We start from the raw sequence: 241,255 nt of genomic DNA on the forward strand, positions 1-241,255 counted from the left end.
CCCCGGTAGTCGATGCAAGGGACGTAATCCACCGTCTTTCTTGGCCACAAAGAAAAACCCTGCTCCCGCCGGGAGGTGGATGGACGCATGAGGCCTGCTTCCAGAGCGTCCTTGATGTAGGTATCCATAGCAGCTCGTTCGGGTGGAGATAGGGAAAAGATCCGACCCCTGGGGGGCAAGTGCCCGGAAACAGGTCGATGGGGCAATCGTAAGGTCTATGGGGTGGTAGCATGGTGGCCCTCTGTTTGCTAAACACCAGTTTGAGGTCATGGTAACACTCGGGAACTCGGGTCAGGTCAATGGATTCTAAAGACTGGGAGTAGAACTCGGGGAATTCTGGAAAATACAAGTAGCTTGGGCACGTAGGACCCCACTGCTTGATAGTGCCCAGACCAGTCGATGTGAGGGTTATGGCTGTGAAGCCAGGGGTATCCAAGGACGAGAGGGAACTCGGAACAGGAGATCAAATGAAAGTTCATCAATTCCTGGTGTTGTGAAACTGAAAGTCGCAAGGAGGAAAACATGAGTGACAAGTCCAGATCCCAAAGGGCTTCCATCCAATGTAGTAACCCTCATGGGGTCACTTAGAGGTTCAGAGGGAACGCCATTCTCCTTCGCCCAGACACCATCCATGAAGTTACCTGCAGAGTCTACCAAGGCTTGAAGGTGAAGCTTGTGGTTGTCCCAGGAGAGGGTGACTGGAATGAGCAGACGGGAGTTGGACGGATGGAGTGAGGTTATGTTTCCGTTACAGTTCCCCCGGTCCTGTACGGGACAGGAGCGTTTCCCTGAGCCCGGGACCCGGAACGGAAATGGCCCGGTTTGCCGCAATATAGACAGCGCGCTCCCTCATCCGGCGGTCTCTCTCAGCCTGGGAGATGCGTCAATCTGCATGGGTTCCGGTGGAGCCAGCGATGATAAAGGTGGGGACTCGGAGCTGGGACTGATAGGGGCTAGAGGTCTACGGTTGAGTTCTCTCTCTCTCAGACGCTGGTCAATGCGTGAGGCCAACTTGATCAGGGACTCGAGATTGTCCGGTGGTTCCGAGTGGCCAGTTCATCTTGGATAGTGTCGGAAAGGCCTTTCAGAAAGCACACCGTGAGCGCCTCGTTGTTCCAGCCACTCGCTGCTGCCACCGTGCGGAACTGGATGGCATAGTCCGTCACGCTGCGCCAACCTTGATGGAGAGTCAGGAGCTGTTTGGCTGAGTCAGAACCACTGCTTGGGCCTTGAAACACTCGTTTGAATTCCTCAGCAAAGGCAGAGTAGCTGGCACAGCAGGAACTATAGCATCCCACACAGCAGTAGCCCAGGCCAGGGCTTTTTCCCGACAGCAGGGTGATGATATATGCGATCTTAGACCGTCGGTGGAAAAACGACGAGGGTTGCAGCTCAAAGGAGAGAGAACATTGAGTGAGAAACCCTTTACAAGCACTTGGATCACCTGAGAACCGTTGGGGAGGTGGAAGACGAGGTTCAGCCAGGGGGTTAACTGCCACGGGTACGTGAACCTGAGGTACTGGGACGGAACTGCTGCCGGGGTAAGTCGATCAGATATTTGCTTAATGGAAGTCAGCATCTCCGACAGAAGATGAGAATGTCTAGCCATTAAGGCCTCTTGCTGAACCAGGGCGGCTTCGTGGCGTTGGACAGTCTCCTGGTGGTGGGACAGCGTGGCAAAAGGTCCTGGGAACTGGCTGCCTCTGGGTTCATTTTTGAATCTGTGTTTCTGTCAGGACCCGGTTTTGAACCTGGGTCTCCGGAGTGATAAACAGTCACTTAACCAACTGAGCCACGAATAGTCAGCAGAACCCAGAAGATGAGGCAGACACAGCAGTACTTAAGACGGTGTATTTAATAAAGAAAAAATCCTTAAATACAAAAAATGGCAAATCCAAAAGGTGGTAGGAAAAGCACAAAAAGGCCTCAAAAGAAACTCACAAAAATAAACAAAAAACAGAATACCACAAGAGCGTCACCCGGAATCGACAAGAGTACACAGAACACTAGGCAGGGTGCTAACATACAAACACAGAGCACAGAACTGAGGGAAACTAAGGGTTTAAATACAATTAGAGGAAACGAGGCACAGGTGCAAATAATTAATGGGGATCAAGGGAAAAACATAAGGACAAAAAGCACAATGGGGGCATCTACTGACCAAAACCCGGAACAACCCTGGCCAAATCCTGACACTTCGTACATCAGCTGATATCTCAAAGTGCTGTACAGAAACCCAGCCTAAAAACCCCAAACAGCAAGCAATGCAGGTGTAGAAGCACTAAAATGCAATTACCAAAATATTACCAAAATATTATGTAAAAAAACATGAAAATAAAATTGCAGTTTTATTACACAGGCACGAGAACACTTTTAACCAGTTAAATGTCATGACAAAATGTAAATTTCCGCTTTAATAGACATACTCAAAACTAACTGCTATTCATGTGTAATTACATGATTCTGACATGCCAAAACTTGGCATATTTGGAAAGAAGACATCTGGGAGATTGAGGAAATTATCAGAAGATAGATAGAAGTTACATAGTTCAGAATATGCAAGATCAAGCACACACAAAGATAACCGTTATTTACAAGCTATACGTGAATTATTGATGACTAAAGCTGGAAACACATCAGATGGCTTCCATAACATGTGAACAATATCAGAAAAAAATGGATATTGATCGACCGAATAACTAGAAATGGGCAGATGTTTAAGTAAGTGGTGTCGGGTGTGGTCACGGGACGTTTCCAAGTCTCTGAGCCAGGAAGCAATAGTTTCCATTACGCAGGTTCTAGACCTTGCTTTGTCCCACCCAGGTCAACTGCATATCCCTGGAAAGCTTATCTCATTGGCTACAAGACTGTCAAGGTGTCATAGTAGCCAATCCCCTGTGTAATGGTTGCCTACAGCACGTAAGCAGGCTACATCATATTTTTGATGCGCAAAGATATAGTCACTCGGTGGACTTTCCCACCAACCTAAGGATTAATTTCATACCCCTCATGTAGCTACAGCTCAAACACAGACCAAAAGGAAGCTTACCATGTTAAACATTTGCTGCTGACCTCCTCGGTGGCGCAGTGGTCTAAGGCGCTGCATTGCAATGTGCCACTAGAGATCCTTGGTTCAAGTCCAGGCTCTGTTGCAGCTGGCTGTGACAGGGAGACCCATGGTGAGTAGATGAATTGGCCCAGCGTTGTCTGGTTGTCGGGTTAGGGGAGGGTTTGGCCAGCAGGGATGTTCCTGTCCCATTGTGCACTAGTGCCTCCAGTGGCGGGCTGGGTGCACTGCATGCTGACACGGTCGCCAGGTGTATGGTGTTTCTGCAGTGGGTCTCAGCTGGGTTGTGTTTTGGAGGATGCACGGTTCTTGACCTCCTCTCCCAAGTCTGTAAGGGAGTAGCAGCGATGTCACAGGACTGTAACTAGCAATTGGATACCACAAAAAAGGGGTAAAATTGAACAAATATATATGTTTGGTGAAAACGTTGTATAAAATAAACATTTTGACTCTCGGGGCTGGTGATCAATAACGGTTTGTCACAGACAGAGACAAATAAGATATCCTCATGATGTGTGGAGTCCCGGCTTTTGGTGTGAATCAACGTATTCCGTGTTTATTTTGTTCATGCTTCACAACGCTAACCGTAACGTAGGTAGCAGCCATCTTGAAATTAGGTCATCGGCTCGACCTGCCCTTATACACTCGCATGCCCATACATGGTAGTAAGTCACACAAAAGATTTGAAGACACAGATCAATAGCCAAGATACTCAGCTTTCTGCAGATACACTGCTTTTGCAGATATGGGCCACCGTTCTCATAAAGGACTGACTTGGGGACTTTACATTTAAGAGGTTAAGTGTTAGTACATTCTTTAACATGCAGTTCCAGATAAACTCAGGGGAAAAAAGAAACGTCCTCTCACTGTCAATTGCGTTTATTTTCAGCAAACTGAACGTGTTTGTATGAACATAAAATTAATGAACTGAGACATAAACTGAACAAGTTCCTCAGACATGTGACCAACAGAAATGGAATAATGTGTCCCTGAACAATGGGGGGGGAGGGGGGGGGGGTCAAATTCAAAAGTAACAGTCACTATCTGGTGCATTAAGTACTGCAGTGCACCTCCTCCTCATGGACTGCACCAGATTTCCCAGTTCTTGCTGTGAGATGTTACCCCACTCTTCCACCAAGACACCTGCAAGTTCCCGGACATTTCTGGGGGGGATGGCCCCATCCCTCACCCTCTGATCCAACAGGCCCCAGACGTGCTCAATGGGATTGAGATCCGGGCTAGTCGCTGGCCAATGCAGAACACTAACATTCCTGTCTTGCAGGAAATCACACACAGAAAGGGCAGTATGGCTGGTGGCATTGTCATACTGGAGGGTCAGGTCAGGATGAGCCTGCAGGAAGGGGACCACATGAGAGGGTCTTCCCTGTAACGCACAGCGTTGAGATTGCCTGCAATGAATACAAGCTCAGTCCGATGATGCTGTGACACACCGCCCTAGACCATGGGGTGGCTGACAAGGTACAAATCTGTCGTTCTGCCCCTGAATTGGCAGTTAAGCCACTGTTCCTCGGCCGTCATTGAAAATAAGAATTTGTTCTTAACTGACTTGCCTAGTTAAATAAAGGTAAATAAATGACGGACCCTCCACCTCTAAATGAATCCTGCTCCAGAGTACAGGCCTCGGTGTAACGCTCATTCCTTTGACGATAAACGCGAATCTGACCATCACCCCTGGTGAGACAAAACTGCGACTCGTCAGTGAAGAGCACTTTTTTGCCAGTCCTGTCTGGTCCAGCGACGATGGGGTTTGTGCCCATAAGCTACGTTGTTGCCGGTGATGTCTGGTGAGGACCTGCCTTACCACAGGCCTACAAGCCCTCAGTCCAGCCTCTCTCAGCCTATTGTGGACAGTCTGAGCACTGATGGAGGGATTGCGCATTCCTGGTGTAACTCGGGCAGTTGTTGTTGCCATCATGTACCTGTCCCGCAGGTGTGATATTCGGATGTACCGATCCTGTGCAGGTGTTGTTACATGTGGTCTGCCACTGCGAGGATAATTAGCTGTCTGTCCTGTCTCCCTGTAGCGCTGTCTTAGGCATCTCACAGTACGGACATTGCAATTTATTGCCCTGTCCACATCTGCAGTCCTCATGCCTCCTTACTTAGGCATGCCCTAAGGCATATTCACGCAGATGAGCAGGGAACCTGGGCTTCTTTCTTTTAGTGTTTTTCAGAGTCAGTAGAAAGGTCTCTTTAGTGTCCTAAGTTTTCATAACTGTGACCTTTATTGCCTACCGTCTATAAGTTGTTAGTGTCTTAACGACCGTTCCACAGGTGCATGTTCATTAATTGTTTATGGTTCATTGAACAAGCATGGGAAACAGTGTTTAAACCCTTTACAATGAAGATCTGTGAAGTTATATGGATTTTTACGAATTATCTTTGAAGACATGGTCCTGAAAAGGGACTTTTTTATTTTTGCTGATTTTACAACCCTGGCGTTGTTGAAGGCAGCCAATCCAATAACAGTCACTTCCTGAGATCTGTATTCCAATAGTTTTAAAAAGTGGTACTTTTTTTGTGTGATCTGTTTTCAAATAGTTTGTCACCTCCAAAGTAGCTATTTGTTCCCCCTCGAAAATAGTTACTTTCCACAAAGCATAGTTCAAATTATAGTTATCCCAGTTCTGGTAGCGATCACCCACAGGTCATGTTAGGGTTACTAGGCAGGCTGGTGTTACTAAGGGCTTGATCCTATATGTGAAATGAAGAGAGGGTGTGGTTTCTTTCTTTAGCCTATCACTAACCCAGTCTCAACAAGGTGAAATGAAGAGAGGGTGTGGTTTCTTTCTTTAGCCTATCACTAACCCAGTCTCAACAAGGTGAAATTAAGAGAGGGTGTGGTTTCTTTCTTTAGCCTATCACTAACCCACCCTCAACAAGGTGAAATGAAGAGAGGGCGTGGTTTCTTTCTTTAGCCTATCACTAACCCACCCTCAACAAGGTGTAACATGGAGAGGAGAGCGCCTTTCTCCAGCCCTCGCCCTACGATCCCTGTTTCCTTAGAAAAAAATCCTCATCATGATTAAAAATAATACCACCAACAATTTGCTGAAACACTTGTGGTTATGTTCTGTTTTTCACATGTATTGTATGCCATTATAATGACAACATTTTAAAAGATAATCTATTAAATTCCTTGGAGGTGTGCAACAATTATGGTTAATGTTCACATTGTGTATTTAATGTAAAGCACACAGTAGGAAATTCAGCTAGATTGATAGCTGAGCTATCACAGCTCCAGACACAATGAGACATAATAATGGAACAAGCAGTACACAAGATGTCCACTAGATGGCGATATGCTCCCATTCATAGAGCAGTGACCATTACTCCTCTGGTTTTACGCTACTTATCATCCATACTACCATAGACGACAGGAACACAATAGCAGTATGCAGAATAACAGATATGTTAGCTAGATTAGTAGATATCATACAAAAATGTTGTAGACTCTGGGGGTTAGGGGATGCATGAGTCAAAGGCCAGGGTTCTGGTTATTCATGAGTCAAAGGTTGGGGTTCTTGGTATGCATGAGTCAAAGGTCAGGGTTCTTGGTATGCATGAGTCAAAGGTCAGGGTTGTGGGGATGCATCAGTTTTCGGCTCCCGGGGTGGAGTGGTCTTAGGCACTGCAGCTGAGTGCTAGAAGTGTTAGGGGAGGGTTTGGCCGGGTTAGGGGAGGGTTTGATTGGGTTAGGGGAGGGTTTGGCCGGGTTAGGGGAAGGTTTGGCCGGGGTAGGGGAAGGTTTGGCCGGGGTAGGGGAAGGTTTGGCCGGGGTAGGCCGTCATTGTAAATAAGAATTTGTTCTTAACTGACTTTCCTAATTAAAATAAAGGTTAAATTACTTATTATTTTTTTTACTCGGTCTGAGGATGAGAATGGATCCCCACAACCCTGTTCTGTTATAGAGAAGAGACATATAGTTGTTGTTACAGCAGTGTTTGCTTCATTGGCCATAATGTAGTGTTGATGAAGTTGATTTGTCTCAGCCATTCATCTGCCAGTGCGTTGGTGGGCTCATCATATCCTGTTTCCTCCTCGTTGTTTATCAACCAGTTGGTTTCTGCCTTTGATGGTCATTTAAATCCCTAATCTTGTCACGGGGAATTTGTCTCGCTGCCACTCAACTTGAAACAACATTTCGGTCACAGTAATATAGTATGTTGTGCCTCCCTCCCTTCCCGATCATTCTATTTGTACATATGTAGGATCTTATTTTGTGCCAGTTTGCTACAGCAAGAAAATAATCCTGCGGCAACAGACAATGTTACTTTTAATTACAAACTTCAGAAGTCCTTTCATACCTCAAATGCACTACAAGTTTTACATTTCCTGCGTTGCATAAAAGTTCTCCTAATAGAGGGTGATCAAATTAAGATCCTACACCTGTACGCGGTGACGAAAACTTGTTATTAACGGGAAGTGGCAAAGGATTAAATGCATAGGCCTTCATAAGTCTGTTCCCATTTCCTATTTGTTCATCGCTCATTGTGTGTTGTGTTAATTACTGTGATCACTCAACATTGAGTCCCGCTCTGGATTTCAGCTGCCTTCCGCGCAAATGAAGGATGCAAAGAAACTACATTTTCAACGAAACCGGTTGTCTGCCTCTATCTAGATGGTACCAAGTGGATAAATCTATGCAATATACTCATCATGCGTGCATGTAGCTACTATATAATGATACGAGGCAGCAATGTTCGTTTTAATGCATGTTATATTGAGCCTTTGTGGATGTTATAACATGTATATGTGACCTATGCTAGAAAGGCTTGGCAAGCTTCGGCACTCACAACTCAATTACACGTTAACAAAAGGCTTATTTTCAAGCATCTCCAGATGCAAGTGGACCTCCAATGCCACTATAATCTAATTCACTCACTCTTTGCTTCCTGCATTTCCCTCTCCAAATACATCGAAAAGGAATTAGCCATTGCGTAGCTGTCATCCTAAGTACACAAGGAAGGGGCATTATAGAGACTTCAGTTTGCTTATGTGTGATAAAGTCAATGTGCACACATGTCCGTGTCTAGGCTGCCGACGGGAGGCAACAGTTTGAAATGATGTTGTTTATGCACACTTTATGGACAACACAACCTGTCCACGGACCAACTTTAGGCTACCTGCTGTTAGGAAGTCTGCTGACTATGTGAAATATAATGTCTCCTCATTTCTTGTGCAAAGATTCAATCTGATGGAGAGGAGAAATGCCTTATGGCACGTTTGCTACCATACAGTTTAACACTCGGTTTGAATACATTTCATAATACTACCATCTAAACACATTGGGTTGAAGTGTACCATTGTGCAACACCGTCAGCCTTGATAAAAAAACCAGAGAAACACTACTGCCTCTGCAGCTAACTGGCACATTCAGAGACTCAAGTCATGTCGGTAGAATTGAAAGGTTGGCATGGCAACCTTTTTTGGGGGGACTGAAAACGGAGAGGCAGAGCTTTTACGCTTTGAACAATGACGTTCTCCTTTAGTGTGTAAAGATCTCTGCAGTGCTGACTTGGCCCTTTGACATTGTAGTCTTAAGGCGTCAGCATGCATCAGTTCGGCTGGCGCCTAGAAACTCGGCTAGCCGAACAGAACGAGTGTTCTCTATACTCCCTTAAAAGACCTTGGCTTAAAAAAATGAGAAAAAAGGGGCACTAGTACTGTTTGTCCATTTTGAGACGCCATAGCCAGTATACACTTCCTCAAAATGGTCAGAATCAATCAAAGATAGCGCTAGAAATCTGTCATTAATTTTGATGTTTTTTTTGCCCGAATGGACCTTAGTCATGCAATTTTACATCTATTTATGATGTTCGGTGCAGTGTTGTTCTACCAGCTACAGACAGTTGACTTGATACCAGAAGGTTTCTCTCTCTAGTCCTACAACACTTTGGCCTCTGGGAGATCTACTGCTTTAGCTTCATTTAGCCCTGGGCCCCAGGCAGGGCTCAGGCCACTCTGAAGGCACAAGCTTTTGTTCATTTGTTGTGAGCACTGTCATCGCCAGAGGTTGACAACACATTTAGAGTCATTGTTTTATGGTGAGAAAGCCAAGTGGAGAAGCTCTGGTTTAGAAGGCAAGCACCTTTAAGCATTGGATATGGCACAAGAGAGAAAACATTTGTGTGGAGTCAACAACAACAGATCTCTCAGTTCCTTCTCCTCCAATCAGATTTCCCTTATCAGCTGTAACAATGCTCCCTATAAAGTTTTCCACTCAGGGACTTATTCAACTGGAAGTGTGATGGAGAAAGCAAGGAAAAATAAAGTGATTGTTCTGTTATTATTGGATGGTATATCACACCTGCACATGTTCCTGATAGGCACCTTTTCATATGAGATTATGGTGTCAAGAATCAGCCAGCTCCCTCTGGAAATAGTGAATATGGGATTGCAGCTACAAACCTTTACAGACGCAAAGGTGGGTGGAAGAGATAAGAGTGGGACAAAATTATTCCAGTGTTATTATAGCCCCATAGTGTATTCACAAACTTATTTTCCTCACAAAGTGCCTTCATTTCAAGTCATTTTACTACCTATGTGAAGATTTATAACTCAATAGGCGCTCGGTCCATGTAAAAGCCAGTCCATTCATATTCAGAGGTTGGCAGTGAGGTGACCGGAGATAACGTTCTCTTTGGAGGGTGATGGAGATCCATTTCGCTCTCTGAAGCTGAACATCTTAAGTTCTTTAGAAGATCTCTGTTGCTTGAAACTGGGAGATTACTGACAGTTAGTAAAATTATATATCGTGATCAATAGTGAAGAAGGGGGTAAATTGAGCCATTAAAACATTTTTTTTTTTTACATTCAGCATCACTAGTCTGTAATGCTCTCCTCATGTAGACCGGATAACCCACACAGCCTACCCTCGCAGCCTACCTGTAATGCCCAGGGCCTACCTGTAATGCCCAGGGCCTACCTGTAATGCCCGGGCCTACCTGTAATGCCCGGGGTGAAGTGGAGGAAGAAGTCAGGCACAGGAAGGAAACAGAGAGTTCAGGGTAGCGATACTTTTAATACACCACACTGGTGAAAACGAGGCCACCCAAAACAAATGCCCCAAAACACAGGGGAACTAAATAGTTCAGCAAAAACACACACACACACACACACACGTACAATCATATACTAAAAATAATCCCACACAACCAGCAGACTGGTGAATTTTTTATTTTTTTTAACTAGGCAAGTCAGTTAAGAATAAACTCTTATTTTCAATGACGGCCTGGGAACAGTGGGTTAACTGCCTATTCAGCGGCAGAACGACAGTTTTTTTACCTTGTCAGCTCGGGGGTTTGAACTCTCAACCTTGCGGTTGCTAGTCCAACGCTCTAACCACTAGGATACACTGCCACCCCAATAAAGCTCAACCAATTAACCTAACTAATTAACTTAACTAATTAACCTAACTAAACACAGGTGCAACTAATAAACAGACAAGGGGGAAAAAATGATCAGTGGCAGCTAGTAGGCCGGTGACGACGACCGCGGAGCGCCACCCGAACAGGTAGGGGAGCCACCTTCGGTAGGAGTCGTGACAACGTCGAGGGAAATATAGTATTCTTTCTAACAAAGATCTCTAAATATATTTCAGAATGTGTATCCCTGAAGATAATCAGAATTCATGTAAGCATAAGAGTTTTTGAAAACATAGCTTGATCCCAACAAAATGGTCTCTTGGTAGCTTCCTTGGGGTAAGTGGGTGTTATTGTCCTGTGGGTGTGAAAGATTCAGCAGACTGCTGGCATTACACATCTGGTTAAAAGACTACTATAGCTCTGCTGGAGTCACTTTTATTAATAACTTTGACACCTTCTGGAAACAGAAGATACTCTACAGGAATGACGGAGTCCATCCAAATCATCTTGGCTCCTGGACATCTTGGCTCCATGCATTTCAAGGCTGCGTTGAAACAATGACTGGTAAATGATCCAAGACCAGCTCAGTTAATCCCTACCATTGTGACAATGAGTCGTCATAATGCTGCATCAAATGTACATGATCTTAGGGGCATTGGCAAACACAGTGTAAGTAATTTAATTTATGTACCCCTAATTGCAACGAATACATCTGTTTATCCTACAGCTGTTGTATGCTGTAATCATGAGCCTATTAACCAGAGTTACACTGTTAGCACTGAGGCGGTGTGCAATAGTAGGAAGACCACTTGATGCAGCTCACCCTGTACTATCAGCTCCAATGTAAATAACATGAGTAAGTCTACCTCTGATAAGCTTCCCAGTAAAGCATTAAAAACAATTAAGCAACCCAGAAAAGTGCTAAGAATAGACCTTATTAACATATGTAGCCTAAGAAAAGGTCCATGAAGTCAACACCTTGCTTGTAAAAGATGACATTCATATTCTGACTATCTCTGAAACGCACTTAGATAATACCTTTGATGATACAGTGGTATTAATACATGGTTATAACATCTACAGAAAATACATAAATGCCAACGGAGGCGGTGTTGCGGTCTATATTCAGAACCACATCCCTGTAAAGCTTAGAGACAATCTAATTTTAAATACTGTTGAAGTAATATGGCTACAGGTTCATCTGCCTCACCTAAAGCCCATTCTTGTGGGAAGCTGCTATAGACCACCAAGTGCTAACAGTCAATATCTGGACAACATGTTAAATGTTAAATGTGCAACCAGAGGGGAAAAAAATTCTAGATCACCTGTACTCCACACACAGAGATGCGTACAGAGCTCTCCCTCGCTCTCCAATTGATAAATCCGACCACAACTCTATCCTCCTGATTCCTGCTTACAAGCAAAAATTAAAGCAGGAAGCACCAGTGACTCGGTCTATAAAAAAAATAGTCAGATGAAGCAGATGCTAAACTACAGGACTGTTTTGCACAGCCTGGAACATGTTCCGGGATTCTTCCAATGGCATTGAGGAGTACACCACATCAGTCACTGGCTTTATCAATAAATGCATTGAGGACGTCGTCCCCACAGTGACTGTATGTACATACCCCAACCAAAAGCCATGGATTACAGGCAACATTCGCACTGAGCTAAAGGGTAGAGCTGCCGCTTTCAAGGTGCGGGACTCTAACCCGGAAGCTTACAAGAAATCCAGCTATGCCCTGCGATGAACCATCAAACAGGCAAAGCGTCAATACAGGGCGAAGATTGAATCGTACGACAGCAGCTCCAATGCTCGTCGGATGTGGCAGGGCTTGTAAAATATTACAGACTACAAGGGGAAGCACAGCCGCGAGCTGCCCAGTGACACGAGCCTACCAGATGAGCTAAATCACTTCTATGCTCGCTTCGAGGCAAGCAACACTGAGGCATGCATGACAGCATCAGCTGTTCTGGATGACTGTGTGATCACGCTCTCCGTAGCCGACGTGAGTAAGACCTTTAAACAGGTCAACATTCACAAGGCTGCGGGGCCATACGGATTACCAGGACGTGTGCTCCAGGCAGGTGCTGACCAACTGGCAGGTGTCGTCACTGACATTTTCATCATGTCCCTGATTGAGTCTGTAATACCAACATACTTCAAGCAGACCACCATAGCCCCTGTGCCCAAGAACACAAAGGTAACCTGCCTCAATGACTGAAAGGCTGGTAATGGCTCACATCAACAACATTATCCCATAAACCCTAGACCCACTCCAATTTGCATACCGCCACAACAGATCCACAGATGATGCAATCTCTATTGCACTCCACACTGCCCTTTCCCACCTGGACAAAAGGAACACCTACATGAGAATGCTATTCATTTTCTACAGCTCAGCGTTCAACACCATAGTACCCTCAAAGCTCATCACTAAGCTAAGGAACCTGGGACTAAACACCTCCCTCTGTAACTGGATCCTGGATTTCCTGACGGGCTGCCCCCAGGTAGTGAGGGTAGGTAACAACACATATGCCACGCTGATCCTCAACACAGGGACCCCTCAGGGGTGCGTGCTCAGTCCCCTCCTGTACTCCCTGTTCACTCACAACTGCATGGCAAGGCATGACCCCAACACCATCATTAAGTTTGCTGAAGACACAACAGTGGTAGGCCTGATCACCGACAACGACGAGACAGCCTACAGGGAGGAGGTCAGAGACCTGGTGATGCCAGAATAACAACCTATCCCTCAACGTAACCAAGACGAAGGAGATGATTGTGGACTACAGGAAAATGAGCACCGAGCACGTCCCCATTTCCATCGACGGGGCTGTAGTGGAGCAAGTTGAGAGCTTCAAATTCCTTGCTGTCCACATCATCAACAAACTAGAATGGTTCAAACACACCAAGACAGTTGTGAAGAGGGCACGACAAAGCCTATTCCCCTCAGGAAACTAAAAAGATTTGGCATGGGTCCTGAGATCCTCAAAAGGTTCTACAGCTGCAACATCGAGACCGGTTGCATCACTTCCTGGTACGGCAATTTCTCGGCCTCCGACCGCAAGGCACTTCAGGAGGTAGTGCAGACGGCCCAGGTTGTTTCAGATCTAGTGTCTAGGGAGGAGGGGTTAGGGTTTCTTCTGGACCTATCAGGTTGTTTCAGATCTAGTGTCTAGGGAGGAGGGGTTAGGGTTTCTTCTGGACCTATCAGGCTGTTTCAGATCTAGTGCTTAGGGAGGAGAGGTACATCACTGGGACAAAGCTGCCTGCCATCCAAGACCTCTACACCAGGCGGTGTCAGAGGAAGGCCCCGAAAATTGTCAAAGACCCCAGCCACCCCAGTCATAGACTGTTCTCTCTACTACCGCAAGGCAAGCGGTACCAGAGTGCCAAGTCTAGGACAAAAAGGCTTCTCAACAGTTTTTACCCCCAAGCCATAAGACTCCTGAACAGGTAACCAAATGGTTACCCAGACTATTTCCATTGTGTGCCTCCCCCCAACCCCTCTTTTACGCTGCTGCTACTCTCTGTTTATCTTATATGCATAGTCACTTTAACTATACATTCATGTACATACTACCTCAATTGGCCTGACCAACCAGTGCTCCCGCACATTGGCTAACCGGACTTTCAGCATTGTGTCCCACCACCCGCCAACCCCCCTTTTTACGCTTCTGCTACTCTCTGTTCATCATATATGCACAGTCACTTTAACGATACCTACATGTACATACTACCTCAATCAGCCTGACTAACAGGTGTCTGTATATAGCCTTTTTACTATTGTTTTATTTCTTTACTTTACACACACACACTTTGTCTTTACACACACACACACACACACACACACACACACACACACACACACACACACACACACACACACACACACACACACACACACACACACACACACACACACACACACACACACACACACACACACTTTTTTTCTCTCCACACCATTGGTTAGAGCCTGTAAGTAAGCATTTCACTGTTGCTATTTGCTACACCTGTTGTATTCGACGCACGTGACAAATAAACTTTGATTTGATTTCATATGTGTGAAATGCTTGATAATGTATGTGATATGCCCTTTGGTTTCTGTTGTCTGTTGACATTTGTTACAATATCCTTGGGTGCGTGTGCGTACCTGTACTGTGTGTTTTGGGCATTCGTGCCCTTGTGGGTTGCACAGATGATTACGGGTCTCGTCCCGTGTGGTATCATTGTGCAGATGATTACGGGTCTCGACCCGTGTGGTAGCATTGCACAGATGATTACGGGTCTCGACCCGTGTGGTATCATTGTGCAGATGATTACGGGTCTCGTCCCGTGTGGTATCATTGTGCAGATGATTACGGGTCTCGTTCCGTGTGGTATCATTGTGCAGATGATTACGGGTCTGGTATCGTCCCGTGTGGTATCATTGTGCAGATGATTACGGGTCTCGACCCATGTGGTATCATTGTGCAGATGATTACGGGTCTCGTCCGTGTGGTATCATTGTGCAGATGATTACGGGTCTCGTCCCGTGTGGTATCATTGTGCAGATGATTACGGGTCTCGTCCCGTGTGGTATCATTGTGCAGATGATTACGGGTCTCGTCCCGTGTGGTATCATTGTGCGAGTGTGTATTTATTCGAGGTACTCCTCGCTCTTTTGTTTGGGTTTCAACCCTGTGTTTTTGTATAGTGTTTGTTTGGTCTTCGCCACAGGTATAATAAAAATAAAAATAAACTATTTCGCGTTCTTGCGACTGTTTCCCGAATCATTGTTACCAACAAAGCAGAATAATCGACCATTAAGAGAGACAGCGGGAATGGCCTGTCCGACGCCACCGCAACCCCAGCAGCCACAACTGGCCCGTCCGACATCACTGCTACTGGTATTCCCGCCACCGCCGCAACCCCAGCAGCCACAACTGGTCCGTCCGACATCACTGCTACTGGTATTCCCGCCACTGCAACCCCAGCAGCCACAACTGGCCCTTCCGACATCACTGCTACTGGTATTCCCGCCACCACCGCAACCCCAGCAGCCACAACTGGCCCGTCCGACATCACTGCTACTGGTATTCCCGCCACCGCAACCCCAGCAGCCACAACTGGTCCGTCCGACATCACTGCTACTAGTATTCCCGCCACCGCCGCAACCCCAGCAGCCACAACTGGCCCGTCCGACATCACTGCTACTGGTATTCCCGCCACTGCAACCCCAGCAGCCACAACTGGCCCGTCCGACATCACTGCTACTGGTATTCCCGCCACCACCGCAACCCCAGCAGCCACAACTGACCCGTCCGAGAAGCGTATTTTCTGGGTGATTTAAATATCGACTGGCTTTCATCAAGTTGCCCACTCAGGAAAAAACTTCAAACTGTAACCAGTGCCTGCAACCTGGTTCAGGTTGTCAATCAACCTACCAGGGTAGTTACAAACAGCAGAGGAATTGAAATCATCAACATGTATTGATCACACTTTTACTAACGCTGCAGATATTTGCTTTGAAGCAGTATCCAAATCCATAGGAAGTAGTGATCACAATATAATAGCCATGTCTAGGAAAACCAAAGTTCCAGAGGCTGGGCCGGATATAGTGTTTAGGAGGTCATACAATACGTTTTATAGTGATTCATATGTTGATGATGTAAAGAATATTTGCAGATCTGTGGTGTGTAATGAGGAGCAACCAGATGCTGCACTTGACACATTTATGAAACTACTTATTCCAGTTACTAATAAGCATGCATCCATTAAGAAAATGACTGTACATTTTTTTTAAATCCCCTTGGATTGATGAGGAATTTAAAAATTGTACAGTTGAGAGGGATGAGGCAAAATGTATGGCAATTAAGTCTGGCAGCCCAACTGATTGGCAAACTTACTGCAAATTTAAAAAATCATGTGACTAAACTAAATAAAAATAAAAAAAGAAACTACACCATGAAACAAAGATAAATGACATAAAGAATGATAGTAAAACGCTTTGGGGCACCTTAAATTACATTTTGGGGGGAAAAAGAAACTCGGCTCCTTCATTCATTGAATCAGATGGCTCATTCATCACAAAGCCCACTGATATTGCAAACTACTTTAATTACTTTTTCATTTTCAAGATAAGCAAACTTAGGGATGGCATGCCAGCAACAAACGCTGACACTACACATCCAAGTATATCGGACCAAATTATGAAAGACAAGAACTGTACTTTTGAATTCCGTAAAGTCAGTGTGGAAGAGGTGAAACAATGATTGCTGTCTATTAACAATGACAAGCCACCAGGGTCTGACATTTACATTTAAGTCATTTAGCAGACGCTCTTATCCAGAGCGACTTACAAGTTAATTTTTTACCTTTATTTAACCAGGCAAGTCAGTTAAGAACACATTCTTATTTTCAATGACGGCCTGGGAACAGTGGGTTAACTGCCTGTTCAGGGGCAGAACGACAGATTTGTACCTTGTCGGCTCGGGGGTTTGAACTCACAACCTTCCGGTTACTAGTCCAACGCTCTAACCACTAGGCTACCCTGCCGCCCCGTCTAGATAGAATATTACTGAGGAGAGTAGCAGATGATATTGCCACTCCTATTTGCCACATCTTCAATTTAAGCCTACAAGAGAGCATGTGCCCTCAGACCTGGAGGGAGGCTAAAGTCATTCCGCTAACCAAGAATAGTAAAGCCCCCTTTACTGGCTCAAATAGCTAACCAATCAGCCAGTTACCAACCCTTAGTAAACTTCTGGAAAAAATTGTGTTTGACCAGATACAATGCTATTTTACAGTAAACAAATTGACAACAGAATGTCAGCAGGCTTATAGGGAAAGACACTCAACAAGCACAGCGCTTACACAAGTGACTGATGATTGGCCGAGAGAAATTTATGATAAAATGATTGTGGGTGCTGTCTTGTTAAACTTCAGTGCAGCTTTTGACATTATTGATCATAGTCTGCTGCTGGAAAAATGTATGTGTTATGGCTTTACACCCCCTGCTTTAATGTGGATAAAGGGTTACTTGTCTAACAGAACACAGAGGGTGTTCTTTAATGGACACCTATCAAATATAATCCAGTTAGAATCAGGAATTCCCTAGGGTAGCTGTTTAGGCCCATTGCTTTTTTCAATTCTTACTAATGACATGCCACTGACTTTGAGTAAAGCCAGAGTTTCTATGTATGTGGATGACTCAACACTATACATGCCAGCTACTATAGCGACTGAAATGACTGCAAAAATCAACAAAGAGCTGCAGTTAGTTTCAGAGTGGGTGGCAAGGAATAAGTTAGCCTTAAATATTTATAAAACTAAAAGCATTGTATTTGGAACAAAACTCTCACTAAACCCTAAACCTCAACTAAATCTTGTAATAATAAATGTGGAAATTGAGCAAGTTGAGGTTTATTTTCAAATTTATTTAACTAGGCAAGTCAGTTAAGAACAAATTCCTATTTTCAATGACGGCCTAGGAACAGTGGGTTAACTGCCTTGTTCAGGGGCAGAACGACAGATTTGTACCTTGTCAGCTCGGGGATTCGAACTTTCGGTTACTAGCCCAACGCTCTAACCACTAGGCTACCCTGCCGCCGAGTAACTAGATTCTAAACTTTCATTGTCAAAACTTATTGATGCAGTAGTAGCTAAGATGGGGAGAAGTCTGTCTATAATAAAGCTCTGCTCTGCCTTCTTAACAACACTATCAACAAGGCAGGTCCTACAGGCTCTAGTTTTGTTGTACCTGGACTACTGTTCAGTTGTGTGGTCAGGTGCCACAAAAAAAGGAATTAGGAAAATTGCAATTGGCTCACGGCTGGCCCTTGGATGTACACAGAGAGCTAATATTAATAATACGACTGGCTGAAAGTGGAGGAGAGATTAACTTCATCACGGTTTATTCAACAGGTATTGACATGTTGAATAAACCGAGCTGTCTGTCTAAACTACTGGCACACAGCTCGAACACCCATGCATACCCCACAAGACATGCCACAAGAGGTCTCTTCACAGTCCCCAACAGACTATGGGAGGCACACAGTAGTACATAGAGCCATGACTACATGGAACTCTATTGCACAGTACTACATAGAGCCATGACTACATGGAACTCTATTCCACAGTACTACATAGAGCCATGACTACATGGAACTCTATTCCACAGTACTACATAGAGCCATGACTACATGAAACTCTATTCCACAGTACTACATAGAGCCATGACTACATGGAACTCTATTCCACAGTACTACATAGAGCCATGACTACATGGAACTCTATTCCACAGTACTACATAGAGCCATGACTACATGGAACTCTATTCCACAGTACTACATAGAGCCATGACTACATGGAACTCTATTCCACAGTACTACATAGAGCCATGACTACATGGAATTCTATTCCACAGTACTACATGGAGCCATGACTATATGGAACTCTATTCCACAGTACTACATAGAGCCATGACTACATGGAACTCTATTCCACAGTACTACATAGAGCCATGACTACATGGAACTCTATTCCACAGTACTACATAGAGCCATGACTACATGGAACTCTATTCCACAGTACTACATAGAGCCATGACTACATGGAACTCTATTCCACAGTACTACATAGAGCCATGACTACATGGAACTCTATTCCACAGTACTACATAGAGCCATGACTACATGGAACTCTATTCCACAGTACTACATAGAGCCATGACTACATGGAACTCTATTCCACAGTACTACATAGAGCCATGACTACATGGAACTCTATTCCACAGTACTACATAGAGCCATGACTACATGGAACTCTATTCCACAGTACTACATAGGAGCCATGACTACATGGAACTCTATTCCACAGTACTACATAGAGCCATGACTACATGGAACTCTATTCCACAGTACTACATAGAGCCATGACTACATGGAACTCTATTCCACAGTACTACATAGAGCCATGACTACATGGAACTCTATTCCACAGTACTACATAGAGCCATGACTACATGGAACTCTATTCCACAGTACTACATAGAGCCATGACTACATGGAACTCTATTCCACAGTACTACATAGAGCCATGACTACATGGAACTCTATTCCACAGTACTACATAGAGCCATGACTACATGGAACTCTTTTCCACAGTACTACATAGAGCCATGACTACATGGAACTCTATTCCACAGTACTACATAGAGCCATGACTACATGGAACTCTATTCCACAGTACTACATAGAGCCATGACTACATGGAACTCTATTCCACATCAAGTAACTGACACAAGCAGTAAAATTAGATTTAAAAAACAGAAAGAAAACACCTTCTGGGACAGAGGGGACTGTGAAGCAACACAAACATTGGCACAGACACGCATACACACACACACACACACACACACACACACACACACACACACACACACACACACACACACACACACACACACACACACACACACACACACACACACACACACAGACGATGACAGACGCACTATACATACACATGGATTTAGTACTGTAGATACAGCGAGGAAAAAAAGTATTTGACCCTCTGCTGATTTTGTACATTTGCCCACTTACAAAGAAATTATAATAATTTTAATGGTAGGTTTTTTTTAACAGTGAGAGACAGAATAACAACAAAACAATCCAGAAAAACTCATGTCAAAAATGTTATAAATGTATTTGCATTTTAAATAAGGAAATAAGTATTTGGCCCCTCTGCAAAACATGACTTAGTATTTGGTGGCAAACCCTTGTAGGCAATCACAGAGGTCAGACGTTTCTTGTAGTTGGCTACCAGGTTTGCACACATCTCATCAGGGATTTTGTCCCACTCCTCTTTGCAGATCTTCTCCAAGTCATTAAGGTTTCGAGGCTGACGTTTGGCAACTCGAACCTTCAGTTCCCTCCACAGATTTTCTATGGGATTAAGGTCTGGAGACTGGCCAGGCCACTGCAGGATCTTAATGTGCTTTTACTTGAGCCACTCCTTTGTTGCCTTGGCCATGTGTTTTGGGTCATTGTCATGCTGGAATACCCATCCACAACCCATTTTCAATGCCCTGGCTGAGGGAAGGAGGTTCTCACCCAAGATTTGACGGTACATGGCCCCGTCCATCGTCCCTTTGATGCGGTGAAGTTGTCCGGACCCCTTAGCAGAAAAACACCCCCAAAGCATAATGTTTCCACCTCCATGTTTGACGGTGGGGATGGTGTTCTTGGGGTCATAGGCAGCATTCCTCCTCCTCCAAACACGGCAGGTTGAGTTGATGCCAAAGAGCTCCATTTTGGTCTCATCTGACCACAACACTTTCACCCAGTTGTCCTCTGAATCATTCAGATGTTCATTGGCAAACTTCAGACGGGCATGTATATGTGCTTTCTTGAGCAGGGGGACCTTGCGGGTGCTGCAGGATTTCAGTCCTTCACGGCGCAGTGTGTTACCAATTGTTTTCTTGTTTTCTTGGTGACTATGGTCCCAGCTGCCTTAAGATCATTGACAAGATCCTCCCGTGTAGCTCTGGGCTGATTCCTCACCGTACTCATGATCATTGCAACTCCACGAGGTGAGATCTTGCATGGATCCCCAGGCCGAGGGAGATTATTTTGTGTTTCTTTGCGAATAATCGCACCAACTGTTGTCACTTTCTCACCAAGCTGCTTGGCGATGGTCTTGTAGCCCATTCCAGCCTTGTGTAGGTCTACAATCTTGTCCCTGACATCCTTGGAGAGCTCTTTGGTCTTGGCCATGGTGGAGAGTTTGGAATCTGATGGAGAGTTTGTGTCACGTTCTGACCTTAGTTCCTTTGTTTGGTCTTTGTTTTAGTATGGTCAGGGTGTGAGTTGGGAATTCTATGTTTGTTTTTCTAAGTTGTATTTTGCGTTTGGCATGGTATGGTTCTCAATCAGAGGCAGGTGTCGTTAGTTGTCTCTGATTGAGAATCACACTTCGGTAGCCTTTTCCCACCAGTGTTTCGTGGGTGATTATTTTCTGTTCTGTGTTTTTGTATTTCACCGTTCGGAACTGTTTCGTTTTGTTCTTCTCGTTTTTGTTTTGTGTTCATATAATAAATACAATATGGACACTTACTACGCTGTGCATTGGTCCTCCGATCCTTCTTACTACTCCTCCTCAGAAGAGGAGGACGACGACCGTTACAGTTTGGAATCTGATAAAAGATACCTGGGGGCCAGAAATCTTTCTGATTGAGAGGGGGTCAAATACTTATTTCCCTCATTAAAATGCAAATCAATTTATGACATTTTTGCTATGTGTTTTTCTGGATTCTTTTGCTGTTATTCTGTCTCTCACTGTTCAAATAAACCTACCATTAAAATTATAGACTGATCATTTCTTTGTCAGTGGGCAAAAGTACAAAATCAACAGGGGATCAAATATTTTTTTCCCTCATTGTATGTGGTAGTGGTGGAGTAGGGGCCTGAGGGCATACAGTGTGTTGTGAAATTTGTGAATGTATTGTAATATTTTGTATAAATTGTATAACTGCCTTAATTTTGTTGGACTCCAGGAAGAGTAGACGCTGCTTTGGCAACAGCTAATGGGGATCCATAATAAATACAAACACAAATACGGTGGGAGATGGTGCTTCTAGGTCAACGTTTAATTAATGGAATGGGGGTGTGCTATATTGTATATCTTAAATGTATTTTTACATTCAGCGTGGATCTCTCTGTTCAATATCACTTACCCTTCCATTTGTTGACCAGTTGTCTGGGAAAGGGAGGTTGTTTCGTAGGCAGTTCTCTACATTAAAGGCTACTAAGCCCATGAAACTGGTCTTTGAGATTCTTGATATGTTAATCAAGCTGAGACTCCATGTCATCAGATAAGACCTGGTGTGTCTCTGGTGTGTCTCTGCTACTCTATCATAGCCTCTCTTTTTCAAGCTGAGACTCCATGTCATCATGGTCCTGTGTGGCTCAGTCGGTAGAGCATGGCGCTTGCAACGCCAAGCGTCGTGGGTTCTATTCCCACTGGGGCCACCCATATGCAAAAAGTAGTGGCCCCAGCCGACTTGTAAGTCGCTTTGGACAAAAGCGTCTGCTAAATGGGATATATAAGACCTGGTGTGTCTCTGCTACTCTATCATAGCCTCTCTTTTTCAAGCTGAGACTCCATGTCATCAGATAAGACCTGGTGTGTCTCTGCTACTCTATCATAGCCTCTCTTTATCAAGCTGAGACTCCATGTCATCAGATAGGACCTGGTGTGTCTCTGCTACTCTATCATAGCCTCTCTTTATCAAGCTGAGACTCCATGTCATCAGATAAGACCTGGTGTGTCTCTGCTACTCTATCATAGCCTCTCTTTATCAAGCTGAGACTCCATGTCATCAGATAGGACCTGGTGTGTCTCTGCTACTCTATCATAGCCTCTCTTTCACACAGATACATGTTAATAGTCTTTTTTGTTAATGTACCTCTTCAGTGTCATTCAGTCTATTTGTTCTTCCCTTGCTGCTGTTTAAATGGACTTCATCCCTTCTCTCATTTCCTTGGCTGCTCTCCAGAGCCTGTTTTATGTTTGTATACACAGGGCATGATGATGTCTGCTCTATAACAATGAAAATACACTATATTGAGGCATGACACATTGCAAAAATACTATGCATAGTATGTGTAAAACTGACCAACTGTAATCATCATTTGTACGTGGCAATTGGCTCAACTTACCCCATGGCCATTGGCAAACCTTTTGACTATGTTAGTCCACACAGCTACAAGGATGTACTTTCATGTAAAACTTGTAGTGTATTTGAGGTTTAAAAACTCCACTTTGAAATTGCAGATTTTTCCCCTACGAAAGAAATGTCAATGTATTATAATCCACAAAATAATTGAAATGTCCTGTTGCTGCAGGATTATTTTTAAACTGGCTCAAATTAAGATCCTACATCTGTACAAGTAGAATGATGAGGGAGGGACAACATACTATATTACTGTGACGATATTGTAGCTTATAGAGACTCCAACTGATGTATAAAACAATCTTAAAATGATCTACTTTGGTTTAAGTAAAAGCATCCTGAATCCAATAACACAATAAATGAATTTTACGAGGTGAAAATCTGTTTTATGGACTTAACTTACATATCACTTTTCCCATGTGATTTCTTCCTTTGTCTTCCATTAAATGATGACCTTTTCCTAAATATTTGGTCACATGATTAAGTTTGTGTATGGTTTCCTAGAAACAAGGGGTGGCTCAATTAACCCGTTGGTTCAACTTTCCCCACTGTCCCTTTATGGTTTTGGAAACATTTGGAACATGACCTTCAACTTTCACATCAGCGATAAATACTTTTTCAAATGCAAAAGATACACTAACTGTATGCAGTTTTAGCACAGTTGCACACGGCTATGTTTTGAATATCATATCTTCCTCCCCAGTTGTGTTCCAATGGAAACATGTGAACAAGGTGGGAGGAATTGTGGTACTGTATTTCACTTTTTTACCTTTATTTTACTAGGCAAGTCAGTTAAGAACAAATTCTTATTTTCAATGACAGCCTAGGAACAGTGGGTTAACTGCCTGTTCAGGGGCGGAATGACAGATTTGTATATTGTCAGCTCGGGGATTTGAACTAGCAAACCTTCCGGTTACTAGCCCCACACTCTAACCACTAGGCTACCCAGCTACCCTGCTGCCCCAATAACTCTGAAGGCATGAGTTATTCCAAACCCAGTGGGGTGGATCTATGCTAAATCAGCATACAGTAGCGTTATCTTTTGTATTTGAAAAGGTATTTATCGCCGATGTGAAAGTTGAGTTCCTATTGTTTTCAAAAACTGTTACCACAAGTGATGATTATTCACGTTTCTAAATGTCAAAACAGAGTGTCGAGATTGTAGTTCACATTGAGCCAGGTGTGGTCCATACTTTCAAATCAAAATCAAATCAAATGTCATTGGTCACATACTCATGGTGAGCAGATGTTATTGCGAGGGTAGCAAAATGCTTAAACTTCTAGATCCGACAGCGCAGCAGCACCCAACAGGTAATATCTAATAAATTCTACAACAAAACCTAATACACACAATCTAGTAATGGAATGGGAAAAGAATATATAAGTATAAAATATATGGATGAGCAGTGACAGAGCGGCTAAGATGCAATAGATAGTAAAGAATAGATAGTGAAGGACACAGTATACAGTATAAACATATGAGATGAGTAAAGCGAGATATGTAAACACACGTGAAGTGGCATTATTAAAGTGACTAGTGTTCCATTTATTAATGTGGCCAATGATATCAAGTCTGTAGGTAGGCAGCCGCCTCTCTGTGCTAGTGGTTGCTGTTTAACAATGTGATGGCCTTGAGAATTAAGCTGTTTTTCAAACTCTCTGTCCCAGCTTTGATGCACCTGTACTGACCTCACCTTCTGGATGGACGCGTTGCGGTTGTGGGCTGTGCATTTGCTGTGCCAGGCGGTGATACAGCCCGGCAGTATGCTCTCAATTGTGCACCTGTAAAAGTTAGTGAGGGTTTTCGTTGACAAGCCACATTTTTTTCAGCCTCCTGAGCTTGAAGAGGCGCTGTTGTGTCTTCTTCACCACACTGTTTGTGTGTGTGGACCATTTCAATTTGTCAGTGATATGTACACTGAGGAACTTTCCACCTTCTCCACTGCTGTCCGTTTTATATGGACAGGGGGTGCTCCCTTTGCTGTTTCCTGAAGTCCACAATCATCTCTTTTCTTTTGCTAACATTGAGTGAGAGTTTATTATCCTGACACCACAATCCGAGGGCCCTCACCTCCTCCCTGTCTCATCGTTGTTGGTAATCAAGCCTACCGCTGTAGTGTCGTCTGCAAACTTGATGATTTAGTTGGAGGTGTGCATGGCCACGCAGTCGTGGGTGAAAAGGGAGTACAGGAGGGTGCTGAGAACGCCCCCTTGTGGGGCCCCAGTGTTGAGGATCAGCCAGAGTGGAGATGTTATTTCCTACCTTCGCCACCTGGGGGCGTCCCATCAGTTGCACAGGGTGGGATCGAGACCCAGGGCCTCAATCTTAATGATGGGTTTGGAGAGTATAATGGTGTTGAATGCTGAGCTGTAGCCATTGAACAGCATTCTTAATGATGGGCTGTAGCCATTGAATAGCATTCTTAATGATATAATGGTGTTGAATGCTGAGCTGTAGCCATTGAACAGCATTCTTAATGATGGGCTTGGAGAGTATAATGGTGTTGAATGCTGAGCTGTAGCCATTGAACAGCTTTCTTAATGATGGGCTTGGAGAGTATAATGGTGTTGAATGCTGAGCTGTAGCCATTGAACAGCATTCTTACAGATGTATTCTTCCTGTCCAGATGGGATGGGACAGTGTGCAGTGTGATAGTGATTGCATCATCTGTGGACCTATTGGGGCAGTAAGCAAATTGAAGTGAGTCTAGGGTGACTGGTAGGGGGGGGGGGTTATATGATCCTTGACTAGTCTCTCAAAGCACTTCATGATGACAGGTGTGAGTGCTACGGGGCGATAGTCGTTTAGCTCAGTTACCTTAGCTTTCTTGGTAACAGGAACAATGGTGGCCATCTTGAAGCATGTGGGAACAGCAGACTGGGATAAGGGTTGATTGAATATGTCCGTAAACACACCAGCCAGCTGGTCTGCGCTCTGAGGACACGGCTGGGGATGCCGTCTGGGCCTACAGCCTTGCGAGGGTTAACACGTTTAAATGTTTTCGTCATATCGGCCACGGAGAAAGAGAGCCCGCAGTCTTTGGTAGCAAGCCGTGTCACTGGCATTGTATTGTCCTCAAAGCGAGCAAAGAAGTTGTTTAATTTGTCTGGAAGCAAGACGTTGATGTCCACGACTAGAACCCAAGAGTGATGGCTGTATGAACATTGGGTTCTGGAGAGTTACACTGTGGCTGTATGAACATTGGGTTCTGGAGAGCTACACTGTGGCTGTATGAACATTGGGTTCTGGAGAGTTACACTGTGGCTGTATGAACATTGGGTTCTGGAGAGTTACACTGTGGCTGTATGAACATTGGGTTCTGGAGAGTTACACTGTGGCTGTATGAACATTGGGTTCTGGAGAGCTACACTGTGGCTGTATGAACATTGGGTTCTGGAGAGCTACACTGTGGCTGTATGAACATTGGGTTCTGGAGAGTTACACTGTGGCTGTATGAACATTGGGTTCTGGAGAGCTACACTGTCGCTGTATGAACATTGGGTTCTGGAGTACACTAGAGCCAACCCCATCTAATAGAAATACAGTGCACAAACATCCTGTAACAAAATATGTCACAAATAAATCTCATAACAGTATTGGATCACAATGCTAAATAAAGTATCTGCTTTAGTCAGCCAACCATGTCTTTGTCCTTCAGTGAAAGTAAGTGTTCCATTCAGTTCCATAATGCCAAAATTCAATTGATCCAGATGGGAGAAATTAAACGAAGGATTGATTTTACCTGTTCAGTGTAATAATCCAAAGGAATTAGTCCACAGAGCAGAACCCCAAAATATATAAGTTGGCTATAGAAATAGAAATAGCCTTCCAAAATGGTGATACTCAGAAGTCAGAAGAATTCCACAAAAGGAAACTTCTCTTGATGCTCAATCAAATTCAGAGAAGAATTCTCACTTGTACGACAGGAGAAAATCTAGGCCTTCAAACTAACAAGTTGCATGGTCACAAAAATGTCTTATCTACTCATGCGGTCAAAATGGCCATTACCTAACACAGCTACTGCACTTCCTATATCACAGGGCTGTTGCGGTCCTGGATGGTCAAATCACTTCTGATTTTCATCCTCTCCTTCTAATCAGGGAATGATTCAGACATGAGTACACCAGGAGAGTGCAATTAACTACCAGATAGAAGCAAGTAACGGAAGTGTTTCTGTCCGAGGCCCCCCGAGTGGCGTAGCAGTCTAAGGCACTGCCGGCCCTGACCCATAGGGCCGCACAAAAGTAATTGGTAAAGGGAGGGTTTGGCCGGGGGCTTTCCTTGGCTCATCGCGCTCTAGCGACTCCTTGTGGCGGGCCGGGTGCCTGCAAGCTGACTTCATTCACTAGAGGTATATCTCTCTAGTCACCCCCAAAACCAATTCTTTCTTTGGCCGCCTCTTCTTCCAGTTCTCTGCTGCCAATGACTGGAACGAACTACAAAAAGCACTGAAACTGGAAACACTTCTCTCCCTCACTAGCTTTAAGCACCAACTGTCAGAGCAGCTCACAGATTACTGCACCTGTACATAGCCCACCTATATTTTAGCCCAAACAACTACCTCTTTCCCTACTGTATTTAATTTATTTATTTTGCTCCTTTGCACCCCATTATTTTTATTTCTACTTTGCACATTCTTCCATTGCAAATCTACCATTCCAGTGTTTTACTTGCTATATTGTATTTACTTTACCACCATGGCCTTTTTTTGCCTTTACCTCCCTTATCTCACCTCATTTGCTCACATCGTATATAGACCTGTTTATACTGTATTATTGACTGTATGTTTGTTTTACTCCATGTGTAACTCTGTGTCGTTGTATGTGTCGAACTGCTTTGCTTTATCTTGGCCAGGTCGCAATTGTAAATGAGAACTTGTTCTCAACTTGCCTACCTGGTTAAATAAAGGTGAAATAAATAAATAAATTCATCAGTGAACAGTGTTTCTTCCGACACGTTGGTACGGCTGGCTTCCGCGGTTAAGCAGGCAGGTGTTAAATAAGCGGTGCGGCTTGGCAGGTCTTGTTTCGGGGAGGATGCATGACTTGACCTTCGCCTTTCCCGAGCCCATTGGGAAGTTGCAGTGATGAGACAAGATCATTACTACCAATTGGATATTACGAAATTGGGGAGAAAAATGTGGTAAAGTATTTATTTTTTTATAGAAAAAATAATAATAAGTGTTTCTGCGCGCCAGGACCAGAATTGAACGGCCCTGCTATATCACCTCAAACCTGGGATGAGTTCATTTCGCTTCAACGTTTTCCACGTTACGTGACGGTTTGTACTGAACGATACGTTCCCCAAAAAGTTCTTCCGCGTTTTCGAAAAGACTTTGAGGTACCTTTGCTCCATTTGGTGAGTGTGGCGGAGTGTGGCTTGAAACTATGAGAGACGTATTTAAAGGGCAGTGGTGTACAAATCAGACCCATTACATCTCCCTCAATGGCCACACCTCAACTGCAGTTATACAGGGTGTCTCCCAGGGCTCTGTGCTGGGTTCCTTACTCTTCATTATTTACATCCTCCCCCTTGGTCAGATCCTCTGTCACTTCAACCTTGACTTCCATTGCTATGCCGATGACACACAGATCTACCTCGGCACCAAAACCCTCCTCAACCCACCTCTGACCCACATTGAATCTTGCCCCTCTACAATAAAAACTTGGATGCAATACAACTTCCTCAAGCTCAACAGTGAAAAAACAGAACTCCTCCTCATAGGCACCAACCCCACCCTCACCATTGACGACACCACTGTCTCTCTCTCCCACCATGCACAGAACTCGCTACTCTACAGGACTGTTTTGCTAGCATTGACTTTGAATATGTTCCGGGATTCATCCAATGGCTTTGAGGAGTATACCACCTCAGTCACCGGCTTCATCAATAAGCGTATCTAACGTACATATCCCAACCAGAAGCCATGGATTACAGGCAACATCCGCACTGAGCTAAAGGCTGTTGCTTTCAAGGAGTGGGACACTAATCCGGACGCTTATAAGAAATCCTGCTATGCACTCAGATGAACCATCAAACAGACAAAGACTCAATACAGGATTAAATCCTACTACACCAACTCTGAAGCTCGTCGGATGTGGCAGGGCTTGCAATATATTACGGACTACAAAGGGAAACCATGCCGCAAGCTGCCCAGTGAAGTGAGCCTACCAGACGAGCTAAATGCTTTTTATGCTTGCTTTGAGGCAAGCAACACGGACCGAGTATGTAATATCAACATGTTTCAAGCAGACCACCATAGTCCCTGTGCCCAAGAAAATGAAGGTAACCTGCCTAAATGACTACCGCCATGTAGCACTCACTTCGGTAGCCATTAAGTGCTTTGAAAGGATGGCCATGGCTCACATCAACACCATCCTCCAGGAAACTCTAGACCCACCCCAATTTGCATAGTGCCCCAACAGATTCACCGATGATGCAATGTCAATCACACTGCCCTTTCCCACCTGGACAAAAGGAACACCTACTGTATGTGAGAATGCTGTTCATTGACTACAGCTCACCATTCAACGCCATAGTGCCCACAAAGCTCATCACTAACCTAAGGACCATGGGACTAAACACCTCCCTCTGCAACTGGACCCTGGATTTCCTGACGGGCCATCCCCAGGTGGTAAGGGTAGGCAACAACACAACTGCCATGCTGATCCACAACACTGGGGCCCCTCAGTGGTGCGTGCTTATTCCCTTCCTGTACTCCCTGTTGACCCACGACTGCATGGCCAGGCACGACTCAAACACCATCATTAAGTTTGCTGATGACACAACAGTGGTAGGCCTGATCACCGACAACGATGAGACAGCACATAGAGAGTAGGTCAGAGACCTGGCAGTGTGGTGCCAGGACAATAACCTCTCCCTCAGGAGAAGATTTGGCATGGCTCCCCAGATCCTCAAAAAGTTCTACAGCTGCACCATCTAGAGCATCTTGGCTGATTGCATCACCGCCTGGTATGGCAACTGCTTGGCATCCAGCCATAAGGCGCTACAGAGGGTAATGTGTATGGCTCAGTACATCACTCGGATCAAGCTTCCTGCCATCCAGGACCTATATACTAGGCGTTGTCAGAGGAAGGCAGACTAAATAGACTGTTCTCTTTGATACCCCCCTACCCTTTTGTTTTTACACTGCTGCTACTTGCTGTTTATTATCTATGCATATTCACTTCACCCCTACCTACAAGAACAAATTACCCTCGACTAACCTGTACCCCCGCACATTGACTAGGTACCGGTACACCCTGTATATAGCCTCCACATTGACTCTGTACCGGTACCCCCTGTATATAGCCTCCACATTGACTCTTTACCAGTACACCCTGTATATAGCCTCCACATTGACTCGGTACCGGTACCCCCTGTATATAGCCTGCACATTGACTAGGTACCGGTACCTCCTGTATATAGCCTCCACATTGACTAGGTACTGGTACCTCCTGTATATAGCCTCCACATTGACTCTGTACCAGTACCCCTTGTATATAGCCTGCACATTGACTAGGTACTGGTACCCCCTGTATATAGCCTCCACATTGACTCTGTAACGGTACCCCCTGTATATAACCTCCACATTGACTCTGTACTGGTACCCCCTGTATATAACCTCCACATTGACTCTGTACTGGTACCTCCTGTATATAGCCTCCACATTGACTCGGTACCGGTACCCCCTGTATATAGCCTCGTTACTGTTATTTTATTGTGTTACTTTTATTTCATATTTTACTTCAGTTTATTTAGTAAATATTTCCTTAACTCTATTTCTTGAAGTGCGTTGTTGGTTAAGGACTTGTAAGTAAGGATTTGACGGTAAGGTTGCATTTGGCGCATGTGACAAATACAATTTGATTTGATTTGGTCCTGGACTCCACACTCTCTATTAACCTCCACATAAGACAGACTGTCAAATCCTCATTCTTCCACCTCCGCAACATTGACAAAGTAAAGCCCCACCTTGACTCAGCCTACCCTTAAGCCACCTCCCTTCCGGTGACAAGCAAGGGCTGTGACTGTAGCAAACCAGGCCGAAGACCCCTCAGAGACACCAAAACTCCTTAGCCGGCCTACAAGAATGGAATGGTCTACCGTATTGAAACCTTGGCCGAGTCAATAAAGATAGCAGCACAACATTGCTTGGAGTCAAGGGCAGTGGTGACATCATCGTTTACAAGCATGATAGCTGTACTTTTAGTTCATGGTTGACGACAGCTTGTTGGCCAAAACATGTGAATGCATCCAACTGGTATTTATGACTTTACATTTGGTAATTACCACTTTCCCACTTGGTTATGAATGGAGCATAAGAATTGACTATGGGCGTGGCCATGGAGTGACCGGGGCGGAGCCCAATGACTATATACACTCAAGGAACCATGGAACCTTGTAGGTTACAGTGTGTATTAAGGCCACCTGTGTTACAAATCTGCTGCTACTATATACCATAATGGGGCGGCAGCTAGCCTTAGTGGTTAAAGCATTGGGCCAGTAACTGAAAGGTTGCTGGATCGAATCCCAGAACTGACAAAGTAAAAATCTGTCTTTCTGCACTTTGAACAAGGCAGTTATAACCCACTGTTCCTAGGCCGTCATTGTAAATAAGAATTTGTACTTAACTGACTAATTAAATATAAAAATCAAATTTAAATGTAGGAATCATGACATGTGTTCTGAGGTGTTCTGACGCGAGGTCAATGAAAAAGATTTCATGTTAGACCTAGTGCATTAGATGACACCAGTCTATCTGTAATGCACATTGGTTGATCCTGTATCCATGGATACAGGCGCTTACTTCACACAGGCAGGTAGATTTGAATCTGGGTGAATCTACAATACTGATGATGAAGTGCCTTATCAGCATTCATCTGCTGAAACATCCAGGAGGGTCAATATATCTCCTATGGTTTCATTTGAAACCCTTCCATTTTTTGTCTATTTCTCCCTCAGATGTGATGAGGCTATTTTAGAAACCTTTTCATAATGTAGTGCAGACAGTGTAGCCGATACGTACGTTATCAGTGTGCAGAGACACTGCAGGCTCATTGAATTACATTTAGTAGCATTTATTTTCTCTCCACAGAGTGGAGGAGATCGACAATACCCTATCTAGTAAGCCTAAGAAACACTGACATGCAGGAAACTAAACTATTTACAGTTAAGAGGTTACATTTGATTATTATTCTTAAAAATAAAATAAAAAGCAACCTTTATTTAACTAGGCAAGTCAGTTATTTAAGAACAAATTCTTGCCTACAATGACGGCCTACCGGGGAACAGTGGGCAGAACAACAGATTCTTTACCTTGTCAGTTCAAGGATTCAATCCAGCAACCTTTTGGTTCCTGGCACAACGCTCTAACCACTAGGCTACCTACCGCACCTACACTCTAACCACTAGGCTCCCTGCCCCCCACTCTAACCACTCTAACCACGCTCCCTGCCGCACCTACACTCTAACCACTAGGCCACCTGGCTCCCTAAACCTAGGCACCTACACTCTAACCACTAGGCTCCCTGCCGCACCTACACTCTAACCACTAGGCCACTAGGCTCCCTGCCGCACCTACACTCTAACCACTAGGCTACCTGCCGCACCTACACTCTAACCACTAGGCCACTAGGCTCCCTGCCGCACCTACACTCTAACCACTAGGCTACCTGCCGCCCCTACACTCTAACCACTAGGCTACCTGCCGCCCCTACACTCTAACCACTAGGCTACCTGCCGCCCCAGAGAGACTACTTTTTAGATACTATAAATGGTGATGATTTCACTAATGAACCAAGGAACGAAGCAACATCCTCACTCAATAGAGAACTCGTGATAATAATACAATCTAAATCAGCAGACAATCTAATTAAAATATTTAAGTGCCAAGAGCAGATTGAACCAGTGACTTAGCCCTGTGACACTACAAGACTTTTAATGAGGTAACTATGTAATGTAATGAGCCGATAATTCATAATTAGGGGCTTCTCAACTAATTGCCAGCTCCTTTTTAGTGTCTCTCCTCCTGATGCTAGTGCAGGGATTAATGATGTGTTACGCTCTATGATGCCCACAGTTCACAAAACAAAGAACAAAGGTCAGCCATATTTGTTTTGAGGCATATAGCAATTTGTTTATTTATTTTGTTTCAAGAGTAAAAACTCTCACACAGAAAACAGAACAGAAAGAAACAAACACCGAGAGAGAAATTCTAAAACAGCCTGCCTGTCACAGATTTATCCGGAACTTTCATCACGCACACCTGTCCCCTATTCCCACGGATTAGTATGTTTACTGTATATATGTGCCCTTTGATTTCCGTGGTCTTGTCTATTATTGTTACAATTGTCCATTGGTGCGTGTGAGTACCTGTGCTGTGTGTTTTGGGCTTTCATGCCCTTGTGGATTGTGATTACGGGTCTCGTCCCGTGTGGTATCATTGTGCAGATGATTACGGGTCTCGTCCCGTGTGGTATCATTGTGCAGATGATTACTGGTCTCGTCCCGTGTGGAATCATTGTGCAGATGATTACGGGTCTCGTCCCGTGTGTTAATCATTGTGCAGATGATTACGGGTCTCGACCCATGTGGTATCATTGTGCAGATGATTACGGGTCTCGACCCGTGTGGTATCATTGTGCAGATAATTACCGTGTGGTATCATTGGTCCGTGGTCCGTGTGGTATCGTCCCGTGTGGTATCATTGTGCAGATGATTACGGGTCTCGGTCCGTGTGGTATCATTGTGCAGATGATTACGGGTCTCGTCCCGTGTGGTATCATTGTGCAGATGATTACGGGTCTCGACCCGTGTGGTATCATTGTGCAGATGATTACGGGTCTCGACCCGTGTGGTATCATTGTGCAGATGATTACGGGTCTCGACCCCTGTGGTATCATTGTGCAGATGATTACGGGTCTCGACCCGTGTGGTATCATTGTGCAGATGATTACGGGTCTCGTCCCGTGTGGTATCATTGTGCAGATGATTACGGGTCTCGTCCCGTGTGGTATCATTGTGCAGATGATTACGGGTCTCGTCCCGTGTGGTATCATTGTGCAGATGATTACGGGTCTCGTCCCGTGTGGTATCATTGTGCAGATGATTACGGGTCTCGTCCCGTGTGGTATCATTGTGCAGATGATTACGGGTCTCATTGTGCAGATGATTACGGGTCGTCCGTGTGGTATCATTGTGCAGATGATTACGGTCTCGTCCCGTGTGGTATCATTGTGCAGATGATTACGGGTCGTCCCGTGTGGTATCATTGTGCAGATGATTACGGGTCTCGTCCCGTGTGGTATCATTGTGCAGATGATTACGGGTCTCGTCCGTGTGGTATCATTGTGCAGATGATTACGGGTCTCGTCCCGTGTGGTATCATTGTGCAGATGATTACGGGTCTCGTCCCGTGTGGTATCATTGTGCAGATGATTCTCGGGTCATTGTTACGGGTCCCGTGTGGTATCATTGTGCAGATGATTACGGGTCTCGTCCGTGTGGTATCATTGTGCAGATGATTACGGGTCTCGTCCCGTGTGGTATCATTGTGCAGATGATTACGGGTCTCGTCCGTGTGGTATCATTGTGCAGATGATTACGGGTCTCGTCCCGTGTGGTATCATTGTGCAGATGATTACGGGTCGGGTCGTCCCGTGTGGTATCATTGTGCAGATGATTACGGGTCTCGTCCGTGTGGTATCATTGTGCAGATGATTACGGGTCTCGTCCCGTGTGGTATCATTGTGCAGATGATTACGGGTCTGTCCGTGTGGTATCATTGTGCAGATGATTACGGGTCTCGTCCCGTGTGGTATCATTGTGCAGATGATTACGGGTCTCGTCCCGTGTGGTATCATTGTGCAGATGATTACGGGTCTGGTGCCGTGTGGTATCATTGTGCAGATGATTACGGGTCTCGTCCCGTGTGGTATCATTATCATTGGGCAGATGATTACGGGTCTCGTCCCGTGTGGTATCATTGTGCAGATGATTACGGGTCTCGTCCGTGTGGTATCATTGTGCAGATGATTACGGGTCTCGTCCCGTGTGGTATCATTGTGCAGATGATTACGGGTCTCGTCCGTGTGGTATCATTGTGCAGATGATTACGGGTCTCGTCCCGTGTGGTATCATTGTGCAGATGATTACGGGTCTCGTCCCGTGTGGTATCATTGTGCAGATGATTACGGGTCTCGTCCCGTGTGGTATCATTGTGCAGATGATTACGGGTCTCGTCCCGTGTGGTATCATTGTGCAGATGATTACGGGTCTCGTCCCGTGTGGTATCATTGTGCAGATGATTACGGGTCTCGTCCCGTGTGGTATCATTGTGCAGATGATTACGGGTCTCGTCCCGTGTGGTATCATTGTGCAGATGATTACGGGTCTCGTCCCGTGTGGTATCATTGTGCAGATGATTACGGGTCTCGTCCTGTGTGGTATCATTGTGCAGATGATTACGGGTCTCGTCCGTGTGGTATCATTGTGCAGATGATTACGGGTCTGTCCATTGTGCAGTGTGGTATCATTGTGCAGATGATTACGGGTCATTGTGCAGATGACCCGTGTGGTATCATTGTGCAGATGATTACGGGTCTCGTCCGTGTGGTATCATTGTGCAGATGATTACGGGTCTCGTCCCGTGTGGTATCATTGTGCAGATGATTACGGGTCTCGTCTCGTGTGGTATCATTCTGCAGATGATTACGGGTCTCGTCCCGTGTGGTATCATTGTGCAGATGATTACGGGTCTCGTCCCGTGTGGTATCATTGTGCAGATGATTACGGGTCTCGTCCGTGTGGTATCATTGTGCAGATGATTACGGGTCTCGTCCGTGTGGTATCATTGTGCAGATGATTACGGGTCTCGATCATTGTGCAGATGTTAGGTATCATTGTGCAGATGATTACGGGTCTCGTGTGTGGTATCATTGTGCAGATGATTACGGGTCTCGTCCCGTGTGGTATCATTGTGCAGATGATTACGGGTCTGGTCCGTGTGGTATCATTGTGCAGATGATTACGGGTCTCGTCCCGTGTGGTATCATTGTGCAGATGATTATGGGTCTCGTCCCGTGTGGTATCATTGTGCAGATGATTACGGGTCTCGTCCCGTGTGGTATCATTGTGCAGATGATTACGGGTCTGTCCCGTGTGGTATCATTGTGCAGATGATTACGGGTCTCGTCCCGTGTGGTATCATTGTGCAGATGATTACGGGTCTGGTCCGTGTGGTATCATTTGAAGGGTTTCCTCCGTGCAGATGATTACGGGTCTGGTCCCGTGTGGTATCATTGTGCAGATGATTACGGGTCTCGTCCCGTGTGGTATCATTGTGCAGATGATTACGGGTCTGGTCCCGTGTGGTATCATTGTGCAGATGATTCTCGACCCGTGGGTATCATTGTGCAGATGATTACCCGTGTGGTATCATTGTGCAGATGATTACGGGTCTCGTCCCGTGTGGTATCATTGTGCAGATGATTACGGGTCTCGTCCCGTGTGGTATCATTGTGCAGATGATTACGGGTCTCGTCCCGTGTGGTATCATTGTGCAGATGATTACGGGTCTCGTCCCGTGTGGTATCATTGTGCAGATGATTACGGGTCTCGTCCGTGTGGTATCATTGTGCAGATGATTACGGGTCTCGTCCCGTGTGGTATCATTGTGCAGATGATTACGGGTCTCGTCCCGTGTGGTATCACTGTGCAGATGATTACGGGTCTCGTCCCGTGTGGTATCATTGTGCAGATGATTACGGGTCTCGACCCGTGTGGTATCATTGTGCAGATGAGTGCGGGTCTCGTCCCATGTGGTATCATTGTGCGAGTGTGTATTTATTTGAGGTACTCCTCACTCTTCTGTTTGTGTTTCAACCCTGTGTTTTTTGTAGTACACGTGTCTGTTTGGGCTTCGTCCCCGTGCCTTTACACGGCACGCCGTAATTTGACCTGAATAAAAAAACCTATTCGGCATTCCTGCGCCGGTCTCCTGAATCATTCATACCAGCGTGACACTGACAAAGGGGCTCTTCGGCTATCCCCATAGCAGAATCCCTTTTGGGTCCAGGGAGAACCCTTTTGGGTCCAATGAAGAACCCTCTGTGGAAAGGGTTCCCAAAAGGGGAGCCCAAAGGGGCTGGAACCAAAACAGGTTCCTCAAAGGGTTTTACATTTACATTTACATTTAAGTCATTTAGCAGACGCTCTTATCCAGAGCGACTTACAAATTGGTGAATTCACCTTCTGACATCCAGTGGAACAGCCACTTTACAATAGTGCATCTAAATCATTTAAGGGGGGGTGAGAAGGATTACTTATCCTATCCTAGGTATTCCTTGAAGAGGTGGGGTTTCAGGTGTCTCCGGAAGGTGGTGATTGACTCCGCTGTCCTGGCGTCGTGAGGGAGTTTGTTCTCCTATGGGGACAACTGAAGAACCCGTCTAGATTCTAAGTAGCCCTAAGATTGCATTGTGACTCTGAACCCTTTTCTCTCATTTTAAAACCATACGAATCCCTCAGGATATTTTCTGTGTTTGGTATTTATTGTGTACAATGGGGTAAGTTTTTTTTTTTTTACGTTCAGCATCCCTTACGTGTTGGGAAATCTAGTATTCTTTCTAACAATGATATTTAAATACATTTCAGGATGTTGTGTATCCCTGGAAATAATCCGAATGTATGTAAACATAACATTTTTGAAAACATAGCTTGTCTAAAGAAAAAGTAGTCTCTTGGAAGCCCCCTTAGAGGGATGCAAACTCAATATTAGGAAGGTGTCCTTAATGTTTTGTACACTCAGTGTAGATTTCTCTGTTAAATATTACTTACCCTTCCATTTCTTCACCAGTTTTCTGGGACAGGGTTGATGTTTTGATGTGCCAATTCCTAGGTAAGATCTTTGGATTACAGGCTACTAATCCCATGAAACTGGTCTGCAAAATATGTTTATCAAGCTGAGACTCCATGTCATCAGATAAGACCTGGTGTGCCTCTGCTACTCTATCATAGCCCCTCTTTATCAAGCTGAGACTCCATGTCATCAGATAAGACCTGGTGTGTCTCTGCTACTCTATCATAGCCCCTCTTTATCAAGCTGAGACTCCATGTCATCAGATAAGACCAGGTGTGTCTCTGCTACTCTATCATAGCCTCTCTTTATCAAGCTGAGACTCCATGTCATCAGATAAGACCTGGTGTGTCTCTGCTACTCTATCATAGCCTCTCTTTATCAAGCTGAGACTCCATGTCATCAGATAAGACCTGGTGTGTCTCTTCTACTCTATCATAGCCTCTCTTTATCAAGCTGAGACTTCATGTCATCAGATAAGACCTGGTGTGTCTCTGCTACTCTATCATAGCCTCTCTTTATCAAGCTGAGACTCCATGTCATCAGATAAGACCTGGTGTGTCTCTGCTACTCTATCGTATCCTCCCTTTCACACAGATACATGTTAATAGTCTTTTTTGTTAATGTACATCTTCAGTGTCATTCAGTCTGTTTGTTCTTCCCTTGTTGCTGTTCAAATGGACTTCATCCCTTTTCTCAATTCCTTGGCTGCTCTCAAGAACCTCAAGACCCCTGCATCTTTTATGTTTGTATACGCGGGGCGATGTCTGCTCGGTAACAATAAAAATGCACTATATTGATTTCATATGTATGACACATTGCAAAAAATACTACGCATACTATGCATGAAACTGAAGAAATGTAACCATAATTTGTATGGGGTATGTTGACTCAACTTACCCCATAGTCATTGGCTCAACTTACCCCAAGGCTAGAGTTAGGACATCATATTGCCGCTTATAAAGGCCCCAACTGATGTATAAAACAATCTTAAAATAATCTACTTTGGGTTAGATAAAAGCATCATGAAACCTCTAACACAATCAATTCATTTAAGTTGTTGAAAATCAGCTTTTTGGACATGACTTACTGCTGTTCCCATGTAGTTTCTTCCTTCACAGAGACTCCATAAAATTAGGACCTCTTGCTAAATATTTGGTCACATGATTATTTTTGTTAATGGTTTCCTAGAAACGAGGGTTGGTTCAACTAACCCCTTTGTCCATTAACCCCACTCTGGTTCAACAGCAAGACTCACAGCATGTGAAAAGAAGACCATGAGGATACTGTATCTATTGCAGTGAAAGGTGGTTGTGGGGCAGGGATGAATACCTAGGCAAACACTCTACGCATCACGCCAATAGGGTTAACCCACCCGGTGGGAATTGTAAAGTGGCTCATACAGGCGGAAATCAAAGGAGGGAAATGAGGAGAAAAGAGTCACGACAAAGTTTTACTCTACGAAGTAATGGATCCACTTGATAATTCCCAATACAAGAGACTCCATCAAGGCATGATTTGTGAACATTCTAAAAGGCAATCTTCAAACAATTACCCTTCTTCAGTTCACGGATTTAATGACACTGTAGAAATAAACACAAGGGGAGCCTCTCTTTCTCTCCATCTCTCCAGGACAATTCTCACTCCTTAGTCTCACCATCCTTTTCTCTCCAGACCAAGCAGAGCGCTGAATAAGAAAAAAAGAGAACCAGGGCACGTGGTTACAAAAGTTTGGAATTTATTGAGAGCACTGTTACTCAACAAAGTTCTCTCCTCACCTATTGAAATCCAAATTGTGCATTAAGTCTTTTTCCCGAAAGATATCGCTTGAGACAGAGGTGAACACACAAAGACATAAGGTAGATTTTCTCTTGCACCTCGAGAAGTAAATTAAACAAAGTAGTGCCAGATCAAAATATTATTTAAAAGGACAATATAAATGTAATCTCACTATAAATGCACAAAATATATTGGACTGAGAAAAGCTTTGAACAAAACTGTCTGCACCTGGTCAACAGAATGGAACATCATTTCAACGCCAGGGTATCTTACATTACATTTCTCACCATACAAATGTGAATATTATTATTATTATTTTTAAACAAATTGATTAAAGTACAGTACAAAAAAAGAAGAAGTTTTAGTTGTGTGACACTTTTAATGTGCTATGCCAAAGAGAATATCAAATAGGGAGAAAATGAATTGAAGACGAACGACCCTCTGAGTCGTACAGTAACATATTGGGTGATGGGATAGTGACATACAATGGATGGCTGCTCAACGGACCATGAGATGCTGTCCCTCACAGTACAATAACACGTTACAGTACAAATACCACCACACAGTGTATATTTTAAGAGTGTTCTTGTGCATGTACTGTCTTTGTACTGTAGATCCAAAAAGTTGTGAAATTGTACAGTTGTCTTAAATCATATGCCTTTTTTGTTTGTTTTCAAAAACACCATCCACATGTCCACATGAAGATAGGGAGCTGAGGTTAGGTGATGTAGGTTAGGTCATTGGTAGGTTAACAAGCCTAAACCTAAAACATCAATGTAGGTTAACAAGCCTGAATCATCAGTGGATTAGTAGAGTAAAATGAAAATGGCACACCCTAATTTGTGGGCTAATTGTGTCATCCTCTCATACCATCTCATTTCCAACGCTAAAGCCACTCGATTAGTCATCTCATTCATGTCCTATATTTTAATGTATTTCTCGATCCCAGCCCCCTTCCCCTGCAGGAGGCCTTTTGGTCTTTTGGTAGGCCATCATTGTAAATAAGAATTTGTTCTTAACTTGACTAGTTAAATAAAGGTTAACTAACTAAAAAAAAAAAAAAAAAAAAAATCAAAGATTTTATACCACTAGATGTTCTACTGCCATTGGAACATGTTCCTACCTTTATCAATGGCTCATACGTCATCTCTGAAATATTAATGGAAACATGCGGAATGAAACAGCAGGTAGAAATGATATTGTCTGTTCTATCTGTACTCTGTTAAATCCTTTAAATCCTCAGTTGGTAGAGCATGGCGCTTGCAACGCCAGGGTTGTGGGTTCGATTCCCACTGCGGACCAATATGAAAAAAAGTACAAAAATGCACTCACTACTGTAAGGATAAGAGTATCTGCTAAATGATTCACTACTATAGTGGCTCTGGATAAGAGTGTCTGCTAAATGACTCACTACTGTAGTGGCTCTGGATAAGAGAGTCTGTTAAATGACTCACTACTGTAGTGGCTCTGGATCAGAGAGTCTGTTAAATGACTCACTACTGTAGTGGCTCTGGATAAGAGAGTCTGCTAAATGACTCCCTACTGTAGTGGCTCTGGATAAGAGAGTCTGCTAAATGACTCACTACTGTAGTGGCTCTGGATAAGAGAGTCTGTTAAATGACTCACTACTGTAGTGGCTCTGGATAAGAGAGTCTGTTAAATGAAATGACTCTGGATACGAGATCTGTAAATGTGTAGTGGCTCTGGATACGAGAGTCTGCTAAATGACTCCCTACTGTAGTGGCTCTGGATAAGAGAGTCTGCTAAATGACTCACTACTGTAGTGGCTCTGGATAAGAGAGTATGCTAAATGACTCCCTACTGTAGTGGCTCTGGATAAGAGAGTCTGTTAAATGACTCACTACTGTAGTGGCTCTGGTTAAGAGAGTCTGCTAAATGCCTCCCTACTGTAGTGGCTCTGGATAAGAGTGTCTGCTAAATGACTCACTACTGCAGTGGCTCTGGATAAGAGAGTCTGCTAAATGCCTCCCTACTGTAGTGGCACTGGATAAGAGAGTCTGTTAAATGACTCACTATTGTAGTGTCTCTGGATACGAGAGTCTGCTAAATGACACCCTACTGTAGTGGCTCTGGATCAGAGAGTCTGTTAAATGACTCACTATTGTAGTGTCTCTGGATACGAGAGTCTGCTAAATGCCTCCCTACTGTAGTGGTTCTGGATAAGAGAGTCTGTTAAATGACTCACTACTATAGTGGCTCTGGATAAGAGTGTATGATAAATGACTCACTCCTCTAAATGGTAATGACCTAGAAACTGGTGGTTTAACATATTTACATGACAAGGGAACACAATAGGGAAAATGGTTTTGAAATTTGAAATATGTCATAATTGTATAGTTTTGTAGTAATTTCAAAATGTAAATGAATTCTCCATGTCAGGTGTTGGGCAGGAAATATCATATATATATATATATATATATATAACTAGAGAGGAAATCGGAATGAAATTTCAATGCAGTGACGTTGACAAAGTGGCTCATGTGAGAAACAATACAGAAATCATCCATTCCTATGTGATGTGTGAAAACATTCAGCAGTAGTTTTATTCAACATACTGTATGCACCTATAGATGGGTTGAAAGTCAAATGTTTGGAAATTGAAATTTTTGTGTCACAAGGAACAAAATCACTGTTCAGTATAAGGCAAAATGATTGACACCCTTGATACAGCTAAGTATTAATGACTGTATAATATAAATAATTGAAATGCTGAGCTATATTGTTTACTAAAAATATTGAGCTATATTGTTTACTCAACATATTGAGCTATATTGTTTACTCCACATATCGGGGCGGCAGGGTAGCCTAGTGGTTAGAGCGTTGTACTCGTAACCGAACAGTTGCAAGTTCAAACCCCCGAGCTGACAAGGTACAAATCTGTCGTTCTGCTCCTGAACAGGCAGTTAACCCACTGTTCCTAGGCCGTCATTGAAAAAAATAATTTGTTCTTAACTGACTTGCCTAGTAAAATAAAGGTAAAATTAAAAAAGGTCATACCTCTAGAACATGCTAACCTCATGGCTTTGGGGAATGATATTTGACCCTCTAACTTTCTCACTCATCATTATTCACGATTCAATCAGGATTGTCTGTAACCATGGTAACATCCACATTCATGTAAAAGTGTTTAGAAATATATTCTATTCTTATTTATAATAAAAAATGACACCAAAATGACACAATACATTATTTACCATTCATTTATATTGGGCCAAAAATAATTTAAAAACACAACCCAAAACAAACTGCAAATGCATCCAACAAGTTTGTAGAGTCACAAGCTTGATGTAGTCATTGCGTGCTGGGAATATGGGACTAAACTTTTCACTACTTTATTTCTAAGAATCTTTAGGGGTGTCAATCAGTTTGACCTTTTTCCTTTTTTCTGAGAAAAAAAGTAGTTAATTTATCAAACAGAATCTCTTTCTCCAAGCTATTGTATTAATATAATTTCCTCATTCTTTTTGTTGCATACAATATAGCTTAGTATTTTGAATTCTCTATTTTATACATTATTGCTCATCTTTATCAAGGGGTTCAATTATTTCAGACTCCACTGGAGCTGTTCATGACTGTTAATGATAGTAGTAGACAGGAAAAACTGACAGTGCAAAAAGTGTCACTATTAATTGGGTTGGGGAAGAACTTCTCTTTTTCTTTTATTTTTGATACACAAAAGTATGTCAAGTCCAAGACAGCCATCTTTATTGCAGCAGGAAAGATCCAAATAAACCGTCTCTTTACAAAAGTGATTTTGTTTGTTGTTTCTATCTTCAGAGTGAGCAGTCAGTGAATCCTATTGGCAGTAGTCAAGCCACAGTGCAACACCCCCCCTCCTCTTTTCCATTCCTCTTTTTGGTGGGGTCTGTGCAGAGGAAGGACTGCCCCATCACATGCCCGCGGCCTGGCTCATGCAGGGGAGAGTCTGTGATGCTTTGGGGAAGTCATGGGCGACCACTCGTCCATTCTCGCCCCCGCTTCCTGTCCTGGTCATCCGGCTCAGGGTGGAACTCAGCATGGCTGCATCGATGATTTGCTGCATGGGATAACACAGGGAGTTACACAACAACAATACATGATAGTTACCCATTAACTTTACTGAACTCTACTGAGTTAATCCACTGAACACTATTGAGTTAATCTACTGAACTCTACTGAGTTAATCTACTGAAATCTACTGAGTTAATCCACTGAACACTATCGAGTTAATCTACTGAACTCTACTGAGTTAATCTACTGAACTCTACTGAGTTAATCTACTGAACACTATCGAGTTAATCCACTGAACTCTACTGAGTTAATCTACTGAACACTATCGAGTTAATCCACTGAACTCTGCTGAGTTAATCCACTGAACACTATTGAGTTAATCTACTGAACACTATTGAGTTAATCTACTGAACACTATTGAGTTAATTAACTCTACTGAGTTAATCACTGAACACTATGAGTTAATCTATTTAATCACTATCGAGTTAATCCACTGAACTCTACTGAGTTAATCCACTGAACTCTACTGAGTTAATCCACTGAACTCTGCTGAGTTAATACACTGAATACTATCGAGTTAATCTACTGAACTCTACTGAGTTAATCTACTGAACACTATCGAGTTAATCCACTGAACTCTACTGAGTTAATCCACTGAACTCTGCTGAGTTAATCCACTGAATACTATCAAGTTAATCTACTGAACTCTACTGAGTTAATCTACTGAACACTATCGAGTTAATCTACTGAATACTATCGAGTTAATCTACTGAACACTATCTAGTTAATCCACTGAACTCTACTGAGTTAATCCACTGAACTCTACCACTGAATACTATCAAGTTAATCTACTGAACTCTACTGATAATCTCTACACTTTAATCTGAATACTATCGAAGTTAATCTACTGAACTCTCCTGAGTTAATAAACAAAAATGTGCTTGAAACAGCCATTAAGTCATTATTGGTTCAGTTACTTGGTATAAAACAGGAATTTGCAAACAGACAATCCTGACTTCTGTGCTATGAGTCACGCAATGTATCTTCTTCCTTGGTAAACTCTTGTGAATGATGACACTCGTTCTCTCTGCTCATTTCTCTCTGGTTATCTCACAGTGGAGAGCCAATAAGTGTACCATGCAAAATATGAGACCGAACCCCCGTAACAATAACGCAAGCAGAACCGTGCAGCGCTAGCTCCCAGCCTACTCTCTTTTGCATTAGTTTAACATAATGAAACACCCGTAGGCTTGAAACTGGAGCTAATGATCTGGATGTTGGCTTGTACATCCTCAGTGTATAAATGATTTAAATCAAGTACACTTCAATAGATCCCGAGGATTATGCTCTTCGGCTGATGCAGACTAATTGGTCTACTCACAGCAGCAATATGTGGCTGAGATACTTTAAACACAGGACTTACGTGCTTCCGCTGTCAACATGACATGTAAACATTTTCAGCAAAATGGCTGTTTATGATGGACCTAAACGTGTACTGTACAGCTGGGATGTATGCTAAACACATTAAGATATCATCATGACATTAAATCACTTCTGTTGCACATATGCAAAGAAAGTCCTGATATTTGGACATTCATTTTTTGAAAATGTATCATAAATAAATAGATACGTTGAAAAGAAAGTATTAAGCATTAAGTTCATGGGGTTAATGAGAAGTTGCAAATGAAAGTCAAATCGTAACTAATTATCTGATAAGATGAAAAGATACACACAACTTTGATCTAAATAGGAACTTACTGTATAGTGACGCATGATCACATGCATCTGGCAGCTATCATGCCATTGTTTTCAATCAAACCTACGTCATCAAAGATGGAGATGACAAACAAAAACCAGGTGTCTCTACACCTCAGACGATACAGTACCCAACAGAATAATAAATACTGTATAACTAAGAAGTAGTGTGACATATTCTTCTCACACACATAACTCATCTGGTAGCTGTAGGGTCAATAGCTGAATAAATGGACCCTTCATTGAAACAGCTCTGTGCCTGACAAAGTGCTTTAGTCTTCTGTCCGATGGTTCAGGGGGATGACCAGTATCTCTGTAGTTCAGGAGGGTGTACAGTATCTCTGTAGTTCAGGGGATTTAACAGTATCTCTGTAGTTCAGGAGGGTGTACAGTATCTCTGTAGTTCAGGGGATTTAACAGTATCTCTGTAGTTCAGGGGATTTAACAGTATCTCTGTAGTTCAGGAGGGTGTACAGTATCTCTGTAGTTCAGGGGATTTAACAGTATCTCTGTAGTTCAGGGGATTTAACAGTATCTCTGTAGTTCAGGGGATTTAACAGTATCTCTGTAGTTCAGGGGATTTAACAGTAGCTCTGAATTTCAGGGGTTTTGTCACGAGCATCGTCGGAATGAGACCAAGGTGCAGTGTGGTAGGCGTACATTTATTTTATTTGTAATGTCGCCAACAAAAACAAGAAATAACAAAAACGACCGTGAAGCTTACAAAGGATATAGTGCCCCTAACAAAGACAACTACCCACACTGAAAGGAGGGAAAAAGGGCTACCTAAGTATGATTCCCAATCAAACCAAAACCAAACCAAAATAGAGACATAAAAATCTCTCTAAGGGTCAGGGCATGACAGTACCCCCCCCCCCACACCTATAGGGGAGGGTCTGGGTGGGCATCTATCTGCGGTGGCGGCTCTGGTGCCACTGCTCCACCTCTGGCTCACCCCACTTTGGTAGCGCGGACTGGGGACCCTCGTTGCTGGCCCCGGACTGGGGACCCTCGCTGCGGGGCACGGACTGAGCACCCTCGTTGCGGGCCCCGGACTGGGCACCCTCGCTGCGGGCCCCGGACTGGGCACCCTCGTTGCGGGCCACGGACTGGGAACCCTCGCTGGAGGCTCCGGACTGGAGTCCACCGCTGGAGGCTCCGGACTGGAGGCTGTCGCTGGAGGCTCCGGACTGGAGGCCGTCGTTGGAGGCTTCGTGCAATGGATCATCACTGGAGGCTTCGTGCCATGGATCATCACTGGAGGCTTCTTGCCATGGATCATCACTGGAGGCTTCGTGCCATGTATCACCACTGGAGGCTTCGTGCCATGGATCATCACTGGAGGCTTCGTGCCATGGATCATCACTGGAGGCTTCGTGCCATGGATCATCACTGGAGGCTTCGTGCCATGGATCATCACTGGAGGCTTCGTGCCATGGATCATCACTGGAGGCTTCTTGCCATGGATCATCACTGGAGGCTTCGTGCAATGGATCATCACTGTAGGCTTCTTGCCATGGATCATCACTGCAGGCTTCGTGCCAAGGATCATCACTGGAGGCCTCGTGCCATGGATCATCACTGGAGGCTTCATGCCATGGATCATCACTGGAGGCTTCGTGCCATGGATCATCACTGGAGGCTTCTTGCCATGGATCATCACTGGAGGCTTCGTGCCATGGATCATCACTGGAGGCCTCGTGCTATGGATCATCACTGGAGGCTTCGTGCCATGGATCATCACTGGAGGCCACGTGCCATGGATCATCACTGGAGGCTTCGTGCCATGGATCATCACTGGAGGCTTCGTGCCATGGATCATCACTGGAGGCTTCGTGCCATGGATCATGACTGGAGGCTTAGTTCTGGGCGCAGGCACATGACTCACCAGGCTGGAGAGACATACAGGAGGCTTTGTCCTTGGCAGAGGCACCGGATACATTGGGCCATGGAGGCGCACTGGAGGTCTTGAGCTTAGAGCCTGCACAACCCGTCCTGGCTGGGTGGTTATCGTCGCCCTGCAAATGTGGGGCGCTGGCACAGGACGCACTGGGCTGTGCAGACGTACCGGAGACACAGTGTGCAGAGCTGGCACAGGATATCCTGGGGCGAAGAGACGCACTGGAGACCAGGCGCGCCGAGCCGGCACCATCCGTCCTGGCTGGATGCTCACCCTAGCCCAGCCGATGCGGGGAGCTGGGATGTAGCGCACCGGGCTGTGAATGCGCACTGGAGACACCGTGCTCCACCGCATAATGCCTGACCAGTACGACGCTCGCCATGGTAAGCACGGGGAGTTGGTTCAGGTCTCCAACCTGACTCAGTCAAACTCTCCATGTGCCCCTGCCCAAATGTTGCTAGACGTGTTCCCTCATAACGCTGGGCCCCTTTACCAGATGCCTTTGCCTTCTTCTCTGCATCTACCTGCTCCTACGGCAGGTGATCCTTTCTGTCATTGATCTCCTCCCACGTCCAGGATCCCTTGCCATTCAAAATGTCCTCCCACGTCCATTCCTCCTTACCACGCTGCTTGGTCCTTTGGTGGTGGGAAGTTCTGTCACGCCCGTCGAATGAACTAGACCAAAGCGCAGCGTGGTGAGCGTACATGTTCCTTTTATTGAGAAATGATGCAGACAAAAACAATAAACAATACAAAACAACCGTGAAGCTTACGGGCTACGTGCCACAAACAAAGTGAACTTCCCACAAAGACAGGTGGGGAAAAAGGGCTACCTAAGAATGATTCCCAATCAGAGACAACTATAGACAGCTGTCCCTGATTGAGAACCCTACCCGGCCAAAACATAGAAATACCAAAACAGAAAATAGAACATAGAATGTCCACCCAAATCACACCCTGACCAGACCAAAATGGAGACCACCATAATTTGCAAATCAATTCATTAAAAATCCTACAATGTGATTTTCTGGATTTTTTTTTTTCATTTTGTCAGTCATAGTTGAAGTGTACCTATGATGAAAATTACAGGCTTCTCTCATCTTTTTAAGTGGGAGAACTTGCACAATTGGTGGCTGACTAAATACTTTTGCCCCACTGTATATTATAGAGCCTTCGTCATTGCTTCAAAGTTAAAATAATATAAAAATAATAATTAAGAGGGTGCTTATATTTGTTTTAGTTCACACATGTACAGATGTAGGATCTTAATTTGAGCCAGTTTGCTACAGATTATAATGAATTGACTTTTCTTGTAAGGGTTGATACATTTTACGTTAGGACAAATCAAATCTGATTTTTTAATGTGTAACTTACAAACTTTAGAAGCCTTTTCAAATCTTGATTACACTAGTTTGCATTTCCTGCCGTGCAGGAAAATTCTCATCAACAAAAGAGAGAACAAATTAAGAACCTACATCTGTACAAGTGTGTATTAATAAGGACATATTTTTTTCCCACAACTCCCCCTGAGACACATTTGGAGAGTCGGGGTTGGGGTCGCCGCCTGCCGTCCTCCACTTAACTAACCTTCATCCTCCTCGACTCGATCCTGGACTTGTAACAGAACTCGACCAAGGCCACGAGCATGGCCAGCCCCAGCCCTCCAATCAGGATGTAGAACACCCCAGCCACATTGCTGAGGCTCAGAGCGCTGGTCTTGTCCTACAGACACAAAGACACAGGGTGAGATGCACTGGACCATGTCCAAGACACACACCACACTAGGATAAAGATAGTGTAATTAACCATTCAACTACTGGTCTCACTACTGTCCTAGTAAACTTACACGACACATACTGGTAAGTGTACCTTCATGATAAATCAACAGGTCATTGTATATCTCCTAGGGAGGTCCTGACATATCTTTTGTAATTTAACTGACTACTATCAACAACATACTTGATACAGTACATATCTAAGACAGAAACATGCAGAGTCATGCACATGTAATAGGCTTGGGGTGAACATATCTTTAGAAAGTAGCTGACTAATGTGCATTTACAGCTAACACGTGTCTATTATACCAGACATAATGTCCAGGCATTCAAAATCAAATATGCATTAAAACACTTACATTAATTCCATTCTATATCGTCTCGCTGTTTTTGTTTTGTCCCTTGAGATGAGAATCTCTTTTTCAAGGGAGAGCGTTTCACACATCAGAATGATATGTAGTTGATGTTGTGTATTCTAAAACATTCCCAAGACTGCATTTTTATAGAGTTGAACCATGCAAGAGGGAAAGGTCAACTTTTAATTTAGGTTTACGTCATAGGGTAGGGGTATCTTTATAAAATATAATTAGATTTTTAAGCAAATGCACCAGATAAGGGAAGGGCAATTGATTCGACAAGCCGTGGTTGCCGTGACATCACAAGAGGGGTTGCGCACATCTGTGACATGCGTAGTCTGGGTTTGGTGGCAGATTGGCCGTGTCTTGGGTCTCAACCAATAGCATGCACACTGTCTAAAGACAGAGACAAGGAAAACAGCACTAAAGGAGAGGAGATCCCAGTTCTGGAGGAGGTCTTGTATAAAGGGCCTTTCTCTCCACGCTGTCATTTACCCGTGTCTCTTCATTTGACTTTGAAAGTTAAAATCACAAATAAATCTAAATTCTATTCATTCAGAAAACTGTGAATACTTTGCCTGTCGATGTCTAGAATATCCCCGACACAGGGAACAGAAGGGTATTATCACTGACAGTAACTGCGTTATTCCTACACTATACAGTTTCAATTGTTATCCTTGTAATTGGTTCATCATCATTAGCTACACACATTTTGGAGAATAGAATACAACCCTAGGTCTACTTTTTTTGGTTTAGAAGAAACAACAAGCATTTACCAAGATCTAATTACGGGCCACTGACTCATCCATAGCATGTGAGGACACAGCAATTATCACTAATCACTAAAGGTGTCTGAGTTCCAGGGCTGACATGAATCACATTTATAAGGACACCAGTTTGTGTAAATGGCAGATTGGAGAGAAAGAGTGCTGAGTGCTAGGGAGGAGGGGGGGGGACGGGGACGAGGGACCGTACAGAACTGCTAATACTCAATCTTGGTGTTAAGTATAGGACCAACACATGGACTGACCTTTCTTCCGGAGTCCTTGCTTCCACACTCTCCCTTATCGTACCACCATTTGTTCTTTAGTTTGTCTAAGATGGCTTGCTCATTGAGTTTCAACACCGCTAGGTTTACGGGGATTCTTCAACCAGGAAATGACATAAATAACATCACCCATGTTATCTTATGTTATTCAGTACATAGTAAACAGACACCCATTATTATGTCTAGATATGTTCTACGTACCTGTCTAGACAGATAAAAAAAAACAAGAAAAAAAAAACAACACAAATCACAACTTGAAACTGTCACTGCCAAAGTGATATGCATTAATACTCCATCTAGCTTTGTGTCCTTTTTCCCTACTGCAAGATGTGTATTACTATATCACTTTGGGTAACCGGCAAAATGTAAACACTCGGATATGCAAACCTGTCAATTATTGTTGCTTGAACAAGACAGTACTTGAGAAAACATACACGAAACTCTGCAAATTTTTTTATTTTATTTTTTTTGTGGGGGGGGGGGGGGTTGCTAATGCAACTAATTTGAAAGTAAACGGCACGTTTTTTAAATAATTCCTCATACAATATAGTTGTAATCTTACACAAACTAACGTCAACAAAGGACGAAGGGGGATTTGTGGTTATGCAGCCGATGTGTTTTTTTTTTTTAAGGTTGGTTGCCGGTTACCCCCATCGTCATGGTTACCCGCTAGGTTTCTCATACTGGGGCTGACCTTGGAATCACCTCCCCCGCTGCCGCACTCTCCCTTGTCGTACCACCATTTGTTTTTCAATTTGTCCAACAGGCCCTGCTCGTTCAGTTTTAACACTGCCAAGTTTACTGGGTTTCTTGAAATGATAATAGAATAATATTGGTCAGCATTTATGGAGATGTGATACGGTGTGGCAGAGGGAGTTCACAAATAAAGTCTAAATAGCAAAAAGGAGGTACTGTTATCAGAATAATGAAAAAATAATACAAAAATAAGGCTACTAATAATGTGCCTGCCACTGTGAAATAAAAATAAAAACATTTGTTTCTAGTTCTGTATATAAAAATAATACTTCATGGCTAAACCATGATAGATTTTACCAAGCAAGACCAAGGATTCTAGGTAGGAGAACTATATAAATATCAGAACATGTCTTGGATTGGTTGCATTGGGCATGTATTTCAGTTAAAAACTAAAACAAATAGCTCCCTGGATAAGGACAAGGCATGAACAGCCAACTTGTCGATTCACTTTGCAATACTCAGTTTTCGTCAGATATCATCATTCATTGGGATATTTTTGTGGTCAGGTAAGGACTATCCAAGGCAAAACTGATATTGGGCATTGTGCTCCATTCTCTTCACCCTTTGCTGTTGCTGGTCCATTATGGACAACCCTCTCATAACTAACATGGTGGAAGGTGCTGCTGTACAGTAGTCTAATGGAAACATTATGTCAGCATGAACCTCAGCAAGCTGGAGTCTTTCTCAGTAAAACCCCGGAATTCTTTCTCTATTCAGAGAGAAAGAAAGAGTTCCGTCTGCCTAATGTATGAGTTAAATAAATCCACATCCTCTATTAGGATTTTAGTAGCATTTGTCTTTGAGAGCGGCAGTTTTCTTGTGATGCGACTGACAAAATAAAGTGATGTGACGATGATGTGGGGAAAACACGTCAGGAATAAAAACAGGAAGGAAGGAGATTATTATTATCATTTTTCAACAGGTATAGAAGGCAAGACAGGGGTGGGATGTAATGGTATGCCACATCAGATACACAGCAATGAAGGACTCTTTTAAGTCCATTTCTGTTTCATAAACATTATGGAGAACTGATCACAGTTTACAACTTTATGATAGCAGAAAAGGCTGTTGTCCGAAAATCACCTAGCAACATATTTAGAACTGATGGTTAAGATTTTTTTTCCAAATCATCAAAACCTTAAGCTCATATAGAATAGCATGTATCTGATATGGCAAAGTTGTTACAGCTCATACAGCAGTCATTTCAACATCATTTTCTACTTTCAACATACACAAACTATCATTAAAGTGCAAATATAGGCTAGTACACTGTGGCATGGGGATCACTGTTTGGTTTAAAGACGTTTTAGATGGTTATTTTTCAAGAGCTCATTTTATACAACTTTAGAGAATGTACCGTAGAATATGAAAATATCAATCGTATACACATACATCCATCCATAAAAACACCAATTCACAGAATTAGCTCAATATCTTTGGAATGTGTGTAATTTGAACCCACAGCCACAGTGTGAAACTACAATTAGTCTCAGAGTATGTACGAGTCCGTCAAAGCCCAGTCTGAACCAGCCATCACACTTGATATTGAGTGTAACTTAGAGAAAGCCTTTGTGAAACACCACTCTTTCTGTCACCTTATTAAAGATATTGGTAGACTAATAAACTAGGTAAACAACATGAGTGATCGATCAAAAAGGCTGCTAGGTGTGATTGATAAAGCCTATGTGCTTTGTCAATGGGGCCTGCAGCCCATTAATATGAGGACAATAACATCTGATTGAACACAGGTGCATTAAAAGTGATTTTTGCAACAACAAAAAATGTTTTTACTGGGTGCCTTTACCCTGAAATAACTTGTAAAATATTGGTTCATAATTGGTATTTGGTACTAAAATAAAATGGTAATTAAATCACAGGAGATGTACAGAAAAGGTAATAACTAACACCTAGGATTCTAATTCAAGTGCTATTTCTTGGGAAAATGCCGTTTTGAGATTTACTACCAAAGTGCACATCTCTAGAAGTTCTGAGATAAAACAATATATCCAGGTATTAACATCAGGGTGCATTTTAAAGTTAATTTAATTAAATAACTTTCATTTATTATCTATCAAGACTGAATTTACATTTTCGTAACAGTTATTACCCCCAATTTTCTTAGTTATTCTAAGGAGCAAGACATTACAAAATGGTATTATAACCAGTGTCTGTCTGAAGAAAGTTAAGGCCTGAACAGTCATGATTCCAATATGATGTTTGATGATATTTTATGGACTGAGTTGAGACAGTGGGGGGGACACATGTTCTAGATGCCTGGTGAGAGTGGTTACAAATCAGGAGTAGAGAATAGTTGAATGAGACTTTATCTCTTTATCTCGTAATGAGACTTTGTCTCGTAATGAGACTTTATCTCTTTATCTCTTAATGAGACTTTATCGCTTTATCTCGTAATGAGACTTTATCTCTTTATCTCTCAATGAGACTTTATCTCTTTATCTCGTAATGAGACTTTATCGCTTTATCTCGTAATGAGACTTTATCTCTTTATCTCGTCATGAGACTTTGTCTTGTAATGAGACTTTATCTCTTTATCTCTCAATGAGACTATCTCTTTATCTTGTAATGAGACTTTATCTCTCAATGAGACGTTATCTATTTATCTCTTAATGAGACTTTATCTCTTTATCTTGTAATGAGACTTTATCTCTTTATCTCGTAATGAGACGTTATCTCTTTATCTCGTAATGAGACTTTATCTCTTTATCTTGTAATGAGACTTTATCTCTTTATCTCGTAATGAGACTTTATCTCTTTATCTCATAATGAGACGTTATCTCTTTATCTCGTAATGAGACGTTATCTCTTTATCTCGTAATGAGACGTTATCTCTTTATCTCTTAACTAGCGTTATCACTGAAACAGACTAAAATGTGCATCATTTGCCCAAAGATTGTAAATTGATATATAACATCATGCTACATTTATTAAAGAAATAGTCTCTTCACTAATTATCATTTACTTTACAAAAGTGGGATAATTTGCAACTGTAACCTCAATCACCTCAAGGGTGCATTTGGCTTTCACATGTAAAACATAACAGGTGTGGTCGATCGTCACGGGGACGTGACCAGCCTACACACTGTAATACCTTAGTGCCGATCCCTTGGGCGTGGCCACTCCGTAACCCTTGGAGTCCAGGTTCCCTCCCACCTTCATGGTGTCACAGGGTTTTCTCTGCTCGATGTACTCGTTCATGGTGGACTCCAGCAGGTAGGCATACCTCCCTTTGGACTTCCTGACCCGCACCACGCCCTCGTCTGTGGTCTTCACGAACACTGACGGGTCGGCAGACTTCATGTAGGACCACATCTTCTCAAATACGGCTATTTTCGATCTCTAAGGTGCAAAAACAATCATGGGTAAAATACTGTATGTAGATGCTCTATGAGAAATGTAACCGCCTCGTCAAAAACTACTTGGAGCCACTTCATGACAGTTGATGCTTTTTCATGACAGTTGATGCTTTTTCATGACAGTTGATGACATCTAGAGCGTCATCTTTACCCTGAAGAACTCTTTGGTGGAGCCTCCGTCTAGAGTACCATAGGCGATCTCCGTCTGCTTGGCCAGGTCCTCGGCACTCTCTATGGGCGACACCATCCTCTCCACGGTGAGGAAGGCAGCCAGGTTGGCCGTGTAGGACGAGATGATGATGAGGGTGAAGAACCACCACACTCCCCCTACAATACGACCAGAGAGGGACCTAGAGAGAAGAGAGAGAGGGGTCTCTAACAATCCAAACATTGCCATCTCACATCTCAGGTAGAAGCAAAGGAAAGTGGACGTGTTGAATGAGGGAAGTGATGAATCAATGGTTCAAGAGTAACACTAATCGTTTCTTGGCACACAATGATACATTGCTTTCTGTTGACACTATACAGATAATCACTCAATCACTTGGATAATCACTCCGTTTCTCACAATGCCACAGGTATAGAGACATGTGTATTAATTGCTTTTCCTTGTTTGATTGATTGCGAGTGTTGTACAACAACAAAAAATGAAACAAAATAAGCTATATCTGTTCACACAAACATACACTATACTATGTGAAAAAATAAGCCACACAAAAATCATTGCGATCAAATCATTTAGATAATTGTAACTTCAAAAGACCTGACCCCATTCCTGGCCTAAATGCTCTGCTACAAATGTATTCTGAACTACAGCAGAGACAGTTGCTGAAACACGTCTGCTCCGAAGATCACAGCGGCGCTACAAAACAGAGATCACATTTCTGAAAACAGAAACACACATGGTTGGATTGTCCTTTGTAGGCTGCATCCCACCCAATTAGTATGCATTGTATGAAACAATCCTCTCAATTTCAGTCTGAGCGTAAACAAACATGAAAGTTGTGTGGGCTGACGGGGAAAGACAGATTGATCTGTAGAAAATGGCGTTCAGCGTTGTAGGATCTCTGAGTGCCAGTGCAGATTTCTCAAAGACGACACTCCTCTTTTGGAAGCAGCAAAGCACTAACTAAAGCAGAGGAATTGTGTGAAAAAAAGAATTGCTTTAAAAATAGCAAATTGTTGTTCTGTGTTGTTTTATGCAAAACAGAGGATAAGCTGGCTCCAGTATTTGGATTTGCCCAGCAAATTCAGGGAGAAGAACGTCCTCACCCACAGACCTGTTTCCAAATTCAGAAACCGTTCCTCTATGGAAGATTCGCTGAACAAAACCTCCTTTTATTGCCCTGAATCCCTTGTACACAATGCAGCTCACACACTAAAAGAGAATTTAAAAGCAGCGAGAACAGAGTGAGCCTAAGACTAGGTGTTGGAGGGTAGCATGTGAGAATGCTACTGGAAACTACTGCAAAAGGAAAGTAGAAAAACAATAAGCCCTTCAAACTTCAATGCGTTGACAGCTTGCAGGCACAGAGATCTTTTGAAGCCTCCGCACTCGCCAGCCAACAAGCTGATCTCCAGAGAAACAGCCTGCCAATAGTTTAAGCCACCAAGAACTGGACAGGGGATTCTCTAGGTCCAGCCCACCACAACGAGATGGGATAAAAACACCCGATGGTCGTACAGTTACACCTCCAGCATGTTGGCAGCAGGGAATGATTCTAAAATGGCTATTCATCTCTTTCAATGCAAACTAACTGGTAAACAGGGTTGATACTAATGTGAATAATAATTATAACACTACTTATAATGACAAATAAGAGGTAATGAGGTAACGATACATTTTAAAATAACAAATCATTTCCCAAGTGTGTGCTAGAGCAAACACATAAAAACACACACACACGCACGCGCACACACACGCACACAATACTCCATCATGGTGAACTGTCCTCTCCAAATATTTGAGCTCATCAGAGGGAGGTTATGTCCGTAGGTCTGTCAGCCATGTCTGGGGCGGGTAACGAGTCTCCAGAGACGATGCTGAAGTCCAAAACTTGCATTCTGTCAGTCTGTATTGTTTGAACAGAACACTGCAACGGCAGCAACACAGTTCAGATGTGACGCTGATCTCTATTTTTGACAGAACCGTTGTTAAACACTGTTAAGCATGTCATAACACTGAGGGTTTCTGGGTCACCTCTGTACAGGGAAAGGGCTGTGAGGCCCACAAGGTTGGGTTTGTGTGATTGTCTGTTTGTGTGTGTACTGTATGTACTGTTAAAGGAGTAGAATGTGTGAGAGTGTGTAAATGTTTTAGCTATGGGATGGCTGGGCGATGTGTTTGGGGAGTGTGTGTGTGTTTAACAATAGAATTGAAGTGACAGGCTATGCCTGGGGCAGGAAGAGGAGCGTTCGGGGCGTCTGGTCACACTAAGAGAGAGGTCTGACCCATACACCACCACGTCTCACTGCAGACACACAGGCAAAGGGGACTGTTCCAGGTTATACACTGACCCTTCCCCACTGTGTGCACACATACGTACTGTACATATGAACACACTTATACCTTTCTCTCCTTAAATTGATACAATATATAAACAAAAGTATATGGACACACCTTCAAATGAGTGGATTCGGCTGTTTCAGCCACATCCATTGCTGACAGGTGCATAAAATTGAGCACACAGCCATTCAACTTCCATAAACAAACATTGGCAGTAGAATTACTTTCAAAGTGGCACTGTCATAGGATGCCACCTTTCCGACAAGTAATTCCATCAAATATATGCCCTGCTAGAGGTGCCCCGGTCAACTGTAAGTGCTATTATTGTGAAGTGGAAACGTCCAGGAGCAACAAAGGCTCAGCCGCGAAGTGGTAGGACACACAAGATCACAGAACAGGACCGCCGAGCTTTAAATCACGTAGCGAGTAAAAACAAACCTGTCTGTCCTCAGTTGCAACACTCACTAACAAGTTCCAAACTGCCTCTGGAAGCAATTTCAGCACAATAACTATTCGTCGGGAGCTTTATGAAATGGGTTTCCATGGCCGAGCTGCCGCACACAAGCCCAAGATCACCGTGTGCAATGCCAAGCGTCGACTGGAGTGGTGTAAAGCTCGTCACCCTTGGATTCTGGAGCAGTGGAAACGCATTCACCATCTGCAGGTCCGATGGATGAATCGGAGTTTGGCGGATTGCCAGGAAAACGATACCTTCTCGAATGCATTGTGACAACTGTAAAGTTTGGTGGAGGAGGAATAATGGTCTGGGGCTGTTTTTCATGGTTCGGGCTAGTTCCCTTAGTTCCAATGAAATCTTAACGCTACAGCATACAATGACATTCTAGACGATTCTGTGATTCCTGTTACAGCAGCAAAGGGGGGACCAACTCCATATTAATGCCTGTGATTTTGGAAAGAGATGTTCGACAAGCAGGGGTCCACATACCTATTGGTCGTGTAGTGTATCTCCCTGGCAAATTGTTTCAAACTAATTTGAACCCTTTCATAACTCAGCTATCTTCATAAACCTCTGTATGACATACGTAAGTATGGGATCTTGTGTCCAGTAAATTACTTTAATGAGCTGTGAAAAGTTACAATAACATTAGAGATGCAGCACGCATTCCTCCAGTGGTGAAAGTGGAGCGTATGAGGCTGAGAGTGAGATCCCCCCTCAGGGCAAAAACGCAGTAGCAAACACACATCCAAGCAGACAGGAGCGTCTATCTTCGCTGAGCAGAGTCTAGCAGTACCAGGGAGGCATCAGTCTGCTGTACAGCAGGAGTGGTATGGAGGGAGGTATGGAGGGAGGTATGGTGGGAGGGAAGGAGGGGAAGGAGGTATGGAAGGAGGTATGGAGGGAGGTATGGAGGGAGGTATGGAGGGAGGTATGGAGGGAGGTATGGAGGGAGGCATGGTGGGAGGGAAGGAGGGAGGTATGGAAGGAGGCATGGTGGGAGGGAAGGAGGGGAGGTATGGAAGGAGGCATGGAGGGAGGAGGTATGGAGGGAGGTATGGAAGGAGGCATGGTGGGAGGGAAGGAGGGAGGTATGGAAGGAGGCATGGAGGAGGCATGGAGGGAGGTATGGAGGGAGGTATGGAGGGAGGTATGGAGGGAGGTATGGAGGGAGGTATGGAGGGAGGCATGGAGGGAGGTATGGAGGGAGGTATGGAGGGAGGCATGGTGGGAGGGAAGGAGGGAGGTATGGAGGAGGGAGGTATGGAGGGAGGCATGGTGGGAGGAAGGAGGGAGGTATGGAAGGAGGCATGGGGGAGGTATGGAGGGAGGTATGGAAGGAGGGAGGTGGTGGGATGGAGGGAGGTATGGAGGGAGGTATGGAAGGAGGCATGGAGGAGGGAGGCATGGAGGGAGGTATGGAGGAGGCAGGAGGGAGGTATGGAGGGAGGTATGGAGGGAGGTATGGAGGGAGGCATGGTGGGAGGGAAGGAGGGAGGTATGGAAGGAGGCATGGAGGGAGGTATGGAGGGAGAGGTATGGTGGGAGGGAAGGAGGGAGGTATGGAAGGAGGCATGGAGGGAGGTATGGAGGGAGGTATGGAGGGAGGTATGGAGGGAGGCATGGTGGGAGGGAAGGAGGGAGGTATGGAAGGAGGCATGGGAGGGGAGGTATGGAGGGAGGCATGGTGGGAGGGAAGGAGGGAGGTATGGAGGGAGGTATGGATGGAGGAGGGAGGTATGGAGGGAGGTATGGAGGTATGGAGGGAGGTAGGGGAGGTATGGAAGGAGGCATGGTGGGAGAAGGAGGGAGGTATGGAAGGAGGCATGGAGGGAGGTATGGAGGGAGGTATGGAGGGAGGTATGGAGGGAGGGTGGGAGGGAAGGAGGGAGGTATGGAAGGAGGCATGGAGGGAGGTATTGAGGGAGGTATGGAGGGAGGCATGGTGGGAGGGAAGGAGGGAGGTATGGAAGGAGGCATGGTGGGAGGGGTATGGAGGGAGGTATGGAAGGAGGCATGGAGGGAGGTATGGAGGGTGGGAGGGAAGGAGGGAGGTGAGGATGGAAGAAGGGAGGTATGGAGGGAGGTATGGAGGGAGGTATGGAGAAGGCATGGTATGGAGGGAGGCAGGAGGAGGTATGGAGGGAGGTATGGAAGAGGCATGGAGGGAGGTATGGAGGGAGGTGGATTGGAGGGAGGTATGGAAGAAGGCATGGAGGGAGGTATGGAGGTATGGAGGGAGGTATGGAAGAGGCATGGAGGGAGGCATGGTGGGAGGGAAGGAGGGAGGTATTAGAGGGAGGTATGGAAGAAGGCATGGAGTGAGGTATGGAGGGAGGTATGGAAGAAGGCATGGAGGGAGGTATGGAGGGAGGTATGGAGGGAGGTATGGAAGAAGGCATGGAGGGAGGTATGGAAGGGAATGGAGTGAGGTATGGAGGGAGGTATGGAAGAAGGCATGGAGGGAGGTATGGAGGGAGGTATGGAGGGAGGTATGGAAGAAGGCATGGAGGGAGGTATGGAGGGAGGTATGGAGGGAGGCATGGAGGGAGGTATGGAGGAAGGGCATGGAGGGAGGTATGGAGGGGCATGGAGGGAGGTATGGAGGGAGGTATGGAAGAAGGCATGGAGGGAGGTATGGAGGGAGGCATGGAGGGAGGCGGTATTGACACTTTCTCACTGCCTTGATCACGCCAGTAAATCCCTATTCCGTATTTCACATGGTAAAACACAGTCTGTTGTCAATACCTTAAACCATTTCACATAGTAAAACACAGTCTGTTGTCAATACCTTAAACCATTTCACATGGTAAAACACAGTCTGTTGTCAATACCTTAAACCATTTCACATGGTAAAACACAGTCTGTTGTCAATACCTTAAACCATTTCACATGGTAAAACACAGTCTGTTGTCAATACCTTAAACCATTTCACATGGTAAAACACAGTCTGTTGTCAATACCTTAAACCATTTCACATGGTAAAACACAGTCTGTTGTCAATACCTTAAACCATTTCACATGGTAAAACACAGTCTGTTGTCAATACCTTAAACCATTTCACATGGTAAAACACAGTCTGTTGTCAATACCTTAAACCATTTCACATGGTAAAACACAGTCTGTTGTCCATACCTTAAACCATTTCACATGGTAAAACACAGTCTGTTGTCAATACCTTAAACCATTTCACATGGTAAAACACAGTCTGTTGTCAATACCTTAAACCATTTCACATGGTAAAACACAGTCTGTTGTCAATACCTTAAACCATTTCACATGGTAACACACAGTCTGTTGTCAATACCATTTCACACAGTGGTAAAAAACACACATGTCTGTTGTCAATACCTTAAACCATTTCACATGGTAAAACACAGTCTGTTGTCAATACCTACCATTTTCAATGGTAAAACCATTGTTGTCAATACATTTCACATGGTAAAACACCATTTGCAGATCTCACTTTTCAGCAAAACTCTAAACACATTCTCATTCTCAAAACACATTCTGCACTCTAATGCACATGTCATCCATACTGGTAAACACAAGTGGCAACAATCAAATACAAATAGAGAACACATGTCATTGATTGAACACAACCACTCAAAATTGATTTAACCTGTTTAAAATGATGCGACACATCCAATATAAGCCAGTTCAGAGAGCAAACAGGTTGTTGAAGGTGGGAAGGAGAAAGTCTGAGAATGGATACTGTAGTACAGTGCATTGTAGGCTGTATACTGTAGTACAGTGCATTGTAGGTTGTATACTGTAGTACAGTGCATTGTAGGCTGTATACTGTACAATGGATGAATTATATGGCCCTGAACATTGTGCTTTCCATTTATTAACAGTACTGACTGCTCAATAGATTTTGACTGGTTGCAGGTTCATATCAACAAAGAACAAGAATTTCAGTATCACAGAGACAAAGGACAAGTTTGTGAGATGCAGGGTACAGTACTGTAAAAATAGGGGTACAAGGAGGAGGAAGAACAGAAAACAAAATTGCAAAGAGCAAAGCAGAGTAGTAATTTCTGATCAATTTTGAGCTACTATGATAGAACATGTTTTCGCTCATCAAAAGACAATGAAGGAAAAATATGAATATTTCTTTAGATTTAAAAATGTACTTCTCCCTGAGAATTGTATGTTTTGAACAATGTGTTTTCTATTTCCGGTGTATTGTTTACTGACTGCTTGAGAGTGTATATCATTTTGATCACTTTGTTTATGATTTGAGAGCAGTGTTTGATTTTGAAAACAGGTAAAACTGTTTTGAGGCGAATGTTTCATTTTGCAAGAGGAGTCAGAGGTTATGTAAATAGTGCTTGAAGATGAGGTTTTGTGTTTAATGTTTTCAGGAAATGGAGCAAGGTTTCAGAAATTGTGTTTTAGCAATTGAGAAAAACTGTAAGAGAGTCACTATGTGTTTGAGACATGAATGTAACTCATCTGTGCTCTGGCCTCATGGGTAAAGAGGTCCTTATCCCACTGAGTTTCTCCATTACTGTATAACCCCATGAGGTAGCAGGGAAGTGAATCACCACTATTTGTCAGGTTTCCCCTCCTTTATTTGTCAGGTCTCCCCTCCTCTGACAGCCTGGGAGACGAAGTCAAATCACCAGTCCGCCAAGAGGCTTAGACCATGAAACCCAAATGATTCACACAGGAGAGAGAGAGAGAGAGAGAGAGAGAGAGAGAGAGAGAGAGAGAGAGAGAGAGAGAGAGAGAGACTGCTCCCAAGTCAACTGAGGAGAGGGGAAACTGATGTTTTAAAGCAGAAAACTGAAGAGAAGACCAGCGAAGGGAAGATAGAAGATCAATGTCTTCGTAATGATTTCATTTAGAGGAATCAACCATCTGCAGTTCACGACTGTGCCTCGTTGGTCAGTATAGGGGGACTGGGGGAGGGAAATAAGCTTTTACAGTACAAACTAAGACAAAGTAAGACTTGGATTGTCCTTGGAATGGCCAGCGTTAAAGGTTTCTTCTCCTGAAGCTTAGAAATTCTGTCTGGGTTAAATTGGATGCATCTATGACCGAGAAAACAACATCTGTCACAGGCAGCTTTCTGCAAATGTAATCTAATTTGGGCCCATTAGGCAGCTTTCTGCAAATGTAATGTAATTTGAACTCATTAGTTCCCTCAAAGCAGAAGGATACACATGTCCACCTAAATGTCAGGCAGTGACTGAGGAGCCAGCAATTAGAGCAAGCCAAGCGCCCAGGGGCCTTACTTTATAATGAGGAGGGGGAGGAGGAGGAGGAGGAGGAGGAGGAGGCGGAGGAGGAGGAGGAGGAGGAGGAGGAGGAGGAGGGAGGAGGAGGAGACGGAGGAGGAGGCGGAGGAGGAAGAGGAGGGAGGAGGAGGAGGAGGAGGAGGAGGAGGAGGAGGAGGAGGCGGAGGCAGTGACTGAGGAGCCAGCAATTAGAGCAAGCCAAGCGCCCAAGGGCCTTACTTTATAATGAGGAGGAGGGGGAGGAGGAGGAGGAGGAGGCGGAGGAGGGAGGAGGAGGAGGAGGCGGAGGCGGAGGAGGGAGGAGGAGGCGGAGGAGGAGGAGGGGGCGGAGGAGGAGGAGGAGGAGGGAGGCGGAGGCAGTGACTGAGGAGCCAGCAATTAGAGCAAGCCAAGCGCCCAGGGGCCTTACTTTATAATGAGGAGGAGGGGGAGGAGGAGGAGGAGGAGGAGGAGGAGGCGGAGGAGGCGGAGGAGGAGGAGGGAGGAGGAGGAGGAGGCGGAGGAGGAGGTCGGAGGAGGCGGAGGCAGTGGGAATGGAGGAATGTCACCAGAATGACCTGAACTAATGATTTGGTAATGAATCCCCACATGACTTTATGAAGGAATAAATTGATAATATAATAATATACAATAATAATAATAATAATAATATAGAAAATACACCGTACAGTATGGTTCGCTGGCAACAAAGGGTCAGGCATGGGTCAGGCTAGGCAGGCAGGCAGGGAGGGGCGCAGGACATAGGTTATGGTTAGCTGGAAACAAAGGATCAGGTGTGGGTCAGGCTAGGCAGGCAGGCAGGGAGGGGCGCAGGACATAGGTTATGGTTAGCTGGAAACAAAGGGGCAGGCTTGGGTCAGGCTAGGCAGGCAGGGAGGGGCGCAGGACATAGGTTATGGTTAGCTGGAAACAAAGGGGCAGGCTTGGGTCAGGCTAGGCAGGCAGGCAGGGAGGGGCGCAGGACATAGGTTATGGTTAGCTGGAAACAAAGGGGCAGGCTTGGGTCAGGCTAGGCAGGCAGGCAGGGAGGGGCGCAGGACATAGGTTATGGTTAGCTGGAAACAAAGGGGCAGGCTTGGGTCAGGCTAGGCAGGCAGGCAGGGAGGGGCAGGACATAGGTTATGGTTAGCTGGAAACAAAGGGGCAGGCTTGGGTCAGGCTAGGCAGGCAGGCAGGGAGGGGCGCAGGACATAGGTTATGGTTAGCTGGAAACAAAGGATCAGGCTGTGGGTCAGGCTAGGCAGGCAGGCAGGGAGGGGCGCAGGACATAGGTTATGGTTAGCTGGAAACAAAGGGGCAGGTGTGGGTCAGGCTAGGCAGGCAGGCAGGGAGGCAGGGAGGGGCGCAGGACATAGGTTATGGTTAGCTGGAAACAAAGGGGCAGGCTTGGGTCAGGCTAGGCAGGCAGGCAGGGAGGGGCGCAGGACATAGGTTATGGTTAGCTGGAAACAAAGGGGCAGGCTTGGGTCAGGCTAGGCAGGCAGGCAGGGAGGGGCGCAGGACATAGGTTATGGTTAGCTGGAAACAAAGGGGCAGGCTTGGGTCAGGCTAGGCAGGCAGGGGGAGGGGCGCAGGACATAGGTTATGGTTAGCTGGAAACAAAGGGGCAGGCTTGGGTCAGGCTAGGCAGGCAGGCAGGGAGGGGCGCAGGACATAGGTTATGGTTAGCTGGAAACAAAGGGGCAGGCTTGGGTCAGGCTAGGCAGGCAGGGAGGGGCGCAGGACATAGGTTATGGTTAGCTGGAAACAAAGGATCAGGCGTGGGTCAGGCTAGGCAGGCAGGCAGGGAGGGGCGCAGGACATAGGTTATGGTTAGCTGGAAACAAAGGGGCAGGCTTGGGTCAGGCTAGGCAGGCAGGCAGGGAGGGGCGCAGGACATAGGTTATGGTTAGCTGGAAACAAAGGGGCAGGCTTGGGTCAGGCTAGGCAGGCAGGCAGGGAGGGGCGCAGGACATAGGTTATGGTTAGCTGGAAACAAAGGGACAGGGCATTGTGATAAAGATTATGGTACTCCTGCCATGTGGCAAGGGAGCAATGAATAAGGCCACACATAGATCTGCAGTACATACAGCCAAAGCAGTTGCAATCCAATATATCTGAAAATATATTTTCTTTCAACGAGATCCAGGAGGCACAATGTAAAGTTATCCATCCGAAAGGGTTCTTTTCACGTTAACTCACTGGAAGGAAGGAATCCTGTAAGAACCATAACTGAATCTGAATCCATCTAATTTCTCCAATTCTTCTTTTGAATATGACATGTCTATTCACCAAGAATCAACGTAAAAAATAAACCCTCTTTCGTGTGCCAAAAATACCCTTATCTTAGGGAGTATCTTTGTCTCTCTTCTTTGAGAAGCTTCTGCTGATGTCCACGTCTGCCCTGATAAGAGCACAACTACACGCACCTCCAACAGCAGCCTGGACTGGACCCTGGGGCTGGGCTTGGACCTAGGGAACCCCTGACCAGGGTCTGGCCTGCACCCCATGACTGCTGTCTTGGGTTGTGATAAGAACACAGGCTCCTGGAGGCCCAGTCCAGTCATACTGTCAGTCAGTCTGTCAGTCTGCTCATGTTCTGTTCTGATTTTTTCTGTCCTGATCTGTTTTGATCTTTTCTGCTGTTCTGATCTGTTATTTTCTGATATGTTCTGATGTCTTCTGATCTGTTCTGATCTTTTCTGCTGTTCTGATCTGTTCTATTCTGTTCTGTTCTGTTCTTTTCTGCTTTTCTGATCTGTTATTTTCTGATATGGTCTGATGTCTTCTGATCTGATCTGTTCTGTTCGGCAGGATGCCTCTGTATCCTGATGCTGATGCTGTATCCTGATGTTGATGACTCATCTTCCATGTCTTCACTGTGGGGAGACTTTTATAGTGTGAAAGGATGTTGTTAGTGGAAACACTACAGGTAACAGTGGGGGGTCGAAAAAAGGTTTGCCTACCTTGGCGAGATGTCACAGCCCTGCTGCATGAAGGCGCCCAGCGAGAACCACAAGCTGTTGAATATCCCAAACTCATTGGTGTGCCCCTCACTCTGGCTCTGGCCCTGTCCTTGGCCCTGGTTTTGGCCCGGTTGGGACTGGGACTGGCCCTGTCCTTGGCCCTGGTTTTGGCCCGGTTGGGACTGGGACTGTCCTGCCTCTCTCCTGGGACTGAATGACTGCTGTCTCTGCTGCTGCTCCTGGCCCTCCTCTCCCTCTGAGTCGTCCCCCTGCCACTCGTACGGGCTGAAGCGGCTGACCAGGAAGAGAACCACGCTCACACCGATGTAGGCAAACACGATGCACATCCAGATCTCGTAGGCCAGTGGGTCGAGGAAGGAGAAGACTCCAGGTTTTGACTTGGTGGGCTTCTTGATCATGATGGAGATGCCCAGGGACATGAAGGGCTTGGAGAAGTCGATCACCTCCTCCCTCACCAGGGTGATGGTCAACGGGGCTACTGCTACATCTGCTTTCTAGGAGTCAAGGAGAGAATTACGTGTTCATCTATTTAGCTCTCCCTCAATGTATTATTCACCAACATTATCCCTACTCAGAAATCCATGTCTGTATTTGTCCTTCAAACATTGTCCCTACACTCAGAAATCCATGTCTGTATTTGTCCTTCAAACATTGTCCATGTCTGTATTTGTGCTTCACACTCAGAAATCCATGAAATCCATGCCTGTATTTGTGCTTCAAACATTATCCCTGTCTGTACAAACTGAGAAATCCATGTCTGTATTTGTGCTTCAAACATGATCCCTACACTGAGAAATCCATGTCTGTATTTGTGCTTCAAACATTATCCCTACTCAGAAATCCATGTCTGTATTTGTCCTTCAAACATTGTCCCTACACTCAGAAATCCATGTCTGTATTTGTCCTTCAAACATTATCCCTACACTCAGAAATCCATATCTGTATTTGTCCTTCAAACATTGTCCCTACACTCAGAAATCCATGTCTGTATTTGTCCTTCAAACATTATCCCTACACTCAGAAATCAAACATTATCCCTACACTGAGAAATCCATGTCTGTATTTGTGCTTCAAACATTATCCCTACACTCAGAAATCCATGTCTGTATTTGTCCTTCAAACATTATCCCTACACTCAGAAATCCATGTCTGTATTTGTCCTTCAAACATTATCCCTACACTCAGAAATCCATGTCTGTATTTGTCCTTCAAACATTATCCCTACACTCAGAAATCCATGTCTGTATTTGTGCTTCAAACATTATCCCTACACTGAGAAATCCATGTCTGTATTTGTGCTTCAAACATGATCCCTACACTGAGAAATCCATGTCTGTATTTGTCCATCAAACATGATCCCTACACTCAGAAATCCATGTCTGTATTTGTGCTTCAAACATTATCCCTACACTCAGAAATCCATGTCTGTATTTGTCTTCAAACATTATCCCTTCAGAAATCCATCTCTGTATTTGTGCTTCAAACATTATCCCTACACTCAGAAATCCATGTCTGTATTTGTCCTTCAAACATTATCCCTACACTCAGAAATCCATGTCTGTATTTGTGCTTCACACATTATCCCTACACTCAGAAATCCATGTCTGTATTTGTGCTTCAAACATTATCCCTACACTCAGAAATCCATATCTGTATTTGTCCTTCAAACTTTGTCCCAAACACACTCAGAAATCCATGTCTGTATTTGTGCTTCAAACATTATCCCTACACTCAGAAATCTGTGCTTCAAACATGATCCCTACACTGAGAAATCCATGTCTGTATTTGTGCTTCAAACATTATCCCTACACTCAGAAATCCATGTCTGTATTTGTGCTTCACACATTATCCCTACACTCAGAAATCCATGTCTGTATTTGTGCTTCAAACATTATCCCTACACTCAGAAATCCATGTCTGTATTTGTGCTTCAAACATTATCCCTACACTCAGAAATCTGTGCTTCAAACATTATCCCTACACTGAGAAATCCATGTCTGTATTTGTGCTTCAAACATTATCCCTACACTCAGAAATCCATGTCTGTATTTGTGCTTCAAACATTATCCCTACACTGAGAAATCCATGTCTGTATGAGGTCCTTCAAACATTATCCCTACACTCAGAAATCCATGTCTGTATTTGTCCTTCAAACATTATCCCTACACTCAGAAATCCATGTCTGTATTTGTCCTTCAAACATGATCCCTACACTCAGAAATCCATGTCTGTATTTGTCCTTCAAACATTATCCCTACACTCAGAAATCCATGTCTGTATTTGTGCTTCAAACATGATCCCTACACTGAGAAATCCATGTCTGTATTTGTCCATCAAACATGATCCCTACACTCAGAAATCCATATCTGTATTTGTCCTTCAAACATTGTCCCTACACTGAGAAATCCATGTCTGTATTCGTCCTTCCAGCCATAAAAACTTCAAGTGGATATGACAAAAGCATTTCCTTAAAGGGGCAATCAGCAATTGCAACAATAACAAAGCATTTTCCCAGCTCCTGCTTTGGCAAAAAGCTGAGGGATGTGGCTAAAGAAACCAGGGCTCCTGAGTGGCGTAGCAGTCTAAGGCACTGCATCTCAGTGCTCGAAGGCTGTATCACAACCAGCTGTGATTGGGAGTCCCACAGGAGTCCCATAGGTTGGCCCAGCGTCGTCCAGGTTTGGCTGGTGTAGGCAGTCACTGTAAATAAGAAATTGTTCTTAACTGACTTGCCTAGTTAAATAAAGAAAAAAAATAAATGTAACCATTTTCAATTCATAGACAGAGCTATCGATTCAAGGACTTACCATCCAGGACACCAAATGATAGTTTTAACCATAACTTGACGCTGTATGGTGTTTGTTTACATTTACTTTGTTTAAAATAATGGAGTAAAACGAGCTTATATTTTGGGTTCTGATGGGGTACAAAAGTTGAACTAATCTCAGAGGCACCAATAAGCAATTTTATTCAAGAATTAATGGGTCCGTAAGATAAAAAAAATAAAAATTGGATGTAACAACTGCAGATTGCCCCTTTAAGGTGATGTGAAGGAATGTAAATCACAAGGATTAGCATACGGCTCAGTAATAGTAAACTCTGTTCCCATAAGACAAGTTTCTACAATCACTCTCCAGCTAACATAAACACTGAGCTTTTTCAAGCTGAATAATAATGAATCCCTTTCAAGAAATATTAGGCTTACAACACTGAGAGAAAAAAATAAAAACCCCTCCAAGCGAGACTTGATTTGGTTGAGTCCACCCAGCACCTCTGTCATTGTAAGGACAGAACAAATATTATACTCTACCCTAGACCAAACTAGGAGCGTATCTTTCATCTCAACTTCCTGAGGGCAGAGAAATAGTGTTTTGACATGATTCACATGAACAATGGAAGATATGAGAAGTGACAGTTCTGTTAGGGACCTTTCAATAACAGCCTTCCTGGAATACAAATCCAGATACTGTACTGTTCTCAATCTGTTGCCTGTTGCCCAATTCTTTGGTTACCCGACAACAGCTTTTGACTACTTGTCACACTATCACTTCAACATTGGCAGCCTATCAAGGCCCATCTGAATTGTGTTTTGACATTGAGGAAGCTGCTGGATATGTCAAGTGAGAGGTATAGACCTTTGTCCGAATATATCTCAGAACTTGTAAGGACACGCTGCGTCCTTTCTGAAGTAAAGCTGTGAAGTACTTCTCCAACACAATGTTATTGTTATCACAAAGAATGTATGTAAAAAAACAAAAACAACATAATATTGGAATGAAATAAGCATGCCCTGCAGCATGTCCTTTGGCTACAGTTGCAAATGTACCAATGTATGTACAAATGTATGTACAAATGTATGTACAAATGTATGTACAAATGTACAAATGTATGTACAAATGTATGTACAAATGTATGTACAAATGTATGTACAAATGTATGTACAAATGTATGTACAAATGTACAAATGTATGTACAAATGTATGTGCAAATGTATGTACAAATGTACAAATGTATGTACAAATGTATGTACAAATGTATGTACAAATGTACAAATGTATGTACAAATGTATGTACAAATGTACAAATGTATGTACAAATGTATGTACAAATGTATAAATGTATGTACAAATGTATGTACAAATGTATGTACATATGTACAAATGTATGTACAAATGTATGTACAAATGTACAAATGTATGTACAAATGTATGTACAAATGTATGTACAAATGTACAAATGTATCTACAAATGTATAAATGTACAATGCATTTATGTATATGCTCCAGACTTGTAAAATAACACAACGGAAACATTATTTATACAAAAGGCCACATTGAATTTGTTTTCACGTATTTAGTATGTGACAAACAGCCACTAACAAAATCATTGCACAGGTCTTTTGCGTGCATTTGTTATGTTTGGATTAAGGCTTAAAGTCATGTCTGTATGAATATTGACTGGGGGAAAAGGCGAGAGTTGAGATAAAAGATTGAGATAAAGGTTGAGATAAAAGATGGTGTGTACTTGGAAAACTACATGTTAGTCTAAAAGAAATGTGAAATAATGTCAAGATGCTTTTTATAGTGAAGATGAAGTCTATAAATTGCCTGGCTGGGCTGATGAGACAGTGGATAGCACAGTCTGATGGAACAGAGTAAATAGACATTTTAACGTCATAGATTTAGCTGGTGGTAACTTGTGGAACAGACACCGGCTGGAATGCGGTTCTAACCAATCAGCATTCAGGATTAGACCCACCCGTTGTATAAACGACAGATACTGTACCACATCTGCAACATTTTGGTTACTGCTACTACAGTATATAAACCGAAAGTGGTTGCATTCAAAATGTGTCCTTGCTATTGGACGAATTCCATGGACAGCTGTGTTGACTGAGACTGTACAATTAGCACATTTCTCCTCTCTCAGAGCCTAGTGAGTTGCCCAGTGTGTTCATGAGATGGTTACTAACCCCATAAACGAGCTCGCCCACCATCCCGTTCCACATCTTGGACTCAGCGTCTCTGGCTCCGTACTTTCCATCCCCTACGATCTCCAGTTTATAGGTGTAGCCCACATGCTTGGCGATCTCGGCGGCCAGCTCCACACAATAGCCCTCATACTTATCGTTCCCCACCAGCTGCTCGTGATTTTTCTTCAGCATCACATATGGAGATTCCTAGGAAACATGAAGGACAACATTGATGTTTGTTTTTCATGGTTTCCTCCACTCAGCAGGCATTCACCATACATTTTTCACACATTTTTAAAAGGCATTTATAAAGCTTTCCTTGTCCAGCTTGCTTTGGGACAATGTACTCTCGGGGTTCCCAGGGACTTTCCTTGATTTGAGGGGTAAAAAAAAGTACATACCATAGGTTATTATTTCTACTTTTTTATAAGTCGCAATTGTTTATACTAATCTAAAACGACGCATAAATCTGTGATGCTTTGGGCTAGAAACAAGTGGTAAAATACCAGAGGGGAAAAAGTCCCTCGGATGCATATGAGAATAACTTTGTTTTGTCTTTATGATATTCGGAAGCTGAGCTACGCATTTTTTTTAAAGTCGAGGAGTCAAAGAAATCTGACTTTGCTTTGAAAGTATTCTGATACTCCGTTTCAATTGATCTAATCACTTTCTGTAAAAGAGAGTAATATAATTAAATTGAGGGTTCATATAAATGACCATAATAAAACATATTTGGTAGTGGAATAACATTTGGGAAGGCATTTGTGACATTTTTCAAATGTTATAAAGGGGGCCCTGGATAAAAAACTTGGTACGTGGTACGATATAATACATGAGCTTGTTTACAACCATGGGGCTTCACATCAATTTCTGTCAATTGCTTTGTGTATACGAAGGGGCCTTCAAATGACATTATTCATAGCGAGGAAGTGGCTACCCCCGGGGATTTGGACACAATCTCACACCTTCTCCTCAGTGTCGGGTGACTCAGATCTGATGGGCAAGCAGCACTCCTGCTATTTCTGACTGGCCAGGCCAGGATGACTGTAAAGGGGCTGTGTGGAGCTCTGGGTCTACCCTCCAGGTAAAGCAGAACAGAGCTGCTGTGAAAGCAGCCCTCATGGCCAGGCCACAGGTGAACACAACATAGAGTACAATCGGGAAATAGTGGGGCTGAGATAGTTTCACACATCAGTATTTCAGAGTTCAGATTTAGCCAGAAGCATTTTGAGACACACAAGGGCTCTCTCTCCCTCTCCCTCCCCATCCTTTACTCCCCCTCTCTCTCTCTCTCTCTCTCTCTCTCTCTCTCTCTCTCTCTCTCTCCCCATCCCCATCCCTTACTCTCTCCCTCTCCCACTCTCTTGAGCCCCCCCCCCTCTCTCTCTCTCTCCCCATCCCTTACTCTCTCCCTCCCCATCCCTTACTCTCCCTCTCTCTCTCCCTCTCTCTCACTCTCCCCATCCATTACTCTCTCCGCAACCCTTACTCTCTCCCTCCCCGTCCCTTACTCTCCCTCTCTCTCTCCCTCCCCATCCCTTACTCTCTCCCTCTTCCTCTCTCCCTCTCTCTCTCTCTCTCTCTCTTTCGCTCTCTCCCCTTCCCTCCCTCATGGAGATGACTTGACCCACTGGTAATGATAGCCCATTTTAGGGATTGCTTAGATGGATGAATGTGCTGTACGAAATATAAACCTTGCCGTTTGGATATGAAAAGTTAAAATAAATTCACTGTCCAATTTTTTCTGGGATAGTTGCCACTCATTTCTATCCCTGTGTGAATCCAACCTAAAAATCCCTATTTTCCAGTAAAGCCATATCAAACACAGCCTCAAACAATTGTCCTTTTTTCGTCAGTGAAACCCATTATCAACATCCAAACATTGAGCCTATCAGTTAAGCTAGAATAAGAAGTATTACTTAAATTATTACAGTGAATTATTGTGATGTTTGTTTATGTATCAATTAATCCCTTAAGGCAACTGCCGATTTGACACAAAAATAAAATGTAATTCATTCATTCTAGTGAGACTCACAAGGATACTGGTCACTATGTAGGTCCTGTTTTGCAGTCCGAAGAACTCTTCAACCACTGGTGTGTATACCGCTGTGTTCACATAGTTCTCATTCTCATTCCAGTAGCCCACCTGCAGTCAGAAAGAGTACAGTCTATCAACACACACAGAGGAGGAAATCATACACTTCTATTTATAGTGTAAGAAATATTAATATCACTGGCTTATGAAGCACAATTAGTCTACACACACCTAGCGTGGGCATAAGAACACTGTCCGTATCAGATTTAGCATATCGTTTATGAGGGCCCTGAATATTTATGAACAGCTTTGCCTGATGTTCTTTTTGCTATCTCATCAATTGATGTGATGAATTTAGGCGAGCGGACACCTGGGGCGATTGATTTGTGAGTTGTGCTTTGTGCCCGCTCCCATACCCTATAATTACCCTATAAGTGTGTCTTTTTTATAACTAGTCTGTATACAGGTAGACCAGAAAAGCCACATCCCTGATTGGCAGATGAGTGGCAACCCTGATTACACCCACCTGCTACCCATCTGCTGTTCCCTACAAATGCTGTTTTGAATTACAGAAAGTTGTACCTAAACACTAACGAAGGCTCTAAAGACAAAACTATCCCTGACGGAGTGGAAAAAAAATTGAATGATGAAGTAAGCTTTATGCAATATATTTTTTGAGTATAAGAACATCCATTAACTCATATAGCTAATCCCCTAGCTAGTCCTTACGCTATACTCAGTGATAACCAACACCTCCTACCGTACGCCAGGGCCAGCTTATCTTACTCTCAGGTTGTAAGACTGTGTCGGTGATAACATTAAAGAGAGTCATCTTTATGTACAAATACCTTGCATGCCAAATGATATGAGGAATTTGCTCCAAATACAGTATGCAAGATCACTGAGTACTATAGCCAATGAGCTGCTGGTTCACTGAGTGCTATAGCCAATGAGCCGCTGGTTGCATTCATGTAAACTCAGCAAAAAAAGAGTGTAACGCTCATTCCTTCGGTCCTGTCTGTTCCAGTAATGGTGGGTTTGTACCCATAGGCGACGTTGTTGCTAGTGATGTCTGGTGAGGACCTGCCTTACAACAGGCCTACAAGCCCTCAGTCCAGCTTCTCTCAGCCCATTGTGGACAGTCTGAGCACTGATGGAGGGATTGTGTGTTCCTGGTGTAACTCGGGCAGTTGTTGTTGTCATCCTGTACCTGTCCCCCAGGTGTGATATTCGGATGTACCAATCCTGTGCAGGTGTTGTTACACGTGGTCTGCCACTGCGAGGACGATCTTTTGGGGTTTTTCAGAGTAAGTAGAAAGGCCTCTTTAGTGTCCTAAGTTTTCATAACTGTGACCTTAATTACCTACCGTCTGTAAGCTGTTAGTGTCTTAACGACCATTCCACAGGTGCATGTTCATTAATTGTTTATGGTTCATTGAACAAGCATGGGAAACAGTGTTTAAACCCTTTACAATGAAGATCTGTGAAGTTATTTGGATTTTTACTAATTATCTTTGAAAGACAGAGTCCTGAAAAAGGGACGATTATTTTTTTGCTGAGCTCATTTACTCTGATATGCTGTGCATTTTCCCAAACGAAATATATATTGATATATTTGAAACTCAAAGAGCTAGGGAAATTCATTTTCTGATTGACAAACAAATTCTTCGGATATGAATAAATAATATGAAAATCCTACAACTGCGCTATGAAAACAAATATGTCAAATACTGGTATGATGTGAACATTGGACATTCATTTTTTGCAAAGCCAATTTTGCTCCAGTGGTTCAATTTTGCTCCATTTTTTAAAATTTAACTAGGCAAGTCAGTTAAGAACAAATTCTTATTTTCAATGACTGCCTACCAGGGAACAGTGGGTTAACCGCCTGAACAACAGATTTGTACCTTGTCAGCTTGAACTTGAAACCTTCCGGTTACTAGTCCACTGCTCTAACCACTAGGCTACCCTGCCACCCCAGATTTAATTTTGGCTACAGTGGTTCAATTTGGCTCTAGGGGTTCTTGTTGCTGGGCACAATGCTTGTGAATGATTAGTCAAGTTTTGTTTAACAAAGTGTCTTAAAAAAGGATTTGTAGTTAAGATGAAAACAATGTGTCCAGACAATTACAGTTGAGATGATGAGTCCATTGAGGGTGATGTTCTCTGATGAATTACTCCTACTGGTAAGGTCAAGTGTCATGCAGTATCCTACCTAACTATCTAACACAACATATATCTCCTCCCTGAGGAGGATAAAAAGAGGTTGATTGATAATTCTAGAGGTTATGGACAAGTCCCTGTTCACCTTCAGCGGTCCACTCGGGCTCAGCTCCATGACGCTGACCGTGTAGTTGGTCCGATGGCCTTTCTCGTTAAACTGGACATGTCCAGTCAAGCCCTCAATTCGAACCTGTAGGACAAACCAGATATGGACCAGGATTGGTATGAAGAACTGTTAACTCTCTGAGACCTGTATCTGTGCAACGAATAGCGCTCAACTCGTTTTAAGTTGCTACAGCAAAGAAATCAACACCTAATACAAGGGTAGGCAACGAGATTCAGCTGTGGGACGATTTTTGTCTGAGCAGATGGTTGGGGGAAAAGAGATTTATTTGATGACGTTATAACGTCTCCTTTTTATATCGGTGGGAATACTTGGGAACAGATTTACTAAATTAAACTCAATTTGAGTGATTTCCTGGTGATTTATCAGTCCTTTTTTACCAAAAGCTAAAATCCTATAATTATGATTCTTTTTTTTACTAAAAACTTTGGTGAGCCCCAAAAAGGATCATTTGATGGGACAGTTTTGGCCTGCGGGCCGCCTGTTGCCTACCACCGATATAATCTATTTTTTACACAATACTGTATTATTATATTATATTATAGCTAGGAGCAAAAACTGCAAAAATGTAATTTTCTTATCTCAAAAACACAAGATTGTTACGGCAAATGAGTGAGGAGGTGTGGAGTCAGGCGCAGAGAGCAAAAGATGTGGGAAAAAACACGCTTTAATGTCCCAGAAAAATAACATGAACAAAAGTAGGAAAACAAATGATCAGAAATATTAACGGACAGCGTGAAACCCAAAATACAAACAAAATACACTCAAACATAGAACAGACGAACAAGCCCGCACGAAACAGAAGCGGGCTGAACAAACTATATACAACTCTACCCTAACAACTAAACAAGAAACAGGTGATACCAATCAGACAAAACCAAAGGAACACAGAACAACGGATTGGTGATAGCTAGTAGACCGGCGACGACGACCGCCGAGCGCCACCCGAACAAGAAGGGGAGTCACCTTCAGTAATATTCGTGACAAAGATTGCTATTTCAGGATTCCAATATTACCAGCTGGTTGTTTTGACATTCCATGATATCTAACATAATATTTGAAATCCTACAATTCTACAGGTCACAAAATAACTATTTAAGGATTACTGAACATATAGCTCACAAGTTTGCATTTAACTGAGGGTTTAACACAATAGTACTTAATTAAGCTAGTATTGTTTTCTATTGTACAGTATTTCTCATAGTCGTACATGATTAATTGCCTGTGCAGCTGGCGTTGAGTTTGAAGCCTAGTCCTTCTATTCTCTGTGGCTGTGGAGTGAGTGGTGATATCTGCCTACCTGCTGTAGGGCTCTCTGGATGTCGATACCTTGGCCCCAGGGAGCTGGTGGGTTGGCCAGACACTCGCCAGCGTTGCCTCGCCGGGAGATGTCAATACGTTGCTTCCGGAGGTTCTGAAAGGCGGTTGCCATGACACTCACTCCGTCGTATGTGAGGGCTCCTGTGTACTAAGAGGACAAATCCAAGGAGGCAACATTATTGGACTCTTGAGAACATGAATGGAAAGATCTCTGAGACAGTTTGATCATACCTTCAGTCTTCTCTTGGGTAGCTTAAGGTCTTTGCTGTCAAAGTCCACCCACTCCTCTATGACCTTGCTGACATTTTCGTCTGAGTAGTTCATTAGTTGGAACCCGGTGATGTTGGCACCACTCTTCTGGAACTCAGTGAAGTTCATGTCCAAAAAGCCCTGAGAAAGAAGGAATCAAATTCTTACCATAGAACAGAAGCAAACTTAAGCTAAGCAAACAAAACAGAACCAAACATGGCTTAGCCGTAAGGATGGAGCAGATCCTTGGATGACAGTGTTTTTTCAGAGTGCCGGTATTGAAAGCTTCGATTTCTTAGAGCTGCTATTCAGCTGTTCAACCCCACTTGAGAAGTCACCCACGGGGCAAAAACTTGTTGAATCAACGTTGTTTCCCACGTCATTTCAACACCTAAAAGTCAATGTGCTGACGTTGAATCAACATGGAAAACTGATTGGATTTAAATGAAGTCATCAACGTCTGGGAATTTTGAATATTTCCAGCCACATTTTTACCGATATCCACGACATTGTGACTGTTTTTGTTGATTTCACATTGAATTCACGTTAGTTGACAACTCAACCAAATGTAAATCAAAACTAGATGTTGTACTGATGTGCCCAGTGGGCAGATCCAGGCAGTCACTACAAATCTATGAAGCAGGAAATGAAAAAACCACTATTCTACAGTTTGACAAGCAGATGTCTTTTCAACTGCATCTGCCCTCTTTTACTATTTTGATTTACAAATATGACTACTTGTAGTCATTCAAAGATAGAATCAAGTCAAACACGGGACAGCACTGCCACAGTCTCTGAGCATTCAAGGAAGTGTGTACAGTCCATTAAAACACACATCAGACATGACGACTTCAAAATGGAACTGCGGGACCACTTCACCTTAAATGTACACTAATGAATATGTAACTAAATAGCAATACATGATATTTATAACATAGTTGTTACATGTAATTACTATGTAAATACTATGTAATTATACTGTAATAAGGGTTTAGCGGTATATGTTATTACACAAGTGGAACAAGGACATGTAATTACAAATCTGCTTGTCGGAGGTTATTCCGGATCTTCAAATTGAATTGTTCCTAGTGCTATCTTTGATTGACTTAGGGATACGGTGGACAACCAAGTGGGAGCGGCTCCCCTCACCTTGATTGCATTTAATTACCTGTGTCTCCAGTGTAAGAACGTCTAACTACATTAAACAGCCGGAGTCACGCTGTAGCTCGCCTCGGAAACAGGCTTCAGCAAACGCTCTTTGAATGATTTATTTGAATGATAAAAAGTCACAGATCACATATTCCATTGTTACCCCCCCCCCTCCCCCCGAGGCTATAAATAATAAGAAGAGTGTTGGAAGTTTAGGGAGTCTTCACAGGCTGATAACTAAGATCACGTTTCGTTACATAGACCATACTTAATCAATAAACAGAGGGAGTATGAGTGTGTTTGTTTGTTTGTTTGTGTGTGCGAGCATGCGTGTGTGTGTGTGTGTGTGTGTGTGTGTGTGTATGTGTGTGTCTGTCTGTGTGTGTGTGTGTGTGTGTCTGTCTGTGTGTGTATGTGTGTGTCTGTCTGAGTGTGTATGTGTGTGTCTGTCTGTGTGTGTATGTGTGTGTCTATCTGTGTGTGTATGTGTGTGTCTGTCTGTGTGTGTGTGTCTGTGTGTGTGTGTGTGTGTGTGTGTGTGTGTATGTGTGTGTCTGTCTGTGTGTGTATGTGTGTGTCTGTCTGTGTGTGTATGTGTGTGTCTGTCTGTGTGTGTATGTGTGTGTCTGTCTGTGTGTGTGTGTGTGTATGTGTGTGTATTATAATCATTATTATCTATGTTTCCTACGGCTCAATCCACTTAGGAATTTAACAATCCTACCGGTGTAGTCACCGTCCCGTCCCCCCTATGTTTTCACAGTCCACTTTACGTGTTCTACCACAACAAATGTTTCTAGACCTCTTGAGTTGAGCCCTCTGGAGTGGATGTTTAGACCTGACATGCAACCCTTAAGCCAAACATACAGCATCCTCTCCTGGTGAAGTACTGTGTATAACACAAGACGACATACCACGAGAGCAAGCGGCTAGCTTGTTGCTTCATGGGCGACAGCTGACCTCAGATCTCAAATCAAATCATATTTTATTGGTCACATACATGTTGATTAGCAGATGTTATTGCGGGTGTAGTGAAATGCTTGTGCTTTTCGCTCTGACAGTGCAGTAATATCTGACAAGTAATAGGCAACAAAGTACACAGCATATACCCAATACACACAAATCAAAGTAGGAATGAATTACGATTATATACATATAGACGAGTGATGTCAGAGCGGAACGGACTTAGATACCGTAGAATAGTATAGAATACAGTATATACATATGAGATGAGTAATGATAGATATGTAAACATTATGACTAAGATACAGTAGAATAGTATAGAATACAGTATACACATATGAGATGAGTAATGATAGATATGTAAACATTATGACTAAGATACAGTAGAATAGTATAGAATACAGTATACACATATGAGATGAGTAATGATAGATATGTAAACATTATGACTAAGATACAGTAGAATAGTATAGAATACAGTATATGAGATGAGTAATGATAGATATGTTAACATTATTAAAGTGACTAAGATACAGTAGACCATTATAGAATACAGTATATACATATGAGATGAGTAATGATAGATATGTAAACATTATGACCAAGATACCGTAGAATAGTATAGAATACAGTGTATACATATGAGATGAGTAATGATAGATATGTAAACATTATGACAAACATACAGTAGAATAGTATAGAATACATTATATACATATGAGATGAGTAATGCATAGACTAAGATACAGTAGAATGGTATAGAATACAGTATATACATATGAGATGAGTAATGATAGATATGTTAACATTATTAAAGTGACTAAGATAACGTAGAATATTATAGAATACAGTATATACATATGAGATGAGTAATGATAGATATTTAAACATTATGACTAAGATACAGTAGAATAGTATAGAATACATTATATACATATGAGATGAGTAATGCTAGATATGTAAGCATTATGAAGTGAGTGAGATACAGTAGAATAGTATAGAATACATTATATACATATGAGATGAGCAATGCTAGATATGTAAACATTATTAAGTGAATGAGATACAGTAGAATAGTATAGAATACAGTATATACATATGAGATGAGTAATGATAGATATGTAAACATTATTAAAGTGACTTGTGTTCCATTCCTTAAAGTGGCCAGTGATTCCTAGTCTATGTCTATAGGCAGCAGCCTCTAATGTGCTAGTGATGGCTGTTTAACAGTCTGATGGCATTGAGATAGAAGCTGTTTTTTAGTCTCTCAGTCCCAGCTTTGATGCACCTGTACTGACCTCGCCTTCTGGATGATTGCGGGGTGAACAGGTAGTGGCTCGGGTGGTTGATCTCTATATGAAGCTATGCTAACATGAGAGGCAAACATAGAAAGATGGCCACTGTTTTATGGGCTCTTAACCAACTATGCTATTTTGTTCGTTTTTTTTCACATTGCTTGTAACTTATTTTGTACATAATGTTGCTGCTACCGTCTCTTATGACCGAAAAGAGCTTCTGGACATCAGAACAGCGATTACTCACTTTGAACTGGACAAATCATTTTTCTTACCCCCTGTATATAGCCTCGTTATTGTTATTTTACTGCTGCTCTCTAATTATTTGCTACATATATTTATATATATATATATTTTTTTTTTAGGTATTTTTCTTAAAACTGCATCGTTGGTTAAGGACTTGTACGTAAGCATTTAACTGTAATGTTTACATCTGTCGTATTCGACGCATGTGACAAATACAATTGGATTTGATTTAAAATAGAGGCTAGCTTGTTGCTTCATGGGTGACAGTTGACCTCTGATCTCTATATGAAGCTATGCTAACGTGACAGGCAAACCTAGACATGGAATGACTTACGAGGCAACTATGCTTCACTACAATTGGATATGTGTGGAATGCATTCTAACAGAGTTCCTACCTACTATTGCTGGTATTTAGGAACTCATTGGGTCTGGTGGCCAATGAATATTAACATGAAGCAATGAATCGAGCCCATTAATAATAATGGAAAACAAACTTCTGTTTAGTTACGCAAAGAACAAAAGCACACACACATTCATATACCAAATATATATATATGTATATATAAAACCAACCATATATATATATATATATATATATATATATATATATATGTGTGTGTGTGTGTGTGTGTGTGTGTGAGTGTGTGTGTGTGTGTGTGTGTGTGTGTGTGATGTGATGTGTATGTGTGTGTAGTGTAAGCACACACACACACACATGTGTACACACACACACACACACACAGCACACACACACACACACACACACACACACACACACACACACACACACACACACACACACACACACACACACACACACACACACACACACACACACACACACACACACACACACACACACACACACACACACAAAGGAGCTCAGAGCCCTACAATTGCCTTAAAGGAGTAGAAATGATAATATACTTGCTCAGCGGGTAATCAGCAATCTGTCTACATTGTGTTCTGCACAGACAAGCAGAAGCTCTACTGGTCTGTCAGATACAGAGAAGATGAACAGGCACCAATACATGGAACAACGCCACCACATGTTTGTAATCGTTCAGTGGGGATGAAGTCGCTCTGGATAAGAGCGTCTGCTAAATGACTTAAATGTAAATGTAATGAAGGTACAGTGTTATTTGACTTCTCAATGGGGGCGTCAGTAGCGTCGTGATCACAACAACAACAACAACAACAACAAAAATCCTATCAATTTCACAGTAGAGTTCTCTTGACTGGGAGCTCCAGCAATATCTACAAAGAAGACATTTCAGATGGATTGAAAATCAAAATTACAATGAAATTACATTGGAGGCTCTGCATGTTGCATCACAGCTTCCACTGTTTCAGAGAGGGCTAGACTTACCAGGTTTGCCAATATGTAGTGGTAATTTTTCAGGTTCTTCTTCTGAGCAGCGATCTGGAATTCATAACAAAATGGGTAAATGATGTCCATTTGGCAACACGTCACTGAAAGCATTTTGAAAGCTATTGCATTCCAGATGTGGATTGAGGTGTCCCATTAATCCTGAGTGGCGCAGCTGTCTAAGGGCACTGCATCTCAGTGCAAGAGGCGTCACTACAGTCCCTGGTTTGACTCCAGGCTGTATCACATCTGGCTGTGATTGGGAATCCCATAGGGTGGTGCACAATTGGCCCAGTGTCATCCGGGTTAGGTTTGGAAAAAAAATATATATATCTTTATTTAACTAGGCAAGTCAGTTAAGAACAAATTCTTATTTACAATGACGGCCTACTGGGGAACAGTGGGTTAACCGCCTTGTTCAGGAGGCAGAATGACAGAGTTTAACCTTGTCAGCTCAGGGATTTGATTGAGCAACCTTTCGGTTACAAGTCCAAAGCTCTAACCTCTAGGCTACCTGCCACCCCTAGGGTTTGGCCGGGGTAGGCCGTCATTGTAAATAAGAATTTGTTCTTAACTGACATGCCTAGTTGAATAATTGTTAAATATAAAAAAAATGTATCGCAGTCCTCCCAAATAGGAGCTAATTGTTCCTGTCTTTGAGGAAATGAATTACTCATCTCCTGTCTCTGCCTGCATGTCTGAGTAAAATATCAGTGCTCAGCAGAAAGGGGGCAGCTGGAACAACTCACCGTGGAGGGCTGGGAAGGATTTGGCATCTGTCACTGTGGGAAGCCCAATTAGAGCGTTAATGACTACATGTTCACAATCTGTATCAAAATCACTAGTACACCTGTGATGGATAGGCCTGGGATCGCCTCTAGGAGACAGAATGAAGCCGTCGTCAGGGATAATTGAGCCTGACCATATTTCTAAATGCTTATCTGTAAAACTACATGTTTTTGAATATGCTAATTTCACTAGCTCTCTGCTATTCAGAAACCATGACATTTTTACATTTTTAGTCATTTAGCAGAAGCTCTTATCTAAAGCGACGTACGAGAGCAATTAGGGTTAAGTGCCTTGCTCAAGGGCAAATCAACAGATTTTTCACCGATTCGGCTTAAGGATTTGAACCAGTGACCTCTCGGTTACTGGCCCAACGGGACTGAAGAGATTTTACATATTCAAAATAGCTCAAAGGAACTGTTATCCATCCCAAACAAGATAGACTACATTTATAAAAAGGTCTGCTATGAATGTTTCTTAAGCTAGGTTTTTGAATAGTTTTAGTCCAGCTCTACTCACTGTGGTGATTCCATTTATAGTACAATATATAAATGGTACCAGGGAACAATATCGTCCCTGGAGAACTGGGTGATGATATGATCTTGCAGCAGCAGCATGGAATCCAAGTCATACACATCTATCTTTGTCTTCATTACAAACTTCCCTCCACTGTCCCCCTGAGACTGGCCCAGTATAGAACAAGAGACACTATAACAGTACCACGCAGTGTTCAAACTGAACCTTTGTCAATAGTTTGAGTTGTAAGACTCAGTAAGAGGAGGAAGGGTTATTTTGTTACACTAGCTGCATGGTCTTCTTGTTGGTGTGAACCCATCCAATCCAATTACTGAACTAATCTGTCTAGTTTACAGACCATCTCTTCATGCATTAAGCTCTCAATAGTCACCTCCCCCTTGTTTCATTACTGGACTGTCTATCAATCTGATGTTATTTACCAGGTTGAGGATCAAGTTGAGTCTCTCCAGCTCACAGTCCAGGATGATGTTGTACTCCTTCTTCTTCTCTAGGTCCTGAACCACCTTCAGGAAGGCCGTCTGATCCATACCACTGTCCAGGTTCACTGATGTCACCTGCCATGTCCTCTCTGCTGCTGTATCCAGAATCTTCTGTAGCACTGTCAGGCCTACAAGACAAACACCGAAGGTACACGCTAATTAGTCTGGGCATATTTGATGGTAAACCACACTTAGGTCCTTTACTTAGGTGAAGTAAACCACACTTAGGCACTTTACTTAGGTGAAGTAAACCACACTTAGGTACTTTACTTAGGTGAAGTAAACCACACTTAGGTCCTTTACTTAGGTGAAGTAAACCACACTTAGGTACTTTACTTAGGTGAAGTAAACCACACTTAGGCACTTTACTTAGGTGAAGTAAACCACACTTAGGTGACGGGGTGCAGGTAGCCTAGCACTTATTTGTATTATTTATTTAACCTATATTTAACTAGGCAAGTCAGCTAAGAACAAATTCTTATTTATATTACCCCGGCCAAACCCTAATCTGGACGACGCCGGGCCAATTGTGAGCCGCCCTATGGGACTCCCAATCATGGCCGGTTGTGATACAGCCTGGAATCGAACCAGGGTCTGTAGTGATGCCTCTAGCATTGAGATGCAGTGCCGTAGACCGCTGCGCCACTCGGGAAAGGCGAACTCGCAGTAGGAGGGTTGCCAGTTTGAATCCTGGGTCTGACAGGGAACAAAATCTTTCAGGAAGTGAGCGAACAATCAGAGGGTTGCTGGTATCTAATCCTAGATGCCATTGCCTGCTGTTGTTCCCCTTTAGCAAGTCACTTAACCTCCCACAACAATTGCTCCACGGGCGCCCAGTGTAAGTCCCCTGATCCAACCCTTTCAGCCTCTATATGTATGTAACAGTCCCCTGATCCAACCTTTTCAGCCTCTATATGTATATAACAGTCCCCTGATCCAACCTTTTCAGCCTCTATATGTATATAACAGTCCCCTGATCCAATGCTTTCAGCCTCTATGTGTATATAACTGTCCCCTGATCCAACCCTTTCAGCCTCTATATGTATATATCAGTCCCCTGATCCAACCTTTTCAGCCTCTATATGTATATAACAGTCCCCTGATCCAATGCTTTCAGCCTCTATGTGTATATAACTGTCCCCTGATCCAACCTTTTCAGCCTCTATGTGTAGGTAACAGTCCCCTGATCCAAACTTTTCAGCCTCTATATGTATCCAAACTAGCCTGTATATGTATATAACTGTCCCCTGATCCAACCTTTTCAGCCACTATATGTAGGTAACAGTCCCCTGATCCAAACTTTTCAGCTTCTATGTGTATATAACAGTCGCCCGATCCAACCTTTTCTTTGTCAGCCTCTATATGTATGTAACAGTCCCCTGATCCAACCCTTTCAGCCTCTGTATGTATGTAACAGTCCCCTGATCCAACCTTTTCAGCCTCTATATGTATATAACAGTCCCCTGATCCAACCCTTTCAGCCTCTATATGTATATAACAGTCCCCTGCCTCTATGTGTATCCATCCAACCTTTTCAGCCTCTATATGTATGTAACAGTCCCCTGATCCAACCTTTTCAGCCTCTATATGTATATAACAGTCCCCTGATCCAACCTTTTCAGCCTCTATATGTATATATCAGTCCCCTGATCCAACCTTTTCAGCCTCTATATGTATATAACTGTCCCTGATCCAACCTTTTCAGCCACTATATGTAGGTAACAGTCCCCTGATCCAAACTATTTTATCAGCACCTTCTATGTGTATATAACAGTCGCCCGATCCAACCTTTTCAGCCTCTATGTATATTTAACAGTCCCCTGCTCCAGTCTCTATATGTATGTAACAGTCCCTTGATCCAACCTCTCCAGCCTGTATATGTACTGTACGAGTGTCTTTCAGAGGTTGGGATAAAGCAGTAGTCAGTAATTCAGTTGGACCTGGAGTAACAATTGACGAGTAAAATTATCTTAATATGAACTTTTCTTTTGATCCTTTGTCGTCACTAAAATGTAATTTACAAATCTTTTCTTTACACATTATTTCTTTACACCTCTTTTCTTTACACATTATTTCTTTACACCTATTTTCTTTACACCACTTTTCTTTACACATTCTTTCTTTACACGTATTTTCTTTACACATTATTTCTTTACACCTCTTTTCTTTACATATTATTTCTTTACACCTCTTTTCTTGACACATTATTTCTTTACATCTCTTCTTTACACCTCTTTTCTTTACACCTCTTTTCTTTACACCTCTTTTCTTGACACATTATTTCTTTACACCTCTTTTCTTTACACCTCTTTTCTTTACACCTCTTTTTTTTCTTTACACATTATTTCTTTACATCTCTTTCTTTACACCTCTTTTCTTTACACCTCTTTTCTTGACACATTATTTCTTTACATCTCTTCTTTACACCTCTTTTCTTTACACCTCTTTTCTTTACACCTCTTTTCTTTACACCTCTTTTCTTTACACATTATTTCTTTACACCTCTTTTCTTTACACCACTTTTCTTTACACCTCTTTTCTTTACACATTATTTCTTTACATCTCTTCTTTACACCTCTTTTCTTTACACCACTTTTCTTTACACCTCTTTTCTTTACACATTATTTCTTTACATCTCTTCTTTACACCTATTTTCTTTACACCTCTTTTCTTCACACATCTTTTCTTGACACATTATTTCTTTACATCTCTTCTTTACATCTCTTTTCTTTACATCTCTTTTCTTGGCTTCACCTGCTGTATGGGGCAAGCTCCAATGCCGTTGTGACTTACAGAAGCACTTGAGTTGACTGAACGTATCCAGTGAAGCCTCAGTTGATTTCTTCTACTCTCATCTTCTATTGAACACACGTGTACTATTGTCTTTAAAAGTAGATTAGTAAATAAACTGGTATTACAAAGGTGTAATTCTTTTGTGATCAGGGGTGGTTTGTTTAGCACAGCACTGCTGCATATAGAGAACAGAGGATTTCAAGAGCTACACAGAAGACTGTGTACGAGGCAGAGTTGCTCCGGTTGTTTTCACGGCAGTCACCTGAAATCACTGTCAACGCACCTAAAACTGTGACAGCCAGGCTGAGGTGCTGCTGCCTGAATGCCTGTGTATTCTCCTCAGCCAAAGTAAATGTGCTGCTTCATATCTGCTTTCCCAAGGGCCCTGAGTTTGAAAACGACCAAATGTAGCATTTGGTTCCCCCCCTTTCAATACTGGAAATGGAAATGCTGAGTATTTTTGCACTGGGTTAATCTGGAGTCTGGGGTGATGACAGTGAGAAAGATCTATGAAGTGGAGAGAACTTCTCCCTCCCCCTCCCTCCTTCCTTAGGTCTCTCTTTTAGGAACATGACTTAGAACTTAGACAGATGACGTGTGAATGCAGCTGAACCACCTGAATTAATGCCATTCCTTCCCCTTATCTATAACCCTGGCTCATCAGTATTCCCCCATATTCAGTGCCTTCAGAAAGTATTTATACCCCTTGATTTATTCCACATTATGTAGTGTTACAGCCTGAATTTCAAAAATGGATTAAAAAGATGTTTGTCTCACTCATGTACACACAATACCCCATAATGACAAAGTGAAAACATGTTTTTAGAAATGTTTGCTAATTCATTTTGAAAATGAAATATAGAAACATCTAAGTTATTCCCACCCGAGTCAATACTTTGTAGAAGCACCTTTGGCGGTGATTACAGCTTTATGCCATCTTGGGTATGTCTGTATCAGCTTTACGTAGTCTTGGGTATGTCTGTATCAGCTTTACGTCGTCTTGGGTATGTCTGTATCAGCTTTACGTCATCTTGGGTATGTCTGTATCAGCTTTACGTCATCGTGGGTATGTCTGTATCAGCTTTACGTAGTCTTGGGTATGTCTGTATCAGCTTTACGTCATCTTGGGTATGTCTGTATCAGCTTTACGTCATCTTGGGTATGTCTGTATCAGCTTTACGTAGTCTTGGGTATCTTCAGGTCATCTTGGGTATGTCTGTATCAGCTTTACGTCATCTTGGGTATGTCTGTATCAGCTTTATGTCATCTTGGGTATGTCTGTATCAGCTTTACGTCATCTTGGGTTTGTCTGTATCAGCTTTACGTCATCTTGGGTATGTTTGTTTCAGCTTTACAGTATGTCTCTTGGGTATCTCTGTTTCAGCTTTACGTCATCTTGGGTATCTCTGTATCAGCTTGTATCAGCTTTACATCTTGGGTATCTCTGTATCAGCTTGGGTATGTCTTTTCAGTTTACATCTTGGGTATGTCTGTATCAGCTTTACGTCATCTTGGGTATGTCTGTTTCAGCTTTACGTCATCTTGGGTATGTCTGTATCAGCTTTACTTGTATCATCTTTGGGTATGTCTGTATCAGCTTTACGTCATCTTGGGTATGTCTGTCTTGGGTATGTCTGTAGCTTTACATCATCTTGGGTATGTCTGTATCAGCTTTACGTCATCTTGGGTATCAGCTTTACGTTGTCTTGGGTATGTCTGTATCAGCTTTACGTTGTCTTGGGTATGTCTGTATCAGCTTTACGTCTTGGGTATCTCTGTTTCATCTTGGGTATGTCTGTTTCAGCTTTACGTCATCTTGGGTATCAGCTTTACGTCATCTTGGGTATGTCTGGGTATGTCTGTACTAGCTTTTTCGTTGTCATCTTGGGTATGTCTGTATCAGCTTTACGTCATCTTGGGTATGTCTGTTTCAGCTTTACGTCATCTTGGCTTTACAGTATGTCTTGTACAGCTTTACGTCATCTTGGTCATCTTGTATGTCTGTTTCAGCTTTACGTCATCTTGGGTATGTCTGTATCAGCTTTATCAGTCTGTATCAGCTTTACGTCATCTTATGTCGTCAGCTTTACGTTGTCTTGGTCTGTATGTCTGTATCAGCTTTACGTCATCTTGGGTATGTCTGTATCAGCTTTACGTCATCTTGGGTATGTCTGTATCAGCTTTACGTCATCTTGGGTATGTATCAGCTTTACGTCATCTTGGGTATGTCTGTATCAGCTTTACGTCATCTTGGGTATCTTTAGTTTACAGCTGGTATGTCTGTATCAGCTTTACGTCATCTTGGGTATGTCTGTATCAGCTTTATGTCATCTTGGGTATCAGCTTTACGTTGTCTTGGGTATGTCTGTTTCAGCTTTACGTCATCTTGGTTATGTCTGTATCAGCTTTACGTCATCTTGGGTATCTCTGTTTCAGCTTTAAAATCTTGGGTATGTCTGTATGTCTGTATGTCTGTATCAGCTTTACGTCATCTTGGGTATGTCTGTTTCAGCTTTACTCATCTTGTATGTCTGTATCAGCTTTACGTCATCTTGGGTATGTCATTTACGTCTTGGGTATGTCTGTATCAGCTTTACGTCATCTTGGGTATGTCTGTTTCAGCTTTACGTCATCTTGGGTATGTTTACTCTTGTATGTCAGCTTTACGTCATCTTGGGTATGTCTGTTTCAGCTTTACAGTCATCTTGGGTATGTCTGTTTCAGCTTTACGTCATCTTGGGTATGTCTGTATCAGCTTTACGTCATCTTGGGTATGTCTGTATCAGCTATCTTGGGTATGTCTGTATCAGCTTTACGTCATCTTGGGTATGTCTGTATCAGCTTTACGTCATCTTGGGTATGTCTGTATCAGCTTTACGTCATCTTGGGTATGTCTGTATCAGCTTTACGTCATCTTGGGTATCTTGGGGGTATGTCTGTATCAGCTTTACGTCATCTTGGGTATGTCTGTATCAGCTTTACGTCATCTTGGGTATGTCTGTTTCAGCTTTACGTCATCTTGGGTATGTCTGTATCAGCTTTACGTCATCTTGGGTATGTCTGTATCAGCTTTACGTCATCTTGGGTATGTCTGTATCAGCTTTACGTCATCTTGGGTATGTCTGTATCAGCTTTACGTCATCTTGGGTATGTCTGTATCAGCTTTACGTCATCTTGGGTATGTCTGTATCAGCTTTACGTCATCTTGGGTATGTCTGTATCAGCTTTACGTCATCTTGGGTATGTCTGTATCAGCTTTACGTCAGCTTTATCGCTTTATCTTGGGTATGTCTGTTTCAGCTTTACGTCATCTTGGGTATGTCTGTATCAGCTCTTGGGTATGTCTGTATCAGCTTTACGTCATCTTGGGTATGTCTGTATCAGCTTTACGTCATCTTGGGTATGTCTGTATCAGCTTTACGTCATCTTGGGTATCAGCTTTACGTTGTCTTGGGTATGTCTGTATCAGCTTTACGTCATCTTGGGTATGTCTGTATCAGCTTTACGTCATCTTGGGTATGTCTGTACCAGCTTTACGTCATCTTGTCATCTTGGGTATGTCTGTTTCAGCTTTACGTCATCTTGGGTATGTCTGTATCAGCTTTACGGGGTATGTCTGTATCAGCTTTACGTCATCTTGGGTATGTCTGTATCAGCTTTACGTCATCTTGGTTATGTCTGTATCAGCTTTACGTCATCTTGGGTATGTCTGTTTCAGCTTTACGTCATCTTGGGTATGTCTGTATCAGCTTTACGTCATCTTGGTTATGTCTGTATCAGCTTTACGTCATCTTGGGTAAGTCTGTTTCAGCTTTACGTTGTCTTGGGTATGTCTGTATCAGCTTTACGTCATCTTGGGTAAGTCTGTTTCAGCTTTACGTCATCTTGGGTATGTCTGTATCAGCTTTACGTCATCTTGGGTATGTCTGTTTCAGCTTTACATCATCTTGGGTATGTCTGTTTCAGCTTTACGTCATCTTGGGTATGTCTGTTTCAGCTTTACGTCATCTTGGGTATGTCTGTATCAGCTTTACGTCATCTTGGGTATGTCTGTATCAGCTTTACGTCATCTTGGGTATGTCTGTTTCAGCTTTACGTCATCTTGGGTATGTCTGTATCAGCTTTACGTCATCTTGGGTATGTCTGTTTCAGCTTTACGTCATCTTGGGTATGTCTGTTTCAGCTTTACGTCATCTTGGGTATGTCTGTTTCAGCTTTACGTCATCTTGGGTATGTCTGTTTCAGCTTTACGTCATCTTGGGTATGTCTGTTTCAGCTTTACGTCATCTTGGGTATGTCTGTATCAGCTTTACGTCATCTTGGGTATGTCTGTATCAGCTTTACGTCATCTTGGGTATGTCTGTATCAGCTTTACGTCATCTTGGGTATGTCTGTATCAGCTTTACGTCATCTTGGGTAAGTCTGTTTCAGCTTTACGTTGTCTTGGGTATGTCTGTTTCAGCTTTACGTCATCTTGGTTATGTCTGTTTCAGCTTTGCACATCTAGATTTGGGGATTTTCTTCCGTTCTTCCATGCTGATTTTTTCAAGCTCTGTTAAATTAGATGGGGAGCGACGATGAACAACAATCTTGAAGTCTTCCACAGATCTTCAATGAGACTAAAGTCTGGACTTTGGCTGGGCCACTCAATGACATTCACATTTTTGTTCTGAAGCATTTCAGCGTTGCTTTGGCTGTATGCTTTGGGTTATTGTCCTGTTCAACGTTTGCACTCTGAAGCAGGTTCTCATCAAGGGTTTGCTTGTATTTGGCTCCATTTATTGTTCCTTATATCCTTACCAGTCTTTCAGTCCCTGCCTCTGAAAAGCATCCCCATAGCATGATGATGCCACCCCCATGCTTCAGGGTAGGGATGGTGGTACAGGTGATGAGCTGTGCTTGGTTTTCTCCAGACATAGCGCTTTGCATTCAGGCTAAAGAGTAAACATTTTGTTTCATTCAGACCACAGGATCTTTTGCCTTACGGTCTCAAGAGTCTTTCACAAGCATTTTTGCAAACTCTATGTGTCATGTGCCTCTTTCTCAGCAGTGGCTCCCGTCTGGCCTCTCCCATAAAGACCAGAGTGGTGAAGAGCTGTAGAGACATCTGGTAGGTTCTCCCATCTCAGCCCAGGAACTCTGTAGTTCTGTCACAGTGGTCATTGGGTTCTTGGTCACCTCTCTGACCAAGGTCATTCTTGCCTGGTTGCTCAGTTTGTGTTCTAGGAAACTTTCAATAGTTGTATACCCTTCCCCAGATAAATGCCTCATCACAGTTATATCTCAGAGATAGTCTTCATGGTATAGATTCTGGTCTAACATACACCGTCAACTGTGGTACCTTGTAGACAGGTGTGGGTTTTTTTCTGTCATGTCCAAACAATTGAATTGGCCCACAGGTGAACTCCAATCAAGTTGTAGTGACATCCCAAGGAAAATGGATACACGTGAGCTCAATTTGTTTCAGAGCAGAGCAGTTTCAGAGCAAAGAGTTGTGGATACTAATATCAGTTAGATATTTCTGTATTTAATTTTCAAAAAATGAGCAAAAAAAATATCTAAAAACATATTTAGAACTGTCATTATGGGGTCATTATTATGGTGTCATCATTATGGGGTCATCATTATGGGGTCATCATTATGGGGTCATTATTGTGGGGTCATTATTATGGGGTCATCATTATGGGGTCATCATTATGGGGTCATTATTATGGTGTCATCATTATGGGGTCATCATTATGGGGTCATCATTATGGGGTCATTATTATGGGGTCATTATTATGGGGTCATTATTATGGGGTCATTATTATGGGGTCATTATTATGGGGTCATTATTATGGGGTCATTATTATGGGGTCATCATTATGGGGTCATCATTATGGGGTCATTATTATTGGGTCATTATTATGGGGTCATTATTATGGGGTCATTATTATGGTGTCATTATTGTGGGGTCATCATTATGGGGTCATTATTGTGGGGTCATTATTGTGGGGTCATTATTATGGTGTCATCATTATGGGGTCATTATTATGGGGTCATTATTATGGGGTCATTATTATGGGGTCATTATTGTGGGGTCATTATTATGGGGTCATTATTATGGGGTCATTATTATGGGGTCATTATTGTGTGAAATTCTTATGACAAAATGTGGAACAAGTCAAGGGGTATGAATACTTTCTGAACACAGTAATGTCCAGTGTTTTGGGCAACGTGTTACAAAAGTAACGCGTGTTGTAATCAGATGACTAACTTTTTCCTGAATTGGGTAATATTCCTACAGTTACTTTGTCAAACAACGCGTGCGTTACTTTCAGAATAATATCTCTACCGGGGCGCGTGTTTCCATGAATCCGATCTCAACTTGTTTCCTCATTTAGTTCTGGAGCGAGCGGAGAAAGGCTGTTTGGAGAAATGTCGTGACAGCTGCAGTCCATTGAAATATATAGAGGGAGCACCTCTGATCTTTGCCATTGATCACTTCTGCGATAGCAATGCCCATAGAGGGCTTCCTCGTCTTGTGGCAAGCATGCCCTCTATACAACTCTATGGCTCGAGAGAAACATTTTGAATGAAAAGATAAGAAATCTCTCAGATGTTTGGCTTACAGTATACTACCCAGCGAGCACAGTGGATCTGGGACGATTCCGGCTGAGAGTCGGGGCACTCGGCTGAGAGTCAGACGAGGACCGAAGTCATGTGGCCCGAGTCTGGGTCGCCTTCGGCCGTATTACTTATGGCTAGGATGCGGGGATCGAGCTCGGCCCGATTCCGGTGTGAGTTATCTGGCCCAAATGTATTACTTGGGGTTCGGGCCGATTGGGGCTACTCTCTGGCAGATGATTATATAATTAACATTCATTATTTATTTATTTTTCCATATTTTCTCATTGTTTCTGTGATCAAAAAATAAAATTAACATTTTAATACAATTATTTAAGAGTCCTGTTTAAGAAGCATTTTGATACTTTGTGCAATGCAATTGATAAGCATTAAAAACTTTGTGGATGGATCCTCCCGAGTGGCGCAGCGGTCTAAGACACTGCATCGCAGCGCAAACTGCGTTGCTACAGATGCTGGTTTGAGACCAATGGGGCGAAGCACAATTGGCCCAGCGGCGTCCGAGTTAGGGGAGGGATTGCCTGGCCGGGACGTCCTTGTCCCATCACGCTGTAGCGACTCCTGTGGCGGTCCAGGTGCATGCATGCTCACACGGTCACCAGGTGTACAGTGTTTCCTCCGTGTTTCCTCCGATAATTACTAAATAGGGTAATTTTGTTTTCATTTATTTAAATTTGCATCGGGACACTTCTGGAGGGATTCTGGTAGATGCAGGCAAGGTCGTCTGAAATCCGGTAGACAGGAAACAGCCCAATGTACTTGGGCCCATTCTGGGCAGTCATTCATTTTGAATCCGGGGCCGCGTCCAACACCCGATTCCAAGCCGATTCAATCAGTTCCGAGACCCCCGGAAGAGGGCCGCTTCTGGGCCATTTCCTCATCGCCAGCTGGGTGTATATGGCTAATTAAGCAGCCCTACATGGCAGAGCACTTGTAGACTAGCACATGAAAGCAGCGCCACAGATGAAAGGGGAAACTAGTGATAAAACCTGAGTTAGTAAGTAGACTATCTCTGGTAGAGCGTGCGCGGCTCGCGTCTCTTCCTCATACAGTCAAACAAACTGTGAGATTTATATTTTTTTCATGAAAGTAATATAACGAGTATTATAAACTGGATGGTTCGAGCCCTGAATGCTGATTGGCTGAAAGCTGTGGTATATCAGACCGTATACCACGGGTATGACAAAAAATATATACTATTTACTGTTCTAATTACGTCTGTAACCAGTTTATAATAGCAATAAGGCACCATGGGGGTTTGTGGTATATGGCCAATATACCACAGCTAAGGGCTGTATCCAGGCATTGCGTTGTGCCTAAGCACAGCCCTTAGCTGTGGTATATTGGCCATATACCACACCTACTTGTTTCCTTATTGCTTAAATATAAGGTGGTACTTTCCTCAAAAAGTAATATTGTAAAGGCACATTTGTTAACCAATATCTAATATATTACTTTCCCAAGTACTTAATCCCAACACTGGTAATGTATTAAAGCATCTTTAGTTTTTGTTTAGTTTATTAATTTGACCATTTAAAAAAAAAACAAGCACGCATAAAACTTAAAAAAGCCATACATGCACATGAGTTAAATCATGAAGGATAGCACACAATACAGTCTGGGACTTATTTCCCTTGTTAAATCATGGAGGATAACACACAATACAGTCTGGGACTTATGTCCATTGTTACATCATGGAGGATAACACACAATACAGTCTGGGAATTATTTCCCTTGTTAAATCATGGAGGATAACACACAATACAGTCTGGGAATTATTTCCCTTGTTAAATCATGGAGGATAACACACAATACAGTCTGGGAATTATTTCCATTGTTAAATCATGGAGGATAACACACAATACAGTCTGGGACTTATTTCCATTGTTAAATCATGGAGGATAACACACAATACAGTCTGGGACTTATTTCCCTTGTTAAATCATGGAGGATAACACACAATACAGTCTGGGACTTATTTCCCTTGTTAAATCATGGAGGATAACACACAGTACAGTCTGACTTATTTCCATTGTTAAATCATGGAGGATAACACACAATACAGTCTGGGAATTATTTCCATTGTTAAATCATGGAGGATAACACACAATACAGTCTGGGACTTATTTCCATTGTTAAATCATGGAGGATAACACACAATACAGTCTGGGAATTATTTCCATTGTTAAATCATGGAGGATAACACACAATACAGTCTGGGAATTATTTCCATTGTTAAATCATGGAGGATAACACACAATACAGTCTGGGACTTATTTCCATTGTTAAATCATGGAGGATAACACACAATACAGTCTGGGAATTATTTCCATTGTTAAATCATGGAGGATAACACACAATACAGTCTGGGACTTATTTCCATTGTTAAATCATAGAGGATAACACACAATACAGTCTGGGACTTATTTCCATTGTTAAATCATGGAGGATAACACACAATACAGTCTGGGACTTATTTCCATTGTTAAATCATGGAGGATAACACACAATACAGTCTGGGACTTATTTCCATTGTTAAATCATGGAGGATAACACACAATACAGTCTGGGAATTATTTCCATTGTTAAATCATGGAGGATAACACACAATACAGTCTGGGACTTATTTCCATTGTTAAATCATGGAGGATAACACACAATACAGTCTGGGACTTATTTCCCTTGTTAAATCATGGAGGATAACACACAATACAGTCTGGGACATATTTCCATTGTTAAATCATGGAGGATAACACACAATACAGTCTGGGACTTATTTCCATTGTTAAATCATGGAGGATAACACACAATACAGTCTGGGACTTATTTCCATTGTTAAATCATGGAGGATAACACACAATACAGTCTGGGAATTATTTCCATTGTTAAATCATGGAGGATAACACACAATACAGTCTGGGACTTATTTCCATTGTTAAATCATGGAGGATAACACACAATACAGTCTGGGAATTATTTCCATTGTTAAATCATGGAGGATAACACACAATACAGTCTGGGACTTATTTCCATTGTTAAATCATGGAGGATAACACACAATACAGTCTGGGACTTATGTCCATTGTTAAATCATGGAGGATAACACACAATACAGTCTGGGACTTATTTCCATTGTTAAATCATGGAGGATAACACACAATACAGTCTGGGACTTATTTCCATTGTTAAATCATGGAGGATAACACACAATACAGTCTGGGACTTATTTCCATTGTTAAATCATGGAGGATAACACACAATACAGTCTGGGACTTATTTCCATTGTTAAATCATGGAGGATAACACACAATACAGTCTGGGAATTATTTCCATTGTTAAATCATGGAGGATAACACACAATACAGTCTGGGAATTATTTCCATTGTTAAATCATGGAGGATAACACACAATACAGTCTTATTTCCATTGTTAAATCATGGACTTATTTCCATTGTTAAATCATGGAGGATAACACACAATACAGTCTGGGACTTATGTCCATTGTTAAATCATGGAGGATAACACACAATACAGTCTGGGACTTATTTCCATTGTTAAATCATGGAGGATAACACACAATACAGTCTGGGACTTATGTCCATTGTTAAATCATGGAGGATAACACACAATACAGTCTGGGAATTATTTCCATTGTTAAATCATGGAGGATAACACACAATACAGTCTGGGAATTATTTCCATTGTTAAATCATGGAGGATAACACACAATACAGTCTGGGACTTATTTCCATTGTTAAATCATGAGAGGATAACACACAATACAGTCTGGGACTTATTTCCATTGTTAAATCATGGAGGATAACACACAATACAGTCTGGGACTTATTTCCATTGTTAAATCATGGAGGATAACACACAATACAGTCTGGGACTTATTTCCATTGTTAAATCATGGAGGATAACACACAATACAGTCTGGGACTTATTTCCATTGTTAAATCATGGAGGATAACACACAATACAGTCTGGGAATTATTTCCATTGTTAAATCATGGAGGATAACACACAATACAGTCTGGGACTTATTTCCATTGTTAAATCATAGAGGATAACACACAATACAGTCTGGGACTTATTTCCATTGTTAAATCATGGAGGATAACACACAATACAGTCTGGGACTTATTTCCATTGTTAAATCATGGAGGATAACACACTATACAGTCTGGGACTTATTTCCATTGTTAAATCATGGAGGATAACACACAATACAGTCTGGGAATTATTTCCATTGTTAAATCATGGAGGATAACACACAATACAGTCTGGGACTTATGTCCATTGTTAAATCATGGAGGATAACACACAATACAGTCTGGGAATTATTTCCATTGTTAAATCATGGAGGATAACACACAATACAGTCTGGGACTTATTTCCATTGTTAAATCATGGAGGATAACACACAATACAGTCTGGGACTTATTTCCATTGTTAAATCATAGAGGATAACACACAATACAGTCTGGGAATTATTTCCATTGTTAAATCATGGAGGATAACACACAATACAGTCTGGGACTTATTTCCATTGTTAAATCATGGAGGATAACACACAATACAGTCTGGGAATTATTTCCATTGTTAAATCATGGAGGATAACACACAATACAGTCTGGGACTTATTTCCCTTGTTAAATCATGGAGGATAACACACAATACAGTCTGGGAATTATTTCCATTGTTAAATCATGGAGGATAACACACAATACAGTCTGGGACTTATTTCCATTGTTAAATCATGGAGGATAACACAATACAGTCTGGGAATTATTTCCATTGTTAAATCATGGAGGATAACACACAATACAGTCTGGGACTTATTTCCATTGTTAAATCATGGAGGATAACACACAATACAGTCTGGGACTTATTTCCATTGTTAAATCATAGAGGATAACACACAATACAGATGACTTATTTCCATTGTTAAATCATGGAGGATAACACACAATACAGTCTGGGACTTATTTCCATTGTTAAATCATGGAGGATAACACACAATACAGTCTGGGACTTATTTCCATTGTTAAATCATGGAGGATAACGAACAATACAGTCTGGGACTTATTTCCATTGTTAAATCATGGAGGATAACACACAATACAGTCTGGGACTTATTTCCATTGTTAAATCATGGAGGATAACACACAATACAGTCTGACTTATTTACATTGTTAAATCATGGAGGATAACACACAATACAGTCTGGGACTTATTTCCATTGTTAAATCATGGAGGATAACACAATACAGTCTGGGACTTATTTCCATTGTTAAATCATGGAGGATAACACACAATACAGTCTGGGACTTATTTCCATTGTTAAATCATGGAGGATAACACACAATACAGTCTGACTTATTTCCATTGTTAAATCATGGAGGATAACACAAATACAGTCTGGGAATTATTTCCATTGTTAAATCATGAAGGATAACACACAATACAGTCTGGGACTTATGTCCATTGTTAAATCATGGAGGATAACACACAATACAGTCTGGGACTTATTTCCATTGTTAAATCATGGAGGATAACACACAATACAGTCTGACTTATTTCCATTGTTAAATCATGGAGGATAACACACAATACAGTCTGGGAATTATTTCCATTGTTAAATCATTAACACACAATACAGATGACTTATTTCCATTGTTAAATCATGGAGGATAACACACAATACAGTCTGGGAATTATTTCCATTGTTAAATCATGGAGGATAACACACAATACAGTCTGACTTATTTCCATTGTTAAATCATGGAGGATAACACACAATACAGTCTGGGACTTTATTTCCATTGTGGTCCTCTTGGGACAAGATGTCTAGTGCCGATCCGACACGGTTGAACACAGTATGACAGAGAGATAATAAAACATAAAAACAGAGAAGAAGAACATCTCTCTCATCATTCCAGTTACATCTTAGGGATCATTCATATGGGCCCAGAAGACATCAAACAGTTTTCTACTTTATTTTTAAAGCTGCCCAGAGACGACGTTGTGTTTATGGGCAGAGGCGCATTGCAGCACGATAGAAACACAGAAGGCTAGGTGTAATTCATGACACAGAGTAGCAACATGTTCATCCTTACTGTGAATGTACAGTACAGTAATATGGCTGCATTGATAAATGACAGTGATTCCTCTGAGCAGTCTCTAACAATGATCCTAACTAAAGGCCTTAGAAGTGAGATGTCTCGAACATTTGTCAGATGTTTAAAAAAACATGTTTTAAAAAAACACACATGTATCCTCCACACAAGCGTGCATGCAGGGCTCAGTTAAACATGAAACATACTGGGGAAAGATCTTAATTCATGATCAAATTGTAAATTGGATAGTTTTGACGTGATAAAAGTGTTCAGCTAAGTGTGTACTGTCTATGATCTAAATATATTGCCTCCACGAACTCCTACTGTAGATGCACTGTGCACTGTGATGCACTTTGATGCACTGTGCAAGACGGACATTTCTTCACAACAGACAAAGCCGCTTCAGACAGCAACACTCTACAGGGGCGATAGTGTACATGCCGGTACTGTGGGTGTACTGTACTCTTAGGACATGTCTATAGAACAAGATGTCTGTAGAACAAGATGTCTGTAGAACAAGATGTCTGTAGAACAAGATGTCTGTAGAACAAGATGTCTGTAGAACAAGATGTCTATAGAACAAGATGTCTGTAGAACAAGATGTCTGTAGAACAAGATGTCTGTAGAACAAGATGTCTATAGAACAAGATGTCTATAGAACAAGATGTCTTTAGAACAAGATGTCTTTAGAACAAGATGTCTGTAGAACAAGATGTCTATAGAACAAGATGTCTGTAGAACAAGATGTCTATAGAACAAGATGTCTATAGAACAAGATGTCTGTAGAACAAGATGTCTGTAGAACAAGATGTCTATAGAACAAGATGTCTATAGAACAAGATGTCTGTAGAACAAGATGTCTGTAGAACAAGATGTCTGTAGAACAAGATGTCTGTAGAACAAGATGTCTATAGAACAAGATGTCTTTAGAACAAGATGTCTGTAGAATAAGATGTCTGTAGAACAAGATGTCTTTAGAACAAGATGTCTGTAGAACAAGATGTCTGTAGAACAAGATGTCTGTAGAACAAGATGTCTGTAGAACAAGATGTCTGTAGAACAAGATGTCTGTAGAACAAGATGTCTATAGAACAAGATGTCTTTAGAACAAGATGTTTATAGAAGAGATGTCTATAGAACAAGATGTCTATAGAACAAGATGTCTATAGAACAAGATGTCTATAGAACAAGATGTCTATAGAACAAGATGTCTATAGAACAAGATGTCTATAGAACAAGATGTCTGTAGAACAAGATGTCTATAGAACAAGATGTCTGTAGAACAAGATGTCTGTAGAACAAGATGTCTGTAGAACAAGATGTCTGTAGAACAAGATGTCTTTAGAACAAGATGTCTATAGAACAAGATGTCTATAGAACAAGATGTCTTTAGAACAAGATGTCTATAGAACAAGATGTCTGTAGAACAAGATGTCTGTAGAACAAGATGTCTATAGAACAAGATGTCTATAGAACAAGATGTCTATAGAACAAGATGTCTATAGAACAAGATGTCTGTAGAACAAGATGTCTATAGAACAAGATGTCTGTAGAACAAGATGTCTGTAGAACAAGATGTCTATAGAACAAGATGTCTGTAGAACAAGATGTCTGTAGAACAAGATGTCTATAGAACAAGATGTCTTTAGAACAAGATGTCTGTAGAACAAGATGTCTGTAGAACAAGATGTCTGTAGAACAAGATGTCTGTAGAACAAGATGTCTGTAGAACAAGATGTCTGTAGAACAAGATGTCTGTAGAACAAGATGTCTATAGAACAAGATGTCTTTAGAACAAGATGTTTATAGAAGAGATGTCTATAGAACAAGATGTCTATAGAACAAGATGTCTATAGAACAAGATGTCTATAGAACAAGATGTCTATAGAACAAGATGTCTATAGAACAAGATGTCTATAGAACAAGATGTCTGTAGAACAAGATGTCTGTAGAACAAGATGTCTGTAGAACAAGATGTCTGTAGAACAAGATGTCTGTAGAACAAGATGTCTTTAGAACAAGATGTCTTTAGAACAAGATGTCTATAGAACAAGATGTCTATAGAACAAGATGTCTTTAGAACAAGATGTATATAGAACAAGATGTCTGTAGAACAAGATGTCTATAGAACAAGATGTCTATAGAACAAGATGTCTATAGAACAAGATGTCTATAGAACAAGATGTCTGTAGAACAAGATGTCTATAGAACAAGATGTCTGTAGAACAAGATGTCTATAGAACAAGATGTCTTTAGAACAAGATGTCTGTAGAACAAGATATCTTTAGAACAAGATGTCTATAGAACCAGATGTCTATAGAACAAGATGTCTTTAGAACAAGATGTCTATAGAACAAGATGTCTATAGAACAAGATGTCTATAGAACAAGATGTCTTTAGAACAAGATGTCTTTAGAACAAGATGTCTTTAGAACAAGATGTCTATAGAACAAGATGTCTTTAGAACAAGATGTCTATAGAACAAGATGTCTATAGAACAAGATGTCTTTAGAACAAGATGTCTATAGAACAAGATGTATTTAGAACAAGATGTATTTAGAACAAGATGTCTTTAGAACAAGATGTCTGTAGAACAAGATGTCTATAGAACAAGATGTCTTTAGAACAAGATGTCTGTAGAAGAAGATGTCTGTAGAACAAGATGTCTGTAGAACAAGATGTCTTTAGAACAAGATGTCTTTAGAACAAGATGTCTGTAGAACAAGATGTCTGTAGAACAAGATGTCTTTAGAACAAGATGTCTGTAGAACAAGATGTCTTTAGAACAAGATGTCTATAGAACAAGATGTCTATAGAACAAGATGTCCATAGAACAAGATGTCTATAGAACAAAATGTCTGTAGAACAAGATGTCTTTAGAACAAGATGTCTAGAGAACAAGATGTCTTTAGAACAAGATGTCTATAGAACAAGATGTCTGTAGAACAAGATGTCTATAGAACAAGATGTCTGTAGAACAAGATGTCTGTAGAACAAGATGTCTGTAGAACAAGATGTCTGTAGAACAAGATGTCTATAGAACAAGATGTCTTTAGAACAAGATGTTTATAGAACAAGATGTCTTTAGAACAAGATGTCTATAGAACAAGATGTCTATAGAACAAGATGTCTATAGAACAAGATGTCTGTAGAACAAGATGTCTGTAGAACAAGATGTCTATAGAACAAGATGTCTATAGAACAAGATGTCTATAGAACAAGATGTCTATAGAACAAGATGTCTGTAGAACAAGATGTCTGTAGAACAAGATGTCTGTAGAACAAGATGTCTGTAGAACAAGATGTCTTTAGAACAAGATGTCTATAGAACAAGATGTCTATAGAACAAGATGTCTATAGAACAAGATGTCTTTAGAACAAGATCTATATAGAACAAGATGTCTGTAGAACAAGATGTCTGTAGAACAAGATGTCTTTAGAACAAGATGTCTTTAGAACAAGATGTCTTTAGAACAAGATGTCTTTAGAACAAGATGTCTATAGAACAAGATGTCTATAGAACAAGATGTCTTTAGAACAAGATGTCTATAGAACAAGATGTCTATAGAACAAGATGTCTATAGAACAAGATGTCTATAGAACAAGATGTCTATAGAACAAGTTGTCTTTAGAACAAGATGTCTATAGAACAAGATGTCTGTAGAAGAAGATGTCTGTAGAACAAGATGTCTTTAGAACAAGATGTCTATAGAACAAGATGTATTTAGAACAAGATGTATTTAGAACAAGATGTCTTTAGAACAAGATGTCTGTAGAACAAGATGTCTATAGAACAAGATGTCTTTAGAACAAGATGTCTGTAGAACAAGATGTCTATAGAACAAGATGTCTATAGAACAAGATGTCCAGAACAAGATGTCCGTAGAACAAGATGTTTTAGAACAAGATGTCCGGGAACAAGATGTCTTTAGAACAAGATGTCTAGAGAACAAGATGTCTGTACACAAGATGTCTATCAGGGAACAAGATGTCTGTAGAACAAGATGTCTATAGAACAAGATGTCTTTAGAACAAGATGTCTGTAGAACAAGATGTCTATAGAACAAGATGTCTATAGAACAAGATGTATTTAGAACAATATGTCTATAGAACAATATGTCTATAGAACAAGATGTCTATAGAACAAGATGTCTATAGAACAAGATGTCTATAGAACAAGCCCTTTTATTTGAAATAAATAAATGAAGACATCACAGTGCTATGATCTTCTATGTCGTAAGCACTTCACGTGTGTGTAAAATGTGCAGTAGTAGCAAAGGTCAACAAAAGACGGCCTTTAAAGAGGCTCCCATTGTGTCTTTACCTCAGGGCCAGAGTGTGGCTATTTTCAAAGCAGAAAGCCTCCAACAAAGTGCAGCTGCTGAACAGCCACAACAAAACATCTAAAACAAAAGTAGTCAATGCCATTTAAATACACCACCCTGACACCCTCTGACCAGCAAACGATTCATGTTTATCATATTGTGAAGTTACTTTCCCAGAGCCACCCTGAAGCTCCTCGACCCGTTTCAGTTTGCCTATCAGCCCAGCACAGGAGTTGATGCTGTTCTTACTCTCCTCAACATGGTCTGTAGACATGTAGACGGTGCCAAATCCTATTTCAGGGTTCTGTTCGTTGACTTTTCTTCTGCCTCCAGGATTACATTCTGGCACAGAGACTCAGTCGGGACTTCTCCTTAGCTGGTTTTGTGGCTGTTGGACTTCCTGAGCCAGCGGTCACAGTGGGTCAAAGTAGGTCCCCATGTGTCGGACATACGCAACACCAACACAGGTTCTCCTCAGGGATGTGTCGGACATACGCACCACCAACACAGGTTCTCCTCAGGGATGTGTCGGACATACGCACCACCAACACAGGTTCTCCTCAGGGATGTGTCGGACATACGCACCACCAACACAGGTTCTCCTCAGGGATGTGTGGGACATACGCAACACCAACACAGGTTCTCCTCAGGGATGTGTTTTTTACCCCACTCCTGTACATATTGTATACTAATAGTTGTACTAGTTTCCATCCTGACAGACGCCTCGTTAAGTTCGCTGATGACACTGTCTCGATCAGCCTTGTGCGTGATGACGAAGAACACCATGGCCCGGTCCTAAATGACTTTGTAGAGTGGTGTGATGAATCACACTTCCTCAATACCAACATGAGCAAAGAGATGTGCATAGACTTCAGGAAGTGTGTGCATAGACTTCCTCTGCAACATCTATCAGAGGTCAGAATATAGAAATTGTAGAGGAATACAAATATCTGGGTGTCCTCTTGGACAATAAGCTTCAGTAGAGTAAATGTTCAGACCTGATCTACAGAAAGAGTCATCAAAGACTGTACTTTCCTCAAAAAGCTGGGATATTTTAATGTTGAATGTCCTATCACAAAATAATTTTTGACCCAAGACATCCCCTGTGCCCGGACTTTGAACTACTCCCCCCTGGGTGCAGGTATAGGGGACCCCTCGGCAGGAAGAACAGAACTAGACAATAATTTGTGCCAGGTGTGATATCCCTCTTAAATAGCTCGGGCTAATATTCCTATCGACCCAGTAAGGACAGCAGGCTAATGTTTCTATAAACTCAGTAAGGCCAGCAGGCTAATGTTCCTATAGATTCAGTAAGGCCAGCAGGCTAATGTTCCTATAGATTCAGTAAGGCCAGCAGGCTAATGTTCCTATAGATTCAGTAAGGCCAGCAGGCTAATGTTCCTATAGACTCAGTAAGGCCAGCAGACTAATGCTCCTACCGGTCCAGTAAGGCCAGCAGACTAATGCTCCTATCCACCCAGTAAGGCCAGCAGACTAATGCTCCTATCCACCCAGTAAGGCCAGCAGACTAATGCTCCTATAGACTCAGTAAGGACAGCAGGCTAATGTTCCTACCGGTCCAGTAAGGCCAGCAGGCTAATGTTCCTATAGACCCAGTAAGGCCAGCAGGCTAATGTTCCTATAGACTCAGTAAGGACAGCAGGCTAATGCTCCTATAGACCCAGTAAGGCCAGCAGGCTAATGCTCCTATCCACCCAGTAAGACCAGCAGGCTAATGCTCCTATAGACACAGTAAGGCCAGCAGGCTAATGCTCCTATCCACCCAGTAAGACCAGCAGGCTAATGTTCCTCTCCACCCAGTAAGGACAGCAGACTAATGTTCCTATAGACCCAGTAAGGCCAGCAGGCTAATGCTCCTATCCACCCAGTAAGGCCAGCAGGCTAATGTTCCTATAGACACAGTAAGGCCAGCAGGCTAATGTTCCTCTCCACCCAGTAAGGCCAGCAGGCTAATGCTCCTATCCACCCAGTAAGGACCAGCAGGCTAATGTTCCTCTCCACCCAGTAAGGCCAGCAGGCTAATGTTCCTATAGACACAGTAAGGACAGCAGACTAATGTACCTATCTACTCAGTAAGGCCAGCAGGCTAATGTTCCTATAGACCCAGTAAGACCAGCAGGCTAATGCTCCTATCCACCCAGTAAGGCCAGCAGGCTAATGCTCCTATCCACCCAGTAAGGCCAGCAGGCTAATGCTCCTATCCACCCAGTAAGACCACCACCCAGTAAGACCAGTAATGCTCCTATCCACCCAGTAAGACCAGCAGGCTAATGCTCCTATCCACCCAGTAAGACCAGCAGGCTAATGCTCCTATCCACCCAGTAAGACCAGCAGGCTAATGCTCCTATAGTCCCAGTAAGGCCAGCAGACTAATGCTCCTATCCACCCAGTAAGGACAGCAGGCTAATGCTCCTATCCACCCAGTAAGGCCAGCAGGCTAATGTTCCTATCCACCCAGTAAGGACAGCAGGCTAATGCTCCTATAGACCCAGTAGGGCCAGCAGACTAATGCTCCTATCCACCCAGTAAGGCCAGCAGACTAATGGACCCAGTAAGGCCAGCAGGCTAATGCTTATCCACCCAGTAAGGCCAGCAGGCTAATGTTCCTATCCACCCAGTAAGGCCAGCAGGCTAATGCTCCTATCCACCCAGAAAGGCCAGCAGGCTAAGGCCATCCACCCAGTAAGGACAGCAGGCTAATGCTCCTATAGACCCAGTAAGGCCAGCAGACTAATGCTCCTATCCACCCAGTAAGGCCAGCAGACTAGTCTCTTTTTATTTGTATGTAACTGTTATGAAAGTTGTATTGTAAAAAAAAAATCTATTTAAACACCACCTTAAACGTGTACATGACACTGCAACAACCCTTCCCCACGGGGACAATAAAGTCAGTAGAGTAAGTAGGATACTCAACATACGTTATAGAGTAGTGATGGTACTCACCATACCTTAGTCACAGAAGGCTGCTGAGGGGAGGACGGCTCATAATAATGGCAGGAACGGAGCAAATGGAATGGCATTAAACACCCGGAGACCGTGTTTTTGATGTTTACAGAGCAGTGATGGGAAGCTTGTCTCACATATTTCAAGGCACTCTGATCTGATAAAAAAATAAAAAGTACCGATGCTTGTATCAAGGTAACAATAACACGTGATTGATGATGTTTTGCTTCTTCAGACATCACACTACCTTCTGACAGCTGTTGGACAAAGAGCGCCGACCTGCTGCTAAACAGGTGGAAAGTTGGCTCTGGGCGTAGAGCCAAAGTGAAATTAATTTAAACAGCTCTAGTTGTTATAGGTAATGATCAAATTATGGATCCAAAGTTATTTGTTAATATGTCAAAGTGAGTTTAAAAAGGTTAATTGAAGTTTAATTCAATTCAAAAGGTGACAGGCAGTTGATAAAAGCTTTGTTGGATTCCACTGTGTCTTTCAAAACATCAACCTGTGCTGGGCACCACTTCCAAACTTACTCTGGATAGTCTTTCAAAACATCAACCTGCGCTGGGCACCACTTCCAAACTTACTCTAGATAGTCTTTCAAAACATCAACCTGCGCTGGGCACCACTTCCAAACGTACTCTGGATAGTCTTTCAAAACATCAACCTGCGCTGGGCACCACTTCCAAACTTACTCTAGATAGTCTTTCAAAACATCAATCTGCGCTGGGCACCACTTCCAAACTTACTCTGGATAGTCTTTCAAAACATCAACCTGCGCTGGGCACCACTTCCAAACTTACTCTGGATAGTCTTTCAAAACATCAACCTGCGCTGGGCACCACTTCCAAACTTACTCTGGATAGTCTTTCAAAACATCAACCTGCGCTGGGCACCACTTCCAAACTTACTCTAGATAGTCTTTCAAAACATCAACCTGCGCTGGGCACCACTTCCAAACTTACTCTAGATAGTCTTTCAAAACATCAACCTGCGCTGGGCACCACTTCCAAACTTACTCTGGATAGTCTTTCAAAACATCAACCTGCGCTGGGCACCACTTCCAAACTTACTCTAGATAGTCTTTCAAAACATCAACCTCTGCTGGGCACCACTTCCAAACTTACTCTAGATAGTCTTTCAAAACATCAACCTGCGCTGGGCACCACTTCCAAACTTACTCTGGATAGTCTTTCAAAACATCAACCTGCGCTGGGCACCACTTCCAAACTTACTCTAGATAGTCTTTCAAAACATCAACCAGCGCAGGTGGTGATGTAGGTGGCCTGGTGGTGATGTAGGTGGCTAGGTGGTGATGTAGGTGGCCTGGTGGTGATGTAGGTGGCTAGGTGGTGATGTAGGTGGCCTGGTGGTGATGTAGGTGGCCTGGTGGTGATGTAGGTGGCCTGGTGGTGATGTAGGTGGCCTGGTGGTGATGTAGGTGGCCTGGTGGTGATGTAGGTGGCCTGGTGGTGATGTAGGTGGCTAGGTGGTGATGTAGGTGGTTAGGTGGTGATGTAGGTGGCTTAGGTGGTGATGTAGGTGGCTAGGTGGTGATGTAGGTGGCCTGGTGGTGATGTAGGTGGCTAGGTGGTGATGTAGGTGGCTAGGTGGTGATGTAGGTGGCCTGGTGGTGATGTAGGTGGCCTGGTGGTGATGTAGGTGGCCTAGGTGGTGATGTAGGTGGCCTGGTGGTGATGTAGGTGGCCTGGTGGTGATGTAGGTGGCCTGGTGGTGATGTAGGTGGCTGGTGGTGATGTAGGTGGCCTGGTGGTGATGTAGGTGGCTAGGTGGTGATGTAGGTGGCCTGGTGGTGATGTAGGTGGCTAGGTGGTGATGTAGGTGGCCTGGTGGTGATGTAGGTGGCCTGGTGGTGATGTAGGTGGCTAGGTGGTGATGTAGGTGGCCTGGTGGTGATGTAGGTGGCCTGGTGGTGATGTAGGTGGCTAGGTGGTGATGTAGGTGGCTGGTGGTGATGTAGGTGGCCTGGTGGTGATGTAGGTGGCCTAGGTGGTGATGTAGGTGGCCTGGTGGTGATGTAGGTGGCTGGTGGTGATGTAGGTGGCCTGGTGGTGATGTAGGTGGCTAGGTGGTGATGTAGGTGGCCTGGTGGTGATGTAGGTGGCCTGGTGGTGATGTAGGTGGCTGGTGGTGATGTAGGTGGCCTGGTGGTGATGTAGGTGGCCTGGTGGTGATGTAGGTGGCCTGGTGGTGATGTAGGTGGCTAGGTGGTGATGTAGGTGGCTAGGTGGTGATGTAGGTGGCCTGGTGGTGATGTAGGTGGCTAGGTGGTGATGTAGGTGGCCTGGTGGTGATGTAGGTGGCTAGGTGGTGATGTAGGTGGCTAGGTGGTGATGTAGGTGGCCTGGTGGTGATGTAGGTGGCCTGGTGGTGATGTAGGTGGCCTGGTGGTGATGTAGGTGGCTAGGTGGTGATGTAGGTGGCTAGGTGGTGATGTAGGTGGCTAGGTGGTGATGTAGGTGGCTAGGTGGTGATGTAGGTGGCCTGGTGGTGATGTAGGTGGCCTGGTGGTGATGTAGGTGGCCTGGTGGTGATGTAGGTGGCCTGGTGGTGATGTAGGTGGTGATGTAGGTGGCCTGGTGGTGATGTAGGTGGCCTGGTGGTGATGTAGGTGGTGATGTAGGTGGCCTGGTGGTGATGTAGGTGGCCTGGTGGTGATGTAGGTGGCCTGGTGGTGATGTAGGTGGCCTGGTGGTGATGTAGGTGGCCTGGTGGTGATGTAGGTGGCCTGGTGGTGATGTAGGTGGCCTGGTGGTGATGTAGGTGGCTAGGTGGTGATGTAGGTGGTTAGGTGGTGATGTAGGTGGCTAGGTGGTGATGTAGGTGGCCTGGTGGTGATGTAGGTGGCCAGGTGGTGATGTAGGTGGCCTGGTGGTGATGTAGGTGGCCTGGTGGTGATGTAGGTGGCCTGGTGGTGATGTAGGTGGCCTGGTGGTGATGTAGGTGGCCTGGTGGTGATGTAGGTGGCCTGGTGGTGATGTAGGTGGCTTGGTGGTGATGTAGGTGGCCTGGTGGTGATGTAGGTGGCCTGGTGGTGATGTAGGTGGCCTGGTGGTGATGTAGGTGGCCTGGTGGTGATGTAGGTGGTGATGTAGGTGGATAGGTGGTGATGTAGGTGGCCTGGTGGTGATGTAGGTGGCCTGGTGGTGATGTAGGTGGCCTGGTGGTGATGTAGGTGGCCTGGTGGTGATGTAGGTGGCCTGGTGATGTGATGTAGGTGGTGATGTAGGTGGCCTGGTGGTGATGTAGGTGGCTAGGTGGTGATGTAGGTGGCTGGTGGTGATGTAGGTGGCCTGGTGGTGATGTAGGTGGCCTGGTGGTGATGTAGGTGGTGATGTAGGTGGCTACGTGGTGATGTAGGTGGCCTGGTGGTGATGTAGGTGGTGATGTAGGTGGCTAGGTGGTGATGTAGGTGGCCTGGTGGTGATGTAGGTGCCTGGTGGTGATGTAGGTGGCCTGGTGGTGATGTAGGTGGCCTGGTGGTGATGTAGGTGGCCTGGTGGTGATGTAGGTGGCCTGGTGGTGATGTAGGTGGCTGGTGGTGATGTAGGTGGCCTGGTGGTGATGTAGGTGGCCTGGTGGTGATGTAGGTGGCCTGGTGGTGATGTAGGTGGTGATGTAGGTGGCTAGGTGGTGATGTAGGTGGCCTGGTGGTGATGTAGGTGGCCTGGTGGTGATGTAGGTGGCTAGGTGGTGATGTAGGTGGTTAGGTGGTGATGTAGGTGGCCTGGTGGTGATGTAGGTGGCCTGGTGGTGATGTAGGTGGCCTGGTGGTGATGTAGGTGGCCTGGTGGTGATGTAGGTGGCCTGGTGGTGATGTAGGTGGCTAGGTGGTGATGTAGGTGGCTAGGTGGTGATGTAGGTGGCCTGGTGGTGATGTAGGTGGCCTGGTGGTGATGTAGGTGGCCTGGTGGTGATGTAGGTGGCCTGGTGGTGATGTAGGTGGCCTGGTGGTGATGTAGGTGGCTAGGTGGTGATGTAGGTGGCCTGGTGGTGATGTAGGTGGCCTGGTGGTGATGTAGGTGGCCTGGTGGTGATGTAGGTGGCCTGGTGGTGATGTAGGTGGCTAGGTGGTGATGTAGGTGGCCAGGTGGTGATGTAGGTGGCTAGGTGGTGATGTAGGTGGCCTGGTGGTGATGTAGGTGGCCTGGTGGTGATGTAGGTGGCCTGGTGGTGATGTAGGTGGCCTGGTGGTGATGTAGGTGGCTAGGTGGTGATGTAGGTGGCCTGGTGGTGATGTAGGTGGCCTGGTGGTGATGTAGGTGGCCTGGTGGTGATGTAGGTGGCCTGGTGGTGATGTAGGTGGCCTGGTGGTGATGTAGGTGGCCTGGTGGTGATGTAGGTGGCCTGGTGGTGATGTAGGTGGCTAGGTGGTGATGTAGGTGGCTAGGTGGTGATGTAGGTGGCCTGGTGGTGATGTAGGTGGCCTGGTGGTGATGTAGTTGGCCTGGTGGTGATGTAGTTGGCCTGGTGGTGATGTAGGTGGCCTGGTGGTGATGTAGGTGGTACTTCAGAGTAGTTGCCTTTTTTTCATATTTTTTTTACAACACCATAACGAAGTTGGAATGTTCATGAAGTCTACTATTGCAATAAAATGTGTGTCATTTGAGACTCCTTGGTGATAACCAAGTGAGAGATAATTGTTTTAGTTCCGATATGCATTAGATGTATTGTTGTTGATTTGTCTGGTTTCTGTTGTTTATAGTAGTATATGTCATCTGAATCAACCAGTTGGCGAACTCAGTACCAAAGCCTCCTTACAATAACCTTTTAAAGAACAAGAGCTTTGTTCTGAAGGAATTTGAAATTACATTTTGGTCAACAGAGATGAAAATTATAAATATAGACACTAATCTTTAGGCCCTGAATTTGATTTGCATGAACATTAACAAAATGCATTTAATTTACAAAACAATACTAAAGTAAACCCAATTGGAGTCACAACAAGCTGCTTCCTCATCCCATTTGTTTGGATGATACTTCACTGGAGCCCCACAGCTTTGAGTTCGTATGCAAATGACACATCAATTACATTATGCATTACTGATGCACAAGGCTGACCATCTGACCTGACAAGGAGAGACTCCTAGTGGTGTGTGCTATGTATAATATTTCTGCATTTGCATTCATTAGCAGAGGGAACAAAATATGTTATGCTCTAAGAGAGACTGAATGGCTTACAAAGTCCTTGCAATTTTTACAAGTAATATATAGAAACAGATAAAGTTACGTTTTTTCAAATTTTAATGGCGACATGGATTACGCAACAGATGACAAAAGTAGTTTTGTAAGAAGTAACAGTGATCCTGCAAAGGGCATTTCATGTTAATTAAAACAGTGTGTCGGATCCCATTTTTAAACTGCCACTGCTGGCCTTGCAATACACTTCCTGCCATCTCTGTATAGGCACATAGAGCTTGTCTCAGCAGCTGTGGAATCGTCTCACACCAGAGAGCAAACCAGCTTTATCGCCCACTGAGCAGCATCCCAGCTAACAATATTAAGGAGAGACAACGTTTTTGTAATGTTACCCGTAATTTTCCCCTGATGTTTGAGTGTCCAGTTTTCCATTAGTTGGGGGAACATTACATCCATGTTAACAAAAACCTTCTAAAAACCTTTCTAACATGTTTTGGTGTTAAAGTTAGAACATTCCCTCAAACCTCTTAGAGCTGTAATCCAGTTAACGGACAACAGCCAGTGAAAGTGCAGAGCGCCAAATTCAAACAACAGAAATCTCATAATTAAAATTCCTCAAACATACATGTATCTTATACCGTTTTAAAGATAATTTGTTGTTAATCCCTCCACAGTGTATGATTTCAAATAGGCTTTAGAGCGAAAGCACCACAAACAATTATGTTAGGTTACCACCAAGGCACAGAAAAACCCAGCCATTTTTCCAGCCAAAGAGAGGAGTCACAAAAAGCACAAATAGAGATCAAATTACTAACCTTTGATGATCTTCATCAGATGACACTCATAGGACTTCATGTTACACAATAAATATATGTTTTGATAAAGTGCATATTTATATAAAAAAATCTCAGTATACATTGGCGCATTACGTTCACTAGTTCCAAAAACATCCGGTGATATTGCAGAGAGCCCCATCATTTTACAGAAATACTCATTATAAATGTCAATGAAAATACAATCGTTAGACATGGAAATATAGATACACTTACCTTAATGTCAAGCAGAAGTTCTCTAGAATGTGGTTGCAATGTTTTCAGAATGTACAAAATTAATGTTCTAGAAGCATCTCCTTAATGTCAAGCAGAACTTCTCTAGAATGTGATTGCAATGTTTTCAGAAGGTACAAAATTAATGTTCTAGAAGCATTTTCTTGGACATTGCAAGAACATTCGTGTCTAGTTTTCTGAGGGTTAGGAAAATATTCCATCAACGTCACATCAAACATACACAAAACGTGGTTGCCATGTTCTCAGAATATAAGATATTAATGTTCTAGACACGTTTCATGGGAACGCAGCAAGAACATTTCAGTGTATCAGTTGTCAAGAGGTCGCCTGATGGTCCAAAATAAATGTTTTCCCTCCTAACAAAAAAAAAGAAAATAATTACACATCACACCTTGGTGCTGTTGCCAAGCCCATCAAGACCCTGATTGGTGAACCACAAATCTATTCACAGCTCCTTTTGTATGTTGGTGAGGTTAGGGAAACTCTCACACAATATGCTTTTTAACATGAAATGCTCTCATTATTTTGAGTTAATCAAGGAGAAAGAGAACAACATTTTTGTCAAATGCAAACTCTACAAAGGCAGCATTGTTCTCTTTGCCAGAAACATCACATCAAACCCCAAAAATCATCTGGAGGTTGAGCACAACTTTGGAAACCAAAGTCCCAGAAATGCATGAAAGAGGAGAAATCTACACACAATATGATAAGAAGTATTCTAACAACATTCAAAACAGTAATATTAACATATAGTGAGAGTAGGGTGACTCCCCGAGCAGGTCTTGAACCCAGGCCCCCAGCATCCATGACTAGCACCCCAACCACTAACCACTGTCCCAATAAGGGATATCTCCAGGCCACCAGCATCCATGACTAACACCCTAACCACTGTCCCAATAAGGGATATCTCCATGCCACCAGCATCCATGACTAACACCCTAACCACTGTCCCAATAAGGGATATCTCCAGGCCACCAGCATCCATGACCAACACCCTAACCACTGTCCCAATAAGGGATATCTCCAGGCCACCAGCATCCATGACTAACACCCTAACCACTGTCCCAATAAGGGATATCTCCAGGCCACCAGCATCCATGACTAACACCCTAACCACTGTATAGTGGGATATCCATAAGAAACCCTAACCCCTCATCCCTAGGCCAAATACAACAGGTGTAGAACTTACAGTGAAATGCTTACTTACAGGCTCTAACCAATAGTGCAAAAAAAGGTGTTAGGTGAACAATAGGTAAGTAAACTGTCCCAATAAAAACAACAGTAAAAAGACAGTGAAAAATAACACTGTCCCAATAGACTTTATACAGTAGTGAGGACTATATACAGTAGAGAGGCTATATCCACAGTAGTGAGGCTATATAGAGTAGAGAGACTATATACAGTAGAGAGGCTATATACAGTAGAGAGGCTATATGCAGTAGTGAGGCTATAAAAGTAGCCAGGCTATATGGTAGTGAGGCTATATACAGTAGTGAGGCTATATAGAGTATCCCTAGGCCAAATATACAGTGAGAACTATATACAGTAGAGAGGGCTATATGCAGTAGTGAGGCTATAAAAGTAGCGAGGCTATATGCAGTAGTGAGGCTATAAAAGTAGCGAGGCTATATGCAGTAGTGAGGCTATAAAAGTATATACAGCGAGGCTATATGCAGTAGTGAGGCTATATACAGTAGTGAGGCTATATACAGTAGAGAGGCTATATGCAGTAGTGAGGCTATATAAAGTAGCGAGGCTATATACAGTAGTGAGGCTATATACAGTAGAGAGGCTATATACAGTAGGCTATATAGGCTATATACAGTAGAGAGGCTATATACAGTAGTGAGGCTATATACAGTAGTGAGGCTATATACAGTAGAGAGGCTATATAGAGTAGTGAGGCTATATACAATAGAGAGGCTATATACAGTAGAGAGGCTATATACAGTAGTGAGGCTATATACAGTAGAGAGGCTATATACAGTAGTGAGGCTATATACAGTAGTGAGGCTATATAGAGTAGAGAGACTATATACAGTAGAGAGGCTATATACAGTAGAGAGGCTATATGCAGTAGTGAGGCTATAAAAGTAGAGGCTATATACAGTAGTGAGGCTATAAAAGTAGCGAGGCTATATACAGTAGTGAGGCTATATACAGTAGTGAGGCTATATACAGTAGAGAGGCTATATGCAGTAGTGAGGCTATAAAAGTAGCGAGGCTATATACAGTAGTGAGGCTATATACAGTAGAGAGGCTATATACAGTAGTGAGGCTATATACAGTAGTGAGGCTATATACAGTAGTGAGGCTATATACAGTAGTGAGGCTATATACAGTAGCGAGGCTATAAAAGTAGGGAGGCTATATACAGTAGTGAGGCTATATACAGTTGCGAGGCAATAAAAGTAGCGAGGCTATATACAGTAGAGAGGCTATATACAGTAGAGAGGCTATATACAGTAGAGAGGCTATAAACAGTAGTGAGGCTATATACAGTAGCAAGGCTACATGCAGGCACCGCTTAGTCAGGCTGATTGAGGTAGTATGTACACGTAGATATGGTTAAAGTGACTATGCATATGTGATGAACAGAGAGTAGCAGTAACGTAAAAGAGGGGTTGGTGGGTGGTGGGTGGCGGGACACAATGCAGATAGCCCGGTTAGCCAATGTGTGGGAGCACTGGTTGGTCGGGACAATTGAGGTAGTATGTTCATGAATGTATAAATTAAGTGACAATGCATATATGATAAACAGAGAGTAGCAGCAGCGTAAAAGAGGGGTAGGGGGGAGGCACACAATGCAAATATTCCGGGTAACCATTTGGTTACCTGTTCAGGAGTCTTATGGCTTGGGGGTAAAAACTGTTGAGAAGCCTTTTTGTCCAAGACTTGGCACTCCGGTACCGCTTGCCATGCGGCAGTAGAGAGAGCAGTCTGTGACTGGGGTGGCTGTGGTCTTTGACAATTTTTAGGGCCTTCCTCTGACACCGCCTGGTATAGAGGTCCTGGATGGCAGGAAGCTTAGCCCTAGTGATGTACCTCTCCTCCCTAAGCACTAGATCTGAAACAGCCTGATAGGTCCAGAAGAACCCCTAAACCCTCCTACCTAGGCACTAGATCTGAAACAGCCTGATAGGTCCCGAAGAAACCCTAACCCTTCCTCCCTAGACACTAGATCTGAAACAGCCTGATAGGTCCAGAAGAACCCCTAACCCCTCCTACCTAGGCACTAGATATGAAACAGCCTGATAGGTCCAGAAGAACCCCTAACCCCTCCTACCTAGGAACTAGGAAGCGGCGGAGGTCCTACCAGGCACTATCTCCGGGATTACTGCAACTCGCTGTTGGCTGGGCTCCCTGCCTGTGCCATTAAACCCTTATCATCCAGAAAAACCCGTCTGGTGTTCAACCTTCCCAAGTTCTCTCCGGTCACCGCTCCATGCGGTCCGCAGTCTGTGACTGGCTTCCAGTTGAAGCTGTGGTCCGCTACAAGACCATGGTGCTTGCCTACGGAGCTGTGTAGAACGGCCTGGATACCTCCAGGCTCTGATCAGGCCCTACACCCAAGCTAGGCACTAGATCTGAAACAGCCTGATAGGTCCCTAGAAAAACAGTTCCCCTCAGCCCAGTCAAACTGATCTGCAACCTGGCCCCCCAATGGTGGAACAAACCCCCTCACGACGCCAGGAGATCAAACAGCGGAGTCAATCACCACCTCCTACCGGCAGATCTGAAACACCCTTCATAGGTCCTAGAAGAAACCCTAACCTTCTCCTCTCTAATGCATTTAGATCTGAAACAACCTGATAGGTCCCAATTTGAAGAAACCTCTAACCCTCTCCTAAATGATCTGAAATGTAAAAGTAAATGTAACTAGATCTGAAACAGCCTGATAGGTCCAGAAGAACCCCTAACCCCTCCTACCTAGGCACTAGATCTGAAACAGCCTGATAGGTCCAGAAGAACCCCTAACCCCTCCTACCTAGGCACTAGATCTGAAACAGCCTGATAGGTCCAGAAGAACCCCTAACCCCTCCTACCTAGGCACTAGATCTGAAACAGCCTGATAGGTCCAGAAGAACCCCTAACCCCTCCTACCTAGGCACTAGATCTGAAACAGCCTGATAGGTGTAAGCACCAGGGTAATTTCACTTTGAAGTAAATCTCAGCTCTGTTAAAAAAATACACTCAAGGAAAACTATTATTGATCATAATAATTCAGGTGTATTATTTAAAAACAGATTAAAATACCCCACTAACATTTGACAACTATACAGAAAGCTCCTTAAATTGCTGAAATATGTCATTCAAATCAATGATAAAAGACTAGTCAGATTGACTGACATCTGACACAGACATGGATGCGTAGCAGATAGAAACCCTAACTCCAGAGTACGGTGAACCAAGAGGTTGTGAATTCATATTCCAGGTGAGAACATCTTGAATAATAATTATTTTAAAGTATAAATGAACATGCACAATGTAATCATGTATGTCAAAGTGTGTTAAATATTTAAGTTGAAAACACAATGTTAAAAACACTGTTGGTGTGAGTATCCCTATCCTTGCCAACAGACAAAGACCTATGAATGGATCAGCGGTTCACCAATCAGGACCTTGATATGCTCGGCAACAGTAACAAGACATGATGTGTAATGAAATATTAACTTAACTAACCCACCGAAAACCGGACACATGCAACTTTCCAATGAAACATGTCTAGGTCATTAATATCTTAAGTTCTGAGAACATGGTAACCACATTCTGGATAAGTTGTATTTGACAAAAAAAAGAGAACGGTCTTTTGGAAATATTCCCAGCACATCATGGGAACATTCCTATGAAAACATTAGCTAATGGCCAAATGAGACTCTTAAGGGAACGTTCTCCAACGTTATGGGAATGCTTTGTTGTTGGCTGGGACTAACCTGCAGATAAACTAGAGAGAGAGAGAGAGAGAGACAAACGCTGTGCTCTATCTGTGTAGTGTTAGCGACGCATCACGCCACTGCAGCAGTGCAGATAAGCAAGTGAAACGTTGGGATTGGCAGGGAAAGCAGCCTGGACAGCCCCCTTTTTCTGCTGGTCTCACAGATCTGCCTATCACAGCTTCTCTCAAATGTCGCACAAACGCAAATTACATTCCCGCAGTCTCTAATTGTGTACAGTGTACATTTTTGAACACCTGTATGCAGTCGTTGTTCAAGTGGATCTTGGTTCTTATACGGACCCTGTCTAGGTTAAGATGATGAGCTTTTGTTGTGAAAGATTTGAAAAGATAGATTTGTCTTCTTTTTTTACTATAGCAAACATATGTGTGAGATGGCAAGGCAGGAAGACAAGGGTTAATCTAATCACCCCCCCAGGACTGCACTGTGGGATGGATTGAGTAGGAAGAGGAACTACCCACCACCCACTCCCCCCCCATGAGACTGCACTGTGGGATGGATTGAGTAGGAAGAGGAACTACCCACCACCCACTCCCCCCCATGGGACTGCACTGTGGGATGGATTGAGTAGGAAGAGGAACTACCCACCACCCACTCCCCCCCATGGGACTGCACTGTGGGATGCAGTCAGTCAGAAGAGGGAGGAGCCACCCACCACCCACTCCCCCCCATGGGACTGCACTGTGGGATGCAGTCAGTCAGAAGAGGGAGGAGCCACCCACCACCCACTCCCCCCATGAGACTGCACTGTGGGATGCAGTCAGTCAGAAGAGGGAGGAGCCACCCACCACCCACTCCCCCATGGGACTGCACTGTGGGATGCAGTCAGTCAGAAGAGGGAGGAGCTACCCACCACCCACTCCCCCATGGGACTGCACTGTGGGATGCAGTCAGTCAGAAGAGGGAGGAGCCACCCACCACCCACTCCCCCCATGGGACTGCACTGTGGGATGCAGTCAGTCAGAAGAGGGAGGAGCCACCCACCACCCACTCCCCCATGGGACTGCACTGTGGGATGCAGTCAGTCAGAAGAGGGAGGAGCCACCCACCACCCACTCCCCCATGGGACTGCACTGTGGGATGCAGTCAGTCAGAAGAGGGAGGAGCCACCCACCACCCACTCCCCCATGGGACTGCACTGTGGGATGCAGTCAGTCAGAAGAGGAGGAGCCACCCACCACCCACTCCCCCATGGGACTGCACTGTGGGATGCAGTCAGTCAGAAGAGGGAGGAGCCACCCACCACCCACTCCCCCATGGGACTGCACTGTGGGATGCAGTCAGTCAGAAGAGGGAGGAGCCACCCACCACCCACTCCCCCATGGGACTGCACTGTGGGATGCAGTCAGTCAGAAGAGGGAGGAGCCACCCACCACCCACTCCCCCATGGGACTGCACTGTGGGATGCAGTCAGTCAGAAGAGGGAGGAGCCACCCACCACCCACTCCCCCCCATGGGACTGCACTGTGGGATGCAGTCAGTCAGAAGAGGGAGGAGCCACCCACCACCCACTCCCCCCCATGGGACTGCACTGTGGGATGCAGTCAGTCAGAAGAGGGAGGAGCCACCCACCACCCACTCCCCCCCTGGGACTGCACTGTGGGATGCAGTCAGTCAGAAGAGGGAGGAGCCACCCACCACCCACTCCCCCCCATGGGACTGCACTGTGGGATGCAGTCAGTCAGAAGAGGGAGGAGCCACCCACCACCCACTCCCCCCCATGGGACTGCACTGTGGGATGCAGTCAGTCAGAAGAGGGAGGAGCCACCCACCACCCACTCCCCCCCATGGGACTGCACTGTGGGATGCAGTCAGTCAGAAGAGGGAGGAGCCAGGGAACTCAATTCCAGTTCTAGAGTCACGGGGAGAACAAAAGATAAAACACATCACATAGCTACATACATCAAAACGTCAAAAGTACAAGTAAAACCTTTTACAGTCATCTTGTAGTCTGTGAGAGCAATCACACTGTACTACTTAGCACTTAAGGGGAACCATGTCTTGTCGTATAGTTACCAAACTATGCTCTGGAGTCTAGTCTTGAGGTGTCACAATCCTGAGCAGGGTTATGTGGCTTCCCTAGCCCAGGGCCCGGTTCCATAAAGCATCTTAAGTTAATTTCCCCCTTATCTTTTCACTTAAAGTGTACTTAACTTTAAGACAGTTGCACAAAACATTTTATGTTAAATTTCCCCCTTAAATTAAGTGAAAAGGTTAAGGGTTCCCTATGAGGTCCCTTAAGTGCTTCATTCAGTATGGATATCAATGTAAACAGCATTTGTCGTCTCCATGGTAACCAGAGACTCTTTCTGCATTAGATGCCTTCAAACTACCATAAAACCCTTCAATTATGCCCTTACCTAAGGAAATGTTTAACTGGCTCTATGCAACGCCCTTAAACAATTTTAATGGGTTAAGTAAATGATACCTTAAGGGAAACACCCTGAGGTCTGAGGCTTCAGCGTTAAGCAGAAAAGCAGCCAGTGATTAATCTCTGGTCATGTCCTGAGGAGTACATATGTAATGTAACCCCACGTACACACACATAACACAGACACAGAGCCACTGACATTAAGATTGGAGTGAAGTTTCCTAAAAGGCTTAAATAACCACCGACTGTGCAATGCTATATCCAGGCAACAGGTGGGGCTCTCAGATCCATCATGAAGAAGTCAGCAACCTTGAGTTCCTTGTCCAAGACTGAAGACTAGCTAAATAAAGGAGCATTTGTCCCGTTACCGTAAACATTTTCCTCAATGAAACTATCCATGGTCAAAGAAGCCCTTCGGTGCAGATCATATACCGTGTACAATGAAGATAAGCAAGCAAGTTACACATTATGTAATTATATTGGCTCATCTTCGGTTCATGCCCTTCAGTCTGCAACCTTTGTCCTGGGCACATTCACTACCAGACTCTGCATCATTAAACAGTTAACATATCCTTCTAGCTGCATCTGTTTCTGATGGTACTGAAGATGAGTGAAGGTCACAGTTGAGTGGCTGCAAATTGAAGAGGTACACGCACCAGGGGCTCATTTCCCATAGCAGACCATTGCAGTCATATATGCCCATCCAAGCACAAAATGTGCATTGAGGACGTACAGTTCACAGAATTCAGCTTACACATCTAGAGGAGCTTCTGGCAGAATAACAAGCAATATATTTAACAGCTAAGAATACCAAATAATACTGTAGATTTAACAGCTAAGCTAAGAATACCAAATAATACTGTAGATTTAACAGCTAAGAAAACCAAACTCAAACACATCCACGGATGTTGTAGGACAATATATCATATCATAAACAGTACAGAAACATAGTTAGAGACTAAATAGTAAAGCAAACTTTAAGATGGATTAGTCTGACTATACACCATTTCAATTAATGTCACCCTGAATCGAGGATACATCTAACAAGTATCCACAACATATCCACAAAGACTAAATAACAGCGAGGCTACTTGAAAAATATCTACGATAACACTTGCAGAGATGCTTGAGCTTGACATCAGTCCAACTGTGCTCTACCAGTGTATTGTGAGAGTGTGACGTCAAGCCTACTGTATAGATTAACCCGCTCAAGAGGTTCCACTTGTAAAAACACAAAGAAACGTGAGATAATGATGACCAGTACCTGAATGAGAGCTATACATGTAGACAAACTTGGTCCATTTGTAGTGATGAATCAGGGCAATGAGGGGCTCCTGAAGCTCCGGTCTCAGCTGGATCACAAACTGGTTGTTGGTTTCAATTGGGAAACTGGGTGTCACAAAGCAGACGTGGAGAGCCCCGCAGAACGACATGAGCATGTTCATGGTCTTCCTGTCATACAATCCAATGATGGCGTAGACTCCTTTGGAAAACTGTGAACAAACTGTGGAGAGGAAAAGTAAGAGGAAAGATGAACATGTTAGGTTTATGAGAGTTCCTGTTTATACCGGTATCAAACCTTGGGTTGCAAGGGCCTATTGCAACTTTCTGCCCTGTTTCTGTAAAGTACGTCAGACCGGTCTGGAGAGGGTGGGAGAACATGAAAAGATGAGAGCTCCGAGGGGGTCACAGTTCAACAACAGGGGGAAGACAATTGTTGATAATGTGCAGGGTGTAAACAAGTTTAATATTGAAACACATTTTGTTTAATAAAACATGCAAACTGGATCAATAAATGAATAGATAAATAATTAAATAAGTACATAATTGGAAATCACACCAAGGGATGAAGAGGTTAAGTGGTACAAAGATAAGTGCTACGTTAAAGTGCTTGATATAACTCCATTAAATATGAAAAAGACAAAACCAGATTGAGCAAATAAATACATTTTTTATTGAACTTCCTCTTCCTGTCGGTGGCCCCTCCGGCTCTCTTAATTAGGCCCTCACTGACTCCCACTGTCAATGCTTTATCCTCCTCTTTACCTTTCATTCCAAGTGGAGCCAAGGTCTTAAATTTGGCTATCCACCTGGGTTAGGGTAGAGTAGGGCTAGGGTAAGGTTAGGGCAGAGTTAGGGTAGGGTTAGGGTAGAGTAGGGCTAGGGTAAGGTTAGGGTAGAGTTAGGGTAAGGTTAGGGTAGGGTTAGAGTTAGGGTAGGGTTAGGGTAGGGTAAGGTTAGAGTAGGGTTAGGGTAAGGTTAGGGTTAGGGTAGAGTTAGGGTAGGGTTAGGGTAGGGTTAGAGTTAGGGTAGGGTTAGGGTAAGGGTAGGTTTAGGGTGTGGTTATGGTTATGGTAGGGTTAGGGTTAGGTTAGGGTTAGGGTTAGGGTAGGGTTAGGGTAGGGTTGGGGTAGGGTTAGGGTAGGGTTATGGTTAGGGTAGGGTTAGGGTAAGGTTAGGGTAGGGTTAGGGTTAGGGTAGGGTTAGAGTAGGGTTAGGGTTAGGTTAGGGTTAGGGTAGGGTTAGGGTAGGGTTAGAGTTAGGTAGGGTTAGGGTAAGGTTTTAGGGTTATGGTTATGGTAGGGTTAGGGTTAGGGTTAGGGTTAGGGTAGGGTTAGGGTAGGGTTGGGGTAGGGTTAGGGTAGGGTTATGTTTAGGGTAGGGTTAGAGTAGGGTTAGGGTAGGGTAGGGTTAGGGTTAGAGTTAGGGTAGGAGTGGGTTAGGGTTAGGGTAGGGTTAGGGTTAGGGTAGGAGTGGGTTAGGGTTAGGGTAGGGTTAGAGTTAGGGTAGGGTAAGAGTTAGGGTTAGGGTAGGGGTAGGCTTAGGGTAGCGTTAGGGTTAGGGTAGGGATGGGGAGGGTAGGGTTAGTGTTAGGGTAGGGGTAGGGTAGGTTTAGGGTAAGGTTGGGGTAGTGTTAGGGTGTGGTTAGGGTAGGGTTAGGGTTAGGTTAGGGTTGGGGTAGGATATGGTTATGGTAGTGTTCGGGTGGGGATAGGTTAGGGTTAGGGTAGTGTTAGGTTAGGGTTAGGGTAGGGTTAGGGTAGTGTTCAGGTGGGTTTAGGGTTAGGATAGGGTTAGGGTAGTGTTTGGGTGGGGTTAGGTTAGGGTTAGGGTAGTGTTAGGTTAGGGTTAGGGTAGTGTTCAGGTGGGTTTAGTGTTAGGGTAGGGTTAGGGTTAGGGTAGTGTTAGGTTAGGGTTAGGGTAGGGTTAGGGTAGGGTTTGGGTGGGCGGGGTTAGGGTAGGGTTAGGGTAGTGTTCGGGTGGGTTTAGGGTTAGGGTAGGGTTAGGGTTAGGGTAGAGTTAGGGTGTGGTTAGGGTAGGGTTAGGGTAGTGTTTGGGTGGGTGGGTGGGGTTAGGGTAGGGTTAGGGTAGAGTTAGGGTGTGGTTAGGGTAGGGTTAGGGTAGTGTTTGGGTGGGTGGGTTTAGGGTTAGGGTAGGGTTAGGGTTAGGGTAGAGTTAGGGTGTGGTTAGGGTAGGGTTAGGGTAGTGTTTGGGTGGGTGGGGTTAGGGTTAGGGTAGGGTTATGTGGAGAGGAAAAGGCAAGAGGAGGAGGTTGAACATGTGATTTGAATTGATTGCCATAATGGGACCCATGTCGTCATTAAAGTTATACCTTTGACTCATCTGCCCATAGAACATTCTTCCAAGTGTCTTGATGATCATCCAGGTGCTTCCATGTGCTTTTTGACAAACTTGAGTCAACCTTTTGGAGTGTAAGGGGGCAAATATTTTTTCACACAGGGGAATTTGGGTGTTATATAACTTTGCTAATTAAATAAATAAAATAAGTATATATTTTTGTTATATGTAAACGCAGGTTCCCTTGATCCAATACTAGTATTGGTTGAAGATCTGATTACATTCAGTATAAAAAAACATGTGCAAAAATCAACAAAATCAGAAAGGGGCAAATACTTTTTTCACAGCCCTATAAAACAGGTTATAAAAAGAAATGCACTGCTATTTGTACGAGAACAATGAGAAGAGATGGGGTAATTGTCACATCAGGAATGCAACGTAGTGCCATGTTGGCGACAGCTATCTTTGCAACCATTCATTGATGCTCTTAATAAGGTGTTCTTTAAAAAAAATCTTGTTCAAGTCTCTATTTGTCTGTGTACATCTTTTCTTTCATTCCATAGTGCGGGCTCAATCATTTCTGCACTGTCACTCATTGTGGCTTCTCTCTGCAAGTTGTTTGCTTGTTATCCAATAGAAGTCTCTTGTAGCGATCTGAAAAGACAGGAGCTGCTGCCATACTATTATATGATAAAGAACTACAGCCAAGGTGTCGTATACACACTGTCTATATTTATATAGAACGCTTTGATGTATACCTGCTAGCGAGTCAGCTGACTTTATTCATCTAGACATTGCTGTTCAGTGAAGAAAGAAAACCAAAACAGTGATTCAAGTCTACAAGAGGAAGACTTGATCTGTAGGGCTTGTAAAAGTTTCTCTGTTGCAGCTGTGTTCGCAGGGAGAACGCTTTGTTATTGTTTGAACTTCAAAAATAAACCTTTTTGGAATTACTCGTATGAAGCGGATTTGAATTTAGTTTCTTTCTGATTATACAGATGTAGGATCTTAATTTGAGCCAGTTTGTTACAGCGGAAATTCTTTCCTGCAGCAATAGGAAATGGGAATTATGTGGATTATAATTTATGGATATTTTTTTGCAGGGATTGTACATTTTTAAGGGCGAAATCAAGTCTGAAATTTCAAAGTGGAAATTACAAAACTTCAGATGCCTTTTTAAACCGCAAACCACATTTTTCTGGTGATCAAATTAAGATTCCACATCTGTATTTTGTGCAGATTTTATTAGTCTTTACTGCGTATGCTATGTTGTTCCTATCTAAATCTCAACCACATTTATCCTTGTAACAGCCAGGTCCACTTTTCCTCCAATGCAAAAGATACCAGAAGACTCTTTTATTATTGTTTTCAAGATACACATCTTTCTCGCTAGGAGATACAAAGGCAATAAAAGACTCGACAGTTCTTCCATATCCTTGTCCCATGTACCTTTAATCTCTTTATCATTACCCTCCAGTGTATTTAAGTAGAGTACTCTAGCTATAACAAATTCGTCCCACTGGGCACACCACGTAATTTCAATGTGGAGAATTGGGTAACATTTGGTTTAATACGTTGATCAATGAGATTAGAATCTATTTTTACCCACTCAAAAAGACAGTCAAAGGTTTGTTGAATTCCCAATCTGTTACCACAATGCTTCAAACATGTAAAAGTAGAACCAAATTCCAATGGAAAATCAATAACTGATTTTCAGTTTAGTTGTCAACTAAATGTGTTATCACTGCGCATTCAAACATTTAAAAAGCACAGCAAAGTTGAAATGGGAATACAATGTCAGATATTTTGTCAATTTATACAACAATTTAAAGTGTTATGACTGTGCTTCATCTAATAGCAGAACAAAATAACCCTGGATTGCAATTTAGATTATTTAAATATAGTTGAAGTCAGAAGTTTACTTACACTTAGGTTGGAGTCATTAAATCCTGTTTTTCAAACACTCCACAAATTTCTTGTGAACAAACTATTGTTTTGGCAAGTGGGTTAGGACATCTACTTTGTGCATGACTGTCACGATCGTCATAAGGAGTGCATCAAGATGCAGCGTGGTATGTTTCCATTCCATGCCAGCAGCATACCACCCTGCATACCACTGCTGGCTTGCTTCTGAAGCTAAGCAGGGTTGGTTCTGGTCAGTTCCTGGATGGGAGACCAGATGCTGTTGGAAGTGGTGTTGGAGGGCCAGTAGGAGACACTCTTTCCTCTGGTCTAAAAAATTGGGGACACTGCCCTGTATAAGGTGCTGTCTTTCGGATGGGATGTTAAACGGATGTCCTGACTCTGAGGTCATTAAAGATCCCATGGCACTTATCGCAAGAGTAGGGGTGTTGTCCTGGGTGTCCTGGCTAAATTCCCAATATGGCCCTTAAACCATCACAGTCACCTAAAAATCCCCAGTTTAAAATTGGCTCATTCATCCCCCTCCTCTCTCCTGTAACTATTCCCTAGGTCATTGCTGCAAATGAGAATGTGTTCTCAGGCAACTTACCTGGTAAAATAACAGATAAATAAATCCTTTATTATGGAATAGAAATAACAAAATGAACAACTGAAACGTGAAGCAACTACTATGCTCACAGGCAACTGTACATAGACAAGATCCCACAATGGGAAAATGGTTACTGAAATATGATCCCCAGAGAATGATAAACAGGTGCCTCTGATTGGGACATCATTTCAGTCAATTGGTGGTGTACCTGTGGATGTATTTCAAAGTCTACCTTCAAACGCAGTGCCTATGTGCTTGACATCATGGGAAAATGAAAATAAATCAGCCAAGACCTTAAAAAAATTGTAGACCTCCTCAAGATAGGTTCATTCTTGGGAGCAATTTCCAAACGCCTGAAGGTTCCACGTTCATCTGTACAATCAATAGTATGCCAGTATAAACACCATGGGACCACTCAGCTGACATACCGCTCAGGAGGGGGACACATTCTGTTTCCTAGAGATGAATGTACTTTGGCGCAAAAAGTGCAACTCAATCTCAGAACAACAGCAAAGGACCTTGTGAAGATGCTGGAGGAAACAGGTACAAAAGTATCTATATCCACAGTAAAACGAGTCCTATATCGACATAACCTGAAAGGCCGCTCAGCAAGGAAGAAGCCACTGCTCCAAAACCACCATAAAAAAGCCAGACTACGGTTTGCAACTGCACTTGGGGATAAAGATCTTACTTTTTGGAGAAATGTCCTCTGGTCTGATGAAACAAAAACAGAACTGTTTGGCCGTAATGACCATCGTGATGTTTGGAGGAAAAAGGGGGAGGCTTGCAGGCCGATGAACACCATCCCAACCGTGAAGCACGGGGGTGGCAGCATCATGTTGTGGGGGTGCTTTGCTGCAGGAGGGACTGGTGCACTTCACAAAATAGATGGCATCATGAGGTAGGAAAATTATGTGGATATATTGAAGGAACATCTGAAGACATCAGTCAGGAAGTTAAAGCTTGGTCGCAAATGGGTATTCCAAATGGACAATAACCCCAAGCATACTTCCAAAGTTGTGGCAAAATGCCTTAAGGACAACAAAGTCAAGGCATTGGAATGGCCATCACAAAGCCCTGACCTCAATGCTATAAAACATTTGTGGGCAGAACTGAAAAGGCATGTGCGAGCAAGGAGGCCTACAAACCTGACTCAGTTACACCAGCTCTGTCAGGAGGAATGGGCCAAAATTCATCCAACTTATTGTGGAAAGCTTGTGCAAGGCTACCCGAAACATTTGAGCCAAGTTAAACAATTCAAAGGCAATGCTACCAAATACTTATTAAGTATGTGTAAACTTCTGACCCACTGGGAATGTGATGAAAGAAATAAAAAATGAAATAAATCATTCTCTCTACTATTATTCTGACATTTCACATTCTTAAAATAAAGTGGTGATCCTAACTGACCTAATACAGGGCATTTTTTACTAGGATTAAATGTCAGGAATTGTGAAAAACTGAGTTTAAGTGTGTTTGGCTAAGGTGTATGTTAACTTCCGACTTCAACTGTACTTGATGCATGTTCGTCGTAGTGAGGAGAACAAAGCGCAGCGTGATGTGAATACATCTTTTTAATGAAAGACGGAAAAAACACAAAGTACACTAAACAAACAAACAAACAGACAGACAAACAGACAAACAGACAAGACGACCGTGACCGCTATCAAAACTGAGTGCAAACATGCAACATCACATAGACAATAACCCACAAACCAAAACTGGGAAATGGCAACCTAAATAGGATCCCCAATCAGAGACAACGATAAACAGCTGCCTCTGATTGGGATCCAATCCAGGCCACCATAGACCTGAAAAATGTCTAGACGAGACACACACACCTAGACATACAAAAAACCCTAGATGAGACAAAAACACACATACCACCCTCGTCACACCCTGACCTAACCAAAATATATAAAGAAAACAAAGAATACTCAGGTCAGGGCGTGACACATGTGGTCATTGCAATTTGAGATCCTGCACAGACTATTGTAGCATTTGTGAAGAGCTCCACAGACCTAGGACATTTGCATGCCATCTTGAACATGCACGCTTTCTTTGATTTCATAAGAAGACATTTCTTGTTACAGTAACCTCAAAATATGGCCAGGGATGTGTTACTCATTTTAAAGTTGCATAAATACACTGAGTGTTCAAAACATTATGACACCTTCCTAATACTACACCCCCCCCCTTTTGCCCTCAGAACAGCATCAATTCAAAGCCTTCCACAGGAATGCTCGTCCATGTTTACTCCAATATTTTGTCTTGCCCATTTACCCTCTGAATGGCAAACATACACAATCCATGTCTCAATCGTCTCAAGGCTTAAAAATCGTTCTTTAACCCCGTCTCCTCACTTTCATCTACGCTGATTGAAGTGGATTTAACAAGTGACATTGATAAGGGATCATAGCTTTCACCTGGATTCACCTGGTCAGTCTATGTCATGGAAAGAGCAGGTGTTCTTAATGTTTTGTATATTCCGAATATGTGTAATGTCTATTTTTAGTTTAATCCTGGACTGAATTTAAACAATAGATGTTGATTATTTCCCAAATGCCAAATAGGCCTAAATAGACCCATTGATGATATATAATTGATCATTTTAATTTTTACCTTTATTTTACTAGGCAAGTCATTTAAGAACAAATTCTTATTTTCAATGACGGCCTAGGAAGAGTGGGTTAACTGCCTGTTCAGGGGCAGAATGACAGATTTGTACCTTGTCAGCTAGGGGGTTTGAACTTGCAACCTTTCGGTTGCTAGTCCAACGCTCTAACCATTAGGCTACCCTGCCACCCCAATAAAGTATGATTATATTTTATTTGCTCTGCTCAACTTACCCATTGGAATGACTTTAACAACAACAGTGAATCCGTTAAGTGGAGGTTTCTCAACATTCCTTCTCACAATAGCACATTGGTAAGTCAGTAACAAATATCAATGCTGGACTTGTTTAAAAACCTGGATGGGAGACTAAACAGATAGCTGTAGATAACTCAACTCTCCAGCAGGAGGTGCTGCTCAGCTTACTGTTATTTGGGGATTTTAGTGGATAGTTATGTTGATGATTTGATGTTGTTTCAAAGGTACACATTTATACAAGGTTTGTCTATGTTGAAAATTGGTTAACATGATGCCATAATCACGTGGTTGACGTTTCACAATACAACAGTTCCAATGTGTTTTCCACGTGGTAGATTCCACATCACAATACGCTGACAAATTTACATTGAAAACAATGTTGATTTAACCAGTTTGTGCCCCGTGGGCTATTCATGATAGCGGACCTTGGATTGTGCTCAATGGAGATTGTTTGCACCACAGCCTGCACTCAGCAGTGAGAAAAACAAGTTTTTCTCCTGAGGGGTTTTTGGGAGATACAGAATGCTCCGAAAGTGAATGATCCTCTCTGATTCTCTGGCTCCCCAGTGAAAACCAGCTGAGGGCAGCTGAGGCTCTCTTGTCTGGCAGCCTGCTCTCTAGCTGGTGAGATTTGCTTTGGCTACAGAGAGGATGAAATAAAGACTGTCCGTCCAGTTGGGACAGTCTTACACAACCTTATCTTTGCGGAAGCACGCCGTGTTGACAACAGTGATAATGCATATTGACTTTTAAGAGCATCGAGACAAGTCACTTTTCCAGGCAAGAACTGGAGCCAGACCTAATCATGAATCAGAGCCAGAGCTCAATACAATTCACTTCTAAAAAGACCTAAACTCAGGTTCTTTATGTGAATTGTAATAATGGTAATCCCCTCATGTTCTGCAGGCTTTGACACAAAAAACCTGATATGTTTCTGAGTTTATTGTGGTGAGATGTGGTGCTCTATCATTCTCACAACATATCAGCCAAAGACACTGTCATTAGAGCCAGATTACACCAGACTATACCTACGTTATCATTAGTGCCAGATTACACAATTTTATAGCTACACTATCATTAGAGTCAGATTACACCAGACTATAGCTACACGATCATTACAGCCAGATTACATCCGACTGTAGCTACACTATCATCAAAGCCAGATTACATCAGACTGTAGCTACACTATCATTAGAGCCAGATTACACCAGAATATAGCCACACTATCATTAGAGCCAGATTACACCACTATAGTTACATTATCATTAGAGCCAGATTACACCAGAATATAGCCACACTATCATTAGAGCCAGATTACACCACTATAGTTACATTATCATTAGAGCCAGATTACACCAGACTATAGTTACATTATCATTAGAGCCAGATTACACCAGAATATAACCACACTATCATTAGAGCCAGATTACACCATTTTATAGCTACTCTATCATCAGAGCCAGATTACACCAGACTATAGTTACATTATCATTAGTGCCAAATAACACCAGACTATAGCTACACTATCATTAACGCCAGATTACACCAGACTATAGCTACACTATCATTAGCGCCAGATTACACCAGACTATAGCTACCACCGCCCCCTATTCTGCATAGTAAGTGGTTGCTTCCTAGGTGCATCAAGGAGCAAAAATATGTTGGCAGGACGCTAGATACACTAGTGCAGACAGTAGCGTCAGGAGAGAGTTTCGAGGGACAGACACAGCATTTGGTTTGAGTTTAGTGATGGACAGGATTTACAGGAGGTATGTAGCCTATTGATTCCTTGTTGATCAATAAATAAAACAAAAGTGTTTTGTTGTTTCTCTGTAATTCTAGCAACCAATTTGGCTTGGAGTTGGCTTCAGCTAGTCAGCTACATAAATTCCCAATCTCATAACTAACTACCAAGCTATTTCAGGCTTTCAATCAAGTTAGAGTAGCTTGTCTCCAACTGTCTTAGCTGTCATGCCTGCTGGCAAGGTTGCTAGACTTTAGAAAAAATGTAAGTCCTCCTTCAACAAGGTGATCAAATAAAGATACTACATCTGCAATTTACCCAGTGTAAGAAGGATACAGACCAAGGTTATTATAGTAAACTAAAATTCAAACTAATACAAAAACTGAAATAAAACAAACCTGTTTGAAAAACTAAAACTATTCAAAGACTATTATATTTGACTCCAAAACGAACTAAAAAAAAAAACATGTGTGTTCAATTTTATTTTATTTTTTCCTAAACTTTGGGCAAAAATCTAATGGGGTTTTCAATTGAGTTTTGGGGGGGATTTTCAAACTACTGAATCTGGTGTGTAAATGCTGCCAGTAGAGGGTGATGTTTCAAATAGGGCTATCTTGTGCATCACTATCACTAGCTAAACAGCTAGGCAGCTACCTGTATTCTTCTCACACCTTAAAAGGCATTGGACTGCTGTAAACCCCTATACATCAGTGGTGTAAACATGGGCAAGAGAAGGTCTCCTTTAACCATATTTTTGCACCAGTCTTTTTAAATCCAAGTCACATTGAGATTGACTTTATAATTGAAACCTAACCTAACCTGTGATCTGACCCATCACCTTTTGTATTGCTGTCCCCCAGTTGCAAGAACTGAAATCCCCCCCCCAAAAAAAAAAAACTATACAGCACAATGTCTCCTAGCCTCCCAGGTATGCTTTACAGTTTGTCCCTACCGCTATAAATTAAACAAAAAAATATAAAAACTCATTAGAAATATTTGTACACTGTATAACTAAATAAAACTAGCATCTCAGGTCAAATTAAAAAATATATATTTTTATTTTATTTTATATATTAAAATATATCTATTATAACCTTGATACAGACCTAATGTCAGTTAATGTGCTGCGTTCCCCCTCTAGCTCACATCACTACAGAGGTCTGGAATATGGCCACCAGCCATACTAAGTATAGCCAAAGACTTAAAGAGGTCATATACTGTAACAGTTTACGCTGAGCAGACTGAAGAAACAAGCCAGATATCTGAACAACCTAGCACTCCAGAGACCAGCTGTCCTCGTCATGTCCTCCCTGGCCTTGGTCCTGTTCCTGTCGGCAAATTCTATCAAGCTAATGAGATATCTGTCACATACAATCAACACAGAAACACCCTAAAACCAACCTATTCCACACACAGAGGGATAAATGCCCAAGTGTGACAGCACTGTATTTCTAAATAACCCAGAGCTGCTAATAGTTGCTACAGGGCCTGCAGCTGGTCCTAGCTTCAAACACGATTCCTCACAACCTGTAGGTGCTATGTGATTCAGAACCTTTAGTGATTGTTCTAATAACAACAACAACAATAATAATAATAATAACAATAACAATAATAATAATAATAACAACACCAGTAAAAATAACAATAACAATAATAGTAACAATAATAAGAATAATAAGAATAATGACAACAACAAGAACAATAATAATAATAATAATAACAATAATAACAACAATAACAACAATACTACTACTACTACTACTTCTAATAATAATAATACAAATACTACTACTACTACTAATAATAATACATTGCATATAGCAGATGCCATTCAGGACACTCAAGGACACCTTTCATTAAAAGGCAGGAATGACTGTTAGTGTTATGACGTTCTTCGTTTGTCGAAAGAGAGTCGGACCGAAATGCAGCGTGTTGGCTACTCATGTTTTTAATAGACAAATGACGATACATGAAATAACAAAAACAACAAACGGAACGTGAAAAACCTAAACAGTCTGTCTGTTGAACACTAACACAGAGACAGGAACAATCACCCACGAAATACAAAGTGAAACCCAGGCTACCTAAATACGGTTCCCAATCAGAGACAACGAGAATCACCTGTCTCCGATTGAGAACCGCCTCAGGCAGCCAAGCCTATAACAACACCCCTACTCAGCCGCAATCCCAAATACTACAAACCCCAATACGAAAAAATACAATACATAAACCCATGTCACACACTGGCCTAACCAAATATATAACGAAAACACAAAATACAATGACCAAGGCGTGACTGTTAGTTACAAAGCCCCTGGGAAGGAATGAAGGGGAGAGAGGCTTTCTGTTCTCCATGTGTATAATATAAACCCTGCTATCATCACGCAGGCTCTTTGGGGGTCTGTGGTTGAGTGACATGACTGGGACATCTGGCCTGGCTGCATGTCACCATCGTGAAGGAGGTGACATGAGTTGGGAGGATGACCAAAAGCAATCTCTGACCGACGAAACACACTGGACAACCTGGCACAAGCATGACGTGCTACTAGTGTGGGTCAGTGAATAGGGGCCGGACTGAATTTGTTTGTGCATGTCTCGTACTGCTGGAATGCATAGTCCTACACATGTATTCAAAAAACCCACTGTGTCCCCCCCCCCCAAAAAAAAAAATACAAGGCTCCTAAAAACAGATGTTACCATATGCTCAAACTGAGAGAGACTGACTGTATACCAGAAAGTTGGAATTGCACTTGTGAAGGATTAGACCAGATGTCCTCTTCATGTGAATCATACACGCACGTGCACACACACACACACACACACACACACACACACACACACACACACACACACACACACACACACACACACACACACACACACACACACACACACACACACACACACACACACACACACACACACACACTTTGACAACATGCTCACTTTGTTTTATCCAGACATATTGTGCATGAATTCCCTTGGACCTCATGAGTTACCAAAATCAATTGCTTTTATAGACATAAACAATGAGGTGCCTTTGCTTAGAATCAATGTAAAGATGCTGCTGCTGCACCAGACACGTCACTCATTCATCAATCCTCTCGCCACACCTTTTAGGCAGGAGGCAATGATTTTTATTTTTTATTTCACCTTTATTTAACCTGTCTGGCCCACCCGGGACGCAACCGCACCCCCTGCCAACAATAAATGCAAATGCGCTACGCCAAATGCTAATAGCACTCGTTAAAACTCAAACGTTCATTAAAATTGACATGCAGGGTAGTCAATTCAAGCTACACTCGTTGTGAATCTAGCCAACGAGTCAGATTTGTAAAATGCTTTTCGGCGAAAGCATGAGTAGCTATTATCTGATAGCAGGCAACACGCCGAAATACCAGAAGGGGACGTAAACAAAGGAATTAGCGTAGCCTGCGCTACACAAAACGCAGAAATAAAATATAAAACATTCATTGCCTTTGTCGAGATTCTTTGTTGGCACTCCTATATGTCCAATAAACATCACAATTGGGTCTTTTTTTCGATTAAATCGGTCCTTGTGTACCCAAAATGTCAATTTATGAAGACCGTCAGATCCAGTAAAAACAATTTTTTTAAACGCGACGTTATTTTTTTTAATTAAAAAAGTTGCCTATAAACTTTGACAAAACACTTCAAACTACTTCTGTAATCCAACTTTAGGTATTACTAAACGTTAATAAAAGATCAAATTGATCACGGAGCGATCTGTATTCAATAGGCAGAAGTTTGGGAAACGTAGTCAACTTTTCCGGTTCCATTGTTTACAGCTGTGGACTTGACAACCGGATGTGGCTATTACTCAGATGACCAACGATTTAGTTGAATCGAAATCACAACACTGGCGACATCGTGTGGAAGCTATAGGAACTGTATTCTCAGCCTTAAGTATTTTTCCTTCCAATAGACAATACATGGACTGGCGGATTGATTTTTTCTCCGTCGATTTAGTGACCAGGTTTTCTGGCGATTTTGACCACGGAACTCGTTCTGTTATAGTAACAGACACCATTGAACCAGTTCTAGAAACTTCAGAGTGTTTTCTATGCACACATACTAATCATATGTATATACTATATTCCTGGCATGAGTAGCAGGACATTGAAATGTTGCGCGATTTTTAACAGAATGTTGAAAAAAGTAGCCCGATCTCTAAGAGGTTTTAACCAGGTAGGCCAGTTGAGAACAAGTTCTCATTTACAACTGCGACCTGGCCAAGATAAAGCAAAGCAGTGCGACAAAAACAAACAACACGGAGTTACACATAAACAAACGTACAGTCAATAACACAATAGAAAATAAAAATAGAAACTCTATCTATGTACAGCGTGTGAAAATGTAGAAGAGTGGGGAGGTAAGGCAATAAATAAGCCCTAGACGCGAAAATAAATACAATTTAGCATAATACTGGAGTGATGGATGTGCAGATGATGATGTGCAAGTAGTGATACTGGGGTGCAAAAGAGCAAGAAGATTAATCACAATATGGGGATGAGGTAGTTGAGTGTGCTATATCCAGACTGGCTGTGTACAGGTACAGTGATCGGTAAGCAGCTCTGACAGCTGATGCTTAAAGTTAGAGAGGGAGATATAAGGCTCCAGCTTCAGAGATTTTTGCAATTTGTTCCAGTCATTGGCAGCAGAGAACCAGAAGGAAAGGTGGCCAAAGGAAGTGTTGGCTTTGGGGATGACCAGTGCAATATACATGCAGGAGCGCCGAAACGTGTGCTACGCTAATGTATGGCACACAATAGAGAGACAGTAGTCTGAGACTGACAAGAATACAAATCACCCAAACTATAAGATCAAGCCAGGAGGTTAAGGCCACACAATATCTATACCTGGAGTGCAACACATGTGCACTGTAGAGGGCAACAACATGTAGCCTTCAATGCCTTTACCCAGTGCTCTCCCCAGCTGGACAACACCACAGGCTCCCGCTGGACAACATCACAGGCTCCCGCTGGACAACACCACAGGCTCCCGCTGGACAACACCACAGGCTCCCGCTGGACAACACCACAGGCTCCCGCTGGACAACACCACAGGCTCCCGCTGGACAACACCACAGGCTCCCGTTGAACAACACCACAGGCTCCAGTTGGACAACACCACAGGCTCCCGTTGAACAACACCACAGGCTCCGGCAGAACCACAGGCATTCTTGTCATTTTCACAGGCCAACTGAAAACACCACAGGCTCCTCTGGACAACACCACAGGCTCCCATTGAACAACACCACAGGCTCCCATGATTTGACAACACCACAGGCTCCCGCTGGACAACACCACAGGCTCCCGTTGAACAACACCACAGGCTCCAGTTGGACAACACCACAGGCTCTGGCTCCTGATCAAGAATGCTGCTCCCACAGAATCACATTCTTGTCATTTTCTACCAACTGAAAACTCACTTGGAACACAGTGGTTGAATTAACATTGTTCAACATGATTTGTGAACTTTGTATAAGTTGAATCACCGAGAAATACAAAAGAAAACAGTAAAAACTTTTCATCCTATTTCAACCTACAGTATTTTGGGTGATTGCAATTATGTTGAATTTCATATTTGATTAAACATATGTTATTCACCTTGTTTCAATGTTGATATTAAAATGGTATGTTTGAATCAACGTCATTGTTAAAATAGAAATTAGGGTAAATCATGCCATGAACCTAAATAAAATGTTAACATAATCATCAAATATAATTGAAATGCATTGAACATTTCAGTCAAAAATCTTTTTTAATCCTATATTCAATATACAGTATTTTGGGTGATTGCAATTATGTTGAATTTCATATTTGATTAAACATATGTTATTCACCTTGTTTCAATGTTGATATTAAAATGGTATGTTTGAATCAACGTCATTGTTCCAAAATCATGCCATGAACCTAAATAAAGAGGTATATTGAAATATAATCTGAAGCCACAGTCCAACGATTCCTTCCTGAACACTGACTCCTACTGGTGTAAAGAGGGGTAATGCCCCTACTGGTATAAAGAGGGGTAATGCCCTTACTGGTATAAAGAGGGGTAATGCCCCTACTGGTATAAAGAGGGGTAATGCCCCTACTGGTATAAAGAGGGGTAATGCCCTTACTGGTATAAAGAGGGGTAATGCCCCTACTGGTATAAAGAGGGCCCCTACTGGTAATGCCCCCTTACTGGTGTAAAGAGGGGTAATGCCCCTACTGGTATAAAGAGGGGTAATGCCCCTACTGGTATAAAGAGGGGTAATGCCCTTACTGGTATAAAGTAAACTGGTATAAAGAGGGGTAATGCCCCTACTGGTAAAGAGGGGTAAACTGAGGGGTAATGCCCCTAAAAGGGGTAATGCTGGTATAAAGAGGGGTAATGCCCTACTGGTATAAAGAGGGGTAATGCCCATACTGGTGTAAAGAGGGGTAATGCCCCTACTGGTATAAAGAGGGGTAATGCCCCTACTGGTATAAAGAGGGGTAATGCCCTTACTGGTGTAAAGAGGGGTAATGCCCCTACTGGTATAAAGAGGGGTAATGCCCCTACTGGTATAAAGAGGGGTAATGCCCTTACTGGTATAAAGAGGGGTAATGCCCCTACTGGTATAAAGAGGGGTAATGCCCCTACTGGTATAAAGAGGGGTAATGCCCCTACTGGTATAAAGAGGGGTAATGCCCCTACTGGTATAAAGAGGGGTAATGCCCCTACTGGTATAAAGAGGGGTAATGCCCCTACTGGTATAAAGAGGGGTAATGCCCCTACTGGTATAAAGAGGGGTAATGCCCCTACTGGTATAAAGAGGGGTAATGCACTGCAGTGAGAATACATCCTCTATCATCCAGATACCTACAGTACCTAACATACACTGCTTAGCTTTGGAAACAAGGGAAAGGGGGAAACCTAGTCAGTTGTACAACTGAAATGTGTCTTCTACATTACATTTTTTATTTTATTGAACCTGTATTTAACTAGGCAAATCAGTTAAGATAAAATTCTTCTTTACAATGACGGCCTACCAAAAGGCAAAAGGCCTCCTGCGTGGACGGGGGCTGGGATTAAAAAAACAAAATACAATAAATACAATAGAAATATAGAACAAAACACATCACAACAAGAGAGACAACACTACATAAAGAAAGACTTAAGATAACATCATAGCAAGGAAGCAACACATAACAACACAGCATGGTAGCAACACAACATAACAACAACATGGTAGCAGCACAAAACATGGTACAAACATTATTGGGCACAGACAACAGCACAAAGGTCAAGATGGTAGAGACAACATCACACAAAGCAGCCTCAACTGTCAGTAAGAGTGTCCATGATTGAGTCTTTGAATGAAGAGATTGAGATAAAACTGTCCAGTTTGAGTGTTTGTTGCAGCCCGTTCCAGTCGCTAGCTGCTGCGAACTGAAAAGAGGAGCGACCCAGGGATGTGTGTGCTTTGGGGACCTTTAACAGAACGTGACTCTGAATCAGAGGTGCGGGGGGCCGACTTAATCGACATCCACGTCTTCGGCGCCCCGGGAACAGTCAGCTGTGTTCAACAACTTTAAACACTGATCAGCTTCCAAACTCCTTTGCGAGGACTACCTTAATAATATTTAAAAGTTTAAAGTAACGCCTAACTTTTCTTACACAAGCTGTATGTGAAAGTACATTCAGAGTGAGGTTGGGTTTATGTAAGCTACATTGACATCTGATTTTCCCAGAGGACACCATCCTTTCAACGTGAAACTAGGTATACTATCATTGGTCCAGTGTGTGCCCGGTGGGAATGTCTTGCCACAACCTTTTGAGGCTGGCTATCATCTGGATACCTGCTAATCTCCTTGATATGGTAATCTAAAGCATTACAGGCCTATAAATAGAATTCCTTTGTGTGATTACAACCACAGGAGAACGCTTATACTACTTCTGCTAAACACTGGCAATCCCCTTCCTACTTAAATTGATTTTTGACAACTGAACTCCCCTTTCACTCTACACCAGAGTTAATTCCACATATTCACTACTCTTAACTGAAGAAAATAATCTGTTTAGTTATGATACAATGAATAATAGATGAAATGGGTTTGTTGAGGCAAGGCCTCGCTAAACGATTCACATAAAAGGCACAAGCTCCCATAGAGACAGAAACATCACTTATATGCAACCATCTCCAGCTACAGTATATCAGGGCAATCACACAGGCTTAGTTCTGTTTTTCACACACACAAATACACATTGCCCTTTAACATGATCGTCTGTCTACCCGTGTCTTTTAACCCCTGCCATGAGGGAAAACAGGTGTGTACTGTAAACATGCTGTTCAGCACGTCCACCACACACACACGCCGTAGGCTACACGTCAGTTTCTCCTATAGCCGAAAGACTTGGCTTCAACTCAGTGATGGCACGACACCATGTATATCTAATTGGGGATAATCCAACTGGAATGGTTTCTTGCCAAGGTGGAGGCACTCAGTTAGCCGCTCCACTGTCACTCATCAAAGTCATTTTATCTCACAAGAAGCAAACGATTCACAACAAGCTCAATCTGTTTTGGGGGATTGCCCAACATTGTGTGACATGATGTATTTTTTTTTATGCAAACACAAAACAAATGACTAGAAAGTACCCTGACAATTATTTCCATTCTTCACTCAACCTATCTGTAAATTGCTGATAAGGAGAATATTGGCGCTAACATAGAAAGTTGGAATCTAAATAAAACATGCCTCACTACCAACAGCACATTGGAAATGTATGAGTTTTCTGCCTTAATATTTAATTATCCTCAATGGTAGATTATGGTCCTGTTTATTTTTTCACTGGCAGCATTGTGACTAATACCGCAATTTGCATAAAGAATCCAATGGCATGTCTGTTTAGCAGTTCATCCAGTGCAGTGATAGAACACCTACAGTGTCATGTCTGTACAGCAGTTCATCCAGTGATAAAACACCTAGAGTGACATGTCTGTTTAGCAGTTCATCCAGCGAAAAAACACCAACAGTGACATGTCTGTTTAGCAGTTCATCCAGTGTTAAAACACCAAGAGTGACATGTCTGTTTAGCAGTTCATTCAGTGCAGTGATAGAACACCGACAGTGACATATCTGTATAACAAAACATTCAGTGCAGTGATAAAACACCAACAGTGACATGTCTGTATAGCAGAATATCCAGTGCAGTGATAGAACACCTACAGTGACATGTCTGTTTAGCAGTTCATCCAGTGATTAAACACCTACAGTGACATGTCTGTTTAGCAGAACATCCAGAGCAGTGATAAAACACCTACAGTGACATGTATGTTTAAAGGTTCATCCAGTGCAGTGATCAAACACCTAGTGACATGTCTGTTTAGCAGTTCATCCAGTGATATAACACCTACAGTGACATGTCTGTATAGCAGTTCATCAAAATGATAGAACACCTACAGTGACATATCTGTATAGAAGTTCATCCAGTGATAAAACACAAACAGTGACATGTCTGTATAGCAGTTCATCCAGTGCAGTGATAGAGCACCAACAGTGACAAGGGCGTATAGCAGAACAGCCAGTGCAGTGATAGAACACCTATAGTGACATGTCTGCTTCGCAGTTCATCCAGTGATAGAACACCAAATGTGACATGTCTATTTAGCAGAACATCCAGAGCAGTGATATAACACCTACAGTGACATGTCTGTTTAAAAGTTCATGCAGTGCAGTGATAAAACACATACAGAGACATGTCTGTTTAGCAGTTCATCCAGTGATATAACATGTACAGTTACATGTCTGTATAGCAGTTCATCAAAATGAAAGAACACCTACAGTGACATGTCTGTATAGCAGTTCATCCAGTGATATAACATGTACAGTTACATGTCTGTATAGCAGTTCATCAAAATGAAAGAACACCAACAGTGACATGTCTGTTTAGCAGAATATCCAGTGCAGTGATAAAACACCAACAGTGACATGTCTGTATAGCAGAATATCCAGTGCAGTGATAGAACAATTACAGTTACATGTTTGTTTAGCAGTTCATCCAGTGTTAAAACACCAAGAGTGACATGTCTGTTTAGCAGTTCATCCAGTGCAGTGATAAAACACCTACAGTGACATGCCTGTACAGCAGTTCTTCCAGTGATAGAACACCTACAGTGACATGTCTGGATAGCAGTTCATCCAGTGATAGAACAACAACAGTGACATGTCTGTATAGAAGAACATCCAGTGCAGTGATAAAACACCAAAAGTGACATGTCTGTTTAGCAGTTCATCCAGTGCAGTGATAGAACACCAACAGTGACATGTCTGTATAGCCAAACAGCCAGTGATAAAACCCCTACAGTGACATGTCTGTTTAGCAGTTCATCCAGTGATAAAACACCAGCAGTGAAATGTCTGTTTAGCAGAACATCCAGTGCAGTGATAGAACACTTAGTGACATGTCTGTTTAGTAGTTCATCCAGTGATAGAACACCTACAGTGACGTCTGTTTAGCAGTTCAGCCAGTGCAGTGATAAAACACAGTGACAGGTCTGTTTAGCAGCTCATCCAGTGATAAAATACCAACAGTGACATGTATGTTTTGCAGTTCATCAAGTGATAGAACACCAACAGTGACATGTCTGTTTAGCAGTTCATCCAGCGTTAAAACACCAAGAGTAACATGTCTGTTTAGCAGTTCATCCAGTGATAAAACACCAACAGTAACATGTCTGTTTAGCAGTTCATCCAGTGCAATGATAGAACACCTACAGTGACATGTCTGTATAGAAGTTCATCCAGTGATAAAACACCAACAGTGACATGTCTGTTTAGCAGAACATCCAGTGCAGTGATAGAACACTTACTGACATGTCTGTTTAGTAGTTCATCCAGTGATAGAGCACCTACAGTGACATGTCTGTTTCGCAGTTCATCCAGTGATAGAACACCGACAGTAACATGTCTGTTTAGCAGTTCATCCAGCATTAAAACACTAAGAGTAACATGTCTGTTTAGCAGTTCATCCAGTGATAGAACACCTACAGTGACATGTCTGTTGAGCAGTTCAACCAGTGCAGTGATGAAACAGCTAGAGTGACATGTCTGTTTAGAAGAACATACAGTGCAGTGATAAAACACCAACAGTGACATGTATGTTTTGCAGTTCATCAAGTGATAGAACACCAACAGTGACATGTCTGTTTAGCAGTTCATCCAGCATTAAAACACCAAGAGTAACATGTCTGTTTAGCAGTTCATCCAGTGATAGAACACCTACAGTGACATGTCTGTTTAGCAGTTCATCCAGTGCAGTGATAAAACACCTAGTGACATGTCTGTTTAGCAGTTCATCCAGTGATAGAACACCTACAGTGACATGTCTGTTGAGAAGTTCAACCAGTGCAGTGATGAAACAGCTAGAGTGACATGTCTGTTTTGCAATTCATCCAGTGATAAAACACCAACAGTGACATGTCTGTTTAGCAGTTCATCCAGTGAAAGAATACCAACAGTGACATGTCTGTATAGCAGTTCATCCAGTGCAGTGGTAGAGCACCAACAGTGACATGTCTGTATAGCCGAAAAGCCAGTGATAAAACACCAACAGAAACATGTCTGTTTAGAAGAACATCCAGTGCAGTGGTAAAACACCAACAGTGACATGTCTGTATAGCAGTTCATCCAGTGATAAAACACCTACAGTGACATGTCTGTTTGGCAGTTCATCCAGTGCAGTGATAGAACACCTACAGTGAAATGTCTGTATAGAAGTTCATCCAGTGATAAAAGAACTATAGTGACATGTCTGTTTAGCAGTTCATCCAGTGAAAGAATACCAACAGTGACATGTCTGTTTAGCAGTTCATCAAGTGCAGTGATAAAACACCAACAGTGACATGTCTGTATAGCATTTCAGCCAGTGCAGTGATAAAACACAGTGACATGTCTGTTTAGCAGCTCATCCAGTGATAAAACACCAACAGTGACATGTCTGTTTAGCAGTTCATCCAGTGCAGTGATAAAACACCTAGTGACATGTCTGTTTAGCAGTTCATCCAGTGATAGAACACCAACAGTGACATGTCTGTTTAGCAGTTCATGCAGCGTTAAAACACCAAGAGTAACATGTCTGTTTAGCAGTTCATCCAGTGATAGAACACCTACCGTGACATGTCTGTTGAGCAGTTCAACCAGTGCAGTGATGAAACAGCTAGAGTGACAAGTCTGTTTTGCAGTTCATCCAGTGATAAAACACCAACAGTAACATGTCTGTTTTGCAGTTCATTCAGTGATAAAACACCAACAGTGACATGTCTGTTTTGCAGTTCATCAAGTGATAGAACCCCAACAGTGACATGTCTGTTTAGCAGTTCATCCAGCATTAAAACACCAAGAGTAACATGTCTGTTTAGCAGTTCATCCAGTGATAGAACACCTACAGTGACATGTCTGTATAGCAGTTCATCCAGTGATAAAACACCTACAGTGACATGTCTGTTTGGCAGTTCATCCATTGCAGTGATAGAACACCTACAGTGACATGTCTGTATAGAAGTTCATCCAGTGATAAAACACCTACAGTAACATGTCTGTTTTGCAGTTCATCCAGTGATAAAACACCAAGAGTGACATGTCTGTTTAGCAGTTCATCCAGTGCAGTGATAGAACAACTACAGTGACATGTCTGTTTAGAAGAACATCCAGTGCAGTGATAAAACACCAACAGTGATATGTCTGTACAGCTGTTCAACCAGTGCAGTGATAAAACACCTAGAGTGACATGTCTGTTTTGCAGTTCATCCAGTGATAGAACACCAAAAGTGACATGTCTGTTTAGCAGTTCATCCAGCGTTAAAACACTAAGAGTAACATGTCTGTTTAGCAGTTCATCCAGTGATAGAACACCTACAGTGACATGTCTGTTGATCAGTTCAACCAGTGCAGTGATGAAACAGCTAGAGTGACATGTCTGTTTAGCAGTTCATCCAGTGCAGTGATAGAACAACTTCAGTGACATGTCTGTTTAGAAGAACATCCAGTGCAGTGATAAAACACCAACAGTGATATGTCTTTATATCAGTTCATCCAGTGCAGTGGTAGAGCACCAACAGTGACATGTCTGTATAGCCGAACAGCCAGTGATAAAACACCTACAGAAACATGTCTGTTTAGCAGAACATCCAGTGCAGTGATAGAACACCTACAGTGACATGTCTGTATAGCAGTTCATCCAGTGATAGAACACCTACAGTGACATGTCTGTATAGCAGTTCATCCAGTGATAAAACACCTACAGTGACATGTCTGTTTAGCAGTTCATCCAGTGCAGTGATATAACACCTACAGTGACATGTCTGTATAGAAGTTCATCCAGTGATAAAACAACTACAGTGACATGTCTGTTTAGCAGTTCATCCAGTGAAAGAATACCAACAGTGACATGTCTGTTTAGCAGTTCATCCAGTAAAGTGATAGAACAACTACAGTGACATCTCTGTTTAAAAGAACATACAGTGCAGTGATAAAACACCAACAGTGACATGTCTGTATAGCAGATCAGCCAGTGCAGTGATAAAACACAGACTGACATGTCTGTTTAGCAGCTCATCCAGTGATAAAACACCAACAGTGACATGTCTGTTTTGCAGTTCATCAAGCGATAGAACACCAACAGTGACATGTCTGTTTAGGTGTTTTATCACTGCACTGGTGAAATGCTAAAAGACATGTCCTCTAATCAGAACTGACATGTCTGTTTTGCAGTTCATCCAGTGATAGAACACCTACAGTGACATGTCTGTTGAGCAGTTCAACCAGTGCAGTGATGAAACAGCTAGAGTGACATGTCTGTTTTACAGTTCATCCAGTGATAAAACACCAACAGTAACATGTCTTGTTTTGCAGTTCATCCAGTGATAAAACACCAACAGTGACATGTCTGTTTAGCAGTTCATCCAGTGATAGAACACCGACAGTGACATGTCTGTTTAGCAGTTCATCCAGTGATAGAACACCTACAGTAACATGTCTGTTTAGCAGTTCAACCAGTGCAGTGATGAAACACCAACAGTGACATGTCTGTTTAGCAGTTCATCCTGTGTTAAAACACCAAGAGTGACATGTCTGTGTTGCAGTTCATCCAGTGCATTGATACAACACCGACAGTGGCATATATGTATAGCAGAACATCCAGTGCAGTGATAGCACAACTACAGTGACATGTCTGTTTAGCAGTTCATCCAGTGATAGAACACCGACAGTGACATGTCTGTTTAGCAGTTCATCCAGTGATAGAACACCGACAGTGACATGTCTGTTTAGCAGTTCATCCAGTGATAGAACACCTACAGTAACATGTCTGTTTAGCAGTTCAACCAGTGCAGTGATGAAACACCAACAGTGACATGTCTGTTTAGCAGTTCATCCAGTGATAAAACACCTAGAGTGACATGTCTGTTTAGCAGTTCATCCTGTGAAAGAATACCAACAGTGACATGTCTGTTTAGCAGTTCATCCAGCGTTAAAACACCAAGAGTAACATGTCTGTTTAGCAGTTCATCCAGTGATAGAACACCTACAGTGACATGTCTGTTTAGAAGAACATCCAGTGCAGTGATAAAACACCAACAGTGATATGTCTGTATAGCAGTTCATCCAGTGCAGTGATAAAACACCTAGAGTGACATGTCTGTTTAGCAGTTCATCCAGCGATAGAACACCAACAGTGACATGTCTGTTTAGCAGTTCATCCAGCGTTAAAACACCAAGAGTAACATGTCTGTTTAGCAGTTCATCCAGTGATAGAACACCTACAGTGACATGTCTGTTGAGCAGTTCAACCAGTGCAGTGATGAAACAGCTAGTGACATGTCTGTTTTGAAGTTCATCCAGTGATAAAACACCTACAGTGACATGTCTGTTTAGCAGTTCATCCAGTGAAAGAATACCAACAGTGACATGTCTGTTTAGCAGTTCATCCAGTGCATTGATAGAACAACTTCAGTTACATGTCTGTTTAGAAGAACATCCAGTGCAGTGATAAAACACCAACAGTGATATGTCTGTATAGCAGTTCATCCAGTGCAGTGATAGAGCACCATAAGTGACATGTCTGTATAGCCGAACAGCCAGTGATAAAACACCAACAGAAACATGTCTGTTTAGCAGAACATCCAGTGCAGTGATAGAACACCTCCAGTGACATGTCTGTATAGCAGTTCATCCAGTGATAGAACACCTACAGTGACATGTCTGTATAGCAGTTCATCCAGTGATAAAACACCTACAGTGACATGTCTGTTTTGCAGTTCATTCAGTGATAAAACACCAACAGTGACATGTCTGTTTTGCAGTTCATCAAGTGATAGAACCCCAACAGTGACATGTCTGTTTAGCAGTTCATCCAGCATTAAAACACCAAGAGTAACATGTCTGTTTAGCAGTTCATCCAGTGATAGAACACCTACAGTGACATGTCTGTATAGCAGTTCATCCAGTGATAAAACACCTACAGTGACATGTCTGTTTGGCAGTTCATCCAGTGCAGTGATAGAACACCTACAGTGACATGTCTGTATAGAAGTTCATCCAGTGATAAAACACCTACAGTAACATGTCTGTTTTGCAGTTCATCCAGTGATAAAACACCAAGAGTGACATGTCTGTTTAGCAGTTCATCCAGTGCAGTGATAGAACAACTACAGTGACATGTCTGTTTAGAAGAACATCCAGTGCAGTGATAAAACACCAACAGTGATATGTCTGTATAGCAGTTCAACCAGTGCAGTGATAAAACACCTAGAGTGACATGTCTGTTTTGCAGTTCATCCAGCGTTAAAACACTAAGAGTAACATGTCTGTTTAGCAGTTCATCCAGTGATAGAACACCTACAGTGACATGTCTGTTGATCAGTTCAACCAGTGCAGTGATGAAACAGCTAGAGTGACATGTCTGTTTAGCAGTTCATCCAGTGCAGTGATAGAACAACTTCAGTGACATGTCTGTTTAGAAGAACATCCAGTGCAGTGATAAAACACCAACAGTGATATGTCTGTATATCAGTTCATCCAGTGCAGTGGTAGAGCACCAACAGTGACATGTCTGTATAGCCGAACAGCCAGTGATAAAACACCTACAGAAACATGTCTGTTTAGCAGAACATCCAGTGCAGTGATAGAACACCTACAGTGACATGTCTGTATAGCAGTTCATCCAGTGATAGAACACCTACAGTGACATGTCTGTATAGCAGTTCATCCAGTGATAAAACACCTACAGTGACATGTCTGTTGATCAGTTCAACCAGTGCAGTGATGAAACAGCTAGAGTGACATGTCTGTTTAGCAGTTCATCCAGTGCAGTGATAGAACAACTTCAGTGACATGTCTGTTTAGAAGAACATCCAGTGCAGTGATAAAACACCAACAGTGATATGTCTGTATATCAGTTCATCCAGTGCAGTGGTAGAGCACCAACAGTGACATGTCTGTATAGACGAACAGCCAGTGATAAAACACCTACAGAAACATGTCTGTTTAGCAGAACATCCAGTGCAGTGATAGAACACCTACAGTGACATGTCTGTATAGCAGTTCATCCAGTGATAGAACACCTACAGTGACATGTCTGTTTAGCAGTTCATCCAGTGCAGTGATATAACACCTACAGTGACATGTCTCTATAGAAGTTCATCCAGTGATAAAACAACTACAGTGACATGTCTGTTTAGCAGTTCATCCAGTGAAAGAATACCAACAGTGACATGTCTGTTTAGCAGTTCATCCAGTAAAGTGATAGAACAACTACAGTGACATCTCTGTTTAAAAGAACATACAGTGCAGTGATAAAACACCAACAGTGACATGTCTGTATAGCAGATCAGCCAGTGCAGTGATAAAACACAGAGTGACATGTCTGTTTAGCAGCTCATCCAGTGATAAAACACCAACAGTGACATGTCTGTTTTGCAGTTCATCAAGCGATAGAACACCAACAGTGACATGTCTGTTTAGGTGTTTTATCACTGCACTGGATGAAATGCTAAACAGACATGTCACTCTAGGTGTTTTATCACTGCACTGGATGAACTGCTAGAGTGACATGTCTGTTTAGCAGTTCATCCAGTGATAGAACACCTACAGTGACATGTCTGTTGAGCAGTTCAACCAGTGCAGTGATGAAACAGCTAGAGTGACATGTCTGTTTTACAGTTCATCCAGTGATAAAACACCAACAGTAACATGTCTTGTTTTGCAGTTCATCCAGTGATAAAACACCAACAGTGACATGTCTGTTTAGCAGTTCATCCAGTGATAGAACACCTACAGTGACATGTCTGTTGAGCAGTTCAACCAGTGCAGTGATGAAACAGCTAGAGTGACATGTCTGTTTTGAAGTTCATCCAGTGATAAAACACCTACAGTGACATGTCTGTTTAGCAGTTCATCCAGTGCATTGATAGAACAACTTCAGTTACATGTCTGTTTAGAAGAACATCCAGTGCAGTGATAAAACACCAACAGTGATATGTCTGTATAGCAGTTCATCCAGTGCAGTGATAGAGCACCATAAGTGACATGTCTGTATAGCCGAACAGCCAGTGATAAAACACCAACAGAAACATGTCTGTTTAGCAGAACATCCAGTGCAGTGATAGAACACCTCCAGTGACATGTCTGTATAGCAGTTCATCCAGTGATAGAACACCTACAGTGACATGTCTGTATAGCAGTTCATCCAGTGATAGAACACCTACAGTGACATGTCTGTATAGCAGTTCATCCAGTGATAGAACACTACTTACAGTGACATGTCTGTATAGCAGTTCATCCAGTGATAGAACACCTACAGTGACATGTCTGTTTAGCAGTTCATCCAGTGCAGTGATAAAACACCTAGTGACATGTCTGTTTAGCACTTCATCCAGTGATAGAACACTGACAGTGACATGTCTGTATAGCAGTTCATCCAGTGATAGAACACCTACAGTAACATGTCTGTTTAGCAGTTCAAGCAGTGCAGTGATGAAACACCTAGAGTGACATGTCTGTTTAGCAGTTAATCTCGTGATAAAACACCAACAGTGACATGTCTGTTTAGCAGTTCATCCTGTGTTAAAACACCAAGAGTGACATGTCTGTTTAGCAGTTCATCCAGTGCAGTGATAGAACAACTACAGTGACATGTCTGTTTAGAAGAACATCCAGTGCAGTGATAAAACACCAACAGTGATATGTCTGTATAGCAGTTCATCCAGTGCAGTGATAGAGCACCAACAGTGACATGTCTGTATAGCCGAACAGCCAGTGATAAAACACCAACAGAAACATGTCTGTTTAGCAGAACATCCAGTGCAGTGATAGAACACCTCCAGTGACATGTCTGTATAGCAGTTCATCCAGTGATAGAACACCTACAGTGACATGTCTGTATAGCAGTTCATCCAGTGATAGAACACCTACAGTGACATGTCTGTATAGCAGTTCATCCAGTGATAGAACACTACTTACAGTGACATGTCTGTATAGCAGTTCATCCAGTGATAGAACACCTACAGTGACATGTCTGTTTAGCAGTTCATCCAGTGCAGTGATAAAACACCTAGTGACATGTCTGTTTAGCAGTTCATCCAGTGATAGAACACCTACAGTAACATGTCTGTTTAGCAGTTCAACCAGTGCAGTGATGAAACACCAACAGTGACATGTCTGTTTAGCAGTTCATCCAGTGATAAAACACCTAGTGACATGTCTGTTTAGCAGTTCATCCTGTGAAAGAATACCAACAGTGACATGTCTGTTTAGCAGTTCATCCAGCGTTAAAACACCAAGAGTAACATGTCTGTTTAGCAGTTCATCCAGTGATAGAACACCTACAGTGACATGTCTGTTTAGAAGAACATCCAGTGCAGTGATAAAACACCAACAGTGATATGTCTGTATAGCAGTTCATCCAGTGCAGTGATAAAACACCTAGAGTGACATGTCTGTTTAGCAGTTCATCCAGCGATAGAACACCAACAGTGACATGTCTGTTTAGCAGTTCATCCAGCGTTAAAACACCAAGAGTAACATGTCTGTTTAGCAGTTCATCCAGTGATAGAACACCTACAGTGACATGTCTGTTGAGCAGTTCAACCAGTGCAGTGATGAAACAGCTAGTGACATGTCTGTTTTGAAGTTCATCCAGTGATAAAACACCTACAGTGACATGTCTGTTTAGCAGTTCATCCAGTGAAAGAATACCAACAGTGACATGTCTGTTTAGCAGTTCATCCAGTGCATTGATAGAACAACTTCAGTTACATGTCTGTTTAGAAGAACATCCAGTGCAGTGATAAAACACCAACAGTGATATGTCTGTATAGCAGTTCATCCAGTGCAGTGATAGAGCACCATAAGTGACATGTCTGTATAGCCGAACAGCCAGTGATAAAACACCAACAGAAACATGTCTGTTTAGCAGAACATCCAGTGCAGTGATAGAACACCTCCAGTGACATGTCTGTATAGCAGTTCATCCAGTGATAGAACACCTACAGTGACATGTCTGTATAGCAGTTCATCCAGTGATAAAACACCTACAGTGACATGTCTGTTTTGCAGTTCATTCAGTGATAAAACACCAACAGTGACATGTCTGTTTTGCAGTTCATCAAGTGATAGAACCCCAACAGTGACATGTCTGTTTAGCAGTTCATCCAGCATTAAAACACCAAGTGAACATGTCTGTTTAGCAGTTCATCCAGTGATAGAACACCTACAGTGACATGTCTGTATAGCAGTTCATCCAGTGATAAAACACCTACAGTGACATGTCTGTTTGGCAGTTCATCCAGTGCAGTGATAGAACACCTACAGTGACATGTCTGTATAGAAGTTCATCCAGTGATAAAACACCTACAGTAACATGTCTGTTTTGCAGTTCATCCAGTGATAAAACACCAAGAGTGACATGTCTGTTTAGCAGTTCATCCAGTGCAGTGATAGAACAACTACAGTGACATGTCTGTTTAGAAGAACATCCAGTGCAGTGATAAAACACCAACAGTGATATGTCTGTATAGCAGTTCAACCAGTGCAGTGATAAAACACCTAGAGTGACATGTCTGTTTTGCAGTTCATCCAGCGTGATAAAACACCAAGAGTAACATGTCTGTTTAGCAGTTCATCCAGTGATAGAACACCTACAGTGACATGTCTGTTGATCAGTTCAACCAGTGCAGTGATGAAACAGCTAGAGTGACATGTCTGTTTAGCAGTTCATCCAGTGCAGTGATAGAACAACTTCAGTGACATGTCTGTTTAGAAGAACATCCAGTGCAGTGATAAAACACCAACAGTGATATGTCTGTATATCAGTTCATCCAGTGCAGTGGTAGAGCACCAACAGTGACATGTCTGTATAGCCGAACAGCCAGTGATAAAACACCTACAGAAACATGTCTGTTTAGCAGAACATCCAGTGCAGTGATAGAACACCTACAGTGACATGTCTGTATAGCAGTTCATCCAGTGATAGAACACCTACAGTGACATGTCTGTATAGCAGTTCATCCAGTGATAAAACACCTACAGTGACATGTCTGTTTAGCAGTTCAACCAGTGCAGTGATGAACACCTAGAGTGACATGTCTGTTTAGCAGTTCATCCAGTGCAGTGATAAAACAACTTCAGTGACATGTCTGTTTAGCAGTTCATCCAGTGCAGTGATAAAACACCAACAGTGACATGTCTGTATAGCAGTTCATCCAGTGCAGTGATAGAACACCAACAGTGACATGTCTGTATAGCAGTTCATCCAGTGATAAAACACCTACAGTGACATGTCTGTTTAGCAGTTCATCCAGTGCAGTGATAGAACACCTACAGTGACATGTCTGTATAGCAGTTCATCCAGTGATAGAACACCTGACAGTGACATGTCTGTTTAGCAGTTCATCCAGTGATAGAATAACACCTACACATGTCTCTATAGAAGTTCATCCAGTGATAAAACAACTGTGACAGTGTCTGTGACAGCTGTTTAGTTCATCCAGTGATAAAACACCAACAGTGACATGTCTGTTTAGCAGTTCATCCAGTGCAGTGATAAATCACCTACAGAGTGACATGTCTGTTTAGCAGTTCATCCAGTGATAAAACACCAACAGTGACATGTCTGTTTAGCAGTTCATCAAGCAGTGACATGTCTGTTAAAACACCAAGAGTGGACATGTCTGTTTAGCAGTTCATCCAGTGATAGAACACCTACAGTGACATGTCTGTTGAGCAGTTCACATGCAGTGATGAAACAGCTGTGACATGTTTGTTTTGCAGTTCATCCAGTGATAAAACACCAACAGTAACATGTCTGTTTTGCAGTTCATCCAGTGATAAAACACCAACAGTGACATGTCTGTTTAGCAGTTCATCCAGTGCAGTGATAGAACACCTACAGTGACATGTCTGTATAGAAGTTCATCCAGTGATAAAACAACTAGTGACATGTCTGTTTAGCAGTTCATCCAGTGAAAGAATACCAACAGTGACATGTCTGTTTAGCAGTTCATCCAGTGCAGTGATAGAACAAATACAGTGACATGTCTGTTTAGAAGAACATCCAGTGCAGTGATAAAACACCAACAGTGACATGTCTGTATAGCAGTTCATCCAGTGCAGTGATAAAACACTGTTTAGCAGTGACATGTCTGTTTAGCAGTTCATCCAGTGATGAAAACACCAACAGTGACATGTCTGTTTAGCAGTTCATCCAGTGATAAAACACCAAGAGTGACATGTCTGTTTAGCAGTTCATCCAGTGAGTGATAAACACCTACAGTGACATGTCTGTTTAGCAGTTCATCCAGTGATAGAACACCAACAGTGACATGTTTGTTTAGCAGTTCATCCAGTGCAGTTAAAACACCAAGAGTGACATGTCTGTTTAGCAGTTCATCCAGTGATAGAACACCTACAGTGACATGTCTGTTTAGCAGTTCAATCCAGTGCAGTGATTAATCTCGAAACACCAACAGTGAGTGACATGTCTGTTTAGCAGTTCATCCAGTGCAGTGATAGAACACCAACAGTGACATGTCTGTTTATGCAGTTCATCCAGTGATAAAACACCATACAGTGACATGTCTGTTTAGCAGAACATCCAGTGCAGTGATAGAACACCTCCAGTGACATGTCTGTATAGCAGTTCATCCAGTGATAGAACACCTACAGTGACATGTCTGTATAGCAGTTCATCCAGTGATAGAACACCTACAGTGACATGTCTGTTTAGCAGTTCATCCAGTGATAGAACACCAACAGTGACATGTCTGTATAGCAGTTCATCCAGTGATAGAACACCTACAGTGACATGTCTGTTTAGCAGTTCATCCAGTGCAGTGATAAAACACCTGACATGTGACATGTCTGTATAGCAGTTCATCCAGTGATAGAACACTGACAGTGACATGTCTGTATAGCAGTTCATCCAGTGATAGAACACCTACAGTAACATGTCTGTTTAGCAGTTCAACCAGTGCAGTGATGAAACACCTAGAGTGACATGTCTGTTTAGCAGTTAATCTCATGATAAAACACCAACAGTGACATGTCTGTTTAGCAGTTCATCCTGTGTTAAAACACCAACAGTGACATGTCTGTGTTGCAGTTCATCCAGTGCATTGATACAACACCGACAGTGGCATATATGTATAGCAGAACATCCAGTGCAGTGATAGAACACCTACAGTGACATGTCTGTTTAGCAGTTCATCCAGTGATAAAACACCAACAGTGACATGTCTGTTTAGCAGTTCAACATCCAGTGCAGTGATAGAACACCTACAGTGACATGTCTGTTTAGCAGTTCATCCAGTGATAGAACACCTACAGTGACATGTCTGTATAGCAGTTCATCCAGTGATAGAACACCTACAGTGACATGTCTGTATAGCAGTTCATCCAGTGATAAAACACCTACAGTGACATGTCTGTTTAGCAGTTCATCCAGTGCAGTGATAGAACACCTACAGTGACATGTCTGTATAGAAGTTCATCCAGTGATAAAACAAACAGTGACATGTCTGTTTAGCAGTTCATCCAGTGATAGAACACCAACAGTGACATGTCTGTTTAGCAGTTCATCCAGTGAAAGAACACCAACAGTGACATGTCTGTTTAGCAGTTCATCCAGTGCAGTGATAGAACACCTACAGTGACATGTCTGTTTAGCAGTTCATCCAGTGCAGTGATAAAACACCAACAGTGACATGTCTGTTTAGCAGTTCAGTCCAGTGACATGAGTTCATCCAGAACACCAACAGTGACATGTCTGTTAGCAGTTCATCCAGTGCAGTGATAAACACCTCCAGTGACATGTCTGTATAGCAGTTCATCCAGTGATAAAACACCAACAGTGACATGTCTGTTTAGCAGTTCATCCAGTGATAAAATACCAACAGTGACATGTCTGTTTAGCAGTTCATCCAGTGCAGTGATAGAACACCAACAGTGACATGTCTGTATAGCAGTTCAGCCAGTGATAAAACACCTACAGTGACATGTCTGTTTAGCAGTTCATCCAGTGATAAAACACCAACAGTGACATGTCTGTTTAGCAGTTCATCCAGTGATAGAACACCAACAGTGACATGTCTGTTTAGCAGTTCATCCAGTGTGATAAAACACCAACATGTCTGTTTAACATGTCTGTTTAGCAGTTCATCCAGTGATAGAACACCTACAGTGACATGTCTGTTTAGCAGTTCAACCAGTGCAGTGATGAAACAGTGCAGTGATAAAACACCAGAGTGACATGTTTGTTTTGCAGTTCATTCAGTGATAAAACACCAACAGTGACATGTCTGTTTTGCAGTTCATCCAGTGATAAAACACCAACAGTGACATGTCTGTTTAGCAGTTCATCCAGTGCAGTGATAGAACACCTACAGTGACATGTCTGTATAGCAGTTCATCCAGTGATAGAACACCTACAGTGACATGTCTGTATAGCAGTTCATCCAGTGATAAAACACCTACAGTGACATGTCTGTTTAGCAGAACATCCAGTGCAGTGATAGAACACCAACAGTGACATGTCTGTATAGCAGTTCAACCAGTGATCGAACACCTACAGTGACATGTCTGTTTAGCAGTTCATCCAGTGCAGTGATAAAACACCTAGTGACATGTCTGTTTAGCAGTTCATGCAGTGATAGAACACCGACACTGACATGTCTGTTTAGCAGTTCATCCAGTGATAGAACACCTACAGCAACATGTCTGTTTAGCAGTTCAACCAGTGCAGTGATGAAACACCTAGAGTGACATGTCTGTTTAGCAGTTAATCTCGTGATAAAACACCAACAGTGACATGTCTGTTTAGCAGTTCATCCTGTGTTAAAACACCAAGAGTGACATGTCTGTGTTGCAGTTCATCCAGTGCATTTATACAACACCGACAGTGGCATATATGTATAGCAGAACATCTAGTGCAGTGATAGAACACCTACAGTGACATGACTGTTTAGCAGTTCATCCAGTGATAAAACACCAACAGTAACATGTCTGTTTAGCAGAACATCCAGTGCAGTGATAGAACACCTACAGTGACATGTCTGTATAGCAGTTCATCCAGTGATAGAACACCTACAGTGACATGTCTGTATAGCAGTTCATCCAGTGATAGAACACCTACAGTGACATGTCTGTATAGCAGTTCATCCAGTGATAAAACACCTAGTGACATGTCTGTTTAGCAGTTCATCCAGTGCAGTGATAGAACACCTACAGTGACATGTCTGTATAGAAGTTCATCCAGTGATAGAACAAACTACAGTGACATATCTGTATAGCAGTTCATCCAGTGATAGAACACCTACAGTGACATGTCTGTTTAGCAGTTCATCCAGTGCAGTGACATGTCTGTTTAGAAGTTCATCCAGTGCAGTGATAGAACACTACAGTGACATGTCTGTTTAGAAGAACATCCAGTGCAGTGATAGTGACATAAAACACCAACAGTGACATGTCTGTATAGCAGTTCATCCAGTGCAGTGATAGAGCACCAACAGTGACATGTCTGTTTAGCAGTTCATCCAGTGATAAAACACCTACAGTGACATGTCTGTTTAGCAGAACAGTGACACCAACAGTGTCTGTATAGAATCCAGTGATAGAACACCTACAGTGACATGTCTGTATAGAAGTTCATCCAGTGATAAAACAACTACAGTGACATGTCTGTTTAGCAGTTCATCCAGTGAAAGAATACCAACAGTGACATGTCTGTTTAGCAGTTCATCCAGTGCAGTGATAGAACACCAACAGTGACATGTCTGTTTAGCAGTTCATCCAGTGCCAGTGATAGAATCCAGTGATAAAACACCACAGTGACATGTCTGTTTAGCAGTTCATCCAGTGATATAAATCACCTAGAGTTACATGTCTGTTTAGCAGTTCATCCAGTGATAGAACATGTGTTGTTTAGCAGTTCATGCAGCGAAAACACCAACAGTGACATGTCTGTTTAGCAGTTCATCCAGTGATAGAACACCTACAGTGACATGTCTGTTTAGCAGTTCAACCAGTGCAGTGATGAAACACCTAGAGTGACATGTCTGTTTTGCAGTTCATTCCAGTGTCTGTTTTGCAGTTCATCCAGTGATAAAACACCAACAGTGACATGTCTGTTTAGCAGTTCATCCAGTGCAGTGATAGAACACCTACAGTGACATGTCTGTAGAAGTTCATAGCAGTTCATCCAGTGATGAAAACACCAACAGTGACATGTCTGTTTAGCAGTTCATCCAGTGATAAAACACCTACAGTGACATGTCTGTTTAGCAGTGACATGTCTGTTTAGCATCCAGTGCAGTGATAGAACACCAACAGTGACATGTCTGTATAGCAGTTCATCCAGTGATAGAACACCTACAGTGACATGTCTGTTTAGCAGTTCATCCAGTGCAGTGATAAAACACCTAGTGACATGTCTGTTTAGCAGTTCAAGTGATAGAACACCGACAGTGACATGTCTGTTTAGCAGTTCATCCAGTGATAGAACACCTATAGCAACATGTCTGTTTAGCAGCAGTTCATCCAGTGCAGTGATGAAACACCTAGAGTGACATGTCTGTTTAGCAGTTAATCTCAGTGATAAAACACCAACAGTGACATGTCTGTTTAGCAGTTCATCCTGTGTTAAAACACCAAGAGTGACATGTCTGTGTTGCAGTTCATCCAGTGCATTGATACAACACCGGCAGTGGCATATATGTATAGCAGAACATCCAGTGCAGTGATAGAACACCTACAGTGACATGTCTGTATAGTAGAACAGCAAGTGCAGTGATAGAACACCTACAGTGACGTGTCTGTTGAGCAGTTCATCCAATGATAAAACACCAACAGTGACATGTTTGTATAGCAGCTCATCCAATGATAAAACACCAACAGTGACATGTCTGTAATACAGTTCATCCAGTGCAGTGATAGAGCACCAACAGTGACATGTCTGTATAGCAGAACAGCCAGTGCAGTGATAGAACACCTCCAGTGACATGTCTGTATAGAAGTTCATCCAGTGATAAAACACCTACAGTGACATGTCTGTTTAGCAGTTCATCCAGTGAAAGAATACCAACACTGACATGTCTGTTTAGCAGTTCATCCAGTGCAGTGATAGAACACCAACAGTGACATGTCTGTATAGCCGAACAGCCAGTGATAAAACGCCTACAGTGACATGTCTGTTTAGCAGTTCATCCAGTGATAAAACACCTACAGTGACATGTCTGTTTAGCAGAACATCCAGTGCAGTGATAGAACACCAACAGTGACATGTCTGTATAGCAGTTCATCCAGTGATAGAACACCTACAGTGACATGTCTGTATAGAAGTTCATCCAGTGATAAAACAACTACAGTGACATGTCTGTTTAGCAGTTCATCCAGTGAAAGAATACCAACAGTGACATGTCTGTTTAGCAGTTCATCCAGTGCAGTGATAGAACAAATACAGTGACATGTCTGTTTAGAAGAACATACAGTGCAGTGATAAAACACCAACAGTGACATGTCTGTATAGCAGTTCAGCCAGTGCAGTGATAAAACACAGTGACATGTCTGTTTAGCTGCTCATCCAGTGATAAAACACCAACAGTGACATGTCTGTTTTGCAGTTCATCCAGCGTTAAAACACCAAGAGTGACATGTCTGTTTAGCAGTTCATCCAGTGCAGTGATAAATCACCTAGAGTTACATGTCTGTTTAGCAGTTCATCCAGTGATAGAACACCAACAGTGACATGTTTGTTTAGCAGTTGATGCAGCGTTAAAACACCAAGAGTAACATGTCTGTTTAGCAGTTCATCCAGTGATAGAACACCTACAGTGACATGTCTGTTGAGCAGTTCAACCAGTGCAGTGATGAAACAGCTAGAGTGACATGTTTGTTTTGCAGTTCATTCAGTGATAAAACACCAACAGTAACATGTCTGTTTTGCAGTTCATCCAGTGATAAAACACCAACAGTGACATGTCTGTTTAGCAGTTCATCCAGTGCAGTGATAGAACACCTACAGTGACATGTCTGTATAGAAGTTCATCCAGTGATAAAACAACTACAGTGACATGTCTGTTTAGCAGTTCATCCAGTGAAAGAATACCAACAGTGACATGTCTGTTTAGCAGTTCATCCAGTGCAGTGATAGAACAACTACAGTGACATGTCTGTTTAGAAGAACATCCAGTGCAGTGATAAAACACCAACAGTGATATGTCTGTATAGCAGTTCATCCAGTGCAGTGATAGAGCACCAACAGTGACATGTCTGTATAGCCGAACAGCCAGTGATAAAACACCAACAGAAACATGTCTGTTTAGCAGAACATCCAGTGCAGTGATAGAACACCTCCAGTGACATGTCTGTATAGCTGTTCATCCAGTGATAGAACACCTACAGTGACATGTCTGTATAGCAGTTCATCCAGTGATAAAACACCTACAGTGACATGTCTGTTTAGCAGAACATCCAGTGTAGTGATAGAACACCAACAGTGACATGTCTGTATAGCAGTTCATCCAGTGATAGAACACCTACAGTGACATGACTGTTTAGCAGTTCATCCAGTGCAGTGATAAAACACCTAGTGACATGTCTGTTTAGCAGTTCACCCAGTGATAGAACACCGACACTGACATGTCTGTTTAGCAGTTCATCCAGTGATAGAACACCTATAGCAACATGTCTGTTTAGCAGTTCAACCAGTACAGTGATGAAACACCTAGAGTGACATGTCTGTTTAGCAGTTAATCTCGTGATAAAACACCAACAGTGACATGTCTGTTTAGCAGTTCATCCTGTGTTAAAACACCAAGAGTGACATGTCTGTGTTGCAGTTCATCCAGTGCATTGATACAACACCGGCAGTGGCATATATGTATAGCAGAACATCCAGTGCAGTGATAGAACACCTACAGTGACATGTCTGTTTAGCAGTTTATCCAGTGATAAAACACCAACAGTAACATGTCTGTTTAGCAGAACATCCAGTGCAGTGATAGAACACCTACAGTGACATGTCTGTATAGCAGTTCATCCAGTGATAGAACACCTACAGTGACATGTCTGTATAGCAGTTCATCCAGTGATAGAACACCTACAGTGACATGTCTGTATAGCAGTTCATCCAGTGATAAAACACCAGCAGTGACATGTCTGTTTAGCAGAACATCCAGTGCAGTGATAGAACACTTAGTGACATGTCTGTTTAGTGGTTCATCCAGTGATAGAACACATACAGTAACATGTCTGTTTTGCAGTTCATCCAGTGATAGAACACCTACAGTGACATGTCTGTTTAGCAGTTCAGCCAGTGCAGTGATAAAACACCAAGAGTGACATGTCTGTTTTGCAGTTCATCCAGTGATAAAACACCAACAGTGACATGTCTGTTTTGCAGTTCATCAAGTGATAGAACACCAACAGTGACATGTCTGTTTAGCAGTTCATCCAGTGCAGTGATAAAACACCTAGAGTGACATGTCTGTTTAGCAGTTCATCCAGTGATAGAACACCAACAGTGACATGTCTGTTGAGCAGTTCATCAAGCGTTAAAACACCAAGAGTAACATGTCTGTTGAGCAGTTCATCCAGTGCAGTGATAAAACACCTAGATTGACATGTCTGTTTTGCAGTTCATCCAGTGATAGAACACCTACAGTGACATGTCTGTTTAGCAGTTCAGCCAGTGCAGTGATAAAACACCAAGAGTGACATGTCTGTTTTGCAGTTCATCCAGTGATAAGACAGCAACAGTGACATGTTTGTTTAGCAGTTCATCCAGTGATAGAACACCTACAGTGACATGTCTATATAGCAGTTCATCCAGTGATAGAACACAAACAGTGACATGTCTGTATAGAAGTTCATCCAGTGCAGTGATAAAACACCAACAGTGGCATGTCTGTATACCCGAACAGCCAGCGCAGTGATAGAACACCAACAGTGACGTGTCTGTTTAGCAGTTCATCCAGTGATAAAACACCAGCAGTGACATGTCTGTTTAGCAGAGCATCCAGTGCAGTGATAGAACACTTAGTGACATGTCTGTTTAGTAGTTCATCCAGTGATAGAACACCTACAGTGACATGTCTGTTTAGCAGAGCATCCAGTGCAGTGATAGAACACTTAGTGACATGTCTGTTTCGCAGTTCATCCAGTGATAGAAAACCTACAGTGACATGTCTGTTTAGCAGTTCAGCCAGTGCAGTGATAAAACACCAACAGTGACATGTCTGTATAGTAGAACAGCAAGTGCAGTGATAGAACACCTACAGTGACGTGTCTGTTGAGCAGTTCATCCAATGATAAAACACCAACAGTGACATGTTTGTATAGCAGCTCATCCAATGATAAAACACCAACAGTGACATGTCTGTAATACAGTTCATCCAGTGCAGTGATAGAGCACCAACAGTGACATGTCTGTTTCGCAGTTCATCCAGTGATAGAACACCTACAGTGACATGTCTGTTTAGCAGTTCATCCAGTGATAAAACACCAACAGTGACATGTCTGTTTAGCAGTTCATCCAGTGCAGTAATAAAACACCGACAGTGGCATACATGTATAGCAGAACATCCAGTGCAGTGATAAAACACCAACAGTGACATGTCTGTAAAGCAGAACATCCAGTGCAGTGATAGAACACCGACAGTGGCATACATGTATAGCAGAACATCCAGTGCAGTGATAGAGCACCAATAGTGACATGTCTGTTTAGCAGTTCATTTAGTGATAGAACACCTACAGTGACATGTCTGTTTAGCAGTTCATCCAGTGCAGTGATGAAACACCTACAGTGACATGTCTGTTTAGCAGTTCATCCAGTGATAGAACACCAACAGTGACATGTCTGTTTAGCAGTTCATCCAGTGCAGTCATAAAACACCTAGTGACATGTCTGTTTAGCAGTTCATCCAGTGATAGAACACCAACAGTGACGTGTCTGTTTAGCAGTTCATCCAGTGATAAAACACCAACAGTGACATGTCTGTATAGCAGTTCATCCAGTGATAGAACACCAACAGTGACATGTCTGTTTATCAGAACATCCAGTGCAGTGATAGAACACCAACAGTGGCATGTCTGTATAGCAGTTCATCCAGTGATGTTATAGAACACCTACAGTGACATGTCTGTTTCGCAGTTCATCCAGTGATAGAACACAAGCAGTGACATGTCTGTATAGCAGTTCATCCAGTGATAGAACACCTACAGTGACATGTCTGTTTAGCAGTTCATCCAGTGATAGAACACCTACAGTGACATGTCTGTATAGCCGAACAGCCAGTGCAGTGATAGAACACCAACAGTGACATGTCTGTTTAGCAGTTCATCCAGTGATAGAACACCAACAGTGACATGTCTGTATAGCAGTTCATCCAGTGATAGAACACCTACAGTGACATGTCTGTATAGCAGAACAGCCAGTGCAGTGATAGAACACCAACAGTGACATGTCTGTTTAGCAGTTCATCCAGTGATAGAACACCAACAGTGACATGTCTGTTTAGCAGTTCATCAAGCGTTAAAAACACCAAGAGTAACATGTCTGTTGAGCAGTTCATCCAGTGCAGTGATAAAACACCAAGAGTGACATGTCTGTTTTGCAGTTCATCCAGTGATAAGACACCAACAGTGACATGTTTGTTTAGCAGTTCATCCAGTGCAGTGATAAAACACCAACAGTGGCATGTCTGTATAGCAGTTCATCCAGTGATAGAACACCAACAGTGACATGTCTGTATAGAAGTTCATCCAGTGCAGTGATAAAACACCAACAGTGGCATGTCTGTATACCCGAACAGCCAGCGCAGTGATAGAACACCAACAGTGACGTGTCTGTTTAGCAGTTCATCCAGTGATAAAACACCAGCAGTGACATGTCTGTTTAGCAGAGCATCCAGTGCAGTGATAGAACACTTAGTGACATGTCTGTTTAGTAGTTCATCCAGTGATAGAACACCTACAGTGACATGCCTGTTTAGCAGAGCATCCAGTGCAGTGATAGAACACTTAGTGACATGTCTGTTTCGCAGTTCATCCAGTGATAGAAAACCTACAGTGACATGTCTGTTTAGCAGTTCAGCCAGTGCAGTGATAAAACACCAACAGTGACATGTCTGTATAGTAGAACAGCAAGTGCAGTGATAGAACACCTACAGTGACGTGTCTGTTTAGCAGTTCATCCAGTGATAAAACACCAACAGTGACATGTTTTTATAGCAGCTCATCCAGTGATAAAACACCAACAGTGACATGTCTGTAATACAATTCATCCAGTGCAGTGATAGAGCACCAACAGTGACATGTCTGTATAGCAGAACAGCCAGTGCAGTCATAGAACACCTACAGTGACATGTCTGTTTCGCAGTTCATCCAGTGATAGAACACCTACAGTGACATGTCTGTTTAGCAGTTCATCCAGTGATAAAACACCAACAGTGACATGTCTGTTTAGCAGTTCATCCAGTGCAGTAATAAAACACCGACAGTGGCATACATGTATAGCAGAACATCCAGTGCAGTGATAAAACACCAACAGTGACATGTCTGTAAAGCAGAACATCCAGTGCAGTGATAGAACACCGACAGTGGCATACATGTATAGCAGAACATCCAGTGCAGTGATAGAGCACCAATAGTGACATGTCTGTTTAGCAGTTCATTTAGTGATAGAACACCTACAGTGACATGTCTGTTTAGCAGTTCATCCAGTGATAGAACACCTACAGTGACATGTCTGTTTAGCAGTTCATCCAGTGCAGTGATGAAACACCTACAGTGACATGTCTGTTTAGCAGGTTCATCCAGTGATAGAACACCAACAGTGACATGTCTGTTTAGCAGTTCATCCAGTGCAGTCATAAAACACCTAGTGACATGTCTGTTTAGCAGTTCATCCAGTGATAGAACACCAACAGTGACGTGTCTGTTTAGCAGTTCATCCAGTGATAAAACACCAACAGTGACATGTCTGTATAGCAGTTCATCCAGTGATAGAACACCAACAGTGACATGTCTGTTTATCAGAACATCCAGTGCAGTGATAGAACACCAACAGTGGCATGTCTGTATAGCAGTTCATCCAGTGCAGTTATAGAACACCTACAGTGACATGTCTGTTTCGCAGTTCATCCAGTGATAGAACACAAGCAGTGACATGTCTGTATAGCAGTTCATCCAGTGATAGAACACCTACAGTGACATGTCTGTTTAGCAGTTCTTCCAGTGATAGAACACCTACAGTGACATGTCTGTATAGCCGAACAGCCAGTGCAGTGATAGAACACCAACAGTGACATGTCTGTTTAGCAGTTCATCCAGTGATAGAACACCAACAGTGACATGTCTGTATAGCAGTTCATCCAGTGATAGAACACCTACAGTGACATGTCTGTATAGCCGAACAGCCAGTGCAGTGATAGAACACCAACAGTGACGTGTCTGTTTAGCAGTTCATCCAGTGATAGAACACCAACAGTGACATGTCTGTTTAGCAGTTCATCAAGCGTTAAAACACCAAGAGTAACATGTCTGTTGAGCAGTTCATCCAGTGCAGTGATAAAACACCAAGAGTGACATGTCTGTTTTGCAGTTCATCCAGTGATAAGACACCAACAGTGACATGTTTGTTTAGCAGTTCATCCAGTGCAGTGATAAAACACCAACAGTGGCATGTCTGTATAGCAGTTCATCCAGTGATAGAACACCAACAGTGACATGTCTGTATAGAAGTTCATCCAGTGCAGTGATAAAACACCAACAGTGGCATGTCTGTATACCCGAACAGCCAGCGCAGTGATAGAACACCAACAGTGACGTGTCTGTTTAGCAGTTCATCCAGTGATAAAACACCAGCAGTGACATGTCTGTTTAGCAGAGCATCCAGTGCAGTGATAGAACACTTAGTGACATGTCTGTTTAGTAGTTCATCCAGTGATAGAACACCTACAGTGACATGTCTGTTTAGCAGAGCATCCAGTGCAGTGATAGAACATTTAGTGACATGTCTGTTTCGCAGTTCATCCAGTGATAGAAAACCTACAGTGACATGTCTGTTTAGCAGTTCAGCCAGTGCAGTGATAAAACACCAACAGTGACATGTCTGTATAGTAGAACAGCAAGTGCAGTGATAGAACACCTACAGTGACGTGTCTGTTTAGCAGTTCATCCAGTGATAAAACACCAACAGTGACATGTTTTTATAGCAGCTCATCCAGTGATAAAACACCAACAGTGACATGTCTGTAATACAATTCATCCAGTGCAGTGATAGAGCACCAACAGTGACATGTCTGTATAGCAGAACAGCCAGTGCAGTGATAGAACACCTACAGTGACATGTCTGTTTCGCAGTTCATCCAGTGATAGAACACCTACAGTGACATGTCTGTTTAGCAGGTCATCCAGTGATAGAACACCTACAGTGACATGTCTGTTTAGCAGTTCATCCAGTGATAAAACACCAACAGTGACATGTCTGTTTAGCAGGTCATCCAGTGCAGTAATAAAACACCGACAGTGGCATACATGTATAGCAGAACATCCAGTGCAGTGATAAAACACCAACAGTGACATGTCTGTAAAGCAGAACATCCAGTGCAGTGATAGAACACCGACAGTGGCATACATGTATAGCAGAACATCCAGTGCAGTGATAGAGCACCAACAGTGACATGTCTGTATAGCAGTTCATCCAGTGATAAAACACCAACAGTGACATGTCTGTATAGCAGTTCATCCAGTGATAAAACACCAACAGTGACATGTCTGTATAGCAGTTCATCAGGTGATAGAACACCAACAGTGACATGTCTGTTTATCAGAACATCCAGTGCAGTGATAGAACACCTACAGTGACATGTCTGTTTAGAAGAACATCCAGTGCAGTGATAAAACACCAACAGTGACATGTCTGTATAGCAGTTCATCCAGTGCAGTTATAGAACACCTACAGTGACATGTCTGTTTCGCAGTTCATCCAGTGATAGAACACAAGCAGTGACATGTCTGTATAGCAGTTCATCCAGTGATAGAACACCTACAGTGACATGTCTGTTTAGCAGTTCATCCAGTGATAGAACACCTACAGTGACATGTCTGTTTAGCAGTTCATCCAGTGATAGAACACCTACAGTGACATGTCTGTTTAGCAGTTCATCCAGTGATAGAACACCTACAGTGACATGTCTGTTTAGCAGTGAATCCAGTGATAGAACACCAGCTGATGCACACATTAAGAGTGCATGCCCAGATTCTCATTAAAACCACAGTCAGTTGTTTCTTAGGAAACGTCTTCATTCAATGAGAATTATCTTCCAGTACAATGTGTAATTCCACAAAAAAATACTCCAGCACTAAACCATATTCCATGCGACATTATCCATCTTTATCTGTTTGTGCCTTTGAAATGACAACATTGATTACTGAACTACAGTATTGCATTCAATCATTGAAACAGTTTTCTAAAACCTTCGCTGACAAAGCGAAACCAGTCTTTTGAATAAACAGTCAAATGTGACACCCTTAAAACAGAAATGAGGGAGCAAACTGGGTGATTGCAGAAGGGTAAGATGGCATTACATATAACTTTAAATTGGCTTGGGGGAATGTCGGGTTTGTCAAGAAAGAGAATCATGTCCCTGTTGAACTGCTGTGCCACTCTCTCCCTAATCTCCCTCTATGTCTCTCTCTCTCTCTCTCTCTCTCCCTCCCTCCCGCCATTTCTCTCTCTCCCTCCCTCCCTCCCTCCCTCCCTCCCTCCCTCCCTCCCTCCCTCCCTCCCTCCCTCCCTCCCTCCCTCCCTCCATCCCACTATTTCTCTCTCCCCCATCCCTCCCCCTCGCCCTCCCTCCCTCCCTCTCCTTCTCTCCTTCCATTTCTCTCTATTTCCCTCCCTCCCTCCCTACATTTCTCTATCCCTCCCTCCCTCCATTTCCCTCCCTCCCTCCCTTTCTCTCTCTCTGCCTCCCTTTCTCTTTCTCCCTCCCTCCCTCCCTCCCTCCCTCCCTACATTTCTCTATCCCTCCCTCCCTCCATTTCCCTCCCTCCCTCCCTTTCTCTCTCTCTGCCTCCCTTTCTCCCTCCCTCCCTCTCCCTCTCTCCCTTCCTTCCTTTCTCTCCCTCTCCCTCTCTCTGTATGAGAGTGAGACAAGCAGCACTTGGTTTCACTGGACTAGAATACACTGTAACTATCAGCAGTTATTTAGTGTTAGCCCCAACACTGCCCTCTAAAGGCCTGATGTCAGGATACATAGCATGACATTATGGCTTCAAGCAAAGCGCCAAAGCGCCAAGTCTAGGTCCAAGAGGCTTCTAAACAGCTTCTACACCAAGTCATCAGTTTTTACCCCCAAGTCATTAGACTCCTGAACACCTAATCAAATGGCAACCCGGACTTTTTGCATTGCCCCCACCCCCCCTCTTTCCACCACTGCCACTCTCTGTTGTTACTCCTCTCTACATGTAAGTCTTACCTCAACTAACTGGTGCCCCCTGCATATTGACTCTGTACCGGTACCCCCTGTATATAGACTTGTTATTGTTATTTTACTGCTGCTCAGGTGGGACCATTCTAGCCAATGAGAGGGCAGATATACATGTGAACAACAGCTCCATTATAGCATCTGTGACAGCATGGCCAGTGCCATTGAGGCTATCTCCATTTTAAAGTAGTAAATGTTCTTCTTCTTCATTGGCTGATTGCTCCCAACTTATAACAATCCCCACCCAGTTGACTACTTTTAAATGGAGGAAGCCCTTATTGGCAATGTCCATGCTAAAGTGGATTATATCCATGATGAGTCTTCTATCTATCTCTATGATTTGTAAGTCGCTCTGGATAAGAGCATCTGCTAAATGACTTAAATGTAATGTAAATGTATGACAAAAGCCACAAACTCCAATATAAAGTTTTTATTTCAAGGTTGCCGAAATGCTACATGTGTCCACTTAAATCAGTGCATTCGTAACAACCAAAGCATTACAAAACTTATTTTTCGACCAAATAAGCCTCACGTAGAAAATTAGCAATTCCATTTTTGTTGGCCAAATTTGACACTCGCTCATTGACCTCCATGCAAAAATGACTCACTGTGTGGGCTTATTTTTTTTTGTGAACCAGATTTTGGGCAGAGTAAAACCTCTTGCTTCGTCTCTCGTGTCACCTCTTCCTCTCTGCTTCAACCTCCTTATCGGAGGTTGCTAGAAAGTCTGCACTGGAACCATGAAGTGTACATGGAAATGTTTAAGTGGGGCGGCGGGGTAGCCTAGTGGTTAGAGTGCAGGGGCGGCAGGGTAGCCTAGTGGTTAGAGTGTAGAGGCGGTAGGTAGCCTAGTGGTTAGAGTGTAGAGGCAGCAGGGTGGTTAGAGTGTTGGACTAGTAACTGAAAGGTTGCAAGTTCGATTCCCCGAGCTGACGAGGTACAAATCTGTCGTTCTGCCCCTGAACAGGCAGTTAACCCACTGTTCATAGGCCGTCATTGAAAATAAGAATTTGTTCTTAACTGACTTGCCTAGTAAAATTTAAAATTAAAGTCTTTAAGGATTATTGGTACCGACTTGTAGCTATGTGGGACACCTCAGGTCATTTGTGGCACAAGAAACTGTCCATTGTCCACTAACTGAATGTGCCATGTGTCTCGGTGCTCTCTACCAGGTGAGTGATGCTGTGCTGCCTGGGAGAAGCAGGAAGCTGTGTCTGCATTTTCTGAGACCCTGGATGTGGACGGCTGTGTGTGTGTGTGTGTGTGTGTGTGTGTGTGTGTGTGTGTGTGTGTGTGTGTGTGTGTGTGTGTGTGTGTGTGTGTGTGTGTGTGTGTGTGTGTGTGTGTGACGCATGCAGACACATTAGCCACGAATAACCTCATATACATGAATCCTTCAACTTGGTAGACATCCAATGGTGTCTCTTGAGTCCTTGGTAGCCTAGTTAATGGTCCTAATATATTCATTGGATGTTGTTATTGTTCTACTATATATAATTTATTATTATTATTGTAACTGTTAATATGGCTCGTCATTCCTCCCACTCGCCCTGGGCAACTCAATTAGTTGTTTTAAATGATGATGGTTGCTATATTATAGTAACATAGCCATCTGTCTAAAGTAAATATGACAATATCTTACTGATGACAACAACAAAACAAAAGAGGGGGGGGTTCTTGTGAATGATTTGCTTACTTTAGAAATATAATTGTATTGCCAAGCCACTTTAGTGTTCTTAAGACAAAATCATCATTGGCCCCCATTGAGAATGCCTGGGGCAGCACAGTCACAATGCCTGGGGCAGCACAGTCACAATGCCTGGGGCAGCACAGTCACAATGCCTGGGGCAGCACAGTCACAATGCCTGGGGCAGCACAGTCACAATGCCTGGGGCAGCACAGTCACAATGCCTGGGGCAGCACAGTCACAATGCCTGGGGCAGCACAGTCACAATGCCTGGGGCAGCACAGTCACAATGCCAGTGGCAGCACAGTCACAATGCCTGGGGCAGCACAGTCACAATGCCCATGGGAGCACAGTCACAATGCCTGGGGCAGCACAGTCAGAATGCCCGTGGCAGCACAGTCACAATGCCTGGGGCAGCACAGTCAGAATGCCTGGGGCAGCACAGTCACAATGCCTTGGTAGCACAGTCACAATGCCAGTGGCAGCACAGTCACAATGCCAGTGGCAGCACAGTCACAATGCCCGGGGCAGCACAGTCAGAATGCCCGTGGCAGCACAGTCAGAATGCCCGTGGCAGCACAGTCAGAATGCCAGTGGCAGCACAGTCACAATGCCCGGGGCAGCACAGTCAGAATGCCCGGGGCAGCACAGTCAGAATGCCCGTGGCAGCACAGTCAGAATGCCCGTGGCACCACAGTCACAATGCCAGTAGCAGCACAGTCACAATGCCTGGGGCAGCACAGTCAGAATGCCCATGGCAGCACAGTCAGAATGCCCATGGCAGCACAGTCACAATGGGAGTCAGTCGTGCTGATAACGTCTATATCAATGGAGTGACGAGTCTGTGAAATCTTTGAATAGGTTTCCCCCCTGTCTGATACAGCCAAGGAAGTATGATGTTGCTCATGACTACGATCCATTGAGTTGTCTGAAAAAAAAACACTGAATAGCTAAGGTAATTTCCAGATTGTCTGCGTCTTTTTTTAAATCAACTGATGAAACGCTGCTAGTCCTTCCTAATGCAAATCCTGATGTCGGCTCACACTAATGTCTAGAATGAGGAGGCATTGGCAGAAACAACACTGAATCACTGATCTATTTTAATAAGAGCCCAGGGTCTGTTTGCAAAAAATACCTTAAGTTAATTTCCCCCTCATCTTTTCCCTTAAAGTTTCCTTAACTCTATGTAGGTTGCACAAAAGTGAATTTCCTAAGAGAGAGAGAGAGAACAGCCAATCAGGATACATTCAAAAACCAAATCAATACTGACTGGTCACTGTGTCTAAAGCAAGTCCTAAAACTCATCCAATCATAACATAATATCTCCAGGAGATGAGAGGTGAGGACCCAGGATCAGAAGACCAAGTCTTCAAGCTGCCTCTTCACCTGTCCACCGAAAATGTCCGTACCGTGGGTTTGCTGCAAGCTGCCTCTTTCACCTGTCCACCGAAAAATGTCCGTACCGTTGGGTTTGCTGTCTGTGCGCAATTTTAATGTTTCCTCCCACATTCCATCTTCCACTTTCTCATTGCAAGGTTACAATTATTGGAAGCTTGCGGGAACACAGGGAGTGCCTGAAATGAGTTTATTCTATGTTACTCAATTGAGACACATAGGAAATGTAGTCAATTTGATATGTCAAGTTTTTCAGATAATCTTCATATTGGCATAATTATGGTTCCCTAAATGTGCTATTTCACATAATCTCCACAGAATGACGCTGATACAGCTCAACTCTCCCTGTTGATTCGCGCGTTTCATGACTGCTATGATCAATCAAATAATATCTCTCCGTCGTGTTTTTTTGGGGTTCCTAAAATACCCAATATTGCCCAACTGGGATGCGATTCGGAAAGCGCTAACTTATAGACGACATGAAAGTCAAAAAAGTAACTGCATGAGGCCAACAGATGGTGCCTTAAAATGTTCTACTCTTTTAGAAAACTGCAGATTCGTGGAAATGAGTGCCTAAACAGGATCTATTTCAAATGAGTGCCTAAACAGGATCTATTTCAAATGAGTGCCTAGACAGGATCTATTTCAAATGAGTGCCTAAACAGGATCTATTTCAAATGAGTGCCTAAACAGGATCTATTTCAAATGAGTGCCTAAACAGGATCTATTTCAAATGAGTGCCTAAACAGGATCTATTTCAAATGAGTGCCTAAACAGGATCTATTTCAAATGAGTGCCTAGACAGGATCTATTCAAATGAGTGCCTAAACAGGATCTATTTCAAATGAGTGCCTAAACAGGATCTATTTCAAATGAGTGCCTAGACTGGATCCTTTAAAATGAGTGCCTAGACAGGATCCTTTCAAATGAATGCCTAGACAGGATCCTTTCAAATGAGTGCCTAGACAGGATCCTTTCAAATGAGTGCCTAGACAGGATCTTTTCAAATGAGTGCCTAGACAGGATCCTTTAAAATTTAAAGCAACAGGTGTTAATGCAATGGAGACATTTGAACACCTCGAACACTAACTGTCATCAAAGTGAAAACACGGTTCAGTGGAATTACAAAGCACTGCAGTCAGTTAGTCAATTACAAAGCACTGCAGTCAGTTAGTCAATTACAAAGCACTGCAGTCAGTTAGTCAATTAAAAAGCACTGCAGTCAGTTAGTCAATTACAAAGCACTGCAGTCAGTTAGTCAATTACAAAGCACTGCAGTCAGTTAGTCAATTACAAAGCACTGCAGTCAGTTAGTCAATTACAAAGCACTGTCAGTTAGTCAATTACAAAGTTCAGTTAGTCAATTACAAAGCACTGCAGTCAGTTAGTCAATTACAAAGCACTGTAGTCAGTTAGTCAATTACAAAGCATGGTAGTCAGTTAGTCAATTACAAAGCACTGCAGTCAGTTAGTCAATTACAAAGCACTGCAGTCAGTTAGTTAGTCAATTACAAAGCACTGCAGTCAGTTAGTCAATTACAAAGCACTACAATTACAAAGCACTGCAGTCAGTTAGTCAATTACAAAGCACGGTAGTCAGTTAGTCAATTACAAAGCACTGCAGTCAGTTAGTCAATGACAAAGCACTGTAGTCAGTTAGTCAATTACAAAGCACTGCAGTCAGTTAGTCAATTACAAAGCACTGCAGTCATTTAGTCAATTACAAAGCACTGCAGTCAGTTAGTCAATTACAAAGCACTGTAGTCAGTTAGTCAATTACAAAGCACTGCAGTCAGTTAGTCAATTACAAAGCACTGCAGTCAGTTAGTCAATTACAAAGCACTGCAGTCAGTTAGTCAATTACAAAGCATGGTAGTCAGTTAGTCAATTACAAAGCACTGCAGGCAGTTAGTCAATTACAAAGCACTGCAGTCAGTTAGTCAATTACAAAGCACTGTAGTCAGTTAGTCAATTACAAAGCACTGTAGTCAGTTAGTCAATTACAAAGCACTGTAGTCAGTTAGTCAATTACAAAGCACTGTAGTCAGTTAGTCAATTACAAAGAACAAACCATTCACTAAACCCTAAATCTCAACTAAATCTTGTCATGAATATTGTGTAAATTGAGGAAGTTGAGGAGACTAAACTGCTAGGAGTAACCCTGGATTTGGGCGGCAGGTAGCCTAGTGCTAAGAGTGTTGGGTTGAGTAACCAAAAGGTTGCTAGATCAAATCCTCCGAGCTGACAAGGTAAAAGTCTCTTGTTCTGCCCCTGAACAAGGCAGATAACCCACTGTTCCTAGGCCGTCATTGTAAGGATTTGCTTTTAACTGACTTGCCTAGTTAAATAAACTGACATGGTCTAAACATATTGATGCAACAGTAGCTAAGATGGGGAGAGTGACATCTCTATCAACAAAACAAGTCCTATAAGACCTAGTTCTGTTGCACGTGGACTACTGACCAGTTATATGGTCAAGTGCCACAGAGGGACTTTGGCAAATTACAGTTGTCCCAGAAAAGAGCAGCACGGCTAGCCCTTAAGTGTACACAGAGAGCTAACATCGATGACATGCATGTCAATATCTCCTGGCTCAAAGTAGAGGAGAGATTGACTGCATCACTACTTGTCTTTGTGAGAGGCACTGACATGTTGAAAAACATAGAGGCGTCTAGCACACAGCTCAGACACCCATGCATACCCCCACGACACATGCCACAAGGGGTCTCTTCACAATCCCCAAGTCCAGAACAGACTCTGGAAAACGCACAGTACTACACAGAGCCATGACTACAAACTCTATTTCACATCAATTAACTCATGAAAGCAGTAAAATCTGATAAAAAAATGTATTTAAACTACAACTTATGGAACAACAAGGACTATGAAGAGACACAAACGCATACGCACGCTAGCACACACACTCTACACACACATTCATTGTAATATCGTTGTGTGGTGGTATTATACATGTTGTATTGTAGATATGTAGTGATGTAATAATGTTATATGATGTACTGTACTCTTTTATTTTGGGTTTTACGTGTGATGTAAGTGCCTCAATATGTTTGGACCCCAGGAAGAGTAGCTGGTAGGGATCCCTAATAAATACACATTTAAAAAATGACAGATGCCATATCTTAATTTGAGCCAGTTTCACACAACAGGAAAACAATCCCGCAGCAACAGTTAATGTGAATTGTTATGTAGATTGTAATTAATGGACATTTTTCCATAGGGGTTTGGCCAAATCAAGTCTGAAATTTGAAATTGGAAATGATTATGCAAAAGGCTTCTAACTTTGTTTAACCTCCAAAACAGTACACGTTTGGGTTTCCTGCTATGCAGGAAAATTCCTGCAACAACAGGATGATCAAATTAAGATATGGCATCTGTACATGTGCTGTTCATTAAGGGAGATAAAGGCTAAACTCACATGCATATGTCATAGCAAAGCTGCTTGCTGTGTCGACCATGTCCACTTGTGGTACCAGTTTGGGGATATCCTGGTGATGAGAGAGTGCAAACCGAAAAACCTCATATTCGTGGGAGCCGTTTGGGAACAATCCCCCTGTGTGCAAGACAAAGGCCATCATTGAAAAGGGTTCACATCAACTGTCATAAAACAACGAATATTTTAACGTAGCCTCTTACAAAATAAGACGAATGGGGACTGTCTTGCAACTTTGGAATTACGCAGCAGTTTAGATGTCAAACCGACAGGACGCAGTAGTGATATAATAAGCATTGCGTGTTGATAATACTCACCTATATTTATATTACTTGGGAAACTTGAACCAGCGCAAAACCCAACACAAAAACTAACAAAGACCAAGGTAAGTCGTCGCTGCATATTTCCTTTTGCATTGGCGACGAAAAAAGAAACAAATGCCAAATAAATGTCTTCTACTGTTGCCCACAAGCCACTCACAATGCATTCATAGTTGTAGTAGACTAACTGAATTCGCAGAGCTTGAGTCACAACCGCTCTCTCCCTAGCCTGGCGCACTCTCTCTCGCTGTCTGCGGTGCGCGCAGAGCTAAAGATAATGACGGTGTCAATACACAAGCAGACGGAGCCCTACCTACTTTAGATATAAACTGCGGAGCTTCGATTATGTCAGCATTAAATGGGAGCTCGTGGTGGTTTTCTGAACATTCTGTCACCGTATTCACACAGTATCGTATGATAATTACGCTTAGATAAATCGTTACAGAACTGGGAATGCCCAAATCCCTTGCCCAGACTGTTAATAAACCAGTAGTGGGGTTGCCAAGACGTTCATGGCATAATGATTGTGCAAGCAGCTCATTACCGGTCTATGATTGGTCGCAAATGGCAACCTAAATCGACCAGTTAATTACATTTTATGTAGACAAGTATAATGAAAATAATGACACATATAGTTAACTAGTTCATTACATCGTATGTACACAAGTATCGTGAAAACAATGACACATATAGTTAACTATTTTATGACACATACATATGGTATTATCAGGTTACAGAACACAAATGTATAGCCTAATGAGGCTGTTTTGCGACGGACATCAAGGTGTAGACCGACAGTAAGATAATAAATACGGAGTATTTTAACATGCGGTATTTTACAGTCATACATCTCTTGAAAGATACAGTATTTCGGCCTGACCCTCACAACTGCTCTGTCACATAATAACATATATACGGCACAGCGTTTAAATTCTGCCTATACATCAGAACTCAGACAACAAGAATGCGGCTTTGTCTTAATATGCAGCCGACCCGAGATCAACTCTTTGCGCGCGCTCTAATCCAGGACATCGGAAATGAATGAACGCCATAACAGACGACGTGTTGGCCTGATAATAGCCTCATTACTACCTCGTTTGGCCCCTACCCCTGTTCTCGTGTCTGGAGTCTTATGACTTTGGATCAGGAGAGAGACACGGACACAGAAGTGATTTTTAGAGACTGCTCTTTTTGGACAGCAGAATATTTATTGGCGCTATAGGTTTTTGCAAATGGGAGAAACATTCCCTGGGCTACTGGCTTTGTGATAGGCCTACTTGCATAACAAATACTAACACTAATCTCTTACATATTTTTATCCACAGTGCTGAGTGTATACTGTCACCATGCTAGCAGTAAAACAACATTTTAAAACAACATTGTCACGTGCATCTACTGCACAATTCTATAGCAACCCCACAGCACGAGCTCATAAATAGACTAACGTTAAATCCCTAACTTCCCGATTTTCAACAGTTGAAAACCAGACAATGAATAAAGGATGAATGCATTGTGCATTCACTGAATCTATTAAATGCAGAATGACATAATGCATTACAAACCTGAGGAATTTAAACACTGTTGGAATCAATCTCGCTAGCTGTGGGCCAATTATTTTCTCTAGATCTCAGACATGACTGTAGAAGCCCGTTCGTTGTGTTTACCTCCATGGCATGTTGTTCTGTGGTAATTCCTAACACATTATGCAAGATGCAGTGTCAAACACATTTCCTCACCTTGAATTCGAGATTCAGATTTGAGGCATATTGTGAATCATGAGTCATCAGTAAATAGGTGACAGTAATAGAGAATTAAGATGGCATTTTCGCCACAACAATGAATCACACAATTTCACAACCAGAAGAGTCAGCCATTGTTAAATTCAAAATGCGTTGAAGAAGATACATATTTCTGCAAGATTAACATCTCAGTTTATTTGTTAGAACACAAACATTATAGAATTTGGTAAAGAAGGATTATGTTTCCACTTGTGGATGTGTTTAGAGAGAATATGTGTACATGTCACTTCCACAGGAATGTCACCATGGTACCGGACAGTATATAATGAGTGATGATATGAGTAGGAGGAGGAGGAAGGCCAGGTATCACTGTCACTTCACGTGTAGCAAAGATGGTTCAGTGAACAACTCCTGCATGAAGAGTATAACCTTAATGAAGTCATACTTGAAGATTTGTGTTAGCTCGCAGAACCAACGCCTTGACTATACCTCACCGTGCTATAGTGTCATCTTGAGTTATGCACGTGATGACAGTATGATGCCTGTAATCGGGGAAACACACACGCACAAGTGACTATCACTTTGTATTTTCTTAGTTGATAATGGATATTTTAAATCCCCGTATAAATGTTTTAATTTTTATATAGATTTTTTTAAGACACTTGATATTATAAACACTCCCTTTAAACCAATAGTATAATGTTCAAGTGTCGGGTTCGTAATAAGGAAAGGTCGCTGGGTGTGTTGAGTTCCACATCTTTGTTTGCAGTGAAACTTCTCAAAAAACAATAAATAAGCAACGAAACATAACCTCAGTGGTGCTACAAGCACAAACACAAAAAATATCCCACAAACACAGGTGGGAAAAATGGCTACCTAAATATGATCCCCAATTAGAGGCAATGAATACCAGCTGCCTCTAATTGGGAACCATACAAAGCACCAACATAGAAATATTGAACTAGAACACCCCCTAGTCAAGCCCTGACCTATTTCACCACAGAGAACCAAGAGCTCTCTATGGTCAGGGCGTGACATCAAGATCTATAATATTCACTTGGATAAGAAGCGTTCCTGGGTAGCGGAACACCCTCTTTCATATCCGTGCAACAGATGGAACGCTGAGCTTTTACACTATGTTGTTAAGTAATTAAGAGAGAATGGTGCATGAACACTATCCACTGTGAGATCATTAGATTACAAACTGTAGGGAAAGAAAAAAAATTGCTTTGGAATGCAATTTTACTAAACAGTGTCTTGTTAGTTTACAATTACAGGCTTTTACTGATTAAATATTCACTTTCCACGTAGTAGTAACACCAGGGAGGAATTGGACATTTCTATTTCGTGGCTGTTTTAGAGGGAATTCACTTGTGCTCTCTCATGGTAATTGGGCTTCTGAAGCAAGTGCTAGGAATATGCCTTATGTGAGTTAGCTATTGTAGTTGTTGAGAGTCTGCTGAAAAACAAAATAATTATATCATTGATATTCATAAGTAATACATTAATAGTACTCTAAATTGAATAATTGAGTTTTGACTTACTTTTTGTATAATTCAGTTAGCACTGAAAAGCCTCCCATAGCAAGCAAAATGAACAAGAAAATAGTGCATAGGAACCTAGGATATAGGACTGGTGTGTGATAATTCAACATCAGACCATGTGTTAAGACCCTGAAAACTGGCAACAACATACAGTAAGCATCACCACAAAAACTTTATTTAACTAGGCAAGTCAGTTTAAGAACAAATTCTTATTTTCAATGACAGCCTAGGAACAGTGGGTTAAGTGCCTTGTTCAGGGGCAGAAGGACAGATTGTTTCCTTGTCAGCTCAGGGATTTGAACTTGAAACCTTTTGGTTACTAGTCAACAACTCTAACCGCTAGGCTACCTCCCGCTTCACCTTCTGTGCTAACGATCATGGGATGGTAATGCATTATATGATAATGTGTTTGCTGCTGAATGAACTATCCAGGATTTGAACTGTCTCCTGGGTAAATCCCACTGACCTCTTAGTCTGAATTTAGTTAACACTTACCAGGTAAGTTGACTAAAAACACATTCTCATTTACAGCAACGACCTTGGGAATAGTTACAGAGGAGAGGAGATGAATGAGCCAATTGGAAGCTGGGGATAATTAGGTGACCATGATGGTATGAGGACCATATTGTAAATGTAGCTAGGACACCGGGGTTAACACCCCTAAGTGCCAAGGGATCTTTACTGACCACAGAGAGTCAGGACACTCGTTTAACGTAACCATCCAAAAGACTGAAAGTAAGTCATAAGTAAGTAAGCACAAGTTTCTTTGGGGATTTACATGTATTTTTTCACCTTTATTTAACCAGGTAGGCTAGTTGAGAACACCTTTATTTAACCAGGTAGGCTAGTTGAGAACACCTTTATTTAACCAGGTAGGCTAGTTGAGAACAAGTTCCCATTTACAACTGCGACCTGGCCAAGATAAAGCGTAGCAATTCGACACATACAACAACACAGAGTTACACATGGAATAAACAAAACATACAGTCAATAATACAGTAGAAAAAAATAAAACAAAAAGTCTATATACAGTGAGTGCAAATGAGGTAAGTTAAGGAAATAAATAGGCCATGGTGGCGAAGTAATTACAATATAGCAATTAAACACTGGAATGGTAGATCGGCAGAAGATGAATGTGCAGGTAGAGATACTGGGATGCGAAGGAGCAAAATAAATAAATAAATACCAGTATTGGGATGAGGTAGGTAGATCAATGGGCTGTTTACAGATAGGCTAAGTACAGGTGCAGTAATCTGTAAAATGCTCTGACAGCTGGTGCATAAAGCTAGTGAGGGAGATGTGAGTCTCCAGCATTACCAATGAGCAGTTGCATATTCAAATAGTACATGCATTAATCGTACCAGTTGACCACTGCAATCACTCATGGGAAGACTGGTTGAGTCTGAGGTTGGCGATCGGCCACGACAAATAGTCACAAACAAGGCAGGCCCATTTTGTACATCCTGTGCAGTAATTTGTCAAGTCCCGGGGCGTGACGTATTTCCATGTGATGCCTATTTATGAAAAGAGGACAATGGATGAAATATTAAACAGATGAATAATGGAACAAACCATCCAACCAGCTTACATCCATTATGCTTCAATTTTTTTGTCATATTGATTGTGCTTTGTTGTTGTTGTTGTTGTTGTTGTTGTTCACAGCACATTAAAAGCATTTTTATCTCCCTCCCATGTTCAGACCCCCTGGCTGTTTTCCCTGGCCTGTGAGAAAGGTGAAAGGGCAAGATTCATCCACTGGTGCTCAGAGGTCACACTTTCAGCTCCATTATACTTTTAAAAGCTTTAAATCTTTGACAAGCAGACAGTGAGACAGGAACCCACTGGGCAAAACCTGGTTGAATCAACATTATTTCAACCCAGAAATTCAATGCGATGATGTTGAATCAACGTAGAAAACTGATTGGATTTGAAAAAATCATCAATGTAAGGGACTTTAAAAAATATATGTATTTTTCAACCAACTTTTAACCAAAAGGTTAATGATTTGTTTTGTTGATTTCACGTTGAATTCACGTTTGTTGATAACTCAACCAAATGTAAATCAAAATTAGACGTTGAACTGGCATCCGTGCCCATTCGTAGGTCTCAGTGCATTCGCGCCGTACAGAAAGCACAACGGTCATTCCCGTCATTATCACACAAAGTAGTGTGTGGTGCAAAAATAAAGAAATATATAGAAAATGCCTTCCTCCTTTCATATCCATTTTGTTTCGGTATCTCAACTGTCACATCTTTTTCTTGCTGGAGGCAAGAGGAAGTGTTTGTCTCAAAATGAGGCGCATAGAATTGTTTCTCGAAGATGGGATGATGAGGTGCAAGAATCAAACTGTCAAATATGTCTTGTGAAGGACTAGCTTCATCAGCTTTTCTTGTTCAGTCCTTGCTGTGAGAAGGAGAGAGAGAGAGAGAGAGAGAGCCTTTGATTGTGCATCTTAGAGTTTTAAGTTCAGGCCATTTTTACACAAACTACAGTATAATGAATAACTGAGGATAGGTCTGAATATGGCTTTTGTACTGAGTGTATTGCTACAATGAGAGTGGATTGATTTAGTCAGAAAAATACTATGTGAAACAGAAGAAATACAACTATCAAATCAGCACTCCTCCCAGTGCTTGAAGAATGTTTATTTACCTCATCCCAGAGAACTCTGCATACTCTGGAGACCTGAACACCAGAGGATGCTGGTGGGAGGAGCTATAGTAGGAAATACTCATTTTAAAGGCTTGAATGGAATCCTACCGAACACATCAAACACATGGAAACAACATGCTTGACTCCTTTCCATTGATTCCATTCTAGCCAATACAATGAGTTGTCCTTCTAAAGCATCTCCCACCAGCCTCCTCGGATGTACACATGTGTTACCCAACAATGGGAGTATGGTGAATTTCAAAGTATCATGTCTTGTGTTCCCTAAGAATACTAACTCACAAGCAGTGGATAGATAGGTTTGTCTGTTGACGTCCTCCAAGACCTGGCATGAAGAGACATTAGTTACACAGGGTTTACAGCTCTGTGTAGCGACAGCTAGCCTAGTGGTTAGTGCGTTGGTCCAGTAACTGAAAGGTTGCTGGATTGAATCACAGAGCTGACAAGGTAAAAATCTGTCGCTCTTCCCCTGCGCAAGATAGTTAACCCACTGTTTACCAGGTGCTGAAGATGTGGATGTTGCTTATGGCAGTTTAAGTCACAGAGGTTTCCCCAAGCTTACATTATCAGGCCCCCTGGGTGGTGCAGCGTTCTAAGGCACTGCATCGCTAGAGGCTTCTCTGTAGACCCTGGTTCATTCCCAGGCTGTGTCACAACCGGCTGTGATTGGGAGTCCCATATGGCGGCGCACAATTGGCCCAGCATCATCTGGGTTTAGTAGGCCGTCATTGTAAATCCGAATTTGTTCTTAACTGACATGGCTAGTTAAATCAAGATTACATCAGCAAAACCATTAACAATGACCTTTAGGTTGGTTTTGACAATGACCTTTAGGTTGGTTTCGACAATGACCTTTAGGTTGGTTTCGACAACGACCTTTAGGTTGGTTTCGACAACGACCTTTAGGTTGGTTTCGACAACGACCTTTAGGTTGGTTTCGACAACGACCTTTAGGTTGGTTTCGACAACGACCTTGGTTTCGAGGTTTGGTTTCAACAATGACTTTAGGTTGGTTCAACAATGACCTTTAGGTTGGTTTCAACAACGACCTTTGGTTTCAACAACGTTGGTTTCATCAACGACCTTTGGGTTGGTTTCAACAACGACCTTGGGTTGGTTTCAACAACGACCTTTGGGTTGGTTTCAACAACGACCTTTGGGTTGGTTTCAACAACGACCTTTGGGTTGGTTTCAACAACGACCTTTGGGTTGGTTTCAACAACGACCTTTGGGTTGGTTTCAACAACGACCTTTAGGTTGGTTTCAACAACGACCTTTAGGTTGGTTCAACAACAACCTTTAGGTTGGTTTCACTTTTACAACCGTGATGATGTGAGTTTTCTTATAGTTTTGTTTGTGATGCTTCATTTCACCACTGACTCTCTACACTCTCAGAAGTTCTCGGTGGCAATAGGGTCCGTATGAATATGAAAGATGGCGATACAACGAGTCGGGATGCTTTCTTTTGTAAGATTTGTATAAACATTTGTACAAAACCATTTTCCAATAGTTTGACATAAACTTTAAAATTATATAAAACTCAGCCGTTTATCTTTTTCGATGATGAGGACATGGATGTCTCTTGGTAGGGAGAGGTATGCAAAATGGGTCAACTGTGGGTCAAAATGGAGCACCTCCATCTCCTGAATGTTTTTGCATTCAGGTCCAAAACGTCACTTCCTGACCACTTTTACCAAGGGCAAACATGTATGGAAGGTTTAGTTCAAATTGAAAGGGGGTGTAGTCAGAAAGTGATTGAGATCATATGCAACAACCCAATAGTAACCAGCATTCACAGAGTGCTTGAGAATGGTAAGCCTCCTCTGTGGGCGTTGCTTATCCAAGTTTTATAAAGCAATCATTGTCTTATAGGTCTAGCACAAACAAATATCCTGCTTCTATTGTTAAAATATATGTTGCAGATCAGTGATCAAATTTTTTTTTTCCAAATAGTAACAACAACAAAAAATTACTCCATCAGTAATGTCCTTGACAAGCCAACCACATAGCTGACAACAGATACTCAAAACAAACACAATTTTTCCTCAAAAAAGAAAAGTTAAATACAAACATTGTAAAATATGGACAATTATTAATTTTAAAATCTCCAATAAAAACAAAACCATTCAATCAGATCTTTCAGAGTTGACAAAAATGTAATTTTTCAATGTCATTCAAGTGGTATAGAGTGTAGCAATTGTGTTTTCCCTCAGTTGTTTTATGACTTTAAAACATAATTAAATGTAACAGTATATGAATTTTGGTTCAATTACTGTATATCTGAATCTATCAAGCAGAGGGAGTTGACAGTTTACGGTTGTGACCATGGTGATTATAGTTTGTTTAAATCTATCAAAAGTAGAAAACTTGACAGACCGTGAGTGGTCTTGCTGTACTACATGTAGAGGACATGAATAAGGGGTCCTTATGATATAGCTGGCTCTGCTCATTCCTGTTTCATTTAGGATTTTAGACAAATTCGACGGAGTTGACCAAATCTCAGGAGACATCTTTTAGGAATCACAGTTTTGAGGGAAATATTCTTTATAGTCACAGAGGGCTATTGCAAGAAACTACATAAAATACCTTTTCAGTTAAAATCCATTATTGCAAAATGTAAACACTTTTTGGAGAGTTTGAAATTGGGAAGTTTAAAAATGTATATTGAAAGTATTTTGAAAAACCCCAAAACACATATTTTTTTCGTTGTAAAATTCCCCTAAATGCAACAAACAAAAAATGTAACTATGACAATAAAGTTACCCTGTCGGACAAGTATTTTCCCGACTTTAAAGAATCTCTGAGCAAATTTCCTGCTATTCTAGACATTTTACCATGAGGCTGAGAGAAAATATTGCAGTTCTAGAGCTAATTTCCTGTAATTGTAAAAATGACTTTCATGGTTTACAATGTGTCCACATGTTATCGGGGGGGCCTGACTTCCAGGGAGACCCCAAGCAAAGCTTGTGGGCACCCCCTGTCTAGCGGGGGGGCCTGACTTCCAGGGAGACCCCAACCAAAGCTTGTGGGCACCCCCTGTCTAGCGGGGGGGGGGCTGACTTGCGGGGGCTGCAGGGGTGTGTGCTACGCTAGTGGATCCTGGGACTGAACACCTCCCTCTGCAACTGGGTGCTGTTCAGTACCCTGGGACTGAACACCTCCCTCTGCAACTGTATCCTGCCCGGGACCCTGGGACTGAACACCTCCCTCTGCAACTGGATCCTTCACGGGACCCTGGGACTGAACACCTCCCTCTGCAACTCCCCTGTGTTGTATCTCAGGGAAAGCTCTCTTCAACACCGCAAGGAAGCTCTCTTGGCTCTCTACTCTTTTCTATTTTTACTAATGACCTACCACTAGAATTAAACAAAGCCTGTGTGTATGCTGATGACTCAACATTATACACGTCACCAACCATAGTTAGTGAAATCACTGCAACCCGAAACAAAGAGTTGCAGTCAGTTTTAAAATTGGTGACCAGTAATAAATTGGTCCCGACTCCTGAACATCTCTAAAACTAAAACCATTGTATTTGCTACAAATCTCCTAAGTTCTAGACCTCAGCGGAATAATAAATAATGTGGCTGTTGAGCAAGTGGAGAAAACTAAATTACTCTGTGTTACATGGAATTGAGAGCTGTCATGGTCAAAATATATTGATTCAATGATTGTAAAGATGGGGAGAGGTATATCCGTAATAAAGAGATGCTCTGCTGTTTTTGACACCATACTCCACAAAGCAAGTCCTGTAGGCTCTAGTTTTATCTTATCTTGATTATTGCCCAGTCATTTGGTCAGGTGCTACAAAGAAGGACCTAGAAAAACCGCAGCTGTCTAAGAACAGGGTGGCACATCTTGCTCTTCACTGTAACCAGAGGGCTAACATCAATACCATGCATGCCAGTCTTTCTTGGCTAATATTAGAGGAGAGATTGACTGCATTGCTTCTTGTTTTATAAGAAACAGTCATGTGTTGAAAATTCAAAATGTTTTGCACAGTCAACTTACACACACACACACACACACACACACACACACACACACACACACACACACACACACACACACACACACACACACACACACACACACACACACACACACACACACACACACACACACACACACACACACACACACACACACACCAGACATTCCACCAGGGGTATTTTCACAGTCCTCAAATCCAGAACAAATTCAAGGAAACATACAGTAGTAAATAGAGCCATGACTACATGGCTTCCATCACAACAAACCTGGCGTTATTAAACAGAAAACAGAAACACCTCACAGCACAACGCCCCTCCCCTATTTGACCTATTGTAAGTGTATGTACTGATAGATCCTACTGAATGTAAGTTTAGTATATGGAAATGTAAATATACTGTAAGGCCTAGAATAGCTGGCCTCTGTGTTTCATCTCAGTATTGAGTCAGTACAAAACCTTTTAGTTATATTTGTCTTGTTTTAAATTATTGTAGTTCTGTCCTTATACTGTTCTTGTCTATTAATATTCTATATTTTGTCATGTTTCATGTCTTGTGTGGACCCCAGAAAGAGTAGCTGCTGCTATCGCAACAACTAATGGGGATCCAAATAAAATACCAAATGCTGGACTTCCCGATGGGCCGACACCAGGTGGTGAGGGTAGGCAACTACCCCTCCGCCACACTGACCCTGAACACGTGGGCCCCCCAGAGATTTGTGATTAGCCACCTCCTGTACTTCCTGTTTACCCACGGCTGCGTGGCCACACACGACTCCAACACCATCACTCCAACACCATTTCCAACACCATTTGCTGACGGGAACGATGGTGGTAGGGCTGATCACCGACGGCGATGAGACGGCCTACAGGGAGGAGGTCAGAGACCTGGCAGTGTGGTGCCAGGACAACAACCTCTCCCTCTCAACTTCAGTAAGACCAAGGAGCTGATCGTGGACTACAGGGAACATGGGGTTGCACACACGCATCCACATCGACGGGGCCGCGGGGGAGAGAGTCAAGAGCTTCAAGTTCCTTAGTAACCACATCACTGAGGACATAACATGGTCCTCTCACACCAGCATAGTTGTGAAGAAGGCACGACAAAGCGTCTACTCCCTTTGATTTGTCAAAGCCTCTCAGATCCTCAAGAAACTTTACAGGTGGTGAAAGCATTTCGACTGGTTGTATCACCGCCTGGTATGGCAACTGTACTGCCCTCGACCGCAAGGCCCTACATCGGGTGGTGCGGACAGCCCAACGCATCAATGGTGGCGAGCTCCCAGCCACACAGGACATTGATGCCTGAAAAAGGTTCAGACTCCAGTCAATCAAGCCATGGACTGTTTTCTCTACTCCCGTCCGGCATCACTGGAGCATTGGGTCTTGGACCAACAGCTTCCGAGACAGCTTATTTCCCCAAGCCATAAGACTGTTGAATAGCTACCACTGCCCACTCTCTATCCCACTGACTCCCTAACTGACTACCGGAACTGACTCTATGAACTGACTCTATGAACTGACTACCCGAACTGACTCTATGAACTGACTCTATGAACTGACTACCGGAACTGACTCTATGAACTGACTCTATGCTCTTCCTCAGGTTTCTACCCACTAAGGCACACACACACACACACACACACACACACACACACAACACACACACATACAACACACACAGTACACACACACTACAGTACACACTCTATCACACACATACACTGCTACACTACAGTGATTATAGTGATTATTACTACAGTATTTACAACTCTACACACAGTACACTTTCTGTTTCACACAGTACAAACACTCTATCACTACAGTACATACCTAACTCTATCACTACAGTACATACCTCTCTATCACTACAGTACATAACTATCTCTATCACTACAGTACATACCTAACTCTATCACTACAGTACATAACTATCTCTATCACTACAGTACAACTTACATAACTATCACTACAGTACATACTATCTCTATCACTACAGTACATATAACTCTATCACTACAGTACATAACTTCTCTATCACTACAGTACATACCTTATCACTACAGTACATACCTACTCTCTATCACTCCAGTACATACACTCTACATCTGTACATACATACTATCACTCCAGTACATATCTACCTCTCTAACTCCAGTACATACAAATCACTACAGTACATACAATCACTCCAGTACATACCTATCTCTATCACTACAGTACATACCTCTATCACTACAGTACATACTATCACTACAGTACATACCTAACTATCACTCCAGTACATACTACCTCTATCACTACAGTACATACCTCTATCACTATCACTCTATCACAGTACATATACCTCTATAACTCCAGTACATACATACTCTATCACTACAGTACATACCTCTCTCTATCACTCCAGTACATATCTACCTCTATAACTCCAGTACATACATATCTCTATCACTCCAGTACATATCTACCTCTATAACTCCAGTACATACATATCTCTATACTACAGTACATACTCTATCACTACAGTACATACATATCTCTATCACTCACATACAGTACATACATATCTCTATCACTACAGTACATACCTCTCTATCACTCCAGTACATATCTACCTCTATAACTCCAGTACATACATATCTCTATCACTACAGTACATACCTCTCTCCATCACTCACATCCAGTACATATCTATCCTCAGTATAACTCCAGTACATATCATAACTCCAGTACATACATCACACTACAGTACATACCTCTCTCTATCACTCCAGTACATATCTACCTCAATAACTCCAGTACATACATATCTCTATCACTACAGTACATACCTCTCTCTATCACTCCAGTACATATCTACCTCTATAACTCCAGTACATACATATCTCTATCACTACAGTACATACCTCTCTATCACTCCAGTACATATCTACCTCTATAACTCCAGTACATACATATCTCTATCACTACAGTACATACCTCTCTCTATCACTCCAGTACATATCTACCTCTATAACTCCAGTACATACATATCTCTATCACTACAGTACATACCTCTCTCTATCACTCCAGTACATATCTACCTCTATAACTCCAGTACATACATATCTCTATCACTACAGTACATACCTCTCTCTATCACTACAGTACATACCTCTCTCTATCACTCCAGTACATACCTATCTCTATCACTACAGTACATACCTCTCTCTATCACTCCAGTACATATCTACCTCTATAACTCCAGTACATACAGTGCATTCGGACAGAATTCAGAACCCTTCACTTTTTCCACATTTGGTTACGTTACAGCCTTATTCTAAAATGTATTAAATTAAATGTTTTCCTCATCAATCTACACACAATACCCTATAGTGACAAAGCGAAAACATGTTTTTAGAATTGTTTGCAAATTTATTAAATGAAAAAGTATCACATGTATCATGTCTGCAGCATTGAAGGTCCCCAAGAACCATTAGCCTCCAATGGGCATTGATCAGGGAGGTGACCAAGAACCCGATGGTCACTCTAACAGAGCTCCAGAGTTCCTCTGTGAAAATGGGAGAATCTTCCAGAAGGACAACCACCTCTGCAGCACTCCACCAATTAGCCCTGTATGGTAGTGTGGCCAGACAGAAGCCATTCCTCAGTTTGCCAAAAGGACTCTCAGACCATAATTCTCTGGTCTGATGAATCCAAGATTGAACTCTTTGGCCTGAATAGGGAGGGTATTGTGATGTCATTATGGGGTTTTGTGTTTAGATGGATGAGGGGAAAAAACGATTTCATCCATTTTAAAATAAGCCTGTAACGTATCAAAATGTGGAAAAAGTCTAGGGGTCTGAAGACAATAAAACTTCTTCCTGTACATGTTCATCCAGGCTGTGTCACAACCGTCCGTAATTGGGAGTCCCATAGGGCGATGCACAATTGGCTCAGCGTCGTCCGCGTTTGGCCGATGTAGGCCGTCATTGTAAATAAGAATTTGTTCTTTAACTGACTTGCCTTGTTAAACAAAAGGTTAAATAAAGAATATTTTTAAAAAGTGACATTTCCCTTGAACTACTTAATGTACACGCCCCAGAACATTATGCCCTCCTACCTCCTTGTTACTGCCTGAGGGGAAGACAGTGTCCTTGCCGGTGAAGTGTAGAGATGTCAAATTACTCTGCTGATTGAAGAAGACTGGGATGGCTTTGTCACCGTCATGGCAGAGAGGAAGTAGAGGAGCACAGCAAGTCACCTCATGAGACAATATCACTGAGTCAGCCGATGAGTGGCAAACCTTCGGTTCTCTCTCGGGTGCAACGTGCTTTCTGATATTTCTTCTAGTTATTTTTTTTGCCTGTAGGAAAAATGCAACATTCAACCTGCTATTTAGAGTTATGCCTTCATACAATGAAAGTGATTGTGATGGCAGTATGAGTCAGTCATTATATTGCAGTAATGTGAACACTTTCAGTAATGGAAGTTCCACCAATAGATGTCACAGCTGTTGTGCTGCCATGCACAGAAAAAATTTAAACGCAAGACGAAATGCCCGGAAAACCACTCTCGGTCTCTTTGTTAATCTATATTTTGATTCTATGTCCATGAGAAGGAAGGCTATGATTCATGGCCTCCCCCATAATAAGAGGGAACCTGATTAAGTAAAAGCATGCTGATTTGGCGGGTAAAAAAAACAACAACAACCAAAAAACACTTGTGTTGAATTCTAAACCAAGATTACATTAACTCCTGGCATAGATAGGACTCCATGGGTTACTTTGAAATTACAGCTCATCTGCTTTTTTTGGGGGGGTCCTTAAATCATATATAATTCCTTTTATTTAGGTTGTCATGGCAACTGCGGAACTCTTTGAAGCTATTTTATAGTTTCTCTGGGGCGAGGGGGGTGTGTAATGACTCTCAGCTTTATAGCACTACAAACAGACTGTGCAGCGTTGGAGCATAAACATGGTGCACCCTGGGCTATGTGACACACAGAAAAACTGCCGTGTGTAGAGGTAGAGGAGGCGGAGGAGGAGGAGGATCAAAATGAGATAAAGACATCATGACAGACAGCTGCTGCTGTGATGACTTGCTAATGAAGCCCATACAATCAGATCAGAACCTGCAGTTTTGCAAACACAACAGGCAGTAGGTAAGGAAACTTTTTTGAGAGAGTTCCGTTCTTTCAGCTTTGTATTTTCTCTGAGATGCTTGGCAAGCATTCAGGACTAGAGGGTAGACGTAGCATAGTAAAGTAAATCTGTCTCCCTCCATTTCATATGTATGATATGTTTAAGAATTCCAATTTGTTGCTGCTAATGTTAGCTAGGACGCTAATGCTAACATTAGCTAGGCGGCTAGCGTTCGCTAGACTAGGGGTTAGGGTTAAGGTGTTAAGGTTAGAGTCAGGGGAAGGGTTAGCTAACATGCTAAGTAGTTGCAAAGTAGCTAAAAAGTAGTAAGTAGTTGCAAAATTGATAAAATGCTAAAGTTGTCCCCGTGATGAGATTCAAACACACACGGTTGCTAGACGTTCATGTTATACTGTACACCCACCCACCCATCCACCTTGCTTTAGCTTTTGATTAGCCATCGTCTCCATGACATCACCTACAAGTGTGATGAGGTATTTCTATTGGAGAGGCAGTTTCTGCCTATTTCCACAGTGTACTGTTTTCGCTCCAGAGTTCATCGCACCATCATGGACCTACTGGTCACACACTGATTGAATCAACATTGTTTCCACGTCATTTCAATGAAATGATGTTGAACCGACATGGAATAGACGTGAATTGACTGTCTGCGTCCAGTGGAAGTGGCCTAATTAATACGGTAATGGATCCAGCTGTTTTATGCTGGAGTGAAGATATCAGTCATATAAAAACGAAATGACTGTAATTCAATGGAAGCGAGTTTCAGTGATGGATCACAGAAGAAAACAAGAGCAGGTGGAAAAACATTTTTAGTGTGTATGTGTGTACACGCATATGCGTGTGTTTTTGTGCACTTGTGTACACAAATATGCATGTGTTTTTGTGTACGCGTGTACACGCATGTGTGTGTGTGTGTGTGTGGCTAGACAAACAACAGGAATATTTAGGACAGCCTCTGTAGTGGTAGCTTTTGAATTGCTTCCTTTGCCTATTATAACCAAAAGCTGTAGTGCTGACTCTGAAGTTCCTCCCCATGTCAGCCATTTTGCAGAGAATAAAGCGAGGCTGAAATATGGAGATGGTTATTAGCTGCAGCACAAGAGGGGGACCTTGAAAGTAGAGAGGAGGGTGATTCAGATAGGGGCGGACTGGGACAAGAATTTGGCCCTGGCATTTTATCCACACTAGCCCACTTCACTGTACCAGTGACTGGTGAGACATGGTCCTCGTCCTCTTTTTTAACCAGCTCATGTTTAAAACAAATACAATATGTAAAAACACCACTGTTTAGGGAAATAGGTAGCCTAGTGGTTAAAAGCATTGGGCCAGAAACCAAAAGGTTGCTGGTTTAAATCGCCAACTAGGTGAAAAGTCTGTCGATGTGTCCTTCAGCAAGGCGCTAAACCCTAATTACACCTGTATGTCTGCTAAATGAGTAAAACACCTCTGTCTGGAGATACAACTCACCACTATAACTGCGCTTCTGCTCTAAACATTTAGTTTGCTTCGCTGTTGTGCTGTCTTCTCTGCTTCTTCATGTTTTCTGTCTGTCTGCTTAAGCATTATACGTTATAAACGCCAAGCTAAAGACTTAGTATATACTCTGCCATCGGAAAGAATTCAGACCCCTTTACTTTAAAAAACAAACAAATGTTTAACCTTTATTTAACAAGTCAGTTGATAACAAATTTTTAAGTTCAATGACGGCCTAGGAACAGTGGGTTAAAAGCCTTGTTCAGGGGCAGAATGGGGATTTGAACTTGCAAACTTTCGGTTACTAGCCCAATGCGCTAACAACTAGTCTACCCTGCCGCCACATTTTGTTACCTTACAGCTCAAAAATTCATGAAATAAAAAAAGTCTTCAGCAATCTACACATGATACCGCATAATGACAAAGCAAAACAGGTTTTAAAAACTTTTGCAAGGTATTAAATATTAAAAACAGAAATACCTTATTAACATAGGTATTCAGACCCTTTGCTATGAGACTTGAAATTGAGCTCAGGTGCATCCTGTTTCCATTGATCTTCCTTGAGATGTTTCTAAAAATTTAATTGGAGTCCACCTGTGTGTAAATTCAATTGATTGGATGTGATTTAGAAAGGCACATACCTGTCAATATAAGGTCCCACAGTTGACAGTCCAAGTAAGAGCAAAAACCAAGCCATGAGGTTGAAGGAATTCCCAGTAGAGCTCCGAGACAAGATTGTGTCGAGGCACAGATCTGGTGAAGGGTACCAAAAAATGTCTGCAGCATTGAAGTGCCCAAGAACCCAGTGGCCTCCATCATTCTTAAATGGAAGAAGTTTGGAACCACCAAGACTCTTCCTAGAGCTGTGGCCGCCCGGCCAAACTGAGCATTCGGGGGAGAAGGGCCTTGGTCAGGGAGGTGACCAAGAACCCGATGGTCACTCTGACAGAGCTCCAGAGTTCCTCTGTGGAGATGGGAGAACCTTCCAGAAGTATAACCATCTCTGCAGCACTCCACCAATCAGGCCTTTATTGTAGAGTGGCCAGATGGATGCCACTCTTTAGTAAAAAGCACGAAAACCTGATTGGAGTTGGCCAAAAGGCACCTAAAGACTCTCAGATCATGAGAAACAAGATTCTCTGGTCTGAAGAAACAAAGACTGAACTCTTTGGCCTGAATGCCAAGCGTCACGTCTGGAGGAAACATGGCGCCATCCCTACGGTGAAGTATGGTGATGGCAGCATCACTCTGTGGGGATTTGTTTCAGCTGCAGGGACTGGGAGACCAGGTAGAAACTTTCATTACAGGAATCATAAGGATAATGGACTTCACTGTTTGACCAAATCGTAGTTTTAGCTGCCCAAAGAAAAAGGACTTTGCGAGTGAGGTGACAATATAGAATGTACTTTTTCTGCATTTACAGGCACCCTTTCCGATTGGGAGCAGGTCTCTTTGCTGATGTTGCGTTGCACTTTGAATGTGAGTTTGCATGACCTCAACTAAGCCAAACAGATAACAGGGCCTGCCCATCTTGCTAGGGTGGCCGACCAATGCCCACTGACCAACCAAAGTCTCATTATAGATTAATATGAGAAGTTGGGCAAAAATGATCAAATGAAACTTAACATGCCCGTGGGCCATGTCACCTGTTTCTCTTTATATATATATTTAAAAAATGTGTGTCTGTCTTTATTTTTTATTTAATCTTCATTTAACTAGGCAAGTAGGTTAAGAACAAATTATAATTTACAATGACGGCCTATCAAAAGGCAAAAGGCCTCCTGTGGGGACGGGGGCTGGGATTAAAAATGAAAAAATAAATAAAATATAAATATAGGACAAAACACATATCACGACAAGAGAGACAACACAACACTGCATAAAGAGAGTCCTAAAGACAACATCATAGCAACACATGACAGCACAGCATGGTAGCAACACAACATGACAGCAACATGGTAGCAACACAACATAACAACAACATGGTACAAACATTATTAGGCACAGACAACAGCACAAAGGGGAAGAAGGTAGAGAAAACAATGCATCACACAAAGCAGCCACAACTGTCAGTAAGAGTGTCCATGATTGAGTCTTTGAATGAAGAGATTGAGATAAAACTGTCCAGTTTGAGTGTTGTTGCAGCTTGTTCCAGTCGCTAGCTGAACTGAAAAGAGGAGCGACCCAGGGATGTGTGTGCTTTGGGGACCTTTAACAGAATGTGACCGGCAGAACAGGTGTTGTATGTGGAAGATGAGGTCTGCAGTAGATATCTCAGATAGGGGGAAGTGAGGCTTAAGAGGGTTTTATAAATAAGCATCAACCAGTGGGTCTTGCGACGGGTAGACAGAGATGACAGAGTACAGTGATGTGTCCTATAAGGAGCATTGGTGGCAAATCTGATGGCCGAATGGTAAAGAACATCTAGCTGATCGAGAGCACCCTTACCTGCCGATCTCCGTAATCTAGCATGGGGTAGGATGGTCATCAGAATCAGGGTTAGTTTGGCAGCTGGGGTAAAAGAGGAGCGATTTATGATAAATCTAGACTTGGTTTCCTCTAACTTTAGCCTGCAGCTTTGATATGTGCTGAGAGAAGGACAGCGTACCGTCTAGCCAAACTCCCAAGTACTTGTATGAGGTGACTACCTCAAGCTCTAGAGCCTCAGACCACTCAACAAATAAATGGTTCAGACTGTTTGGCATTTGTCAGAATTGCCAGATGGCCAATCCTCCCCTGGGTTCCTCAGACAATCCTTGTTTTCTTCTGCTCCATCAGTAAATCACTCATCTAACTACAGAGCCTTCTCTTCTTCAGGAAGCTTCACTCTGAGCAACAGCACAGAGACGTAACAGAGTTTCTTATACACACCATCAATAATAACCCATTTCCAGATATATTCAACTGATGGCCTCGATACAAAAATGCATGCTGACCTCTTTAGCAAAGGGAGTGTACAAAAAACAAACAAATTATTCAAAATATTTGACAAATTTGCCATGACCCGTAAAAATGTTATAGGAAGCGGATATGTAAACACACCTAAAGTCAACCTCACAGCTCTCCATTCCAGGCTTATGCTGTGGTTGCAAATGTATTAATAATTCATAAAATAATGTGATGAATAATTTGTAATATGACATTTAATAATGTGTTGGAGGTCTCCTGCTGAGAGTTTAAGATGGCCATGCAAAGGATCATTTAGTTATTTGATTTAGAATTTTAGGAACCATTTAGATACTAAAATGTTTTAATAATTTATTTAAAATAAGGCAAGTGAGTTAAGAACAAATTCTTATTTTCAATTACAGCCTAGGAACAGGGGGAAAACAATAGATTTGTACCTTGTCAGCTCAGGGGTTTGAACTTTCAACCTTCTGGTTACTGGTCCAATGCTCTAAACACTAGGCTACCCTGACGCCCCATCAATTGATGACACATTGAACTTGTATTTAGTGCTATTAGCTCATAGAAACTCGTTGAATAACAGATTCATACATTGGAAAAACAGATATAAAATAAATCAAAAGGACGTTTGTTTTAAAGTATCTGTCCGATATCTGTGGGATAAGAAAGATCAGGATTTAACACTAAGTAACTAATTAACCTCATTTTTTGGGCACTAAGCTACTTCTACAGTACCAGTAAAAAGTTTGGACACACCTACTCATTCAAGGGTTTTTCTTTATTTTTAAATATATTTTCTACATTGTAGAATAACAGTGAAGACATCAAAACTATGAAATAACACATATGGAACCATGTAGTAACCAAAAAAGTGTTAAACAAATCCAAATATATTTTAGATTTTAAATTCTTCAAAGTAGCCCACCATTTGTCTTGATGGCAGACAAAGGGTGGTGAGGATAAGCCCCGTCAGCAGGGTTGTCCTGTGAAGTGCACACTTTGTGTCAGTTATGCACCATCAAACATTACAATTAATTCTTAAATTAACATTTAAACAATGCTCTTTGTCAGCCAATCCAATCTAAATCTAATTGCTGATGGCACATCATTAATAGCTTGGGAAGCAACTATTGTGGCGGCAGGGTAGCCTAATGGTTAGAGCGTTGGACTAGGAACCGAAATGTTGCAAGTTTGAATCCCTGAGCTGACAAGGTACAAATCTGTCGTTCTGCCCCTGAACAGGCAGTTAACCCACTGTTCCTAGGCTGTCATTGAAAATAAGAATTTGTTCTTAACTGACTTGCCTAGTAAAATAATAAAGGTGGAATTAAAACTATGTGTGCTCTTTTTTAAATACCGACAATTCAATACCCACTCACATTTCAGTACTTGTGTATTTTATGAGCGTGATTGAAATGCTTATTGTTAGATTTAACTTATAACTGTAATGATGTTTCACATTGTGTCACAGTGTCAACTCATATGGACAATGAGAAGTAAACATCTGCGACTGAAAACGGTTTGATCTGCTTTGAAAATGTGCAATATGACTCCGTCACGTGTTCAATGGAATGGAACTCAAAAGGTAACTAATAGCAATGTTTACACAATTCTGTAGCTCACACTTCATTTCCCTGCCAAAAATCATTTGCAGTTTTCCAGTCTGTTGAGCTCGCTTTCCTCTACATACGGCAGACGGAGTTCAGTTGTGGCGTGCAGTCTGTTCAAAGGGGCGGCCAGCCAGGGAAGACCTCAGAGAGAGAGGGGGGAGAGGGGACGGCCAGCCAGGGAAGATCTCAAAGAGAGAGGGAGAGGACGGCCAGCCAGGGAAGATCTCAGAGAGAGAGAGAGAGGAGAGGGGATGGCCAGCCAGGGAAGATCTCAGAGAGAGAGAGAGGAGAGGGGACGGCCAGCCAGGGAAAATCTCAGAGAGAGAGAGAGAGGAGAGGGTACGGCCAGCCAGGGAAGATCTCAGAGAGAGAGAGAGAGGAGAGGGGATGGCCAGCCAGGGAAGATCTCAGAGAGAGAGAGAGGAGAGGGGACGGCCAGTCAGGGAAGATCTCAGAGAGAGAGAGAGAGGAGAGGGGACGGCCAGCCAGGGAAGATCTCAGAGAGAGAGAGGAGAGGGGACGGCTGGCCAGGGAAGACCTCAGAGAGAGAGAGAGAGGCGAGGGGACAGTCAGCCAGGGAAGACCTCAGAGAGAGAAGGGGGAGGGGACGGCCAGCCAGGGAAGACCTCCGAGAGAGAATGGGGGGGGGAATTACCAGCCAGGGAAGACCACAGAGAGAGAGAGAGAGAGGGGGGGAGGGGATGACCAGCCAGGGAAGACCTTAGAGAAAGGAAGGGGACGGTCAGCCAGGAAAGTGCACAGAGAGAGAGAGAGTGGGGACGGACAGACAGACAGGAAAGACCTCAGAGAGCAAGAGAGGGGAGGGGACGGCCAGCCAGGGAAGACCTCAGCGATAAAGAGAGGAGAGAGAGAGAGAGAGAGGGGACGGCCAGCCAGTGAAGAGAGAAAGAGAGAGAGAGAGGAGATGGAGGGGATGGCAAGCCAGGGAAGACCTCAGAGAGAGAGAGAGAGAGGAGAGGGGATGGCCAGCCGGGGAAGACCACAGAAAGAGTGAAAGGAGGACGGCCAGCCAGGGAAGACCTCAAAGAGAAAGAGAGGAGACAGAGAGTTGGGAGGAGCCAGGGCAGAGCACAGAGAGAGAGAGAGGAGATGGACAGACACTAAAGACCTCAGAGAGCGAGAGAGGGGAGGGGACGGCCAGCCAGGGAAGACCTCAGCGATAAAGAGAGGAGAGAGAGAGAGAGAGGAGACGGCCAGCCAGTGAAGAGAGAGAGAGAGAGAGAGAGAGAGAGAGAGAGAGAGAGAGAGAGAGAGAGAGAGAGAGAGGACGGCCAGGGAAGACCTCAGAGAGGAGAAGGAGAGAGAGGGGAGGAGACGGCCAGCCAGGGACGACCTCAGAGAGAAAGAGATTGGAGGGGACGGCCAGTATAACAGACAAAAGCCCTGGAGCTGGACCTCGTCTGCTGTTCTCCGTAGGCTCCTTTAATCAACCTGTCAGTATTAGTTTGGGTACACACCCATGATCACCCTGCCCAGTCTCCTAGCTATTACCTCGGGTTCAGATCACTTTGGATCATTTCACAACCTAAAGCTAGGTTGATGTTGACCCCCAATCCTAACCCACTGGGCACACACTGGTCATTGTTGTTTCCATGTAATTTCAACGAAATGACTTGAACCAACGTGGAATAGAAGTTGAATTGATGTCTTTGCCCATTGGCAAAGGGCCCCGGGGTGATTTCTTCTTGCTCAGCACTCAAATATCTGACTAAACAGTTTTCTGAGTACTGGAATTTGCCAGCTAAGTAGTCTCTTATTGAGGTCTTATTACACCCACATTTGGGTCGCTGCCCCTGAGACCTGAACAGGTCATTACTTTCCTTTGAACCTACATCCAGATGAATACCCAGGGTTAATGTACATCATGCTCATACTCTAACATGTCTAAAAAGCAGACTTACATCTAGTCATAGACTGTTCTCTCTGCTACCGCACAGCAAGCGGTACCGGAGCACCAAGTCTAGTCATAGACTGTTCTCTCTGCTACCGCACAGCAAGCGGTACTGGAGCACCAAGTCTAGTCATAGACTGTTCTCTCTGCTACCGCACAGCAAGCGGTACCGGAGCACCAAGTCTAGTCATAGACTGTTCTCTCTGCTACCGCACAGCAAGCGGTACCGGAGCACCAAGTCTAGTCATAGACTGTTCTCTCTGCTACCGCACAGCAAGCGTTTTTTTTAAATTATTTGTTACTTTTATGTGACAAATAACATTTGATTTGATTTGACGATCAAAAGTATATGGACCCCTGCTCGTCGAACATCTCATTCCAAAATCATAGGCATTAATATGGAGTTGGTCCCCCCTTTGCTGCTGGGAAGGCTTTCCACTAGTTGATGGATGGAACATTGCTGCGGGGACTTGCTTCCATTCAGCCACAAGAGCATTAGTGAGGTCAGGCACTGATGTTGGGCGATTAGGCCTGGCTCTCAGTCAGCGTTCCAATTCATTCATGGGGTTGAGGTCAGGGTCTGTGCAGGCCAGTCAAGTTCTTCCACACCAATCTCGACAAACCATTTCTGTACGGACCTCACTTTGTGCACAGGGGCACTTCATTCTCACCAAGATGGCATAGCAGTCAGACGTCCTTTGTCCTCATCTTGTCGTGTCCCGTGTATATGTATATTTACATCTTTTCTTCACATATATTTTTATATATTTTCTTTTCTAAAAACTCAACTTCAAAACACTCTCCTGCAACCCGCCTCAACAATTTAAAAAATATATGTTATTCACCTCATATCTGAAATCCACAATAGAAGCTAGCAAGAAGCTAACAAGTTTACTGGCTAACGTTAGTATTCAGCTAACCACAGTTGGTGGTTATCAGCTGTCCTTTTGCTCGACAAGCTATCGCCAGATTTGTACAACGCGACTCAGACCAGAGCAAACCGGACCTAATTTCTTTCCATATCCCTGGATTTCTGCCGCAAGCTCTGGACATTTACACCTGGATCTTGAAGCTTGCTAGCTGCTATCCGTGTGACTATTGGCTTACGTAGGTCCCGGAGCAAACATAAATTATTCCGGAGCTAGCCAGCTGAAGAGTTCCATCAGCCACTCTTGGGCTACAATCACCTATCCGGACCCGTACTGCCAACGCAGAGCCCCGCCGTCTGCTATAGATCACCCTCTGCCCCCAGCTGTGCTCTGGACACCATATGTGAACTGATTTCCCCCCATCTATCTTCAGAGCTCGTGCTGCTAGGTGACCTAAACTGGAACATGCTTAACACCCCAGCCATCAAACAATCTAAGCTTTATGCCCTCAATCTCACATAAATGATCAATGAACGTACCAGGTACCACCCCAAAGCCATAAACACGGGCACCCTCATAGATATCATCCTAACCAACTTGCCCTCTAAATACACTTCTGCTGTTTTCAACCAAGATCTCAGCGATCACTGCCTCATTGCCTGCATCCGTAATGGGTCAGCGGTCAAACGACCTCCACTCATCACTGTCAAACGTTCCCTGAAACACATCAGTGAGCAGGCCTTTCGAATCGACCTGGCCCAGGTATCCTGGAAGGATATTGACCTCATCCCATCAGTAGAGGGATGAGCGGGGTAGCCTAGTGGTTAGAGTGTTGGACGAGTAACCGGAAGGTTGCAAGTTCAAACCCCCGAGCTGACAAGGTACAAATCTGTCGTTCTGCCCCTGAACAGGCAGTTAACCCACTGTTCCTAGGCCGTCATTGAAAATAAGAATTTGTTCTTAACTGACTTGCCTGCTTAAATAAAGGTAAAATAAAATAAATAAAAAGAGGATTCCATGGTTATTTAAAAAAATCCTCACCATCTTAAATAAGCATGCCCCATTCAAGAAATGTAGAACCAGGAAAAGATATATCCATTAGTTCTCTCCAGACCTGACTGCCCTTAACCAAAACAAAAACATCCTATGGCGTTCTGCATTAGCATCAAACAGCCCCCGTGATATGCAACTTTTCAGGGAAGTTAGAAACCAATATACACAGGCAGTTAGAAAAGCCAAGGCTTGCTTTTTCAAGCAGAAATTTGCTTCCTGCAACACAAACTCAAAAAAGTTCTGGGACACTGTAAAGTCCATGGAGAATAAGAACACCTCCTCCCAGCTGCCCACTGCACTGAGGATAGGAAACTCTGTCACCACCGATAAATCCACTATAATTGAGAATTTCAATAAGCATTTTTCTACTGCTGGCCATGCTTTCCACCTGGCTACTCCTCCCCCTGTCAACAGCCCTGCACCCCCACAGCAACTCACCCAAGCCTTCCCCATTTCTCCTTCTCCCAAATCCAGTCAGCTGAAAAACCTGGACCCCTACAAATCAGCCGGGCGAGACAATCTGGACCCTTTCTTTCTAAAATTATCTGCCGAAATTGTTGCAACCCCTAATACCAGCCTGTTCAACCTCTCTTTCGTGTCGTCTGAGATACCCAAAGATTGGAAAGCAGCTGCGGTCATCCCCCTCTTCAAAGGGTGGAACACTCTTGACCCAATCTGCTACAGACCTATATCTATCCTACCCTGCCTTTCTAAGGTCTTCGAAAGCCAAGTCAACAAACAGATTACCAACCATTTCGAATCCCACCACACCTTCTCCGCTATGCAATCTGGTTTCAGAGCTGGTCATGGGTGCACCTCAGCCACGCTCAAGGTCCGATATCTTAACCGCCATCGATAAGAAACAATACTGTGCAGCCGTATTCATCGACCTGGCCAAGACTTTCGACTCTGTCAATCACCACATCCTCTCGGCAGACTCGATAGCCTTGGTTTCTCAAATGATTGCCTCGCCTGGTTCACCAACTACTTCTCTGATAGAGTTCAGTGTGTCAAATCGGAGGGCCTGTTGTCTGGGCCTTTGGCAGTCTCTATGGGGGTGTCACAGGGTTCAATTCTTGGGTCGACTCTCTTCTCTGTATACATCAATGATGTCGCTCTTGCTGTTGGTGACTCCCTGATCCATCTCTACGCAGACGACACTATTCTGTATACATCTGGCCCTTCTTTGGACACTGTGTTAATAACAAACCTCCAGACGAGCTTCAATGCCATACAACTCTCCTTCCATGGCCTCCAACTGCTCTTAAATAAAAGTAAAAGTAAATAAATGCTCTTCAACAGATTGCTACCTGCACCTGCCCGCCCGTCCAGCATCACTACTCTGGACGGTTCTGACTTAGAATATGTGGACAACTACAAATACCTATGTGTCTGGTTAGACTGTAAACTCTCCTTCCAGACTCACATCAAACATCTCCAATCCAAAGTTAAATCTAGAATTGGCTTCCTGTTTCACAACAAAGCATCCTTCCCTCATGCTGCCAAACATACCCTCGTAAAACTGACCATCCTATAAATCCTCGACTTTGGCGATGTCATTTACAAAATAACCTCCAATACCCTACTCAATAAATTGGATGCGGTCTATCACAGTTCCATCCGTTTTGTCACCAAAGTCCATATACTACCCACCACTGCGACCTGTACGCTCTCGTTGGCTGGCCCTCGCTTCATACTCGTTGCCAAACCCTCTGGCTACAGGTTATCTACAAGTCTCTGCTAGGTAAAGCCCCGCCTTATCTCAGCTCGCTGGTCACCATAGCATCACCCACCTGTAGCACGTGCTCCAGCAGGTATATCTCTCTGGTCACCCCCAAAACCAATTCTTTCTTTGGCCGCCTCTCCTTCCAGTTGTCTGCTGCCAATGACTTGAACGAACTACAAAAATCTCTGAAACTGGAAACACTTATCTCCCTCACTAGCTTTAAGCACCAGCTGTCAGAGCAGCTCACAAATTACTGCACCTGTACATAGCCCATCTATAATTTAGACCAAACAACTACCTCTTCCCCTACTGTATTTATTTATTTATTTTGCTCCTTTGCACCCAATTATTTCTCTCTACTTTGCACATTCTTCCACTGCAAATCTACCATTCCAGTGTTTTACTTGCTATATTCTATTTACTTCGCCACCATGGTCTTTTTTGCCTTTACCTCCCTTATCTCACCTCATTTTCTCACATTGAATATAGACTTATTTTTCTACTGTATTATTGATTGTATGTTTGTTTTACTCCATGTGTAACTCTGTGTTGTTTTATCTTGGCCAGGTCGCAATTGTAAATGAGAACTTGTTCTCAACTTTTCTACCTGGTTAAATAAAGGTTATATATTTTTTGTTGTTGTCAAGAATCAGGAAAAGTCCTTCCCCAAACTCACAAAATTGGAAGCACAGAATGTTCTAGAATGTTATTGTATGCTGTAGTGTTAAGATTTCCCTTCACTGGAACTAAGGGACCGAGCCCTAACCATGGAAAACAGCCCCAGGAACAGGTGTAGCTGAAATAGCCGAATCCACTCATTTGTAGGGGTGTCCACACACTTTTGTTTATATATAGTGTATGTATCCAAAGTTGGCTCTGTGTATACACCAGCTAATGAGTTTCACTTCTGCCTTCATAATACATGGGGGCGGCAGTGTAGCCTAGTGGTTAGAGCATTGGACTAGTAACCGAAAGGTTGCAAGTTCAAATCCCTGAGCTGACAAGGTACAAAATCTGTCATTCTGCACCTGAACAGGCAGTTAAACCACTGTTCTTAGGCCGTCATTGAAAATAAGAATTTGTTCATAACTGACTTGCCTAGTAAAATAAAGATAAAAAAATACATGGGTTACGGTATGATGCTCATTGGAACACTGTGTAGGTCATAACTTCAGAGCATTGTGATATTTCTAATACTGCTTTCTCCGCTAGCTACAGTAAATACATATGGAACCCAGGGTGCTCACAGTGGTGCTCCAGCCCATTAGAGGAGACCAAGGTCAGTTGGTGTGCTCACGATGCTACTCCCCTCTGACCTGTTTTCATCACATCACATTCAAGTGATTACGTAAAATGTACAAGGTCTTTTTGGGCCCAGGTTTCCAAATTTAAAAAAATGTGATCAAATTTAATTAGATTTTATTTGACATCTGAAATCTCTCCCATGACAGGAATCTTTTGCGAGGATCCTAAAGTACTTACTGAATACAAACCCATTACATTCCCTTACTGTATAAATGAGGGATGTTTTTTTTTACTATTATTTTTTTCAGAGGAGTCGTCGCGTGAATAGTCCCTCTAGAATTGAATGTCTTAAGGTAATTTCACACAAGCGTGATTTCTCTCTCCCAAAGCCATAATCTTGTTGCAGCCATGCAGGATGCCTGTGTAGGACTTAGCAGGCAGAGTGGAAAGGTATGTTGCTATTCTGCTGACAGAACCAAATTGCGGATCAAAGCTGGATTCGTCCTCAAAATTTCACCAGGAGTGTTCTGCTTGTGTATTTATGTGTTTGTGTGCGTGTGATGTTTTTATGTGTGTCATTTTTGTTCGAATAAGTAGCATTTGCACTTGTGTTACAGACATACAGTATAATGAAAGCTGACATTGAGACAAATACCAACTCTTGCTGATAGAGCTGCTCCTACAGTGAAGTAGATTGTCATTAACGTTAGGTAGAAAAAAACAACAATATTCCTTGTTCCTCCTCTTGCCAGTAAACTATTGGAAACTTACCCCAAATATATTTGTATGTCTGTAGAACTTCATGTCATGTGTTGCTGTCTGTCTGTCTGTCTGTCTGTCTGTCTGTCTGTCTGTCTGTCTGTCTCCTTGTTGCTTATTCAGATGCGTCTATCCTTGCTGCTGAACACGAGATGCTGTTCAGCAGAGATGCTGTTCAGGAGCGATGCTGTTCAGGAGAGATTGTCTTCAGGAGCAATGCTGTGCAGGAGAGATAGCGCTACGTTGGCTCAGTAGCAGGATTGTGTGAATCATTTCAGCCCTGTTCTGTGACTACGGCCCACTCAGCTCATCCCATCATGCCTTTGTACCCAGAGCTTTCCACAGCCCCTGCCTGGAAGGTACACTCATATGTGGAGACAAACAAGATTCTATTAATTTAACTCGCTGCTCTGCTGCTTGTCTCTGTGTGTGCGTGGAGGGGGGGGGGGGGGAGTTCCAGGTAAAAGTACATTTCAATTTTCTCAATATAACTTTCTGAAATTGAATGGAAGTAGCATTTTTGTACACACACACACACACACACACACACACACACACACACACACACACACACACACACACACACACACACACACACACACACACACACACACACACACACACAGTCCCGTCTTCCTTGAGCACAGTCTGCATACGAAATTGCACTTCCGTTCAACAAATAAGCCTTTTCATGAGGAAATATGATCAGCTAATATGGATGCAGACGGGCCCTATTAACATGATTTATGCCACAATCTGACATGTTGAAGACGGTGGACAGAAGGTATTCTACCCTGCATTAATATCGTATTCATATAAGCAGGCCGTTTCCCCGTCTTTGATGACTTTTTTACTGATTACACCGACTGCAGGGATTCGCCAATGCCTGATCCCCTTTGTTTTTGCCACGTGCAGATCTATATGGAATCAGCCTGTACACCAAAAAGGCATCATTACACACCAGCTCCAACTCATGAAGTCTCTCTCTCTCTCTCTCTATGCACTGGATTCCAGCCGAAGCCTTATTTAAATGAGACGTGCAACAACAACAAAAACACTTCCCCGCTGCAACATCAAGAGTGTCGTAATCGTGGATCTTATAAAATAGCTTCCCAAAAGATAGGCGCAGAGAAGTAAAGCATTCGCACCTCTGCTGCTCCTTTTCCTTTGATGATCACCCCCTGTTAAGATCGCTCAATATTTCAAGGGGGGGGGGGACTATTGCACACGAGATTCAGCAAGCAGCAAAGAGTACCTTGGAAATAGAGGGTCTTATAAAATCATCACAACGAGGTGCTATAAACTATGTCCTCAAGTTAAATAGGTCTGATGAAATAGAACACGGAACGCTACGTCTCTCCTTTATTAATCATGGGTTCCGTGTGTACTCAGTCCTCCGCCGCCCCCTGTAGTGGGGAGAAAGGCAAACATCCAACCTGCATTCAATCAATCTGTGTTAAGACGAGCTTCATCGCCTCCATCTAATGCACACCCACAAAGACAAACACACGGACAAGCACATGTCTAGATAGCTCAGTGTTTCACAAATACTACTTCCACTCGTGTTTTTTTTTTTTTTTTGGAGTCAAAGCAGAGCGAGAGGAATGAGAGAGAGTCGGCTCCATAAACAGGAGGCTCGTCGTTGCCTCGGCTGCCCAGCCTGAGGGCTCACAGCTGGGAGGCGCTTCTGCTCACCCCTGGGCCTCTCCTGGGGGGGTCAGCAGTGCCTCAACATACGCTCCATATAGAACAGGAAGGACCAACATTTAGACAGGATGTTTCAGGGATATTGAGTAATGGATTCATTAAAATACCTATTTTGTGTCAAATGCGCCGAAAATATACTTTGAAATTGCTCTGTGCTCTTTTGTGTAATAATGCGAGTTTCCGTATCAGAGTTGTGGGTGTAATATGCACCTTTTATGCACCTCAAGGAAAATTACGATGTTAAGCGGGAAGATTTTGACGCAAACTACATTTGGACCGTTACAAATACTCTGCAATGACAATCTTTAGAAACAAATGCAATCAAGCCGTTTCTTAGTGATAAACCCCCGGGTAACCAAGAGTCTTACTTCACATAATGACCTTAATGATCTATAAATATATAAACTATCTAAGGCAACAAATGGATTTCTTCATCCATGGACTCAGAGCCAACAGCGTTCCATTTAAAGATAAGCCCTCCAAATTCATAATCCAACGCATGTGTCAGCACTGCTGGTCGGTCTCTGAAACAGTCATTAATATCAGTGAGAGATTGCTAATGAGGGTTAATCAGAACCTCTGCAGGATGCAAAATCATTGGTGCAAAACTGCTGAGGATGAGAGGAGATGGAGATTACAGAGGGAGATGTGATTGGGAGGGGAGTCCCAGGGATCTATAGGATTAATGACTTGATTATACCAAAACATGCATAGCCCAATTATTCTGATCTGTGATACAACAGGGTGTTGTTATAATAATTTGTTTATCTCTTGGTACGGCAATATCTGTGGGATGAAAGTGCACCGGTCTCTGTGGATGAAGGCAGAGTGAGAGTCACGTGGAGGTGTGAGAGATAAGGTCTCACTGTGGTCTTCTGAAGATATCATTAGTAGATGACTTCAGAAGAACACCACAGTCAGACCTTATCATCACTAGATTACTTAGGAAGACCAAAGTGAGACAGCATAATAACTGCATAATAACTGCACTTACAGTTGACCGGGGCAGCTCTCGCCTGCCAGAAAGTTGACAAAGTGGCTTGTTAGAAACGTGGCATTCTATGATTGTGTCACATTGAAAGTCACTGAGCTCTTCAGTAAGGTCATTCTACTGCCAATGTTTGTCTGTGTTGTTGCCTCCCTCACCACCTGGGGGCGGCCCGTCAGAAAGTCCAGGATCCACACACATGGAGAGCGTGATCACACTGTCGTCCGGAACAGATGGTACTCTCATGCACGCTTCAGTGTTGCTTGCCTGGAAGATTATAAAAGGCATTTTGCCCGCCTCGTAGACCAGCATATGGTGGACTGCTTGAAACATGTTGGTATTACCGACTCAGACAGGGAGAGGTTGAAAATGTCAGTGAAGACACTTGCCAGTTGGTCAGCGCATGCTCGGAGTACATGTCCTGGGAATCAGTCTGGTATTGCGGCCTTGTGAATATTGAACTGTTTGAAGGTCTTACTCACATCGGCTGCGGAGAGCGTGATCACACAGTCGTCCGGAACAGCTGGTGCTCTCATGCATGTTTCAGTGTTATTTACCTCAAACTGAGCATAGAAGTAGTTTAGCTCATTTGGCAGGCTTGTGTGACTGGGCAGCTCTCGGTTGTGCTTCCCTTTGTAGTTTGTAATAGTTTGCAAGCCCTGCCACATCCGACGAGCGTCAAATACGGTATAGTATAGTCCTGTATTGACACTTTGCCTGTTTGATTGTTTGTCTGAGGGCATACCGAGATTTCTTATAAGCGTCCGGATTAGTGTCCCCTCCTTGAAAGCAGCAGCTCTAGCCTTTAGCTTGGTGCGGATATTGCCTGTAATCCATGGCTTCACTGTGGGGACGACATCATCGATATACTTATTGACAAAGCCGGTGACTGAGGTGGTATACTCCTCAATGCCATCAGATGAATCCCGGAATATATTCCAGTCTGTGCTAGCGAAACAGTCCTGTAGCTTAGCATCCGTGTCATCTGAACACATCCGTAATTGAGTGAGTCACTGGTACCTCCTGCTTTAGTTTTTGCTTGTAAGCAGGAATCAGGAGGATATAATTATGGTCACATTGTCAGGAATCGAATTGCCAATGGTTTAATATGCCAACAGGGGCAGGTAATACACAGGTCAAGACAGGCAGGGGTCAGTAAACCAGAGATGGGGCAAAGGTACAGGATGGCAGGCAGGCTCAGGGTCAGGGGCAGGCAGAGTAGTCAGGCAGGCGGGCTCAGGGTCAGGGGCAGGCAGAGTAGTCAGGCAGGCGGGCTCAGGGTCAGGGGCAGGCAGAGGAGTCAGGCAGGCGGGCTCAGGGTCAGGGGCAGGCAGAGTAGTCAGGCAGGCGGGCTCAGGGTCAGGGGCAGGTAGAGGAGACAGGCAGGCGGGCTCAGAGTCAGGGGCAGGCAGAGTAGTCAGGCAGGCGGGTTCAGAGACAGGAAAGGGTCAAAACCAGGAGGGCAAGAAAAAAAAGAGAGACTGGGAAAAGCAGGAACAGATAACAAAAACGCTGGTTGACTTGACAAACAAGACGAACTGGCAATGGACAAACAGAGAACACAGGTATAAATATAATGAGGAAGATGGGTGACACCTAGAGGGGGGTGGAGACAAGGACAAGTGAAACAGATCAGGGTGTGACACAGATTTGCCGAATGGAGGGCGAGATATATATTGTATGCGTCCATGTGTGTGGAGTAAAGGTGGTCTAGAGTGTCTGGTAGAAATGAGGTAAACCAAATAAAAATTGTCCTGCATTAAAATCCCCGACCACTAAATCAAATCAAATCAAATTTTATTTGTCACATACACATGGTTAGCAGATGTTAATGCGAGTGTAGCGAAATGCTTGTGCTTCTAGTTCCGACAATGCAGTAATAACCAACAAGTAATCTAACTAACAATTCCTAATCTACTGTCTTATACACAGTGTAAGGGGATAAAGAATATGTACATAAGGATATATGAATGAGTGATGGTACAGAGCAGCATAGGCAAGATACAGTAGATGGTATTGAGTACTGTATATACATGTGAGATGAGTATGTAAACAAAGTGGCATAGTTAAAGTGGCTAGTGATACATGTATTACATAAGGATGCAGTCGATGATATAGAGTACAGTATATAGGTATGCATATGAGATGAATAATGTAGGGTAAGTAACATTATATAAGGTAGCATTGTTTAAAGTGGCTAGTGATATATTTACAACATTTCCCATCAATTCCCATTATTAAAGTGGCTGGAGTTGAGTCAGTGTCAGTGTGTAGGCAGCAGCCCCTCAATGTTAGTGGTGGCTGTTTAACAGTCTGATGGCCTTGAGATAGAAGCTGTTTTTCAGTCTCTCGGTCCCAGCTTTGATGCACCTGTACTGACCTCGCCTTCTGGATGATAGCGGGGTGAACAGGCAGTGGCTCGGGTGGTAGATGTCCTTGATGATCTTTATGGCCTTCCTGTAACATCGGGTGGTGTAGGTGTCCTGGAGGGCAGGTAGTTTGCCCCCGATGATGCGTTGTGCAGACCTCACTACCCTCTGGAGAGCCTTACGGTTGAGGGCGGAGCAGTTGCCGTACCAGGCGGTGATACAGCCCGCCAGGATGCTCTCGATTGTGCCTCTGTAGAAGTGTGTGAGTGCTTTGGTGACAAGCCGAATTTCTTCAGCCTCCTGAGGTTGAAGAGGCGCTGCTGCGCCTTCTTCACGATGCTGTCTGTGTGAGTGGACCAATTCAGTTTGTCTGTGATGTGTATGCCGAGGAACTTAAAACTTGCTACTCTCTCCATTACTGTTCCATCGATGTGGATAGGGGGGTGTTCCCTCTGCTGTTTCCTGAAGTCCACAATCATCTCCTTAGTTTTGTTGACGTTGAGTGTGAGGTTATTTTCCTGACACCACACTCCGAGGGCCCTCACCTCCTCCCTGTAGGCCGTCTCGTCGTTGTTGGTAATCAAGCCTACCACTGTTGTGTCGTCTGCAAACTTGATGATTGAGTTGGAGGCGTGCGTGGCCACGCAGTCGTGGGTGAACAGGGAGTACAGGAGAGGGCTCAGAACGCACCCTTGTGGGGCCCCAGTGTTGAGGATCAGCGGGGAGGAGATGTTGTTACCTACCCTCACCACCTGGGGGTGGTCCGTCAGGAAGTCCAGTACCCAGTTGCACAGGGCGGGGTCGAGACCCAGGGTCTCGAGCTTGATGACGAGCTTGGAGGGTACTATGGTGTTGAATGCCGAGCTGTAGTCGAGAACAGCATTCTCACATAGGTATTCCTCTTGTCCAGATGGGTTAGGGCAGTGTGCAGTGTGGTTGAGATTGCATCGTCTGTGGACCTATTTGAGCGGTAAGCAAATTGGAGTGGGTCTAGGGAGTCAGGTAGGGTGGAGGTGATATGGTCCTTGACTAGTCTCTCAAAGCACTTCATGATGACGGAAGTGAGTGCTACGGGGCGGTAGTCGTTTAGCTCAGTTACCTTAGCTTTCTTGGGAACAGGAACGATGGTGGCCCTCTTGAAGCATGTGGGAACAGCAGACTGGTATAGGGATTGATTGAATATGTCCGTAAACACACCAGCCAGCTGGTCTGCGCATGCTCTGAGGGCGCGGCTGGGGATGCCGTCTGGGCCTGCAGCCTTGCGAGGGTTAACACGTTTAAATGTTTTACTCACCTCGGCTGCAGTGAAGGAGAGACCGCATTTTTCCGTTGCAGGCAGTGTCAGTGGCACTGTATTGTCCTCAAAGCGGGCAAAAAAGTTATTTAGTCTGCCTGGGAGCAAGACATCCTGGTCCGTGACTGGGCTGGATTTCTACCTGTAGTCTGTGATTGACTGTAGACCCTGCCACATGCCTCTTGTGTCTGAGCCGTTGAATTGGGATTCTACTTTGTCTCTGTACTGACGCTTAGCTTGTTTGATAGCCTTACGGAGGGAATAGCTGCATTGTTTGTATTCAGTCATGTTACCAGACACCTTGCCCTGATTGAAAGCAGTGGTTCGCGCTTTCAGTTTCACATGAATGCTGCCATCAATCCAAGGTGAATGGTTAGGGAATGTTTTAATCGTTGCTATGGGAACGACATCTTCAACGCACGTTCTAATGAACTCGCACACCGAATCAGCGTATTCGTCAATGTTGTTATTTGACGCAATACGAAACATGTCCCAGTCCACGTGATGGAAGCAGTCTTGGAGTGTGGAGTCAGCTTGGTCGGACCAGCGTTGGACAGACCTCAGCGTGGGAGCTTCTTTTTTAGCTTTTGTCTGTAGGCAGGTATCAGCAAAATGGAGTTGTGGTCAGCTTTTCCGAAAGGGGGCGGGGCAGGGCCTTATATGCGTCATGAAGTTAGAGTAACAGTGATCCAAGGTTTTTCCGCCCCTGGTTGCGCAATCGATATGCTGATAAAATTTAGGGGTCTTGTTTTCAGATTAGCCTTGTTAAAATCCCCAACAACGATGAATGCAGCCTCCGGATAAATGGTTTCCAGTTTGCAAAGAGTTAAATAAAGTTCGTTCAGAGCCATCGATGTGTCTGCTTGGGGGGGGATATATACGGCTGTGATTATAATCGAAGAGAATTCTCTTGGTAGGTAATGCGGTCTACATTTGATTGTGAGGAATTCTAAATCAGGTGAACAGAAGGATTTGAGTTCCTGTATGTTACTTTCATCGCACCATGCCTCGTTAGCCATAAGGCATACACCCCCACCCCTCTTCTTACCAGAAAGGTGTTTGTTTCTGTCGGCGCGATGTGTGGAGAAACCCGTTGGCTGCACCGCATCGGATAGCGTCTCTCCAGGAGCGCTGCATCTGGATGAGCATTTTCTTGTTTGCTCATGGCCCTATACAGCTCGTTGAGTGCGGTCTTAGTGCCATCATCGGTTTGTGGTGGTAAATAGACAGCTACGAAAAATATAGATGAAAACTCTCTTGGCAGATAGTGTGGTGTGCTGCTTATTATGACGTACTCTACCACAGTTGAGCAAAACCTCGAGACTTATTTAATATTAGAGATCGCACACCAGCTGTTATTGACAAATAGACACAAATCACCACCCCTCATTTTAACAGAGGTAGATGTTCTGTCTTGCCGATGCACGGAAAACCCAACCAGCTGTATATAATCCATGTCCTCGTTCAGCCAGGACTATGTGAAACACAAGATATTACAGATTTTAATGTCCTGTTGGTAGGATAGTGTCGAACGCTCATGCTGTTTATTCTCCAGTGATTGCACGTTGGCTAATAGTACAGATGGTAGAGCCGGATTACCCACTCGCCAATGAAATCTCACAAGGCACCCGGATCTGCTGCCCCTGTATCTCCATCTCCTCTTCATGCGAAAAGGGATTTGGTCTGGGAGTAACAGTGTATCTTTCGCGTCAGACTCATTAAAGAAAAAAATCCTTGTAAAGTTAGTAATCCCTTTCCTGATATCAGAAGCTCTTTTCAGTCATAAGAGACGGTAGCAGAAACATTATGTACAAAATAAGTTACAAACAATGGTTTGTAGCCTGTAAAATGGCAGCCATCCCCTCCGGCGCCATACCTATTGCATGTCTTGTGTTGTACCGATGAGTGTCTGAACTGTGTGCCAACTGCTTGAACAGACAGTTCGGCCACTTCAACAAAACCTCGCACAAGGACCATTGTCATGTTACCATAGTGATGGAGTCAATCTCTCCTCAACTTTGAGCCAGCTGACATTTGCCCTCCATGTTAATCTAAGTGCGATATGTGCTGCTTTGTTCTGGACCAACTGGAATTTACTCATGTCCCTCTTTGCCACTTCAGACTTATTGCCTTATGAGATATGATAGATTTATTATGATGTTATCAGCTTGGTAGTTGAAACACATCCAATTAATAACGATACAAAATATGCTAATACTTGTTTACATACTCCCCGTTGTGGTTTTTAATAACGGTGCATGCAAACACCTCTACTGGGTGTGATGAGGAGGGAAATGACAGGTTCTTTATAATCAATATGATTTATGCCAAACGTGAAGAATGAAGTTCAAATGTCATCTTCTCACTTTTAATGACCGTCTGTGAAGCTCGCTGCTTAGACAGCACAAACCTTGCAACAAAGAACAACTGTTACCTAACTTTACGTGAAGAGAACTAGGTTTTCCAGGGAGGTGTCATTTCATCTGCAGCCAAGGCAAATGTTTTTATTATACAAATGAAGCCTGGAAGACTTCTAACAGCAGTGTGTTCTCATTTTAACTAAAGTGTGTCAGTTTCTGTTTTCACCCTGCTGCCAATGCCAGTCAATAGCCCTGTTTACACCTGGCGCTAACATGTCCTGTGTCTTGATGGCTGCGTTCTGATCTTTTTTAGAATACAGTGCATTCAGAAAGTATTCAGATCCTTTCCCTTATTGCACATTTTGTTACTTTACAGCTTTATTCTAAAATGGATGTAATATATAAAAAATCCTCATCAATCTACACACAATACCCCATAATGACAAAGCAAAAACAGTTTTTTTTAAAGTCTAATTTATTACAAATAAAAAACAGAAATACCTTATTTACATACAGTAAATATTCACACCCTTTGCTATGAGGCTCGAATTTTCGCTCAGGTGCCTCATTTTTCCCTTGATCGTCCTTGAGATATTTCTGCAACTAGATTGGAGTCCACCTGTGGTAAATTCAATTGATTGGACATGATTTTGTAAGGCACACATCTGTCTATACAAGGTCCCAAAGTTGACAGTGCATGTCAGAGCAAAAACCAAGCCATGAGGTTGAAGGAATTAGCCTCCATCATTCTTAAATGGAAGAAGTTTAGGACCATCAAGACTCTTGATGGCTGGCTGCCCGGCCAAACTGAGAAATAGTGGGAGAAGAGCCTTGATCAGGGAGGTGACCAAGAATATGATCAATCTGATAGAGCTCCAGAGTTCCTCTGTGGAGATGTGAGAACCTTCCAGAAGGACAACCATCTTTGCAACACTCCACCAATCAGGCCTTTATGGTAGAGTGGCCAGAGGGAAGCCACACCTCAGTAAAAGGCACTGGCTCTGACGCTCGTCGCATGCAAACTCTTACAAACTACAAAGGGAAGCACAGCCGAGTGCTGCCCAGTGACACAAGCCTACTAGACGAGATGAACTACTTCTATGCTCACTTTGAGGCAAATAGCACTGAAACATGCATGAGAGCACCAGCTGGATGACTGTGTGATCACGCTCTCCGCAGTCAATGTGAGTAAGACCTTTAAACAGGTCAACATTCAGAAGGCCGCAATGCCAGACTGATTCCCAGGACGTGTACTTTGAGTATGAGCTGACCAACTGGCAAGTGTCTTCACTGACATTTTCAAGATCTTCCTGTCTGACTCTGTAATACCAACATGTTTCAAGCAGACCACCATAGTCCCTGTGCCCAATAACACTAAGGTAACCTGCCTAAATGACTACCGACCCGTAGCACTCACATCTGTAGCCATGAAGTGCTTTGAAAGGCTGGTCATGGCTCATATCAACACCATTATCCCAGAAACTCTAGACCCACTCCAATTTGCATGCAACACCAACAGATCCACAGATGATGCAATCTCTATTGCACTCAACACTGCCCTTTCCCACCTGGACAAAAGGAACACCTATGTAAGAATGCTATTCATTGACTACAGCTCAGCGTTCAGCACCATAGTGCCCTCAAAGCTCATCAATAAGCTATGGACCCTGGGACTAAACACCTCACTCTGCAACTGGATCCTGGACTTCCTGATGGGCCACCCCTAGGTGTTAAGGGTAAGCATCAACACATCTGCCACGCTGATCCTCCACATGGGGGCCCCTCAGGGGTGCGTGCTCAGTCCCCTCCTGTACTCCCTGTTTACTCATGACTGCACGGCCAGGCATGACTCCAAAACCATCATTAAGTTTGCTGTTGACACAACAGTGGTAGGCCTGACAACGATGAGACAACCTATAGGGAGGAGGTCAGAGACCTGACCGTGTGATGCAAGGACAAAAACCTCTCCCTCAATGTGATCAAGAAAAAGGATATGATAATGGACTACAGGAAATGGAGGACTGAGCACGCCCCCATTCTCATCGATGGGGCTATGGTGGAGCAGGTTGAGAGCTTCAAGTTCCTTGGCGTCCACATCACCAACAAACTAACATGGTCCAAGCACACCAAGACAGTCGTGAAGAGGGCATGACAAAATTTATTTCCTCTCAGGAGACTGAAAAGATTTGGCATGGGTCCTCAGGTACCCCCTGTATATAGCCCTGCTATTGTTATTTAATGCTGATCTTTAATTATTTGTTATTCTTATCTCTTTGTTGGTATTTTCTTAAAACTGCGTTGTTGGTTAAGGGCTTGTAAGGTGAAACCTTATATTCTGTTGTATTCAGCGCATGTGACTAATAGCATTTTATTTTATTTGACAACCCGCTTGGAGTTTACCAAAAAGCACCTCAAGACTCCCAGGCCTTGAGAAATAACATTCTCTGGTCTGATGAAACCAAGATTGAACTCTTTGGCCTGAATGCTAAGCGTCACATCTGGAGGAAACCTGGCACCATCTCTATAGTGAAGTATGGTGGTGGCAGCATCATGCTGTGGGGATGCTTTTCAGCGGCAGGGACTGGGAGACTAGTCAGGATCGAGGGAAAGAAAGATGAACAGAGAAAAGTACAGAGAGATCCTTGATGAAAACGTGCTCCAGAGTACTAAGGACCTCAGACTGGGGTAAAGGTTCACCTTCCAACAGGACAACAATTCTAATCACAAAGCCAAGACAATGGTGGAGTGCTCTGAATGTTCTTGAGTGGCCCAGCCAGAGCCCGGACTTGAACCCGATCGAACATCTCTGGAGAGACCTGAAAATAGCTTTGCAGCAACACTCCCCATCCAACCTGACAGAGCTTGAGTGGATCTACAGAAAAGAATGGGAGAAACTCCCCGAGCAGACTTGAGGCTGTAATTGCTGCCAAAGGTGCTTCAACTAAGTACCTTCAACAAAGTAACAAAGGGTCTGCATACATATGTTAATGTAACATTTTTAAAAGCCTGTTTTTGCTTTGTCATTATGGGGTATTGTGTGCAGATTGATGAGGGGAAAAAACGTTTTAATCAATTTGAGAATAAGACTGAAAAAATTGAAGGGGTCTGAATACTTTCTGAATGCATTGTATATTCCTCAGTCTAAATGATGTGTGGTTCACTTCACCTCTTCTAAAGTAGTCTCTCTTGATCTGATTCTGTGTCTGTGCTGAGGTCTCAACATTTTCTGTAGCCCCTAATGTCTAGAAGTGCACTATTTGGTCTCATGGTTGTAATTTTATAAATATTTTTGGTGAATCCGGTGTTTCTATGTCAGATAGTTTTGTTATATTTCAGTATTTTATGATGTATATAAAGTATACTATTGGGATGCAAACTCAAAATGTGATACATTTCAACTCTATATCTGACATGGTACAGGTGTCTTTTATTTAAGCCCTTAACCATGAGAGTGAGCTGTATACCTTTGTTTCAAAGTAGATTTATTTCAAACCAAGAATCACTCTGGGACCCTGATTTAGCCCACTGCAGTAAAATGTTTCATCTTTAACCTGAGTGAACCAATAAAAACATGTGATCTAGGATAATAGGAAGAAGCCATAACTTTTCCCACCCTCGTCAGAGTTCAGAGATATGATGCATCTCGTCAACACTGGCAGAACAAACAGCATAAATAAATGAATGAACAAGAAAGCCTATTTTGTGAAGCTGCTGTCTGAACCCTGTTCGCTTCTGCACTGCTGAGCATGCACATCTGATTAGGCTATACATAAAAACAGGAGAATGTTGTAAAACTTTCACATGGAATGATGCTGGAGAGACGAAGCAGGTAAGGGGTGAGACAGTACCCCCCCCCCTCCCTCGCCACCCGGAGTCCTACCTGGGCGAACAGGCCTAGACATGGGCGCTGGGCAAGCCGGTTGGTGCGTGGGAGCCCAACGAACCAAATCAAATCAAATTTATTTATATAGCCCTTCGTACATCAGCTGATATCTCAAGTGCTGTACAGAAAACCAGCCTAAAACCCCAAACAGCAAGCAATGCAGGTGTAGATGCACGGTGGTTAGGAAAAACTCCCTAGAAAGGCCAAAACCTAGGAAGAAACCTAGAGAGGAACCAGGCTATGTGGGGTGGCCAGTCCTCTTCTGGCTGTGCCGGGTAGAGATTATAACAGAACATGGCCAAGATGTTCAAATGTTCATAAATGACCAGCATGGTCGTATAATAATAAGGCAGAACAGTTGAAACTGGAGCAAGCCTCTCAAGCTAGGGCAAGGAAACCTCTCGAGCTAGGGCAAGGAAACCTCTCGAGCTAGGGCAAGGAAACCTCTCAAGCTAGGGCAAGGAAACCTCTCGAGCTAGGGCAAGGAAACCTCTCGAGCTAGGGGGCAAGGAAACCTCTCGAGCTAGGGCAAGGAAACCTCTCGAGCTAGGGCAAGGAAACCTCTCGAGCTAGGGCAAGGAAACCTCTCGAGCTAGGGCAAGGAAACCTCTCAAGCTAGGGCAAGGAAACCTCTCGAGCTAGGGCAAGGAAACCTCTCGAGCTAGGGCAAGGAAACCTCTCAAGCTAGGGCAAGGAAACCTCTCGAGCTAGGGCAAGGAAGTCCGACGAGCTGGCTAGGCACCCCCTGGTTCCATCGGTGGCGACCCAGAGCCGATGCCACCATACCAACCAGAACGCCAGTGCTTCCCGATGCTTCGTATGATGGCTGATGCATTCTGTAACATGGAATGACGCTGGAGAGACAAAGCAGGTACAGGGAGTATGTCACACCCTGACCTTAGATATCTCTGTTTTCTATATATTTTGGTTAGGTCAGGGTGTGACTTGGGTGGGTACTCTAGGTTTTTGTATGTCTAGGTTTTTTTTGAATGTCTATGGGTTTTGTATGTCTATGTTGGCCTGATATGGTTCCCAATCAGAGACAGCTGTTTATCGATGTCTCTGATTGGGGATCATATTTAGGCAGGCCTTTTTGCCACTTTCTGGTGTGGGATCTTGACTATGTGTAGTTGCCTGTCAGCACTCTATTGTATAGCTTCACGTTTCGTTTGTTATTTTGTTAGTTTGTTCATTCTTTTAATAAAGAGAATGTACGCATACCACGCTGGGCCTTGGTCTCCTTCATACGACGAACGTAACAGAAGATCACACCAAAAATGGACCAAGCAGCATGTACAGGAGGAGTGGACTTGGGAGGAGATTCTGGAGGGAAAAGGACCCTGGACGCAGGCCGGGAAGTATCGCCGACCTAAGGAGAAACCAGAATGGCGACGATACGAGTAGATAGCTCAATAGAGCAAGCACGAGAGGCAACCCCAATGTTGAGGGGGGGCAGTCGGAGGAGCCGAGGAGCGAACCAGAGCCAGTCAGGGAGTCGGATGAGGGGTGCTAGCATTGAGAGTGTTGCAGAGCGGGCGTGCTGAGGTGCGTGTCATTAGCCCGGTGTCACTTGTACCGGTCCCCACGCATCAGGTCTCCCGTGCGCATTCATAGCCCAGTGCGTCCTGTGCTAGCTTCCTGCACTTGCCGGGCTGGAGTGAGCATCCAGTCAGGAAAGGTGGTGCCTCCTCTCCGCACTCGCCCTGAGGTGCGTGTCATCAGCCTGGTACCTATACCGGTCCCACGCATCAGGTCTCCAGTGCGCATCCACAGTCCAGAGCTTCCGGCGACAGTTCCCAGTCCAGAGCTTCTGGCGACAGTTTCCAGTCCGGATCCTACGGCGGCAGTTTACAGTCCGGAACCTACAACGACGACCCACAGTCCGGAACCTCCAACGACAACCCACAGTCTGGAACCTCCAACGACGGTACACAGTCCGGAACCTCCAGCGACGGTCCACAGTCCAGAACCTCCAATGACGGTCCACAGTCCAGAACCTCCAACGACGGTCCACTGTCCGGAACCTCCAACGACGGTACACAGTCCGGAACCTCCAGCGACGGTCCACAGTCCAGAACCTCCAATGACGGTCCACAGTCCAGAACCTCCAATGACGGTCCACTGTCCGGAACCTCCAGCGACGGTCCACAGTCCGAGATCTCCAGCGACGGTCCCCAGTCTGGAGCCTCCAGTGACGGTCCCCAGTCTGGAGCCTCCAGCGACGGTCCCCAGTCCAGGGTCTCCAGCGACGAGCTGCAGTCCAGATCCTCCAGAGGTGGTTCCCAGTTCTGAGCCTCCGGTGTTGATCCACGGTCCGGTTCCTCTGACAACGATCCACAGTCCGGTTCCACAGGAGCGGATGGATCAGTGTAGGGAGTAGGGTCTGCCTCCAGAACCGGAGCCGCCACCGAGGGTAGATGCCCACCCGGACCCCACCCCTATAGATTCAGGTTTGCGGCCGGGAGTCCGCACCTTTCGGGGGGGGTACTGTCACGCCCTGACCTTAGATATCTCTGTTTTACATATATTTTGGTTAGATCAGGGTGTGACTAAGGTGGGTACTCTAGGTTTTTGTATGTCTAGGGTTTTTGTATGTCTAGGGGTTTTGTATGTCTATGTTGGCCTAATATGGTTCCCAGTCAGAGACAGCTGTTTATCGTTGTCTCTGATTGGGGATCATATTTAGGCAGGCCTTTTTCTCACTTTCTGGTGTGGGATTCTTGACTATGTGTAGCTGCCCTTTCAGCACTCTATTGTATAGCTTCACGTTTCGTTTGTTAGTTTGTTCATTCTTTTAATAAAGAGAATGTACGCATACCACGCCGCGCCTCGGTCTCCTTCATACGAGGAACGTGACAGTGTAAAACGTGTAATAAAGAAAGGACATGGCACGAGACAGGAACAGCGTCAGCAAATCAAATCAAATCAAATGTATTTATATAGCCCTTCGTACATCAGCTGATATCAGCATACAAGCATACAAGAAAACAAAGACAAAAAAAAAATCATCGCATCAGCAGGGAACTGACAAATACAGGGGAGGTAATAAACAGATGATAAGTGAGTCCAATATCGCTGAAGCGCGTGACGGGGGGAAAGGCAGGTGTGCGTAATTGATGGCAGGAGTGCGTGATGCAGGTTAGCCTGGCGCCCTCAAACGCCAGGGGAGGGAAGAGCATGAGCAGACATGACAAAAACAATATTATTAAATATATATTCTTTGCTGTTTTTCAGAGCGTCAAATCATATAACTAAACACACAAACATGGACACTCCACATGAGGCTCTTTCGAATAGCAATGTTGAAGTCACATGCTAACGTTACATTTAAAATTGTAATAATTTAGCAGACACTCCAGAGGCTTACAATTAGTGCATTACCCATGAGTGAGGCACACTGAAGGACACTTTTTCACCTTGAAGAACTCGTTAGCACCATCTCATTAGGAAAGATTAGCATCTCTGAATGTTCTGCACACAAACTAATTGTATGCAAACCTAGAGGACTTTTGAACATTGCATATGTTAAATCCACCAAGCTTTCAGAGCATCGCTATCTACCTTCGCTCGTATTGTTCAGTACTGTATCAGATATGGGCCAGAAACTCTGCCAGTCTCATATGATAATGCTGACTGGACTAGGAAGAGAGTACTCTTCACCCCTAGATGTTATTGGTCACCCCCTCTGGTGACACTACCAGCTGGTCATCAAATCAAATGCTATTGGTCCCCATTCTTTCAAAACTAAAGCAAAAAAAAAAGAGCTCTAACACGTCATTGTTCACACCACGTGCTGTCAGTTAGCCCTCCCTACTGGTGACACTACCAGCTGGTCATCAAATCAAATGGTATTGGTCACATACACATGGTTAGCAGATGTTATTGGTCACATACACATGGTTAGCAGATGTTATTGGTCACATACACATGGTTAGTATTGGTCACATACACATGGTTAGCAGATGTTATTGGTCACATACACATTAGCAGATGTTATTGGTCACATACACATGGTTAGCAGATGTTATTGGTCACATACACATGGTTAGCAGATGTTATTGGTCACATACACATGGTTAGCAGATGTTATTGGTCACATACACATGGTTAGCAGATGTTATTGGTCACATACACATGGTTAGCAGATGTTATTGGTCACATACACATGGTTAGCAGATGTTATTGGTCACATACACATGGTTAGCAGATGTTATTGGTCACATACACATGGTTAGCAGATGTTATTGCGAGTGTAGTGAAATGCTTATGCTTCTAGATCCGACAGTGCAGCGGTATCTAACAGGTAATATCTAATAAATTCTACAACACAACCTAATATCTAACAAATTCCACAACACAACCTACTACACACAATCTAGTAAAGGAATGGGATAAGAATATATAAGTATAAAATATATGGATGAGCAGTGACAGAGCGGTTAAGATGCAATAGTAAAGAATAGATAGTGAAGGATACAGGATACAATATATACATATGAGATGAGTAAAGCGAAATATGTAAACACACTTGAAGTGGCATTATTAAAGTGACTAGTGTTCCATGTATTAAAGTGGTCAATGATATCAAGTCTGTAGGTAGGCAGCCACCTCTCTGTGCTAGTGGTGGCTGTTTAACAATGTGATGGCCTTGTGATAGAAGCTGTTCTTTAATCTCTCTGTCCCAGTTTTGATGCACCTGTACTGACTTTGCCTTCTGGATGGAACTGGGGTGACAGACAGTGGCTCGGGTGATTATTGACCTTGATTATATTTTTTGCCTTCCTGTGACATCGGGTGTTTTAGGTGTCTTGGAGGGCAGGTAGTTTAGCCACTGGTGATGCGTTGTGTAGACCGCACCACCCTCTGGAGAGCCCTGCAGTTGTGGGCGGTGCAGTTGCCGTACCAGGCGGTGATACAGCCTGACAGGATACTCTCTCAATTGTACACGTGTAAAAGTTAGTGAGGGGTTTCGGTGACAAGCCACATTTTTCATCCTCCTGAGGTTGAAGAGGCGCTGTTGTGTCTTCTTCACCACACTGTCTGTGTGCGTGGACCATTTCAATTTGTTGGTGATATGTACACTGAGGAACTTAGAACTTTCCACCTTCTCTACTACTGTCCCATTGATGTGGATAGGGGGGTGCTCCCTTTGCTGTTTCCTGAAGTCCACGATCATCTCTTTTGTTATGCTGACATTGAGTGAGAAGCTATTTTCCGAGGGCCCTCATCTCCTCCCTGTAGGCTGTCTCGTCGTTGTTGGTAATCAAGACTACCACTGTAGTGTCGTCTGCTAACTTGATGATTGAGTTGGAGGCGTGTGTGGCCACGAAGTCGTGGGTGAACAGGGAGTACAGGAGAGGGCTGAGAACACACCCTTGTGGGGCGTGTGTTGAGGATCAGTGGAGTGGAGATGTTGTTTCCTACCTACACCACCTGAGGGCAACACGTCAGGAATTCCAGGACACAGTTGCACAAAGTTGGGTCGATAGCCATTGAACAGCATTCTTACATAGGTTTCCCTCTTGTCCAGATGGGATGGGGCAGTGTGCAGTGTGATGGTGATTGCATCGTCTGTGGACCTATTGGGGCGGTAAGTCATTTGGAGTGGGTCTAGGGTGTCAGGTAGGGTGGAGGATATATGATCCTTGACTAGTCTCTCATAGTCATTTAGTTCAGTTACCTTAGCTTTCTTGGGAACAGGAACAATGGTGGCCATCTTGAAGCATGCGGGAACAGCAGACTAGGATAAGGATTGATTGAGCCAGCTGGTCTGCGCATGCTCTGAGGACACGGCTAGGGATGCTGTCTGGGCCTGCAGCCTTGCGAGGGTTAACACATTTAAATGTTTTAGTCACATTGGCCACAGAGAAGGAGAGTCCACAGTCTTTGGTAGCAGGCTGTGTCGGTAGCACTGTATTGTCCTCAAAGCGCGCAAAGAAGTGGTTTATGCATATACTGTAATGTCAGTAACTTCTGAATAAATAAAACAAGAAACATCTTTTTTGTTAATTAAGAGAATGAGACTAAGGAAAAACAACTGTTAACATTATAAAACTATGTCAAAGGTACAGTACATTCGGAAATGATTCAGACAACTTTTTCCCACATTTTGTTAGGTTACATCCTTATTCTAAAATAGATTAAATTGTTTTTTTCCCCTCATGAATCTACACACAATACCCCTTAATGACAAAGCAAAAACAGTTTTTTTTAGAAATGTTTGCAAATGTATTATAGCCTCGAGTCTTCTTGGGTATGACGCTACAAACTTGGCACACCTGTATTTGGGGAGCATCTCTCATTCTCCTCTGCAGATCCTTTCAAGCTCTGTCAGGCTGGATGGGGAGCATCGCTGCACAGCTATTTTCATTATCACCTTATGGCAAATGTAATTCAGTGGTAATTAGGGTGTAATATTTTCCAGGTAAAATGAATGACTGTGACCTTATTCATATACTGTATGGGTTGGGTTAAATGCAGAAGACATTCAGTTGTACAACTGGCTAGGTATGAAACAGGCTACTGCACATTACGCACAACAGAAAAATAAGCCAGATTTAACCATCACATTAAAAAAAGTAACAGTTCCATTTCACGCCATGCTGTTCATATAAATAATTTATTATAATTTACCAGTTTCTCGTAGTTATTTATCCCGCAAAAAAAGAGAGTGATTTTGGCCGTTAAATCCCGGTAATTCTCGGGTAACCAGGTTCCCGCCATTCAACTATAGTGATGGTAATGGTGAGGTGCAAACAACACAATGTGGCTTCGTCATCAACCATTACAACCAATCAAATGGAGCCCAAGAAGACTAGTTGTCATGGTGACCCAAAACAAGATTATAGAACACTTGGTCTTTTTTGATGTTATTTACTGTAAATTCTGCATCGTGTTGTCGAGTGAAGAAGGAGCAGAATCGAGTCCCTCTATAGGCTGACTGACATGAACACTGCAGCTGGCCTTTGACTTGAAACTGAGGATGAGTTCACTCACTGGAGGGTTGAGATGAGATCTGCTTCTGGTGGGGGGGGGGGGTGAGGGGTGCTGTGGGATTATTTAAGATACTCTTGGAAGAGGTAGGGTTTCAGATGTTTTTTTTAAGAAGATGGGCAGGGAATTTTCTGTCCTAGCGTCAGGGGGAAGTTGGTTCCACAACTGGGGTGTCAGGACAGAGAAGAGCTTAGACTGGGCGGGAGCTGCCCTCCCGTAGAGGTGGGAGGGGTAAGAGACCAAAGGTTGCAAAACAGAGTAGACGGGTTGGGGTGTAAGCATAGCCTGAAGGTAGGGAGGGGCTGCTCCTCTTGTTGCTCCTAAGGAAAGTACCACGTTCTTGTAGTGGATGTGAGTTTCGACTGGAAGCCAGTGGAGTGTGCGGAGGAGCAGGGTGACATGGGAAAACTTGGGAATGTTGAACACCAGGTGGGCTGTGGCATTCTGTATAAGTTGCAGGGGTATGATGGCACAAGCAGGGTGCCCAGCCTACAGAGAGTTGCAGTAGTCTAGACGGGAGATGACAAGCGCTTGGATTAGAACCTGCATCGTTTCCTGTGTGAGGTAAGGTCGTAGTCTCAAATCAAATCAAATTATATAGGTCACATACACATGGTTAGCGGATGTGATTGCGAGTGAGGCGAAATGCTTGCAGTCTAAAGATGTTGTAGAGTTTGAACCTGCAGGGTGTTGTCCAGAGTAATGGCAAGGTTCTTTTCATTCCAGGAGGGTGACACTGTGGAGTTGTCAACCATGATGGAAAGATCTTGGAATGGGCAGGCCTTCCCTGAGAGGAAGAGCAGCTCTGTCTTGTCGAGGTTGAGCTTGAGGTGGTGGGTCAACATTAAAGCTGAGATATTTGCAGGCACCCAGAGATGACATCCAAACTGAGATGTCTGCCAGGCACCAAGAGATCAAATCAAATCAAAGTGTATTTGTCACGTGCGCAGAATACAACAGGTCTACAACCTTACAGTGAAATGCTTACTTACAGGCTCTAACCAACAGCACAATTTTTAAGTAAAAAAAGGGTATTAGGTAAACAATAGATAAGTAAAGAAATAAAAACAACAGTAAAAAATACAGTGAAGCATAACAGTAGCGAGGCCATATACAGTAAGTGGGGCTGATTGGGGTTGTATGTACATGTAGGTATAGTTAAAGTGACTATGCATTTATGATAAACAGAGAGTAGCTTCAGCGTAAAAGAGGGGTTGGTGGGTGGTGGGACACAATGCAAATAGTCTGGGTAGCCATTTGATTACTTGTTCAGGAGTCTCATTGCTTGGGGGTTAAAAATGTTGAGAAGCATTTTGTTCCTAGACTTGACGCTCTGGTACTGCTTGCCATGCGGTACTAGAGTGAACAGTCTATGACTGGGGTGTCTGGTGTTTTTGACAATGTTTAGGGCCTTCCTCTGACACCGCCTGGTGTAGAAGTCCTGGATGGCAGGCAGCTTAGCCTCAGTGACGTACTGGGCCATACGCACTACCCTCTGAGGTGCCTTGCGGTCGGAGGCCGAGCAATTGCCGTACCAGGTAGAGATGCAACAAGTTAGGATGCTCTCGATGGTGCAGCTGTAGAACCTTTTGAGGATCTGAGGACCCATGCCAAATCTTTTCAGTTTCCTGAGGGGGGAAAGGCTTTGTCGTGCCCTCTTCATGACATCCAAGCTGAGATATCTGCCAGGCACGTAGACTTGACATCCAAGCTGAGATATCTGCCAGGCACTCAGAGATGACATCCAAGCTGAGATATCTTCCAGGCACCCAGAGATGCGTAGAGAAAGGTAGTTGAGTCATTGTCATAGCGACGATAGGAGAGACCATGTGAATGATAGGAAAGACCATGTGAATGATAGGAGAGACCATGTAAATGATAGGAGAGACCATGTGAATGATAGGAGAGAACATGTGAAGGATATGACGGAGCCTAGTGACTTGGCGTGTGGAGAGAAGAGGAGAGGGCCTAGAACCGAGCCCTGGGGGACACCAGTCGTGAGAGTATGTGGTGCAGACACAGATCCTCTCCATGTGAGTCTGACACACTCAGCCCTGAGACTGTGGAGATGGGATCTGATGGTTCACAGTGTCGAAGGTAGTGGATAGATCTAGGAAGATGAGAACAGAGGAGAGAGAGTTAGCTATGGCAGTGCGAAGACACAGAAGAGAGCAGTCTCGGTTGAGTGGCTGGTTAGTGTCAAGACGATCGAGGGAGAAGTCTGACCCTTAAAAGTACACAGAGAGCTAACATTAATAATATGCATGTCAATCTCTCATGGCTCAAAGTAGAGGAGGGATTGACTTCATCACTACTTGTATTTGTCAGAGGTATGACATGTTGAATACACTGAGCTGTCTGTCTAAACGACTAGCACACAGCTCAGACACCCATGCATACCCCACAAAGGCATGCCACAGTCCCCAAGTCCAGAACAGACTATGGGAGGCGCACAGTACAACATGGTGCCATGACTACATGGAACTCTATTCCACATCAGGAAACTAATGGAAGCAGTAGAATCAGATTTAAATAACGAATAAAAAGAAACCTTATGGAACAGCGGGGACTGTGAAGAGACACAAACACAGCCGCATACACACATACAATAACATACGCCTTATACACACACATACACATGGATTTTGTGTTGTAGATATGTGGTAGTAGAGTAGTGACCTGAGGGCAAACACTTAAGGTGTCGTGAAATCTGTTGTAAATGTAATGTAATGTTTTTTATTTTTTATTTAATTGCCTTAATGTTGCTGGACCCCAGGAAGAGTAGCTGCTGCCTTGACAGAAACTAACGGGGATCCTTAATAAAACCCAGGAAAAGTAGCTGCTGCCTTGGCAGAAACTAACGGGGATCCTTAATAAACCCCAGGAAGAGTAGCTGCTGCCTTGGCAGAAACTAACGGGGATCCATAATAAACACCAGGAAGAGTAGCTGCTGCCTTGGCAGAAACTAACGGGGATCCTTAATAAACACCCAGAAGAGTATCTGCTGCCTTTGCAGAAACTAACGGGGATCCTTAATAAACACCCAGAAGAGTATCTGCTGCCTTGGCAGAAACTAACGGGGATCCTTAATAAACCCCAGGAAGAGTAGCTGCTGCCTTGGCAGAAACTAACGGGGATCCATAATAAACCCCAGGAAGAGTAGCTGCTGCCTTTGCAGAAACTAACAGGGATCCTTAATAAACCCCAGGAAGAGTAGCTGCTGCCTTGGCAGAAACTAACGGGGATCCATAATAAACACCCAGAAGAGTAGCTGCTGCCTTGGCAGAAACTAATGGGGATCTATAATAAAACACAAATACAAACTACACATGCACAAACAACAACAACAAGCCATATCTTTTTATGACACAGTCAGGTTTACAATAACAGTATTCATTAAATACAGAGTAGGAATAAGAAATAAATGTCATAGAAATAATAATAAACTCTGATAAGTATCTGTAGGCATGTTCTCAGCTACAACCTTCCTCCACTCAGCAGAGAGATTTTTACAAATTAAAATGAGTGAACACAGATCAAATACATGCATAATTATGCCATTATTCTTTCAACTCAAAATTTCTTCAGAGGGTGGGATGAAAAATCCTGACACAAACCCCTGGCTTTTGGCCATCTCTGTCAGAGCAGGGGGATATTAAAACTGCATTGCAGTGAATAAATCTGTTCAAATAAATGCTAACGATGTGGTCTGTTTTGGCTGGAAGAGATATCCATTTTCTGCTCCTCTACCCCTTGCTCTCTCTCTTTGTCTCTCTCTCTCTGTGTCTCTCTCTCTCTGTGTCTCTCTCTCTCTGTCTCTCTCTCTCTGTGTGTCTCTCTCTCTGTGTCTCTCTCTCTCTCTCTGTGTGTGTGTCTCTCTCTCTCTCTGTCTCTCTCTCTCTGTGTCTCTCTCTGTCTGTCTCTCGCTCTCTCAGCACTCTTTAAATCTCATAAGTTTCCAAAGTTTTAAAGTTGTTTCATCTCCATTTACACCACAGGTGGCTCGTGGGACCTTAATTGGGGAGAACGGGCTCGTAGTAATGGCTGGAATGGAATAAATTGAATGTTATCAAACAAATCAAACACATGGTTTTCATGTCTTTGATACCATTCCATTGATTCCATTCCAGCCATTATTATGAGCCAACCTCCCCTCAGCAACCGGGAGTCTGGCAGATACATTTCTACGTTTCAGGCTGTTAAAAAGCCTATAAAACAGAGGCGATCAAACTGATTAAATAATTATATATACACAATACACACCTACTCATTCAAGGGGTTTTCTTGATTTTTACTATTTTCTACATTGTAGAATACTAGTGAAGACATCAAAACTATGAAATAACACACATGGAATCATGTAGTAACCAAAAAAAGTGTTAAACAAATCTAAATATATTTTATATTTGAGATTCTTCAAAGTGGCCACCCTTTGCCTTGATGGCAGCTTTGCACACTCTTGGCATTCTCTCAACCAGCTTCATGAGGTAGTCACCTGGAATGCATTTCAATTGTTGGTTACTATTCAATCAATCCTTATCCCAGTCTGCTGTCCCCACGGGCCAGAGGGCCACCATTGTTCCTGTTCCCAAGAAAGCTAAGGTAACTGAGCTAAACAACTACCTCCCCGTAGCACTCACTTCCGTCATCATAAAGTGCTTTGAGAGACTAGTCAAGCACCATATCACCTCCACCCTACCTGATACCCTAGATCCTCTCCAATTTGCTTACCGCCCCAATAGGTCCACAGACGACACAATCACAACCACACTGCACACTGCCCTAACCCATCTGGACAAGAGGAATACCTATGTGAGAATGTTGTTCCTTCGACTACAGCTCGGCATTTAACACCATAGTACCCTTAAAGATCTTCATCAAGCTCGAAACCCTGGGTCTCGACCCCGCCCTGTGCAACTGGGTACTGGACTTCCTGACGGGCCTCCCCCAGGTGGTGAGAGTAGGTAACAACATCTCCACCCCGCTGATCCTCAACACTGGGGCTCCACAAGGGTGCGTTCTGAGTTCTGAGTTTCTCAGAACGCAAGTTTGCAGACGACACTACAGTGGTAGGCTTGATTACCAACAACGACAAGACGGCCTACAGTGATGAGGTGAGGGCCCTCGGAGTGTGGTGTCAGGAAAATAACCTCACACTCAACGCCAACAAAACAAAGGAGATGATCGTGGACTTCAGAAAACAGCAGAGAGAGTAGCCCCCTATACATATCGACTGGACAGTAGCGGAGAAGGTAGTAAGTTTTAAGTTCCTCGACGTACACATCACGGACAAACTGAATTGGTCCACCCACACAGACAGCGTTGTGAAGAAGGTGCAGGAGGCTGAAGAAATTCGGCTTGTCACCAAAAGCACTCACAAACTTTTACAGATGCACAATCGAGAGCATCCTGTCGGGCTGTATCACCGCCTGGTACGGCAACTGCTCCGCCCACAACCGTAAGGCTCTCCAGAGGGTAGTGAGGTCAGCACAACACTTCACTGGGGGCAAACTACCTGCCCTCCAGGACACCTACACCACCCGAGCCACTGCCTGTTCACCCCGCTATCATCCAGAAGGTGAGGTCAGTACAGGTGCATCAAAGCTGGGACCGAGAGACTGAAAAACAGCTTCTATCTCAAGGCCATCAGACTGTTAAACAGCCACCACAAACATTGAGTGACTGCTGCCAACATACTGACTCAACTCCAGCCACTTTAATAATGGAAATTGATGTAAGAAATGTATCACTATCCACTTTAAACAATGCCACCTAATATAATGTTTACATAACCTACATTACTCATCTCATATGTATATACTGTACTCTATACCATCTGAATCTTTCCATCTTTATGTAATACATTTATCACTAGCCACTTTAAACTATGCCACTTTTGTTTGCATACCCTACATTACTCATCTCATATGTATATACTGTACTCTCTACCATCTACTGTATCTTGCCTATGCCGTTCTGTACCATCACTCATTCATATATCTTTATGTACATATTCTTTATCCCTTTACACTTGTGTGTATAAGGTAGTAGTTGTGGAATTGTTAGGTTAGATTACTTGTTGGTTACTACTGCATTGTCGGAACTAGAAGCACATGCATTTCGCTACGCTCGCATTAACATCTGCTAACCATGTGTATGTGACAAATATATATATATATATTTTTTTTTGATTTGATTTGACTAAATGTAGGCAAATTTTACTGGGGGGCAATGGGGAGATTTGGGATCTTTCTCCCACAGCCTTTTCCTTCACGCACTTCCATGACAACTCCATTGTTTTGGTCGAGTTCGATTGACCTCATCTGTAGGATAACGCTTTGAAGAACCATTTTTTGTTCCAGGTAGAATTCTTTTGGGTTCCATGTAGAACTCTCTGTGGAAAGGGTTCTACCTGCAACAAAAAAGGTTATTCCTGGAACCAAAAAAGGGTTCTCCAATGGGGACAGCCAAAGAACCCTTTTAGGTTCTAGGTTCCACCTTTTTAGGTTCTAGGTTGCACCTTTTTTCTAAGAGTGCATTTGCAGGAAATTAGTGAATCTGTGACTCTGACACATTTATAAAAACCAGTGAATCTGTGATTTGTGTTGTTGTTGATGGGAATATTAATAACAGATTTTATAGGCAAGCTTCCTAAACATAGGTGAAAATGTATGTCATTTGGTTGTGCATCAGCAGTTTTTCTCTTGTTATTGTCAGTCAATGATTGTTGCCCATGTCAATGATTGTTGCCCATTGTTGCCCATTTTTTGATTGCTAAGTAGTTTAGTGGCAAGCTATCTAAAGTTGTTATCATGGGCGAAATACCAATGATTTTGATAGTCAGTCTCACTCAAATATTATATTAAAACAATTGCACAAATTTCTCTCCACCCAATGGCAAAATGTGTAGAATTGCATGAAATTAGTTACACTAATAGTTACACTATTGCTATTGCAAAATATTCTCTCCGCCCCAAGGAAAAATGTGTAGAATTGCAACAAACTTGCTTTAAAATTGCAAAATGTTCTCTAAACCTCATGACAAAATGTGTAGAATTGCAACAAACTTGCTTTAAAACTGCAAAATGTTCTCTAAACCTCATGACAAAATGTGTAGAATTGCACAAAATGAACTCTGAAACTTTAAAATGTTCTCTCTACTCTCAAGTGTGTGTGTGTGTGGGGGGGGTTATGGGAATGGGTACGTAGACCCACGGGCAACTGTAGCCCCTCATGATGAGTTCACATTTTTGGGGCCCCCACCCCCATCGAAGTTACCTATCCCTGCCGTAAGCAATTCAACCACTGGGACCGTTTGACTCTCTGGATGACTTGATATTTGCATACCTTGCTCTAGTTTTTCCCAAGCACAGGTGGGTCTTTGCCTGACTGGAGACATCTACCACTGTGCAGCTCCTCCCACCTGTCTGCTCTCTTCTCTAAGGCTCTCACAGAAACCAACTGGGCTTAATGTCAGCTGACTAGCGTGTGACACTTACGCAAGCTGCCTCCACAGACGCTGCCTTCTATTGACACAAGTACGATCTTAGGAGCAGTCAGGCTACAGAAAGGACCCTGAAATAGACCATGCTTCATGGTTTTATGTCGTTGGGATTTAGTTCTGGACATGTTTACTTGCTCACCTGCGCTAAAATTTTAGACGTCTCCGTTTAGCTTGTCTAGAAATTAGGGACGATAAAAGCTGTAAGAGATGTTTTATTGTGGCTTGTTATTGTGTTCAGGAAGGGTGCAAGAATCAATGTGTTTGTTGTGGGTGTTTATAATAAATAGGCTTACCTGCAGAGACTGATCATGTGTTACATGTCACAAATACAGCACAAGTATGGGCCTCATTCAGCACAACGATCTAACACCAGTGGGCTGCAATGACGTGCTCTGCCTCACAAATGGCTCACTATGTATAAAGTCTTCATTGTCAGGAGATGCTGTGCAGAAGGCAGCTTGAAGCTACAACATCCTAATGTTTTGAAGCTACAACATCCTAATGTCTTAAAGCTACAACATCCTAATGTTTTGAAGCTACAACATCCTAATGCATTGAAGCTACAACATCCTAATATCTTGAAGCTACAACATCCTAATGTCTTGAAGCTACAACATCCTAATGTCTTGAAGCTACAACATCCTAATGTCTTGAAGCTACAACATCCTAATGTCTTGAAGCTACAACATCCTAATATCTTGAAGCTACAACATCCTAATGTCTTGAAGCTACAACATCCTAATGTCTTGAAGCTACAACATCCTAATGTCTTGAAACTACAACATCCTAATGTCTTGAAGCTACAACATCCTAATGTCTTGAAGCTACAACATCCTAATGTCTTGAAGATACAACATCCTAATGTCTTGAAGCTACAACATCCTAATGTCTTGAAGCTACAACATCCTAATGTCTTGAAGCTACAACATCCTAATGTCTTGAAGCTACAACATCCTAATGTCTTGAAGCTACAACATCCTAACACCTTGAAGCTACAACATCCTAATGTTTTGAAGCTACCATATCCTAATGTCTTGAAGCTACAACATCCTAATGTCTTGAAGCTACAACATCCTAATGTCTTGAAGCTACAACATCCTAATGTCTTGAAGCTACAACATCCTAACACCTTGAAGCTACAACATCCTAATGTTTTGAAGCTACCATATCCTAATGTCTTGAAGCTACAACATCCTAATGTCTTGAAGCTACAACATCCTAACGTCTTGAAGCTACAACATCCTAATGTCTTGAAGCTACAACATCCTAATGTCTTGAAGATACAACATCCTAATGTCTTGAAGATACAATTTTTTTTAAATGTATTTATTAGGATCCCCTGTTAGCCAACACAAATGATGACAGCTAGTCTTACTGGGGTCCGACACATAACAAAAAAGACATTACAGACAAAAGACGTCTTGGAGTTACAACATCCCAATGTCTACTAATAATGGCGACTGATTCACAACTTGTAGCTATATGGAGGGTAACCAAGTGTCTGGATAATTACTCACCCAGGCAAGATGTGTCATTACTTCATCTACAGACAGATGGATGAGAGGAAGTCGCCACCATCTGAAATAATGTTGTCATCGGCTCTATTAAAATCATGGGATATGTCTGCCATGTCTGTTAGTTGCCTCTGTCTATTCCACTTGTTAAATATAGATTTGTAGCTCTGTTCGTGATTTTTGGTTCTGTCTCAAACCAGGCAGGTTCATATAAAGGCGTCTTTATGTCTCCTGTTCAGGGAGGGGTGTTGATGAAAACGTGTCATCCTGTCAGCACACAATTGCCTTCTTCTTATATATCCGCTGTGTTTGACTGGCTGTCAGGCGGTCGGTGATGAAACATTTAAAGGAGCACTTTGGGGCTTTAAAATGCTCTTTGTCATGGAAATGTCAAGTACAAAGTTGATTCTCAGTGGGAGTTTAAAGTCATCTGGGAGACCAGAACTTATCCACCAATGGCCTCTTTCCCGACATGTTGCCTATTCAGAGAACATGACGTTCCTCCCCTAGCATGGTGCGTGGCTTATTTGGTTAAATTGACCGTAAAGTCCTGCAGGTGTGGCACTTCACCGGTGGTTTGGAGAAATCTGCATTAGTCCTGAAGTACCTCAAAGAAGAGAGGTGGTCTGCATTAGTCCTGAATTACCCCTCAAAGAAGAGAGGTGGTCTGCATTAGTCCTGAATTCAACACGTAACACACACATGCACACACACACACACACATACACACAGCGACGCTGCTAATGCCACCAATTTAGCCAGTAAAGGAAGGAAGGTTTGTCAATGAAAAGTAATAATGAGTTATGTTTGTTTATTTAATTGCTTATTTTACACTGTCTGTTGTTACATGATGTCAATGGGAACTACAGTGAGCGCATCTATGGGTATGTTTTGTCAAAAGTGTTGTTAGATGGAGAAATGTTGACCAAGTAAATCTTTTTTTGTGGATCCGGGCTGCAGCAACACAACCTGCAGAAAAAAGTGGTAACCATAGCAACAACCATCAAAGATGAGGCCTATAGCTGAGACTGGTCTTAATGCATACCATCCTGAGAGATAAGCTTTCATTGAACCCTAAAAACCCTCTTATGTCACGACACTGTGCCTCACTGCACCTACCTGCAGAAAGTCACTGCTAAAAACACGGAAACTAATTTGGAATGTGTATTCTTTGTAACTAATTGAGAAGCTCATCCCCCAAAAAAATCCTGATATATTTCACCTCTCTAGGAGGAACTGTGGCATGCCTTCAGCTTGTGATGCTATTCCTTTTAACACAAGAAAGTTTTCGTCAGTTGAGGAACGGTAGCTAGATGTAGTTCTTCATAAAACCAGCATCCCAAAATATTTCTCAATTCAATTTATCTACTTAGTTTCTTCTGTTTTCATCTAAATACTTGTGTTATATGGGCCTATGAGGGGATTGCCTTAGAAGCAGGGGATTAGAAAAAGGAAACAAAACCATTTCAACATAAATCTTATTAACATTACGCAATACTGTTCATAGAAAATCTCCTCACATAAAACCCAATTAGCCCACATGGTAAATCTTCTCATACACAACCCAATTAGCCCACATGGTAAATAGTGGTAATCAACTGAAAATTACTGCCATAGATGACTGCCAAAACACCAAACCTCACTTTACATTCACACATATGGTGGATGGCAGTTCATTTCCATGCAATTACATACAATTTCAACCTGCCGCAAGGCATAGGTTTATTTTCCCCTGTGAATCTAGCCACGTCTGTGTCCATTAGCTTGTAAAAAAAAATAATAATAACTTACTTGGTCAACTTACAGCAATAATTGAAAGCATTAGGGCAAATTGCTCCCAAATTAGCCAGTGAAGGCAGAGAGAAAGTGTCTCTGTGTTACAAGCCAAACGCAAGCAGAGCACAATTAGGAGAATGCAGCCAGTTTTCCCAAAAGATCGACTCTTCTGAATTATGATGAGATGGTGTCACAAGCTGCCAAGGACTCTAAACACTTGGCTATAGACATGCATTTATGCACACGCACACACACACACACACACGCACACACACATACACATCTGCATACACGCATGTATAATGCTAGTCAAATTTTACTGTTTGTGTAATGAAGTGTGCTGAGAGTCGGGAAGCAAGCTCAGGGATTGAGTGTTTTAATAAGTAAAAGAAACATGAAACATAAACAACGCAACGACATGAAAACAGAGTCAATAACACCTGAGGAAAGAACCAAGAGGCACAGGAACCTGTCGAGTCAGCTGGGGCTGAGGCATGAGAGCCCAAAGAGCCGGCTGAGGCAGGGAAGCCTGGCGATCTGTTTGAGGCATGAGAGCCCAACGAGCCGGCTGAGGCAGGGAAGCCTGGCGATCTGTTTGAGGCATGAGAGCCCAACGAGCCGGCTGAGGCAGGGAAGCCTGGCGATCTGTTTGAGGCATGAGAGCCCAACGAGCTGGCTGAGGCAGGGAAGCCTGGCGATCTGTTTGAGGCATGAGAGCCCAAAGAGCATGCTGAGGCAGGGAAGCCTGGTGATCTGTTTAAGGCATGAGAGCCCAACGAGCTGGCTGAGGCAGGAGAGCCCTGTGATCTGTTTGAGGCATGAGAGCCCAACGAGCTGGCTGAGGCAGGCGAGCCGGGTAATCTGTTTGTGGCATGAGAGCCCAACGAGCTGGCTGAGGCAGGGGAGCCTGGTGATCTGTTTGAGGCATGAGAGCCCAACGAGCTGGCTGAGGCAGGGAAGCCTGGCGATCTGTTTGAGGCATGAGAGCCCAACGAGCTGACTGAGGCAGGGGAGCCTGGTGATCTGTTTGAGGCATGAAAGCCCAACATGCTGGCTGAGGCAGGGAAGCCTGGCGATCTGTTTGAGGCATGAGAGCCCAAAGAGCATGCTGAGGCAGGGAAGCCTGGCGATCTGTTTGAGGCATGAGAGCCCAACGAGCTGGCTGAGGCAGGGGAGCCTGGTGATCTGTTTGAGGCATGAAAGCCCAACATGCTGGCTGAGGCAGGGAAGCCTGGCGATCTGTTTGAGGCATGAGAGCCCAAAGAGCATGCTGAGGCAGGGAAGCCTGGTGATCTGTTTAAAGCATTAGAGCCCAACGAGCTGGCTGAGGCAGGAGAGCCCTGTGATCTGTTTGAGGCATGAGAGCCCAACGAGCTGGCTGAGGCAGGGGAGCCAGGTGATCTGTTTGAGGCATGAGACCCCAACGAGCTGGCTGAGGCAGGGAAGCCTGGCGATCTGTTTGAGGCATGAGAGCCCAACGAGCATGCTGAGGCAGGGAAGCCTGGTGATTGCGTCAGATAACAACATTGACGAATACGCTGATTCGGTGTGCGAGTTCATTAGAACGTGCGTTGAAGATGTCGTTCCCATAGCAACGATTAAAACATTCCCTAACCAGAAACCGTGGATTGATGGCAGCATTCGCGTGAAACTGAAAGCGCGAACCACTGCTTTTAATCAGGGCAAGGTGTCTGGTAACATGACAGAGTACAAACAGTGCAGCTATTCCCTCCGCAAGGCTATCAAACAAACTAAGCGTCAGTACAGAGACAAAGTAGAATCTCAATTCAACGGCTCAGACACAAGAGGCATGTGGCAGGGTCTACAGTCAATCCCGGACTACAGGAAGAAATCCAGCCCAGTCACGGACCAGGATGTCTTGCTCCCAGGCAGACTAAATAACTTTTTTGCCCGCTTTGAGGACAATACAGTGCCACTGACACGGCCTGCAACGGAAACATGCGGTCTCTCCTTCACTGCAGCCGAGGTGAGTAAAACATTTAAACGTGTTGACCCTCGCAAGGCTGCAGGCCCAGACGGCATCCCCAGCCGCGCCCTCAGAGCATGCGCAGACCAGCTGGCTGGTGTGTTTACGGACATATTCAATCAATCCCTATACCAGTCTGCTGTTCCCACATGCTTCAAGAGGGCCACCATTGTTCCTGTTCCCAAGAAAGCTAAGGTAACTGAGCTAAACGACTACCGCCCCGTAGCACTCACTTCCGTCATCATGAAGTGCTTTGAGAGACTAGTCAAGGACCATATCACCTCCACCCTACCTGACACCCTAGACCCACTCCAATTTGCTTACCGCCTGTGACGACCCTCCCACTCCGTCTGCTGTATTCTGTTTGTTCTTGTTTCCTTATTAGAATGCCGGTGGGCGGACTTGGGGAGGGTCGTCAGCTACATGGGAAACACCTGGGCCAGGTGTGTCCCAGGATAAATAGACCTCTTCCACATTCATGGAGGAGACTCTCTCCATGCAGACACCATTGTAGATTGTGTTGTGGTTCTTGGTGGCCTTTTGTTTGTTTGCATTGGCACCTTTCAATACCCTGCATTATCACATTCATGCATGCAAAACACTCACTTACACTACTGATTACTGATTACACACACCATTGTATATTTTCCTTAGTTGCTTTAGTTAATAAATATATATTTTGTTACTCCTTATCTCCACGTTGTCTCCCTTTGTTACGGGCTATGAGCCGGTTCGTGACAAGTGGGGGCTCGTCCGGGATCTTTGAACTATTGGTTTGGGAGACCGTGGAGGTACGTGTTTCGTTTGCAGTGTTTGGTTTGCATATTGTGTTTGAGTTTGATAGGCCCAGTATTGGTTGCCTTTGTTATTTTGTTTGTGTGCTGTGTTGGAGAGAGTATAATGGTTAGTTTCCAGGCCCTGCTTAGCCTGAACTCTTGTTCTACTTTCTGTTGGGACGTCAGTCTGAGGTGAGTAATCGGCTGTGTACCTCAGTGGGAGATTTTGGTAGGGTAGTGGAACTTGCTACCTGGAGCTATAGCCTTTTTCCCCTGATAGGTTTAGCGACGTGTTTCATTTTTTGGAATATGTTGGGCATGGTTAATGTTTGTTATTTTTGTGTGGTGTCTGTGGACTGAGCAGTTGTCTCAGAGGCACATCCGTGGCTTGGTGGAATTTGCCAGCATGCTGGGGAGTTTTCCTTGCCAGCGGGCTACAGTGCGTAAATTCCCACCGCAAATCTGCACGAAGACTAGGGTTGAGTTATTGTAGGTTTTGGGGAAGCTCCATATCTCATCTCTCTTCTGTGGTGCTCAGGGTGATTGTCAATTCTCGGGTTGTAGTCTGGTGTGCTCAGCAGAAGGGAAGAGCGTCATGGCGTCTTATGTAGATGAGTTCATTCGCTCTCCATCGGAGGGATTGTTAGATTTAGGTACTAAAGAACAGCTGTTGAAGGTCGCGGAACACTACAAGATTGAGATTAGTGATAAACGTCTAAAAAATTCTATTAGGTTGATATTGAAGGCCAATCTGATGGAGAGTGGTATTCTTGAAGTTACCACTGGGCCAGCCTCTGCTGAGGATTTGTCGTCTCCCAGTAATGTTACAATGGCCATTCCATCGGTTAGTCCTAGTAGCCTTCTTTTTGAACAGCAGAAAGAACTGCTTCTGTTACAGCTGGAGCATGATCGTGAGAAGAGAGAGCATGATCGGCAGCATGATCGTGAGAAGCTAGAGCATGATCGGCAGCATGATCGTGAGAAGCTAGAGCATGATCGTATAAAATATGAAAAGGAATTGGCATTTAAACAAGATATGGAGCGTGCAAAACTCAAGTTGCAACAAGAACGTATAGAGTTGGTTAGGGAAGGAAAGATCTCAGGGGAGAGTTTGTTTTGGGAAGGTGACCCAGATGTACCTAGGGGTAGTTCCGTTTTTGGTCGTGCCCCAGAGACATTTGATATTGTTGGGAACTTACGGTTATTGCCTCAGTTTAATGAAAGGGACCCCGAGACATTTTTTTCGTTGTTTGAGCGGGTTGCTGACGCTAGGAGTTGGCCTGATTCTGACCGCACTTTAATGTTGCAGTGTGTGCTGACTGGTAAAGCGCAGGAAGCATATTCAGCTCTTAGTGTACATGACAGTGCCAGTTATGATAAAGTTAAAACAGCTGTGTTACAGATTTATGAATTGGTCCCTGAGGCTTACCGCCAACGATTTAGGACTTTAAAAAGGGATGATAAGCAGACTCATGTTGAGTTTGCGCGACAATTATCTTTACAGTTTAATCGCTGGTGTTCCGCCTCTGCAGTTGTGACTTTCCAAGGGCTGTGTGATCTGATTATGTTAGAGCAATTTAAGGACACAATTCCTGATCGTATTGCCACGTATATTAACGAACAGAAAGTAAAGAATGTTGCTGAAGCTGCGGTTTTGGCGGACGAGTATGTGTTGACTCACAAAAGTGTCTTTGCAGAGCCCCGTATTCGGAAAGAGTGGGGGCGTTCGGATAGATTTGGGCTTCGCTCACCGAGATACTTTGGTTCACGGGCAGAGTTCTATTCAACTCGGGTTGAGCCTGACTCCCATGGTAAAGCTGACTTTGGGCAGGAGTGTCACTACTGTCAAGGTTCAGGTCATTGGAAAAACAAATGTCCACTTCTCAGGTCAAAGGGTGCTTACGCTAAATCTAAGCCTACCGCATTAGCTGCACCTGTTCCACATCAGTTCACCCATGACTCATTTCCTCAGGCCCAGGAGAATGTGAAAGTCCATATTGATCCAGACTATTTACCTTTCATTACGGAAGGTTTTGTGTCTATGTTAGGAAGTAAAGACCTAGTGGCAGTGAAGATCCTGAGAGACACAGGAGCCTCTGAATCATTTGTGTTGGAGTCTGTGTTACCCTTTTCTGCTGAGACTGATTCAGGGAATAGTGTTCTAATTAGGGGAATAGGTTTGAACACTCTGTCAGTTCCATTGCATAAACTGATGTTGGATTGTGGGCTGGTGAAGGGTGAAGTTGTTATGGGGGTGCGTCCTTCGTTGCCTATTGAGGGTATTGACGTTATCCTTGGGAATAACTTGGCTGGTGAGCGTGTTTCCATCTCTAGTGGTTTCCACTAAGCCGTCATTTGTTGGGATTCCTGATGAGAGTGTACAGAGTTTCCCAGAGGTGTTCTCTGCGTGTGCAGTGACACGTTCTATGGGTCGTGGCGAACTGGTCACTGCTCCGACTAATGATAATAATACAAAGTATGTCACTGTTTTCCCTGTTATCCCGTTATCTGTAACTCGCTCAGATCTAATCAATGCACAACGGAATGACCCCACGTTAGAAGAGTTGCGTGACCAAATTGTGCCTGTGGAACAGTTGGGAGATGTCGCCCATGGCTATTTTCTCCAAGAGGATGTCCTGATGAGAAAGTGGGTGTCTCATGATAGTTGTTTTCTAGGGGAGGCAATTAGTCAGGTTGTTGTACCAGTTAAGCTTCGTGAGTTGGTGTTGGAAACTTCTCACAGCGACGTTGCTGGACATATGGGGGTGAGGAAAACCTACAATCGCATATTAAGACATTTCTTTTGGCCTAGATTAAAGAGGGATGTTTCTGATTTTATCAAAACTTGTCACACCTGTCAATTAACTGGTAAGCCTAATCAAGCTATTAAACCAGTTCCATTGTTTCCTATTCCTGTACTTAGCCAACCTTTTGAGTATCTGATTATTGACTGTGTGGGTCCTCTGCCTCGTTCTAAAAGGGTAGCAGTTACCTGTTCACTGTGATGTGTCAGACCACTAGGTTTCCTGCTGCCTATCCTCTTCGATCTATCACGACTAAATCTGTGTTAAAAGCTTTAACTCAGTTTCTCTCATTGTTTGGAATCCCTAAGGTCATTCAGAGTGATCAAGGCTCTAATTTCACCTCTAATCTGTTTAGTCAGGTTCTTCAACAGCTCCATATTAAACACAATTTGTCTAGCGCCTATCACGTGCAAAGTCAAGGAGCACTGGAACGTTTCCATCAAACACTTAAGTCTTTGTTGAGAGCTTATTGTACTGAGATGGATAAGGATTGGGAGGAGGGGTTGCCTTGGTTACTGTTAGCTGCTAGGGAAGTTTCACAGGAGAGCACAGGTTTCAGTCCAAATGACCTTGTGTTTGGACATAGGGTGCGTGGACTTTTATCTGTTCTCCAGGATGACTGGAAGTCTCCCGAGCCTCCTCAGTCCCTATTATCGTATGTGTGTGATTTCCGGCGACGGCTGTACGCCGCTGGTGAAATGGCTAAAGAGAAGTTATCATCTTCACAGGAGAGGATGAAGGGCATATTTGATCGCCGAACTGAGCCTCGTCACTTTAGTCCAGGTGACCAGGTTCTTGCTCTGCTGCCAATTGTTGGTTCTCCTTTGCAAGCCAAGTTTCAAGGTCCATATACAGTGGTGCGCCAGTACACTGAGCAAAATGATCTAGTTGCCACTCCAGAACGGAGGAAAGCACACCAGCTGTGCCATGTAAATCTGTTAAAACCCTATTATGCACGTTCCTCTGAGACTGAACAGTGGGATTCTACAGAGGACAGTAAACCTGTTCTTTTGGCTGATACCGTTGTTTCCTTGGGTTCTTGTCGTGCTAGATCTGGGCATGAGGAGAAAGATGTTCCTGGTCCTGACGATTGTATATTGCAGGGTAGATTAAAAAATTCAGAAACACTGGATATTTTAGACAGTCTTCTCACTCACCTACCTGATGATGGGCGTGAAGAGATGGTTGGTCTGATTCAGAGATTTCCAGGTTTGTTTTCTGATACACCTACACGTACAAACTTAATAGAACATGATATTGACATTGGAGGTGCTGACCCCATTCGTCAGCAGTTCTATAGAGTTTCTTCAGAGAAACTACGTTGTCTGGATGCTGAGGTCAAGTACATGCTGTAGAGTAAGATAGCAGAGCCTTCTTTCTCCAGTTGGGCTTCTCCCTGAATCTTGGTCAGTAAACCGGATGGAACAAACCGATTTTGTACGGACTACCGTAAGGTAAATAGTGTCACAAAGCCAGATTCATTTCCTCTTCCTCGAATGGAGGACTGTGTTGATCAAGTCGGTGCAGCTAAGTTTGTGAGCAAATTTGACCTGTTAAAAGGCTATTGGCAGGTGCCACTGACGAGTAGGGCACGTGAAATCTCTGCCTTTATTACACCCTTTGGTCTGTACTCGTATTCGGTTATGAGTTTCGGTCTGCGTAATGCACCTGCCACTTTTCAGCGACTTATGAACAGGGTTGTCGCCGGTCTGACCGGGTGCGCTGTTTATTTAGACGATGTAGTGATATATGCAGATACTTGGGAAGAACATCTGTCCCGTATTCAAGCCTTGTTCGAACGTCTGGCTGCGGGTCGCCTCACAGTCAATCTGGCTAAATGTGAGTTTGCTCAGGCGACCGTTACATACCTTGGAAAAGTGGTTGGGCAGGGTGAAGTGCGTCCTGTTCGGGCTAAAGTGGTGGCTATTGATGCTTTTCCACCACCAACTACTAAAAAGGAACTAATGCGTTTCTTGGGCATGATTGGTTATTACCGTAGTTTTTGTAGTAACTTCTCCACTGTGGTCGCTCCCTTGACAGATCTGCTGACAGCTAAGGCTGTTTACGTGTGGTCTACTCGTTGTCAACACGCTTTTGAAGATGTAAAGAGGTTGCTTACCTCAATTCCGGTGCTGGCTGCTCCTCGCATGGATTTGTCATTTACCTTGCAGGTGGATGCTAGTCATGTGGGGGCAGGTGCAGTTTTGCTGCAAGCAGATGTGTCTGGGATTGAGAGGCCTGTTAGTTTCTTTTCTAAAAGGTTTAACGATTATCAGTTGAACTATTCGGTTATTGAAAAGGAAGCGCTAGCACTCATTTGGGCGCTACAACACTTCGAAGTGTATGTCGGGTCGGGGGTAGTACCTATTGTGGTCTACACCGACCATAACCCCCTCACTTTTTTGAGGTCCATGATGTGTCCAAACCAGAGGATAATGAGATGGTGTTTATTTTTACAATCATTCCATCTCGATGTGCGCCACATCCGGGGAACTGAAAACGTGATTGCTGATGCTCTCTCTCGTGCGCCCTGTTCCTAAATGTTTACGTGACTGACCATTGTTACGTATTGTCATGTTCTCTCTGTCCTGTCTGCTCCCGCCTGGTCTTGTTTTCTTCTTTCCTCTTAAATGTTGCTTCCTGTGTGAAGGTTGCTGAGGTCTGTGGAGGAGGTTGGCTAGGGTGAACACATAGACCCTCATCAATTTGTGGCGCAGAAGCTGTGTCAATTTGGAACTTAGAGGCTGGTATTTTCTTCCGGGGTCCCTGTTGGTCCCCGGTTTTATGGGGGGGAATGTGACGACCCTCCCACTCCGTCTGCTGTATTCTGTTTGTTCTTGTTTCCTTATTAGGATGCCGGTGGGTGGACTTGGGGAGGGTCGTCAGCTACATGGGAAACACCTGGGCCAGGTGTGTCCCAGGATAAATAGACCTCTTCCACATTCATGGAGGAGACTCTCTCCATGCAGACACCATTGTAG

General features: G+C 43.1%; 1 protein-coding gene across 1 annotated transcript; it reads right to left on the reverse strand.

Moving 5' to 3' along the window:
• Positions 1 to 43,518: 43,518 nt before the first annotated feature.
• Positions 43,519 to 173,897, reverse strand: gria1b (glutamate receptor, ionotropic, AMPA 1b). Its single transcript, XM_064982395.1, has 16 exons — positions 173,677 to 173,897; positions 173,345 to 173,479; positions 121,354 to 121,593; positions 83,649 to 83,836; positions 81,907 to 81,960; positions 76,870 to 77,028; positions 76,619 to 76,786; positions 75,280 to 75,384; positions 72,972 to 73,082; positions 70,937 to 71,143; positions 65,944 to 66,458; positions 54,941 to 55,139; positions 54,525 to 54,772; positions 50,642 to 50,756; positions 49,068 to 49,202; positions 43,519 to 43,871 (listed from the first exon to the last, which is right to left on the reverse strand). Exons 1-16 carry the CDS (start codon positions 173,759 to 173,761, stop codon positions 43,725 to 43,727), a joined length of 2,811 nt encoding a protein of 936 aa, XP_064838467.1. The 5' UTR covers positions 173,762 to 173,897; the 3' UTR covers positions 43,519 to 43,724.
• Between the last annotated feature and the right edge of the window lie 67,358 nt (positions 173,898 to 241,255).

Source organism: Oncorhynchus masou, chromosome 12 (genome assembly GCF_036934945.1).
Source record: "Oncorhynchus masou masou isolate Uvic2021 chromosome 12, UVic_Omas_1.1, whole genome shotgun sequence".
Classification (NCBI taxonomy): Eukaryota; Metazoa; Chordata; class Actinopteri; order Salmoniformes; family Salmonidae; genus Oncorhynchus; species Oncorhynchus masou.

What these genes read in the sequence shown, in the direction of transcription:
- gria1b (XM_064982395.1), bottom strand. Translation starts at nt 173,761, where the DNA reads ATGCAGCGACGACTTACCTTGGTCTTTGTTAGTTTTTGTGTTGGGTTT. An exon ending in CATGTATAGCTCTCATTCAG is followed by an intron (nt 83,837 to 121,353) that starts GTACTGGTCATC and finishes TTTGTCTTGTAG; the next exon opens with GCCTGACAGTGCTACAGAAG. An exon ending in TCGAGTCGAGGAGGATGAAG is followed by an intron (nt 43,872 to 49,067) that starts GTTAGTTAAGTG and finishes TATCCCATGCAG; the next exon opens with CAAATCATCGATGCAGCCAT.